This window comes from Anolis sagrei, chromosome 1, assembly GCF_037176765.1.
Source record: "Anolis sagrei isolate rAnoSag1 chromosome 1, rAnoSag1.mat, whole genome shotgun sequence".
Lineage (NCBI taxonomy): Eukaryota > Metazoa > Chordata > Lepidosauria > Squamata > Dactyloidae > Anolis > Anolis sagrei.
The window spans coordinates 66,224,487-66,512,844 of record NC_090021.1 but is presented as its reverse complement, the minus strand read 5'-3'; the positions used below and the strand labels follow the sequence as shown (position 1 = coordinate 66,512,844).

The following is a 288,358-nucleotide window of genomic DNA, read 5'->3' as shown; positions in this document are numbered from 1 at the left end:
AGCAGCGGGCGCTGCTTCACCTCCCTTTTCAGCATGGAGCCTGGCCAGAAGTCCCTTTATGTCGTGTGATGGGCTCCATACCATAAAGGGAGGCGAAGCAGCAAACAACAGGAAAATCACCCTGTCTGATGAGATCGTCACACAGAAGAAATGGAAAGAATGGGGAGAGAAGAATCAAGCACATTTCTCCATTCCTTCATTCCTCTTTTCCAATCACCCCTCCCTGTTCACTATTGTTTCATAGCAAGCAGCTGTTTGCTGGCATTTTCATGTGTAATTGTGCCCCGGAGCACATGTAACTGCACTGGACTGTGACTGATGTGACAAACAGATTAGATTAGTGGTGAAGAGGTTTTTTGACTCTTTACTGTAGGCGTGAAAAATGGAGAAAAATCAAAATTAGATGCATGTATTAACAGGACCATATCCAAGTATTGTATTGATGATATTACTGGGGCTGATTTCCCACTCTTGAAAGGAGGGATACTGAAACCAACACTTAAGGAGATACTATTCACTTTCCTGATATCTTAACCATTTTTGATAGTAAGACAAGAGGCAGCTGATTTGGACTGTGTATGAATGTGTGTCTGGCTGCTTATTGTGTTGCCTGCCAAGTACTGTTTATTGTGCACAGCTGCATGGGCCCAACACAGCCAGAGTCTAATTTCAGTGCTAATTCCAAGGCTCCTTTGCAAGTGTAGCACTCGGAGGCACCCTGGAAGGCAACCTGTGGATCTCCTTTCAAGCCCAGAGTGCATTTGTTGTTTATCTCAGCAATGAAATACTCTATTGAAAAACAGTTCTCACATAATGCCTCTCTCTTCCAAATGTCACTTTCTTTGGACAGCTGTATTGAAAGCAGCATATGTTTCCAAACGAATGCATTAAGTCACCATGTATCATCTTTTATTAGTTGTAATTAACATTTACAGTAGCACTGGAGGCATGCAAAAATGGCAAGGGCCAAGCATTCCTTTGTTGCCTTACAGTGAGAGCAAAAGGCAGGCACCTTGAAAACTCTGTGTGATCTGTTACTGACGGTGAGGGGGCATAAATCTATCTTGTTGAATGGTCCCCGCTTTCAAAACTGGGTTGGGCACACAAATAGCATGTCAGAGGGTGTAATATATGTTTACAGCAACATTCTTGACATGCCTACACAGAAATAAGCAGCACAGACTTCAGTGGGGTTGAATTCCAGCTAACCTCTCTTGTCATAAGGTTTGAAAATGCCCACAGATAAAAATCTTGCAATTCACCCAAGATTTTAAGACTCTCAGAATTAGTGTTGCTGGGTGGATTGTCTTTTAATGCAAGGTCACATTGAGTTTACTTGAAAAACCATCAAATGACCTCCCTGAAGGATATGATTATATAGATATATGAGGAATGGAGGAGCAAAATATGTTTAAAGGGAGGGAACTAAGAAAGGAATAAATGTGAGGCCTCCCACCATTTCCCTGCCATCAAATATTGTTAGTATTAATGTTAATATTAGTAATTAGTCAAAGACAAAGAAACACTTTTTAAAGAGGTCTTAGATTCTTTTAATCCTTTTGCATGATTGTTTCCATCATGTTCAAAATCAATATCTCCCTACTTGAAAATAGAAAAATATCCCCATTGTGAGGGCTTCAAACTCTATATATCTTTTATTTTGGCTTTTGTCTTCAAATATGGTATATGCACATATGTGGTGACTGGGAAATATTTCTATACATTTCTTACGTAGTCTTTTAGCCTTCATTAACATAGTTTCTAAGTTGAGAGAAATAATAGTCCCTTTAAATTCTGAACTGATCTGGCCTCGCCTGGAGTGCCCTGTTCAGTTGCGGGCACCTCTGTTTTAAGAAAGATATAGAAAAATTGGAAAGGGTTCAAAGAAGGGCAACAAGAGTGATACAAGTATGGAGAACAAAACATATGTGGGAGGAGTTGAAGGAACTGCACATGTTCATCTTGTTGATGAGAAGATTGCCAAGTGACATGATTGTACTCTTTACATATCTGAAGAGCTGTAAGGAGAGGATGAGTGAGGCCTGTTCTTAGCTGTTCCCAAGAGAAGGAGTAAGTCGAGGTTACAAGGAGGCAGATTTCAATTGAACACGAGAAGAAACTTCTTGACAGTGAGAGTGGTTCAGCAATGGAATCAATTGTCTAGAGCAGGCTTCCACAACCTGTGGCCCTTCAGGTGTTTGAGATTCCAACTCACAGAAATGCTAGCCAGCTTGTCCAATGGACAGGAATTCTGGGATCTGAAGTCCCAAACACCTGGAGGGGCACAGGTTTTGCAGGCCTGGCCTAGAGCAATAGTGAGGTCTCTTTATCTGGACATGTTTTAAAAAGAGGCTGGATAGCTACCTGCTGGAATGTTTGAGCTGAAGATCCTGTGCTGAACAAAGGGTTGGACTCATGAGTTTCTTTCCAGCTCTATAATTCTATGACTAGCAGTCAATGATTCATAGACTGGCACCTCTTCACAGAGCACCACTTTGAGAAGAACCGATTTAGAGGACATTTTGCCAGCTGTGTTAACCTTTGCTAATCAGCTCAGGCTTTTGGTCTTCCTCAGAATATTTTGATTAGTTCGACTACATTCAATTTTTGATAGGTCATGATCCACTATATAAACTGCCTTGGAAAAGTCTGCTCATGGAGACTACACTATGGGTCTTGAAACCCAATATTGTGTATGTTCACTCTAAAGCAGGGATTCTCAAACTTTTTCAGCCATTGAGCCCTTGTGTATATATGTATATATATATATCAGACATGGGCCAGGCCAGTGATAGATGGATGGAGAGTATTTGTGTGAACTAATTCACACAGTGCCAAAAAATTAATAATATTTAACATTTAAAACGAAAAACATTTTTAACCAATATAAACTTAACAGTATTTCAGTGGAAGACCCCCAGGGCCATCCAGTCCAACCCCCTTCGGCCATGCAGGAAAAACACAATCAAAACACCCCCAACAGATCTCCATCCAGCCTTTGTAATAATAATAATAATAATAATAATAATAATAATAATAATAATAATAATAGAAACCCCAGAGGAGGTGGGGTGCCCGAGGAACACCTGAGCACCTCTCACGGAGACCCAAGGGCTTCCTGGAACACAGTTTGAAAACTGCTATCCTAAAGCAAGAACCATTTCATTTGGCAGGACCCACTGTCAGAATAGGCATGTACAGCTGTACAACTTTGGCCTTACTATTTTCCTCTCAGATCATACTCTCTGACTCATTTTGATTCCCTTCTTTCCCTACTTTCATCCACCCTCTTTCTGTTTTTCTTGCTATCAGACTAGACCTGGCTCTGTCTCCTGGTGCCTTCTTGACATGATTTGGCTTTCTTACCTTGGCATGAAGTCTGACCTCACAGTGTCTGGCTTGGCTCAGATTACTTCAGTTATGTCCTGGACTGACTCATTGGCTTTTGATTTCTAGTCATGTCCCTTCCAGCCATTAACAGCATTCTGACCCTTGGCTTTTGATTCCATTTCTGTCTCCTCCAGCCTTACCTCATTTTGGTCAGCTGCTCAGGCCCTCTTGACACTTGTGTGTCACCTCATCAGGGCTGCTTCTTATCCAAATGGATAAGAACACTGGCCATGTTCACTCATGTACCTGATAAGAATGGAAGCACCTGTGTGTTTATGGGTCCTGCTTTCACAAAGCTAAGTGTATCACCAGAACTCAGAAAGGTTACGCTTTGGGAGGACAGCACCCAATTTCCCACAGTCAGCATGGCCAGTGACCACATTAGCTAAGGAGTTCTCGAAACTGTACTTCAAAGTTTAACTTTCCTAAGCCCTGTGTAGTTTTGTATGATACTGCATGCTACTGAAGGAGCAGATGCATAGCCGATAGTGCTCCTCCACCGAACATTTTCACTGGAAGCTTTAGTTTCTGCAGAGATCTGGAGAACTTCCACCAACTTTTGTTGGTTTGTTAATTGCAAGCCTGCCCTAAATGGCAACAACCTGACCATATCCTTCAGTTAATGGAGCTGATCTTGAAGGGGCTCAGAAACTAGTACAAACCTGAATTGCTGTTCTGGATAATTTACATAGACTGCTTCAATACAGAGAGCTCCTGCTCACCATTAAAAGGCTCTGCACAGTTATTACATTCTGTTTGCAGAAGGCAGTACAATGAGAAACATGGACTGGCATCCTGTTAGTGAGTTGTGCAGTTGTAGTCTCCACAAGTCAGCTTTCTGGTCATTGCAAAATTTGGCATTCTCTACCTCCCACATACGATAACCAAAAGTCCTATAAAACCACATTTTTTTCATATTGCCTTCTTCCGACATGGCTTTGTAATGCTTGATGAAAGGTAGGGAATGTCTGAGAAGGAACACTGGAAAGTGGAGATGGATTTCATATCATGTCATTGGAGTTTGAACCAGAATCTTAAATGTACTGTACCTCTTTCAAGTCCCCAGGGCCAGATCAACTACACCCAAGAGTACTGAAGGAACTAGCGGAAGTCATTTCGGAACCAGTGGCTACCATCTTTGAGAGTTCTTGGAGAATGGGAGAAGTTCCAGTAGATTGGAGGAGAGCCAATGTGGTCCCAATCTTCAAGAAGGGAAAAAAGGATGACCCAAACAATTACCGTCCGGTCAGCCTCACGTCGATACCAGGCAAGATTCTGGAAAAGATTGTTAAGGAAGTGGTTTGCAAACACTTAGAAACAAATGCGGTCATCGCTAATAGTCAACATGGATTTATCAAAAACAAGTCATGCCAGACTAATCTGATCTCTTTTTTCGATAGTTACAAGCTGGATACATGCAGGAAATGCCGTGGATGTGGCGTACCTGGATTTCAGTAAGGCCTTCGACAAGGTCCCCCATGACCTTCTGGCAAACAAACTAGTCCAATGTGGGCTAGGCAAAACTACGGTGAGGTGGATCTGTAATTGGTTAAATGGACGAACCCAGAGGGTGCTCACCAATGCTTCCTCTTCATCTTGGAAAGAAGTGACAAGTAGAGTGCCGCAGAGTTCCATCCTGGGCCCGGTCCTGTTCAACATCTTTATTAATGACTTAGATGAAGGGCTAGAAGGCATGATATCAAGTTTGCAGACGACACCAAATTGGGAGGGAGAGCCAATACTCCAGAGGACAGGAGCAGGATTCAAAACGATCTTGACAGATTAGAGAGATGGGCCAAAACTAACAAAATGAAGTTCAACAGTGACAAATGCAAGATATTCCACTTTGGCAGTAAAAACGAAATGCAAAGATACAAAATGGGGGACGCCTGGCTCGAGAGCAGTACGTGTGAAAAAGATTTTGGAGTCCTCGTGGACAACAAGTTAAACATGAGCCAACAATGTGATGTGGCGGCAAAAAAAAAACCAATGGGATTTTGGCCTGCATCAATAGGAGCATAGTGTCTGGATCTAGGGAAGTAATGCTACCCCTCTATTCTGCTTTGGTTAGACCACACCTGGAATATTGTGTCTGGGTACCACAATTCAAGAAAAATATTGACAAGCTGGAATGTGTCCAGAGGAGGGCGACTAAAATGATCAAGGGTCTGGAGAACAAGCCCTATGAGGAGTGGCTTAAGGAGCTGGGCATGTTTAGCCTGAAGAAGAGAAGGCTGAGAGGAGATATGATAGCCATGTATAAATATGTGAGAGGAAGCCACAGGGAGGAGGGAGCAAGCTTGTTTTCTGCTTCCTTGGAGACTAGGACGCGGAACAATGGCTTCAAACTACAAGAGAGGAGATTCCATCTGAACACGAGGAAGAACTTCCTGACTGGGAGAGCCGTTCAGCAGTGGAACTCTCTGCCCCGGAGTGTGGTGGAGGCTCCTTCTTTGGAAGCTTTTAAGCAGAGGCTGGATGGCCATCTGTCAGGGGTGATTTGAATGCAACATTCCTGCTTCTTGGCAGGGGTTTGGACTGGATGGCCCATGAGGTCTCTTCCAACTCTTTGATTCTATGATTCTATGATTCTTTGGGGAACAATGTTTAACACTTTGGATAGCTCCTTTAATGTGAGGGCTGAAACCCAAATCAGATTCATCACCCCATTGACACAGAAACCACCAGACATTGTGGTTTGACCTCTTGTCAACATTCTTAAATGAGACATCATCTGGAAGCAATTCCATGTGAAGTTCTGTAAGATCAGTTTGGAAGAAGCTACAATGACTGTGGCTTCAGTCTGGGCCAACTGTTGGTGCTTCCGTTTAAAGCCCCATGTAGCTTTGTACCCATCACCTTGGCCATGCAGTAAGACTGAGCATCAGGAAACAAGCTTCTCCCAACTATAGGAGAAGTGTATTGAATTGTGGAGGTGGTGGTTGGGGGAGGGGGGGGTAAGGGCTCCTCTGATGTGGGCACCTCCCAAGGGAAAGGCATCAATAGGCAAAATAATTTTGACAGAGTTGAGAGTCTTGCTGAAAGTATCCATTTTGTACCTCCTAACACTCGTTTCAAAGCAATCCACACTTTGCCTCAAAACTAAACATTTACAAGGCCTGTACATTTGGGAGAAATGAAATACCCAAAAAATCAGTTTACTTCAAAATATATGAGTGGTTAAAATGTGTACTATTGAAAAACACGTACAATCATGTGTTGTCAGTGGGGAAATTGTATAAAAAATACATAGTCAGGGTAAATGAATAAATGAATGTGTATATGATGGAAGGTGCTAAAGAAAAATGCATGTGAATATCCATGTTCGAATAAAAATCAAGTTTTCACCATCTGATATAAAACAAAGATGTGAGAAGAATGCTGATGAGAGTTGGATCATCTAGTGAAATTACAAGTCTTTCACACTGGTGACACTACATTAATATGAACACTATGGTAAAACCTTTTAGTTTGCTCAGGCATTTTACACTGTTGTAGTTACAACTGATTGAATAACTGTGGATTTCCATAAATTGTTGAATGTTGAATCCACTAGTGAATGCCGTTGATCGAATAACCTTAATAATGACAGGATTTTGATCAAGGCTTGTTCAGAACATAGAAGGAGAGTAATTTTGCCCACATATTACACAGAGATGGGCCACTGAGTCCAAACTGTGTATAAAACTAGAGAATGTTGTTTTTCCTTGTGCATTATTTAATAATTACCAAAATCAATATAGTTCATAATCTATATTAATCTATGGTTAGAGATGCATCTGGTTTCTTTACTTTATTGCCCAAATTAACCCAGGGAAATGAGGGAGGGGAGGTATACATGTCAGGGTGCTAATAATATGGCTTTTATTTGGTTAAAAAGTTGACATGTCCAATGTATAAATGCTCTTATTTCACTTGTCAAAATGTATTTTGGTGCCTCAAATGTTAGTGTCTTATTTTGCAGGCCGGTTTCTGAGGTTATTTGATCTGCTGGTTCCAAAATTGGCACCAATTTCCCCCTATAAGCTCTAGTTTTTTGAGATACAGAACATATGTCATCCACCAGTCACCATTTTCTCACCCATGATAATCATATCTCAGAAACTAGAGCTGATGGGGTCTATCCAATGCAATTTTCTGAACCAGCACCCCAAATAACCTTAGAAACTGGGCTGAAAACCAGGACACCAAGGATCCCCCACCTCCGCCCTCCAGTGCCTTCTTCAGACAATTACCAGAAATCAGAGCTTTCAATCCACCATTTACTTATGAAACATGAAATACTTATTAAATAAACTTGAAAAAGAAAAACAGCAATTCCTCTGCAGAACCCTATAGAATGATCAAACTGTTTATCTCCCTTATTTGAGGATGCCAGCACAATACAATGTGTGAAAACAGCCATCCACCCCCAGATGGGGAAACTGATAGCAGGACAGAAGAAGATTAATTTCCCAGCCTTTCCCTCTTCAAATAGCAAGACCGAGATTTTAAAACTCCTGCTAAATGTGCATGAAAAAACATATCTGTGCTTGAGTGCATGCTTTAAACTTCCCTCAGACGGGCAAAAGGCCTTCAGAGTGAAAGCTAGCAAGATTCATTTCTCTTTTTGTATTTGTGGGGAGAGGAGGTATCATCATTTCATTTCCCTTAAATGCACCTACTGTTTCCATGCCAACTTAAACTAAAGAGTTGCAAACAACAGGTTGCAGCCCGCACCCCCCACCCCATGAGACAGAATGTAAGGATCGTGGGGGATTTCTTCCTTTGTTGCTTTAGGCAGTGAAAGCATACAATTTTGGGGGAGGAGGTAGCTTGGATTACAGACTGAAAAGGTTGTGAACATTTTGCTGGCTGTGCAAGTTTCTAGTGCTGTCCGGTCACTAACCACACTGTGTTTGTGCAAAGGACAAGAGGGTCCTCCAGCCGCTAGCTTATGTCATTTCCTCTGCCTCCAGACTAAAAACCTAATCGGTCTGATCTTCCAACAACTGGTTCTAGGAAGCCCAGGAGTTGTCAGCAGTTATTTGAGCTGTTCGGGGAGTGAACCTATAAAATCATCGCTTCTCTTCAAGCTCAGATCAGTTGACAGTCTCATTACTGAGTGTCACAATCAGATTTATTGGCATGACTATATTCTTCATATGAAAGGAGAGGTCCAAGCTAGTAACATCCATTGAATCCATCCATTACAAAAAGCACATGGCCAGGTGTGAGTTTAAGGGCAGCTCAGATAAAGAAGAAAGTGCCTGGAAAATCATGTAGAGAGCCTTTTAGTTCTCAGATTATGGAGAGATAGATAAAGGAAACCTACAGCCCACATACCTTGATTCTTGCCTGATTTAGCCCAGGAATGTCCCCATTGCAGCTTCCAAAAATAGCAGCTTCACAAAAGAAAATAGAGATGAGCCCCAGAGATTTTCTCTCTCTGGCTGAGTTGCCAAAGTCAGTTCTGAAAATGTGAGATCAGCAGATAAAATTTAAGATAAACATTTTACTTTTAAAAAATTCTTTAAAACCCCCTTTTAGACAGAAGGATTGTGAGAATGTTTTTCTTTTAGAAATTAATTACAAGATGCAATCAACTGACCACTTAAACCAGTGGTTCCGAACCTGTGGTCTGTGGACCACCAGTGGTCCACAAGAATTAAAATATGGTCTGCGGCCTCACTATTACTACACCGTTGCAAGAGAGGGACTGGTCTTGCAAAACCCTCTTATAGTGGCGAGGCTTATTAAATACGGTTTTCTGTGGGTGAGCAGATGGCAACTACCGGATTGCATATGTTCTGTATCAGAAACTAGAGCTAATGTGGTCTATCCAATGCAATTTTCCGAATCAGCACCCCAAATAACTGAACCAAATCTTAAGTTGCCCAAAAAATTATTTGTAACCCTTTTGGTCACGTGGTCCCTGGTCAGAAAACGGTTGGGAACCATTGACTTAAACAGAGGGTCATCCTCTTCCCATTTAAGAGTCATCATTACATCTCAATGTCAACATATCACAACATAGGTGGAGAAGAGGTCAAGCTGCTAAACCCATTGTACACTTGCAATGTGCATAGGCAATGTCTATAGAAGCCAATGCAGATTAACACACTGTGTATTATAAAGTGTTACCACACCCACAACTCTGCTTTTGTTGTGTCAATTGGATATGACCATTGAGCAATGTAAAAAAAAAAACCCACCACTCCGTTATGTCACATGCACAGCACAATTGCCAGCCACACACTGCCAGGGAGAATCAGAAAAGGAAAGAAAGGCCAGAAACCACTTCAGAACAAAGTTGCTAACAGTAATGCTATTGAGCAGATGGGTTATTGATTGTAGCCCAAGGTAAATATCCATTTACTAAATCATATACACAGAACATTTCAAGGTTAGGCATTCAGGAAGTAGATTAGCTAAGGGGTTTTAGACTCGTTTGACAAGTTAAAGATTCTTAGGTAGTGCTAGGATTAGCCCTTTCATTTGAAAATCTTATTTCATTATTTTCTTTATCTATCTCTTTCCACCCTTCTTCATAACTCATAAGGTTGCATTATACTCATACCCATTAGATGAAGTGAGATAACAACCTCAGATGTCAGATACGTACTATGAGGCAGCGGTTGTTCTAAGAATGGTGAACATTGTCAAGGCAGTAGTGTTGAAGTCAAATGCTCTGCCAGTTTGTTTCTGTACAGGGAAGGGGTGGTAGGATCAACTCAATCTTTGCAACAGGCAGCAAAACATCTCAAACTGTCTCTGCTCATAGGGCTGCATGGCTCATGCTCCTCTTAGGTTCAAACATGATGTGATACCATTAAACTCGTATGCAAAATCAAACCTGCTGCCAAATTACTATCGAAAATTGAGTGTGTTATGGGGAAGTGAGGCCTTCTCTATCCATGCTTACTTCCTTCCGGTGTCAAACAGGGATGTGTTATTGCCCCAACTCTATTCTCCATCTTCATCGCTATGATACTTCACCTTGTTGATGGGAAGCTTCCCACCGGAGTGGAAATAATCTATCGGACAGATGGCAAGCTATTCAACCTCAGCAGACTGAAAGCCAAAACCAAGGTTACAACAACAGCTGTTATAGAACTCCAGTATGCTGATGACAATGTCGTCTGTGCGCATTCAGAAGAAGATCTACAAGCCACTCTAAACACCTTCGCAGAAGCATATGAGAAGCTCGGCCTGTCACTGAACATTGAGAAAACCAAGGTGCTGTTCCAGCAGTCACCAGCCAATCCCTCTCCAATGCCAGTAATACAGCTTAATGGTGTAACATTAGAAAATGTGGACCATTTCCGCTACCTTGGCAGCCACCTCTCCACCATTGTCAACATCGACGCCGAAATACAACACCGCCTAAGCTCTGCAAGTGCAGCATTTTCCAGAATGAAGCAGAGAGTGTTTGAGGACCGGGACATCCGTAGGGAGACCAAGGTGCTTGTCTATAAAGCTATTGTCCTCCCAACCCTGCTATATGCCTGTGAGACGTGGACTGTCTACAGACTTCACATACAGCTCCTGGAACGTTTCCAGCGCTGCCTCCGGAAAATCCTGCAAATCTTCTGGGAAGACAAGCGTACAAACGTCAGTGTGCTGGAAGAATCAAAGACCACCAGCATTGAAGCGATGGTCCTCCAACATCAACTCCGCTGGGCCGGCCACGTTGTTCGGATTCCTGACCACCGTCTCCCAAAGCAGTTGCTCTACTCCAAACTTAAGAACGGAAAACGGAACGTTGGTGGACTGGAAAAGAGATTTAAAGATGGGCTCAAAGCCAACCTTAAAAACTCTGGCATAGACACTGAGAACTGGGAAGCCCTGGCCATTGAGCGCTCCAGCTGGAGGACAGCTGTGACCAGCAGTGCTGCAGAATTTGAGGAGGCACGAGTGGAGGGTGAAAGAGAGAAACGTGCCAGGAGGAAGGCGTGTCAAGCCAACCCCGACCGGGACGGCCTTCCACCTGGAAACCAATGCCCTCATTGCGGAAGAAGATGCAGAGCAAGAATAGGGCTCCACAGCCACATACGGACCCACAAGGAAATCCATAATGGAAGACCATCTTACTCGTCCAATGAGGGATCGCCTAAGTAAGTAAGTAAGTACTTCCTAACACCCTTATTTTAGCCTTTTTTCCACTTAAAGAAGGCTTTGAAATTCAAGGATAGTAGCATGAAGAGCTGTCTTATTATGTGGGAACAGGAAGCTTCCAGATTATAACCAACAACTCCCATCATTGCTGACAACTAACTATATTGATATTAAGGCTACTAGAGTTAGATTCCAGCAATACCTGAAAGGACATGAATTCATACAAGCAAAGAATAGATTGCTGCACATACTTGTTACACAAAGTTTGACTGCTGGTTCATCTAGTGCAGTATTGTCTATCCTCATTGGCCATTATTTATACAGGAGGCTCTCTCGAATCCTTACCTGAAGGTGCTAGGAATGGGACCTGAAACCTTTTGGATATAAATCACCCATCTTACCAGCTGAACTATAATCCTGCCAAAAGCAGAAATGGGCGAATTTCTTTCATATTTGAATTTTGTGGATCAGTAAATTTTGAATAAAAAGTGAACTAAAATGAAATCCTTGCTCATCTCTGTGCCCATTTCACTTGGACATTGCTTAGGGTGAAAACAGCTTTGAAATGCAATCAAAATGTGAGTGTCGGCTTCATTGATTTTCCCCATGTTTCATTTTCCAAGACCAACTCTTTGATCTTGCTCTCATTTCTCATAATTTCCTTGCCCATCCATTTGGCACTTGGCAATTTCCATCTCGCCTAATTGCATCCTGAATCAAAGACAAAGAATCAACCCTCAAATCATTAATATGTTGCTCTAAAGTGGAAGCAATAGGGTGGCAACCTGAGAAACAGATTGTTTCCCCCCAGTAATATGTGCTACTGAATTGGCATCCTGAGTAGGAGCTAAGGACTTGCTACTTCCAAAGGTTTAGCTCTCTCCTTGTCATCCATTTGCTAATGGAGGATATGACTAAAAAGGTTTGAAGAAAAACTGATCACTTCAGCAGGGAAAAGAGCTTACTCATTTTCAGCATATTTAAGAAGCTGATTCCCCATAATATCCTGCAAAGAATGAGCAACTGCTTTGCAAAGCGCTTCTACCTCTGAGTGTCTGGAAGGTCACCCTTGACTTCCACAAGGATAATGTGAAGCAATTCAAAAGACCAACAATAAAAATATGAACACATGCAGTTATGACAAATGTGCATTGGTAGTATATCTATAAGAGTGCAGTCTACCCATCTGAACTGCTAATTCAGCAACACCAGAGTTTAGAATGTTAAGACTCAAATTTAATTTGATAATGTCGAACATTAGAAATTGGGAAATTAACTCATTATGATTAAGACGACTAATCAAAATCATTTAATTAGTTATTAATGAACACTATATGGAACTATCAGTTTCCAGGGTAAACCAGAGGATTTACAGAGTGGCATAAAGATTGTCACCATTGACCTTAGGGGTACATTTTACAATTGTATCTTACAAATTGGCTCTTTTTTCCTATTTAACATGCACCTCCACCATCATGGATTCCCCTCCCCCCACCTCACCCCCACCCTGAAATGGATTTAAAAGCCTAATAAACTTTCTTACTTAATATGCTGTGTTTGGAAACTGTCAAGTTGGGAAAGGCTGTCTTTAAGAACTCTCATGTTCTTGTGTGCCTTCAGGTCATTTTGACTTATGTCAACCTTAAGGCACTCTCTTCTGAAGATTTGTTCAGAAAAGAGTGGCCTCTACCCTCCTCTGAGGATTAGAAAGTATGACTTGCTCAGGTCACTCAATGAGTTTCCATGGTCAAGTGGTGATAGAAACCATGGGTCTCCAAAGCCATAGACCGATGTTTATCTTAAAACATGTTTAATCACAATTTCTCATTAAGCTATCTCTCTCCTGTTTGTTTGTTTTACTCCAGTTGACCCTTATCAGCTGGTACACCGATCACTTGCTCTTGTCTACTAAAGGTTGCCTGGATGCCTTGTCTACTAAAGGTTGATAAAGAGTGGTGTTAATGTTAATGCAGGGGCAGGAATAATGCAGTCCTCTCAGCTGCAACTACCAGAATTATACATCTTGGCCTATGCTAGCAATGGATGCTGGGAAATGTTATCTAAACCTATTTGGGAGTTTGCAAGAGTCCCATCCTTACGCTAACAGTTTATTCGAAATTGTGTAAGATGTTCAGATGCAGGACACTTACCCAATAAGTGCCACAATAAGTGGCCAACTACAAAAAATCAGTTAGTGAATTGAAGGTGCAGAATTCTTAATCAGAAATTAATTGGTGATGAGAGAGTGTGAATTTAGCTAGCTGTAATTTTTGCTCCAAGCTCATAACCCCCTCAAAATGTGTTATCCATTGAAGAAGGATTTGTGTAAAGCAGAATGGGAGAAGAAGACAGAATGAAAGGAAGAGAGAGAAGCCAAGGGAGTGAAAAACTGGGTAAAGGGGACAACCAGCCTTAGGGCCCTTCCACACAGGCCTATATCCCAGAACATTAAGGCAGAATATCGCACAATATCTGCTTGAAACTGGGATATAGGGCTGTGTGGAAGAACCCTTTGAGGCATAAAAAATCTTACTCTCTGTTAGGGCCATAGCGATTTGAGGACAAAGCAAAGACATCACTCCTCAATTCCGTTTCATTTCACACTCTGAATAATTTTAATTCCTTTCCTTCTCACTCCTAGCTATTCAGTTTGCATCCCAGATATTATTTGCTGGTCTTCCAGAATTTTATCTGCCTCACTCTTTCCAGAGGTTACAGTGATACAGAATACAGGTTGACCTGTCTAGTAACGGAGCCATTTATTGATTCCTTCCCATTCTAATCCTTCTTCTTCATAGGCCTTTCTGCTGTACTGAATCTGTCAGAGGAAGATTTGCCCATTCAAATGAATTCCAGTGCTATTAATTAATTAACGCATTAATGCATGAATTAGCTTCAACATTAAGTGGAAAATCTAGGACACTCAGTTCTTGTGGGTTTTTTCGGGCTATATGGCCATGTTCTAGAGGCATTTCTCCTGACGTTTCGCCTGCATCTATGGCAAGCTTCCTCAGAGGGTGAGGTTCCGGCCATGAAAGCCTTCGACAATACAAATCTAGGACACTTAAGCAAAACACATGAATAGTCTGGCAAGTCCAAAAACCAATGAGTTAATTGTTTCCAATTCTGAGGGGGGATGGGATGATATTTGGGTTTTTAGGAAAAATAATAAAATGGCATAAAATGAGGCTGCTGTGTATCAATATATCATTACATTGACTAAGAGAAAAGTCAATGAATCCGTGCTATTGACTTTATGCAGGTTGAGAATCCCTTATCTGGAATTTCTGAGATCCAAAACAGTTTAAAAGCAAAATTATCCACATAGGTGACTGTGATAGTGACTCTTTTGGTCTCTGATGGTTCAGTATCCACACACTTTGTTTCATCTATATACAATTGTCTTCAGGCTGTGTGTTCAAGTTGTATATGTGAAACATATATGAATTTCCTGTTTGGGCTTGGATCCCATCTCCAAGCATGATATGCATATATGCCAACACAGGTATCCCAAAATTCAAACTAATTTACAAAACACGCTGTTCCCAAGCATTTCTGATAAAGAATGCTCAACCAGCACTGTAAATATATAGAGGTAAGTCACAAAGAAAAAGAAATGTGTCACTGATACCAATTGAATAGATATAAACAAAAAGAGACAACTCTAAAAATAATACTAAATCATATGGTAGAAAGGGCATACAGTGCATTGGTGATCACTGGTTCGTTGATAAATAACTGCATTAGTTCTTTAATAAGCAATTTTCTTGTACGTATTTAATGAAATGAACTTTTCAACTCTTTGTAGGAGCGAAGTCTCAGTCTAAGTATTGTGACCAAATCTCTCCAAATGTAAACTTCCTCTAAAATTAGTACTAATCCTACAAAGTGTTCTTGTGACATAAAAGAGCAGATATAATTTTCTGAAATCAATTTACACGTTAAAAATTATTTTCTCTTCAGATGCTCTTACAATGAGAATAACGCAAAGTTCTTTATATAAGCCTACAGGAGGAAAAAAGGTTGTGGTCATCTCAGCTACAGAAGAAATAAGACAAAGCTGTGGCAATGGCAATTTTCCAAGCCAGCCCTCCTTGAAGAAATTAACTGCTCAGAGCTCACTGCCTTCACTTCCCAATGACAACTCTGATGCTGGGCGATGAGGAGAAGGAGGAGGAAGATTATTATTATTATTATTATTATTATTATTATTATTATTATTATTATTATTATGACACAAAAACGCAGCATGTCACAGCAAATGAGATATATATACTGGATTTTGTATTACAAAATTACAAGTCGAACACTTCCCAAGCATCTAGGACTGTGTGATGTATTTTCAATGATGTGTGCAGATCCAAGTAAGGTGGCCTTTTGAAGTTGACAGATCGTGATTTTATCAAAGTTTATTGTTTTCAAATGCTAGCTGAGGTCTTTTGGCACAGCACCCAGTGTGCCGATGACCACTGGGACCACCTGTACTGGTTTATGCCAGAGCCTTTGCAGTTCAATTTTGAGGTCTTGATAACAGCTGAGTTTTTCCTGTTGTTTTTTGTCAATGTGGTTGTCACCTGGTATGGCGACATCAATAATCCAAACTTTTTTCTTTTCCACAATAGTGATTATTTGTTATCTGCCTTTCCCCATGGCTCGAGGTGGGGTACAATGTACTCAAAACACATCAACATAAAATACACCACTACAAACTGCATACACCCAAACACATGCTACAAAGATCAAAAAACAAAAGCAATGGAATACAAATCCAAAACTCATGGTTCAAAGGTGGCTGGGTAAGCCTGCTGGAAGAGATGCGTCTTTAGTTGTGTTTCAAATTCTGACAGCTCATTTAGCTGTCAGAACTCTTCTGAGCAGGCCATTCCTCGATGGCTGATGATGGCATTGATGGTGGTAGATGGGCAACCACCAATAGATCTTGATGCTTGTATAAATCACCAATAGGATCATGTGCATAAATGGGTAAATATCTTAAATATTACACTTATGAGCAATGTGAAAGGCAGCCACACATGAGGTTTTTAAAGCTTGATTATTTATTTATATATTTACTTACTTTTATTTATACCCTGCCCTTCTCACCCTCAGGGGACTCAGAGCGGCTTTTCAAACCGCAGCAAAAATTCAATGCCACATCTTACAAATAAAAAATGTATCACAATAAATTGTAAAACAATTAAAACATATAAACAGTTAAAACATACAGAACAATAAAATAGATTAAAACATAACAAAGTGTTCAATCATAATTTCCAAGTTTCAAGTTTTCCCATGGACATTATTTGGACTGCAAGGTTAAGATCAAATTCTATTACCCTATTCTCCAAATGCACTGTGCACAAAGCCATGTCTTTAGCTTTTTCCTGAAAACCGAGAGGGATGGGGTCAATCTAATGTCACTGTGGAGGGAGCTTCACAACCGAGAGGCCACCAGTGAGAAGGTCCTGTCTCTCATCTCCACCAGTTGCAATTGCGAAGGGGGTGAGACTGAGAGCAAGGCCTCCCCAGCAGATCTTAAATTCTAGATGGCTCATAAAGGGAGATGCATTTGGATAAGTAAGTTGGACCAGGACCTATTACAATAATATAATAATAAAAGTTTATTTCTCCCGTCCCTTCACCCCAGGGGACTCAGGGCTGCTAACAACATAATACAATAAAGTGCAGTCCATCCAATCGATGTAACATATAAAAATATGCATAACCAAATAACCAAATAAACAATAAAATTATAAGCATTAGATTAAAACATAGTCATTTGTATGATCCAAAAATATTATGTTATGTTACTGATTCTGTCAAGGCACCAACTGTAGCACTATGATTCCACTTACACTGCTGTGGCTGCATCCTGTGGAATCCTGGAGCATGTAGTTTGGTTAGACACTCGAGCTCTTTGAATGGGAATTTTAAAGCCTCATCTCCACTTCCATATAATCCAGCAAATATGGCAGTGTAGATGGGGCCTAAGTGTCCTTCCTTAAACTGCAAATCCCAGGATTTTATAGGATGGAGCTATGGACATTAAAGAGAAGTTACAGCACTTTAATTTTCTTTTGGACTAATAACATTCTGCACATACTGGTTCTTCTCTATATAACTATAAGATGATAAAACCCAAGTTTCCTTACAGTTCAGCTGTCCCTTATATTTCAGGATTCTGTAATTCCATTTGTAATTTTGTGCCAAATTTAGTTATTCTGGAGATATTTGATGTTCCCAAGCTAATAGTGACTTCCCATTTGCTAATACTGAATTTTTCCTTTTTCCCAAAATGTCCATTTTTCAGAAAATACATTTTTTCTTAGGCCTTTGAAATTCCCAGAAATCTTACATCTGCAAAAAGTGAAAAGTAATGTGATACCTGCTGTTTCCCCTACTATCCACAGTTTCAGGCATTCATGTGTGTGTGTTGTGGAACATACATACCTCTGTGGATACAAATGAACAGAGTGTTGTGATACCTTACTAGTTATAATTTATGCATATTTCTACTGCCTTTATAAATACTTCTACTGCTTTTCTAAAACGATTAAGCCAGTGTAAATAAGATTTCCTCCTTTCCTCAACTTTTGTAAGTCTGGGTCATACACTGAATTACTGAGTCAACGTCACCTACTCAGTAGAGTCTTAAGTCCAAGACATGTCACCACAAGAGATGGAAAAGGATTTGTGCATAGGTCAATTTAAATATTTATAGCAGAGAGGAGCAATGTGCCTATTAGATATCTTTGTACTGCTGATGAAGAAGCTCACCAGCATGTCTGGATCTCATGTGGGTTGGAAGGCTGTGCTCTTATCCTTCTATGTTGTGGCTTCTGTGAACCCAATGTAACTACAGCAATTAATAACATTTCCTTAGAAGCCACTGCATGTGATATGCTTTCCCATGAGGCCTGTTACTCAACCGGGGGGTGGGGGGGGGGGGGGACTCTTCTCGATTATTACTTTACATGTTCAAGGATGAAGGTCAGATGCTGAAGACAAGTTCTTAATTGTGGCTTTTCATAGACCAAGGCTAAATCTTGGAATTCAGAAAAAAGGTTGGGACAGAACCAGTACTTTTAAGCTATTTCTCCAAGGAACTTAATAAACCAATCAAACTTTGAAAAGTAATACACTTTTACAGTAACTTGTCCTCACTCCTTTTCTCCTAGCTAGTTGTGGCATCTAGTGAAGAAAGGACAAGTGACCTTAATTCCTTCTGCATTGTGCCTCAAATAAGAGGATAACATCATATCTGGAGTTGCTTTGCTTAAAGTCTTCCTGACCTACAGACAGATGTCGTGGTAACTGTGGTTATCTTCTTGTGGTCCTTTGACCACAGTGGTTAACCTGTAAAGCTAAAGTGGAAGATATTTGGACCCGCAACGGTGTGGTGTCACAACACCTAGTTTGCAGCTATTTTCCCCCAATATTCAATTTCCTTCTCAAACAATACTTTTCCAATGAGCCTGCCATCCATGACTGTGATGTTCATGGAACTAGTTTTAAGACATTTTCACCACCACTTGCCCTCCACCTGGTGATTTTCCACTCCTTTTCCAACCATTGCTCTTTTGTTTATTTTCTTCCTTGAAGAATTTTTATCACTCTACCTCCCAAAATTGAAAGGGGGACAAATAATAAATAAGAAGTGTAGACCTCCAGATTCCATTTTAAGGCATTTTATGCATAATATATCCAGAAATGTATCCCTTCATGTTTAGAAGTTGTCCATCATTGTTCTAGGCTGAAGCTGAAAGTTGAACTATGAGATCTGACATATAAATTGAGACTATTGCCTATAAAAACACAAAATGCAAAAAGAGGGAATGTATTTATTTATACACAAATATACATACGCATAAACATACATAGTTTTAGACATCAAGAGGAGAGTAGGCATGTGCAAAAAATTCGGAAGAGTTGGAAATCATAAGAAAATCAGAAGTTTTGTAAGTCGGAAGCCATATCCAAAGCATTTGCGTGGTTCACACCAAATATTTTAAAATCAAAACTTACCCCAAACTTTTTTTGGCTTTAGTTTTGTAAATCTTGGAAGACTTCCAAAGTCAGTTTCATATTCAGTGCAAGGAAGCAAAACTATTAAGCCAAAAAGGCTGCCTGCTTGCCTTAGTGCCTGCCTTGCCATTTTTCTCCCTGGCATTAATGGAGTCTCGGCATTAGGAGTGGCGAAAAGAGGGAGCAGTGCATTTTGGGAAGGGGGGAGCCTTATGCCAAATAATTCAAAAGGGTCTGCCCTAAACTACATTTTCCAGTATGCATTAGTATCAGAAAGCCCCATTTAGGAGAGGAGATCGGTCTGTAACCAGCCAGAGTTCCAATACTTATGTTAATATTCTACTACGATTTCTGTTCCTGGCTTGTAAATATCATTTCCTAATTAGTTCTGTCATTAAAACAAGTTTCTTACACTGCAAAAACTTTGTCTTTTGGCAGGAGACATCATCCTATATATAGCACATTTTGTTTTGTTGAGTCCTTACCAATTTAGTGAAGTTTCCACCACAAAAGCAAAGTTTCTAGAGCAGAACAATTACTTTCAAAGTAAGGACTACACAATTAAACAGGAAATAACACTTTGAAACTAGGAACAGATTTTCTTTATTATTAAAAAATGTTGTTTGTAAAAACTTTGAAAATTTGCCAAAAATCCCTGGATGAGTGAAATGTTCTGAAATTTGGTGGGCTAACAGTAATAAATGTTTTCTACCATTGTAGTAAGAGAGATAGGAACCCCTGAAGTTTCCCCAATTATCAATCTTATTCTGTGCATTTGGCCCGCCCACAGTGCTTTTATTTTATCTCTTCATCATGTTATTTTGCATCTGTTTATTTCATTTTCTGTTATTATATGCATTTTATTTTGATATTATTATTTGCTGTTTGTATTTTATTTTATTTTGTTGTACTGTAATTCTGGGCTTGGCCTCATGTTAGCCACCCCAAGTCTCCTTTGGGGAGATTGGCTGCAGGCTATAAGTAAAGTTTATTGTTGTTGTTGTTATAATTTAATTATGCACAATTACTGTAATGAATAGTAGTGAAATTTCATTAGTCTCATTATAATAACGAAATTTTGATGAAGTACACTTTAGAAACACTTTAGAAAAAAAGTGCCAGTGCCGCCCCCCTCCCCCCCCCCCCAGTTTTATGATGACCTTTGAACCATTTTTAATGGATCACACATCCCTAGAGGATAGGCTTAAACTGTGCATGATTCAGGTTACTCCCTACTCTCTCTATAATGTGTTCTCACTGCTATTTCATAAAAACAGATGCAATGACTCTAAACATATGCAGAAGGCTTTTACTTTCCCACTGCTTATCAATGCCCATACATACATACATGCAGTAATAAAAGGAAAATTGTTCAGTGCCAACATTTAGCTTTAAGGTTAATCCAAGCCTTGCTGCCTCTCTTTCTATAAACCAAACTGTGGATGGGGGCAACTGGGACTGACAAGAGTGCGGTTAGGGGGCTAGGAAGGTAGTACATGTAAATACGCTCGCTCTTTTGTAGGAAAATGGATTGTGTTTAATAAAACAAATCTGAATAGCTTGTGGCTAGAGACATGAAGTGCTCGTTTTCTTGTCTGACGGCAACTAGAAAAATCTCGGTAAGAGACACTTGACCCTTTTCAAGTATCATCTCATGGCAATAATGACCTCTCATGCATATTTATGTACAGTGCTTTGCTTTTATAATAGTCCTTGAAAAGAAGCAATATGAAGTGTGGCAAAGAAAATATTTCCAGGCCCAAATATAAAAAAATGTGTTTGATACTTCCTGCATCTCAACCAAAACCATAGAAAATGTGGCAGAGAGTCTGACTCACTAAATATTACCCATTTCAGACAGGTCTTGTAGCAGAGCAGGTTGTTTTATAAGGCTCTGTTTTAGTTACATAGAACTTTGTGTCGTTCATTATAGACCCAAAGCAAAATCATATGACTCCCATTTCCTAAGTAACATAATTATCTTATTGCTTTGATTGAAGGGAAACACTACTTTTATTGTTAATTAATGCTGCAAAATCTGGTTATGCAAATCTGGGTATGGAAAGTCCAGTAGAGTGTGTGTAGAGGGGAAGAATGGACTGCAAAATAATAAGTGTCATATGCACATTCTTATATGTGAGTTTACATTTCCCTTGTGCAAATCCCTGCTCCTAACTGAGGCAACGATGTGCCCTATGGCTGCTTTTCATCAAGGGAAAAGAAATGCAGGCCACAAAAAGAAAAGGAAACAAAAATAATTCCCACCAAGATATTTGATAAAGCAAAGAGGAGGAGGACCAGGAACGGTTTTAGACCCCAAAGAATGTAAGGGGTGGGGAAATGAAAAGAATGTTTGGATTCCTTTCCAAAGTGCAGCTATTTTTAACGGCTCTTTTGAAAGAAAGGGTGGGGGCAAATGGAAGTGAACCCGTGAATTCCTCCACAGACAGCATTTTGCCTATCTCTCGGCAAGGAAACATCCATCAGATGTGGAGTGGCTTCTCAATTTGTTCAGTTCATAGCCAGTGCTCTAATGAAATTCAAACCTGCTACATCTGCCGTACCACACTGTTAATTAGTTTTCTATTTATTTAGCAGATCTAGAAGTGGAAAGCAATCTATTGCCAGTGAATTGTTTGACTTCTATGCTAAGTAGGCTGCATTCCAATCCTCTGATGTTGAAGCTAGCAGGAGCCCAACTTTCATCTGACTGCCATGTCAAATTAGCACCCAGCCGATTCTAGATACAAAAGCTCATCTCCCCTCCCTCCTCCCCCTCCCCCCATATTCCTTTGTGGGTTTGCAAAAGAGCAAGATGTTCTTATGAGTCAATATAAGCACTCACTAGGAGGCAATTTGCTGTTCCCATCTCTCTCGTGTCTTGTTCCTCCTTAAATTGATAAGCTAGTTTAAAAACTAGAACACCGATGGTATGGCGATTCCACTCCACTATGGCAAGGGTTTGCTGTTAGTGAAGCTATGGTTGCAAGTTTTTTTTTTAAAAAAAGGGGGAGGGGGCACCTGACTTTTCAGAAATAGACACATCTAGGGAAATGCTGGAATGTTTCACAAATCTGGTGCAATGTAATAATTGACTTTACAGCAGTGGTTCTCAACCTTACTAATGCTGCAACCCCTTAATACAGTTCCACATATTATGGTGACCTCCAACCATAACATTATTTTCGTTGCTACTTCATAACTGTAATTTTGCTGCTGTTATGAATCATAATGTAAATATCTGATATTTTAATTCACTGAACCAAATTTGACACAAATACCTTATATGCCCAAATTTGATATGCAGGATTTGTTTTCATTCAGTGGACCAAATTTGACACAAATACCTGATATGTCCAAATTTGAATACTGGTGGGGTTGGGAGGGGGTTGATTTTGTCATTTGGGAGCTGTAGTTTCTGGGATTTATAGTTCACCTACTATCAAAGAGCATTCTGAACTCCACCAATGATGAAATTGAGCCAAACTTGGCACACAGAACTCTCATGACCAATAGAAAATACTGGAAGGGTTTGGTGGGCATTGGCCTTGAGTTTTGGAGTTGTAATTCACCTACATCCAGAGAGCACTGTGGACTCAAACAATGATGGATCTGGACCAAACTTGGCATGAATACTCAATATGCCCAAATGTGAATGGTGGTGGAGTTTGGGGGAAATATACCTTGACATTTGGAAGTTATAGTTGCTGGGATTTATAGTTCACCTACAATCAAAGAGTCCCTTGAACTCCACCAACAGTAGAATTGAGACAAACTTTCCACACAGAACCCCCATGACCAACAGAAAATACTGGAGGGATTTGGAAGGAATTGACAGTGATTTAGAGAAAATGTAGTTCATCTACCTCCCCATTTGGAGTCTCAGAAAACAGCCCTCCTCTTGGCTCAGAGGCCAGGTGAGAGATGAGCTAATCACAGCAGGAGGGCTTTTGGTGGGAGGATTCACCATCTGTTTCCAAAAAGGAAAAAAAAGGAAGGATAGGTGGAGAGATCTTCAGCCTTCTCTGCCAAAGGGATTCCTAAGATCGTCAGAAATGTGTTTTCTGATGGTATTTGGCGACCCCTCTGAAACCCCTCTCATGACACCCCCCCAGGGGTCCCGACTCCCAGGTTGAGAAGCACTGCTTTACAATCCTATGTCTCAATGGAAGTCCTATGGATTTCAGTCACAGGTAATTCAGAATTTCCATTGCAAGTCAAAAATGAGAAAATTGCATAAGCTTCAATTGGGTTGTTCTCACCTATGTGAGAAGAGCCTGGTAACCCGAAAGTGAGAATAGAGAGGCCTCTATTTTAAATATCACTTCAGCCATGAACACACTGGGTGGTTTTCAGCAAACCTCTGTCTCAGCCTTAGGCTACTATTGCAGTATTGATATACCTTACAATGCTCTATGGATTGCTGAGGCTGAAATCTTGTGCCTACTTATCTGGGAGCAAGCCCTTATCTAAATTGCATTAATTGCTTATGAGCAAATATATCTGGGAGCGCAGCTTTAGCCCCTTAGCCTTAGTGACTGATGACTATGTTAAACTGCCCTGGAAAACTGTAAACTTCAATTAATTCAGAACATTGCTAGGCTAACAGAACATATAACGGCAGTTTCAAAATATGTTTAGCAGTGTATTCGTGGGTCCATACCAGGATTCTGACTCACTATGCCCTAAATCAGAGGTGGAAAAGCTGTGTCCCTTAAGGTATTGATGGGTTGTAGTTTCCCATGATTCTTCACATTATTGTAGCCATATGCTTGGCTAGAGCTGTATCTTAAGGGCTGCATGAATCCCATCCCTTCCCAAGAGCTCTGGGACGGGAACATCCCAGAGATCATTTCCTGCTATATAAACCTCCTCTCCTCTTCTTGCCCAGCACTTTCAGATCAGACAGGAGAGAAAACCAGGAATTTTCCAGTAGTTTCCCTAGTAAGAGAAAATTGTGTTTCAAAAAGGCATGCTTGGCTTTATCATTGGTTTCCTTTTGGAAGCTGACCAGAGTTTTCACACTCCATTAAAGCTTTGGATGTTCCTTCTTTGGTGAAATTGTTGGTATAGGTTAAAGATACTCCTGGTGCTGTTTAATTATTGGCCTTAGCTGACTGAATTCATGTTTTTGTTTGGTTGCTCTCATGATATATATTTCACTTTCAGTCTTATCAGTGCCAAAGTAGTTTAAGAGATTGCAGCAATGCAATATAAAATACAAAATTCAGTAACCTTTAACCATATACAATGAACATCTGCTTATGTTAATATGAGTTTCATTTCAACGATATCTGAAGAACCAGTACTGGTTGTATTGATCTGGAGGGCCTGATCCACTCATTTCTGTGAAGTGTAGAAGGGCCCACAGAGAGAAATCCTATTGGTTCAATGACTCTGGTCTAGAGTGGGTATCAACAGAATTCAGGCCCTACTTTTTCAGGGAGCGCAACTACTTCATTACCTGTGACTGTGTGCCTGTTTCCTTGTACAGACAGTCCCCAAGTTACAAACAAGATGGGTTCTGTAGGTCTGTTCTTAAGTTGATTTCCTGTGTAAGTCAAAACAAGTACTTTTTCAGTGTAACTCCAGATATCTATAGCTATCTACATCTATATCATCTATATCTATATCTATACACACAGACACACAGACATATAAGCTTTGGATAGCAAAGGGAAGAATTAACACCCCCTGTGGTATTTGTTTTGCTGTCTGTGCCCCTGTTCAGAAGATTTCACCTCACTTTTTGTCCCTGTGATAACTCGATTTTGAAAAAAAAATGGCTTGTTATGGAAATAAGAATTGGTGAGAAAGCTTCAGTGGAGATACCTTTTCCCCATGATAACACTTTCAGGAGTGTATTTCTCATCCTAGGGGTATATTTCTGTAACTTCCTGTTGTCTCACCCCCATTCTTAACTAGGAGTAGTTTGTAAATTGGATTTTCTAACTCGAGGACTGCTTGTCCTTCTGTTTCTGTCCCATCCCGTGACTGCTCCCTCTTGTCTCCTCTAGCATTCTTGGTGGGGAGGGACTGAGAGCTATGGACTCGTCTTCTCACAAGCCAGGTTGAGCAGAGCAGCCATATAAAATATCAAAATTACAAAGACTGCAGTGTTTGTCAAATAAGTTGGAAAGGTCAAATGAAAACAGAAGTGATGGGTTTTTTCCCCTTTAGAATGAATTATTTTTAAAACCAATGTAGGAGAATGACCCCAGTCATTGTTATTTTAGTTTAAGTTCAAGTTGGGTGAGTTCTGGGCTAAATGTGCTGCACTTGATGCCCTATAGAAAATCCAGTTTCCACTCAATGGTGCTATTCACATCAAACAATATTCTTAAAAGTCACATGCTTTAAAATATAGTACAATATGAAAAAGAACACAGAAAACCAGAGAGCAAATGAAATGAGGATAATGCCAGAGACATGTGTATTGCTAGCATCTTATTGAAAGTTGGGAAGGGAGGCTCTAATAAACACTAGACAATAAAGTACATTGGGCCCTTGGTATCTGCTAGGATATGGTTCCAGAACTACCTCCCCCCCCCCCCCCATGGACACCAAAATCTGTGGATGGTCAAGTGCCATTATATATACTGGTGTAGTAAAATGATTTCCTTTAGATAAAATGGCACACTAAAATTTAAAAAATCATGTACTTTATGGTTTTATTCTATGGGTGCAGAATCTCTGGGTATATTGGGCTGACTGTAAAGTCATAACGATCTAGTGGCATTCTTTTCAGTGGGATCTATACTCAACTGACAATTCAATTCTATACACACTCAGTAAAAAAAAAAGTAAAGGTAGTCCCCTGACATTAAGTCCAGTCATGTCTGACTCTGGGGTGTGGTGCTCATCTCCATTTCTAAGCCGAAGAGCCAGCGTTGTCCGTAGACACCTCCAAGGTCGTGTGGCCGGCATGACTGCATGGAGCGCCGTTACCTTCTGGAGCGGTACCTATTGATCTACTCACATTTGCATGTTTTCGAACCGCTAAGTTGGCAGAAGCTAGGGCTGACAGCAGAAGCTCACGCCGCTCCCCAGAATCGAACCTGCGACCTTTTGATCAACAAGCTCAGCAGCTCAGTGCTTTAACCCACGGCGCCACCAGGGGCTCCAGTACTGATCTCCAATACAATCAGTGGGTCTTACTCCTAAGAAAGTGTTATGCATTCCAGCAGTCAACTTGATCAGGCCTCTAGAATCCTTGTTCTTACAAGTGTTTTAACCACAAATCTCATACTCCCATAATATTGGTGGCATTGGACATGTGCTGGGAAGGCACACTACGGCTATTAAAAGACATTTTGGGGCAAAACCCTTTTTAAAAAAATACTTTGAAAAAACATACCTTCGGGTCATCAAATATGAAGTAAATATCCTCTATTACCCCCCAGAGTGCATTTGGGGCCATTGTTGAGCTTTTTGGGCCCTGTGTTCCCTATGATGCTGCATAGAAGCATAGAGTTGGAAGAGAACTCGTGGGCCATCCAGTCCTACCCTCTGCCAAGAAGCAAGAAAATCACATTCAAAGCACTCCCGACAGATGGCCATCCAGCTTCTGCTTAAAAAGCTCCAAAGAAACGGCCACCACTATACTCCAGGGCAGAGTTCCACTGCTGAACAGCTCTCACAGTCAGGAAGTTCTTCCTCATGTTCAGGTGGAATCTCCTTTCCTGGATCTAGACACTATACTCCACAAGAACTCCAAGATCTTTTTCACACGTACTGCTCTCGAGCCAGGCATCATCCCCCATTCTGTATCTTTGTATTTCATTTTTTTCTGCCTCAGTAGAGTATCTTGCATTTGTCCCTGTTGAACCTCATTTTGTTAGTTTTGGCCCATCCCTCTAATCTGTTAAGATCATTTTGAGTTCTGCTCCTGTCTTCTGTGGTATTAGCTATTCCTCCCAATTTGATTATCATGCCTTCTAACCCTTCATTAATAAAGATGTTGAACAGGTAGTCTTCAGGCCATGCTTTGCCCACCCCAGTCTAGGAACACCCTAAATTTCTTAAGTCAAAAAAGTGAATGAGTGCTGATCAATGTATATGTCAGACCCTGACTCCTGTTAAGGATTCTTACAGTATAATTGTATGCATTAGTTTTGCATCAATCTGAACCCTATTGGTAGTCTTTATGGAGTTATGAAGATGGACAACTGCAACTTGCAGACGTGAAGGTATGCTACAGCTAATATTGGTTGACATTAATTTTCTTTCTTAAATGTTTCATTTGCAAAGGCTGATACTACCACTTTAGTAAATACTATCCAGTGGAAAAGAGCAATGCTTTTAAAAAGTAAGAAAAAGGGGATTAGTTTGCCTTTCCAAAAATCTGTCGAGTTGATTAGCTGAAACAAACAGCTGAAAGAATCTGTGAACTGGAGCCATGATAATGAAGCACTGCAATGCATAAGCATGTCTTGTCATGATTAAGAATAGATCTGTGAATCCCAGTATCTTGAAATATACATGGTCTGCAGCATTAGTCCTCCCACCCTCACTGCAAAGAGATAGCTGCTCGGCATAACATATTAAATAATTGCCAGAAGCAGGGAAGCACAGAGGGGGGAAATCCATCTCTATGAGGTATCCAAGACTTATTTTCAGACTGGCAGAAGTAAATGCCAATTACAGGTTCTCTTACTCCTGGCTACTGAAGTCCCATCATATCTACATAGGCAGAAACATTTAGAACAGTATTAGACTGTTGATTGCCAAAGTATGAGGTATATTTCAGCTTGCAATTAGAACTGAAGACACATTTCAACAGTACTTTCAGAAACTGATAAGATGATAGATGGATGGAAAGCTAGTTCAGCTCTAAAGCACAAAGATATAGGCAATATGTAAGAGAAGGGACCCCAAAGGTCATGAACATGAACCTCACTGTGAACTTCCCTGAAACTGGAACGTTAGACTTGAAATTAAACTTCTACAATAAAATTTCTAGAAAATGGAAGAGTAATTCATTTTCACTCACACTAATAACTGCCCCCAGTGACACAGCGGGTTAAAATGCTGAGCTGCTGAACTTGCTGACTGAAAGGTTCAAACCCAGGGAGCGAGCTGAGCTCCTGCTGTTAGGCTCAGTTTCTGCCATCCTAGCAGTTTGACAACATGCAAATGTGAGTAGATCAATAGGTACCACTTTGGCGGGAAGGTAAAGGCATTCCATGTAGTCATGTCAGCCACATGACATGGAAGTACCTATGGACAATGAAATGGAGATGAGCCCCCCCCCCCCCACACACACACATACACATGCACACCAGAGTCGGACATGACTAGAATTAATGTCAAGAGGAAACCTTTACCTTTTAAAGAACTGACACAATTTGATTTATTTCATTAACAGTAATGATTGGTTACTTAATACTCTTTCATTAACAATGTAGTACAGTCCACATATCTGCAGAAGATATGTTCCAGGACTTTGTATGAATATCCAAAACCACAGGTAATAACAAACCCTATTGAACAAACGACTTCTGGCAGAATAATGTATTTGAACCATCCTGGAGATGTCCTTTCTAAGAAATGCCTAGAAAAGACCTGTCTCTAAGCAGCACTAGGTCCTCCATTGTGACTCTGTAGTCAACATCTAGTGGAAGTATACCATAAAATCACCTGGAAGACCTAGAAAGTGCCAGGAGAGAGCATATTTTGTCAGATACAGATATATGAAACCAGAGATACTGACTCTACAGAAACAAAGGAGTCATGTTATACTGTTTTGTTGATTGAACTGTTGGTTTTTGGAACAGATGATTGAGGAACAGATTTTGTTATTGGCTCCTTCAAAAGTGCTTTTTCTTGTTGACTTTGCCCAGTTAGGCTCTTCTTTCCAGTTGGACTTAAAAGCTCATAGTAATGTTGTCACATGGGAATGATGAGAGTCCAACATGTCTGTAAACTGCTACATTCCTAAAGTATGGGATCTCATCTCATAATCTCTTCAGTTAAGTTTTCTGCATTTCTTTTATTTTTTGCACTCTGACAACATCATGTTAAAGCTTAATAAGAAATGATATTAAAGGTTAGTGAGTAGTTATGTGTTAATTTCAGCTTCAGGACACTGATCCCAGGTTCATTCCTTGGCACATTTGCCCTAAGGTAGTTCGTGTTTCCCAAAGCCAGAGTGGTTGAACTATGCAAAGGAAAGGACGTTTCATTGTTGGACCACCTGGTAAAAAGTTCTCATTAGAAAGTGTCACAGCACTTCTGTTCTATAGTCATTTCCCTGGGCATCAGGTGATGCATTTTTTCCAATAGTCATTCTTCTCCTGGGGCCCTCCCCTTTTAATGAATCTGGCAGAAAGACAGCATTACCTAACCTGCTAACAAATCCAATGAACTGAGATAGCAAATTGGTCAAAGCATGAAATTATCTTTGAAATCCTGTGGTGCTAGACATGTTAGTGAGAGAAATCTATCAATTGAGCAAATCCCTTCACCTAACATTCTGTAAAATTAATTAATTTATATATTTACACATGTATGTTTGTATTTTTGCATTATTATTATTATTATTATTATTATTATTTATTCATTTCTATCCCGCTTTTCTCCTATGGGTGGGTTTCAAAGTGGCATACAAAAGTATCTTATAGTGTGGCTGCAAGGTTTACAAGTTGTTGCTGCATATTTAAGTACTTTGGACACTTGAAGGTGCTACAGAAATGTAAACAGTTTGGAAAAGCTTTGACTTTAGATTCCAGAATTCCTGGGAACTGGGGTTTCTGGGAGCTGTAGTCTAAATAAATAGTATTTCCAAGCTCTGAAGACTGATGTGTTAAATATTAAAAGCATTATAAACTGGGTTGAAGTAAACTTTCCGGGGGTTATCATATTATGCAACAAGACATCATTTGGGAATTGCAAGCTGAATATATCGCATTTTCTTATGTTCTTAAGTATCAAACCTCAGGGTATGTGTGAGATAATATGAAAAGACTCATGTATTCCAAATGCTGGCAACACTTTTAAAGGTCTGAGATATGTATTTCCATCCCATCTTTAGCACTGATGTTAAAAACAACAACACAAGATTTCGCCTTTCCTCCATATGCAGCAACAGATGTCAGAGACTGGGGACCTCGCATAATCAATGAATGATAACTTCCAAATCTGTGAAACTGCAGGAAGAAATCTAAATTTCAGCAAATTCCCATCTTGTCTGGCTTTTCAGTTAGATCAACTAGAGAAAAAAAGGCAGTTGAGCATAAAACTCCATCTGTTGTAGCCTCGATGAATGCATGGCTGGTAAAAGAATATTCAGAGGGACATTTGCAAAATGTTATGGAAAAAAACCCAACATCCTGGAAATTGTAAATGGCATCAGCATCATGCTGAGTAACAGTCAAGGCTACAATAATCAGTTACAAGTCAGCTTGTTGCAGATGTCCTAGAGGAAGCAAGCACAATGGAAGATGAAATGTGTGCTTTGCCTGTGATTTATAGGCACCCATTCAGAGAGAACTGTACCTTCAGACCGTTCTTTGGGTGGATGCTATTTAAATTCCTTCCCCTTTGCAATGTTAATGAATTTGATTGTGCCAACTCTTGCTAAATTAGAAAAGATGTAATGTTATCTCAGATTACCCGGTGAGTTAAATTGTTTTAACACTGCTATTATTTTACAACATTTTGCTGAATTTTTTTAAAAAAACCTCTTTTTTTCTGCCAGTGATGTTTTCACACTAGTAATAATTGCTGAAAGGAACCAACTTTGGTATTTAGTCTGAACTTGAACAGCACTACCCCCAGTACTAAGCCTTGTCCCTAAAATAGAGAGTTTATTTGAAATCCAGACTTAGGGCCCTTCCACACAGCCCTATGTCCCAGAAGAAAAGGCAGAAAATTCCACAATATCTGCTTTGAACTGGGTTGTCTGAGTCCACACTCAGATAATGTTGGATTTCTGCCTTGATATTCTGGGATATAGGGCTGTGTGGAAGGGCCGTAAGACATGTACTCAAATCACTTCCACGTTGATAAGGAGGCCCTCAGACATCCTTAGACTTTCTACAATCTCAGATTTCTCTCTTTCTTCCTCCACACATACTAGACTGGAAGAAAGAGAAGGATTGTACTTGTAGAGGCCTTGGTCAATCACTTGCACACAGTATTTTATGTTCAGGGTTATGTGCAGTCAAACCAAGGGCTGTGAGCAACTCCAGGGAAGAAGGTTGCTGCTCACTCTTGTCTAAACAAGAAAAATGCATGTTTCCACACTACAGAATTCTAGTGTTACAATTCCATAACTGCCATAGAGACATCCTTTAGAATCCTTGTGATTTGAAGGGAGGAGGATCTACAACTCTCCGTCAAATTATCAGCTCCATCAGAAACCTTGGGATTCCATAAGATGCAGCTGTGGAAGAAGAATGGTAAAATGTACTCCTAATTGTCTTATTTATTTATTTATTTACTAAATTTCTATTCTGCTCTTTTCACCTTGAGGGGGTCTCACAGCAACTTACAAATAAGGCAAAATTCAATGCCACATTATAAATACAATAGATAAAAACAAAATATAAAGCAAGAAAACCAATAAAACATACAAATACTATTAATACAGATTAAAAGATAATGCTCAGTCCCAAGTCATTATTCATAAGGCTGTATTTAAGTCGAGTTCCATATAGCATATTCCATATTTCATATTGCGCTACTGCCCACATGCCTGATTCCAGAGCCAGGTCTTTAGCTTCTTCCTAAACATTAGGAGAGTGGGGGCCAATCTGATGTCACTGGGGAGGGAGTTCCATAGTCAGGGGGCCACTACTGAGAAGGCCCTGTTTCTCGTACCTATCAGTCAGGCTTGCAAGGGGGGTGGGATCGGGAGCAGGGCCTCCCTGGCAGATCTTAGTGCTCTAGCTGGTTCATAGGGGGAGATACGTTCGGACAGGTAAATTGGACCAGAACTGTTTAGGGCTTTATGGGGCTTTTATTTATCAGGGATAATCCCAGTTAATCTTTTGTTTTCCCTTTTTTCAGATGCTTTTGCATCATCCCTGTTTCAATCTTGTTCTTCCACATTTATCTATGACTTCTGCCTACTTCAGTCACTGCAAACTCAGTTCAAAGTGCAAAGGCAACTCAGTTAACACACCAGATGGAAAAGGAAGAAACCATCCTCGAAGAACCCTGGAAGTCAACTTGAAGAGGAAGGGAAACCTCGGGTGGTGAAAAACCACCTCTTGAATCTTCTTTTTTAACTTTCTGTGCTTCCCCCCCCCCCCTCGTCTTTCTTCCTCCTCACCCTTTTCTCATATTCTCATTCCTGACTTTCTTTTCGATTTTTAATGATTATGTAACATAAAAAACTTCAATAAAGAATATTTGAAAAAAAAAAAAAACCACACCAGATGGAAGGAGGAGAGGAAGGGGTGAATCTTATTTTTATCTTTTTTCCTTTTGAGAGAAAATCAAACCACTGCAGCTTTTCCTAGCTTCTGCTTCATTAGTAATTTTTGCCATTGCCACCATACTCTGATTTTTCTTGGCCACATATGCCCTAGTTTTCACCTGTGAATTTTGGACAAGTAGGTGTCATGATCGAATAAATTCTTGGTCTACGTTTCAAACACAAACAGTTGTGTAATTACAACACTTTGGGCTCTGGGCTTTATTCTCTTTCAGTTCCCCATTCTCTTCCCCTTATGCCAAGGGTTTTCTATGCCTTTTTTCGATAATATTTCACAATGCTTCATGAAGTCCATCTTTATCAATGAATTATAAGGCTCTCTGACTGTCCCCCCCCCCCCCCTTGGTAATCCATTCCACCATTTGTCCTGAAAGTACTGCAGACACTTTAAGAATACTACTACCACACTGCTACATCTATAAACAACTCATAGGTAACACTCATAGGCAACCTAGGTTTCTTGTTTTTCCTAATGAAAGGAACTGCTTAAAAAGTGATTCAACCCATAGGCTCAAATAAAAATCATTGAGTTGCAGCAGTATTCTATATTAAGTGACAGAACATGAGGTTCACATTTCCTGCCTTAAGATGTATATTGCCTTTGCATGACTTAGAAGAGGAACCAAGCTCCATTTGGTGCATTAGCATGCCTGTGCTGAAATGAAAACTTGCAGCAGCTACTAGCACTCCACTTTCACAGTTATTGCACAATGTCTGCCGAAAATGATGACAGCTGGACTTTTCTATTAAAATCCAGTATTCCTTCCTGATTGAGTGACTCAGCTAGATATGGAGATGAATGTCTCTAGCCCACACATCAGGAGAATCATGTTTCTGAATTTGGTTGGCATTACAAATGGCAACAGTAAAAACTTCAGCATATAAAGCATATGTGTCAAACTCAAGGCCCATGGGCTGAATTCAGCCCTCCTTGTCATTTTATGTAGCCTTCTAGATGCTGGATTACAACTTTTGTATTTTTCATCCTTAGACATCATGACTAGAGCTGATGGAAGTTGTGATGCAGTAACATCTGGAAGCCTGCAGTTTGCTCTGTTTAGTCAGGATAGTACTGAATTTATATACAAGGCTTGTGGACATGATGCCTGATTTTAAAATGTCCTTTAATCTTTCCCCATCTTCAGAGCCACAAGTGCTGTTCAGATGCAAATCCCATTAACCACAGTCTCCATGGCAGATAATCAAAAGTGATGGGAGTTCTTATTCAATAATATCTGGGGCCTCAAATAGGGCTGTCTATGGATTCAATGGCCCTTTGAAGGCAACTATAAGGTTCATGTGGCCCTCGACGAAAATGAGTTTTACACACCTGACGTAAGGAGATATTAGATCAGTCGAGAGGACATTCATCTGCCAACACTCTGTGGGAGAACCAAGGCCAAGACCTTTGGTCTTGCATTCTTCACAAACTGGTGAAGGATGAATCTTGTCTTACTTTTATTACTTATCAGGGTCTCATTTCAGACTTAACTTCTGGAGGGGTGAGTTACTTACCCTAGAGCAGTGGTTACTTACTGTAGTCCTCTAGGTTTTTTGGGATTTCTACTCTCAAAAGCCCCAGCTAAGTTGACCAACTGCCAGGAATTCTGGGAGCTAAAGTCCAGAACTCTTTGAGGACCAAAAGTTGGGAACCAAAGATCCTTCCAGACAGACCCAAATCACAAAAGGACTCAGGATTTAAAATCCCAATTCCTTTTGTGATTTAGATCACATATTCTTCCCAAATCCCAGCTTTCCCCTAGGGGGTGGCTACATGTCCTCCTGAGTCAACCAGAAGTCAATCTGGGAGGGCATCTGACCAGCCCCTGTCCCTCTTTTCTCGTGTAAACTTACTGGAGTAGCCTAGATGTGTTCTCAGGTCCCTCAAGGAAAGCATCTGATGCATCAAAATGATATGTGTGTGTGGGGGGGGGGGGGGGATTTTCCATGAGAAACTGGGCTGGGAAGGGAGGGTAGGGTGCCATCCAGCTCCTTCAGGCTCTTAGATCCCAAACAACTGAGATGGCAATGGGGACTGGTTCCCAGGATTGCAAAAGGTGGTCCCAAGAGTCAGTCTACATTGCCATATAACGCAGTTTAAGAATACAGATTTACTGCATTATATGGCAATGTAGACCTTCTGTCCCCATCAACACTGCCATATGATGCAATTTTAACTAGATTATATGGCTGTGTAGACTCATATAATGCAGTTGATTGCTGTTCAATTTGCATTATATGAGTCTACAGTGACTATATAATGTAGTTCAAACTGCATCATATGGTAGTGTTGATGGGGCTAGAAGGTCTTTAAACAGGGTCAGATAATCATCTTTTGGGAGTTCTTTAGTTGTGTATTCCTGCATGGTAAGGAGTTGGACTAGTTGTCCCTGGTGATCCCTTCCAACCATGAGATTCTGTGACCAGTCACACATTCATTGGCATAACACCTGGTACTTAGGTCTGTTGAATTGCTTGAGAGAAGCCAATTGGGGACATGTCTCCATTGGATTTTAGCATTTCTCGAATTTACACTACTTTACAATACATTTTTGGAAAGATCTTCATAAGCATAACCCTACAGCAATGCCCTATGACACCTAGCCAATTTAATAGTATAAGAACAGCATGTGCAATGTATGGTTTCAGGCTTGCAGGGTCAGATGGATGTACAAAAAGAACATCCCTGATCATGTTTTGAGTTACACTGGCTGCCAGTGAAGTTCAGAGTATTGCAGAGAGAAAGCTAAAATGCTTCCACAGGTTTGGCTCTTGCCTCCTGAGGTTTCCTAATGTCCCTGATGGAGGGTGCATCTTTTCTGTAGCAACTCTGCAAATGTAAGATTCTTTGCCTTTGGAGAGTATCGAAAGTACAGTTGTTCCAGAAATATTATGAGACCTTATTTTTCTGCATAACCTTTTCTTAAAATCCTTTTTCATCTTTGTCTCGCTTTTTTCTTCAAGACTACTGTAAAACTGGAAGTTTCTCTCATGGCAACTTCAGGTTATGTAGGATGGTTTTTTAGCTATTCTTGATGGATGTGTTTGAGGTCAGAATTTTCCCCCTGTGTTTTGAAACTTTAGATGTAGGGTGAAATGAATAGAAAAGTTTTAGATTACGAACCTAAAACTTATACTGAGTTAGTGAAAACACAGGAAAATTCACTTATTTCATTTTATTTAAACTTAGGGTGCATCCACACTGTAGAATTAATAGAGCGTGACTCCACTTTCATTGCCATGGTTCAATGCTAGGGAATAAAATGAGTTGTAGTTTGGTGAGGCACCAGCCCTTACTGACAGAGAAGGCTAAACACCTTGTAAAACTACAATTTTCATTATTGCACAGCATTACGCTGTGGCAGGTCAAGTGGTATCAAACTCCATTAATTCTACAGTGTGGAGGCACCCAAAGTAGATTTGTACTGATTGTGAATACACCAATTCTATCATTTGTTTGGCCTTTTCTGAAGATAGGGTGAAGAGCTATCTAGGCTAGCTGAGCTGCCTATAACAGGGTCATTTATTAAGATTCTAATCTTCCATTTTAATTTTTTCCATAAAGGCCAGACTATTGTTTTAGAGATCAGTAAGATAAAGGTAAAGGTTTCCCCTTGACATTAAATCTAGTTATGTCCGACTCTGGGGGGTGGTGCTCATCTCCATTTCTAAGCCAAAGAGCCGGCATTGTCTGTAGATGCCTCCAAGGTCATATGGCCAGCATGACTGCATGGAGTGCCGTTACCTTCTCGCCAGAGCGGTACCTATTGATCAACTCACATTTGCATGTTTTCAAACTGCTAGGTTGACAGAAGTTGAGGCTAACAGCAGGAGCTCACCCTGCTCCTCGGATTTGAACCACCAACCTTTAGGTCAGCAATTTCAGCAGCTCAGCGGTTTAACCTGCTGCATCACCAAAGGTCAGTATGCCTCTGGAAAGTTATAGGCCAATAGCAAAAGTTACAGAAAGCCGCCTCCCACAGCAATATCAATACAGCAAGTAACAATAGTGTAATAGTGTCCCAACTTAATCACAAATTAACGTATGTTAGGTGAACTTAAATATGGGACCAAAGGGGCTGAGATACCATAGCTACAGTTTTTATGGGGACAAGTTACTACTTGGTTCCTTTCTATTGCTGCCAATTTGCAGTCAAATCATCCAGGCTTCACTTGTCACTTTAAGTACTTGTTCTTCATCAATCGTTTTGAGCCTGCTATGCAGGGAGGTATAGAACTAGAGAGGGAGATAAAACAGATAAAAGCACCATATGATATGTCTAACTGAGTTATAATACAATCCCAAAGTTACCTCCTATCCCCATGTGTCCAAATACCAGTAACTTAAAATTTAGTCATGCTGCTGAAATAAACGGACTGATAGCTGGTGTTCAGGTTTGCATATTTGTGTCTGTTAATTTAATCTCTATTAAATTATGTCTCAAGCATGTTCACTCTTCTGTTATTACATTTTATTAAACCAGACTTATCAAAAAGGGAAACATTTACTGATAGCTTGAAAGACATGTGTGTCTAATTAAGGATGGGTTTGCTCTGCATATTTTACATTAAAGCAAAGCAAATGTTTTCGGCTCTTCAACTTTAACCATGTCTGAAGGGTCTTAATGAGGGTCTGGTAGCGTTATCTTGGATTGGATTTCACTCACATAATTTCCATCCATTTAAGATGCTTCTCCACTGAGACAAATATTTGTCCAGACAAAACGGTGGCAGTACGTCCTTGAGTCCGGCACACTTACATGTGTCCCTCAACCAATATTTAAGTGGAGGATCTGCCATATTACTTTTTTGCTTGTCACATGATTTGTGTCACTATGTCTTATGTGATTTGTCAAATGAAGTTTAGTTTGAACTAAACCTCACTTGTATAATTTAGTAAATAATTGCTGATTACTTAACTCCCTAAGCTAGGGGTGTGAAACTAATTTTCATCAAGACCCACATCAACCTCATGGTTGCCTTGAAATGGCTATAGCTATTGAATCCATGGACAGAGAATCCATGGATACAGAGGGTCAACTATAATTTTTTTTTACATAGTAGTCAGTGTTCTTTAGTTCTTACCCAATCTGAGTCCCCAGATGTTATTAAACGACAACTCCCATCACTTTTGATTACTTACTTAGGCGATCCCTCGTTGTCCAAGTAAGATCGTCCTCTAAGGTCGGTATACTGGCAGTGGGTACGTAGGTGACTGTGGAGCCCTATTCTTGACCTGCATGTTCTCCCGCAGTGAGGGCATCGTTTTTCCAAGTGGAAGGCGGTCCCGGTCGGGGTTGGCTTGACGTGCCTTCCTCTTGGCATGTTTCTCTTTCGCCCTCTATTCACGCCTCTACAAATTCTACAGCACTGCTGGTCACATTTGACCTCCAGCTAGAGCACTCAAGGGTCAAGACTTCCCAGTTCTCAGTGTCTATGCCAGAGTTTTTAAGGTTGGCTTTGAGTCCATCTTTAAATCTCTTTTCCTGTCCTCCATCACTTTTGATTACTGCCATGTAGACTGGGGATAACGGGAGCATTCACTCTGATCATGATGTCTAAAGATGAGAAATACAGAAGTTGTAGTCCAGCATCTGGAGGGCCACATAAAATGGCATGGATTCAGCCCATGGACCTTGAATTTGACATTAGTATTTTAAGCCAAGTCCATAAATGTACAAATGGCTATCGTGTTGCTTTGAAATTTGTTGTTTATTCGTTTAGTTGCTTCCGACTCTTTGTGACCTCATAGACCAGCCCACGCTAGAGCTCCCTGTTGGCCATCACCACCCCTAGCTCCTTCAGAGTCAAGCCAGTCACTTCAAGGATGCCATCTATCCATCTTGCCCTTGGTCGGCCCCTCTTCCTTTTTCCTTCCATTTTTCCCAGCATCATTGTCTTCTCCAAGCTTTCCTGTCTTCTCATTATGTGGCCAAAGTACTTCATATTTGCCTCTAATATCCTTCCCTCCAATGACCAGTCAGGCTTTATTTCCTGAAGTATAGACTTGTTGGATCTTCTCGTGGTCCAAGGCACTCTCAGAATTTTCCTCCAACACCACGGTTCAAAAGCATCTATCTTCCTTCGCTCAGTCTTCCTTATGGTCCAGCTCTCACATCCACAGGTTACTACAGGGAATACCATCGTAAATAACTATGTGGATCTTTGTTGCCAGTGTGATGTCTCTACTCTTCACTATCTTATCGAGATTGGTCAGTGCTTTCCCCCCAGGAAGTAAAAGTCTTCTGATTTCCTGACTGCAGTCTGTGTCTGAAATTACTACTGTATTACTGTGTGCCTTACTATGTGCATATTAACACTTCTACTAAAGCATTGGTTACCAGCTGGCTTTGGGGCTAGGTTTAAGCTTTCGATATTATTTTACAATCCCAGGACAATTTGAGGTTTGAAAGACCAGACTGCTGCCATATCCAGATCAGGCCCTGCTGCTCATGCCAAGGCCTATACACTCCTGTATGCCCATCCTTATCTGTCCTGGTGCTCGCCCTCAGAGGCATGCCACACTTCCATATGGGTGTGTTCAGGTATTTATTGGAAGCATATCTTTTTTGTTTGGCTTTCTTCCATCTGTGAGCTGTTTGTACTCTCTCTTATCTTTTATGATTGTTTGTTTTTACTCAATTGCTAGATGGTGTTATAAAATACTTTGTAATCTGTGCAAATGGCTGGGTTTCTCACACATAAATCAGAGCTTGAGAATGCTACTTTTTTGGATTACACTTCTTGGTGGTAAAGTAACCTTTCCAGGATTTGAAATAAATATACCAATCAGGAATACTGTTTAACAAGGACAAGAGAGGGCATTGCATCTTTACCTGTATTTTGGTTAATTTGCTCAACAGCATACTTCTTTGACTGTTATAAGGTCCAAAAAGTAAAAATACATGTTTTAAAAAACCTCTAAAATTGTAACAGTAAATAAAGAACAACACTCAAAACAGGGGAACTCCAGACAAGAAACAATCAGGGACAGCTAATCATCTCTCAACAAAGGATTCCCCAGGCAGTAAGAAGCCAGACCTTGAAACTGCTAGGCCATTAAATGCCAATCAAGGTGGCTAACTGAAACATTCAAATCTACCTCCAACAGACAAGAGTTTTTTCTCCCACCCTGGACATTCCACAGATATTGTCGAAGGCTTTCATGGCCGGAATCACTCAGTTCTTGTGGGTTTTTTCGGGCTATATGGCCATGTTCTAGAGGCATTTCTCCTGACGTTTCGCCTGCATCTATGGCAAGCTTCCTCAGAGGTGAGGTCTGCTGGAGCTGGGAAAAAAGGGGTTTATACATCTGTGGAATGACCAGGGTGAGACAAAAGGCTTATGTAAGTTGGGCTAGGTGTGAATCTTTTCAACTGACCACCTTGATTAGCATACAATGGGCTGACTGTGCCTGGAGCAAACTCTTCTTGAAAGGTGATTAGATGTCCCTGCCTGTTTTTCTCTCTGCTGTTTTAATTTTAGAATTTTTTAATACTGGTAGCCAGATTTTGTTCATTTTCATGGTTTCTTCCTTTTTGTTGAAATTGTCCACATGTTTGTGGATTTCAATGGCTTCTCTGTGTAGTCTGACATCGTGGTTGTGAGAGTGGTCCAGCATTTTTGTGTTCTCAAATAAAATGCTGTGTCCAGGTTGGTTCATCAGGTGCTCTGCTATGGCTGATTTCTCTGGTTGGAGTAGTCTGCAGTGCCTTTCATGTTCCTGGATTCTTGTTTGGGCGCTGTGTTTGGTGGTCCCTATGTAGACTTGTCCACAGCTGCATGGTATACAGTAGACTCCTGCAGAGGTGAGAGGATCCCTCTTGTCCTTTGCTGAACGTAGCATTTGTTGGATTTTCTTGGTGGGTTTGTAGATTGTTTGTATGTTGTGTTTCCTCATCAGCTTTCCTATGCGGTCAGTGGTTCCCTTGATGTATGGCAGGAACACTTTCCCTCTGGGTGGATCTTCATCTTGACTCTCGTGGCTTATTCTTGGTCTTGCCGCTCTTCTGATGTCTGAGGTGGAATATCCATTGGCCTGTAGAGCCCAGTTGAGGTGGTTCAGTTCATCTTGGAGGAGGTGGGGTTCACAGATTCTTTTTGCACGGTCTGCCAAGGCTTTGATGGTGCTTCTTTTTTGACTTGGGTGATGGTTGGAGTTTTTATGTAGATATCTATCTGTGTGTGTGGGTTTTCTGTAAACGGTGTGACTCAATTGTTGATCTGGTTTGCGGATGACTAGGACATCTAGAAAAGGCAGTCTTCCTTCCTTTTCTTTTTCCAAAAGAAAGAAAAGAATCTGTGGCTGAAATATCTAGATATCCCCACATCTTTGGTTAATTTCCATTAAGCAAACATTTGTAGTTGTAATCTTTCTCCTTCTAGCTGGTCACATAAAATGGCTATTACTGATACATCCAGAATTAGCATCCAGAATTCTGCAATCTGAAATACTCCAAAATTGCCCACATGGGTATCTGTGCACCATTGCTTTCTGACGGTTCAACGTATGCAAGCTTTGTTTCATGCACAAAATTAATAAACACATTGAATCTTCTGCTTATGTGTATAAAGTGTATTTGAAACATAATTGAAGTTCATGTTTACACTTTGATCCCATCTCAAAGAGATCTCATTGTGTATATATATGCAAATAAAGATATCCTAAAATCTGAGAAATTCCACAATCCAAACCTTTCTAGTTACAAGTATTTGCAGTGCGAGACATACTCAATCACCATTTCCCAAAAGCAAAACTTTTCTGGTTCTTTGAACATAAAAGGGTGCCTTTGTAAACTTTGTTGCTTTCTCCCGCTCTTTCACAGTGCTGGCCGTGCTGCCTCACTTACTAGGACCAGCATTTTAAAAGGCCTGCTTTTGTTCCTTCCTTTATTTTTGCTTGGTAATGCAGAAGTAGGTCACCTCACCTGACTGCATGACACGGTCAGTCCTCTTCTCTCATCCTCTAGTTTTGCTTTCTGAGATATATCATTTATTTTTATTTAAAAAATGAAAAAAGAGAATAATGGGAGAAATGGCACAGCCTTTCTCTTTTAGCGTGCAGCTTTCATGTGAAGAAACTCCATGCATATTCTTTTGATTTTACCAGGCATCTTTAATGGTCTGAAACATGGGGTCTAGTCATACTACATAATTATAGCTCTGCGACTCTACATGAACTGCCATGATTTCATTCTATGGAATCCTGGGATCTGCAGTTTAGGGCACTGCTTCTTAAACTGTGGATGGTGACCCCAACAGAGGATCCCAAAATTATGGCAAATATGAAAGTTTTCTGAATGTCACCTAGTGATTGTTTTAGACATTTACACAAATCTATTGTGCAGTGTTTACAGAGGATTCTGCAGAAGATGTACTTCTTCTGTACTTCATAAAAAGGAAAATCAGTCTGTTTATCAAGCCTAACGAATGCTGATTTGTTCTAAGTAAATGTTTTATTTTTATATCTATGTTATATATCCGAGGTCAGGGAAAGTCACTTACGATATTTTGGCCACATCATGAGAAGAAAGGAAAGCTTAGAGAAGACAATTATGCTGGGGAAAATGGAAGGAAAAAGGAAGAGGGGCCGACCAAGGGCAAGTTGGATGGATGGCATCCTTGAAGTGACTGGATTGATCTTAAAGGAGCTGGGGGTGGTGACGGCTGACAGGGAGCTCTGGCATGGGCTGGTCCATGAGGTCATGAAGAGTTGGAAATGACTGAGCGAATGAACAACAACTTATGATTCTCAACCAGAAAGCTTAAGGATCCATAGGATGGAGCCATGGCACTTACAAGTAGAATGACAACACTCTCTCTTTTCATAATGTAAAGGAGCCCTTGTTGTGCTGTCAAATTAAGTGTAGATTCTGGGACACTAGAATGGATTATTTTTTGTGGTCCCAGAATCTTTCAACTTTTTTGTCCCTTAAAGGGTGCCCACCCTCCAACCACCAATTTGGCAAGGCTGTTCCCAGCGAATTCCCTGTTCTTCACCTTTTCCCAAGCTGCTTCTCTTTGACATAACATAGTTTGGAGAGAACATTATGAAATTGCCCTCATCCTCTGGGTAGCATTTGGAGGCAAAACCCCCATTTTTATTTTGTAGGAGCTGTGACCTCTTCAGGTTTTGCAGGGAGAGAGAGACATTGTGAGGAGCGAAACCCTAACAGTCACTCACCCCTATTATATACCCTAAACCCCTCTTGCATCTCATTTAGACTTGATAGGCACCTGCATTCCTTTGCAGGCCCCTGGAGTGCAGCGATCTTCACCGTGAGTTAATTTTGCATTGCATGTAGCCTGAAGAGAATTTTCATTCAACAAAGTCCTTAGCCAAGTAAATGAAAATGGCAATGCCAATATTGAGTCTGACATAAATGATAGCCTTTGAAACAAATGAAATGTAGATCACTTTATTGAATTCAATTACATATGAAATTGGACAATGTGAAAACAAACCTCAATAAAAACTGGAACACATCTATTAGGATAACAGTTTTCAAAATCCCAACAGACGTAAATATAAACAGAAGGGGTGAGATAGTAAAAAAAAAAAAATCCAACTGAATTTCATGAGCAAGTAAGCATTCTGCCACCGCTTAACAAGTTTTTAAATGGTAACACAGAGAGCGTGCTTTAAATTTTCATGTTCTGCTGCTCGGTGGAGAAAGCCGACAGTAAAATTCTTGTTCCACTTTAGCTTTGTCAGGGCTCAAAAATGAATGGGATAGTGGCAGAGAAGACAGAGATGATTAAAGATTGCAAGGATTAACTTTCAGCAATATATTAAAGCAATCTGTATTTCATTTCCAGCATTTTAATAAAATATGTCCACCCATGCATCTGTATCATTCTGTGGTCAGATTATTTCCTATTTAGCTTTGGTTTAGCTAGGGTTTACATTTGTTTTTCTGTTTGTGGGCATGCCTGTGAAAGAAAAATCTTGTTTAATTTACTGTCAGAATAAGAAATACTTTTTCCACAGATGATTCATACACCAAGTTCAAATAGCTGTTGGATTCAAATGAGAACAATAGGCCAGTTCTTACCTACCTGAAGATATGTACAAAAGAAGCTGAAGCAGATAAGGATGAACACATTTGCACTGGATACAGATGAATGTTAATATTGGGAGAAAGATGCAAAAGTGAATCATTTTGGCCATGGAGTGTTTGACAGGAATAGGAAGAGTAAGCCATGACATGTGCACAACAAAAAAGAAAAAGCTTGCATGACCAATTGAGTTTTTTTTGTTTTTTTCTCACGTCAGGAGCGACTTGAGAAATTGCAAATCCCTTCTGGTGTGAGAGCATTGGCCGTCTGCAAGGACATTGCCCAGGGAGTGACCAGATGTTTTGATGTTTTACCATCCTTGTGGAGGCTTCTCTCATGTCCCTGCATGGGGAGCTGGAGCTGACAGAGGGAGCTCATCTGTGCTCTCCCTAGATTCAAACCTCCAACCTATCAGTCTTCAGTCCTGCCGGCACAAGCCTTTAACCCATTGCGCCACTGGGGGCTCCTGTCCAATTGAGATAGAAAATGACTTACTAAATGGCTACTATTAATGTGCACTTCTACTATTGGAATAAGGAAAAATCAATACTTCCTACTTGGTATTATCTGCATTAGAGTTGTTTTTTGACTTCAGATTGTTTTCAGGCATTATTCTGCTTTGAACTGGATTATACAACTCTACACTGCCAGATAATGTGAGGTAAACAGATGATCTGGGATCAGATCCTGGGATATAGCACAATATAGATCCAGCCTCAGAATAAGACAAAAGCAAATACCTTTAAACAAATCTTCCTAGAAAATACCCTGTAATAGGGTGTCCAGAGTTGCTGTTCAATGTTCAAATCAATACACCATGCTGGTTCTAGTTACTCCTTCTCATACTCCTCTTACATTCCTATTTCATTCCTTAATTTGTTTGAATAATAATAATAATAATAATAATAATAATAATAATAATAATAATACATTTTATTGCTTCATCCTTAGGCCATATCACAATTCCAAACCAGACAACAAGGCTTGATAAGTCTTGATTACACTCTGTGTAGTAAGTTAAAATAAGGCACGTATAACAATACAGTAAATAAATATGATAAAACTGAATATATACATAATATTTCCTTATCGCCCCTACAGTTTACCCTGATCAGCCCCACATATGTGGTTCTCAAACGTATTGTTTTGCATGACTACTTTTTTTTCTCTGTCAGGAGTGACTTGAAAAACTGCAAGTTGCTTCTGGTGTGAAAGAATTGGCTGTCTGCAAGGGCGTTGCACAGGGGACACCCGGATGTGTTGATGTTTTACCATCCTTTTGGGAGGCTTCTCAGGTCCCTGCATGGAGAGCTGGAGCTGACAGAGGGAGCTCATCCATGCTCTCCCCGGATTCAAATCTCCAACCTGTTGGTCTTCAGTCCTGCCGGCACAAGGGTTTATAACCTGTTGCACCAGCAGGGGCTATTAACTTGCTCCTAATCATTGGCTAATGACAGACTGGATTTTCAGATTATTATTTCATAAGGGAGGGCAGAGCAGCATGTAGGGATGCACCAATGGGGAGTGGATGAGTATAAGCTACCTGGATAAGAATGCTGCCTTTTCCCTAAAGAGGTATTTCCAGACTCCTATCACTGCAGTAAAGCATTCAGAAATATAGTTTGGGTATCAAAAAGTAGATGAAAAAGAAAGAAAGAAAACGAAAAGCTAATATTAGCACCTTCCGAATGTTCTAAACATTTTACATGTAAAAGGAAGCATTTGCATGCATTTATACCTTGCCTCCTTCAGGATTCGCCTTTGGTGTATTTATAGCTGCATGTGAAAATTCACTCCTCTAACTCTGACACAATATGCTAACACCATACAGGCAGTCTATGAATGCTTCATCAGAGGAGAGCAAATTTAGCAATCATGGCTTTCCCAAGGAACATTTCTGAAGGGTTTGCAGAGAAATCACAGTTCAAACAATTACAGTAGGATAACTTTCACAATAAGCCTCTAATTCCTGATTGCTATTATTTAACTTTTGCAAATATTCTACAAGTGAAAAAAATATTGTAAATGTATTTGCTTTTGGAGGAAGATTCATAATAGAGTTTCTAATCAAAATGTATTTAATTCAGGTTTTGTTGTCATTATCTATAAAAATAGAAATTTCTTTTATAGTGCCCAATGGCTAAGCCTTTCTGATTCCCCATGATTGTGTTTGCCTGCCTATCAAAACTGTTTCACTACATCCCTGACTCCATATCATTTCTCCAATGATGATTACTTGTGTGCAAAATTTGCAAAAACAATTTTCATATGGTATAAGCCAAAGAAACAATAAGATCACTATAATTTAGCTTTAACAAATATTCTGCATATGGAACATAATTACATTTCAAATTGATTTGCTTTTCTGACACCCAAACTAAAGACAGTTTGTAATCTGATGAAGTAGGCTGTAGTCATGAAAACCTTACTCTATGATAAATGTGTTAACTTTTATGGGAGGCTATGGGAATCCTTGTTCAGTTTGCTAGGAGTCTCATTTTCATATTCCTGAGTAACAGCCCCCCCCCCCAAATGTATATACCATTTAACAGCTAATGAGAGCTATTGTAATTATTTGAAGGATAAGTAAATACATTTATATTGAAGAATAAATGTTATAATATTGATTTAATCCAAGTTACACATTCCATATTACATTATATGAAAGGTATTCAAATTGTCATCCCTGCGCAGCAATACCTGGCTTATACTGTCGAAGGACAAAGTTGCAAACTCACTTCACATTTCAAAGACCCTTAAAATTATTATATTCTTTAATCCTGTTAACTATGAATACGTTTTTGAAAGAAACATGCAAAAGAGAAACCCTAGCATTATAAATTTTCAAGATTATATAATTTGGGGGGAATACACTGTATTATTTCACCTTTTCAGTTAGCTGCAACAAGTCATATACTTGCGGCTGAGGAAAGCAAAGAGGCAGCCCTTTGTATTTCCCTGTACAATTCTTCTGGCAAAGGATGTGGAGCCTGCTCCCTCTCCCCGCTGCCTTTCCATGGGAACTGTTTGGTAAGTGCCCACATGAGAGCTGACCGAGCTTTGTGTGTGTGTTCCCCCTTTGCCTGGTTTCTGTGTCTGTGTGTGCAGGCATGCATTCATTAACGTAATTTCTCAACATCCAACAACAGCACATCATAAACCATGGAGGGGGAGAAAAAGACCTCATAAATATTTAGATTCTCCTGTCTACTTTCTAAAGTGAAGTGAAGGGACAAGGGGAGGGGGAATATTGGGTAAGGATCTGGTCAAAGTTAATCTGCATGTGAACCAAACTGGGCTACAAAGGATGAAAAGGTGGTGGAAACTAGTATACAAACCCACAGTCTCTAGGGGGTCATTCATCTTGTGCTTGTCAATACAATCCTGCTCTGGCTGCCTGGTTGCTCTCTGCGCATGACCAGACAGAAGAGCTTTGCAAAGACTGTGTGGCAAAAGGAAAGGATATGCATATTTTGTGACATCACGATTTGAGTGTATGTGTATAACTGTCTAAAGTTAGATGGAAAATACATTTGGGGAGCAGCAGCCAGCTGTCTGTGTCTCTCTCTTCTTGAGTGCCAGTCTCCTGCCTACATACCATTATTTTGTACAATAATCTCCCAAGAGGATTCAAATTAAGACATTATCAAACACTAGTAATTAACTGTGAAAGGGGGCCTTTAATCGTATGGTCTTATAGCTTTCAACATGACACGCAGATGACTCATTTTACAGTTATTTATCATGTGATGGGAACATCGTATAAACCTCTCATAGTGGTTTAAGTAAAAACAAAAAAGTGATGTAGAACACTCAGTCAGCTAATGTCATTCAAACTGTATTGCCCTACTGAAAAGAATCCAAATACCATGAGAAATACTTTGAATAGTTTCTTTGTGCTTTCAAAACCTGGTGAACTCATATATAAATGCCATTGCGAAACAAGAGCTTTAGTCCAACAATACCTGTTATGCTGCAATAAAATATGCTGTTTATTTAAAGTTCATACAATTAAAAAAGATCTCCAACACCTTGGTCTATGGGTGGATCTACACTGTAGAATTAATGCAGTTTGACACCACTTTAACTGCCATGGCTCAATGCTATGGAAACCTGCGAGTTGCAATTCTACAGCTTTCTCTGCCAAAGTTTGTCCCAAGATTCCATAGCATTGAGCCATGGCAGTTAAAGTGGTGTCAAACTGTATTAATTAAGTAGTTCCTAACCTGTGGTCCGTGGACCACCAGTGGTCTGCAAGAACTAAAATATGGTTTGCGGCTTCACTGTTACTACACTATTGCAACGAGAGTGACCTGGGTCGCAAAACCCTCTTATAGTGCCAAGGCAACATGGATGTTGGGAGGGGAGAGGCTGACTACCCACAAAAGGTGTGACAAAAGGACTCCTGGCTGCTGCTTCTTTTCCTCCTCCCTTCCCTAGTGGAGCTGTTCCATGTGGCACCTGGAAGTGAGGCACCTTGGTATCTTTGTTTTAGGCCTGTTCCTGTGATTATTTGGGGTGCTGATTCAGTAAATTGCACTGGATAGACCACACCAGCTCTAGATGATTAAATATGATTTTCTGTGGGTGAGCAGATGGTGACTACAAGATGGCATATGTTCTGTAGTCTATCCAATGCAATTTTATATAACCAAACCAAATCTAAATTGACCAAAAACTTATTCATAAGCCTTTTGGTACAAATGTTGGAGAGTGGTCCCTGGTCAAAAAAAAAAAAAAAAGATTGGAAACCATTGGATGCACCCCAGGTATCTTAATCTGGAGTATTTTCTGACCCCAATGAGCATTCCAGGCTATAAACATGTCCTATGTTTGCAAGTTATTGTGGACCCATTGCCCCTTCTTGCTTGTATGTATACACAAAAGAAAGACTGCGTCTGCATTTTGAAAACATCTTTTTTTTCTAAAACTTGTATAGTTGGATACAACTTGGGACATTGTCCCATAAGGAGTTGTAAACAATATTATGGAGTGCCTACTTTGTAGATAGTTCTGCAGCATGCCATGGCTCCAGGGCACTAATCTGTTCCATCCGCCTAGCTGAGGGTTTATTCACATATATGTATTGCATCCAGTTTATTCCAAACTTGCCAAAAATAACCCAGAAGCAACCACAGGGTTCCTCATAGATAGAAATGAATTTAAATCCTTCCCCAGCTGTGAAGCACTCTGGGTGACCATGGGAGAACTACTTTGCAATGTTCTTGGAGGAATGACGTGCGAAATAGCTCTGTGCATGTTACTCCATTCTCCTGTGGGGCGCAAATGTGATCATTAAATAAATGGACAGCTCTTAAATGCATGAGTTAATTGTCACTTCAGAAGTTGCCAGCACAGTCTGTGAGGTACAAAGTTACAGGTCAGGGCTAGCAAAGAGTCTTGACCTAGATCCAAATTTGAGAACTAGAGATGAGTCTTTATAAAATCATAGGAGGCAGGCCATTGTGGTGTTACAAGCATGATGTTACAAAGGGTATCCCATGGTGATTTCATTGGGAAGGATACACTAAACAAAAACTATAGTTGAATAGAGTGGACCTTTTAAAATACAAATCAGTCTAACAAGCAATTAATATCCGTATTTGCATATATGTATGTGTATAGAGAGTGGCACACCCTAAAGGCATCAGAACACATTTGATCTTGGAAGCTAACTAGAGTTTGTTAGTACTGAAATTATTAATACTTAGATGGGAGTCTGCAAATGAATACCAGTGTGTTAACTACCCTCAGGTCAGCCTCTTCTCAGGGTGACTTTGTAAATGAGATGCTTCCAATACACACTTTCTACAACTGCTCTGCTCAGGTTCTGCAGACTCAGGGCCATGATAACCTATTTACTTACTTACTTACTTACTTACTTACTTACTATATTTATATACCACCATTCTCAGCCCTAGGGCGACTCGGCGGTTTACAAAAGGCACGATTCGATGCCTGCAATAACATAAAAACAATTAAAACATTCAACATTCAACATAAATAACATTAAATAAAATAGTAAAACCAATAAAATATAGTTCCTCAGTGCCTCATTACTAAAATCATTGTCCAATCGCATTGTCCATTAATTTCGAATATCAGAGTTTGTTTGCTACACTGCATTTAATAATAATAATAATAATAATAATAATTTTATTTATACCTCGCCACCATCTCCCCAAAGGGACTCGGGGCTTACATGAGGCCAAGCCCAACAAATACATCACAAAGCAAGTAAGCAAATAAAACAATACAGATAATATAACTAACATATAAGCAGTAATACATAAGAGATTTAAAACACTATGGCCAGGCCAGATGTAATATATTAATTTTTTTACAAATACTGGGTGTGCACAGAGTAGGATATGTCTGGGGGGGGGGGGGGGGTTAAAGAATGATGTAGGGAGATCAATCCAACGGGTAGATAAAGTGCTTCAGAGGACATATAGTAGAATATTGTTCAGAGCAGGGCCATTATTTCCTTTATTCAGGGAAGGCACACTGGAACAGCCACATTTTCAAGCTCCTCCTAAAGACTGCCAAAGTGGGGGCTTGTCTGATATTCTTAGGGAGTGAGTTCTAGAGTCAGGGGCAACCATAGAGAAGGCCCTCTCCCTCGTCCCCACCAATCGCGCCTGTGAGGGGGGCGGGAGAGAGAGCAGAACATCTCCAGATGATCGAAGATATTGCGTGGGTTCGTAAACAGAAATGTGGTCACGTAGGTAGGCGGGTCCCAAACCGTTCAGCTTGCTCAAAAAGCCAAGTTTTAACTTTCTCATGAAATGTTAAGAGGCTGTTAAGATCTGATGTTAAGATCTGATGTCCCTATGAAGGGTGTTCCACAGCTGAGGGGCCACCGCTGAGAAGGCCCTGTCTCTCGTTCCCGCTAGCCGAATCTGTGAAAAAGGCGGGACCGAGAACAGGGTATCCCCAGAAGATTTTACGGTCCTAGATTATTCATAAGGAGAAATACGTTCGGACAGATAAGCTGGGCCAGAACTGTCCATCCATAGAATAGGTCTATCCATTTGGCATGTGGTTGGTTGGCCTTCCTCACATCTTTCTGCCCTCCATCTTTCCAAGTATTATTGTCTTTTTAGTGATTCAGATCTTGTAATGATGTGGCCACAGTATGGCAGCCTCAACTTAGCCGTCTTGGTTTCTAGGGAGAGTTAAGGTTTGATTTGTTCTTGGATCCATTTATTCTCTTTCTATCCATCCATGGCATTTCTATCCATCCAATGGCACCAAAGGGTGTGCTGTAAACAGTTCCATTTTGATATGTGTTTATCTGAAACGTTAAAGTTTTCTATTTCTTTATTAGTTTATTTTATCTGACTTTCTCATGTCCTATCCTGCTTATTTTAGTTAATTTATCTCTTATTTTGAAGAATTCAACATTCGCTCATCCGTGTTCGTTTTAAGTTATCTTTCCTTAGTTATTTAGCTTGCCTGCATGCTGGATGATTTTGTGGAGTATTATCAGCAATCCCTGAAAGGTTAAGAACTCCTTAAAAAGAGCTTATTCAGAAGTCTGCTTGGTGCTGTGGTTGTTCCAATGTTCATTCTTGCAGCAACACAGAAAGAAGGTTCTGCAAATAACTTGCCTTCTGGAGCTTCTTCACATTTCTTCAGTTCTTCCATCTGCTGATATGGGAGTGTGTGTGTGTGTGACATGGAAAGAGCAGGTGAGGTGAGGAATTACTACTACTTCAAGCGCTGCAAAGGCGAGGCTTCACCTGAGGGACTTAACATCAAGAACACTGGTATTGAATTTAACAAAAACTGCATATCCTCACCTGGTTTTTCCACCTGAAATTTACAGCTACGCTGGACCAAAGTGATTGGACTGAGTTGGTAGGATTAGTATCCACACTTTTATGTGCAGAGGATTAAGCACTGAAGAGCTGTAAACTTTTATCTTTACCGAAGCTCAAGGACACATCTGAATTAGTTTCCTTGAAGCAAAGCTTCCTATGAAGATAAGTCCAGATATTTTTCTTGGTATCTCCAAATGGTTTTAAAAGCAAAGGCTTTTCATTGTTACTTTTTAAAAATTAGTTGTTGACTTTAATAATATTAATATTTGTATATAAGCTATTTAAGAGTTTCTTTCAACTCTCAGATGTTTAATAATTTCTACTTATGGGCAAAGCAGTCTAGCTTCTCCCTTCCTCTCCATTTCTCTACTCTTCTCTCACTCTTCCCCCCCCCCCCTTTTTTTTTTAAATCAGTTTTAGTTTACTCCTGCTGCTTTGATAGCCGGTTGAAGAAACGTCATAGATTAACACTGTTTGGACTATCTGAAAAGCTTCATGAGAACCATCACTCCTCTAAATGTTCCTCCAGCAACAGCAAGTATATCCCTGTAGACAGCAAAATGAAGCAATCCCAATTGGATGACATGCCACGAGGGTCTTCCTCCAGGGGCAAACCAAAAATGGGCAACTAGGAAGTCCCTGAACAGACTTAGAAGTGGAGTTTGTGGATCAAAAGACAACCTGGCAAAATGGCATTACCTAGAACAGCATTTCTCAACCTGGGGGTCGAGACCTCTGGGGGGCTTGCGAGGGGATTTCAGGAGGGTCACCAAAGACCATCAGAAAACATATATTTCTGATTGTCTTGGGAACCCCTTAGGCAGAGAAGGCTGAAGATCTCTCCGCCTGTCCTTCTCTTTCTTTTTGGAAACAGATGGCAAATCCTCCCACCATAAGCCCTCCTCCTGCTGTGATTGGCTGGCCTCTCAGCCAGCCTCTTAGTCAAGGAAAGGGCTATTCAAGTGGGGAGGGGAGAATAGGCATGCTTGGTTCATGACAGCGTGGTGCACATGTGCAAGTGAGGGAGAGCATGCCAGGTTGGAGGGAGGCTTGTGACAGTGAGTCCCTTCAAGGCGGGGGGGGGGGGGGGGGGGGGTTTCTGTGTTGGAAATTTGGCCCAATTCTAACATTGATGGGATTCAAGATGGTCTTTGATTGTAGGTGAGCTATAAATCCCAGCAACTACAACTCCCAAATAACAAAATTGATCTCCTCCCTAAGCCCACCAATATTCAAATTTGGGTGTATGGGGTATTTGTGCCAAATCTGGTCCACTGAATGAAAATGCATCCTGCTCGTCAGATATTTACATTACGATTCATAACGGTAGCAAAATTACAGTTATGAAGTAACAACGAAAATAATTATATACTTGGGGGTCACCACAACATGAAGAACTGTATTAAGGGGTCATGGCATGAGGAATATTGAGAAACCCTGACCAAGAAGAATCCTCCATCTTGTGCGACTGTGGAGCAGAACAAACAACTCTGTATCTGTATGCTTTCCCACAATGCCCTGCCTCATGCACAGAGGAAGAATGGTTTAAAGCTACAGACATTGCAGTCGCCGTTGCCCATTTTTTGGTCTAAAACTATTTAGCTGCTTGTGATTGCTTTATTTTATCAGTTTTAAACTTATTTTATGCAATGCTTTTGACACAAAATAAATAAAATCCGAATTGCTGAACTGCCTGACTCTAAACCCTTAGATTGTAATATTAAATTTAATATTCAAAATGTATTTGGAACCGACAATCTCCTGTCCTTTCATAATATTCTGAATCTGCTATGCGAGATAGCCCCCCACCCATCAACTTAATGACAGAACCAACCTTTCTTCTCCTTATAACCTTTTCTTGAATTATGTGCTAGGGACCTCCTTCAGCACTGCTGGTGTCAGACCTGCAGCGGAGCCCTTCGTGATGTATACAAGGGATTGTATTTGAGATTTATTTAAGAGAATTACATTAAAATTGTTCTTTCCCTCCTACCAGGGCCCTCAGGTCACTTCCCAGTAAAATAATATGAAACTCCCCACATCATGATAAAATACCTATAAATAGCATAGTTATTCTTTTTGTGCATAACTTAGGTGTTTTGTCTTTACAAAATGGACCAGTGTTATTTTTTGTTTTGCTATAAATAAAATGACCGGACGTAAAATAAATAAAACAAATGCAATATTTCTGTAGCTCGTCTTGAATTTTAGTCTGGGAGAAAGATGGGGTATGCATCCAATAAATTACCAAAAAAGTACAATATTATTTCACATGGGCTGGGTGCTACAATGGCTGGAATGTAAATAAAGATTTGTGAGATCCAAGTCGTTGTTCTTAAGGAGCAATGGCACTCACTGAGTGATCTTGGAGTGGATGGTCCTCTCCCCGCCCTTTTTACCTGAACTGCCTCACAGGACTTCTGTGATAAGAAAGAGGAAGGGAGCTACTACTATGTCCAGCACCTGAAGCTCAATGGAGGAATGAAAATGTTTGGAGGAATGCAAGTGTAAAAAAATAAATATCACTTTTCAGTAGTAAGTTCTACAGACATCTATGTATAGCCTAAATGTTTTCAGTATTTTTCTCCTGTCTTTGAAAGAGCAAACTGCAAATCTGAGCAACTATTCAGTCTTGGGTTGCTGTGAGTTTTCTGGGCTGTGTGGCCATGTTCCAGAAGCATTCTCTCCTGGTTTTCGCCCACATCTAAGGCAGGCAATCTCAGAGATTGTGCGGTCTGCTGGAAACTAGGCAAGTGAGGTTTTTATATTTGTGGAATGTCCAAGGTGGAAAAAAGAATGCTTGTCTGGGCAAAAGTATGATAGCTGGGACCCTACGGTGGTTGCACAACACGGGTCTAAATTAATGAGGAGAACACGTGCGCAAGATAGCGCAGTGAGTGAGAGATGCAGCTGCATCAGAGTCGTGGCAACATTATTTGCCAGAAAGGGGAAGAGGAAACATTTCTATCCCGTTTACTGTCTTCATAAGCTGTTGTTTATCATTTAACATTAAATAAGTCTTACATTACTTTACCCTTATCCTCTCCCACCTGAATTAAATTACTTCACTGCTATCCTGTCACAGCTGCGTCCCTCATTCGCTTTGCTGTCTTGTGCACATCTTCCCTTTATTAATTCTGCGCCACGTTGTGCAACTAGCATAGCGTAGGGTCCCAGCTATCATACTTTTGCACTTGTCTGTTTGAGGCAAGTGTGAATGTTGCAATTGACCACCTTGATTAGCATTTAATGGCCCTGCAGCTTCAACTTGGCTGGTTGCCGCCTGGGGAATCCTTTGTTGGGAGATGTTAGGTGGCCCTGATTGTTTTATGTATAAAATTCCCCCATTTTTCTTAGTGTTGTTCTTTATTTACTATCCTAATTTTAGAGTTTTTAAATACTGGTAGCCATATTTTGTTCATTTTCTTGGTTTTCTCCTTTCTGTTGAAATTGTCCACATGCTTGAGGATTTCAATGGCTTTTCTGTGTAGTCTGACATGGTAGTTGTTCGAGTGGTCCAGCATTTATGTGTTCTCAAATGATATGCTGTGTTCTCAAGTAAGTCTTGTCCAAAATACTCCATTGTGTTTAATGAGACATGCAGGCATGTAGCCGGGGGGGGGGGGGGGGCTTGAGGGACTTCAGCCCCCCCCCCCGAAATTCTCATGGTGGTTCACGAAAAGGCCTTACTAGTGCATTATTTAAACTGTTATGTTTATTCATATCATGATCTGATCACCATACTCAATATATCCCATATGCATGGGGGTATTGGAGTAATGATACAAAAGGTTTGCTAGGGTAGACCCTCTTTCACTCAGACTCAGCCCCCCCCCCCGAAACTCACCCCCCCCGAAACTCCCTCCTGAAAAAAACTTAGCCCCCCCCCCCGAAACAAAATCTTGGCTATGGGCCTGGAGACATGGGTTGCTCTTGTTATCTCTCAGGACCTTCTAGACACCGAAGAAGAGAGAAAGGTGGACTTTGGCAATGGAAACTCTTGGGATAACTTTCGAGCCACAACTATCTTGCTTTCCTTCATCACTGTGGCTTGGATGCTTGGAAAGGACAAACATGCAGCAGCATGATTGTAGCTCTGCTACTAGTTTGGAGGTACTCTTTGACCATCCAGTTATGCCTTTAATTAAGAAATGAGTAAAATTAAAGACAAAGAAGAGACTCAAGAGGGAAGAAGTCCATAAAGGAGAGGAGAAGTGGATGAAAGACTCTAAGGTCCAGTTGGGATGGTAACAGCCACATTTCCATCTCCTGCTGCACTGAGCTTCTCACCTTTTCTGGTGAGAGTGCAACAAGGAAGAAGGGAGAAAGAGATGGCAGACCTGCAAGGAGAGTGAGATCAACCAGCTGATTGCTTCTCTGTCTTCCTCCTTCACTGGAAAGTGAGGGATCAATTCCACAATCAAGAGCAGTACTTGGAGAATGGGGATACCAAAGAGTCCTGGCTTCTAACATGGAAGGAAGAGAGAAAGGTGCACACTTCCAACTGCCAGATGAAAGACCAACTGCCTTGTTTTCTCTCTCTCTGTGTGTATGTGTGTTTCCTCTGCCTGGGAATGGTAATGGACATGAAAAATAGTGGACCTATATATCCCCTATTGCATCCTGTCACTTCAGACTTGGAAACCTTGAAATATATATTTGTTAAGAAGCTTCAGGTAGACCCTGACTTGCAGTGACATGATCATAGGGTTTTCTTGGCATGATTTATGCAGAAGAGGTTAAAAGTGTGCTACTTGCCCAAGGGTACCAAGGGTGTGCTACTTGCCCAAGGGTACTTGCCCAAGGGTACTCTTCCTTCCATGTTAGAAGCCAGGACTCTTTGGTATCCCCATTCTCCAAGTACTGCTCTTGATTGTGGAATTGATCCCTCACTTTCCAGTGAAGGAGGAAGACAGAGAAGCAATCAGCTGGTTGATCTCACTCTCTCTTGCAGCTGAGTAGGGACTCGAACCCTCATCTCTTATTCCTAGTCCAATGCTCAAGCCATGATGTTTTACGTATACACATAAATAGAGAGAGAACTAGCACTGATCTCAGGACATTTCTCAGGCAGAACATGTCTAGGGAGGGAAAAAAGAAACTTGTTAGATTTCAAATAAAGCCATTGGGTGCATTGATCCAGCCTTTTGCTACATATCAAAGTGGTCTCATGCTGGCCAATCACATGCTAAGGCTGATACATCCACTGTGATCACTCCTGGCATATGCTATCCTTTTTCTTTGATAACACTTAGAACTACAGTGTGCTCTACTTCTGGTTTACTTGCAGAGTACAGATATTTTAGAATACAGCTGGATGTCTTTTAAATGGAATGGACATTGGTGAATACAACTTGCTAGCTTTTAAAGTCATCTCCAAATAAAATTCCAAGTGCTGGCACTTACTTTGAAAACTGTACAGGTCTTTGGGATGCCTTACTGCATAAACCACTTCCTTCCTTCAACTATCTTAAGAGTTCTTCTTTCATATGTTTCCCCTCCCTGTTAAAATAAAGAGGGTTGTGACAGAAAGAAGTGCCTTCTTGACTGTGGCATTTGTAGAATTTGCTCTCCATGGCGGCTCATTCCATGCCAGTACTGAGGCCTTTGGGTGCCAAGTGAATACAATTTCATTTTCATTTCTCCAGGCCTTTAAACTTGGATCCGCTGAACCTTCCCCTGAAATTAATTTTAGCGTTGCCTTTAGGCATTCACTAATTTGCTTTAATGATTTTTTTCTTTTTATTGTCTCTCCCCCCCCCCCCCCCCAATGAAATCAGCTCTGCTCCCTCCCTCTTGGCCTTTCGTAAAAAAATTAAAACCTGGCTGTGGGGTTAAGCATTTGAGTAGTAGATATAGAAATTAGGAATAGAGTGATTTTATGAGACCGGAAATGGACTGACCTTGGACTTTGATTCTGAACTGGCAGAACGTTTAAATGAATGTTTATAACTGTTTTTAACTGTTGTTTTATTGTAACTGTTTATTTTAATTTATGTGTTTGGCATCTAATGGTTGCCTGTTGTAAAGCCGCCCTGAGTCCCCTCCCAGGGGTGAGAAGGACAGGGTACAAATGCATGAAATAAATAAATGAATGAATGCTACCATTGCATTTGCACAGTGTCATCCAGGAAGAGTTGTCTGAAGTGGCCAGGAATAGTTCATGTTCTGCCCAACAAGAACAAAATCTAGACCACTCAGAAGCCTGCTGTGAAGAATTTGTACATGTTGTCAAAGGTTTTCACGGCTGGAATCATGGATCCTCTGAAGATGCCAACCACAGATGTAGGCAAAACATCAGGACAAATGCTGCTAGAATATAGCCATACAGCCAGGACACCACTGAACACCACAACTTGCACAACACTTTGCAGATAAAATAGCTCCAAATCAATCTGCTCAGACTTGGGTGCTGTGGCTGACACAAGGCCAGTAGCTTTCCCATAATATTGATTTACATTGATTTGTGCAACATGAAGATGTGGACCTAATCCTCGGAGAGGCGAGAACCACCACATGTGTGGTATAACCGTCTTGGATTATAAAAGCAGCCAGAGGAGAACTGGATAAATGAATAAGAGGAGTGGTAAATAATTGCTTGTTGCTGTGTGCCTTCAAGTTGTTTTAGACGTATGCTGATCCTAAGAAGACCCAATGGGTCTCCATAGCTGATCAGGAACCCTCTGGTCTTCAGTCATAGTCCAATACACAAGTCACTATGCCATGCTGGCTCTGCTTACTGCTACTACTAAGTTTTCCGTAATTTGTTCCTGAATTTGGATGTGTAACTACTGCTAATTTTCTGGCACAATGCCAATCTATCTAAAAAATGCTACCATGGGCCCTTTGCTGAAAAAAAAAAACTTCCATGAACTTGATTGCACTAGATAACAGCTATCCAATCTTAAACATCCTGTGCCCAGGAGCGCATTTGCACATTTTAAAAATAGTGTGCCAGCTGCTTGCATTTCTTATGATATTAGCTCTGGCCACAGTATCATGAGTTGATTAGAGATTGTTTGAATTATTGTAATGTCCTCTACATGGGACTGTCTTTGGAAATTGCAGGGAAGGAGATTCTACATAAACATTAGGAAGAACTTCCTGATAGTAAGAGCCATTTGGCAATAGAATACGCTGCCTTGGAGCATGGAGGAGTCTCCTTCTATGGAGGTTTTTAAGTAGAGGCTGGGTGGTCATCTGACAGGGGTGCTTTGATTCTGTGTTCCTGCATGGCAGGGAGCTGGGCTGGAGTGCCCTTGTGGCCTCTTCCACCTCTATGAGTCTATGAAATGTGAGTGGCTGCCAGCTACAGAGAATGTACACACAACCCATTCTCCCATTGAAACACCTTCAGTGGCTACTGGTTTATTTCCAGGCAGAATTCAAAGTGCTAGTTGTGACCTTCAAAACCCTACATGCCTTGGATCCAGACTATTGAAAGCTCTAGATCTCTCTGTATGGGCTGGCCCAAGTTTTAACACTGCAGGGAAGCTTTCTCTCAGTCCCACCATTGTTGCAAATGTGCCTGATAAGGACTAGGGAGAGAGGCATCCTTGTGGCTGCTTCCAGGTTGTTGAATTTCCTCTCACAGAATGTTTGGTTGCCCTTCTTCTCTTCTTTCCTCCCCCAGCAGACAAATGCATTTTATTCAGATAAGCCTTTGGTCTGTAATTCATGTGACAGAAAGAGCTTTCAACTTTTTCACTGAGTTTGTATTGCTTTAAACAGAATTTCATGCACTTTTATAAACTGTCCCATGTTTTAATGGTTATAAGCAGGCCCGTAGCCAGGATTTCGTTTCGGGGGGGGGGGGGGGGGCTGAAATTTTTTTCAGGGGGGGTTTCGGGGGGGGGGGGGCTGAGTTTCGGGGGGGGGCTGAGTCTGAGTGAAAGAGGGGCTAGCCTAGCAAACCTTTTGTATCGTTACCCCAATACCCCCATGCATATGGGATATATTGAGTATGGTGATCAGATCATGATATGAATAAACATAACAGTTTAAATAATGCACCATTAAGGCCTTTTCACAAACCACCATGAAAATTTCGGGGGGGGGGGGGCTGAAGCCCCCCGAGCCCCCCCCCCCCCCCCCCCCCCCGGCTACATGCCTGGTTATAAGCCTTCTTGGATCCTGTACAAGGAGGACAACAGTATATAAATGAATGAAAGAATCAGTCTTAAATGAAGAAGCAAACAGGATTGGGGTGTTCACAATGTTTCATTATATTTTATGAAGCACACAGCAATCAATGGCATGGGAACATATTTAATTATTTTGCAACATTGCTGCAATGCTAGTTTACATTTCTAAAAATCATTTCCTAGTGCTATCAATGTATTGATACATTTTTAAAAGTTTGCTTGACAAAATCTAAAATACAAGTCCATTGACCTGAACCCAGATAACACATCTAAATTTGAATGTTGCAATTGGTTAAGAGAAGGTAGTATACAACTGCACAAAAATATAGTGACAAAGGCATATTCTTTGGCACAAATGTTTGTAGAATGCAGCGCATGGAAGTTTAGGCAAAATAAAGTGTCTTGCGTTGCTACTACTCTCTTTGTTGTTTTTGCTGTGACAGACTAACCCAGCTCTTTTTCTTGTTAAAGTAATGTAACAAAGAAGCCAGCTTTTACGGTATCATTACATCTTCATGCAGTAGAAATCACCATTAAAAATGCAAGCAGGTAAGGGTTTATGTGGTGACTCGAACAGGATGTCACTGTGTTCCACATTTAGATGAACAGATCTTCAAAAAACAAAGTTGAAAATCAGGTCACCTCTTAATAGTGAGAAGAATGCTTCAAGAGCATCAATAGACTTGGCAGTCAAAATGATCAAAATGAAGCCTGAAAATACTTAGTTTCTCCCTTTTAACCCCAAGTGAGTTGTTACAGTGAAGAAAGAATTGCCTGAGAAGCACTTAAAAAGACAGAATATGATAGACCAGGTAGGTGCATAAAGTGGCCCTTTCAAGATGCTTGCAGTTTACTACTATTACTGTGTCAGCTGGCAGGCAGGTTCTGCAAAGATCATTACAAAGTATAGGAACTTTTTAGAGCCAGAAAAGGCAGGAGACTAACACAAAAAAGCTGTGAGGCTGAGTCATTTCCAGAAGTATTTGGTGCACCAGGGTTACATGGAGAATTGACTCCTTTTTGTTGAAGTTTCAGTCCAAAGAGCAGAAAAACCCCATGGCAATTTGGGCAGTTGCCTAGTGGCAATATGAAGCAAGAACCATGAAGGCATCAGTATTTTCTTGAAAAGAAAATGTGAACAGTATGACTTGTGCACATGTTTTTTTTAAAGACAGGTGTACGAAACAAAACAAAATAATATCTTAATATCTAGTGTTGTACAAACTAATGGCTGATCTTCTCAGCAATATTCATTAATCAAATCTGATGGACTTGTTAAGGATTAAGAAGATACATCTTGGATACTTCAGGTTTCATAAATACACTGAACAGTGCAAAATAAAGCTCGGAGAGACCGAATCAAAGTGGACAGGGCAGGAGCAACTGTGTTTAATGTTATCTTCTCAAAAGGTGTGTTGGGTACCTCTTAAAAACAACCATTACAAGGGTACCCTGGTGAAGGATTCTGGTGGTTTCCTCACTGTAATCTATATATTCTCTGCTGGTACATGTTTTTATCCCAGCATGGCTGCAATGTTTTTATCCCAGCATGGCACACTGACAAGTGAGTGAAGTTGCAAAGAAAAACATTTCAGGTGGTACAGAGTGGGAAAATAAGGAAAGGTTCAGTTCCTTTCACCCATGTATTTCTTTCGTTATAAAAAGTAGACTGCTGTTCTAGATAGAAGAATAAAGACGTGTTGCTGCCTCTGTGGCATCTGGTTTGACCCTTAAAAAAACTCTTGGTTGCATTGTGTTCCTTGATATTTAGCCCCAAAATGAAGTCTTGTGGAAGTCAGTGTGACATCCTACGAAGGTGACATGCTTATGATCGGATTGGGATATGATCTAAAAGAAAATAAAACCTATAACTAGTTTTCAGCAGGCATTTAATACAACTAAAAGACTTAGTCCATTTTAAATATTTAGCTTGCTTTTCATTACAGGTATAATAAAGGATATACTTTTCCTACTTGCAATTCTTTTCCAGCAGAGGAATTTTCACATGACCCCAGGAATATAGGTATATAAAATGTGTATAAGCTTCTACTGATAATAAATCAGCATTTGCAAGGCTTGCTAAACAGGCTGATTGTCCTTTTTGTGGAGTACAGCTGAAGCATTAAACACTATCTTTTGTTGTTAACAGATTTGGGTGTTGTTTAGAAACCTGTTACTGTTGCCCAATATTTGTGACCCCAACACTGAGCTCAGCTCACAGGTTGGGACCCACAGTTAAAGAAGCAGTGACACACAGACTCCGTCTTCCACAAAGAATCTTATCAACCCATGCTATCTATATGATTGATGAATCCTAACTACTTTCTGTTCAGGACCCATTTTAAGTTGACATTATCATTGCATGGTACTATTGCATACATCAGTTCCTGAAGAAGAACCATAAGGTTATGTTTTTCAGAATAATTAACATCACAATATTTTATGTATGTATTCAAAAACAATTTTCACTCAATTCTAGGGGACATATTTCGATGCAGGATTGCAACCCAAATGCACTCAATATGACAGATATTGTTGAAAACACAGTACATTAAAGTAGCATTGTCAATATTCATTTATCAAAAAACAGAGAACCGCAGAAGCAGATAAGAGCTTTGCTCATATTGATGTTAATTTGATTTACTCATCCATTTCAGTAGGTTTGTCAAGTAGGACTCCAGCCTGAGAGCTTTCCCCATGAGTAGGGACCCCTGAAAGCACAACGGGCTCCTGATCAAATGGGTCTGCAAAATCTTATCAAGCAAAGAGGTCCTTTCCCCCAAAACGAGTACTTGAGCCTAGCCTTTGTGAGAGACTTAGAGAAGTTCTGAAGGGTAAAAGAAAAAGAAAAAAAAAGGAATAGTGTGTGCAGGCGGCTGCGAAACAATTTCTAACAAGGGGAGTAAACTGAATATGAAGTGCCCTCCCTCAAACAACACATGGCCAAGACAGTCGGAGGCACCGTGGGAAGCAAAATCTGGGTAGAGATAACACATTTCCACAATGACGGGAAAAGGAAATGAGTCGGGCCAGCCAAGTGCAATCCGCTTCGCATGTTTCTGCAGCGACCAAGCATCCCCCTCTGACAAAACAAAACAAAAAAAAAAGGCAAAGAAAGGCGGAACAGATTTTCTGTTTTTCCTAGCTCAGATATAGTGCAAACAAGAGCATATTTGAAAGTGAACCCCCGGCACTGATGCTGTCGCTGGGCTTTTAAGCGCCGGAAAGAAAGACAAAGGAAGAATTCAAGGGGGAGGGAGAGAGAGAGAGAGAAGGATGCAGGCAGAGATGAAGAAAGGAGGGATGGGGGCTAAAACGAGCAAAAGCAGCACAACAGTCCTAGGATCCTGACAGTTTGAGGATCAGCTCATTGTGATAATGTGTGTGTATAAAGGGAAAGGTTTCCCCTTGACATTAAGTCTAGTCGAGTTCGACTATGGGGATGGTGCTCATCTCCATTTCTAAGCCAAAGAGCTGGCGTTATCCATAGACATCTCCAAGGTCATGTGGCCGGCATGACTACATGGAGCGCCATTACCTATCCGCCAAAGCAGTACTTACTGATCTACTCAAATTTGCATGTTTTCGAACTGCTAGGTTGGTAGAAGCTGGAGCTAACAGCAGGAGCTCATCCCACTCCCAGGATTCTAGCCACCAACCTTTCGGACAGCAAATTTAGCAGTTTAACCCACTGCGCCACTGGAGGTTCCATATTATATATATATATCACCAGATAGAAGATGATGTGGCAAGAGAGGGGCGACCTGCTGGGATCCCGGGGCTGGATCTACACCACCATATAATGCAGTTTCATTGAACTAGATTATACTGGAGTATAGATTCATACAATACCATTGAATGGATTTAATCTGCTTTCTGAATCTACATTATATGGCAGTGTAGATCCAGCCCTGAGGCTGCACTGCAGGATTAACACACTTTGACCCCACTTTATTTGCCATGGCTCAATATGGGGGCAGAAGAATTGTAGTTTTCTGAGGCACAAGCACTCTAGCAGAGAAGGCTAAAACTGCAACTCCCATGACTCTTTCAAAGTTCAAGGGGCATTGAATCGCATTAATTCTACAGCAAAGATACATGCTAAGCACCCTAAAACAGGCATGGCCAAACTTGGGCCCTCCTTCCAGGAGTTTTGAACCCCCGCCATTCCTAATAGTTGCAAGCCCTTCCCTTTTCCTCCTCAGCCGCTTAAGCAGCTCAGGAGGGAAAGGAAAGGGCCTGAGGCTGTTATGAATGGTGGAAGTTCAAGACCCAAACACCTGGAGGGCCCAAGTTTGCCTATGCCTGCCGTAAAGGCACCAGATAGAAGAGGATGTGGCCTTGGGAGTTAAGCAAAATCAACCCTGGCTCATACTTGGATGGAAGGCCACCAGCAAATACTATGTTTGAGAGAGCAAGAGACTGGGAAAGCAACCCCGGGTCCTTCATGCTTGACACCCCTCTGAAGTATGTGGTCTCCCTAAGTGGTCCTCAGATGTTTTGGCCTTCAACTCCCAGAAATCCTAACAGCTGGTAAACTGGCTGGGATTTCTTGACGTTGTAAGCCAAAACATCTGAGGACCTACAGGTTGAGAACCACTGCCCTAAGTGGATGAGACTTGAAGGCGCGCACACAGGGTGCATCTACACTGCAGAGTGAGTACAATCTGACACCATGTATTGTGGAAGGCTTTCATGGCCAGAATCACTGTGAGTTGTTGTGAGTTTTCTGGGCTGTATGGCCATGTTCCAGAAGCATTATTTCCTGATGTTTTTCCCACATTTATGGCAGGTATCCTCAGAGGTTATGACGGATGTTGGGAACTTCGCAAGTGGGGTTTATATATCTGTGGAATGTCCAGGGTGGTCCATGCTCTTGTTACATCCCAGATAGATTACTGCAATGCACTCTATGTGGGGTTGCCTTTGAAGACTGTTCGGAAACTTCAATTAGTCCAGCAGGAGGCAGCCAGATTGCTCACTGGAGCATCATACAGGGAGCATACCACCCCCCTGTTGTGTCAGCTCCACTGGCTGCCGATCCAGTTCCGAGCACAATTCAAAGTGCTGGTTTTGACCTACAAAACCCTATACAGTTCCGGCCCAGCGTATCTGTCCGAACGCATCTCCCTCTATGTCCCACCTCGGAGTTTGAGATCCTCTGGGGAGGCCCTGTTCTCAGCTCCGCCTGTCACAAGTGAGATTGGCGGGGACGAGGAGCAGGGTCTTCTCAGTGGTGGCCCCTCACTTATGGAATTCACTCCCCGAGGAAATTAGATCAGCGACATCCCTCCTTTCCTTTAGAAAGAAATTAAAAACATGGATGTGGGACCAGGCGTTTGGGCACTCTGGCAGATAAATAAAGGACTGCGACGGCGGATAGGAACAGACAATGTGGAACGAAGTATGGAATCTGAGTTGGTTGAGATTGGCTATTGACTGTGACATATATTGTTGTTTTAATTGTTTAACCGTTTAACTGCTGTTTTTATACGTTTATTGTATTATTGTGTAGGCATCAAATTGTGCCTGTTTGTAAGCCGCCCTGAGTCCCCCGAAATAAATAAATAAATATTTAAGGACAACCTGTGAGGATACCTGCCATAGATGCAGGCGAAAGGTCAGGAGAGAATGCTTCTGGAACATGGCCACATAGCCAGAAAAATACACAATAACCCAACTTGATACCACTTTAAACTGCCGGGGTTCACTGCTATGGAATCGTGGGAGTTGTAGTTCGGTGAGGCGCCGACACTGTTTGGCGGGGCCAAGGCCTTGCCAAAACTACAACCCTCCACGATCCCATGGCGGTAAAGTGGTGTCAAAGTGCACTCATTCCACAGTGCAGAATCAGGCTTCGTGTGAACGAAGGCATAAATCTGGCTCCTGGTTTCTACATCTGCCTGCCCTGATGCGCTTGTGTCGTAGGAGGGAACCACAAGGAGTTGAGGAATCCCCTTTACTCCCGAGGAAGTTCCGTTCGATGTATTCGGCGGGGTTGACTCCAGAATGGCAGCCGAAGCCTCCTCCTCGCCTTGCCAGCCGCGGCTTTCCTCGCCCTCCCTTCCTCCTCAGAGCGTTAAGCAAACGGAAGGGAAGAGAGAGCGGGCCTGGGTCGAGTGGTGAGGCGAGGAAGGGAGCCCAAGAAGGGGAAACGCGTGGCGGGCGGCGGTACTTGTCGGGGCTTCCCCTCAGAAGCGGAAGGGAAGACCGAAGGCGAGGCGAGAGCACCTTCCTTCCTTCCAGGAACAGAACCGACTGACTCCTCCGCCAGGCAAACCCCCCTCCCCCCCTCTTGAACGTGCCTTTCTCCCTACCTACTGCGCAGGCGCTCGTGCGCGAGCTTCGGCCCCGCCCCTCCCATTCCTTTCCTCCGACACCTCCAAGAGGAGGAAGGGCGCGAGACCGTTGGAGGCGCGCGGGCGGGCAGGCAAGCAGGCAGGCGCGCGCCCCCCGTCTAAAAAAAAAAAGCCAAGCCAACAGACTTTATTGAGCGCATGCGCTTTAATAGTAAAAAAACCAAAAACGATCTACGATTAGGACTCTTTCCTTTTTCCTCCCTCCTCCCTTTTTTTTCAGGAGCTTGGCAACACGTGACGCGGTCCCGCCTTAAACGCAAGATTGGTTGAAGTTTTTTTGTGTGTATGTGTGTTAACGGAGGAGTTTCTAAATAAATAAATAAAAATGGGGAAGGGAGGGAGGCACGCGCGAGGACGTTGCGGGGGGGGGGAGATAGAGGAACGTGGTGGTGGGGGGGAAATGTTCATTCCTTCGCGCGCCCTCGCGCAGGCGCGTATCAACAGGCGCCGTCTCGCGCGTCGTAGCGAGTAGTACTATATCCGAGGTATAGCGGCACGAGCCCTTTTTTTTTCTTTTTTCAAACCAACGTTCTTTTCGGATATGTGTGCGCGCGCCCGCCCATCCGGCTCCTTAACACCCACCACAAGCGTAGATAGATATATATGTGAAAAAAGGAAATTTCTGTGTGCTGTCCTGGTGCGCGTGCGCGGAGAAGAACCACCGCCGCCGTCGCCACCACCACCTTCTTGTCGTGGTTCTCCTCACAAGTGAAGCGCTTTCCCGTTCTCGGCGGCGCCAGAGAGAGCCCCCAAGTCTTTTTCCTTCCCCCCCCCCCGTAGGGGCGGGGCGGAGTCGAGGGCTCCGAGTCCGCCAAGGGCCGCCGCCAAGGGCTGATTAACGGCCGCCCCGCCCCTGCTCCTCGGCGGCGCTCCCCCCCCTCCTCCTCCTCCTTTTCCTCCTCCCCTCGCCGCCAGCAGCGCAGCCTGAACTGAAGCGAACTCCACAGCGAACTGAAGGAGGAGGAGGAGGAACAAGACGAAGAAGGAGGCGGCGGCGGCAGTGGCAGTGGTCGGAAAGGCTGAGGCTCGCCAGCGACCAGCAAACGGCACCAGCGGAGGGGAGGAGGAGGGAGGGAGGGGAAGAGGGGAAGAGGGGAGGAGGGAGGGGAGGGAGGGAAGGCAGGCAGGCAGGCAGGCGGCGGCACAAGCAGAACCACACCAGCAGCAACAGCGGCGGAAGAAGGAGCAGCAGCGGCAGCAGCAGCGCCGGTGGCCGGGAGCAGCCTTACAAACAGCCTTACAAACAGCGGCGGGGACTCTTCGCGAAGACAAGCCCGCCTCCGCCGCCGAGGAGGAGGAAGAGGAGGAGCGGGCGCCTCGGCTGCTGCGAGTGAGGCGGGCAAGCGGCACGACACCGAGGAGGAAAGGCTTCCAAGGCGGGAGCGGCGGCCGGGGATCCTTATCCAAGCGGAGGAGGAGGCGGAGGCGGCGGCAGCAGGCTTGGGTGGCGGTCGCCCAGCCCCCTCCGCGGTGTCGCCGTTTGTGTCGGAGTCGCCTCCTTGTTCTGGTTCTTCCTCGCCGGGAGCAGCAGCAGGAGCAGCCGCCGCCGCCGCCGTGCTTTCCCTGGCCGCGGGTCCCTCCTCCTCCTCCTCCTCCCCTTCCCTCCTTCCCCCCTCCTCCTCCTCCCGCCTCCTTTTTCTTCCAGGGGGGAAGAGGCCTCTCCCGCCTGGCGAGTGCGAGTGTGGCTTGCGGGCGCCCGGCTCGCTCTCCGGCCGCGCTGGGAATATGGTGGGGGAAATGGAAACCAAGGAGAAGCCCAAGCCCAGCCCCGATTACCTGATGCAGCTCATGAACGACAAGAAGCTCATGAGCAGCCTCCCCAACTTCTGCGGGATATTCAACCACCTCGAGAGGCTGCTGGACGAAGGTAAAAACAAACAACAACCGCCACAATAATAATCATAATAATCATAATACACGAATTTAAACCACGCTCTTTTCTTTATTTTGGATCAAAACAAAACTTAGGCCTTGAGGATACACGGTGAAAAAAAATGTGTCTCCTCTTTTTGGCCCCTTCAATGGCGTCCTCTTTGCTCTCTTTCTTTTTTGGCCTTGCCTCCTTCCCCGTAAACAAAGAGACGAAGCGGGAAGTCTCTCTCTCTCTCGGCGAGAAGTTTTGGCCTTTGAGGGAGGGAGTGAAGGCGAGGCTTTCTTCGGCCCTTCGGCGCGGTTCTCTTGTTTTAAAGACTTAAGGTAGCCCTTTTTATAAAAAGGCCGAGGGGAGAGATAGTTTGGGGAGAGTTTTGAGACTCCACATAGGACGCAACTAAGTAGTAGTAGTAGTAGTAGGCCGAGTGGCGTGATTTACAGCAGTGTTGGTTAAGCGAGTGAGTTTTGCAACGTCCAGAAAGGGATCTCGGGGTGTCCTTTGTTTGTTTGGTTTCAGATTGGCTTGGAAGGGAGAAAAAGGGGGTGGCAGGAAGTGGAAAGGGCTCGGCTCTCGTCCCTACCGGGCAGTTTGGACTAAAAAGTGGTTGAAGTTTTTGAGAGTAAACAGACCCAACTTCTCCATTCGGTTTTTACACTGAAGCCTCTTCACTCGAAAGTTCTCGATTTCTGGTGCCAAAAAGCTAACGCAGAAAGGTTGCTGAATCCTCACTGCTCATCCCAAGCCAACTATCCGATTCCCCACCGCCTGCCTCCCACCCTGTGGAGTTAGTTGCAAGAGGCCACTTTTGTGGAGTACTACTAACAAGCTTCAGGAGTTTTTTATGTTTAAATAGGTTGGACATGGAAGCTCCAGACTTCATGGTGATTATGTTCTCTTGGACCAGGTTGAGTTTTAAGTCTTCAATCCAAATCGTTTTTTGGGAATTCAGACCTCAGTTTGAGGGCGTTGTGGCTGAACTTATCATGTAGACGTGGGAGGTTGTGCACATTGAGTTTTGGTCTTACCATGTAGATGTGGGTGGTTGTGTACATTCAGTTTTGATCCTAGTCTGAGTATTTAGATTTTTTTTTTTGGAAGAGAGTAATTCTATACAGAATTCTTCATAGACTTGACTGATCCCATGACATATTTCCGCTGAAAACATATTTACCAAATAGTTGTGAGGTGCCCCTTGACTGATTTTTTTTCCAGACCACATTCTGTTTGGATAACACTGACTAGTTGGGATCTCTTTGAAAGAACTCTTTTGAATACTTTCTGAATTACAAAATAAGCAATACAACATAATTTTTATCGATTAAACACAGGCATGAACAATGAATTTTTGAAGTTCCTGAACAATTGGTTTGATTTGGGAAAGAAGACTGACCAACTTTGTCAAGATCAAAAGAGTGGTGTGTTTATTGTACCAAAGGGCTATTTTAAATGGAATGTGTGAGGTCATTGTTCCTTTAAAATGCCCCTGAAGCTCTGAAAGTCTTTGAATGAACAGGCCTTGTATTATTTTCAAAAGTCCAAAACAAAGATTGGAAGTTAATCTAGCAAAACAGTTATATCTGGTTTTGTTCCATCCTTATTTTTTTTCTTCCACTCTTCTTTTCTTGGTAGCCTGAAGGGAAAGTTCAACTGCCCCTTTAAATCTTTTTTGCTTTTCCTGTTTATTTTGGCTCCTGGGTGGAAGAACTGCATATGCTGAAAACTTTCTGGAATGTTGAAAAAATGTTCCATGCAAATTCAGTGGATGAGGTAAATGTTTTAATATTTGAACACTAAGGGGCGCCAGTTCTTTCTTTTTGGAAAACAGTTGTAACAGTGTAGGGATTGCATTGTGAGCCTTTAAGCCAAAACCAAGAAATATGCCAAAACTTTTAAAGAGCTAGGACTTAATGAGTTTAAGGGCTAAAGTTATATATTCACAAATATTTGTGATTATAGGAATTGGTGTAATTCTCCATTCCCAAATCATGGGCAGGATTAGTCATTTTCTATTACAAAGAACTGACAATCTATGAAGTGACATATTGTTTTTGTTTTTTTGTTTTTTACTAGTAGTAGTTTGGGCAGAAGAAAGATCATTTTTTGGCCAATTGGCGTTGGAGGTCTTACTTAAAAGTTGTTTTTAATTTTTTAAAAACATCCTGGAAATTTTATGTTTTTGTTTAGTATGTTGTTGTTCATTCGTTCAGTTGTCTCCGACTCTTCGTGACCTCATGGACCAGCCCACGCCAGAGCTCCCTGTTGACCGTTACCACCCCCAGCTCCCTCAAGGTCAGTCCAGTCACTTCAAGGATGCCATCCATCCATCTTGCCCTTGGTCGGCCCCTCTTCCTTTTTGCCTTCCACTTTCCCCAGCATAATTGTCTTCTCTAGGCTTTCCTGTCTCCTCATGATGTGACCAAAGTACTTCAACTTTGTCTCTAGTATCTTTCCCTCCAGTGAGCAGTCGGGCTTTATTTCCTGGAGGATGGACTGGTTGGATCTTCTCGCAGTCCAAGGCACTCTCAGCACTTTCCTCCAACACCACAGCTCAAAAGCATCGATCTTCCTTCGCTCAGCCTTGCCTAAGGTCCAGCTCTCACATCCGTTTAGTATACAACTTGTCAATTCTACATTTTTCACTCATATTACTAAATAGAATAAATCCATGGAAATTGTTAGAATTTGTTAGTCACAACTTCTATTCCTATGGATGTGATAAATTTAGTTAATGCTTTAGTTTTTAGTCCTTTGTTGTTAGGAGAGTTAGATCAGGTGAAGCCAAGCCTTAAAAGATTTTTAAAATAGGCATGGGGCATTTTAATGAAAATAATAAGATATCATTTAAAGGTAGTCTTAAATGTTCTTGTACATTTCAGGTGTGGTATTTTTAAATATTTGCACATATGGAGGATGAGTTTTCTAACATAAAATTGATTGTATAAATGATTGTTTTCATTTTTACTTGTAAATGTTGTGGCCAGGATCCAGAGATATTATTTCTCTTGATTCTACACCTTCTGCCAGAATCAGCATTTCCAGCTCTTCCTTTATAGCACTGTATCCTAAAAATCTACGTTATGAAGACATTGTGGGGTAGACTTGGCAGTATGGAGAGCTTAATGTTGGATCTTGGCCCAACTCTAGTAGCAGATATATCTGGAACAGCATAATAAATGAGATCATTTTTTGCCTTGATTTATAGCAACCCATAGGAAATGGGAGGTTCCCGTAATTTGAAAGGCACAGTAAATCCAACAGTTGTTTTCTAAAAGTTCTGACAAAAATGCTAACAACAAAAATCCTGAAAGCTGGACCCCTTTGTTTTTAGTCGTTGTAGAGTACTTTTTAGTTTCCTTGTGAGGGGTTAAGTTTAAAATCTTTCTGAGAGATCAAAATACCACATATCAACTGATCTAGGCAAATGTTAAAATTGTGTGTATGTGTGTATGGGGGGAGGGGGTTACATTGGAAGTCTTAAATCCTAACTAGGGTATAGTCTTGTGGATACTTACTTGATTGAATGAATACACCATTGAACAAAGTTAGGTGTATTTCTTTGGAGAGACAACCAGAATTGTTGTGAGAAGGTATTAAACACATTACTTCAAAACCATTCAATTTAAAAATACTTTAAAAATTGCTAAGTTAGTCAAATAATTGGTCTTAATCAACAGACTGTAGAGAAAATACTGAAGAAGAAAAAACTAACTGAAGACACAATGCTTACAATTAATTTAACTGAAGAGAAGTAAATTCAAATGATAATGTATATATGTTCAGCCCCTAAACTTTATGTATATCTGAAGAAAGATCTTAAAAGACAATTGTGTATTGCATTTTTAAAAACCTTTGAAGAGTTGGTCTGAGAGAATTTTAATTTAATGCTTGTATAATGAGAGTTCACATTTTAGAATAAGTAATTTTGAAAATTTTAAACTTGGGTCTTTTTTCAGTCTTTGTTAGGAACGTTTTCTAGAGTTATAGATATAAATGTCCAATAATAAAGGTTATTCTAAATCTAGGTAAACATTATTTACATGATTATGGTGTAACAGGCTATCCACTCTTACTATAATAATTAAATTATGACTCGAATTTCAAACTTCGTTTTGCTCTAGTTGCACAGAGCAGTGTTTCTGGGATCCCAAGCCTTCCTTTTTGCTTTTTCTAGTACGTAGCACTAAAAATAAATAAATTGAGCACTTTAGCCAATTATCATAGGAAGTGCCTTGGGACAAAACCTGCACTCGTAAATCCATTTATCTGGGAGTGGCTCCTTTTCTTAAACATTCTTTCAGCATGACTTTTATAACAGTATTAATCCTCATAAGGCAAACATTTTAGGAGTAGTATTTGTTGCTTTAAGTTTTTGTTTTTAGAAAACAAAAATAAACTCCATATAACAAAAGACATTTCTCAATTATTCTTCTGGAAATGGCTGGCACCAGTTGCAACATTTTATTTCCACCCTTGAGTTTTTTGAAATTCTGAAACATAGAAAACTTACCTTTTTTGATTTTGTCTATGCTATGGCACTTTTGGACTCTAATATTAGGAATAGACATAAATTAGGCCTTAGAACAGCAAACCAATGCCTTTTAAAAAACAACTTTATGAGAACTCTGGGGGATTCACAAAATCACAACAAACACCCCCCCCCCCCAAAAAAAAAAAAGAGAATGAAATGAGTGAACACAAAAGAGACAGCAGCTGGGAAATCCAAGGAATTGCGTTCTGAGAAGTCACTCTTCCTAGACCAGTCTGGAAGAGCTCAGTTTTTAAAATCATATTTGAATGTTTTTTATTTAGGAAAGAACAGTGATTCAGAAACTGATATTTTACAGACCCCCTCTTAAAATGCTAAATTGTATTATGAATTATGATATTCTTATTAGCCATGTGTAATTCCAAAACAAAAAATATGTGAGTAGGGAGTTCAATTTTTCACAATCTCTTAGAAGTACCATCAGTAGTGGTGAATATAGTATTTCCTGTACTGGTTTGGCAGTCTTTCTGATTTCTTGTACCTGTAGAAGTTTATGAGCATAAAACTGGTTTGTCCAACAAATGACCGTAAAAATCTCATTTTTCAGTTGATCTCTTGTGTAACAAGTAAACAGACAAATGTTGCATTTGAATAAAAATGTGAGGCTTGAAGTAGCAGTGCAGAATCCTTACAGGTGTGCTGCATTTTCATTTGTAGTATGCATGTTTACCAGTTTGCATGATCCATTCTCATCACTCTACATTCTACTACATGAAAATTGGAACTGAATGCTTGTGTTTGCTTCTTAAAACAGAAGGGTACTCAGGTATCCACACTTCCACAGAGTTAATGATAATTGACGTGATACATTGCAGTATAGTCTGTTGGCAGCTTTATTTGTTCTTAATACTAAAACTAATGCCAGGACCTTTGGAAACTTTCATTTTTAAAAATATGTTTCACATTGCTTAAAAAATAGGACACTTTACAAAGGGATAAAACAAATTGTTAGTCTCATCTAGAATATATGCAAATTGTTAAAGTATAAAGCAATATGTAGTATGTCTGGTTGAAAGCTGGATTTAGTCAAGTAATGTTGCTTATATTTTTCTGTCTTCTTGTGATCTGTCCTGAATTTAGTTGGCAATCCAATTAGAATAGACTCATAGATTTAACATTCAGAAATGTATTCCTTAGGTTTATGCTATTAGGTAGTGAAAATTGGATTTCCTGTTTTTTTTCTTACTGAATCTTCTTTTTAATTTTTTTTAAATTATGGTATGAAATTTCACATGCACATGATAGCAGTTTCTGCAGTCCCCATTAATGAACAGCCTGTATTAATATAGACTAATGTGTGAGATAAATAAGTACAATATTCTAAAAGCATGATTTTTTAAATTGAGTGTATTTCATTTTTCCACAAGTTTCTTCAAGTGAATAAATCATAATGATTTGCCTATGTTATCCTAAATTGTCAAGGTACATGTAGTAGAATTGATGAATGGGAAAATGTGTTCAGAGAAGTATACTTGAATTTATGAAGATATCCACTCCCCTCATTTATTTAAGTAAAGTTGAAATACTGGAGCCCCAGTGCAAAATACTATATAGATTGGAGACAAGGTTTCCATTTGAATTAGAATTTCAGTTCAAAATATAGCTCTGAGAAGACTTTCTACTATGTTTTTGGCTCTGAGTTGTCAAGATAATTATAAAACATTACAACAAATTTGATAGCAATGTTATAATGTATAACATTATGGAATTGTTTTGAATAAATATAATTTTGATCTATTTAAAACATGGTAGATATTTTATGTGCAGTATGTCGCTTTTTACTGATCCTCTCAGTCTGTGGTAGTCTTTCATGCTATATTGCACACTAAAAGATCCCAGAAGCTTTTTTAAAAAGTAGGAACCCCAGCCCTACATAAAGGAAACTGTGTTTACCTAGTTGAAATCCATTGTTTAATGCATCTTGTTAAAGACCACATTTACATTGTATTGTCGAAGGCTTTCATGGCCGGAATCACTGGTTGTTGTAGGTTTTTTCGAGCTATATGGCCATGGTCTAGAGGCATTCTCTCCTGACGTTTCGCCTGCATCTATGGCAAGCATCCTCAGAGGTAGTGAGGTCTGTTGGAACTAGGAAACGCATTTACGTTGTTAGGAAGACACATTATATACTAACCTGGTAAACTCTACAACATATTATGATGACTGTAGGAAGATTCTACTTACAGTAGCTTTACGAATACTCTTAAATAATTGTCCCCCTCCCCTTTTGTTTAAATAGTTGAAATCATTTCAGAGATACTTTTAACATTAGGCCTGGATGTTGAGGCTGTATAGGCTGGAGGAGTGATCTGTGTAGCCCCCAGTGCACACCCAATCTCCCCACTTAAGAATGCTGAACACAGCAGATAGGTATCTTAGTCTACTGGCGTATAAAATGATTCGTTGTGATTGTGAGGTGGAAGCGTGTCCCATCATTCTATGATATCAGCTAGAAAAATAGCAACCCCAGAATACAGGTAGGCGGCCAAGTAACAGGACTAGAGGAAAAGTTTCTAGGTTAGGTAGCTAGACAGAGGCAGTCCAGATTGTGTACCTCTTTGCCTTGAATGCTCTCATTTTTGGACTGATAGTCTGCAGAATGGGGTTCTAATGTTTGAAATTGGTTCTCTTAAACGTGTTTTGTACATTCCTTGAAATTACAGGATGTGAAAATACTACAATTCTGACTTGAGATGATATAAGCTATTGCTGTCAAGAAACTAGTTAGTTGCTTTAATTTCGCTGGAAAAGAAGATAGGACTGGTAGTCCACTGGAGTCTGTATTGTGATAAAGCAAACAATGATAGAAATGCTTTTATAGGTAGGGGAAAAATTAGATGTTTTTGGTTAAACCATAGCATTTATATCAAAAATCACTTACACAGCGTAGATTCTCTATAGTCTATCACGGTTGAATATAGAGCACATTAATTAATTAATTGTTGATGGGTAGATACAATCAAATGTGTTTAAATGCCACTGCATGTGTGATTGCTCAGTTCCTTTTGACCAACTAATAGGATTATAGAGATGAATGGTGCAACTGTTTGTTAAGGGAAATGTTTAAGTATTCTAGCTTTATATCATGGCTCATTTATGCCAGCATTCAGAACTTGTAAGAGGAAGCAAAATGCTAAAGTATCATTTTACAGTGTTAGGACATTTCTTGAGAATTGATTACATTTCACTATATTTTACTGCATTTACTGTTGAATGCATTTTAAATATACCATCATATTTCAAATGCAAAACTGCCTCAGGATTCCTTGCTCAAGAAAACCCTATGAAATTCATGGGATTGCCATAAGTTGACAGTTGTTTTGAAGTCACGCACACATGCATGCACATACAATTTGTTGTTCCAAGATAGATGCTTTTGAACTGTGATGTTGGAGGAGAGTTCTGAGGGTGCCTTGGACTGCGAAAAGATCCAACCAGTCCATACTTCAGGAAATAAAGCCTGACTGCACATAGAGTACTCTGTGGAAAATATGTATGTTTTCAGTCCAGATGTATTGTGTCACCAAATCACACTGTTTTTCTGTGACTGCTCCTTGATTCTTTCACTTTTGTAATGAGAAACTTTCTGAAAACCTGAAATGTTTGTACATGAGAATAATTGATAAATGTTTGAGTCCTAGTTTGATACTGCATTCTTTGATTTTGAATTAAAAATTGTCACAATTCAAACTCTTTAGCTTTGTTCCTTTTCTCTCTTCCTTTGTAAAAGTTGTGGAAGATTTGTATTCAGGTTGGAAAGGCAAGTCTTGTGGAAATAGGTAAAATGCTACTGATTCCTCCTTCCTAATTGTTCTGTGTATTCTTTCTGTGTTTTCCTTTATAAACCATGGTTGTAATTAGGAATTTTAGGAATATATGTAGCTATGTAAAAATTAATTATTTTTACATAACTGTGTATATTCCTAAAATTAGGAGCCTCAACCGTAAGAAACTACTAGCTGACATTTCCATCAGCTTTCATGTTTACTTCAGCCTATGTGAAAAAGCTAAACTCTAGTTTTAGCTATGTTGTAACCTGCCTTGAGCTATGAGGATAATCTGTATTCTGCTAAAACATAAGTTAATCCCAGTGTCGTTTCTGTGCCCTGAAAAGTAACTTTTATACAGACAGAAAGGGTTATATTGTTGTGTTAAGATTTTCACTTCATTAACTAAGATTGAAGTTGAGATCTTACTGCATTTCCCTTCTTTCCTTTTGCTGATATCAATGCAAGCTGGATCATTTCTTCCCTTCAGCATTTTATTCTTTTCAGAAGTCTTCAAGTTAGGGTTATGTGAAGAGAAAGTTACTAGTACAAAGCAAGTAGTACAAAGTTACTAGTACAAAGCAACAGGGTGCATGCTTGAATAAAACTCTTTTGAGAATACAGTTCTTGGAAAAAGTACAGTTATCTTACGGATGAATGGAATGGTTGCCTTTGAAGACTGTTCGGAAACTTCATCTAGTCCAACGGGCAGCAGCCAGGTTACTAACTGGAGCGACATACAGCGAGCACACCACCCCCCTATTGTGCCAGCTCTACTGGCTGCCAGTCCACTTTTGAGCACAATTCAAAGTGTTGGTCTTGGTCTATAAAGGCCTATACGATTCCAGCCCAGCTTACTTGTCTGAACGTATCTCCCTCTACGTCCCATCTCGCTGCTTAAGATAGTCCAGGGAGGCCCTGTTCTCGGTCCTGGCAGCCTCGCAAGTTTCCTTGGTGGGGATGAGGGACAGGTCCTTCTCGGCGGTGGCCCCACACTTGTGGAACTCACTCCCCAGTGAGATCAGGTCGGCTTTTTCCCTCCTTTCTTTTAGGAAGAAGGTTTAATCATGGCTCTGGGACCAAGCCTTTGGACAGCAAGCATAACAGCACCTTGGATGTTGAACTGGACTGAAATTGGCTATATGGTTGATGACAATGTTTTTAACGTGTTTTTAGCTTTATGTTTTATTTACTGTTTTAAACTGTTGCTATTTGTGTTTATATTTGTATTATATTGAGGCTTCGAATTGTGGCCCTCGGGGGTTGAGAAGGGCAGGATAAAAATATTGGAAATAAAATAAATAAAATAATTTTTCTATTGATGTTTCACAAATTCTAATCAGTAACCAACAGCTTCGAAAAAAATCAATCAACATTAAATTTGTAACCACACTTTTGGTTTATTTGAGTATGCTATTGATTTTACAAGCTTTGGAAGTCATACACAATTTGTGCACCCCCAAGATAAATTGTGCAGTTTGCTTTAGCTTTGGAGATTTTCTCTTCCCAGGTCCTAAATATTGAAGAAAGGGAAGGAATTTCTGCTTTTATTACATTGAAATGAGTGCAAGGAGTTGTGCAAGTTGACTTTGTAATAGCTATGGCTGATGATGTATTAGCTGTTAAAAGTGAAGTAAGTGCAGGAATCACTGAAGGAACCATGGCAGCTTGTTCTACTGCTGAAGTTGGTGTGGGCAGATATGGCAATTTAGAGGTTGAGTGGGAGTTCATTATTATGCTAAGTGCAGCTTTTACAAAATACATGAAAAAGTAATAGATTATTGGGGGTGGGAATATAAGTAAACCATTTAACCATTTAATGCTACCAGTCCTCGCAGAAGATGTATTATTGGGACCATAGAACAAAACATAGACATTTCTGAGCCAGGAAAGACCTTGTGTACAAATGCTGTTATGTGCCTTGTCAGCATCCTCCTCTGTTTCATTTAAGCCAGCAACACAGCTATGAATGAGTGTGGGATTTGCAATTTAACAGCAATTGCAGTCCAGGGGAAAGAGTGAATGAGTAACTTTTAGACAATAGAAGAGGTGACATATAGCAGAATGGAAAGGCGGGTATTTATGAGAAGATTTTAGCTGGCAAGGAGGCACATTTGTGAAGTGAACTTGAAAGGTGGATTTGGGATTTAGAATCATAGAGTTGGAAGAGACGACACAGGCCACCCAGTGCAACTCCCACTATGCATATATATATTAAGACATGCAAGTATAAATTGGTGGTTGGATATGGAGATGGTAATGCAGGATTTTGACCGACAAGATGTACATGTTCCTAAAGTATATTTGCATTGATAAAATTGGTTTTAGAAGATGACTATATGGTACCTGTCCCAACAAACAGGTGTTTGGCTTGGAATACTAATGGCTATTATATTCAGTGGTGGGAAGTACATTAATTGGAAGAGAGGTGATATTTGGTAATTCCGCCTCACTGTACCCGGCACCAATTTGATCCCAACCCTCCAGAGCAGTTCCGGAGTGTGGGATTGGTGAACTGCAGCCTCGGAGGGAGAATTGCTATGAATTATCTGCTTTATTGTTTTGCTGTCACATAATATCTTTAGTCAGTGTAGTGATTGCAGTAGTATTGGATGATGGTCCAGTAGACATAGGCACATTCTAGGTCACTCAGCCTATTAGAAATTGTCTAACCTGTTCTTTGTAAAAGGAAGATGGTGATTTGCAGCTACATCTGATCACATAAATCAAGTATATTGGGCCAAATAGCTGAGCTTGAGGGAGAAATATTATGTTATATAATTGTTTCAATTTAAAAGGTATTTTAAAAGTATTGTAGACTAAACTGGGAATTAAATACTTCAATACTTCAGATAAATATATCTTTTTATTAAAGTGTTCAATGTAAAACTACACTGATTTATTAAGTTGTAGCTGAAGACTTTCTGAAGACCTCCTTTCTGTTTACATTCATGTATCCTGGGAATTTGTACCCAGCAACAAGTCTATAAGCCCCTCCCCCTTTTTTGTTAGCAGCTCTTTAGATTCTAAATCCTGAGATAGTGGAATCCGAAATTGTCTGTTGACATCAAACATTATAGGTCATATAAATAAAAGCACCAGCTGAGTCCCAAATAAAGGTGAGATAATGCTCACTTGAATATTCAACAGTCGAAAGTTTTTTTCCCCCCAGAAGTTGTTTTAGGTTAATTCAGTATTTATTTTAATTAAACCTGCAGGCATTACAATTTTGTTAGTTACCAAAGTATCTCAGGAAGTTAAAATGCTCTACTGTGTTGCTAACAACATCTGCACACTGTGATCATAAATGTGTGTAGGACTTAAGGAAACATGTTGTTTCTTATTTATTAAACAAACTGTAAATATACTTGATAATTATTGAGGTTTAATGTTGCTTAGTGTTGTTTTTCTAGAAGAAGATACACATTTATACTGCTTTCAGTTTAACATAGCAATAAGTATAAAGTAATTTATCAGATTCACAGCAGTGAAGAAATATCACAAAGGAGACTGATGGTAATGAATTGAAAGGGAGTGCTATAGAACAGTAGAGATGAGACTTTGGGATTGTGGCATCTGTTAATCAGAGCCAAATGCATAGTACATTGGGACCAGAGATTAAAGGAGAATATTGTGCAAGGGATGAAGTCAGTTAGATTTTATACCCTGTCAGCAAGTCCAGTTCGTTCTTTTGCTGTCAATTTTTGTAATTGTTACAAATATTAGATCTTCTATCACACCCTGATTTCCTGTCTGTTTGTTTCCGGTATGGTAGATAGCTGTTGCAGACTACTAGTATGGTTAGTAAATTAATAGGCTTCTATAAATGCACTTACAATTGTAGTTTACTTTGGTGGTAATTAGACTTATCAGTTTTGCTATTGTTTGATCATCTTTGCAACTTTTGTAGTTTTGAAGTAGTTGTGTTTTTAATTCCAACAAAATGATTTAGCTGTTGAAGTTCTTCCGGCAAGCCATTCCACAGTCTTGGGGCGGCTGATAGAAAGGTCTTCTTGGGTGATGGTTGCCAGACAGGTTCTGGCTGACCTGAATGAATGTGCATGGAGAATTGTACGAGAGAAGGCGATCCTGTGGGTAACCTGTATCCAAACCATGCTGGGCCTTAAAGGTCAAAACAAACACTTTGTACTTTGTCTGGAAACTAATTGGCAACAGTGGAGTTACCATAATAGGTGTGATATGCTCACACTTAGATGTTCTTAGTCTGGCTGTAGTGTTTTGAACGATCGAAGTTTCTGAATGTGGTACAGAAGTAGCCCAATGTTAAGAGAATTGCAGTAATCTTACCTTGAGGATACCAGTATCCTCCAATGGGCCTCCAGTGCTAGGTAGGGACACAATTGGGGGTTTGACATTCCCTGCATAATAGTTGTACTCTTAGTTCACTCTCCTGGGTGAGTGAACAAAGGGTGCGACTGCTGTTTTGGTGCTGTAGGCCTTGACCCTGCTGGGAACCGAGTCAAGTCCCACAGCATCAAAAAGGGAAAGAAGGCAGGCAGGGGAGGGCTGAATTCACTCTCTCCCCCTCTTCATACCTGTCTTCTTTTCTGTTGACAAAGGGGCAGCCATGCAGGTGGATGAACCATCACCCACCTGCATGGCTGTCCAATTTGGGGGAGCACCCACTTGGGTGGGTGACTGTTTATTTTCCCAATCGGGTGGGTGACTGTTCACTTGCCCATGTGGGTGCTTCCTCAGAGGGTGCAGCCACATGGGTGAGTGATAGTTCACCCATCTGCATGACTGTGCCCTCAGATTGACTATTATGTGGTGAAAGAAGCCCCTCATGTGTTTTTCACCACATAGTACTTTCCCCCTAATGGGAGGGGGGTCACAACTATTATTCAACAAATAAGGCATGTGTATGTATATTTTCCTTCTGTTTTAGCTGTTCTTTGCCTGATTCTTTATTTATCCTTTCCTTAATTCTAAACTGGCAAAACTGAAGACATTCTTTCTAGTGATCCTGCGTTTCTATTTGTAACAAAATCCTCAAAAGTAAATATATTTTGGAATAATTGTTTGAATAAAGCTTTAATATGGGAACATTATAATTTTATTCAACTAGCTAAAGATACAAATTTTATGTCCACAGAACTTTTTCTTTTGACTTGGTCCTGAGAGATACATTCATCTGCAAACAGCTAGGAAAGCCTACTTAACTTTCCCCCGAATCAGGAAGTTACTTCACAGCCACAAGAAGAAAGGAAAAACCCCTATTTTCAAGAGGAAATCAAGATGTTTTCAACTTCTCTTGTTCTCTACCTAAGTCAGAGTTTTCTACTTTGGAACCACCACACACATTGTTGCTTCCACCCTAGCCAACTCCCAACCAATTGCCAAAGCAGCTGAGGAGAGTTTGGAAAATGTTGCAAAACAAAAAATAAAATTGGATTGGGTCCACTTGTTCATAGATTTCACTTTCATTACCTGTGGCATAAAAGAAATCTGACCTGAAAAAAATTAACATGTAAGAAGGGGGATATTTCTTTTGATGGCTTTATGGTTTATCTGGATGTGTTATCTGATGCAAAATGTGTTGGTAGTACAATTTTGACATGTACAGGCAGCCCCCAAATTACAAACAAGATACCGTATATACTCGAATATAAGCAGAGTTTCTCAACCCTTTTTTGTGGGCTGAAAAAACCTCCTTTGGCTTATAATGGGGGTTACAGGTTTCCAGCCACTGCTGGATATATTTCTCTCTCCTCTTCCCCTCCCTTAACAGTGTGCTTTCTTTTCCAAAGCCTCCCTCGCTCTGCTTCTACCAGGCTGGAGTTGCCCATTTGGAAACTCTTATTTTTTTTAAAAAGAGAGAGGGAAGGAGGAGGAGGGGCAATATTTTGAAAAGGGAAAGGAGGGGAGAAAAGCCCTTGCAAGTCAGGAAGAAGAGAAAAAATGGGTAGAAAGAGAAGAAATAGAAATACTCTTGCAAATCTGCAAGATCTATTATTATTTAAAAATAGAGAAGGAAATGATTTGAAATGGAAAAGAAGGGGGTGAGAAGCTCTTTCAAGACAAGAAGAAAAGATTTAAAAATTGCATGAGTGGAAGGGGAAGAAAAAGAGAGACTCTTGCAAATCTGCAGGATTTATTATTACTATTATTGCAAGAACCGTTTGAGTCAAAAGGGAGGGGAGGAAGGAAAGGGGATACATTTCACTTCCTCCACGTTTTTATGGCCCTCTTGCACACCCACCCATATGAATATAGATGTATAGGGCTTGCAGATATTGCAGGAGAAATGCAAATATATATAGAGAGGATTTGTAAATGTTTCAGGGGGAAATGCATTTGTGATAATTATAGATGTGCATTATTTATATAGGCATTGAATGTTTGCCTATTACTATGCTGGAAGCTGGCCTGAGTCCCCATTAGGAGATAGGGTGGGATACAAATTCAGTTGCATTGTTATTACTACTGTTATTGTTATTATTAAGTTATTGTTGATACCATATTTGTTTTTGTTGACCTACTCTTCTACTTGCAGAGATAGTTTACTGTTTTTCTTTGAAATACGGTAAATATTCAAAAACATTTAATCTACTGATGCCTCAGTTAATGTAATTTTATTGGTATCTATTTTTATTTTGAAATTTACCAGTAGCTTCTGCATTTCCTACTCTAGGCTTATACTTGAGTCAATAAGTTTTCCCAGTTTCTTGTGGTAAATTTAGGAGTCTTGGCTTATATTTGAGTTGGCATATACAGGAGTATATATGGTAGGTTTTATAGTTTTATCTTAAGTTGAATATTTTTTAAGTTGGAACAGGTATGTTTGTAAGTGTAACTCCAGACAGTCACACAAACAGAATATTATTTAAATATAATATAATATAAGATTTGGATAGGGAAGGGTTAACAGCCATATGTTGTTTGTTTTCCTGTCTGTGCCCTTTTTCAGAAGATTTCACCTCACTTTCTGTTCCTATCAGTATTGGATTTTGAAAAAAAAAGTGGCTTGTTGTGAAAATAAGGATTGGTGAGAAAGCTTCAGTGGAGACACCTTTTCCCCTGATAACTCTTCCAGGAGTGAATTTCTCTTCCTAGGGGTAGATTTCTTTTACTTCCTGTTGTCTCACCCCCATTCTTAACTATGAGTCATTTGTAAGTCGGATGTTTCCAACTTGGGGCCTGCCCTGCATTGGGTTGACCTAAAATATTAAATACACACAATGGGGCTTATTCTTTGTTCAGTATGTCTGAGTTATTAGTGCAGTCTGGTTGGGTGATATATACTCTTGAACATTATTTGTGAGGATAAGATTGCCTCAATTGTTTTATGGTAGGGCTGTTTAGGGTAATAAATTGTGGTTGTTAGACATCTTGGATGTTAAATATGGTTAATTGCAATCTAAAATACTTGACACTTTTTTATATAGTTCTTTTGAGCAACGATGAGTGAGTGTGTCAAACTTGTGTAATTTCATTATTATGTATTTGGGGCAAGGGGGTAGTGGAAAGGAGAAACATCAGTTTTAGTTGTACCCAGAATAATTTCTAAACTTTGTCAAATATGTGCCTGTCTTCAAGAAGAGATTTACTGATTTCAGTTCTTCCTCAGAACAGGATTGGGAAAATATAGTGCATGGGACTCTATGCAAGTTTAATCGAATGTAGCTTTAGTATTACAGATATATACATGATAATCCCCCACTTAATTACATTTATCAGAATGAATTGAATCTTACTGTTGTAAGCCTTACTGCTTTTATGACTTGCAGTAGTAATAGAGACTGGTAGACTGATTAAACATAATCTAAGCAAGCTTAACGCTGAATATAGTGTTTGAAGGACTGCATCCAAAAATGTATACCAACTTAATCTGCTGAGCATTTATTATTATTATTATTATTATTATTATTATTATTTTCAAACTTGGCTCTCCTGTGTACTGGTAATTTCATAATCTGTTTTAAAAGAATGTGGCATTGAAATGGCTATGGCAAAGAAAAGACGAATACATTTGACATGAAGTTATTTGTGACTGTTTTTCTCAACTTGTCTGCTTTTTCTGGTCATGTTCTGATGCAGGAGTTTATATACTATTTAAATTGATATGAGATAAATTGAACATCCTTCTTTAAAGAACAGAAGCATTAATTTAAACAATGTTTAAATTCACATGTGTACAGTATTATTATGCTTTCTTAGTAAATACAGTCAAGTTCCTCTATTAGTGGTATTCTTGGAGTAGGATACGATCATGAGAGTGAGTTTCATGTAAAACTTTTAATTTATTTTTGCAAGCAGTAAGGTCAATTTACATCTAAGAGTGCATTCTGTAGATAGAAAGCTAAGTTGAGGAAATGAATGGAATTTTGGGATAGAAGAAGGAATTTCATACGGAGACCTAGAGAAAACTGCAGAAAAGACTGTACACATAGAAACGTAGAGTTTGACACAAGTAGGCAGTGCCATTTTTTGTTGGAGTATTGCAAGTGAGTGACAGGATTGATATAATTGCACAGCTGGTCTGGTAGCATATTTTGCTTTTTGCATAAAGAAAAACTCTGCAGTTATATTTCTCCCAAAGAGCAAAATGCCACAGCTACTGCTTCCTGGATAGGGTGCCATCATTCTGACGACCAGAATGAAATTAATTGTTGCTATAGTGACTTGACCATATACATAGACATGTGATGCCATCACACTTTGTACAGCATTTATATTTTATCATGTTATAAGATGTTCCAGGCCTCATTTGATGGCCATATTTGAAAACCAAATTGAAAGACTAAGCCAATGAAAGCAGCTTTTTCCTCTTTATTTTTACCTTGCCATGACATGACATTCATTAGCTAACAGAAACTTGAACTCCTGAAACAATCAGGTATTTGAAAAAGGAGGTTATTTTGTAACTGTCTTTTATGTGTACTGTACACCGCCATGAGTCGCCCTTAATGGGCTGAGAATGGCGGTTAATAAGTGCATCAAATAAATAAATAAATTAGTTTCTTTCCACAGTCTTTGGAAATAAGAGGGGGCCCGAAAGGAGTGGAAGAAAAAAATTTAAATATGATCTCTGACTTACAAGCATCTGACTTACAAATGACTCATATTTAAGAACAAGGGTGAGACAGCAGGAAGTGAGAAAAATCTACCTCTCAGAAGGGGAAATTTACCCTGAAAGATTTACAATTGGGAAAAGGTTTCTCCACTGAAGCTTTCTCATCAATCTTTGTTTCCAAAAGATGTCAAATTTTAAAAAATCAAATTCTTAAAGTTACAAATGGTGAGGCAAAATCTTCTGAACAGGGGCATAGACAGCAAAACAAACCCTGTAGGGGTGTTGACTCATCTCTATGGTGTCCAAAGCTCTCCCACACAGTGCAACCACAACTTAGGAGCACCCTAACTTAAGAGTGTTTTGAGTTAAGGGCCAACACTTAGCCCACATTTGCTTTGGCATATGAGCTATGCTTTGAGTTTAGAGCTAGTGCCTGACGGAGCTCCAGCACCGGAATGCAGGACTTTAGGGCTTAAAAGGGAGTAACCTCCACGCCTCTTGCCTCAGCCTCTTGTCTGCTTTGAGAGATTGCTGTCTGCTTTGCTCTTGTCTGGTTTGCTGAACTTTAGGTTAATTGATTTTGTGGGGTTTTTTTCCAGGTATGTTTGACTTCATGAAGAGAGGAAGGGAGTCTGGAATGACTACAGTATGAAAAATAATAATGCTTCTGCTTTTTCCCTTCCTACTTAGTGCTTCCTTGCCACAACTTTGTGTTTCTACCATTTTGAAGTGGATCTTTCTATGTTTATTGTTCCATGCGAATGCTGCATTTGTACATTGTTTGTTAATGTCAAAGTGCATTTTCTTATTTAAAAAAAACACGTAACCAAAACATGGGCAGGTAGGGGTGGAATGGATTGATAGCATTTCAATTGGAAATTTGCTTTGAGATAAGTTGTTTGAGTTAAGAGCTTGGTCACAGAACATTTGAACTCTTAACTCAAGGTATCACTGAGTGTGAACGTGTGTGCTTGTGTGTAGCTGGAGTTACACTTAACCAATGTACCTGTTCTGACTTACATACAAATTCAACTTAAGAAACCTAGAAACCTATTTTATTCATAATTTGAGGACTGCCTTTGTTGGAATTTGATATTGAGTAGCTTCTGAACTTATTCAGCCTTGTATTAAAAGTGTTGCTTTGATCTCTTTAATGAGAAGCCCCCAGTGATACAATGGATTAAACCCTTGTGCTGGCAGGACTGAAGACTGAGAGGTCAGACGTTTGAATCCAGGGGGAGCATGGATGAGCTCCCTCTGTCAGATCCATGTGAGGACATGAAAGAAGCCTCCCACAAGGATGCTAAAACATCAAACCATCCAGGTGTCCCCTCGGCAGCGTCCTTTCAGACGGCCAATTCTCTCACACCAGAAGCAACTTGCAGTTTCTCAAGTCGCTCCTGACACGAAAAAACCTCTTTTAACAGATGTCTTCTGTTGTGTTTCATACTTAATAATTTGTAAACAGAAATAGTTTAGAAGTGGGTATATTTAATCTTCGAGACATATATTCTGAGAATTATCCCAAATTACTTCATTATTTAGTGAAGTATAAATAAACTGGCCTGTATTTTTTCTTCAAACATCCATTTGTAAAACTCATGAACTCTCTAAAGTTCTTTTTCATCCTTTAAAGTCATTGAGTTATCTTTCAGTTCAGTGTCTTTATATGTTTCATCTAAGGAAACAGGTTCACATAAATCAATTAATCTAGATGAAAACAATTTAAAAGATCATGCTATGACTGTTATCAGTATAGTGTATTGTGGAACATGACTTAAAACACCTAATCTGAATGCTGTCATCTATGTTTGGCTTTTTCCTAGGCATCATATTAGCAAAGTTGAATGGATAAAGCAATTTTTCAAAATACTTATGCTTCTAGGATTGGAGAAAACTTATCCTTTACTATTCTTATATAATAAGCTGTGTAGTACCTTTTTACAAGAAAGATGATCTGTTTAATTATAAACTGTTAGTCAAACGGAAATTGCAGCGTTGGAAGGATTTTTTTTTTTGCATTTATGAATCCATTTCAACAATGATGGGAATTGGGTATTTGCTAGGTCCTCTTATGCTAGATCAAGTCTATGCAAAGTGGTGGGCTTAAGACCGGCACAGTCTGTGAGGTATTAGCTGCTGAGAATTTCCAGAAAGAAACAGTTGTCAGCAGTGGTCTCAAATATGCTGCCAGTCCTTGGCAGATAGTAGGCAGGGAAAGACCTTCATGTTTCCGATAGAAGTCCTAGTTTAGATAAACGATTTTTTCCTTCATTTAAGAACAGCGACTGCTTGTTAAAAGGTGGAATAGTTTATAGTGTGTAAGCCATTTTGTAAACTGGTTTACTTATAAAAGTCTTCACGTATTCAAAGTTTTTGTTCGATCAGTGATGTTCATTGTATTTTCATTTTCATGCTTATAATCCTGATTCACTTTGTAAAAGGATTAAAATAGTTTGAAGCCGACAGGAAACATTTCTAATGTAGTTGGGGGCAGAGATATTTGTTTGTACCACTAGAACTGAATGCAGTATTTAATCCTTCTATAGAAAAAACAATTCCTGTCAAAGCTGTAGTGTATTGGACATTTTGTTTTTGCTGTTGTTGAGTAATTTAGTCCGAATTCTTATGCAAGTTAGAACTCTACCTATATATCTTAATGTCTACACCCTTGACATAAAAGTGCCCTCCTCCTTCACTCCTATATAATGGTGTTGATTAATGTAGGTTAAGGAAGCATTTCTGTATTGGGAGGAGCATTGGTGGAATGAAGATTTGAACCTGAATCACCAGAGATCTTTGTAATGCATAATTTCTGTGATCATCTACATATTAACTGTTTTCCCCAGAATGGAAAATGGAATGAGTCAGCAGCTGTAGTAGTTTAGTGCTAGTTTGATGGGAACAACATTTTAAATATCTTGTACAGAAACAGTATATTCTGCTTTCCAGCTTCATATAGTTCATATTGATGTGTTTTAAGACAGCATATTTAGGAAGTTCATTTCTGTAATTAAAATGCATATTTCATGAGTCAAACAAGTGGACTTTTTAGTTACTCTCAGTTGAAGGCTAAAATGTAACATGAATTGAAGCCACTTGGCTGATTGTGATGGGAAAGAGAAATCTGTCATTGAATATGTTGCGAATTTTTCAGAGAAAAGAAGCTCCGTGTTTTTTTGTGAAGGGAAGGGACACACTAGGCCATAAATGTAGCATTAGAAAGAGGTCATGAGAAATTCCTCACAAAGATACTTAACTTTGTTTTGAATTCTGTGGCAATTTTTGGTCCCAAAAATATCCAGAAAAAATGATTATATATTTGCACACTTGTAATAATGAAAACACAGAGAACAGTAAAAAGACACATTAATATATGCATGTAGCTGTTTGAACATGGGCTATGATGCTGAAAATTATGGTTTGAATCCTTACTCAGTCATGGAATCTCACTAGGTGATCTTGAGCAGGTCACACTCTTAGCCTCAAAAGATGAAGGCAGAAGCAAATCCTTCTGAAGAAGCAATGACAAGTTCTATTAATTACTTTTATTTATATGTCCTTCTTGTTATAAATATTTTCACACCATAGCCAAAAGTACCCTCGCTCTATTTTATGAAGTGAACTCATACCATGAGTACTCCAGAGAGTGCTGCTCCTTTGTGAGCATGCTGAACATTTCTCAAGTCTCACCCCCCCCCCCCCATGATAGTCATTCACCACCTGTGCGATGTAGGCATTTGAAATTTGTATACAGGGATATTTTGCTATGTCTGTAGATAAAGATTATGACTGATAGAAATATGTACTGAAAAGTTACCTTGTGTGCAGTCACAGGTTGTCGATGGGATACAAATGGATGTGCTATTAGACATTTGCGTTTTGGGTAATATTTACCCTACAGACAATTATTTTCTAACAGTGTGACACTACAGAGACTTTCTCTAAATCAGTAGTCTGTTTATGCTATGGGAAAATAACATAATGTGTATTCTGTGCTGTGTTGGCATGGTATCTTTTTACTGCTTAAATAATTTGGAAGCAGTTTGCAGTTTTTAAAGCACAGTTCAAACATAATGCTACTTGATTGCTAGATTGATCAGCTTGCAGCTATTCATGGACTTTCCCGCTATATTTCCAATAACCTACTGTATATTCTGTGGTACAACACGACTTTTTGACCCTGGAAAATCCTTTCAAAAGTTGGGGGTCATCTAGTACCCTGGGTATAGGTTGGCAGGGATGGAGGAGAGCTTTCTGCCTTCCTTCTTCACTGGACTCGGCTCCGCCCTGCCAGGCAGTCCCAGGAAGAAGCTGTTGGAGCAGGAGGCGCATGCGCACTCCCTTTTTCCCTCACTTGATCGCTGGCTGGCTGCCTGGCTTTGAGGAGAGGAAGGAAAGAGAGGGAGGAAGGCAGTGTGAGTTCAGAATGCTCGCTGATTGCATGTGAACTATAAATCCCAGCAGCTCCCAAATGCCAAGGTCAGTTTTCCCCAGACCCCTCCAGTATTCTCTGTTGCTCATGGGACTTCTGACTGCCAAGTTTGCTTCAGTTCCATTGCTGTTGGAGTTCAGAATACTCACTGATTGCATGTGAACTATAAATCCCAGCAGTTCCCAAATGCCAAGGTCAGTTTTCCCCATACCCCTGCAGTATTCTCTGTTGTTCATGCAAGTTCTGTGTGCTCCTTGATTACAGGTGGACTATAAATCCAAGGAGCGTCCAAATGCCGAGGTCTATTTTCCCCCAAGCTCCACTAATGTTCAAATTTGGGCATATTGAGCATTCAGGTCAAGTTTGGTCCAGATCAATAGTTGTTGGGTTCACAGTGCTCTCTGGATATGTGAACTACATCTCCCATTAATAACTATCAATTCCTCCCAAACCCTTCCAGTATTTTCTGTTGGTCATGGGGGTTCTGTGTGCCAGGTTTGGTCCAGGTCTGTAATTCGTGAAGGTCTCAGTGGTCTGTGGAAGTCATAGCTGAATCAGTTGAAGGTACTGCAAATCCCATCGTCCATTGTCCCCCAAACATTGTTTTTGTGATTAATCACTATGCTTTCATTATGTTCCATTTGTAACAATGAAAGTACATCCTGCATATCATATATTTACATTACGATTTATAAGAGTAGCAAAATTACAGGTTTGGTTTGTGTGATTTTAATAATGGATGTAATTGTTTTTAGATATTTTTAATTCTTTAGTTTGGATCGCCCTCCTTCTCTCCCTCCCTTCACAGGGTGGGAGGAGGAGGCGGAAGAGGGGTGGTCTTATATGGTAGTATATCCCAAACTCTATATTTTAACTGGAAAAGTCGGGGGTCATCTTATACACCCAGTCGTCTTATATGCCGGAATATACGGTAGTGGTGGCTTACCTAACTGTGGCAATGCTTAGAAGCAGAACACTGGATAAATAAATTTTAACATTTTGGCTTGAGAAACTAACATATATTTCACTATACAAGTGCTTACTTAATGAGTAACTATACTGTATATTGAGTGTTTGCTGTTTAAGTTTGTCCTGATCACTGGGAGTACTTCTAACATTAAAAGAGAACTTTCTAACTGAAATTGTAAATGATTATCTAAAGCATCTCAATTATTAGCTAACTTTTTTCCAGTTTAATTTATGTACAGATAAAAGATGGCATGCTAGTCTGTCTTCTGGAATGAGTTTCATACGGTACATAAAATTATGCCAATATTAGAAGTAGTTTTTTCATGTTAAATAAGTAATCTGGACAAACATCCTTTGTTTAATGTGGGATACAATTTGAACATTTATTTTGTGAAATAGTAGAAAATAATCCGTATTTTCCACTTGAATAAAAATAGTGCTTGTAGGTTATTTATTTGCTTTTGGAAGTCCTTTTTTAATGTTGGCCAGTAAAATAGCATAAATGATTTGTTGATTCAGATATTATTTATCAGGAAATTTGGGAAACTTCACTAAAATGTTGTAAAAATTTTATGTAATATCTACTTACTTTGGTAACAATTGGCAAATTTCCTTAATGCCTGTTTTGAAAAGAGTTAATGTATTGTAAAAAAAAAAAGTTTAAAGTGGTTGGAACGGGATAAACATTTTGCATACATTGTGGGCAGCTATGATGGGTGTGGGCCTTTTTTCACCAGTATGCTTGTTTTTGTTGTTGAAAAAAGTTCAAAATAGATTTACTTCTGGTCTGAGGCATTTTTTTTTCTGACTGGGGGCTGTTGATGAATGTTGCTTTTGAGTGCCTCAAGGTTCATTTGTCATTTTGGGGAATTTTTCATCTCTGCAGCTAAAATTGTAGAGCATTTAAGGAGCTTTTGAGAAATAAAATCTGGTGCGCCACATAATTCTCACCTATTTTAAAGGATAACCCATTAGCTGCTTCTGAAAGCTCAAGATTCTTGAAAAATGTTGAATTCTTATTTAGTCCATTCTGCATTGCTGATATAAATTAGCAAGTTAGTGTCTTAGTGTTGTGATTTCTTCCTTGGTCTTTATTGTAACCATGCCTCAGGAACACCTGAAATAGCTTTGAAGGCTCATGATGTCTTGTGGACATCTTGCCTTTTTACTGCTGGCTTGCCACATGCACAATGGAGGACCTTCTTGCGGCAACACCAGAGGCACTCCAAGTGGCCAGATACTGGTCAAAAGACATTTAACCAAATACCAAATTCGCAAAATCTGTGTTTTTTTTTCCTTTTCCTTTTTAATCTGTGTGTTTGTTTTGCTCTGTCAGAATTGTAATTCAATGGTTGCTGATGACATGATAAATAAACTGTAAAAATATTCATATCTATATTTAGATATTTATAGATACAGCTATATAGGGTGTCCTAGAAGTCACCATATATAGGGGAAATGGGAAATAGTAGTTAAATTTACCGTAATATTATATGTTGTATATTTGAGAATATAGACCATAATGTAAATGTAAATGTAAATGAAGTATTCTTTGTTAATTTTTCCTGTGTATGGAGACTACAAATATAGAAATTGAATCTGTTGATGATGTTTTGTTTAGTTGTGCAACTAGTAGAGTAAAGCATTAGAGGGTGTGTGCACACACATGTGTATGTGCATTCAAATTGCCTATCAACGTACGATGACTCATGAATTTAGTAGGGTTTCCTTAGGTAAGCAATCTTCAGATGATTTTGCCAGTTTCTTCCTTTGAAATATTTCCTCAGTCTCCCATCCAGTGCTTACCAGGGCAGATGCTACTTAAACTTCCAATATCAGATGAGATTTGGTGCTTTTGGGTTTTTACATGGCACATTTTTAAATAACATTGACGCTTTAGTTCAAACAGGTTTAGACTTTACTACAGAAGTATAACTTTTATTCCCTACACAAGTTGATTGAAATAAGTAGAGATAATGTTCTGTTGATTCCTAAACTAGCCTACATAATCAGAAAATGGATGTTACAAAATAATTGACAATTGGAAACTGTTTAGTCAACAAACCTTTTATCTTCTTTTACATCTGTAATGTATATTGCTGATACATTTTGTAGTTCTGTCAGATTATGGCACTATACATAATAGAGCATTTTTTCTTTAAAAATGAAAATCTATCAATCTGTCATGGAATCCTAGCTGAAAAAACCCTGATGTCTGGGTCACATACCCTGAGCTAAAAGCTCAACTGCCTGACAGAATGTATTTTTATAGTAAAACTACACTACCTCTTCACAAAGAGAATTCCTAGGCAATTATTTTAATTTCAGAAGTACCCTAGGTATATTTTTACTTCCCCCTGTCTCTCTGCTTACCTGAAGTACATGAGAGTGGGTGGGATTGAGTTGATTAAGGGCATGACCAGTGCTAAGCTGTTGTACATGAGGTGACAAAGTCTTCTTCATGCTCTTGTTCTTTGAAGAGAGAAATAAAAGGCTTTTAATTTACATTATATACTCATGTCTACATCTAGAAATTTTAGTAAAAAATCAATTTAAAATTTAACAAAGAAACCATGAAAGATGAGAACTTAGTTCAACCCAGGAGAGCCTAAAAGAAGCAACAACTCCCTCTCCTTTCGGCTTCTGGCCTTTTTGAATTCCTAGGCAGAAAAATGGCCTGGAATGGGTGGCCCCCTGAAGTGGCATTGCTGCTTTCCTTAGAATTTGCTTTGACTTACAAATTGATCATATCAAAATACATGATGTTGGTCCCAAAATGTGTCCTCAACTTATACATTGCTGACTAATAATATATTCTCACAAAACCCTCAATAACACCACATATTTTATTAGGTTTTACATAATTGACTTTTAAAGCAAGAGTCTTCGCTTGATTCTTTTCACTAAAAAACAGTATTTCAACTAAGTAGCGTTTAATATTAGAAATTGTTTTGACAATAATGGTATATTTGGATTTTAGAAGTAGTATAAAGAAGTGACACCTAGATAATACAACTAGCAATTGTGTCAACATCATATATAGCTTTGGGTGAGTCTAAAAAATATCCTACATATTCCCAAATGCTTGCTTTGTTGAAGCTAACATGTGAAATGCTTCAACAAATGTTCCTTTTATCATTTATGTAAATTCACCAAAAGGAAATTCACCATTAAGAATCCACAAATTTTGGTTGGTGGTGTCATGCAGTTGCACAAGGCCACATTTATAGCATAAAATTATGGAAACTGAAACCATGAGAGTTACTAAGTAGTTAGGAAGCTGCTGTCAGTTTCCACGCTGACAAGGCAGTCATTGCCTCTACTATGAAGTGGATATACAAACAAAATACAATTGCTGAAGGCATGCTCATTTTAAATTCTATAAAAATATAGATCATCGTCAGCCCAGATTAGCATTTTTAAATGATAGCTGACATCAAATTTATGTCAGTGAATGTAGATACCTTGAATATAGGAGATATTGTTATTTTTTAAAAAATCTTCCCCTCTCTGGATCTAAGACTAATCCTTTTTTGTGCTGACTGCAAATCTACTGCATAGGAATGGGTGGTCCAAGGCCAGTAAGTGAGCTTCCTTGCTGAGCAAGAATTTGAACTCAGGCTCTCTGGCTTAGTTGTTTCATTTTCATTGTAATGATTCTTGCAGGAGGATTATTTATTATTTATTTATTTAGTACATTTCTATACCGCCCCTTTCAGCCTTCCGGCGACTTGAGGCAGTTTACAAGGCAAGAATTCAATGCCACCAAGGACACAATTACAATATACAATATAAAAAACATCAGCAACAATAAAATCAAACATTATAATGAAACATACTTCAATCGATAATCATTAAAACAATGTCCAGTTCCACCATATAGTTATTCCATTATTATATCCATTACTCCATATTTTCAAATGTCCATGTCTTAAGATTCTTCCGGAATGATAGGAGCGAGGAATCCGATCTAATCTCCCTAGGAAGGGCGTTCCATAGCCAAGGGGCCACCACTGAGAAGGCTCTGTCTCTCGTTCCCGCCAACCGTATTTGTGATGATGGCGGGACCGAGAGCAGGGCCTCTCCAGATGATCTTAAAGTCCTTGCAGGTTCATAAGGATCACGTTGTTATGTCATACACAATTTCAAAAACATGACTATATGTAATGCTAGTTTTAGAATCAAATAGTAGCAGTTAAATGTATGTCCTTGCTGTGACACAAGCTTTTGTCAGTGCTGTTCCATTATTAAGTAGTGTTCTGAGTTGGCTCGTTTACATGGTGAGATAGGCCACAAACCCAGAAAATATAGAATATTGCATTGTAAGCACAAACCAAAAATATGCACAGTTAGAATAATGAGCCAGTTACATAGCTATGATACAGTGTATCTTATCTGAAGCAAAATGTTTCTTTAAAGTTTCTTTGAAACAAAAAACAACAAATACAAAACAAGAGTGGCTACTGGTGATATTGCTTTGTAGGATCATACAGATACTGAGGATGAAGACCATCAAACCATACTTTTGTAATATGATGCCACTACTGTCTTACAGTATTCAGTGAATATTGTGGGTTATATTTGGGCATTAGATAGATCCCTGATAAGACCTTCAGTGGTCTGGTGGTGCAGATTAGCTAATGTAGGTGGATTATTTTGCAAATAATTGAGACTGCATGCATATTTTAGCAATATGATTCTTAACATATACTGTTTGGGAACATCAGGGTGTGTCTGTCATCATGAACACCAAACAGCAGTACCCGGACAAAAGAGAGGGTGGTAGTTGATTCATGGGGATTTGCATGGGTACAAAAACTCTTTAAAACCTGCTCTCAAGTTAGAGGACTCCTGGTCCCAGCTATATATGAACTCACTAGGTATAGAAGACTGAGAGTCCAAGAGAAGGAACATTGACATCTGGTTGTGAAAAGGGAGTAAGGAGCAGAGGATGCTAATATATGTGTCCGTAGGTAGGGAATATCGAGCCATTGTCGGAATTATTACTAGTTCAAACTGATGACTTCATTTTCTATTATTCTATTATTATCAAGAAATATTTTTGTTGGGCTGCATAGTAGATAATATCCAGGTAAAATTTTATTGACTGCAAGCCTCATGTTGCAGTTCAACATCTGGAGGGGTACATGTTGGTATGAACACCTTGCATCAAAGAACACTGTTTCATCTTGTTACATATTGGAGAGCTGTGTGAATACAGAGTAGCTTTCAGCAGCTCAGCAGTAAGTCACTTGCTTCATTTTGCACATCAAGTAAGAATTGAATTAGAACAAGTACTTGCTTTGGTTTGTTTTTTGCCCTCCTCTTCAGCAACCATTACAAGGGCAATCATATGCCAGGGATACATCCTGCATGGCTTCTGTAAAGTTCTCTTTGTGGGGCTGCATTTGAACAGTGTTTGAAAGTTTTGCTAGTCCAGAGGAATGCAGCTATTTTTTCCCCACAGGGCCTAATTACAGAGCATCTGAAAACTCTACCTAGAACAACTACATTGGCTATCAGTATAATTTGTGAGAAATTGGCTTTTAACTTATAAAAGGATAGCCAGTATTTAGGAATAATTTGTAACTTGAAGTATTCCCTGTTTTTCTAGGCTTTTAAGACTGAACTGGAAGTAGTTTTAATAGTGTAATATTACTTTTAATTGATATGTTTTAAAAGTTAAATGCTGTAGAAACGTGATCATATGTTAACAATAAAAGTTGGTATGCGTTCATATGTTTTTATTTGTGTCAACTCTTCTGAGTCTTCGCTCTGGGAAAATTGTGGGATATAAATGAATAAAATAAAATAATAATGAGTGTTGCTTATCTTTGTTGTTCTGATATGCATAGACACTGTCACATACCAAGGGGGTATGGGGTATTGCCTGCTTTGGAAATCTCATTCTTTAGAAAAGCTCTATAGATGCATCTAGGAGACGTAGCCCTCAAGAGAAGTAAACCAAACCAAACCAAATTTAAACCAAACTAGGCCCCAGATCCCAGCTGTTCTTTGGAAGCTAAACAAAGTCAGCTCTGATTAGTGCTTGGATGAGAGATCGCCAGTGAATACCAGGTGGTGTACACTGTATTTCAGAGAAAGAAATTAACAAACCACCTCTGAAGATTGCGGTGTTGTGTGGTTTCTAGGCTTTATGGCTGTTTTGTAACAGTATTTTCTCCTGACGTTTTGCCTGCATCTGTGGCTGGCATCTTCAGAGGATCATGAAGATGCCAGCCACAGATACAGGCAGAATGTCAGGACTGAATGCTGCTAGAACACGGCCATACAGCCAGGAACCACACAACACCCCAGTGATTTCAACTGTTACAGTCTTCAACAATACCCATCTGAAGATTCCTTGCCTATGAAAAACCTATGAAATTCATGGTGTCACCATAATAGGCAACTTGAAGACTGATAAACAAACATCCATGTTTAAGTATGAAGTAGGGAAGTAGAGAGGAAAACTGGCTTGAGAAGGGGGGGGGGAGTGCCTGCTCTTTCACTCTGCACTCTTTTTTCATATTTTAAATTTTGATTTTACTGAGTTCTTAAGTCATATTTCTGGTCACCTGTTATAAAAAAAGAACAGTTGCTTTTAAGTAGAGATGAGCTTTTTCAAGGCACCCAGTATAACACAAACTGACCTAAGGTATATATGAGCACATGCACCAAACAAAATATGCTGATTGATAACTGATGCAGCCTTACTTCAGAGACTGTTAACTGAGACCTTTGATATTTTTATTTGACTTTTCAAAACCCGAGGGCCCTTCCAGACAGACCCTATATCCCAGGATGTGATCCCAGGTTTTCTGCTTTAAACTGGATTTTATGAGTCCGTACTGTCAGATAATTGGAGATAAACAGAAAATCTGGGATCAGATCCTGGGATATAGGGCTTGCCTGTAGGGCCCTGAGAGACTTTAAAAAACTAGTGTGACTCCAGATACAGGGTGAGGCAGCATAACATCCTTTTTTCAAAACAATAAAACCCATTGTATGAATCAGATTTTTTTTTATAATATAGGTGCATATCAGAACAACAAAGATAAGCAACACTCAATACGTAGTTTTGAAGATCAAATTAGGTAGGTGACCTCCCCCATTCTCCATACACTGAGTAAACCGATTTCTGGCATTTGACATGACTCTTGCCAGCATAGCAGGCGTTATGTTGGCAATTTCTTCCTGGATGTTGGTTTTCAAATCTTGTAGGGTCCTTGGACGGTTCACATAAACACGGGATTTCAAAAAACCCCATAGAAAAAAAACACAAGGGGCCAAATCTGGAGAGCGGGCCAACCACTCCAAATCTGCTCAAAAAGTAGGCTTCAATGGCAAAAGCACTCTCCTCACTGTTCCAATGCATGGTGGCGACTGAACTGTGTCAGTACAAAACTTTATACTCCTGCCTCTCGAACAAGAGCACTAGTGCTCCGCTATGTCTTCAACCAACTAAATGCCGCGCATTTAAAAAAAGGAAGTTATGCTGCCTCACCCTGTATAAAATTAGAGCTTCCTATTTCATTCATGATCAAGTCTCAAGAGGTTGCTGTTTTGTCAGCCATTAACCTGACTTTGTTGAACTTTCTAAAAAGATTTATAGAAAATTTAGCTTTTTTAATTTAAAAAAATCATATAAATAAAATGGTTTCTATTACATTTCGTTGCTTTCATTATCTCAGAATCCCTCCAATTGGAATGGATATCACAAACCTCTAGCACTAGTTAGTTATCACTAAATATTTAATCAGAAAAGGGGATGCCTCATCTGCTTCTGAATTTTTTTTGTAGTGATCATAATGGACACACAGATTTGAAGGAAAAAATATTTCATTTACTCGTTGCCATAGCTTCTCTTAATATAGGGTATTTAAAAGAAAATATTCTTCTGTATATTTTCATTTTCAATATATATTTATTTAAGGACATTATATTGTTGACTGGGCGGCATTTTAAATATACAGAAAGTAAACTGTAGCAGAAATTATTCTAAAATGTTCACTCTACACACCAGTTTCCAGCTACTTCATTAAGTAAAATGTGTCACATATAAGGCAGTGAAATATACTGTTGTTCTAAATTTTCTTTCATGTATTACGTTTAATACACAGTATAAATTTTTCCACCCACAGAAATTAGCAGAGTACGGAAAGACATGTATAACGACACATTAAATGGTAGTACGGAGAAGAGAAGTGCAGAATTACCTGATGCTGTGGGACCTATTGTACAGTTACAAGAAAAACTATATGTGCCTGTAAAAGAATATCCAGATGTAAGTACATACTTTTAGTGAAACTATCTTCTGGCTTGTGTGATAACCTCTTACTATTCCTTCTTATGTGACCTGATTTTTGTGGATCCAAGCATGCTGTTGTGAGTGGTAAGGTTTGACACTCTATAGTTCTCTCCCTCCCCCCCCCCCCTTGTTTTATGGTGAATGTCATCCTCATCTTTTTATAAAAAGCTAAACTAGTATTCAGAAAGCAATCATCTGACAGAATATCTTGGTTAATAGTTTTACTAACCAGTGCCAAGTATAATAGTTGATCAAGCAAAATTAAACAGTAAAAACTGAATGAAAACACTGGCAGTTTGATGGGTTCCAGAAATCATCTGATTTTTTTTTAGTATAAAACATATCAGTAGTTGTGTGGTATGAGCAGGTCAGCTATTTAGTAAGCTGTTCCCTTATTCATATCTTATATGGAATCGCAATGACCTGTTATTATCTGGAGTGTTGCTGCTTAAATGAAATTTCATTCTTTTTCCTTAGTGAAGCACTTAGGCTTCACATGTATGGTACAGCATCAAACATTTCATTTTAGAAATTTGTTGTGTGCTGTTATTTTTTTCAACTGTTTTAGAGAGAAGCTTATAATGCTTCATATGATGTATTTTAAAAGTAAATGACCTAAAACATTATAAACTTTTTTTAAAATGTAAGAATCATGCAAACACCAAAGGCGCACTCTAGAATAATATTCTAATCTAATCACAAAGTAACATATTTTCTTAAGAAACCTTATGATGTGCCTGGAAAATAGCGTGTACGTTGGCTGTAATCATCATACCTTATTTATATGCAAGTTAAGTATTTTTTTAAAAAAAGTTTTTTAAAAAACCTTGCATAGCATTTGAAGTGTCATAAAGGGTCAAAAGCTTTAATGAATAGCCGTGCCTTTACTCAGTGCCTAAATGAAAATGACATTGGAGCCAGTTGGGCCTCCAGGGGGAGTGCATTCCACATTTGAAGTTTGATAGTGGAGAGTGGTCTCTTTCACAGTGCATTAACGTCACTAGTAGAACTCAGTAGAGCTTCCATAGCTGGCCTCAAGATGATATATATTAACGATTATGTAAATTATCACATATAACATGAATTTCTTATGTCCGAGACTCAAAATTAGAAGTTATTTGCAATGTAAATGTTTATGCAAATAGAGCAAAGTATTATTGCTGCAGATAGTAGTGACTGTGAAGACCGCAAGCTCGTATGGAAAGCTCTGTTAACACACTGCAGTGAACAAAAGTTTTAATATAACCACAGTGTGGGTAATTTTTGACTCACCCTCTCGTAAAATTATTTTGCGTGGACTTGGAACGAGTAATAAACTATAGATTGTGGCTAATCAACAAAAATAACTTATTTCAAAATAATGATATAAAACAATGAAAGGAGATTTTTAAATGAAAGATGGCAAAGAATTCAATTAACTTGGATGGGGAGAATAGCGGTGATAAATATGATGATCTTACCCAAAATGCTCCCCCCCTCCTTTCAAATCTATCATTACTGAAGGAGTGAGAATTTTCAAATAATGGAACGATTTGACCAAATGTATATGGCATGGAAAAAAGTTAATAGATGACATAGAGAAGAGGGGGGGGGGGCTTAACACTGCCAGACCTTAGGTGTTATTACGAAGCGGTAGGCTTCAGTTCGCTAAAGGATTTGAATAAGATTAGAAAATCGAGCTTTACTCAATCCAGACATATATACTGGCTGGCATGCATATTTATGGTATGGAAAAGATATAATTAATAAAGATTTCCACAGACATCCCATGAGAGCAAGTCTATTAATGATTTGGAAAAGATATAAGGCAGGGATGGAACAAAAAACTCTGCTATGGCTATGCCCTCTAGAAACAACATTAAATCCAATTTTTAATGAGGAAACAAGAATCTATCTATAGGGAGGAATGGCATACCTGTATTTTGTGTATTTGATTATCTTTAAATATTTTTCTTATCTTTTGTATGCCATTTATTCACTTAATAATACAAGAAAAGAAAGAGCAACAGACAAGAAAACAAATCCTTTGATAATTTTAATTAAAATATAATAAGTATGGTGTTGTCTTGATTGCATAATTATGTATAATGTGGGGCAGTCATATCTGTAGGGGTTCAGTTTTGTGACCCTGCGTGGATATGAAATAGGTAGACGGCCCGTTTTCTTCAGTGTGTTCATATTCATGTTGACACTATTTAATAACATGGAGAATGACAATCTGTTGGAGGAAATTTTGGATCTGGAGCCACAGTACATGGATGTACTATTTATGATGGATATATACTTTTTGTGTATTTGACACTGTGAGTGTTTTGCATTCTGGTCCTATTTCTGATTTCCCCAGGAATCCAGTTGGTTAACTGTAAGCAGAAAACTGGGCTAGCCAGGCATTTGACTTCCTCTAGCAGAGGATATTTTTATGTCCAGTCAATATGATTTGAATATTTAGCAGACTTCATGCTCCAGGACTACATCTTTGAAAGAAGAACCAAATACACAGCAGGCCAAGAACTGGGTTCTGAAATGGCTAAGATTGATTGATAGAGTAGAAGGAAACTACAAAAAACTGAACAATACTCCCTCCACGATTGATCAATTAAAATAATATTTGAATGAAAGAAAGTACTGTTCCCGGATGGACACAGGTGGGAGATAAATGTGGATTCGGCAATGTTAAGAAAATTAAGAGAATAACATTTGGTTTGTATTATGAAATGGTTACTGAATTTGACATTATTCTACCCATGTTTACAATTTTAAAAAATTAAAAAAAGAAGTTAATATGAAATATGCAACCCTTTGTAGATTGATTTATTAAAAAACAATTACATAAGAACTTGAACATCTGGAATTCTCATTGTTCATAATTTCATTCATCTAAATATGCTTACTGAATTAAGTGCCTCTGTTGTCAGTTATACTCATTCATTTCCTTTTCCCTTTAATAGCTTATTTAAGAATGAAGTGTTTGTTCAGTAATTTTCAAAATTATGTATTTCCAATATAAGTATTAGACTGAGGCGTCTTCTTTATAGACTAGATTTTGTGGGTAAATGTCTATGATTTTCCTGCTCCTTGGTAGGCGGTTGGATTGGCTGGCCAATGTGGTCTCTTCCAAATTTATGATTTTATTCTGACCTTTATATGTAGACTCTTAATTAAAAAATATTGTTGATACAAAGTATTGATAGTATTGGGTTTTTCTTCGTCTTAGAACTGCCCACTTGGTATTTTAGCATAACCTTTATGTGCTTTAACTGCATTTTTTATCATTTCAAATGAACTAATGGAGCATCCAAAATACCATATATACTTGAGTATAAGCCGACTCAAATATAAGCCTAGGCACCTAATTTTACCCCCCCCCCCCCAAAACTGGGAAAACTTATTGACTTGAGTATAAGCTGAGGGTGGGAAATACAGCAGCTACTGGTAAATTTCAAAAATATAAATAGATACCAATAAAATTACATTAATTGAGGCATCAGTAGGTTAAATGTTTTTGAATATTTACACAAAACTGTAATTTAAGACTGTCCAAATCTGATGAAATCATTATTCTAACCTTCTTCTGTGTAAATGTGCTTACCAGTATGTATCCTTCCAATAATAATAAATAAGAGTAAAATAATAAATGTAATAATAACAATAGAATACAATAATAAATGTAATAATAATAAATAGAGTAAAATAATAAATGTAATAACACCAATGAGGGTAGAATAATAAATGTAATAACAACTATAATAAATAGGGTAAAATAATGAATGTAATAACAATAGAATTAAATAATAAATTTAATAATAATAATAATAATAGAGTAAAATAATAAATGTAATAATAATAAATAGGGTAAAATATTACATGTAATAATAATAGAATAAAATAATGAATATAATAATAATAAATAGGATAAAATAATAGATGTAATAATAGAATAAAATAATAAATATAATAATAATACATAGAGTAAAATAATAAATGTAATAACACTAATAATTAATAGGGTAAACAATTGAAACTAAAACCGATAGAGGAGATCAGACAGTTAAACCACAAGCTCACATGGTTACAATATCATCCACTACACCAAAGTTTTAAAGAGGATGAAAAAAAAGGCTTCTGCCAGGAACAAAATTTTTGGGACACAGTCATGCTAAAAGAAAAGAAATTAATTAGGATAATATATAAACAGCTCCTTGGTTGGGCAACTGAAGAGGAACAAATTAAAGATTGCCAAGTAAAGTGGGCAAAAGATATTGGTCACAGCATACTTATAAAACAATGGGAGGAAATCTGGAATACCAAATTGAAATACACCGTAGCCACAGATTTGAAAGAAAACTGGTATAAAATGTTTTTCAGGTGGCATTACTCCCCGGATAAAATTGCCAAATTTAGTAAAACCGCATCAAATAAATGTTGGAAGTGTCAGAAAGAGATAGGGACTTACTACCACCAATGGTGGGGCTGTAAAAAATTAGGAAATATTGGAGAGAAATACATCTAGCAACAAAAAATTCTAAAAACAATTTTTCCACAACTCCCAGAAATGTATCTATTAGGCCTGTCATATCCCAAATTTATTAAAAACCAAGAAAAAGTATTCTTCCTAATAAGCACAGTGGCCAGGATACTGCTGGCCAAAATGTGGAAACAGAAGGAAACCCTGACATTAGAAGACTGGATCATAAAAACACTAGACATAATCCAAATGGACTGTTTATCTCAAAATCTAAACAATTCATCAAAAAAGACAAATGGGGGGGGGGGGGGAGGTTCAAAGACTTTATTAAAACAAAAAAGATGACTATGATAATAGACATATCCAGTATCTGAAAGAGACCAGAAGATGGAAACAACGCCGGAAATGTGACGGAAGAATGGACGACATCTACACCAAAAGGAAAAAGACTCTTTGAAGGATTTGGGAAGTCCACACACTTGGGGAGAGGAGGGAGGGAGGTGATGGGTAGGGCACAGGGGGTTTCTAATTGTTACTGTCTTTCTTTTGCTTTTATTTGTAAATGGAAAATCTGCACGATAAAAACTATTTAAAAAAAATCATTAATAGGGTAAAATAATAAATGTAATAATAGAATAAAATAATAAATGTAATAAATAAAAATAATAGAGTACAATAATAAATTTAATAACAACAATAATGAGGATAGAATAATAAATGTAATAACAACTATAATAGAATAAGATAACAAATCAATAACAACAACAATAAATAGAGCATGGTAACCCCAAAGAGACACAAACAGGCTCTAACTTTTCCTCAAAAGACAGAATGAGAGAAGAAAGGGGAGCCAAGCTGTTTAGTATTGGAATATGCTGCTTTGGGGCATGGTGGAGTCTCTTTCCTACTCTGCCCTATTTTAAGCAGAGCTATCTGTCCAGGGTGATTTGATTGTGTGTTTCTGGGTAGCTGGAGGTGTCACTGGATGCTTATTCCCTCTGCTCACCTCTGAGTCCGTTTTTCTTTGGGGAAAAGGCTGGTTGTAGAGACAGGGAGAGAGAGAGAAAGGAGGAGCCATGCCAGATTTCTGCTTTTCCCCCAGGGCTGCTTCTGTCCTTGAGAAGGCGGTGGTAACCCCTCCTCCTCCTCTCTCCCTCCTTTAGTGACCCACTGAATCTGAGGGGGCAGCCTCCTGAAGGGACAGGAGCTGCCTTGGAGGAAAAGAGAGAAGATTACATTATGCAGCAGGCATGCCCTGCTTCTCCCTCTCCCCTCTTCCACTTCAGATCAGTCATGATTCTGCCGAGGGCAGAGGAACTGAGGGGGTTTTGGGACCCAGACCTCCCAATACGGCTGCCTGCCTTCCTTCCTGCTTTCCTTCCTCTTCAGGGCCAGCAGCAGAGCAAGTACCTAAGGAAGAGTGAAAAATGAGCAAGACTGAGGAGCAAAAGGGAGGCTGCTGCTGGGTGCAAAAGGGAGGGTTTTTGCACTCCAGTCTTGCTCATTTTGCAATCTTCCCCAGGCACTTGCTCTGCTGCTGGCCCCGAAGAGGAAGGAGAGCAGGAAGGCAGCCCCACTGGGAGCCCTGGGTCTCAAAACTCCCTCAGTTCTCCTCTCTGCAGAATGTTGGCTGGAAAGGTGGAAAGTTTGCAATGGGAAGGGAGCAAGTGAAGAAGTGGGAAAGGGGATTCTAAAGGAATTTAAAACTTACTATGAAAGACTGTACTCTCGTGATGCAATTTCAAAAGAGGAGGTTGTAAAATACTTAGGTAAATTTAATATTCCTAAGATTACTGAGGCCCAAAGAGAAGACCTAAATAGGGAAATTACAGAAGAGGAAGTGGAGGAGGCCATAAGGCAAATGGATGCAAATAAAGCGCCAGGGCCGGATGGCTTCTCCGCAGGCTATTATAAAGTTTTCATAAAGGAACTTATGCCAATACTAAAAACGGTGATGAACGGGATATTCCAAGGTCAGGGAATCCCAGAGACATGGAACTTAGCAGAAATAATAGTAATTCATAAAGAACAAACAGACCCCTCAGATGTATGAAACTACCGGCCTATTTCATTATTAAATGTGGATTATAAAATTTTTACTAATATTTTGGCCCAAAGATTAAAAAAAATTCTAAGTGTTTGGATAGGGGAGGAACAAGTGGGCTTCCTACCAAAGAGAAACATGAAAGACAATTTGAGAATAGTTATCGACATGATTGAATATTTTGAAGCCAACCTTCAAAAAGAAGTGGCCTTTCTTGCAATTGATGCGGAAAAGGCCTTTGATAATCTTAACTGGGATTTTTTTAAAACCCTAATGAAAGAAATGGACTTGGGGCATCAGTTCATCACGGCAATCGAAGAAATCTACAAGAACCAAAAGGCAAAAGTGCAAATAAATGGCCAAATATCTGAGGAATTTGTGATAGGGAAAGGCTCTAGACAAGGCTGTCCGATCTCACCCCTGATTTTTATAATGGCATTAGAAATTTTGTTGAAAAATGTAAAGGAAGATCAAAACATCAAGGGGGTTAAAATCGGCAAACAAGAATTCAAGGCTAGAGCCTATGCTGACGATATAATAGGAATAATAGAAAACCCACGAGAAAATATTAAAAACTGGCTAAATATGATTGAACAGTTTGGGAAATTGGCAGGTTTCAAACTAAATAAACAGAAGACTACCATCTTAACAAAGAATATGACAAAAGAAAAACAAGCAGAGTTAAAGGATATCTTGGGCCTCACAATAGTTAGTAAAATGAAATATCTGGGTATCTGGATTACACCAAAAAATGCACAACTTCTTATGAATAATTATGAAAGACTTTGGAAAGAGATTCAGAAAGACCTAGAGAGGTGGAAATATTTAAACCTTTCTCTTATGGGTAGAATTGCATTGATTAAAATGTCAGTTCTCCCCAAGTTATTATACCTTTTCCAAAACATACCAATAATTAGGAATCTGAAGAAATTTAATGAGTGGAATAAGGATCTTATGAAATTTGTTTGGAAAGGTAAAAAGCCAAGAATAAAGTACCAAATCTTGACAGAAAAGAAGACAAGAGGCAGGTTTGGACTACCTAACTTTAAACTTTACCATGATGCAAATGCATTAATTTGGCTAAAGGATTGGATAGCTTTAAAAAGAGAGAACCTTCTCACATTAGAGGGCCATGACCTGCGCGTAGGCTGGCACGCCTATCTTTGGTATGGAAGAGAACAGAAGGAAAAGAATTTTGGAAATCATTTTATCCGATCTTCATTAATCAGAATTTGGGACAGATACAAAAAATATTTTTATTCCAAAACGCCTCTTTGGATCTCTCCTATGGAAGCTAAACAAAGAAGGCTACTGGGTTGGACAACCTGGCTTACATATAAAGAACTTTAAACAAAGGTTCAGTGATATTAAAAACTCAAGCGGAAATAAACCAGAGTTTCCCTAAAATCACATGGTTACACTACTTGCAAATAAAGGAACATTACACGCAAGATTTAAAACAAAGTTTCCAAGTGAAAGAAGTTTTTTGGGATAATTTTTTAAAGACCGATACGAAATGTATAACCAAACTATATGAAAAATTACTAGAATGGTCAACTGAGACTGGATTAATAAAAGGTTGTATGGTAAAATGGGCAGAAATTTTAAAAGATCAATAGCAATGTGCGATTGGGAACTAATGTGGAAGAAAAAACTTAAGTACACCTATGCAATGGATTTAAAAGAAAATTGGATGAAAATGTTTCATAGGTGGTATATGATCCCAGTAAGATTGAATCGCATGTATGAGAACGTACCGAAAGCCTGTTGGAAATGTAATGAACATGAGGGGACCTTTTTTCATCTATGGTGGAGCTGTAGAGAATCTCAAAGGTATTGGAAAAGCATTCATGAAGAAATGCAAATACTACTTAAAAAGAAATTTCCAAGAAAGCCGAATATTATTTATTGGGAATTGTAGACGGGGATATTGAACTGGACTCTAATGAAGACATTTTGTTTATATATTTGACAACGGCCGCCAGAATCGTTTTCGCCAAAGTCTGGAAACAGAAAGAAATACCAGAAAAATTTCACTGGATTAATAAGATAAATGAAATAAAGGACATGGACAGGCTAACATTTTTATTAAAAAAGAATGCAGGTATTCCAATCAAAGAGACCAACTGGTCAGCAGTCGAAGACTACATGAAAACAATATAGAATACTCTACAACTTGAACTGAGGAACTTGGTTTTTTTTTTTTTTGGTTTCTTATATTACTATATATACATATACAGTAAAAGAAAGACATTGTACAAGCTGAATCAGAAGGGAGTCCACCACCATTCTTTTTTTTTGTATTTTTTTCTTTTTATGTGTATTTTTGCATTTTTTGTATTTTTTGTATTTTTGATATCTCTTTTTTTTCTTTTTTTCTTCTCTTCCCTCTATTTTCCTACTTTTCTATCTCCTTATATTATTCCCCCTCTTTCGTTGTAATTATATAAAACTCAATAAAAATTTATATAAAAAAAAAAGAAGTGGGAAAGGGGGCAAGGAAAGTGGAAAGACTGGGTGGGAACAAGAAGCAAGACAGGGAAATGGGAAAGACAGGCTGGAACCTGGGAAATGCTGGGATGGAAAGGGAGCTGGAAACGTGGGAGAGAGGGACTGGGGATAGTGAAGACCGGGGTACGAAGGGGAGGAACTTGACTGGTATGGAAGTGGAAGGCAAGTGCCGAGAGAGCTCTCTGAGAGAGCTCAGCACAGGCGCACGCCTTCTCTGCACAGCAACCACGTGCCCATTCCTCTCTCTCTCTCTCTCTGCACTTGCCTTCCTCTCCTCTCTCTCTCCCAGCTGGGTTGCTGTGCTGAGAGGGCGGCAGAGGTGGAAAGGTAAGGGTGCTCGCAGGTAGCTGAAGGGCTTCTTTAGTTCCACGCCTTCCCACCAGGACCCTCACTCGAATATAAGCCGAGGGAGGCTTTTTCAGCCTTTAAAAAGGGTTCGAAAAACTCAACTTATATTCGGGTATATATGGTACATAATTTAAGTACTCAAATACTTGCTTAATAGAGCAAAGGCATTGACACCTATTTTAAATGGTTGAAATTATATAATGTGTTAACTTTTTTGGATTGAATTCATTTTAATTAATTACAGAATTTGTGAAGTACATTCGTGTTAATAAGAGCCAGGATCTTGTTAGTGATACCTATAGGCATTATACCTATATATCCTTCTATGGTTGTTGGAGTGAAAGTATCAATAAGCACTTTTGTGCATTGACACCTTGTGTGCACAATCTACTATTCTCCTCTAGTATTTCCTCATGACTGGGTGGGGGCATGACCAACAAAGATCAAGCTTCATTCCTGCAGTTGGATGTACACAGAAGGAGGTGCTATCCTGGACCTCCTAAAGTTCTCTGGAGGTCTGGGACAACAATGATTTATTAGATAACAATAATGGCCATGTCTGAAGGGAATGTTGGCCAACCAATTAAGGTAGCATAGTTATAAAATGCATACTTAAAACAAAGATTAACACAAAAGTATGATGGTTAAAATGGATAAAAGCATAAAGCCAACTGAAAGAATATGAACCAGGCAAAGTTCCCTGGAGAGAACATTGCATATGGAGTGCCATAACCGTTTTAAGACAACGGGAACCACTGAAGTAGTGCTTGAGGAGGTGAGCTAAAATTGGTCTTTCATGAAGGAGAAATTCCCTTAATTCCCAGATCATAACAATTTGGGGCCTGGAACCAATTTATCTGTTTAAAATGTAGATGTGTTCTTATCACCTAATCTGGGTTATTGATTTAGCATAGGTACTGAAGGATAAACTATAGCTTGATTTTAATATTTCTAGGCATCCCGGTACATTACCATATACATATATATGTGTGTGTGTGTGTGTGTGTGTGTGTGTGTGTGTATATATATATATATATATATATATATATATATATTCCATTTGTCTAATATTGAACTTACTTCAGGATGGAAGACTATAACTTGTCTCTGTATGCTCCCAGAATGCCTCAGCAAGCCCAATCCAGGCACGCTGCCTCCCGGCGCTGCAGGAAGTCGTCTGAAGGTGCTTCCTTGCACCTTTGGATGATAGTCGCTTGCTATTCCGCCGGCATTGACTCTCCCACATTGTCTATCCCGAGCCCCTCCATGCATGTGAGGAATAGGGGAGAGCTTGGCACTGGCCCCGCCTCCACCTTTGGGCCGTACCTTCCCTCTGCCTTTGGGCTCGAGGGCTTCCTTGCGCCGCCAACGCACGCACCCTCCATCCAAGAGGGCTAAAGCCCAGGATCGCCACTGCAATGGCGAGGGCACTCTGGTGCTGCCTGAGAAGGCAGGAATCCTTGCTGCCTTGGTACAGCCTGCAGCAGCCCCTGCTTCGAGGCACAGCCATGAACCCAATGAAGGAGTCAGGAAACTACAGAGGCGCTTCCTTGGGCCTAAGGCGAGTCCAGTGGCCTTCGGAGGAGGTGAGCAGCGGGGGCCGCAGGGGCAGCCACAGCCTGCCACTCCTCCTCCCCTGCCTTCCCTTCGCCCTCCTCCCTCCCTTCTAAGTTAGTTGGATTTTATTCTTTTCTTTTAATTATTATTATTTTAATTTTATACCCGGCGTACTACACCCCCAACTTTTTAAAAGATTTTCGAGGCCTAAAATGTCGTCTAGTACCCCAGAAAATTGGCATGCTGGCCGATCTCCGAACAGAAGGTAGGCTGGAGATGTCACTGCCTTGGTCCTTTCATTGTTGGCTGCTACTTCCTGGGGGATGTCAGGTGGTGCAATATAATTACTCCAGTGGTGTAGGGCGTAGATATCCTGTGATAATGTGGCATGTCTCATTAAGAGCTACGTCCACTGTTTTAACATGGTGATATGTGTTCCACACTCCTACTATTTGTTACAACCTTCCTACTTTGGTTGCAAGGTTGGGTTTCCCATTCTTCAGAAGTTGATGTGCTATCTGATCTGCCTTTATGTTGGAATGGGTATTACTAGTTTGTGATAGATAATTGCTCAACCGTCTTAACAGCCTCAACGCTTTCTGACTACTCCTGCCCATGTTGACTTCTGTTATCAGCTTTATCTACTTACTGTTCTTTGTTGGCTTCAGAGATGGAGGACAAAATCCCCTGTACTGCCTAAAGACTTTGCTCACGAAATGGGTCTTTGTTGTGGAGACTGTAATAGTCTTCCAACAGGACAGCTGTATCAGGAGCAACACCATGAAAGTAGTGTATTCTGCAGCCTCTCCGTATAGAAACTTTTGAGCAGGTTTTTACTATTTTAGTAAAGCGCTCGTATTCCTCAGGGATTGGAACGATCTTGCCATCTAACATGTCTGAGAATTTAGACGAATCTGCCTTTCTGAAATCGAATCTTTATTTAAATCAAACTTCCCGATGTCTGATAGTTGGGAACAATTGGCATACTATCAGGCAATGCTGTGTATTGCCTTGGGTATTGGTACTTCCAGTGATTTAGTGCATTGTTGCACAGTGCTGTTACAAATAGGAGGTCTGGGTTATATCCTCGGCGCCATCTCCCCCTGTATCCTTTTTCCATTTTCAACATGATATGGGAACACTTAATCATTTACTGCAATCTTCTGCTTAAATTATTACAATACATTATATGTGGGTAATCTTTTGAACAAGGTCTAAAACAGATCTTTCAAAACATTTCACATTGGTGCTACACTTTTGACATCATTTCTCAACACAGTAATTCAGTTTTATTAACAATTTAGAGGTCAAAAGAAGCCCTTATAAGATATATGAACACATGCATAAATTGTAATAATGAAATCTATGGAGATACACTATAGTTCATGAAAACTTTCATTTATATTTTTAAGAATATATGAATTGCTGCTTATTTCACATAAAGAGGTTTCTTATTAGGTTTGCATGACACATCTCTAGATTGCAGCGAACACACAAACTTGTTTCAACACACAGTTTGGAAGGCCTTTGGTAACTGGCTATTTAAAAATTACTTCATGTTGAATGAGCTGCACTGGTTACTATTCCATAGACTCCCTCCTCCACCCCACCCTGGCGTTTGAGAACCCAGCGTATTTGATGAGATACATTTCTGCAGAGTGCAGTACTCAGCTGCACTTAAAAACATACAGTTAGCAATATCTCGTAAAACATAGTTCTCCAAAAATGGTCAGAACAATACAAGCAACATATATTATAGTAAAAAATGACTGCTCTTTCAGTTTTTATCAGTATTATCCATTAAATGGTATTTTAAGAAAACATCGAAATACCTCATTAACAGAAGGTTCCATAAACTGAACCAGGTATAGAAAAGACACTTGTCAAGTGCCATTATCTATAGCTCATCAGCAGCAGCACCACCACCAAATCTTAATATTGCTGTAGTCTTATTAAAAGAAATAAATTATTATATTGACCTGAAAACCATTCAATGTGGATGCATTTGGTCTGTGCACTTACATGATACACCAAAGCTGGTTCCTAGTTAAACTCTCGAGCCCTTCAGTACATGGGTTATTAGAGGTGAATAATGTGGATTTAAAGGATTTAGTAATTCATTCTAAATCTCCCACTACATTTTTAGCTGTTGTTTTGCGTTAAAAACCTTTTAAACATGGGAGCACCTGCTGCTTTATAGAATACTCATCTTACCAAGATCACAGGGATAATCTGTTTAGTCCAGATTAGAGAAGCAGTGATAAAATAATAATCCAGAGCCCTTGGAATTGATTTCCAGTGATAGTTCTAAGATAAGAAACATATATATTATTGATATTTCTGAAAAACATAGACTTTGCACGGTTGTTTATCATTTTCTCAGAATGAGTAGAACTGCTTAGTAAAGTGCTACATCTGTTCAGTTTATTTATGAGATTGTTAGATTACAGTTTTGATGTCTTAGACTTCTGAGTATACTCATGAAAAAGCATTGGCTTTGAAATACTATATACCTGGATTTATATTACATTATTTAGGGCTACTCATGTTGGATTTCACATACCATATGAAAAGGTTAATCTTGCAGATAGCCTTCCCCAAGATAACGTATTCCAGATGTTTTGATTACAATTTAAGCATGATTGGCGACTGTTTTTGGATTACTGTTACCTAAAACATATGGAAGGCATATCATTATAAATATTGATCTAATGTCTGATACACTGACCTAATGTTTGCTACACTATAAGTACTGTTTTAAAAAAAATAGACATCTAATTCATCTACTTTCTGTCAAGTCCCAAAGACAGAGAAGTCGACAATCAGTGGGTGGTGTATATATACTAGTAGTGTGATTGTACTTTTCCACTAGGCACAGCATCACCTTTATTTTTTTGTCTTGGATGTTACCATTTAATTCTTACCAACACTGTTTTTCTGGCAGAACCCTCTGGAGGAATATCATATCTCATGAATTCTATGAACCAGTTATAACCACTCAGTTAAATTTTCTTGAAGAGCTTATGAATCATACTTTATATATGAATGTACCCAGGGATGGCCAAAGTACCACCCTTACACAAACCATGTAGGAAATGCATATAAGCCATGTCTGCCACCATTAAACAAAAGCAGTTTTTATCAGGGTGAACTTTCATGCAATTATTAGGCTGGAATTATTACTATTTTAGCAGTGAACTGAAATAATTTTAATCTGTTGTTGTAAACAAGGGAAAGTTAGACATAACTAAAGTGCTAGATCCTATCATTTTGATAAACAGAATTAGTCAAGGAAGTAAATGACAGGGCACTATTGCTTTTGTTCCGCCAACATGAAATCTATTCCCTTTGTTAATAGTTTAGTCTTGTGGTCATAGAGACACTATAATGCAGTGGTTCTCAACCTGTGGGTTCCCAGATGTTTTGGCCTACAACTCCCAGAAATCCCAGCCAGTTTACCAAATGTATTGTCGAAGGCTTTCATGACCGGAATCACTGGGTTGTTGTAGGTTTTTCTGGGCAATATGGCAATGTTCTAGAGGCATTTTCTCATGACGTTTCACCTGCATCTATGGCAAGCATCCTCATTCTACCTCTGAGGATGCTTGCCATAGATGCAGGCGAAACGTCACGAGAAAATGCCTCTAGAACATGGCCATATAGCTCGGAAAAACCTACAACAACCCAGTTTACCAGATGTTAGCATTTCTGGAGAACCACTGCTATAATGTAATCTTAAGATGTTTATGGTATTTCACTGCATCAAACATAGTCATAAACCATCACTGTATACTAAGTTGGAGCGAGAATCCGTTTTTAGCAATTTCCTTCGGTCAATCCAGCTTCTTCGGCTTTTTTGGCTGCCTGTAACAGCAAGGGCCCAGCTGTCACAGATTACCGTCCATAACAGGGCCACGTAGCAGCTGATCTCGGCTCCTCCTGCCCTATTTGGCACCACAGTTTAATCTTTTTGAATTTCATTTTATTTTCTTGGTTTTTTATTTAATTTTAGTGGAACTGACTGGGAGTTGGGGACAGGTGGGTGGGGTGCACATGCACATTTGGAGGCTTGGGAGAGTCACACTTTTAGTTTTTTCCCCCTCATTTCCTTCCTCTCCTTCAGATACTTTTAAAATAAAATAATAATAGTTATTAATCTCATCAAACAAAAAGAAAACCCTCATTCTCTGAAAACTACTACCACTTAGTTACCTACTTTCTATTCCTCTAGAGTAGAAAGTAAAAACAGCTTTAAGGAAGCATTAAACTCGAAGCAGAAAGGAGATAGAAGTGTGCCTACCCCATACAGGGCCTGCAGTAGAGAAAAAAGATGGTTTTTTTTTTAAATAAAGAAAGCCCAGGGAGATAGCTCCAGGTTGATCACTTTTCCTTCCCTGGGCCTCCGTAAAATGCCTTGGAAAGCTGTGTGATGTCTGTAAGGAGAGTGCCTCTCCTCTAGAGTAGAAACAGTTTTAACAAATGCCAGTGTGTCTTGTGTTCTGTTTGTGTGAACATATAACTGCTCAAGACATAGGGCTCTTTGGAGATTAGCTATAATATTGGGCACTGTGCTGGCTGATTTGGTTATTGTCCCATTTAATGCAGTTCTAAGGTGCTTTCTGTTTCTGCTACCAAAATAGAAAATTCTAATTGGATCATAATCCCTAAAGTATATACTGTATGGTGCCAAATGAATTTGCTTGTGATTCCCTTGTGAATGATGTCTGTTATACATCAAGTAAGCTCCATTTTAGTGGTAGATTTCCCCATGTTCTATCTTTTGTTGGTGTTCTTTGCAGGGCAATACTGAAAAAGCTGAAACTCAAACATTCTTGGTTTATCACTACATATGTAAATTTTATATAATGGAATAGTGATGTGTTACAGCTTCCAGTATGTAGCATCTTGATTCTATATTTGTATCTTTGAATGGTGACACTTCTAAACAGGTCAATGAAAATACATGATATTATCGGATTTAGTTATCCAAAAGTATTTAGGAAAGTATGCCAGACCTGTTTAACTTTATAATTCAAAATGTGCCATATCTCTTGTTGAAAATAACTGCATAATGTTCTCTTAACAAATGAACATCTGCTAACTTCACAGTATATTACCCTTTCATTTCTTATATCTGTTTTTTAGTTTCCATTTCTTTTTATTCATTTATTGCAAAGGAGATTGAATGTTTATTTCTAGTTTCACATATATCAGATATAGTGAAAACATTTAAAATTAATTTTCTTTTCATGTGACGTTTAAGAGCTGATAGAATAAAGTATGAAATTGACATATAGTTCAGATTCATGTATTAAACAGCAAAATATATTTAGTAGCTCAGGTTGCTTAAAATAGTCTTTAATATGTTTTGCAAAGCTCAGCTTAGTGAGGTGAAAAGTTGTAATGTAAGAAAATGTAACATATTCTATGTTGCTTATGCAGTAGATCCTCTTCGTAAGGTGTTTGGTTCCAGTACCCCCACAGATACATGGCTACCCAAGTCTCCCTTATATATAGAAGGGAGTTCAAATGCCGCCTGATCCCTTTCACTACCACCCATGCACCCCCAAGCCCCAGCGTCCCCAGCAATTGCTTCTTGCTCTTTCTACCTCTCACTCTTAGTCCCAGCACACACAAATCCCAGCCTCCTCCTTTTCTCATTCTTACTCTCTGTGCCATGTGTGTGAGTCCCAGGTTTAGTGAAATTGTATACCTTATATAAAATGGCAAAATCAAAATTTGCTTTGTAGGTTTTATTTCGTATATTCTCAAGTTGTGCATGATTTAATCAATGGATGCAGAATCTGTGAATATGGAGGAATGGCTGTACTATAATGTTAATAGAGATCCTTGAATCTCAAATCTACAGACAGTTCCCAAGTTACAAACAAGATAGGTTCTGTAGGTTTGTTCTTTAGTCGAGTTTGTATGAAAGTTGGAACATGTACATTTTTAAGCACAACTCCAGCCACATATACGTAAGCTTTGGATAGCACAGGGAAGGGTTACAATTGATAATTCTTGCTGTCCTCTCCAGCTCCAACTGTAAAGAAGGATGGACAGGGCAACAGTTGTTTCAGTAGAGGACTACCTGTTGCAAAAAATGGTAGATAGTAAAGCATTTCAAATGTATTTTCTTGATTTTGGTCTATAGCACCTTCATATTCGAGGGGGTGGGGAAGCATTTTTGTGTTTTGTTTTATTTCAACTTTACATTCTGTGAAACAATCTCGTGTGTTCAAATTTCATAGTATTTCTCTTTTCTAATGTGAATACATTAAGATACTAGTCCTTTATAGGAGGTTTTTGTGATTGCTTTCATGTGGGAAATTAGTCAATTGACTAAACTTACTTGCCTGTTAAGAAAATGAGAAGTGGTCACCACATATTTTGGATATCTACATATTTACTGCACAAAGGAATACTTCTGAAATACCTATAGCATCATATTGTGTCCATCTGATAACTCATCATCGTGAAGATTTGAGAAGGGTTCAGTTTGAAAATATAGAATTGAGTGCATTGCATAATTTTCTTTCGTCTTTTATCTGCTTGTGTTGCTCCTTCTGTGTCATTGCACTAGTCCAGAAGTTCTTGGAGTTGCATCTTGACCAGGTGTAAAAATATTCTAAATATATTATTTCATTTACTTTGAATTTTACCTGTCACAATTTTAAGCATGAGGGTTTTTAAAAACTGTAATGTTTTGTTCCAGGCTAATTCTTCTGAAGGAATTATGTGCATTTTTTTCTGAGGCAGGAGTGCAGAGCTTTCATTGGATTCCTTTAAATTGTTCTTGAACTAGGCCTGTCCTCACCAAATGAAGGGAGGGAGAGGCAGGGGAATCTGTGAGGAAGATGCAAGGGCTCATGTATACTATGCGGACTAGACAACTACTTTGTTTTCATCAAGTTAAGAAATAAATGCCTCTGTTTAGACTAGAGTAAACATGTTCATTTCTGAGAGCCTTCTCAACTCATTTTTACCTTACAGAAGGCATTAACCACCAGGTTTAGACATTAACTGCAGGACTAATGTTCTTATAATGTTGATCATGTAACATTATTATTTTACAGAACTATTCTATATATTCCTAGAGGAGTTAAAAAAAAGATTTTTCCTCATCTGAAGCTCTAAATCAGAACAAGTTGCTTTTTATATTGGGTCATCATCATCCTGAGTGCTCTCTGAATATGTGTGCCATATTTGAATAAAAGTAAGATTGTCCTTTTCTTTCTTTTAATTTTCAGTTTAACTTTGTTGGAAGAATTCTTGGACCCAGAGGATTAACAGCTAAACAGCTTGAGGCTGAAACGGGATGTAAGATAATGGTCAGAGGCAAAGGGTCCATGAGAGACAAGAAGAAGGTAAGATCCCTCAAGGGTGCCAGCTGTTCATCTGACAACCTTGTTTGTAAAATAATAGATTTCTTTCTAAGGCACAATATTATGAAGATAATAACATTTTGCAAAGAATGACTATTTATTTATGTTTATCTAGATGTATTTTGTGGAAATAGAAATAAGCTTTTAGCTTTGGTTACAAAGAAATTCTGTATGTTTGGTTGATGAGACTCTTTTCAAAATCTTGTTGGGCTTTTTCAAAAAGGCCTACAAAATCTTGGTTCCTTTCTCTTCTCCAATAGCTTTAGAGATACTTAATTTGGGACAATGAGGAAAGTGGTTCAATGACATTTCTAAAACACAGCTTTTTATTGTGTAGAGAAACTTTACTAAATAATATTACACTATAGGATGTGTACAATAATATTTAAATAAAGAGTAAACAGGGTACTCTTTATTGTTATTGTTGTTGTTCTGTGTTCTTCTAGTCATTTCCAGCGTACAGCAACCCTAAGATGAACATACCTTGGCGTTCTCTTGGCAAGGTTTGTTCAGAGGGGAGTAGCTTTTGTCTTCCTCTGAAACTGCCAACCATAGAAACTTCCAAATGGATGTATTTTGAAATCATGTTACACTGGTGCCTAATATATATGAGAATCATAGATACTGAGAGAATTAGCATGGATAGTAATTGGTTTATAGCAGGGGTCCTCAAACTACGGCCCGAGGGCCGGATACAGCCCTCCAAGGTCATTTACCCGGCCCTCGATCAGGGTCAACCTAAGTCTGAAACAACTTGAAAGCACAAAACAACAACAATCCTATCTCATCAGCCAAAAGTAGGTCCACAATTCCCATTGAAATACTAATAATTTTATATTTGTTGAAATTCTTCTTTATTTTAATCATTGTATTGTTTTTAAGTGTTTTTTGCACTACAAATAAGATATGTGCACTGTGCATAGGGATTCATTCATGTTTTTTCAAATTATAATCTGGCCCTCCAACAGTTTGAAGGACTGTGACCTGGCCCTCTGTTTAAAAAGTTTGTGGACCCCTGGTTTATAGTGTTATTTACTTGCATATTTCTGTGCAGAAGTTACTTTGTCTATAACAGTTGGCAACATTCTGCATCAAATATAGATGTTTCATACTTCCATAGTGATATTAAAGGAATGAAATCCTATATATCTCACCAAAGAGATATAGAAAATTTCTTTTTACATGTCCTTTGGAAATCAGGAAGTAAACATGAGACTTGATCAACATTCTCACTCATTGCTCGCTAATGATATCCAGAGTCACCCACAGTACCTAGTTTACAGAAGAAATTTGTATGGTGGGTCACTGACAAATTAATAATAATAATAATAATAATAATAATAATAATAATAATATTTATACCCTGCTTTATCTCTCCCAATTTAAAATATACAAATATGCAAAAATTAAAACAGTATTAAATATAAACATATTAAACATTTTACAATTTAAAACCATCTAAATATATTCAAAGTTAAAAACCACAGCACCCCCTGATTTGCTTGATCTTTAAAATATGTCTGGACACAACATACTTGCTTCCCTTTAAAAAATGTTCTGTTTCCTCCCAATGTATAAAGTAGTACAGTGTGCTGAGAAGAAAGTATAGAGCCTTAAATTGTGATTTATCTAAAGCGGTTTAGTGTCCTTTATTTCAAAGCTAACCAACTGGTGCATGGTTTAACCAGTAACCTAATCCACTGATTGGATTCAAATCTTATTATTAAACACTGATCATGTATTGTTTGTTGTTAGTTTCAGATTAAGGGATGAAGGACACGATTTGTTTCATAGTTAATTCGGAGATTTTTAAAGTCTTAAATGTTTTCAAGAGGATTATTCAATTAGTCATAATGGTGAAATAGAGTAAAAAGAGATGCTAAATGAAGTAATGCAAACGAAATTCTATTTATTTATTTGTATGTTGTGTCTAAATATAAACATATTTAATATAAACATTACTCTGGGATGATTTGCATATAATTTCAGTGTTCTGAAATAAAGACTATCATAGAACATCTTGTTTGATAAGCAAGGGCTGTTTAGCAGCAAGACAGAAGATAAAATGGACCACAGTCAAAATGTGAGAGCATCTACAAAGAGTTGGAATCCCATTAGCTTCTAGCCTTTCAACTGTCAACTGTCTTGGTTTTGTCAGTCTCATCTATCATTGCACTGCTCCAAATCATCTCAGAGACTGATCTGCACTCAGTGTAACAGATCCTTGTCAGAAAAGTTAGCATCCTAGCCTTCCTAATAGCAGCATCTCATGACAAGCCATGCCGAGCACAGAGTTATTGTACTGATATAAACCAGCATTTACTAGAAAATAAATCCCACAGCAAGATAGTTCTTACATTAAACAGGATTAAGCTATAATCATTAATTGTGATGCACTTCTACTACATGTCTTACCAGGTGTTTATGTGACCAGTTCTCCTAGTTCTAATGAACTAACCTATGTCAAGGGTTTTGTTTAAGGTCATAGTCAGTCATTAGCCTGCCTCTTGCTGTTAAGGTTAGGAACAACATATTGGTGCAATTATGATTTACATCCTGAAGTAGAGACAAACATACAGTGCAAAAGATATATCCTTCTCCTTGTAGTTTCAAACACTGTGGAACCTAGAAGGAAGAGAGTTAGTCTATCAGTCCATCCTAGCCAAGTTAAATAAGGAAAGCTATGTTAAGTGCATAGTTTGGAAGGAAAGAAAGCAAATTGAGATTATGGCAAAAGTAGTTTAAAAGGTTGGTTCTTTCTGGAGGAAGTAGCTACCCCCATCCTAATAACCATATTCATAATTACTATTTATTTATTTATATAGCACCACCAATGTACATGGCACTTTACAAACAAAACAACTAAAAACAATTGATCCTGCCAAAGATTTACGATCTAAAATATGCATACAAAATATGTTTATACACACACACACAATGAAATATAAAACTACTTTAATTTCAGATTGTTGGTTTTCTTTGCATTGAAATAAGAACACATACAAATGCAGAAAGAGAAACCAGATCAAATCTGAGAAGTGAGATGAGTTATGTTTTCTCTCCCCATCCTGTACAATTTATTTGTGGCGTGTGCCATGTGTTTCAGCCAGAAACATATATAAAGCAATCATTAGTAGAGGAAAATACAAATATAAATGTCCCTAATATTGCAGACCTATAGGAATAAGTAAACTTAGATAATATGCAGAATTTTCTAATCAACACAGCCATTAGAAATTGAGATTTATCTGCCAATCCCCCATTGTAGCGACCTGGTGCCATATAATCCAGAATATCAAGGCAAATAATCTATAATATCTGCTTTGAACTGGATTATCTGAGTCCACATTGGCATATAACCCAGTTCAAAGCTGATAATGTGGGATTTTATACAGCTGTGTGGAAGGGACCTTGCCTTTAAGAGGACAGTAAAGATGGAGAAACAGAGGACCTGGGAGTCTTTCTCAAGTGGCCACAAAACTATGTGATTAATGATAATCAAGGGCCCCTGGATTACATGGGCCCTTGATCATAATTATGTTAATTGGAGTAAATTATGTATCATGTGAATGCATACTGTGGAACAAAAGATAATTCATCAAAATGTTTGAGAAGAGCGATCACAGTGCTGTCAATTCCTAATACATATAAGTGTAAAGTTGCCCAGAGATGTCGAGCACAGACACATTTGCTTTTAGTAGAGTTAAGTTCTCAAATATTCTCATATATAAAGGGACTAGTAAAAGATTCTAGTTCGTAATTATTTTATATGTGATCTGGGATTCAGGGCAACCTGCATATTAAAAATATCACAACAAAAACATACCAAGGGTATTAAAAGAACTGGCAATAGCAAACCTCAGAATCACTAGCAATAATCTTTAAAAAGTGTTTGAAAACAAAGAAAAGTCCCAACAGATCTTGTCTATCATCAAAAAGGGGGGAAAGGAGACCCAAACAATCACATCTCATGTTTTAGAGAGGAAGAAAAGTTGTGCCTAACCATAATGGGTTGATCATCCCAAACTAATAAAATGTGGGCTAAACTATACTACTTTTCCTCTTTTTCCTGGAAAGAAGCTAGTAGTAGATGACACAGGGTTCTGTCCAGAGGCTGAACATCACTGGATGTTCAGCCTTTTTAGTAATGACTTGGATGAAAGTTTAGAGCAGGCATGGGTAAATTTTCTAATTTGTGGGCTGCATGGCCTCATGTCATCTCCCTGCCTTTTCCTGAAGGAAAGATGAGAAATGTTTGGATCCTAAAAGGGTTGTTCTTGGTCAAGATGAGATGTTGGACGGGAGAGAAAAAGTATACCCATTATACCCCATATTGCCTACTCCTGATATACAGTAGAATGCTAGAAACCTAGAGCTGTAAGAGACCCCCAAGGGCCATCCAGTCCAACCCACTGCCATCCAAGAAGACAAAATCAAAGCACCCCTTGATACCAGCCTCTGTGGAAAAGCCTCCAGAGAAGGAGACTGCATCACACTCGGGGGCAGCCTGTGCCACTCTCCAACAGCTCTTACTCTCAGGAAGTTCTTCCAAATCATCTCAGTCGAATCTTTTGCCTTGCTATTTGAACCCATTGTTCCCTTGTGTCGTGGTCTCTAGAACAGCAGAAAGTCAAGACTTCCCCATCTCCTCTTCAAGGGGATACCCTTTTAAATCTTGAAACATGGTTCTCATGTTCCCCCTCAACCTTCTTTTCTCCCAACTAAATCCCCCAGGAGGAAGGAAAAAGAGAAGGAAGGGAGGAATAGAAGGATGGAAGGGAATAGAGGGAGGGGAGGAAAGAGAGAAGGAAGGAAAGACCAAAGGGAAGGAAAGATGTAAGGAGGGAGGGAGGGAGAAAAGGAAGGAAGGAGATAGAGAGGAAAGGAGGTAAGAAAAAAGGAAGGAAGGAAGGATGAAAGGGTGGAAGGGAAGTAAGGAGGGAGGGAGAAACGGGGAGGTAAGGAAGGGAAGAAGGAAGGGTATGATGGTGAGAGAGAGGAAGGCCTGAGTAAAGAGCCCAAGGGGCTGCGTCACCCCCCAGACCTGGGTTTGTCCATACCTGGTATAGAGGGTGTGCTTATCATGACTGTAGATGGCACCAAATTGGGAGGGATAGCTAATACTCCAGAATATAGGATCTGATTTCAAAATGACTTTAACAGATTAGAGAGCTTGGCAAAAACGAACAAAATGAATTTCAACAAGGAAAAAATTAGGATACTATCACTTAGGTAGAAAAAAATGAAATACAGTATCGCAGGTGATTAGTTCTTGGACCATCCGCAATAAGTGAAAATCCACGAAGTAAGGATGCTCCGCCCACTTGGCAGTGGCCTTGTTCTCTTCACTGAGTCTGCTGCTTGCTGCCTCGGAGGCCCCTTGGGCTCTGTTGATGACCTCCGAGGCAGTGAGCAGCAGACTTGGCAAAGAGGACGAGGGCGCTGCCGAGTGGGCGGAACATCCCCACTCAACAGCGGCTTCGTCCACTTCGCCGAGTCTGCTGCTCACCACCTCAAAGGCCATCAATTTGCACAATGATGGCCTTTGAGGTGGTGAGCAGCAGACTCGGCGAAGTGGACGAAGCCGCTGTTGAGTGGGCGGAGCGTCCCCACTCAGCAGCGGCCTCGTGCTCTTCTTGGAGTTTGCTGCTTGCTGCCTCGGAGGCCCCTTGGGCTCTGTTGATGGCCTCCGAGTCAGTGAGCAGCAGACTTGGCAAAGAGCACGAGGCCGCTGCTGAGTGGGGACGCTTCTTCGCCGGGTCTGCTGCTCGCTGCCTCGGAGGCCCCTTGGGCTCTTTTGATGACACTGCCCGGCTGGGCTGAGGCCAGCAACAGAGCCCAAGGGGCCTCCAAGGCGGTGAGCAGCAGACTCAGGGAAGAGGATGAGGCCATAGCAGAGTGGGCAGAGACAAGCCCCAGGGTCAGGCCTAGCGCTGGCTTCCCCTCCTCTCCTCCTCTTCCCCACAATTCCCAGCCCCTGCTTTTTGCGGACCTGCGAAACAGCAAGTCTGCAATAAGTGAACTGCGATATAGCGAGGGAACACTGTACACAGATACAGGATGGGTGATGCCTGGTTCAAGTGAAAAGGTTGTAGTAGACAAGTTGAACATGAACCAACAATCTAATGTAGCAGCTAAAAAACTTAATTTTGGACTGAATCAAAAGGTATATAAATCTATTTCAAGGGACGTAAAGGTTCCCCCTCTATTTTGATTTGATCAAACCTGACCTGGAATACTGCGTGCAATTCAAGAAAGATAATAACAAGCTGGTGCATGTTCAGAGGAGGGCAACTAGAATGCATGACCTATAAAGAGCAGTTTAAAGAGCTCAGTATGTTTAACCTGCAGGAAAAAAGGGTGAGAGGAGACATGATAGCCATGCTTGAATATCTGAAAGGATGTCTTAAGGAACAGGGTGCAAGCTTGTTTTCTTCAGCCCTGGACTCAGGGCAATGGGTTCAAATTACAGGAGAGGAGATTCCACCTGAACATTAGGAAGAACTTCCTGCTGTAAGAGCTGTTCAACAGTGGAACTCACTGCCTCCGAGTGTGATTGAAGCTCCTATTCTGGAGGTTTTTAAACAGAGGCTGGATGGCCATCTTCAGGGATGCTTTGGTCGTGTTGGATGGACCATGTGGTCTCTTCAAACTCTGTATGCTATGATTCTGTATGCTATGGCGGTGACCAGGGGAGCATTTGCACAATTAAACATGTGCCAGTTGCTCCCGTACCTTGGGAAGTCGGACTTGACCACGGTGGTCCATGCCTGTTACCTCCTGCTTAGGTTACTGCAATGTGCTCTATGTGGGGTTGCCCTTGAAGATGGCCCGGAAGCTTCAACTAGTCCAACGGGCAGCGGCCAGACTTCTAACTGGAGCGGCGTACAGGGAATATACTACTACTCTGTTACGTCAGCTCCACTGGCTGCCGATATGCTACCGAGCCCAATTTAAATTTCTGGTCTTGACCTATAAAGCCCGCCTATACCATTCTGGTTCAACTTATCTGTCTGAATGCACCTCCTCTTATGAGCCTGCTAGAACTTTAAGGTCTTCTGGGCAGGCCCTGCTCTCAGTCCCACCTTCTTCATAAGTGCAACTCGTGAGGATGAGAGACAGCGCCTTCTCAGTGGTGGCTCCCTGGCTGTGGAACTCCCTTTCCAGCAACATCAGGCAGACCCTATCCCTTCTGGGTTTTAGAAAAGAGCTGAAGACCTGGCTTTGCGCACAAGTGTTCGAAGAATACATTTCTACGGTTTCAACACAGTCTGGATTAAGGATTATGAGCAAGGTGTTGGTTGAATGGAACTATGCACTTCATATCCTTTGTAAATTTTGTATATTGTTTTATGTTTATTATTGGTTAATGTTAATCGTTTTTAACTGTTTTATTATTATTGCTGGTTTTTACTGGCATTGAATTTTTGTTGGAGTTGTAAGCCACCTTGACTCTCTTCGGGTGAGAAAGGTGGGTGTAATGATGCCACCACTTTGTAACGACACTACCACTTCATAATGACGACACCAGAAGTTGTAGGGCCGTCACTGATTTATCAGGGTCTTCTACTATTTGTAATGAATTTATAAAATTGATAACACAACTAATAGCTTACAATATTTTGTTGGGCTTTCTTTAATGTGTAGCGCGGCTTGACTTGAAAGTATTTCGTAACAGAGACTTGGCTTTAAGAGAAACTGTAACAAGTTTATTGAAGTACTAGCTGTGCCCTGCCACGCGTTGCTGTGGCCTATAGTAAGAATTTTCGAAGTACAGGTAGATATCTGAACTATTATGAAAGAGAGGCACCTACCTATTCCTCCCCCCTTTTTCTTCCCCTTCCCCTTCCCCTCCTTTCTTCCTTCTCTACCTCTTTCTTTCATTCCTTCTTTCGCTCTTTGATTTCATCCTTCCTTCTCTCTTTCCTTCCTTCCCTCCCCCTTCTCTACTTCTTTGTCTCCTTTCTTCCCTCCCTGTTTCCTTCCTTCTTTCCCTTTTTATTTCCTTTTCTCCTTCCTTCCTTCTTTATCTCTTTCCTGCCTTGCCTTTCCTTTTTCTTTCCTATTTTCTCTTTTTTCTTCTTTCGGTACCTCTTTCCTTCCTTCCTTCTCTCCTTCCTTCCCTCCTTCCTTCCTGTCTGTTCTCCCCCAATATCATGGTAAGTCCCTTCTAACTTTATTCTATGAGTCTATTTAATATAGTAATATATAGTAGCAACATTATATTATATAGTAGTATATATAAAAACAATATATATAATATATATGTATTATATAGAAATATATATAATAGTAATATATGAAGTATTGTTATATGCGTGTGTGTGTGTATATCACCAACCAGTGATCCAACATCCATCCATATATGTGTGTGTGTGCATGCGCGTGTGCATGTGTCTACACTGCCATATAATCCAGTCCTAAGTAGATAATCTGGATTTTACATGGCAGTGTGAAAGGGTTGACTTTGGGTGCATCTACACTGTAGATTTAATAAAGGAGAATGAAGCTGGTGAGGGATGGAGAAAATCTATTTTCTGTCGTTTTGAAAGTGGTTTTTGGCATATGTAAACATGAGTCCCCTTTCAGGGGGAGAAGGGCAGGGTATAAATATAGGAAATAAATCTATATAAATAAAAATGTAATGTTCGTTTGTGGGATTAACAGAACTCCAAAACCACTGGACACCTAACAACCCAATGTATGTCCTTCACTCTGAAAAAATTGATTTTGTCATTTGGGAGTTGTAGTTGCTGGGATTTATAATTTACTTATAATCAAAGAACATTCTGAACCCCACCAACAATGGAATTGAACCAAACTGGGCACACAGTTCTCCCATGACCAACAGAAAATACTGGAAGGGTTTGGTGGGCAGTGTCCTTTGGTTTTAGAGTTGTAGTTCACCTACATCCAAAGATCACTGTGGACTCAAACAACGATGGATCTGGACCAAACCTGGCACAAATATTCTATATGCCCAAATGTGAATACTGGTGGAGTATGGGGGAAATAGAATCTTGACATTTGGGAGTTGTAGTTGCTGGGATTTGTAGTTCACCTACAATCACAGGGCATTCTGAACCCCATCAACGATAGAATTAGGCCAAACCTTTTCAGAGCGGAGCCCATTGCTTGTTCTCAGCTTGGAATGGAGCAGGAGGCGCCTCGTGGCCGCGGAGTGCAGAGAGCGCAGCAGAAGATCCCTGATAGCGAAGAGGGGGTGTGCGCTCTTGGTGGCAGAGGCGATGCCGGGTGGGCGTGGCCAGGCAATGCTGGCTTCCTTGATGGCTTCCCTGGAGGCCTCTCCCTCCCACATGGGAGGGAGGGAAGGAAAAGAAGGGAAGGAAGGAAGGAAGAGGAGAGAAAGGGGGAAGGGAAGGGAGGGAGGGAGAAGCCTGGCCCGGTGCGACCCCAGCCAAAGCTGCTCTGGGGGGAGAGAGAAACGCTACTGACGCATGCGGCGAGGGGCTTTGCATGAGGCCTGGCCAGGCCTCGCGGGCCACATCTGGCCGCGATGAGGGAGGGAGCTGGGTGCCGCTCGCTGTGCCAGTTCTATTTGTATGGCCGTGCGTGCGCACGCGCTTGGCTCTCAGTGCTGTAATGGCTGCTCTTCCCTTGTGTGGATTTTTGGGGTTTCTGCTGTTTCTTTGGGAGTTTTTTTGAGTGGAGGACATAAATTGGACTGTTAGGTCTTGTGTCCAAATTTGGTGTCAATTCCCCCAGTGGTTTTTGAGTTCTGATGGTAGCATAAACGAACATTACATTTTTATTTATATATAGATAGAAGAAGCTTAATGGTGTCAATGTTTCTTAACTCCTAGAGGCACATTTCTTTAGAGGTTACATTTTTAACGTTTCATAAAGCAACTCTTGAGAGGACTGTTCCTTCCACTAAACTTGGGAAGTCTGATTTGGCCACGGTAGTCCACGCTCTGGTTACATCCCGGATTGATTACTGCAACGCGCTCTACGTGGGGTTGCCCTTGAAGACTGCCCGGAAGCTTCAGATGGTCCAGCGTTCGGCAGCCAGGTTGCTAACGGGAGCGGCACTCAGGGAGCATACCACTCCTCTGTTGAGCCAGCTCCACTGGCTGCCAATCCGCTACCGGGCACAATTCAAGGTGCTGGCTTTAGCCTATAAAGCCCTAAACGGTTCTGGCCCTGCTTACCTCTCCGAACGCATCTCCACCTATGAACCGACTAGAACATTAAGATCGTCTGGGGAGGCCCTGCTCTCGATCCCGCCTGCGTCACAGGCGCGTTTGGCGGGGACGAGAGACAGGGCCTTCTCAGTGGTGGCCCCTCAGCTATGGAATGCCTTGCCGGCAGACATCAGACAGGCACCTTCGTTGCTGACATTTCGGAGAATGGTTAAGACCTGGCTTTATGAACAAGCGTTCGGCTAAGCAATGCAACCAATCAAGGAAGACGGTAAATGGAACATAGGAACGGCACAAGGACTATGAGAACGGATCTGATTTCAACTGAGGCGTTATATATGTTGTTTGTTGATTTGTCTGTCTGATTGTTAACTGTTGTGGATCGATGTGTTGATCCTGTTGTTGTATTGTTATGTTTTAATTTCACTGTAAACCGCATTGAGTCGCCTGTTAAGGGCTGAAAAATGCGGTATAAAAATGAAGCAAATAAATAAATAAATAAATAAATAAATAAACAGATTTTAACTTTATTTTTCTTCAAACTGAGTTTCTTTCCTTAACAGTTCATTCAGGTACCAGCTTATTATTTCCCTATGTTATTTCTGTTGCAGTAAAGATGCTTACTGGGGTTCTCCCCCTTTTTTGCTCATACACTAACTACTAAACTAAATAAGTCAACTTGACCTATCTAAACCACACAGGCTAAAAGTCTAAACCTTCCTGGTTCTCAACACAGTAGAACTAGCTTTTCCCTGTATTTCTCTAACTACAGACTGCTTCCCTGATTCTCAACACTGTAGAACCAGCCTTTCCTGCAGTTCTCAGACTACAGACTGACTGTTTTAAAATGCCTGCCCTGCCAAGTGGCAGTTGTCTCCTCCCCTTTTTCCATGGCAACCCAGCTATCTATAATCATACATAACTGTAGGTTAAAATTCACACTTCATCACAGCGGGGTAGAAATGAAGAAATAAATAAAAAAAATTCTATGATCTCAAGGTCTGAATTGCAGGAAATTATAAAATCTTTCTGATTTAGTGTTTAGAAATATTTAGTAATGTCAACCCTGGGAGCATTCTTCACAAGTTATATTCCACACTGTTAGGTGTAGAGGCTTCATATCTGGATGAAGAATGAGACTGAAAGGTCCAGAGGAACTGCATATGCAGGCATGAATATTGTTTGCAGGAGAGGAAAGAAACAATGGCCAGCAGGGAATGAACAACAGTGTGGTTTATTGGAAGAAAGGCAGAAAATATGTAAAATATTTGTACAGATGTACAGGAATATGCCCTCCTGTGGTAGTCCACCTATTCTTTGGGACAATAGCAGTGGTCATGGATATTCCTTTCACAGCAACAGACTTACTGATGTGTAACACTACCAGCAAGAAATAGTTGAGATGCCACTAGAAAGAGAAGGAGCTGGAACTGTTTAGAGCAACAGCCAAGGTGTTGGATTCCCCTGCTAAATGGATGACAGGGAGTCATATTCTCAGGGGGAGGGACTGCTCCCATAATGAGGGAGAACATGTAACAGAGACTTGTTCTACTATGTCTACTGATGTTTTGTGGGGTGGAATTATCTGATGCCTTTACTGGTCTGTTGAACAGAATTGGTTCAAGCACCTTAAGCACCTTCAAAACCTTTGGCATTTCCAAGATACTGATGTGGGTGGCAGTTTCTCAACTCAACCACTGCACCTGTATTATGAAGGAGTGAAGATAAACTGCACAACTTGCATTGCTTTAGCTATTATGAGAGTAACACAATAGATAAAAGGTTTACTCACAACCTTCATGTGTTCAGCATACACAGGTACAAAACTAATCAGTCAATTTTCAGATATGTTTGAGATAATTCTCTGTGCCATCTGGCCAAGACATCTCATAGAGCAAAAACAGCAAGCAAGTGTGTGATCTGACATCTGAAATAGTCTGTAGTAATCATGTGGTCTGCAGCCCCTTTTATAACTTCTCAGGAACCATAGACTAAAGAAGCTGTATACATACAGGAAACAGTAAGCAACAGGATAATAGAAAAACATTACTAGAGAAGGGTTGAAGAAGGTTGTCATTTCCAACATTGAGTGCAAGCTAATGAATGGCCCTCCATATATTGTACTTCAATCAATATCTTTGAGGAGCACAAGTTTGTCCCTTTTCACAGTATTCCATTTTTATTACACCACTACTTTTACATGACTAGTCCTGTGGAAGCCTAAAACTTGAAAGCTGTAATTGAATTGGTAAATGTATTGGGTTTTAATATAACCTTGTATATGACTTGCACCTTAGATTCTTTAGTTAATTATCTTAGAATCATAGAGTTGGAAGAGACCTCATGGGCCATCCAGTCCAACCTCCTGCCAAGAAGCAGGAAAATTGCATTCAAAGTACCCCTGACAGATGGCCATCCAGCCTCTGTTTAAAAGCCTCCAAAGGAGGAGCCTTCACCACACTCTGGGGCAGAGAGTTCCACTGATCTAAGTCATTAATACAGATGTTGAACAGGACACAACCCTGCGGCACTCTGCTCGTCACCTTACTATCCTAACAATGATACACTTATTTTAAAGTTTTAAATCTCATAACCCTTTACTCTGATATGCTTTTATGGGACTATGTCCCTCTTCTCTCAAACTGGTCGTTGCCTGTAATAAAGTGAACTAATTGCATTGGTGGATGTGTAAATATCAAATTACATTGTCTAGGACTATAGTCCCATAATTTGGATGCAAAGAAAGTGGCCTCATAGAGAATTAAAATGAAACAGTGTGTCTCTTACTGCATAGCTTGCTGTTCACTCAATTGGCAAACTTTGAACAGCCAACTTTCACCATTAATAAAATAAATTACACCAACCTGTGGAATTTAAGACAATTATTGTGCTGTTGTATTAAATCTGTGATTTGGTTAATTATCCATAGCTAATCAAGTGAGCTGTTTCTTTTTTAAAGGACAGTCTAATTTATTACTGTAACTTGTTAAAGAGTATCTTAAAATTAGGTGTTGATTAGATTGCAGTCAGTTTAAAGAATATTGCAACAATCTGTTCTATGCTTTGGTTTAAGCAGATTCTTTTTTGAAAGTGTCTAATCCACTGAGTAGATCGAAATTAATACTGGATTGTGGCTTGTGCTTTGAAAGTGACAAGTGATTCCCCTGACTTTTAACAAGGAGATGTGACTGCCAATTTTTGTCAGCTACAAACAGTAACCAGCCGTTAAATTGTGATTAAAGATAAGATATGTGGATAACTCCACTAAAAACAGATGCTGTCCTTAGGCATCTTAAACTTTATTGGTGCAGATGAACCATTATAATCTTCATTTTTAAAAGCCAATTAAAATTGAACTTGATTTTTTATATAAGATTCTCAAATAAATAGAATAAACATTTTCTTAATTAAAATAAGCATAAAAGTGCAACAGTAAGCTTCAGAGTGAACCAGTGTATTTGATCAGTTATATTGATTTGAAGCCTTTCTGTGCCAGTTAAAACCAGTTTGATAATTTTGCTAAAGTGATTACTTATGTTTATATATTCATCTTAGATAAATCATTTTCATGTAATAAAAAACCTGTTCTGGTGTGTCTAGTTAGCAGTCAAATCTTGCTTCTACCTATCAGTCATGGGTATTTTCTCTCTTGCTGTGTTTTTTGGGGGTTGGAACCCATGAAGGGTATTGTGTCAAAGCAGAATTAAGATAAAATAAACACAAAGTTGTCAATATCTCAGGTTTCTACATTATCATACCGTTGTCATGAGTGCTGATTGTGATAATGACTGTATATTTCCTGTAAAAGAGTGGGGCATGGATGCATTTGAGAATCAAATGAAACCTGTGGAATGTGTACAAGAAAAATATCCGTAAAACGCCATTTAAAAGTATAGACATACTTCAAATTAACAAAGCCTCTAACAAAGAAGATCATTTACAAGAAGTCTTTTTACAAGAGCCCACCCACATCGTAGTTACCTTTTTTCTTGTTTTCTCTGTTTGGAAGTTTTGTTGAGGGGCGGTGTCTACAAGAATTAAAGAGGCTGTAATGCGATCACAGTCCATAACCCACACTCCTGGCTGGGGTGGGGGTGGGAGCAGCGAATTTATGAGTTTAGGGTAGGTGGGCAGTCTGTTTGAGGATTAAGAGAAAAACAAGAAGGGAGATTGAGGTTTCAAGTATTCAAAAATATCCCTAATAGGTGAAGAAATTGACTTTTCCCACTTTCTCCTCTACCTTGTAACCTCTGGCCAATTAAATTTGCTACAAAGAAGTTAGTGGAATCTTGAAAAAGTTGTGTGCTATGGTTCAGTGAAATGAGAAAGGCAGGATCCCAGAAAATTCTAGAGATGGCTAAAAGAATATCCTGTTGGGAGGGTGTTTTATGAGGTATTTTTGCAACAGGTTGGCATGGAGAGGGAGGTTTGAAGCAGTTGCTATGGGTAAGAGCAAGTGAAAAAGCCTCCTGCTTCTTCATTGCACTTACCTAAATCAGGATCCAGCCTGTGGTGTCTTGAACATATTTATCCACTTTCCCAACATTCTTTTTTAAATTTAAGGACAAGACATCTGCTGGCAGATCTGTGAAAGACAATTGTCTTCTAATGAGAGGCTTGTATATCCAGAAGAAAAAGAATAGAGCTGATTGCCGACAATCTAGAAATTTTAGAAGCATTTTTTGATTATTTGCATATCTAATTGCTGTGCAATCAAAACTAAGTGAACTGTAACTACTTGAAGCTGCAAAATGAAAGGCAATCATTTACAGGGGAAATATCACATTTACATGCAAGTCTGTCTGAATATTAGAGTTGGATTCTTCTTGTGTTTAATTATAGCTACTGAGAAATAAATTTGTGCTTGTGTGTTAAATGAATGAATGTGACCCTGAAACATCAGCTGTGCTTTGTTGTAGCAGAGCAACTGGCATTGAGGAGAACTTAGCACTGTTGTGTGTTTTGTTGATAAGGGACTGTGCTAGAATCACTGTTAATTACCTGCTTTGTTTGATATGGAAAGCAATGGCTCTGCACTTTTCTTCCCATCAGTGACAGCATTCAGTTAAACTTTTGTTATACACAGTGATAATGCCATCTTTCTTTTCTTGGTCATGAAGAAAATTAATAGCCTTTACTGTGTTGGAGGCAGTTTTACCTTATATGAAAACAGTAGACAAAGCACTTTTTATTTAGAAAGGGTATTGGGTTTGTTTGTCCCCTCGGGGAGACAGAGCGAAATAAAAATATATTATTATTATTATTATTATTATTATTATTATTATTATTGTCATTGAATACTTAGGTGAAAAATGTTAGGCTTATATATGAAAAAAGAAAGGAGTGGTGTACAGGTACGGGATTGTGGCGCAGCTGGCTGAGTGTCAGCTGCATTAAGATCACTCTGACCAAAAGGTCATGAGTTCAAAGCCAGCCCGGGTTGGAGTGGGCTTCCAACCCATTGTGTAGCCTGTTGTCGACCTTTGCAACCCGAAAGACAGTTGCATCTGTCAAGTAGGAAAATTAGGTACCAGCTTGTGTGGGGAGGCTAAATTAACTAATTTATGAGGCCATTAAAAAAAGACTCCAGCAAAGCACTCCAGCAAAAAGCATGCGGGGAATGCGGAAGTACTTCATCAGTGTCGCAGATGGACAATGAAAGCGACAGCTCCCCTGGCGGCCAGAAAAAGTTATATAGCCTCTGTGTATGTCTGTATACGTTGTATGTCAAATTGGCATCGAATGTTTGCCATATATGTGTACATTGTAATTCGCCCTGAGTCCCCTGCTGGGTGAGAAGGGCGGAATATAAATACTGTAAATAAATAAATAAAATAAAATACAAGTAGTTGTATATTTATCAAGTCCAAATAATCAAGTAACTGTTCAAGTAATTATTTGATTTCTTGGATTCCTTTAAAGTTGGTGGTGATGCTTTGGTATTTTAATAATCATTTCCCATATAATACTGATGATGATTGTGGAACGTAGTAGTAATTATTTACAATTAATATAAATCATCAGAAACTATTTGATCGGCTGTGTAACATTCATAATAAGTAGAAGTAAAGCTAAGCGACAGAGATTCTTTTGAGATCACTTGTTTAATTGGAGCCCCTGGTGGCACAGTGGGTTAAACCCCTGTGCCGGCAGGACTGAAGACCAACAGGTCGCAGGTTCGAATCCGGGGAGAGACGGATGAGCTCCCTCTATCAGCTCCAGCTGCTCATGCGGGGACATGAGAGAAGCCTCCCACACGGATGATAAAAACATCTATTCATCCAGGCGTCCCTTGGGCAACGTCCTTGCAGACAGCCAATTCTCTCACATCAGAAGCGACTTGCAGTTTCTCAAGTCACTCCTGACACGCCAAAAAAAACTTGCTTAATTAGAACTAATCTTCCCAGATCACATGTTTGGTACTATCGCTTCAGTACATTTTGTTATATCCCTTTTGTTTGGCCTCTGAATGTTTCTTACAAACCACTTGCAGGGTGTTTTCTGTATCAGTGTCGCATTGCTTCAGTGTAGTCTTTCCTGTAATTGAGCAGGGTGCAAAAAAAGAGAGCCCCCCCCCCCCACACACACACAGACACAGAGGCAGAAACTATTATAAATCTGTATATCTTGAATTAATATAATGAGTACTCCACTGAGAACATTTATCATCCCTAGAATCCTATTGAGGCAACATGCCAGCAACAGTATAAAATAGTTGAAAAAGTAGCAGCATTTCCTCGTTATATACACGTGACCCTTATGCATCCAACCATTTTGCAAGCACACACATGGTGGGGAGGGAGTTTATTGGCTAAGTGCCTTGAGCTCTCCTGTTGTACAGTCAGATGTACAATTGTGGGAGTCAACATAGTGCATGTTACACTAAAAATGTATAGGATCTTTGTCTTTATGTCATAGGTAGTGTTGGGATACTACTGTGGAGACCCTTATGTAATTTTACAGGATTGTGATTTGTCCTATTTTTAATCTATATTAAGGCATTCAGGGATTTGATTGTGAAATCATTAATATTTTGACAAAACTCAGTTGTACCACTTGCTTACAGCAATTTCTAGTGGGAAAGTTGTAGACCTAAACTTCGTTGGATATCTTTGAAGGGCATGATGAGCAAACTTAAATCGAGGCAATATGAAAGTTTCGCGAGGGGGGTCAGGGCAGTGGTCACTAAGGACTGCCTTCGTTAATAGAGTGCTACCTTCTGGATTAAGTTGTGCAACCTTCTGGATTAAGTTATTCTTTCCTTGAAATGCCAAGTTTGATATTCAGGAGTGGTATTTTATTTTGTGAACCTTAATGCTCTAAAGCAGTGGTTCTCAACCTTCCTAATGCCATAACCCCTCAATACAGTTCCCCATATTGTGGTGATCCCCAACCATAAAATTATTTTTGTTAATACTTCATAACTGTAATTTTGTTAGTGTTATGAATTGTAATGTAAATATCTGATACGCGGGATGTATTTTCATTCAGTGGACCAAATTTGGCACAAATACCTGCTATCCCCAAATTTGAAAACTGGTGGGGTTGGGAAGGGGGTTGATTTTGTCATTTGGAAGTTGTAGTTGTTTGAATGTTATAGCTCACCTACAATCAAAGAGCATTCTGACCTCAGAGGTTGGGAGCTCACCCACATCCTCAGAGCAATGTGCACCCAAGTGATGGTTCTCCCTGCAACCAGAGAACCCTATGACCCACACCAATGATGGATCTGAACCAAACTGGGCACACATATCCAACGCAGCCAACTGTGAATACAGGTGGGGTTGGGGGGTGATTTGACTTTGGTATATGTGAATTGTAGTTGACCTGTATCCAAAGAGCACTGAACTCAGCTGACGACGGAACTGGACCAAACTTGGCACACAGACCCAACATGGCCAACTGTGAATACTGGTTTGGGGAGGATTGAACCACGATTTTGAGAGTTGTAGTTAACCCACATCCTTATGCATTTTCCAATCGGAGCATTAATAAAAAACAAAAGGAAAGACTGACTTTTTCTAATAAATAACATTACAGATTACCTAAACTGCTTCTGCTGCTGCTCCTCCTGTTGCTGCTGGGCCACTCTCAGTCCCACATTGCGCAGGTGCTTTCCTCCCTTACTCGAAGGGACTCGCTGGTGCAAGCCTCCCTCCAGCCTCACACACTCTCCCTCACCCATGCATGCACACCATGCTGCCATGTGCCAAGCATGTCTGCTCTCCTCTCTCCACCTCACCATGGCTGAGAGGCCGGCTAATCACAGCAAGGGGAGGGCTTTTGGTGGGAGGATAATTTTTTCCAAATTGGAAGAGAATGACAGGCGGAGAGATCTTCAGCCTTCTTGGCCAAAGGGGTTCCTGCGACCATCAGAAATACATGTTTTCTGATAAATGTTGGAAGGGTTGTTATCAAACAGGTACTTTTTATCATATGTGGTGGACGTGTAAAGAAATAGAGTATTGGACGAAAGTACATGAAGAGCTACAAAAACTTTTGAAGAGAGTCTTTAAGAAGAAACCAGAATATTATCTATTGGGATTTACAGATTTGGAATTACAATTAGATGAGAACGAAGATAGACTATTTACCTATGCTACAACAGCGGCGAGAATATTATTGGCGAAGTTTTGGAAACAGGAAGATATCCCTACCACTGAAGAGTGGTTAGGGAAATTAAGAGAAATAAGAGAAATGGACGAATTAACTTTTTTCTTGAAAAAGAATACCGGGAACCCGATAAAGAGGACAGATTGGACTCTATATGAAAACTACGAAAAGGAAATAAATAAATAAGAGGAACATTATGAAGTGGATATAATGGAAAAATCATTGAGGACACAACACCTGATGGAGAGATGGAAGTCAATTTTTATCTTTTTTTTCTTCTTTTTTTTCTTTGTTTTTTTTGTGTCTTTTATATTTTTGTATTTTCTGGTGGACTTGGGGGTAGGGGGATGTACTTCTTACTTTTTTCCCTACTTTCCTATCATCTTTTTTAATATTCTCCCTCTTTCGATGTTATTCTTAAAATCTTAATAAAAACTATTATATATAAAGAAAAGAAATACATGTTTTCTGATGGTCTTTGGTGACATGAAATGCCTTCATGACCCCCCCCCCCGGGGTCCTGACCCCCAAGTTGAAAAACACTGCTCTAAAGGCTTCCAACAGGAGGGGATAACTTTCTAGTTGCTATCTAATAGCTAATAATATTGTCCTTTAGTTGTGCCTTTTTATTATACAATGGCCATTTCCTAGCAGTCCTAGTATTGTTGCTCACACCATAGGATCAGTGGACATATTTGGAGAGTGGGCCTACCTGCAACATTTAAAAAAATAAATATTCAATTAAAACACAACACAGAGACATTTTAGTTATTATAAAAGTAGGACTACGTGTTCTCATTGGGAACCATGGTTTTTCCCAAGTAATATCTAGCCTCATACATGTTATGAAACATAATCTGAATTGTTTTGCATGCTAGGAATTGTATGGAGGATTTTTCTTTGGCCTATAGAGGTTTTAGACTCATTAGGATGCAGGGTTAGTGGTGGTCCAGTTAAGATCATCCACTGCAACAAAGGTGATGCCTCTTGGGGAAGTTTCTTTTTTGTCACAAGTGATTTTGTTGAACCTCTCTTGACTGTACATAATTACTCCTGAATGCCTTCACCTATTCATAGAGCTATTGATGATGAAAGAAATAGAAAGAACTTTGAGTGACTGTGGCAGAAAAGCTGGAGTGATTCCAGTCAAATATGAGCTATATGTTGCAGTCCTAGCAATAGGAAAATAGTCTGCTTTTGTGACAGCATTACTCTGCTCTGTTCAGCAGGGCTGTTTCGAGTATTCAAGGATCTAATACGTTTTTATCCTAAAAAAAGTTTGCTGTGAATTATTTACACAGCACATTGTAGATAAAATTGTTTGGATCCATTCTAAATTGAACACTGTAGCTTATGATGTTGCAGTGGATATAATTTTGGATCTTACTTATCTAGTGTTGATGGATAACGTTCAGATTTTGCAGTCTGAGCATATGAATAGAATCTTTGGGAGAGGCAACACTACTATGTTAGTGTTAAATCCTGTTTGTTTTTTTTAAAGGGGAGAGGTGTGTTGAATTGTAAAGTGAGTAGTCAGTGCTTCTTTACTAGAATATGAATTTATATAGTAAACAAATTAGCTGCTTGTTTATAACCTTGTAGTTTAAGTTTTAAATCAGTGAAAATAGCCTGACATTTCCATGTTTGCTTGTTCTCATTTGTAATTAAGTTTTGGAATATGTAGGTTATTTCCAGTTGTTTTTATTTTGTGTAATATTTTTCTATGGAGTGTCAAATTGTTGTAATGCTCTAATATAACACTTGGTGCTGGTCATATATCTCACTTGTTCGGAATGGTTCTTTACATTCCTATATATAACTAGGCAAGGGACATTTTGCTTCATGAAATAAAGCGCAAGGAAGCACCTCCCACAATCAAGGAACAAAAGCCAGCCAGACTGGGAATTGTACATTATTTTAACATTCATAGTGTTAACAGCATTGTCCACTGCATGTGAAAGCAGGAGTGTAATGTAGGACTCACAGTACAGGTTGAGGGGTAGAGACAATGCTTTCCTCAGCATAGTATCTACTTCCTAAGGTGGCTACCATATTATGCTTAATGGTTCTGGGTTATACATTTTAAGAAAGTAATGTAGATACTCTTGAAGGTTATATTGTACTTTGTTAAAAGCTCCAAACTTTTTCAAAAATAAGAATCCTATCACATCGGCTACCTTTAAAACATCATATATTTTCTCCTTCTTAAATTTTGAGTTCAACTTGAATTGGCCCAGATATAATATCAGTCTTCACTGGGCCAAAATAGCAGCAAAAAACTGAATCTCGTACTTCTCTTAATGTGACCTTGGTCTTTAGGGGATTAAAAACACTTTGAAGTTTACATGCTTTTCCTTATTTCATACATTTTGTTTGTGTTGTTTTGTCATTTTTAATATAGTGTTATGTTGGTATTGAGCCTCTGTATTCTCAATTTTTTTGATTTCCGAATGTAAAATGTGTTAAGATGTCTTCCGGTCAATCAGGTTTGCAAAAATGATACATTTAGAACTTGTAAAGTATGAGGTAATCTGAAATAATCATGAATTGATTCCTTATTTGGAGGGCGAGGAGGCGGGGAGGCATAGTAGCAAAATTCATGTTTCATTCAGTGAATGAGGAAATGGCTGTGCATTTAAAATCCTTATCAGTGACATCAGATGACATTTGATATTTATAGTGGAAATGTCTGAAGTCGATGAACTGTTTTATAATCAAAAATCACAAATGTTTCATTTGTCTTTTCCAGGAAGAGCAAAATAGAGGGAAGCCCAATTGGGAACATCTGAATGAAGATTTGCATGTACTGATCACTGTGGAAGATGCTCAAAATAGAGCAGAAATCAAACTGAAGCGAGCTGTGGATGAAGTAAAAAAATTACTGGTACCTGCAGTAAGTAGCTATTGAAATATTCATGTTTAAATATGTGTTTTCTCACTGAGGGTCAAAATACTTTCTATGTGTCTAGAGTTGGGCTCAAAGCACTGTTAATGAAAAGATGTGTAGTTTTTAGAGGGCAATTTTTGTGTAATTTCCAAAAACAGAAAGGGGAAGAGAGAGACAAAAAGACCAGTGAAATGAATTCAGAGAGACGATATTTTTGGAAAGAGTTAAGTTCACAAAATACCTGAGACAGGGGGATCTGTGGCGTCGTCTTCTCTTCCCGGCAGAAGAAGCATCCTCCACTTTTTCTTGTAGAGTTTCCTCCTCTTCCAGAGAGGGTCCAGGGAACTAACTTTCCCAGTGGCACTAGCATAGGGTGTCCATTGAAAGTTCCTCTTGGAGCATGATGGGAGTTAAAGTTTTTCCCTCTGTGTTTCTCAGCTAATGAAAAGCTTGGTGGTGTCCATGCTCTGATTGGCTGAGAATGGATACATCTGGTGACTACAATTCCCAGAACTCTCTTTTGCAGTTTGTCTTATTTTAAAAATATTATATTCAAAACTTAAAATAATTCTAAAAAATCAGTACATTGGTGAATAGTTTTGAAACTTGTTGTAAATAGGTTGTAAATGGGATCTACAACAGTTGTAAATCCCAGTTGTAAATGGGATCTACAACTGAGGTATGTTTCATGCATATAGGCCTTAAAGTGGTTGACGATTGAGCCTTTAAAGTTTCCTGTTGTAGCCAATGGACTGAATCTCTGCCAAATGAAACTGAAAACACCCCTCCCCTTTTGGGTAACTTTCTGATAAACAAAATGGAGTCAGACAAAAATGAACCCAAAAGCTTTTGTCCCAAATGCAGATGACTAGTTGTTGCTACTACCAGTACTACTATATTTTAATGTATTGTTCTTTTATTTGTATCCTGACTTTTCCCCAGAATTGGAACTCAAGGCAGCTTATAGTTTAAAAGAGCAACACAATTAAAAACATTCAAAAAGTGAACATTAAAACAGAATTAAACCAGGAACAATATTAAAGCATTGCAGATCTCTTACAAAAATATAAATGCAGTTAAAAAGATTAGAAATAATACATCACTTCCTAAATCATTCTTGGGGGAAGATCTCTTACAAAAACCGTACTGAATTAAATAAGATTTTTCTTCTGATAGCAGGAAAGGACCATTCAGGCCTTCCTGAGAAGGGGGTTCCAGAGGCTAGCAGCAGCCACTGAGAAAACTCTCTTTCATAAATATAATAATAATAATAATGAATTTTTGTAACATCTTATTTGATTATGTCATAATTACTTTGAATTATTTTAATAATTAAATTAGTTTAAGTCGCGGTGTTTCAAAATAATGGATCCCATTTTAAAACAGTGTATTTTCATGATGGCAACATCTTATAATTACAGCAAAAGTTACAACCGGTTTAATGACTTGCCAAGCTGTCAAGTTTTACTAACCCCTTTTTAGATTTTGAGAAACAAATCTAAAAAAATAGGCTGACAATTGGAGAATACTTATGTTATAGAGTCGTCATCTTGCATATGACTAAAGTTATGGACTATTTGTTCGCTGGGAAAAGCATCTTAATGTAACCATTTGAAATTCTATTCCCCATGCTCTCAAATGGTAAGAGTTTTATTCAGGGGCAGTTGGCGATTGCAGAGATATAGCAATTTCAGTTAATAAAATCTTTTGAAGCATGCATTCCTAGGCTTAACAGTTGGCTTTGTTAAAGTGCTGTGGCCATAATTGAACTGGTCTCAGTGAAGAGGCTGTACGAGAGAGACAAAAAGAAGGATCAGATTATAACAGATAATTGTAATGTCATTTTTGAATATTTGTCTGCTAATTTTGCTGTAAAATGTAGTCAAAGAATTAATGCATAACCCTAAGGGAAAAGTGATAGATTCAATCAGCTTGTAATCAGGATGTAAAGATTGGAGTATTCTGAGAAGAATACTTCTGAGATGCATGCTATTGCTAAATGCAAATGGTAACCAGTTTTTTTAAGGCATAAAGATTTTAAATGTGAATCCTAATTTGATTCTGTAATTGTGAATGTGATATATCCGTGTGGATTTTATTAATTCTGCAACTTTTTTACAACCTGCAATAACATGGATTTTTGAGGGCAAAGTTCTTTGAATTACCCTGCTACTGAATATTTGTGACTAATACAATATATTTGAAATATGAAGGGTATGGCCACCATACCATGCCAAGTGCTTTGAATGAGATTTTCCTGCTTTTTGGTAGGAGGTTGGACTGTATGGCCCATAAGGTCTCTTCCAATTGTAGGATTCTACCACTTATGTCATTAAAGTCTATAAATGAAAAATTATTGATTACAACTGGTTCCCCATATCTATAGAGTCTGCATCAACAGACAGAATCATCCACTGCTTCTATTTATATATATAATAGGATTTAGGCACCCACGAATTTGGGAGGTTCTAGAAATTAAGTACCCACTGTGTTCATTTTTAGTTCTTTAATATTGCTGAATTGTTTTTTCCCAAAAAATAAGGCAAAAGTTCTAGTATTGTTTCCTCAAATTGTAATTTGAGTCTCATGGTTTTTGTACTAAAAGTTGTTCTCTACTACTTTATATGTTTCTTAGCTTGGTATCCAATGGTTACTTTACAGGCTGTGATGATGGAGATCTTCAGTTTATTCAAATGTTCCTCAACATTTTCAGGGTGTTCTATGGGTAGATGATCCTTGAGTGTTGTTTGGAGAAGGGCTCATTTGGAGGGCTCTTGAATGGCTTAGGTGTTGATTTTATGCCTTATCTTTCATCCTTGAAGTCTGCATCTGGGGATGATTTTTGATGGCCATCATGGATCAAATTAACCTGCGGTCTATTCAGCAGTCATCGGCATCTGTCATGGCTCTTGTGAGAATCATATTGCAGTGGTCTCTCGCATGTATAATTAGATAGTCTTAAGAGGTGCCAATGCTTTGACCGGGAGTGCTTCCATGATGTCTTGAGCTTGTTTTTCTAGTGGTAGAGCGTGTTGGTGATGACCAGGTTGTGTTCCACACATTTGGTGAGAAGCAGGATTTCATTCAGGTTGGTATCTCCCATCAAAATGGTGCCCAGCTGACAGTAAAGATTTTCCTTGATGTCTTCATCAGCATCTGGTGTTGCTTGGAAGGCACTTATGATAGTTCCCTGTTGGCTTTTGACAATGTTAATTCGGAGGGTTAAGAGTTATTTGTTAATGCCGATGGGTGCTTTGGACAGATGTTTCTGATAGCACAGCCGATTCTATGTATTCTTTGTTCTTCTTCAGACAGTCCTTCCAGAAGAAGGTGTAGCGTCCTTTTTTCTTCCTTCAGCTGTCCCTCTCCTGCTCTCTAGGTCTCTTGAAGTGCTACTATGTTGATGTTAAAACTTCTCAGCTCCCTTGAAATAATTGCAGTCCTCCAATAAGGTGTTCACTGTCTGTGTTGTCCAACAGTGTTCCATGTTCCAACGTTCTGCATACAAGTTGAATAAGTTGGGTGAGAGTGTACAACCCTGGCGTATGCCTTTCCCAATCTTGAACCAGTCTGTTGTTCCATGGTCAGTTCTTACTGTTGCTACTTGGTCCTTATACAGATTCCTCAGGAGAGAGATAAGGTGATTTGGTATGCCCATACCACCAAGAACTTGCCACAATTTATTATGATCCACATAGTCAAAGGCTTTAGAATAGTCAATACAACAGAAATATATGTTTTTTTCTGAAACTCTCTGCCTTTCTCCATTATCCAGCGAATATTGGCAATTTGGTCTCTCGTTCCTCTGCCTTTTCTAAACCCAGCTTGTCCATCTGGCAACTCTCGCTCCATGTATTTCTGCAGTCTTCCTTGCAGGATCTTGAGCATTACCTTATTGGCAAGAGAAATAAGGGCCACTGTATGGAAGTTTGGGCAGTCTTATAGTATTTCCTTTTTTTGGTTGGGGATATAAGTAGATTTTTTTCCAGTCTGATGGCCATTCTTGTGTTTTCCATATTTGCTGGCATATCGCATGCATTACCTTGACAGTATCATCTTTCAAGATTTTAAACAGTTCGGCTGGGATCCCATCATCTCCTTCTGCCTTGTTGTTAACAATGCTTCTTAAGGCCCATTCAACCTCACTCCTCAGGATGTCTGGTTCTAATTCCCTCACCACGCTGTCAAAAATATCCTCGATATTATTATCCTTCCTATACAGATCTTCTGTATAGTCTCGCCACCTTCTCTTGATCTCTTCAGCTTCTGTTAGGTCCCTGCCATCTTTGCTTCTTATCATGCCAATTTTTGCCTGAAATTTACCTCCAGTGTTTCTAATTTTCTGGAAGAGGTCTTGTCCTTGCTATTCTGTTGTCTTCTTCCACTTACATGCATTGCTTGTTTAAACATAGTTCCTTATCTCTTCTGGGTAACCTCTGGAATTGTGTATTTAATTGGGCACATCTCCCCCTATCACTGTTTCCTTTTGCTTTCCTCCTTTCTTGGGTTACTTTAGTCAAATCCAAAAACTACAAATCAGAATTGTGGTCAGTTACAGATACAGTTTCCAGGGGAAATAATGGTTTCAATATCTGCAGTATACACACATTGAACAGTGGGAACAGAAGGCAGAGAAATTCAAGTAGTACAATCTCGGAGATGTCTATTCTAAGATGAAATATATACGTCACATGGGACGTGCAGCAGACTATTTTTGTCCACCATTGCCCATTGTGGATTCCTTCCAAACTATTTCTCCTCTGCTCCAGGAGATTTTAAGGAGCTAAAGCTTACCAATTCAATTTCTATTATAGTTTCTCTTCTTTTCCAATTGAAATTCAGCATTTTGTTGCTTTTGAAAACCACTAGGTCTAACTATTCTTTCTCTGACTGCTGTTTTCTAACTATTACTATAGTATAATGATAGATTATAAGCAGTATGAAGTCATTAAAAAGCATACAAAAAACCCTACCTCTACCCCACAAAAAGTTTTCATGCAGCCAATTATGCATTAAAAGTCTCCTTGAAAAAAAGGCCTTTGGCCACTAGCTTCAGAGGATCAGGTAGGGGTCCAGTCTGGCTTCCAGTGAAAAGGTATTCCAGAGAATGGGAGTGGCCACTGAAAATACTTTCTCCTATGTCTTTGCCAAGACAGCCCTCATCTGGGGATCCCAAAGATGCCTTCAAGTTTGTGTAGGGAGATGCAGTCATTCAGATAAACTGCATCTGAATCACAATGTATTTTACTACTAAGATACATGAAATACCTTATTTTTACTTCATTAGAACATAGAATTGTATTGTTTAGCATATTTAAGAAATATTAAAAAATCGTTGGAAACAACTTTAAGAAACATTACAATAACACCTTTCATTAAGAACAGCTTTTTCAGCTTGACTTTTTTGCAAATACTTTGGACCATCTGTAAGCAGCAAGTTTATTATAGGTTTTTGAATCCACGGGGGGGGGGGGGGGGTCTGTGGTGGGAATGATAACGACTATACCATAATAAGGAGAGAGCTACATACTATTCAAAATGACGATATCCTAAGTTCACGTTATAGCTTTTGTTATCACACAAACAAACGATGGGGAAAAAGTAAAGAACAGAGATCAGAAATGTTATTACATAACGAAGTGTATTATTTGGACAACATTTACCTCACATGGTCACTGTTAAGCACAACTAAGGAATAGGCTAGTAGTATATTTTGATAGTTTAACTCAACATTGAAAAATTCAAACTATTCGGGTTTCTCTCGTAAGTGCACTATACTTCTGTAAACTAGTACGCTATACTTTTTTTCTTGCTTTTTAACATGTTGTAAATAGTTTCTAATCAATAAAAATACTTTGGAAAATTAAAACAATTATGTAGTGTACTTTCACAAGCACTGATTCCGCCCACCCCCCCAGAAGATGTAGTAGATTTTAATGTTGTCTCTCGCTACAGTATGCATTGGGATTCTCATTTTCCAGTCTCTACTCTACAATATAAAATCTTAATATTATGCAGCATCTGTCATCTTGATTAAACCTTACCTTAAAAATTGTTGCAGTATTCCAGAAGAACAACATTTTGTGATGTTTTTCTCTCAGTATCAAAGCTTCATATTTTCAACTGGAAATTTGGAGGGGAGAGGACTAAGTGAAAAAACATTGTACTTGAGGTTTCACAATGCTAACATTTCCATATTTTTGTTTTGGGCCCTGTGATTGAGTATTGTTAAGAAGAAATTAATCAATTCAACATTGAAACACACAGTTCTGTAAGGAAATTCAGACCTTACATACTATACTATGATTTTATAAAGCAGCCAGATTTTTAAATTTAAGTTTAATAGATGAAACAGGGCTATGTTGTTTAACAGTTATAATCATGAGCAGGCTGAAGTTGATCTTTTATTATTCTCAGTTCAACCAATTATCTCATGACCTTGTTGTGTGTATCAAAATAATTTTTGACTTTTGTCAAACCTGAAATGAGCATATAACAATCTTTTTGATACTTCTTTAGAGTGAGGTTGTGCTTGCCTTCCTCTGAGGGTGAAAGAACGTAGCTTACCTGGGTCACGTAAGAATTTGAACCCTGGTCTCATAGAATACTAACCCACCAATCAGACCAGTACACTATGATGTCAGAAATATGGGTTTTAGTTGCTTAGCCTGTAACGTCAGTAATATGGATATCAATTAACAAAGGATTGAAATAGAGTCTAGAAAGATGCACATTATTTATATTATTTTGGGGTGTTTTTTTCAATTAGTGAATTGACTCTTAACTTAAAAGGATAGTCAGCATTTTCATCTATTAGGCTTCTGTGCAAAAGAGACCTGATGATTGTCCCCAGTAATGGAACATGCTTTGAAAACTGCATCAGCCTCTTTTGTAGAGGTTGACTTAAATTGTGCAGTACCAAATAAGATAATTATCAGTAAAAATCCATGAAATAAAGAAAAACAGTTCAGTTAGAAGAACAGAATAGGGTCTTGTGGATAACCAGTTTAATTAGCACAGCTTTTATACAGTCTGTTCACTTTCTTTGAATGAAGAATCAGGTTTATGTTCAAATATATCAGTTAATTTTAATGGTATCCCAACTCCAGACTTTTTATATCACAACTGAGTTATATAGCTTTCTCTGGGAAAATTATTACTGAAAGCATAAAAACATGGCCCCTTTTAGTTCCAATTAAATTTTATTTTCCTGAAATGTGAGTGATTTCTGTATTCTTACATAGTAATTTTAAGGCACACGTATGAAAGGTTAATCTCTTACGTTTGAGCTAAATTCAAGAGAGATATTGACAAGCTGGAATGTGTCCAAAAGAGGGTGACTAAAATGATCAAGGGTCTGGAGAACAAGCCCTACGAGGAGCAGCTTAAGGAGCTGGGCATGTTTAGCCTGAAGAAGAGAAGGCTGAGAGGATAGCCATGTATAAATATGTGGGAGGAAGCCACTGGGAGGAGGGAGCAAGCTTGTTTTCTGCTTCCCTGGAGACTAGGAGACTTAAGATCGTCCCTGGAGACTTAAGATCGCCTGGAGAGGCCCTGCTCTCGGTCCCACCGGCCTCACAAGTGCATCTGGTGGGGACGAGGGACAGGGCCTTCTCGATGGTGGCCCTGCGACTCTGGAACTCTCTCCCACTGGAGATCAGAACCGCCCCTTCTATCCTGACATTCAGGAAACAGGTGAAGACGTGGTTATGGAGACAGGCATTCGATGAGTGAGCCAACACCCTGAGATATGGATGGAAGATGATGTACAATCGATTTTAGTATGACGACTGACCATTGTAGTTTTTGAATATATTTGCTGTTTTAATGTATTATTGTAATATGAATTATGTTGTTTTACTGATTTTATGTGATTTTATGGTTGGAAATAGGTCTGAGTCCCTCAAAAGAGGTGAGAAGGTCAGTATACAAAACTTTTAAATAAATAAATAAATAGGGCGCTGAACAATGGCTTCAAACTACAAGAGAGGAGATTCCATCTGAATATGAGGAAGAACTTCCTGACTGTGAGAGCCGTTCAGCAGTGGAACTCTCTGCCCCCAGAGTGTGGTGGAGGCTCCTTCTTTGGAAGCTTTTAAACAGAGGCGGATGGCCATCTGTCAGGGGTGATTTGAATGCAATATTCCTGCTTCTTGGCAGGGGGTTGGACTGGATGGCCCATGAGGTCTCTTCCAACTCATTGATTCTGTGATTCTATGATTCTATGGTTATAGTCTGCTGAACAGATGAGACTGAAAAAAGTGGTTGCGCTAGGTAAACTCTGGAAGAGTTTATTCTGTTTTGAATATCTTTTTCTGGTAATGTTTGGGTAATTGTACTTGAATAGATAGTTGACAGAAATGATGAGTTAATGGAGGTTCACCTGTGTAAGTTTAAATAGTATGTATTAAGAAGATTTGTGGATCTACCTCAAGATACTTTTCAGTGGATATAATGTTTTTGTAACTTAAAATCTTTTCCAGAAATGTTATCAGAAAATAACCCTGCAATCAGATATTCTGAGTTTTGCTGCATCCTCTGTAGAGTGACATCTCAAAAAAAAAAATCTATAGGGAAATGCAGGCTTGCATCCTCACTCAGCATGTGCGACATTAATTGTTTCATTCTCATCAAACTACCATTTTTTAAGCGAAACCCCATGTACTGGTGTTGTTTGAGACTTACACACAGATTTAAATATGCAAATCTAAGAAGCAAATAATTTCCTAATTGATAATTTCACAGCTGGGTGTGCCATACTTTAATGTCCAGATAGATACATGTCTCATCAGAATTGTTGACAACATCTTCAATAAAAACTCCTCTTTTCTGAATTATGCTGCTGAGGGAAAAACAAAAACAAAAACCTGGAACTTGTTAGATACTGGTTTTATCTGCTCAGTTGATAGGGCATTTGCATGAGAAAAGGAGGTTGCTTTTGTACAATTGGAATTCTTCCAGAGTGTTATTGTCTAGTCAGATATCCCTACTACTTCCCTCTTTGGGGAAATATAATTTATTATTAAATATAGAAGCTTCAGATAGTTAGTGGTGCTTTAGCTTCAAAAGGCTCATGTTCGTGTGATATGGAACTTCCTGTGCATTGGTAGTGGAAAGTGTCCTGTGCTCTCATCTTTTGTTTGGCTGAACAGGATCATTTAGGAAAAATTCTTCCAGTAGGTAAGGGGCTGCCCCTTTCTAATTCCAGTTTTTGTGTCATGTTCCAGGTCTTCCAAAGGTTGATAAGCCCCTCCCAGAACAAGTAAGTTGGGCTGGAATTTTTATGATTTTAAAATTGTACAGAATAGAAGCAAATTTAATAGACAGCCTGCCACTTCATAATATCATAAATAACATAATGGAAAAAGCTAGAGCAAGTTATTGTGGACAGCTGTGTAGGTTTCTAAATTTACACATTTATTCTTTATTGAAGCTTAATTGTTGTTCGTTGTCCTTCTTGGGTGTGCCTAGATGGCTGTGATTTGTTGTTTTACATGTAAAGTGCCATGTTCATTGATAACGCTATATAAATTGAAGATGATGTTTCACGTGAGTAGAAATCTGATATTTTTCATTAAAAATTAAAGTCCTTAAAAATACTGCAGCAATCTAAAAATAGAAAAAACTAATTGAGGAAAAAGGCAAGTTCAAATATACCATTAATATACCAGTGTAATAGTTTTTATCACATGGTGCACAGATTGGAACCACCATTGACGCATAGATAAAATCATTAATGCTCACTAGCCATTACCTCTTAAATCAGGCACTAGATATTCTAGGAGTATTCAGTAATGCTTCAGGCTGCACTAATAAGAATTCCTAAGAATCAAAACTGCCCCCCCCCCAGGCCTAGATTGGGTTTTTTTGAGGAGGGGATGTCATGTATGCACTATGTGCCAACTTTGCGTATTTGAATAACTGGTATCCTGCAATTAATTAATATGGCCAATCTCATTATGACAGATAGATCCATTAAGAGAAGATGTTGCATTGTGTATTATATTTTAGTAGGTGCCCGAGTGACTATTTCCATGTTTCAAGAAATGGAATGAGTGACTTGGATAGGGCATCTGATAGGTGAATGCAGGGGAAGAGCCCATTGCAGGCCTTTTCACTTAATTTGTACAAGACATTCTGAGGGAATACAGATGATGGGAAGATGTTTACTTGTGGCCTTTAGACCCATTTCATTCATTCTTGATGGTGCTTAAAAAAAAAAAAAAACAAGTACAAGAGCTTTCTGAAGATGCATTAGAAGGCACAAAATATTTGGGAATGCATATATGAATGTGTAATAGGCGGTTAAAACAGTTTTCCAGTGCTGGTGGAGATCAACTTTGGAATGTTATGTTAAAAACTGTATTTCAAGGGTTAAGATGTCTAATATAGGATTTGTAAGCCAGTAAATCCTTTCTTCTCTAAACACAACTAAGGAGCTAAGATTAAAATCAGATATTTTCAAGGCTTGTGATGGTCATCATACTCTTACCCATAACAGTTTGTAGAATTTAATTTGCTTTTGATGTCTGGTAGCCTAGTTTAATCGTCTTAAAAGGAGGCATGTTTCTTTAATCCTAATTCAAAAAATTTCTGTAATCTTAAAGTCTCATAATCTTAATGTCCCAAAGATTATGAGACACTTTATGTTGCAGATATCACTGTTCCGTTAGACCATACAGTTGAAAGAAAAAGCATAAACCTTTCTAGTAATTAATTTGCATTTAATTAACAAACATGTTTTTGACTTTGTTTGTCTTTTAATTTTGTTCTCAGAGTCATTATATTATATAACTAAAGTTTAACTATGAATGTACTTAAATCAGGTTGACATCTTCCTATATAGTGTACAGTGTTTTAGGTGTTTTGAATAATAGAAAAACAAATTTGTTTGCTTATTTATCCAAAAACTGGATAACAATTGGGAGTCCAGGGTATATTCCCCACCTCTTATTCTACCACTAGCAGTCCCCTGCCACGCGTTGCTGTGGCCCAGTCTGGTGATCTGGAAAGTAAAATAATTAGAAAGTGTTGGTTTCTAATCTATGTAATGTTTTCCGCTTGTGGGTAAACAGTATTTCTTGCTGTTTCTTTGCCAGTGTTGATGTGGAGATTGTCTGGTTTGCCTACTCTGGAACATGCAACATATCATTGTCCTTCTTTAGGGGTCCGTTTCAAATCTTTGATACTGCATCTATCATATACATATGTGTGTGTGTGAATGGCTGGATGACCCTTTATCAGGAGGGCTTTGATTATGTTTTCTTGCCCTAGTGAAGGGAGTTGGAGTGGATGGCCTTAAGGCAGCATTTCTCAACCTGGGAAGTCAAGACCCTGGGGGGGGGGGGTCAGAAGGGTCACCAACGACCACCAGAAAACACAGTATTTTCTGTTGGTCATGTGGGTTCTGTGTGGGATGTTTGGCCCAATTCCATCGTTGGTGGGGTTCGGAATGCTCTTTCATTGTAGGTGAACTATACATCCTAGTAACTACAACTCCCAAATGTCAAGGTCTATTTCCCCCAACTCCATCTGTGTTCACATTTGGGCATATTGAGTATTCCTGTCAAGTTTGGTCCAGATCCATCATTGTTTGAGTCCACAGTGTTCTCTGGATGGAGGTGAACTACAATTCCAAAATTCAAGATCAATGCTCACCAAACCCTTTCAGTATTTTCTGTTGATCATAGGAGTTCTGTGTGCCAAGTGTGGTTCAATTCCATAGTTGGTGGAGTTCAGAATGCTCTTTAATTATAAGTGAACTATAAATCCCAGCAACTACAACTCCCAAATGACAAAATTTTTTGAGTGATGGTCACTCCTTGTGTTGTGAGACGTTTTGTTGCCAAATTTAGTGTGATTTCGTTCATTGGTTCTTTTGTTTTTAAGGTACTCATTACGCACAAAGCATTTATATATATATATATATATATATATATATATATATATATATATATATAGAAAGAGAGAGAGAGAGATAAAATCATTTTTTTTCAGAAGGAAACAATGCACAAATGGTAGTGAGCAACCCTAACCCCAGCTAAACAGCTGAAAGTGTTGTGCTCTTTTATTGTAGTGCAAGTGGACTTGTCCTTTGACAGTTTTTGTCACTTGTCTTTTCTAGTTATTTATTTATTTATTTCGAGGTTTTATATACCGACCCTCTCACCTTCAAAGAGGGATTCGGACCGGTTCACAACATGTGTTAACATACAAAAAATATACAATAACAACACAATGCCACTTCATTACACGGTTAAAATATCAGCACTATACACGTTAAAACATTATCATCACAGTTAAAAGAGCCAACTCGTCCAACACCATCACAATCCCATTCATCATCCTCCTTTCATGTGGGCAAAGAATTAAATCAGTTGTCAAATGCCGCGTTCCACAACCAGGTCTTTGTTAGTTTCCTGAACGTCATGAGGGAGGGGGCAGTTCTGATCTCTAATGGCAGGGGGTTCCAAAGTCGAGGGGCCACCATCGAGAAGGCCCTGTCCCTTGTCCCCACCAGCCGTGCTTGTGCAGGCGGAGGGACCGAGAGCAGGGCCCCTCCAGACGATCTTAGTGGTCTTGATGGTTCGTAGGGGAGAATACGTTCGGAGAGGTAAACAGGGCCAGAGTCGTTTAGGGCTTTATAGGTTAACACCAGCACTTTGAATTGTGCTCGGAAGCTAATCGGCAGCCAGTGGAGTTCAAGTAAGAGCGGAGTGGTGTGCTCCCTGTACCCCGCACCCGTTAGTAATCTGGCTGCCGCGCGTTGTACTTGCTACAGCTTCCGGGCAGTCTTCAGAGGCAACCCCACGTAGAGAGCGTTGCAGTAATCTAAGCGGGATGTAACCAAAGCGTGTACTACCGTGGCCAAGACAGCCCTCCCAAGGTACGGACGCAGCTGGCGCACAAGTTTTAATTGTGCGAATGCTCCCCTGACCACCGCTGAAACCTGGGGTTCCAGGCTCAGTGATGAATCCAGGAGAACTCCCAGACTGCGTACCTGTGCTTTTAGGGGGAGTGTGACTCCGTCCAGCACAGGCTGTAACCCCGTACCCTGTTCGGTCTTACGACTGACCAGGAGTACCTCTGTCTTGTCTGGATTTAGTTTCAATCTGCTGTCCCTCATCCAGTCCGTGACAGCGGCCAAGCACCGGTTCATGACCTGAACAGCCTCCTTAGTGGCAGGTGGAAAAGAGTGATAGAGTTGGACATCATCTGCGTACAGATGACATCGCACCCCAAAACTCCGGATGATCTCTCCCAACGGCTTCATGTATATGTTAAACAACATAGGGGACAATATTGAGCCCTGCGGGACTCCACAGTGCAATGGCCGAGGAGTCGAGCAGGAGTCCCCTAGTGACACCTTCTGGGAGCGACCCTCGAGAAAGGACCGGAGCCACTGCAAGGCAGTACCCCCAAGACCCATTTCTGCGAGGCGTCCCAGAAGGATACCGTGGTCGACGGTATCGAAGGCCGAAGAGAGGTCCAGCAAAACCAACAGGGACACACTCCCCCTGTCCAGTTCCTGGCGCAGATCATCAACTAAGGCGACCAAGGCTGTCTCAGTACCATGTCCCGGCCTAAAGCCAGACTGTGACGGATCTAGATAGTCCGTGTGCACCAGGAATTCCTGGAGTTGCGAGGCCACCACATGTTCCAGGACTTTGCCCAAGTAGGGGAGATTGGAGACTGGCCGAAAGTTGACGAATTGAGTGGGGTCTAGTGATGGTTTTTTCAACAGCGGTTTGATGACAGCTTGTTTTAAGCTGGCTGGAATCTTGCCTTCCCAAAGGGAGGCATTAACCACCACCTTTACCCACTCTGCCAAACCCCCTCTGGCTTCTTTTACCAGCCAGGAAGGGCAGGGGTCTAGGATGCATGTGGTGGGCCTCGCCTCTCCCAGAACCCTGATGACCTCGTCGAGTTGAACAGATTGAAACGAATCCAACAAAACTGGACAAGCAGATGCTTGAGTTACATCCTCAGAGACTGCAGTTAATGTGGTGTCAAAGCCCGCGCGGATCAAAGCGACTTTGTCCGCAAAGTACTGAGCAAATGCTTCACAGCGCGCTGCCGAGTCGTCAGGGGACCCACTCAAGGTGGGATTCAACAACCCTCTGACTACTCGGAACAGCTCTGCCGGACGGTTCCTTGCGGACGCAATATTGGCCGAGTAGAAAGCATTTTGCGCGGCCTCTATTGCCGCGCCATACGCCCTTAGATAGAGGCGTAGGCGTGTTCGGTTTGACTCGCTGGGCTCTTTCCTCCACACGCTCTCTAGCCACCTCTTTGTTCGCTTTAGCTCCACCAGCTCCTCGTTGAACCACGGGGCCGGTTTCGCTCGGCGACTTAAGAGGGGGCGCTCCGGAGCAATCGTGTCTATTGCCCTAGTCAACTCCCTATTCCAGTGAGCGACCAGGGCATCGACAGAATCACCATCCAAGGCAGCGGAAACATCCCCAAGAGCCATCAGGAGTCCTTCTGGATCCATAAGCCTCCTGGGGCGGACCATCTTAGTTCTAGGATATTCTTTTTGGACTAGCCATCCTCTGCCACATGTTTCTGTGGCACACATGGGAGTCCTGTATGCTATGTTTGGTTCAATTCCAACATTGGTGGAGTTCAGAATGCTCTTTGATAGTAGGTGAACTATAAATCCCAGACTGCCCACAGTAATCTTATTTATTCTTATTTACTGTATTGTACAAAGCTACCTTACAATGGAAATTCCTGAAAAATGATAAATCAACTTTTGATGTACACAATAATATTAGGAGCATGATACATGCTGTAGTTAGAAGATTAGCAGTTTCACTTTTGGGTTCTTTATTTTGTCAATAAGATCTTAAATTTCCTCCCTTGTGATTATGTGTATTTACTCGAGTCTAATGCGCCATTGAATCTAATGCACAGTTCAATTTTCAAAACCATGAAACCAAAAAAAACTGACAAATGTAAAGTTCAGCAAAGGGTAGAAAAGGAAACCCTTAGGTGCATCTATCCTGCAGAATGAATCCACTGCCTTGGTTCAGTGCTGTGGAGTCATGGGGTCTGTAATTTTAAGGCCTTAAGCCTGCTGTGCTAAAGACTATGTATGCCTCACCAAACTACAAATCCCAGGATTACATAGCATTGGTCTTGTAGCAGCTTTATCTATTGCTTTGACTTAGCACTAAGATTACCATTTTATGCAAATCTAATACGTATACTAATTTTATCAAGGTGCTTTAGCCAGAGAGAGAGAGAGAGAGAGAGAGAGAGAGAGAAGTGAGCATTAGATTCAAGTAAATATCATGGTACTTGCTTCAGCGTCCTACTTTCCATCCAAGAAATCATTTGGGCATGAATATTTCTGTTTAATACATCTTACAATGAAGGAAGATGAATGGAATTCATATAGCTTCTCTACAACCTCCCCCCCCCCCCCCCATATATATATATTTTCAGAGCTCTGTTAGCTTTATACAGTGGTCAGTGCATATACTTGGCATATTTACAGTTTTCTTGATTGTAGTCCTAATGCTGTTTGTGATATCCTCCTCAAACTTTTCCCCACCCCTTTAAAGCATTGCTTCTGAAGAAGTTCACAATAATGTTCCTTAAATAATATGGTTACCAAGAAAACAGTGGTTTTCATGTTGTGTTTTTTTTGCTGTTTTTGCATTAAACACATTAATGTTAATTTGTACTAATGTGTATATATATTACTATTTTTATGCCTTTTGTGTTTTATAAGCCACTTTGACACCTCTTTTTTGAGGGAAAACTATCCTCTGCATTTTGTAAATAAATGAATATTTTAATACTTTTAAATACCACAATATGACAGTCAGTTGAAACAATACACATGTCTATATTCTATATTAACTGTTTGATAATTTACAGTAAGAATTTAATACATACTTTATTGGTCATTAAGTTAGAAGTAAATAGTAGTAACTCAAACTTGTTCAAAGACTTAAACATGTTCTAATTTTTTTTAATTTTCTTACTGGAATATTTCTAAACATTTTAAAGCATGACACTTTAAAAAGGAAATACTTCACTTGCATTTATGTTTTTATCACAATTAAGTTCAGTGGAGTTTTCCTTCTATTAGGTTTTATTTGGGCTAAAGCCTAAGAAGAAGAAGAGGAAGAAGGATAATGGCTATTAGCTCAATGATTTACATGCCTAAGTACTTAGTTTATTGCCAAGTGCTTCCTAAAGATCAATGTGAAAGAAAACAAACAAAAAAACCCTAGGTCTGATTGATATTATAACCATGGCAGTTGCCTACTCTTAACTTTTATTCTTGTTTTACTAATCAATGTTTATGAAATTGTGCATTTTGAAACTGGAGTTTTCTGTAGAAAGATATTATATGTGAAAACCACTGAGATGGATAGATAGAGAGATAGATATGAGAAAGAGACAAAATCAGTCTTACAGAAGCATAAAAGGGATAGCTAGATACAGCATTGGGAGAGAAAGGCAGAGTATAAATAAAAATAATTATTTTATTTGTTTTATCCCATATTTCCTTTGGCAAAGGACCCTAGTTAGAACTCCAGACATTTTCCAATTGACATTTAAAAGTTTTTAAATGGTTTTTAAAAACTCTTAAAATCTACCATTATTGTGAAATGTAATATCTAGGAACAGTAAATATTACTTATTCTTCCAAAATTTGGGAGCATTTCTATTTCTATAAATAATAAAGCCTTGAATAATAAAGAAATAAAGTAAAACAATTGTCCAAAATTGGATCTTTTGTGATTCTCTTAATACAGCAGTATGGTTTTCAAAATAAAATTTAAAATGTGGTTATAGATTCATCTCCTCTTGCTTTCTAAACAATGTTTAAAGCAGAATTCAGGTAATTTCCTAGTCGACAGTAATTCCTAAAGTCAATACACCCTGTCTTACTTTACATAATGAAAATATCAACATCTCACATGAATCTGCTGGAATTTGCAACTGTTAGAAGACTTTCTCTTCATGTCCTGTAATTACAAAGACATGGCCAATTAGAACACGACTCCATAACTACAGAATATGCCCACTTGAGATAATGTTTGACTTCCTTTTAGCCTTTTGGCAATGACACAAGATAGTATTTTGCTAGGTCTCTGGGTTGCTTCAATATTGCAATGCGCTGCAAGTGGTTTACTAATGCTCTGTTATTTGTATATTTTGTTGTGATATTCTGTTAATGCAAGTTTTGAAATGGCAATAATTCATTATGGAAAGCAGGACAATAGTTTTGTTAATATGCAAGAAAAAATATCTAAAGGAAGTTTAAAGACTTAATGTACATGCATCCCCCAAGTTACAAACAAAATCTGTAGGTTTGATTCTCAAGTTGAACTTGTTTGTAAGTTGGAACAGGTACATTTTAAATGTATACATTTATTAGCTTTGTAAAACATAGGGAAGTATTAATTCCCTATTGTGTTTGTTTTGCTGTCTGTGCCCCTGCTCAGAAGATGGTAATTGGATTTTAAAAAACAAATGGCTTGTTGTAGAAACAAAGGTTGGTGATAAAGCTTCAGATGAGACACTCTTTTCCCCATGATAACTCTTTCAGGAGTGAATTTCCCTTCCTAGGGGTAGAGTCCTCTCACTTCCTGTTGTCTCACCCCCATTCTTAACTGTGAGTCGTTTGTAAGTTGGATGTTTGTTACTTGGGAACTGCCTGTACTTTTATTTGGCAGCCCCATGTTTTCATGAAAAACAGATTAAATTACTAAGTTCTCTCCTTTTTTTCTTCTTTTAATCACCACATTAAGTTGTATAATTTTCAATGACTCAATAACCAACAATGTCTCAATATGTTAACCTATGGCACGTATTCAACAAATTTAAGTCAAGCAAATATGAATCAAATTAATGATTCAACACATGGCATTATTCTGGTTTGTTTGAACAAAGAATGATCATAAACAGAGTTTACTATCTTTTAAAATTCAGATTTATATCAATTCAAGTTTATTCCAAGCTATAATTATAAATGACAAACTTTGTTTCACCTACCCTGTATGTGAGTGTGGAGGGGAGTGTGTGCTAGCCTAAAACCTGGAATAACATGAATGTTCTCAACCTGTGGGTCCCCTGGTGTTTTGGCCTACAACTCCCAGAAATCCCAACAAGTTTAACAGCAGTTAGGATTTCTGGGAATTGAAGGCCAAAACACCTGGGTACCCACAGGTTGAGAACCTCTGATCTATCTGGTCTCCAAGAGGTATAATAGTTTTCATGTTTAGCTTGCAGAATAGCATATATATGTTGAATATTAAATTGTTGTTAAATCAGAAATAGGCAGAGGTCTTGGAATAGTGTGTAAACAAACCAAGATTTCTGCTCAATGAGGAAGTATCATGAGACTCACTGTTCAGTCACATGGAGAGTTACTCATTTGCTGCCTGTGTATTGAAAAGTGGCTTATAATGAGTTTTGATTTGTCAGAAAACTAATGTTCAAACAGTGGTCTGCCTTTTGTTATTAGCGAAGATTTTCTGTTTCTACAGTAAGTTCAGGATCGTATCCCTCATGGACAGTGAGGTAATATTGTAATAAAATCTTAACAAATCCCCAGCACTGACATTTAACATGAATTTACTAAAACGTGGACGAGGAAGCCTTTCTGTGCATGTACCCTTTCTGTGCCACAGGAGTCACCTTTGGTTCATCTACACAGGGGTGTGAAAATTTAGTTTTAATAGGTGTGTTTGCACCGTACAGGCATTCAAATCTACATCAGTAAAAGGAAAATGTAGTACTTTTGATTTTGGAAATGACAGTAAATGAAGGAATTTGAAGCATAGTATTTCTCTAAAAGTTTGCAGACAAATTAAAGCACATTAGACTTGCTTAACAGTTCAAATTATTATAGCATGTAGGTAAAGGTTAAGGTTTCCCCTTGACATTAAGTCTAGTCAAGTCTGACTCTTGAGAGTGGTGCCATTTCTAAGCCAAAGAGACAGTGTTATCCGTAGACGCCTCTTGGGTCATGTGGTCGGCAAGATTGCATGGAGCACCATTACCTTACCGCCAAAGCAGGCTATCAACGGGGGCTCACCCCATCCTGCAGATTTATTTACCATATTTATACCCCACCTTTCTCAACCCCACAGGGGACTCAAGACGGCTTACATATAAAGGCAGCAATTTGATGCCATAAACACACATAATAAGAACATATACATTAAAAACTCAGTGTGCCATCATGGCAAAATGCATGATGTACATTTATTTCCTAGTCACTGTGGTTTAGTTTACATAATTATTTTGCACATGGAAAAATATTGTGTTTTAAATTGATTTGCTTTTTTTTTTGGAAACTTTACAACATACTTTCCCATTGAAATACATTAATTGACAGTTACTATCTATGAAAAAATGTTTTTCCACACAAAACGTATTTGTAGTGACCAGTGCCTCCCTCTCTAACCCATTTTATCACCCATCCATCCACCCATGTAAATTGTCTCATACAGTCCGAGATGGAACTTAAATCTTTTTTTCTGAACTTTTTCAAGCTGTACATATAATATTCTGCTTAGAAAATATGGGTGCTTTCTGCTCTTTTCTCCTGGCCTGCTGTTTCTGTTCCTTTGCTGTCGCCCCCTGCATTCATTGACTTTTGCAATAGTAGAGCCTTCATGGGCAAACTTCATTCCTGCAGGTGTTTTGGACTTCATTTCCCACAATTCCTAACAGCCAGTAAGCTGGCTGGGATTTCATGAAATTGAAGTCCAAAACCATCTGGAGGGCTGAAGTTTGCCCATGCCTGTTCTAGACAAATACAGTGTGAGAGTGCAAAATGGTGTTTCAAGTGCTTTCAACTATGCTGGGCCATTTTAATCCCAATGAAAAGTCTTTCTGGGGACCTAAAGTACAGTAATTAGCAGTCTCTTTAGAATGTCAATGCATAATTGCCATTGTAATGGTTAGCTGAAGGATGAAAGGATTGAATTTGGGTCCCTTTGGCTGCCAAACTAAGTGAGTTGCCATGGGAATTTTCAATTGTAAGACACGTTTACTTAGAGTAATTTGAAGGTTTGAATGAACTCATACATTATGGGTTTAAAGGAGCAATCTTAGCTTTCTCTGGCATAGGCTGAGCAGTGAGCAACATGAAGGCTGTTAGAAAGCTGCTTACATACTTAATAAGAACTAGCTGATCCATGCTCCTGTTCAGACCATCAGCTTATTAAAGCTAGACTGTTTCTGCTAAATACTGTTCAGTAAGCACATTTCAAGAGACAGTGTGCTGCATATCCCTAGAGTAAGAAAACAAAATCTGATTGCTGTAGATGTAAATTTAATTTCCCTTGCTGGATTTGATCTTATTTCAAGTGATACTATTAAAAAATGGCTCTTTATATTGTTTCATTGAGCATTAACTTGATTTTAACTTCCCCACTCTACATGTAAGTTTTATTATAATACTTGTCAAATCTGATCATGAAGAGCATTGAAGACTTTATATAAAAGCAAGTAAGGTAGACTCTTTGATCTGGTTCTTTAAGATCATATATTTACATTTATGGAGCCATCTTTGAAGAGTGATTTATCATTGAACTGGCTTGTTTTGTCAGCCTTGGCACTGAGAAGGTTTTGAGGATCATTTTTGCAGACGCATGAAGTAACATCCCTGTACTTTGTTCATGCTTATTTAACCTTCAGATATACTTGATGAGTCAGGTAGCAGTAACTGTTTATTGTTTAAAGGCATTATTTATTTAAAGCCTTTACTTTTTATTTTTGTGTTCAAGCTAATCTAGATGATGTGAGGCAATTGCTCCTGATCACTTTATATACTTTTGTATATAAAGTGAGGTATGCTTGAACATCTGGCTTTGATATCAAAAGCTGTGCATTACTCTAGATTAACTTTCTGGACTTCTTATTGTAGGCATTTTTCTATCAAATTGGGTTACTTCTAATACCTGAAATGGGCTCATGCTTAAGTACTAAGAACTGACAGCATAGGAAGGATTTAATTCGTTTGACCCATGTGCTGTTATAAGAATAAGACTCCCCAAACTGTTTGTTAAGCATGAATGAAGCAGAAATAAGAAGACAAAACATAATTATCCTATCATGCTTAATTTGTTCTTAGCATTTTTATTATACATATGAATGTCATGGCAGCTGATTTGATGTGTAGTTTTTTTTTTCTTGATGCTGTATTGGGTTTAGGAATGTCAGCCAAACCAAAATTCTTTATTTGAGCAGTTGTTTGACTTGCTAGGTTTGTCTGGCCAAAAATAGTAAACTGGTTCTATTTCTTTAACTTTTGAGGTTAAAGTTTTCATTGTTGTCATAATCTATTCAGAATGTTCTTTCTACAGTGTTGTAATTTGTTGCAGACGTGCTTACAGATATGCTTATTCTAGTGAAGGGGTAATACAAATACTGTTTCAAATTATAATCCTAATAGCAATGTACTCCACCCCTTACCCCCTCCCAATATTTTAATTTGGGTCTGTGTACTAACTTTGGTTTAGAGATCTATCCTAGATGGGATTCACCTTATCTACACTTTTTAGTCCATAGCACCATGCCACAAGAACACTTTATACCTGAGTAGAATGCTTTTTTCTATAGACCAAAATCCAATCATTAGTCCCAAATAGACCATTAAATTAGTGGGATGTGCCTAAATGTTGACTCATCATTCCATCATTTAGTCACTGGATATACTCTAATTCAGGGTCCTCAAACTAAGACCCATGGACAGGATGCGGCCCTCCAAGGTCATTTAGCTGGCCCCAGCCCTAAAATTTAGACTTATGTTTGCCCTAAGTCTGAAATTACTTGAAGGCACACAACAACAATCCTAATTAACTTGACTATTTCATCATTCAAAAGTAGGCCCACACTTCTCATTGAAAGATAGGTAAGTTTATGTTGGTGAAAATTGTTCTTCATTTAAAATATTGTTTTGTCTTTCATTGTTTGTTTGTGTGCATTACAGATAAGATACGTTCAGTGTGTATAGGAATCAGTTCATTTTTCACCAAAGTATAGTTCCCCCCCCCCCCAAAGTCTAGGGAACCGTGAGCCGGCCCCCACTTTAAAAGTTAGAGGACCTCTGCTTTAATTGGTATTAAAAGAACCTCAAGTGTCTTTGCAAGCCCATGATTGTCTCCTTAGTGAGAAGTTTGGAGGGCAGTTAAGAGAGTGCTTTCTCAGTAGTGGTGTCCTGCCTTTTGTATCTGTATATATGAACATTTGTCTGGCATTCATGTTTACTTTCTACTGGCCAGTTAAGACCACCTTATTTAGGCAGACAATTAGTGGTTTTTAAATTGTTTGGTGGAATAATCTTGATAGTTTTTTTAAAACTCTAGTTTAAATGAATTTTAAGAATTATTTAATGACGTTGTTACAGTTTGGTATTGCTCATTTGTGTGTGTGTGTAATGGACATTTTAGCCATTTCTCAAAATAGTTTTAAACCTTGGGAGAGAAGCAGGGTATAAATGTAGTAAATCAATGAATAAATACTAGAACTGGACATTATGTTATAATGGTTTTTCGATATTTGAGTCCCCTGCAAGGGTGGGAAAAGCAGGATAGAAATAGAGTAAATAAATAAAAATCTTTATATCAGTTCTTTTTTTTAAACTGTTTTCTTCTCTGAAAATTTAAATCCCCGTTTCTGATTGCTATTTTAATTGTAATCAGTTATGTATTTTACTGTGTTATGGTGAGAAATATTTAGTGGGCTTTTCTGTTTTCCTCCCCCCCCCCCCCCCAAAATTAGTCTGCTGTTATTGTTGTTGCTAGCTATTTCTGTTATGTTGTTTTATGCTGTTTTTATGCTGTTTTAATTGTTATTGCTTTATTTTAATTGTATTCTGCCTGGGCTTGGGCCCCATGTACGCCACCCCGAGTCCCTTCGTGGAGATGGAGGTGGGGTAGAAAAATAAAGTTCTTCTTCTTCTTCTTTTAAAAAAAATCACTGGTGTGTAATTGTGGATATTAAGGTATATAACTGTTTCCTTATCTATCCAGTACCTCAATTTGAGATAAATTTAATACGCTTCCTTCAAAAAAAAAAGATAAATGTAAACTAGTCACATGTGTATACAATTCTTTAAAATAGGTTTTTATCAAAGGCTCTTTATTTTCAGCTGCAAGTGTCAACCTGAGGTTTTGTCCATTGTTTAACAAAGTGTACAGTTTAGTAATATCATAAACAAGAATGGGGGGGGGGGAGGAATGTCCTCTTGACAACACATTACCCAGAGTTGTAAGGACTTCAAATGGAAAGTCATATGCCTCACACATTTGTCCCCTAAATAGAGGGCATACAAATCTTTCTTTAGTAATCTGTATTTTTAAACTGCCTGAATGCAAAGCTTAGCCAGAAGTAAGATGAGAACCCTGACTTCCCAACAGAAATAGCACTGTTGTCTCATCATGGAATCCATAAGCTATTAGCTACAAAATAAACACTATTTAAGTTTATACTAGGGTTTTGTTCACAATGTAACCAAAAATTGAATGCATCTATCTGTCTGATCACAACATGTATAGTATGGCAATTCAGTTTCAGCTTTTTGGCCAAACTGATATGTTAGGCACTTTGTTACGGAATAATTTTTTCTACATCTGGTGTGATGTGATCTAGTTTGGGTTTTGCAGGAATAGCTGTAGCAGTTGAATTCTTGGGGTCAGAGTTTTGTTTTATTACTTAGGAATATTTTATAGTAATTCTGAGTATTGTAACAACAATTTTACTATCTTACATAAAGTGAGAAGTTGCATATCTGTGTGGGATTGTGTCTCTTAAAAATGCATGCCGATACACATGAATAGTCCTAGCTCTCCGCTTGTTTAGTAGCTTTTGCTTTGATACATCAAAGAATTTACCTGTAATTATAGCCTATCAAATACAAACATTTTATTATAAGTGGAAATATCTATGATATACATAACTAAAATTTGTATTGTTTTCTACTCTCATTTTCCAGTAAAAATTTAAAGGATAGAAAGTAGCAAATAAAGTTGATAGTAGAATCTGAAGGTAGAAAATTCCACTGAAATTAGTAGAGTTTAGCTAAGATATGAGGCTGGAGAGAGATTGGGGACCTGTGAAACGGAATCCAAGCATATTGGTGCAAATCCACACATACCACTGTTTCACAGATCCTGAAGTTTCTCTCCAGCCTCGTTTCTCCCATGTTCTCTCCAGCCTTTCTCTTGAAGCCCATCAGCCAGTCATGTTCAACCTGAGATGATGACCTGGAATGCCATCGCCTCAAGGGTGGAAGTTGATGCCTGGCAGCAAAAAGCTTTGGGATTTCGAGGATTTGGGATTTTAGAAAATGGATTTCTAGATTAGGAATGCCCAAAAAACTATGTAGTTTAGCCTCTTCTGCTATGCAAGATTATGTATAACTTGGGAACTATAAGTGTAGCCAGCTCCTTCCTTTTTCCCTCAAGTAATTTTTATTAAACACTTACTAGTAAAGTAGGGGATGGGGGGACAAGGGAAGGAAAAGGTGAAATTTGAGGATGATAGATTAATTATTGGTTAGTTGCATCTTTATAAATGTCTGGTATGTCGCAAGGAGAAACAAAGAGGTTGAGGAATGAGGAGTTCTTTGGCAATATTATAATTGTTACAATAAGTCTTCATCTCTATTTCTTTAACACATATTACATAATATGTTGAAGATTCTAACCATTTTAATTTTAAGTCCATTGGTTGTAATTTCTTCTATCTTCTGTTCTTCATATACCCTTTTCCAGTTTCTTCAATGGAAATTAAACCAGTTTTCGTAACAGATTATTTCACATTAAAACTTTTCTTAAATTATTAATATCTACAAAGAAAGTTCTACAGTTTTCATTTATATTGTTAGTAGGGTTTATCATTTTATCATTATGCTGTCTCCCTTTCTGTATTTCCTTCCAATATATTTTCCATCTATAACTCTTGGGGCCATTTCCTTCCTTGATCTTCTGTGGTCAACTCAGTAAGTAAATGGCTACTTCAAAAGGACCATGTTGATAAACAATATTTTGAAAAGTAAGTCACTGTGTCTCATGACTGCAGAAAACACGTATATAAATGAAATAAATAAAATAATAAAAACAGGTCAGCTAGTTAAAGGCATAATTCGTTACTTTTTCAGGCAGAGGTGGATGAAAGGATGGATTTAAGAAAAAAAAACGGTGCAGATAGATTGATTCTTTTGAAACAGCTACAAATGTGGATATCTGGAAATAATCAATGTATGTGTCTACCTGTGCCTCCAGGTACACACATGCTCCTTTCATCATTGAGGCATACAGGCACTCCCAGAGTTACAAAGAAAATATATTCGCTTTGGATAGCATAGGAGAGGATTAACACTCTTGTGTTTGTTTTGCTGTTTGTGACCCTGTTCAGAAGATGTCACCTCATTTTCTGTCCCTGTGGTAATTGGTTTTTGGGGAAAAAATGGCTTGTTGTGGAAACAAGGATTGGTTCACTGGAGACACCTTTACTCCACTCTTTCAGGAGTGACTTTCCCTTCCTAGAGGTACATTTATCTCACTTCCTGTTGTCTCACCCCCATTCTTAACTGCGAGTCATTTGTAAATCAGATATTTGTAACTTGGCACCTTCCTGCCTACCTGTATCAGAAATTTTGGCACAGCCTGCTCACATAGTGCAAAATGACTTCAACCTCTAAGAGTTAATCTTTGAATTGCATGTTTCAAGCACAGAATATATATTATGCGTGAAAGTATTTTATGACCTGCTCTGGAGGTTTGTAATTGTTTTTGAATAGCAATTACTTCCATTACATTAATTACAGTCCAAATCCCTATGAGTTAAAATATGCTGACATTTGATTATTGAATTTTGAGCACTATCCTGACTAATTTCTGCACTACTAGTATAAGTTACAGGTCTTTCCCAGATTCTGAATAAACATCAGCCAGAATCCTATTGTTAGTGCTAATTAGAGCAGATTTTTTACATACATTTTGATTCAGCATTTGAAAAGTGAAACTGTTTGTCTACCTTAGGTGAATTCATCCAGTAGCATTCAGTACAATAAGTACTATTTTCAAAACAGATGATGGATAAACATTTCCATTTTAAAATATGTCTATCCAGGAAGGTGTAATATAATGTGTGGAAGTTTTCATTGAAAACTCAAATTTATGTAGATATTTTTCTTTTAGCTCAGATGTGGCAATTGTATAATGCAGGTGTTTTGGACTTAGCTGTTAGAAATTGTGAGAGCTGAAATCTAAAACATCTGGAGGAGCACAGTTTGAGAAACTGTGGTATAATCTGCCCAGGCATTATACTGCCCAGGCATTCAAAAAGGCCAGAAGTAGTTCTCCTGGGATGGACTAAGCTCTTGACTTTCAATACTCTCCTCAGAGTAAGAGATCATTCCTTTTTTGGCAGTGACTAACTTTTCTAGATTTATAGATGACTATATACTGTAGTACCTGTGATTGAGAGAATAGATAACTAGCGAAATGAAATGATAATATAGTCCTTTTTTGTTATATGCTTTTGTACCATTTGACACAAGTCTAATCACTAAAGAGAGTGTGATACTAATTTTAGGAATTTAATAGAGAAGATAATAGGAGACAATTACTTCCTTGTCCAATTTGGGGAAAAAATCAATAACCTTACGAAAGCTATGAATTTAAAAATGAAATCTGGGAACAGTGGAAAATGATATTTGAGTAATAACGCAGTGAATGTTGAGCTGTGTAGTCTAAATATATGCGAAACAAAATTTAAATTGATTGACAATTAACAGTCCTGGTAGGCATAGAATTATCTGTTGCTGTGGTAGGCTTTCCTAAGGCTGTATTTGGGGATTCGAAGTGTGTTGCAATATGATGTTTTTTAAACCAATCATTATAATTGCTTACATTTCAGTACCCATTGTCTGGTCAGTTCTAACAGTGAAAACTAGGGATTGCTGTAAAGGTTAGTGTTTGAGTTGGAGACTAGTTTGCGCTGACAGTCCTCTCCCCCATCCCCGTCCTCTCCGTCCCTTTCAGCCTAGCTTAGTTATTGCAGCAGAGGAGCCATCAGCAGTAGCTGACTCTTCCCAGCAGACGGAGCAAGCAGAAGCCAATACACCAGGGCAAACTAATGAAGGGTTAAATACACAGTCCCTTTTAGAATACAAACAAGAGCATGCTGTGGCCCATCTGCCCAGGCTGAGAAAAACACACTGTACACAGGCAATGCTTGAGAATATAGGTTAAAAGGTTCTCGATGCTTCAGGCTTGTCAAAGGAGGAAGTATCTTCACTTCATGGTGTGAATCTGGAGACTTTGGATTATTGACCTTGTTCATTCTGGACTGTATCTTGTATTTTGAATTCTGGCTTCAACCTCTATGCTGTTTTTGGACTGCATACTTTCTTGGCCTTGGAATAGAATTCTGATTGGTGCTTGTTTCTGGATGAACTCTGAAACTCTTTCCACGCAATCATGGCAATTTGAGCTCTTAACTTTGGGTTTTTTCTTGTTCTCAACAATGTTTTGGTGTGTCTTGTATGCTAAAACTATGAGCCTACAAGGACTCTTAACATTTGGTCTGTCCCTATTACCGTATATACTCGAGTATAAGCTGACCCAAATATAAGCCAATGCACCTAATTCTACAACAAAAAAACTGGGAAATCAATTGACACGAGTATAAGGCAAAGGTGGGAAATGCAACAGCCCCCCCACGCCCTCACTCACTCCCTGAACAGAGGCTGTCGTCTTGAGCGCCAAGCTAGACCTCCACTGTCCAGAACCAGAGCCAACTGGGAACAGGCTGAAGGAAGAACTCAGATGCAGCGAGAAGATGGAGGGAGGTGCATGTAGTGAAAAGAGTGAGGGAGGCTTGCACATGCCTTCCCCCTCCTCTCACTGCGACGAGAAGAGTGAGGGCATCACCATCGGAGGAGGAGGAAGGTTCCCAGAGCCGTCCGGGAACAGATACTCAAGTATAAACCGAGGGGAGCTTTTTCAGCCCTTAAAAAGGGCTGAAAAACTTGGCTTATACTAGAGTATATACGGTAAATATCGGGACAGTGATTTATCTGTTATTTGGGACGCCTTCGTTTGTTTAACCTGGACTTTGCATAACACGACTCTCATAAAGTTATTCAGAATATAAGTTCAAATTTAGTCTTCATTATAACTTCAAATAGTATGCGTAAAAATGAATAGTAACTTTGAAAAGGTGATAGAAGTTTTACTTTTTACTAATATAACTTCAGTATCTGTGCCACTTGCTTTCACAAATGAAAGCCAAGGCTACATGTGCTGCTTATCGTCACAATGTTTACCTTTCTCTTTTTGGAATTCTGTATAAGTATAGAGGTCAAGAGGCATTCTGTTTTTAAAATGTATAGTAATAGGGTGGGGGGGGGATACTCTAGTTTTGCCTCTTCTACAGGGTGGGCCAACAGTCATTGAGAGGTTTAAATATTTAGTAATGCCTTTATTTTTTGTTTTTTATTTACAATACCATAGCATCATGTACAATATATATAGGCAATAAATGCATTGTATGTGAGAACGCTATTAAAAATTATTATTTATTTATTTACAGCATTTATATACCACTTTTCTCACCCCTAGGGGGACTCAAAGCAGTTTACACATAGATAATGGCAAAAATTCAATGCCTTTCAACTTCAACACATTTTAAACATAAATCATTAAAAACAGTACAGCATCAAATATCAAAAGTTATTAAAACCATAAAACATCATCAGTTGAGTTGCTGTTCTAGTTCTTGTCTCACTTAAAGCTGCATACATCTATTGTCCAAAGTCCTGGTCCCAGAACCATGATTTTAATTTTTTTCTAAAGGTCAGGAGCGAAGGAGCAGATCTTATCTCCTTTGGGAGTGTGTTCCATAGGCGGGTGGTCACAGCCAAGAAGGCCCTGCTCCTCGATCCCGCCAGCCGCATTTGTGCTGTTGATGGGAGCGAGAGCAGGGCCTCCCCTGATGATCTTAAATTGCGAGGTGGGATGTAGGGGCAGATGCGTTCGGGCAAGTAAGCTGGACCCGAACCGTATAGAGCTTTATAGGTCAAAACCAGCACTTTGAATTGGGCTCGGAGATGGACCGGCAGCCAGTGGAGCTGGCATAACGGGGGTGGTATGCTCCCTGTATGCCGTCCCAGTTAGTAATCTGGCTGCCGCCTGTTGAACTAACTGAAGTTTCTGAACCGTCTTCAAAGGCAGTCCCACATAGAGCACATTGCAGTAATCTATTCAGGATGTAACCAGAGCATGGACCACCGTGGCCAGATCAGACTTTCCAAGGTATGGGCGCAGCTGGTGCATGAGTTTTAACTGGCCACCACCGAAACCTGGGGTTCCAGGCTCAGCAATGCATCCAGGATCACTCCCAAGCTGCAAACCTGCGTCTTCAGGAGGAGTGTAACCCCATCCAACACAGGCTGTAACTTTATGCCCTGTTCAATCTTTCGACTGACCAGGAGGACCTCTGTCTTGTCTGGGTTCAATTTCAATTTGCTAGCCCTCATCCAGTCCGACACAGCAGCCAAGCACTGGTTCAAGGTCTGAACAGCCTCCTTAATGACAGGTGGGAAGGAGTGACAGATTTGGACATCATCTGCATACAGATAACACCTTACTCCGAAACTCCGGATGATCTCCCCCAGCGGCTTCATATAGATGTTAAATAACATCAGAGACAGTACTGAACCCTGAGAGACTCCACAAGACAATGGTTGTGGAGTCGAACAGGTGTCACCCAGTAACACCCTCTGAGACTGACCCTCCAGGAAAGACTGGAGCCACTGCAGAACAGTACCTCCAAGTCCCATTTCTGTGAGGCGTCCCAGAAGGATACTGTGGTTGACGTTATTGAAGGCTGCTGAGAGGTGCAGCAGAACCAACAGGGACACACTTCCCCTGTCTAGCTCCTGGCGTAGATCATCTACTAAGGCAACAAAGGCTGTTTCAGTGCCATATCCCGGCCTAAAGCCAGACTGTTCCGGATCTAGATAATGAGTTTCTGGAGTTGCGAAACCACCACACATTCCATGACTTTGCCCAAGTAGGGAAGATTGGAGACTGGCCGAAAGTTGACTAATTGGGTGGGGTCCAGTGATGGTTTTTTCAACAACTGTTTTATAACAGCCTGTTTTAGGCTGGCTGGAAGTTTGCCCTCCTGTAAGGAGGCATTAACCACCACCTTAACCCACTCAGCCAACCCCCATCTGGCTTCTTTTATCAGCAGGATGGGCAGGGGTCTAGGATGCATGTGGTAGGCCTCGCTTCTCCAAGGATCTTGTCGACATCCTTGAGCTGAACCAATTGAAAATAATCCATTAAAACCGGAGAAGCAGGTTAATCCTCAGATGGCGTCGAAGTTGGAACGGATCAGTGCAACTTTGTCCACAAAGAACCGAGCAAATGCTTCACAGCGATCTGCCAAGTTGTCAGGGATCTCGCTCTGAGGCGGATTTAAAAGTCCTCTGGCAACTCAGAACAGCTCAGCCAGACGGTTCTTAGCGGATGCAATATTGGTTGCAAAGAATGGGTTTTTTTGTGCACCCTTTATTGCCGTGTCATAGCTCCTTAAAAAGGAAACTAGACGTGCTTGGACTGACCCCCTACGCTTCCGCTGCCACACATGCTCTAGCCACCTCTTCTTTTGCTTCATTGTTGCCAGCTCCTCAGTGAACCAAGGAGCTGGTTTAGCTCAGTTACTTGAGAGGCGGCGTTCTGGAGCAATTGTGTCTATAGCCCTGGTCATCTCCCTATCCCAGAGAGAGACCAGAGCCTCGACAAGGTCACTAACCGAGGAGTCGGGAAAATCCCCAAGAGCTGTCAGGAAACCATTTCGATCCATAAATCTCCTGGGGCGGACCATTTTAATGGGTCCACCACCCCTGCGGAGGTAAGAAGGCTCAATAAGTCTAAACCTGATGGTGGTGGTCGGTCCATGGCAAAGGAGCGATGGTTAGCTCCTCCAACCCACCACCTTCTTCCTATCTCTAATAGAAAACCAGATCCAGCATGTGTCCAGCACTGTAGGTGCGACCTGATACTAATTGGGACAGGCCCATGGTTGCCATGGCAGCCATGAAGTCCTGAGCCACTCCTGACAGAGTGGTCTCTGCATGGACATTGAAGTTCCCCAGCACATGAGCCATTGAGACTCCAATGCCAGGCCTGAGACCACTCCGGCTAGCTCAGGTAGGGAGACTGTAGTGCAGCAGGGTGGTCGGTACACTAACAGAACCCCTATCCTGTCCCAGTCACTGACCTTCAGGCTGACACACTCAAACGTGGCAGACTGCGGGATGGGGCACCTGGTCAGGGGGATGAAATCCTTATAGACAATTGCAACTCCCCCTCCCTGCCCTCCAGATCTCGCTTGATGCTGCATGGAGTAACCTGGTGGACAAAGCTGGGATTGCCCCCCCCCCCTCCCCCCAGCCTCATCCAACCAGGTCTCTGTTATACGAGCCAGGTCAGCCTGTTCTTCAAGGATTAGGCCCTGGATAATTGATGTTTTTCCATTAACTGACCTGGCATTGAGCAGCACCACTCTCAACCTGGAGGGACCGCCATCCTGGGTACTCAGCTTAACTTTGTCCGTAGCCCGGTTTAAATTTGTAAGAGTTCTTTCACAAATTTTTGGCCAAATTGATAATTTAGAATTTCCACATGAAGGCCGAATTGGTAATTTAGATCTAGCACTAATATTAGGCCGCATTGATAAATTGGGTCTCCCTTTCCTGCATCTTCCCCTACTTGTTACCACCTCAATGGAGGCTCCCACCCAGACCCACCCCCTCCCTGCTTTGGCCACTTCCTCCAAAAAAAAATAATTTTCAAAAAGTTCTTTTAAAAAGACCTTTTTTTACTTTTGGCCCATCTGTATTTCATGGAAGAGGCTGCAAATGAGCTTTAGCTGTGTTCAAGTGAGCACGGAAAGCTCTATATAAATGAAACCTGTGCCTTATCAAGATTCAAAATGTTATAGGTGTCTACATCATGGCAGAACCTTTGCTGACAATTCATGTTGGTCAGACAGGGCTAAAGCCATACACCCATGCCTCACTTAACAAGATTTGATGTATGCCTGATTAGGCTTTCTTTTTGACACAGTTTTGTGGTATTAGACTTTCTTTGCGGCCACTATTGCGTCTGGAAAGAACCGTCCGGCTGAACTATTCCGAGTTGTCAGAGGCCTGTTAAAACCCACCATGCAGGATGGGTGCCCTGATGACTCGGCAGCTCGCTGTGAAGCCTTTGCTCAGTTCTTTGCAGACAAAGTCGCTTTGATCCGCTCTGGTCTGGATACCATATTAACGGCAGTCTCTGAGGATGTAACACGAGCATCTGCTTGTCCGGTTTTGATGGATTCATTTCAATTGGTTCAAACCGAGGATGTGGACAAGGTGCTTGGAGGAATGAGAGCTACCACATGCATCCTAAACCCCTGCCCATCCTGGCTTCTGAAGGAGGCCAGAGGGGGATTGGCCGAGTGGGTTAAGGTGGTGGTTAATGCCTCCCTTCGGGAAGGCAAAATTCCAGCCAGCTTAAAGCAAGCTGTGATAAAACCGCTGTTGAAAAAACCATCACTGGACCCCACTCAATTCGTCAACTATCGGCCTGTTTCCAATCTCCCCTTTTTGGGCAAAGTCCTGGAACGTGTGGTGGCCTCACAACTCCAGGCATTCTTGGTAGACATGGATTATCTGGATCCGGCACAGTCTGGCTTTAGGCCGGGGCATGGTACTGAGACAGCCTTGGTCGCCTTAGTGGATGATCTGCGCCGGGAGCTCGACAGGGGGAGTGTGTCCCTGTTGGTGCTGCTGGACCTCTCAGCGGCCTTCGATACCGTCGACCACGGTATCCTTCTGGGACGCCTCGCAGGAATGGGTCTTGGAGGGACTGTTTTGCAGTGGCTCCGCTCATTCCTTGAGGGTCGGTCTCAGAAGGTGTTACTGGGAGACTCCTGTTCAACCCCACAACCTTTGTCTTGTGGGGTTCCTCAGGGTTCAATATTGTCTCCCATGTTGTTTAACATCTACATGAAGCCGCTGGGTGAGATCATCCGGAGTTTCGGAGTGCGATGTCATCTGTACGCGGATGATGTCCAACTCTGTCACTCCTTTCCACCTGCTACTAAGGAGGCTGTCGAGGTCCTGAACCGGTGCTTGGCCGCTGTGACGGTCTGGATGGGGGCAAACAAATTGAAATTGAATCCAGACAAGACAGAGGTACTCCTGGTTAGTCGTAAGGCCGAACAGGGTATAGGGTTACAGCCTGTGTTGGACGGGGTCGCACTCCCCCTGAAGACGCAGGTTCGCAGTTTGGGTGTGATCCTGGACTCATCGCTGAGCCTGGAACCCCAGGTTTCGGCGGTGACCAGGGGAGCATTCGCACAGTTAAAACTCGTGCGCCAACTGCGCCCGTACCTTGTGAAGTCTGACTTGGCCACGGTAGTCCACGCTCTGGTTACATCCCGTTTAGACTACTGCAACGCTCTCTACGTGGGGTTGCCTTTGAAGACGGCTCGGAAGCTCCAATTAGTCCAACGGTCGGCAGCCATGTTACTAACAGGAGCGGAGCACAGGGAGCATACAACTCCTCTGCTGCCCCAGCTCCACTGGCTGCCGATTTGCTACCGGGCTCAATTCAAAGTGCTGGCGTTGGCCTTTAAAGCCCTAAACGGTTCTGGCCCAACCTACCTATCCGAACGTATCTCGGCCTATCAGCCCACCAGGACCCTAAGATCTTCTGGGGAGGCCCTGCTCTCTATCCCGCCTGCTTCACAGGTGCAGCCGGTGGGGACGAGAGACAGGGCCTTTTCTGTGGTGGCCCCTCGACTATGGAACACCCTTCCCATGGAGGTAAGATCAGCCCCCTCGCTGATGGTGTTCCGAAGAAGATTAAAAACCTGGATGTTCGGACAGGAATTTGGTTAATTCGGTGCAATGAATGTGATGATTAAAGGATTGGTAATATGGACGACGAAACTGGATCACGATTTTAGTCAGGAGATGCATTGGATTGTTATTGATGTACCAATATTGTGTATTATGTTTTTATGGTTTTAAATTGTATACTGTTGACTATTGTATTTGGTATTTTGTTGTAAACCGCTTTGAGTCGCCAGCTAGGCTGAGAAACAGCGGTATACAAGTACAGTAAATAAATAAATAAATAAATATTAGATGTATTGCACAGGAAATAGAAGTATTTATTCAATAGAGTTCAGAAGAATGTTTTTTGAATTTGGGACCAAAAAGAGAAGGTCATATGTCATGAGAACAGAACAGTGTCAGAAAATGTTTAAAAATGTAAAAAAAAATGATTCAATTTCCTATTTCATGTAGAATTAAGTAAACTTTTTTCAGCTATGTTAATATTATAAACTGTGATTCTAATACTCAGCTTCTTTTATGTAGGCAGAGGGAGAAGATAGCCTTAAAAAGATGCAGTTGATGGAACTTGCAATTCTCAATGGCACCTACAGAGACGCCAATATCAAATCACGTAAGTACTACAGAGCTGTGGTCCTCTGCATATGAAGATTCTCATAAATTGCTTGTTCAAATATAATAAATAGGATAGGAAAAATATATCCTGAATTCTGTATGTAATCCCTGCTCCTTCATTCATTTTGTGACTTTTTCAATTTCTTGATTCTCATAAAGAGTGCTTTCTGTAGATGTGCTTCATGTGTCCTGTCTTACTTTCCAAAGCATGCATGTTGCCAGTTAATAATTCTCGTCAGTTGGTGTGGTATGATGGCATTAGAGCATTTAAAATGTGATGGCATCATGCACAGTTAACAGAGCCTGCTATTCGAAGTGGAGGAATTACATGTTTTCTGTGCTTATTGTATGTTTCCTTAATGAAGATCTTATTTTTGTGTATCTTGAGAAGAATTTTTCCCATTTGAATGGCTTGTGTATGGCTGATTTACATTCTCTATGACACAGCCATGCAGACGGAGGCTGCTTGTGCAAATTCTGACTGTGGAATTAGCATTTGCAGGGAATAGATGATTTTCACAACTAGTGTCCCTCTGGTTCTTTTAAAATACGCTTAAGACAAATGAAAACATATGTGCAGAAGGTTATATATGGTATCCATATGCAACCCCTCCAGTTTTTAAAACTGAATTCATTTTCTTACAGTAAAAGGCATATTTGTACAGTTATTTCTTTTACACACTCTGGTAGGCAAAGCCTAGATGACATGAGCTGTAACAAAAACATCTGTGGGAACTATTCTCTCACAATTTTCACATTGCCTAGCTTTGGTCAAGTATTTTAATTTCTACTGATTTCAAACCAGTTCACTCCAATTTCCTCTCTTATAAATGATTCTTCCATTCCTTTTCTTCTTTCTTGAGGCACGCATCAGAAGGAGAGTCATCATCTGTTCATGGAGACATTTTAGAACTATTTTGCATGGAGAGATCTTGAACTATTTGAGAATATCCCTTAAGATGTTTCGAATTGATGCATAGAACGTAGACAGAAGGGAAAAAGGCAGGAGGGACCTTTATTTTTGTTATCCCACCACTGCCACCATTAATTATGGGATGAACATATGGCAAATAAAACAGGGCAATGAGGAGAGCGAATAGTGGTAGTGTAGCTGTGGCTGAACACTTGCATTGTGTGTGTGAGAGAGGCTTGAGTGAGGCTTGTATGAGAGAGGTTTAACTAAAATGCTTGTTTGTGTCCCTTTAATATGTGTAACCCAGTACCATAAACTGAATTCTGTTCCAAATGATCTTCAGCCATCTTCCTTGAAGTAAATCTTCACTTCAGTTACTTACACAAGTCTTTGTTGTAAGAAATTGAACAAAGAAATACTTATTTAAGTATTCTCAGGCACCCAAAGCGTATTGGTTACACAGTATTTTCTTCACAGTATTTCTTGGATATTGTTTCAGTTAACTTTTATTATCATGAACGCTTGAAACAGTTTCTATATAATTTCCAGAATGGCTTATCTTTTGCCAGCCTAGTTTAGTAACTTCGTTCATTTTAAAATGTTGTTCTTTCTCAGTCTCCTGATTGAGTAATTTTAATCTTGCAGTTTCTTCACCTTAGCAATAGGTTAACTGAATTTATTTCTCAAATAACACTTTCTCCTCAGCCCCACTGACTGACACTTAGGCACAGTTTCTCCTTTTATTTACTTCAGCTCTGCCACTGAAGATACAATATAATTCTGGGAATTCCTTTCTCCTAGCTCACATGATAGTTTTTGATTCAGAAGTGGTTCATTTAACACTCTAAATAACAAGGCTGAAGACCTAAACTCCTTGGTCCAGTTCCAACATAGCCAGAACCAACCTTCCTTTAGCTCACCCAGCTAAACACTGACTAATATTTTAAAATGTCTACTTTGCTTTTGGCAGTTCGCTCCACCCCTTTCTCTTCCTAGCTCTGCTGAAATAGATACATTTCTACTGCAGGCTTTATTATGATGGCAACGCATCAACCAAGCAGCTGTAGCTAGGGCTGGCCTGTGCTTGCCATATACTAACATTAATAAACATATTCAAAACTTATATTATAATTAGATATTTTGTTACAATGCAGGAGCCAGTCTAAGTAGAATAGGTCTCCCAAAATCAGCTGTTTTGAAGCAAAGCACACCTAAAGCAGTCTGTATTCCTCACAGTCTTCAAATTCAAATGAATCCCAGCCACAACCTGAGAACTTGGAGCAGAAGCTGCAAATTAACTCTTAATTCTTGAGCACAGCTGGCTGAGGAGTGCAACCCAAGAAAGTAACAGGAGAGTGCAGACAAGTGCTGAAACCCTAAGACACAAAGTCAGATAGTCACTGCTTTGCAGACAAGCATGAGTGCATTGCTTATTCATTTCCCAATTGTAGAAGAAGACAACTTTGTGAATGTGGCTGGCCAAAGTTTACAATAGATGCCAAGAGCTGTGCCTAGTCTTATTATCCCAAGCAGCAGAGTGTTCTGGGAAATAAGGGAACTGCCTTTGAGGATTGAGTCCAGAAATTTGCACAGCTTGGAGAGAGGTCATCATTGTTGGAAGAAGGAACACAGGATCCTATTAAATTCTCATTGGCACCATTTTTCTCTCTGTACTTGGAACATCCAGTGGTAGTTGCTGCTGTCCAGGTGACCATTTTGAAGAAAAATGACTACTTGTTTACATCCATATTCGGTATCCTCAAATACAGAGAAAGGTCCCACACACAGAATCTACCTGTAGGATTTAGACAATACTTTTCAAATCCTCACCAAAGCACAATTGAACTGGGCACAATGGAACACAAGTTTCTGTTCTGAAACTACTGTTTCTCATTGCCATTATATCAATGTACACAGTATACCAATGAAGTACAAATTATAAAGAAATTCTGCATATTCTGTCATTGTATTGTTGAAGGCTTTCATAGCTGGAATCACTGGGTTGTTGTAGGTTTTTTCGGGCTATATGGCCATGTTCTAGAGGCATTCTCTCCTGACGTTTTGCCTGCATCTATTGCAAGCATCCTCAGAGGTTGTGAAGTCTGTTGGAACTAGGAAAATTGGGTTTATATATCTGTGGAATGTCCGGGGTGGGACAAAGAACTTTTGTCTGTTGGAGCTAGATATGAATGCTTCAACTGGCCATCTTGATTAGCAGCCTTGAGTTGCTGACCGCCTGAGAAAGGCGTTATACAAATACAATAAATAAATAGTTTGGCGTATTTTCATGGACTGCATATATTCAGTGTTGTATTTAAACTAAATGCCTAGCTCTTAACTATTGGGTAAAATTTCAATCATATTCAAAACATTAGGGTAAGTTCAGGAAATGATCTAGGCAATTTTGTGTGAGTATTATTTTATTTAATTAGCTACACTCTCACAAAATAATGACATGATGCAGACAGAATAGTTCATTTTATCAATGTGTAGATGATCCAGAGAAATAATACTTTCTAGAGTACAAACCAAAAATTGTTTCTGGCCTTTGATCAGGAATGCTACGTGCTTTGAAAACTCCAGATGCATGTATTTAACATGTAGCTATATTAAAAGTGTATAGCGGAAAAGTTACCTTTCTCTTCCAGCATGAGGACAGGACAGTTGCATATGTTTAAATAGTGTTTAAATATTCTAGATGCATGTGTGTTCATTAAAATCCTATCCATACTTGGGGGTGAATTCTCAAACATTATCTATGTAAACATACATTGGGCACTACTAATCTGAGGTCTTAATCAACCACAGATTGCCACAGCTAATTCCAAAAATGGCAATGACATTCACGTGGACTCATTTGCATCATTAAAATTTAATAATATGGGCCATCTGTGCAGGAGCCTACAGTATATTGATATGAAATGGCAAGTTTTCAAAATTTGCTTATTCGTATATGACCCTGATGATGCTATTATTTAGAGTAATCATGTAATTTGACCCCCTTTTGGATCTCTAGCCCATGTAGTTTCAGAGAAACTAAGAGAAGCTAGCATTTATTTACAAGTTAAGTGAAAAGTAAGCCTGCTCATTTCTACTTGCCAGCATTCTGGAAAATGTGTTCAAGGCACTGTTACGCGATAACCCTAGTCAGCAAACAGAATTATTGGAAGTCGTTTCTTCCTTGGTGAACAGACAGTGACAGCACTCACTCTGTTAGAAATCTCTTAGAGGCATGGAAATTACAAATCTTGTCTGTCCAAAAACTTTCTTCTACACTGAGAGAAAGTCAGTAGTTAACAATTCATTCTGTTAATTCACTCATGAGGAAGGAAAGTATTATTTTCACTAACACTACATTGAGCTTCAGATACAGAACTGTGGTGTTAGGGCTCAATATTCCCTATTACCAGGTGTGTGTCTAGTTCCTTTTGTTGGGAGATTTTTGGCCCGAATTGTTTTCCCTTTATGAAGCAGTAAGGTTCAAAAAATGATAGCATGGTTTTCAGCAGCAACATTTCTGTTCAATAGGGGTTGTAGCTCAGCAAAGCATGTGCTTTCCATGTAGAAAACCTTATGTATGATTCTTTACATACCGGAGGGAAAAGAAGTTGAGAAGCTAGGCTTACAAAAAAATTGTACTCGAGACAGTTCTATTTAATGATTTGCTTGGTCTCCATACAACTTTAGAAACCATAGAGAGAAAAGAACTTAGTGCTAGAAGAAGTGTAAAAGTTTCCACTTCTCCTCTGGCAGCTTGCTCCATTTCTATATTGAGTATAGAAAGGTTTTACTAATCAGAAGGATTGATACAGTAGATAACACCTCCTTTATCAGGCAACTTGGTTTCTGTTTTGAGTAATTTGTCTCTTCAGCCTATCTTAAAACAGGCAGATTTTATTGGCTTATTTCTAGAGCTGGCCCAAGACCTTGAAGCCAAGTCTGACTTAACTGTTAAAACAACAACTGCAGTCAGTACTATAATTCAGTAGTAGACCATTCCATAATGTGTCGCTGTTCTCTCTAATCTATGAAGTTGGCCAAGTTTAGGGGGTTTTTTTTCATAGCATATGCCAACTGTGCTACAGATACAGCCACATTGTGTAGTATAGATTTTTCTATGACGATAGAGGGGAATAAGGATGATTTAGCTATATATTTTTCTTCTTTTTCTGCTCTAGTTCTGGGTGTTGTCACAAAGATACAATTCTGATAAAAGTAGTAAAAATATGGTTTAAAGAAGACAGTTTTTAAAATGTATCCAGACATAACAACCCATGTAGGATTAGCATGCTGTCTAGGCTTATGCAATCAGCTGGAGGGCGATCTGTTTTCAGTATCCTAATTTTGTTGGGTACCCAGATCCATTTTCGGGAGCCTCCTGAAAATTAGCTAAGGGAAAAACCTGTTTTTGGCTAGGTAGCCAAAAAATCCAGGATGATCCGACCCTTTGGCAGGAATGGGGAATTTAAGAGGCTCCCCTTTCCATTCCTGCAATCCTGGGGGGCCTAGGATTGAGAAACGGGGTTAAGGAAGTATCCTTCCTGGGCTGCTTTTCTTTCTACCTTTCAAGTGAGCCTGGATTTGAGCAACGGGGCTAAGGAAACACCCCTCCTGGGACCCTTTCCTTTCTTCCTTTCAAAGGAATCTGGGTTTGAAGAATAGGGTTAAGGAAGCACCCTTCCTTGGACCCTTTTCTTTCTTCCTTTCGAGGGAGCCTAGGTTTGAGGAACAGGGTTAAGAAAGCATGTGTTGCAATTCCCAAATTGAAAGGAAGAAGTCGTGCCCGGCAGCCACATGGATCGACTCGGATTAAAAAAAAGGTGGCTGAGCCCTTGTCGTTATGGCCAGCTGAACAAGCCGAACAGCCTGGGCTGGCTTAAGGGAACCAACCAATCCAAATCTGTGCACAAGCCTAATGGTGTCTGTTGTCTTGTTTCTTGTGGCTCAAAGTTAACACAGTAGTTAACCAACTGTTAACCCCCCCCCCTTTCACACCAGTGTGAGTAGAGCAGGGGTGTGGTTGCAGTAATACTTTTACTTCAGGCACTCCATTTTTTGTAGGTATCATTTTATTTGAACTATTAAAAAAATTGATCCATATTCAGTCTTGGCCATTCTTCCTAACCTTTTCTGGCATCAACTTTATGGCAGTGGTAGCATGCATTGTTTTGATCTGGCTGCAATTACTCTCACCAAAAGTGTCAGCTTTTCTGAGTTCTGTGCCATGCCATAGTGGAATGAAGCATGAGAAGGAGTGGGTAACATGTCACTCCACTCTATGGCCCTTTCATCTACCTGGGCTTCTGCTTGAAATAACATTGATAACAAGTCCTTAAATGTCCAGTATCACAAATGGACCTATAATTCATTCTTGGCACTGTTTTATTATTCTGCCCGGCTTTCTCCAAAACCTAGGTTATTGTGAAATAAGTTACTAACTGAAGAAAGGGAAAGCCGTTTTACGTAACTCAATAGACCAGTCTTCTCCAAAGTGCTCTGGAATTTCTCTGACCTTCAGAGACAAATTCCTGATGTCTTACAGCTTTGAAAAGAAAAAAAATTAGGAGGCATGGCTGCATATTTTGAAAATATGCATAGAGATTGTCATGGAATGCAACTCTTTTCTGGAAGTCTCTTGCATCTTTAAGAGTTCTGTGACATGCAGAAATATGTTAGAGCAAAGCTTTAGTCAAAATAGGCTGCAAAACATTTACAGTTGTATATTAGTTTCTGCTGTATGAAATGATGATGCTGTAGATATATAGGTATTTGTCATTTCTTGGTGGGCCAAATCAGTTATATAATCAATTGGATTGTAAGACTATTATTTTCTTCAGATGGCTGAAATTCTTCATGCTCTTTTCAGATGAACTGACTGCATTTCATATCCAGTTGCCATTGACAACTGTTGATCTTTCTAATTTGTGATTTGTGCCAAAGAATATCTTTAGAGGTCTTTAAAGCTTTTTTGATACATGATATGATGCATCCTGTTTCTGTCTGCATGCTTCTATTTGGTCTTCTGATGGCAGTGTTTGAAGATGTATTATATGTGACGTCGAAAGAGGATGTTGGAATACGAGGCCAGTACTAAAAGTTCAGTACAGTTGTACTTAAGAGGTTTTTTTTGTATCATGACTTGGGTTGTTGACAGCTTAAGACAAGGAGGTGCTGATGATTTTGATTATTTTCTAATGAGCTTTTATCTATGTGTTTGTTGATAAAAGTGACAATGATTCTCAATCAAGATCAATGGTATAGAATCATATTGAAATCATATTTAAATTATTATTTTTTCTCCCAAGTAGGCTTTCTTAGAATTGGAGCCTAAATATTCTAATTCGAGGCTGTTCTCTTCCCTTGTAACCAATGCTAAAGGAGAAACATTAATTTCAGGGTCCTATTCCTCCTGACTCTGTTGCCTTATCAGTATATGACTGAACATATTCTTTTGTTATCTGAATGAAGACATTCCAATTTTAAGTTGGAAGCCTCTTGCTTCTTTATCAAATTTTGAGCAAAAACAAAAAAAAGATCTTTCCCTTTCAGTATATTGTGGAATGCCTTCCTTTCCCCAAAGAACAAGCATCAGTCTGTCTCTCCACACCCTTGAGAATTAAAGAGTATGGCAAATATTGTAGATAGTTTTGTTTCCCATAAGGCTGACTACCTTGCCACCAGCATCTGTTTTCAAAACAAAGCATAAACTGCTTTGAGGGTTCTAATTTTTCCTTCTCTCAGAGAACTCCATTCCAACTTTCTCTTTTTTGCTAGCAGCAACTTCCTATCCTCTTTCTTCTAATTCTTTTGGGGTTTTTTCCCATATTAATCAGGTTTCAGAAGATAAAACCCAGAGGGGTTGTCATATCCCATTTAGTCAGTCATTCAGTATGCAATCACACTTTCCTCTTCTTTTAAAAAAATAAGTATTTGCTATTGGAATGAAGTTGTAGGATCTACTAAGTGGGAAAGGGTTAGACTGAGTGATGTGCCATCTTCCTGAATGGGTCCTATGTGCTGATGTCTACTAAGAGGAAAACACTGGTGAAATAAAACAATAGAGATTGGCATAAGCTCTCCTTATGGCATAAGCTCTCCTTATGGAAAACATGGCATTGCATGGCACCAAGAAAATAAAATGACAAGTCAACCTATTTTCTTATCCACTGTCCACAGCACTGACGTTTTCAGTTTTCGGGCAGGGGGTGGGTGGGATGAAATTCTTGGCATTTAGATTTTTTTCCAAACTTGTATGCCCAGAAATCTAATCTTGCTATATTGAAATTATCCTCCATGACCTCCACCTTCCTCACAACTCATCTCATTCAGTAGGATTCTCAGACAAATTTTTATAGCACTCATAAGGTGTTTTGGGCATGCATACATCATTATATTCTCAGGTAGTCATGTTGGCTATGCAGCAACATACAACAAATTTCAAGGTACACGAGTAGCAATGCTTTTAATATGCTAACTCCAGAGCACAAAATACTTTATGTAAGTTTTAAATCTTTACTGCCCTGCATTTTGTTTCAGAAGTTACTTTGCTTTCAGATAATACAGTGTTGAGGGATTACAGTGTACTTGACCTTGAAAGGACTAGGGACCACCTGCAATAAAAAAGACAATAATAATGTTTCAACTCCATTAGCAACAAAAAGTACCTTCCCTTGAGATCTCTGCCCCCCTCCTGAGCAAAGCCAACTGCTCCTTCCATAAGACAGAAAGTATGGAATTTCCCAGGGAGTCTCTGTATATTTACATCTAGAAAAACTTCCCAGTTGTAGTCCTGTGAAAGAATGTTATCTTTGTTGAGGATAGAAAACCTCAAACTGTTTAGTCGCAATCATCTGACTTCATCTGTCCCCCTGTTGCAACTGAACTGTGTATCTTTAAATAAAGGAAACGTATTCAGGGTTGGTCATGCAGCAAAATATAACAATTTCCAAAATCCACGAATTGTAATAGTGGGACAACTCCATAGTACACCTCACATTATGCAGGCTTTCAAACCCCACTGACATTTTCATTCAGCAAACATGTTAAAAGCATACAAAAGATTAAAAACATGTGATGATTCAAGATCTACACATCTACATTCTGGGGCAGTTTGCACCAGAAATAATCAAATTGGCTTTGATTCAACTTTTGTTCTCATGGTAGGTTGCATGAAAACGCTATTTGACATGTTATCATCCATCGTCAATTTGATAGTGTTGTCTGTATTTAAAGAAAGCAGAGATTTGCTTACTTCTTTGCAGCAGAGATTAATAAATGAAGGCAAATTTTCTCACTATTTCACTTACCCCAAATGGCTTAGAAAATGCAGCCATTTGTTCTAAAATGAATAAGTTGCATTTTACTGTTTTAATATGTTAATAATACAAGGCTTAACCCCTAGAAAATGATAGCATCTAAGTATTTTGAAAGCAGTGCCAATATTACATACTTTGTGCATCTAACCCTGCATGTTTAAACAGTATTTTTCTGTCCTGCATACAACTATGCTATTTTTAGAAACTGTTACAGAAATATTTTCTATCTTTACTGAAGTGGAAGAAATATTGGTAGAATTTTACAAAACTACGCGTATAACTGCATTTATCTTTCATTGTTTATATCCCACTACTTATTCCATATAAGAAATTGATAGTTATGAACAAATAAAATGTTTGCATAATATGATACATTGAAACATGTTAATATTGTATAGCTAAGCTTCACTGAATTTCTGTGGACTTTGTAATCTCACTATATTTTAATATTCCACATGCAATTACAACAGAATTTTCTTTGTTTCCTGCATGCCTCTCAGTCTCATGCAGTCTTGAAGGCATAGGTAATGAAAACAAACAAACATGTGGTCTAAATTGAGCTTTTGTGCTGTGTGATCTGTTTTAGAAATCTACTCTACCATTTTAAATTAGCTTTTATTTTGCATGTTCATACTTAATCACACTGGGAAATTGAAAGCTGTTTGCTTTTGAATGGTGTGCTTTGGCATTGTGTGATCAATGCATGTACTAATGATTTCCTTTTATTTTTCTTCTTTTCTACTTTCTACTTTCCCCATCTATCCATGTTTTGCACTGCTGTCTCCATACTTTCTTCTAAATTTCTTTGCTTACTGTAGCAGCCCTTGCCTTTTCTCTTGCAGCAACAGCCCAGGCTCCAAGAATTATCACGGGGCCTGCGCCTGTTCTCCCACCAGCTGCCCTGCGTACTCCTACGCCAGCTGGCCCTACCATAATGCCTTTGATCAGACAAATACAGACCGCTGTCATGCCAAATGGAACTCCTCACCCAACTGCTGCAATAGTTCCCCCAGGACCCGAGGCTGGTTTAATTTACACACCTTATGAGTATCCCTACACATTGGCACCTGCTACATCAATTCTTGAGTATCCTATTGAAACCAGTGGTGTATTAGGTAAGTTTTTCACAGATAATTAATTCACCATTAATAGATTAGGTGATATGTCCCAAAGTTATTGTTTTATGACTTCTGATTTCCCTTAATGTTACATTAGGATGTGTTTTGGCCTTATGCCTTAAAAAGAGAAATGTGGTATATTTACAGTATACATACTGTCTTAACCTAGTTTCTCTGGGAGTGCCTTGTTTGCTACAGCAAGGGATGTTGTTTCTTTGATGAAAATAGTATTTAAGCATATTGGCACCTTGTTGCATTTTTCTTGGTATATGTTTCACTATCTTTTTGCTTTTCAGATTTTGAAAATATATATTTTTTGTAATTATGAGTCAAAATTAAAAATAAAAGCAGCTTTATAGATTTAATGTAGCTAAACCCAGTGACCTCAAGATATTTTGTATTTCAATTCCCATGTATCCCTCAAAAATGTCAGACGTACATGACAAAAAAGCTGCAGAACCATATTGAGGAATACTGGTTTAGTGTATGAGCCCGCAGCAATATTTTTCAAATTATTTCGTGAGATACACTAGGATACTATGAGAGGGACTGAAATGTGAAAACATAAGCCACTAATTTAGATAAATCTTCCATTCCATGTTTTTCAAAGTAGGACTCGTTCTTCTTTCATCAGTGTATAGGCATTGGTCCACTGAAAAAGCAGGATACATGTGTGTTCATAATTTCTGGGGCATATTACTGATTGAAACACAGCTCCAAAGCGTATTGAGTATAGTAGAAGTTTGGATTCAAGATACTATTAACAGGGTTGGCCCATAATTTAAAGAAAGATGGTACCTCTTACTCGGGGTTGGTTGGAAAAGATAGATTTGTATATATTACACAATTAATGTTGACTATCAGTACTTTTTATTGTAAAGCAATTACAGTAAATGTAATTAGATGACATCCTAAATAATCTTGTTTACAATTTAAAACATTGTTGACACCTCCTTTCCTCCTAAAGATTGAAATGTATATAATTTGTGACACTTGTTTTCACTGACCATTATACAAAGGCTAAACAGTAACATCCAACACAGTCAAAAGACAATTCGAGTGGTTGCCTTCAGTCCCTTGTCCCAAATAAATGTAACCTTTTCTGCCATTTTTTGTTGTGAAATGTACATAATCTTGGTATTGTGCTGTGTTGTTAGTATATGATAGTTCTCCTTTAAAATTTGTTCAGCAGTTAGTTACTACTAACATTCAGAGGTCATAATTTGTCAAAACTTTGTAGATGTAAATTTATTTAATTAATCGAGAAATATGCTGCAGTTATCTTACCTAGAGGTCCTCATGGGAGTTTTCCAACATTTTAAACTAGAGATCATATGAAAAAGTGTCATAGTTCAATGAAAAGGCAAATGAAATATTTCCCCAAATGGTCAGTAAATAACTTATTAGGCCAAGTGTGCTTTCCTAAATAGGAAGTTATCCAAATCACACACAATTAGCATGTAATTTCATGTGTATCTAAAAGTGCATCAGGTATTGATAAAGCCCATTCCTAATTTCCTTGGAACTGGATTATTTTTAGTCTCTTCCAACTATTCAGTGACACATCAGTACTCTAACATTTGAAGAGAAAGGAAGTAATGCTGTGCATTTTTAAAGAAGTACACATTTTACCTTAACTTGATGCACTGTTTAACAATGGACCTCCAAACTGCTCCCTTTATGTTATGATAATATAGTCCACTCTCCTCATTCATTGGGATTAGGGGCTCAGGATTCCCACAAAAGTGGAAAACCCACAGATTAAAAAACACTTTTTTATCTGAGAGAACACCTTTCTAGGAATCTCTAGATCTTCCAGTGCAACTCTATTAAACGTCTGCTGGACATTGTCCATAAAAACCTGCTGGAGCAAGGGTTCTTTCTAGGAATCTCTAGAATCTCCTGGGCAACTATATGATGATAGTTGGCTATGGAGTCATGCCCAGAGGTCCCTAGAGGGAACATAATAATCAAATCAATGAATAATCAAATCTGCAAAAGTAAAACCCACAAATGTGAAGGGTCAACTGTGTATAAGTACTTATTTTAATGTGTGTGTGATATTACTCAGTGAACTTCAAAATAAGGCACCAGACCTAAGGTTTTATAGGTGCTGCAGTGCATATACCATTACTATTAGTGTGGCGGCTTTATTTTTAGAGTTAGGGCAATGTTTACTATGGTGAAAAATGCCTGTAGAATGGAACTCTTTAGCAAATGGGACAAACTGGTCACTGTTGGAATTGGCAAATTTATATACCACTAATAAAGTGCAAAACTCAAATGTGTTGAAAGCTGTTATCATTCTCAGAAGGTTGATTTGGGAAAATGTATGATTTGTAAGGTAAGATTACTAAGACCGTCAAATCATAAATGACTAATGTTTAATTCCCTTCCTTTTACCTTTAGGTATGGCTTTCCCAACGAAAGGCTAAGAATTGGAAAATGGTCTTAACCCTCATCAAAGCTGACTTTTAACAAATGCTTAGTTTTCAACAGCCTTGGAAAAAATGTAGCCTAGCAGTCAGTGACGTACTTGCACTTTTTTGCACATAGAAATAAAAATACTATTAATTAGGAATAGCCTGTGCTATGATAAAACTAGTTGTGATATATGAGTGTATGGTAGTATACTGACTGCTATGTATTCTGTACTATTTGCTTTACTAATCACCTATTTCATTGCCGTTCACTGTTATTGACTTAGTTTTAAATCGGTCTGTAGGCTTGAGGAATTGCTTCAAAACTTTTTTAAATGGTAAAAACTGGAAGTTATTTTAAATTAGCAACGTACCTTCAGTTTAAAAATGGCATTATTATTTAAGATAGTCCTGCTGCAAAAAAGGCACTTCAGTGAATATGTGACTAGTAAAGCTCAAGTATCTGGGTTTAATAGATTTCATGAAATACTGTAATCAAGCTTGTAATGAATTGTTGATGCAGGTTAAGACCCGGATGTTTAAAATAAATGCAATATTAATTTGTGCGTATATACTCAGTATACTAAGGTGAAAAATGAAACTACTGTGCCTTAACTTGTTGCTTAGTTTAAATGATTTTTTTAAAGGCGATCATTTAAACTTCATTTTGATAAGCCTGCTGTTAATGTTTTTTCAAATGTTTTCTAACTTTCTTGGTAATTGCAATTTAACTAGGTGCGGTGGCTACTAAAGTTCGAAGGCACGATATGCGTGTCCATCCTTACCAAAGGATTGTGACCGCAGACAGAGGTTAGTTTAGTCCTGCAAGTTCTTGCTTATAAGACATGATTTGAGTGTACCTGAAATTTGCAACACCACAGCTGGTTAACCAAATATTGTTTTGACCATTCTGTTGTTCTACATCAAACTGAAGTGGTAGTAATATTTTTTTGAAAAGGTTTTAATATTGCAGACTACTGTACCCTTTCTATATACCTAACTGATATATGTATGATTTAATTCAAGCAGGACCCGAGTTTTAGTGCTGCATGAATAATTGATTCATTATTGTAGCTCTATTAAATGGCGATATCAGATTGGTGTTGCAAAATAAAATGAATTGATTGGCGCTTAATGAGATAGAAACAATTACTTTCTATATATTTCAGGAGAAAGTTGAAGATTTAGTTTCCTCTCTGTTAATAATTTCTGTTACTCTGTTATAATTTGATCTGATACCTGAGAAAATTTTCCTCTAACTTAGAAGATAAGAGTAAAATCCATGGTTAGTGTTGGTGTTGATAAACACAGCTTTTCCTATTTTCCTTTGTCAAAAGTGATTTTTGTTTTGTTTTTTATTTGCTGCTAAAATTTGTTTTCTGAATCTGTTATGATTTTGTGATTACTAAAAACAATGTGTGTTTAGAATTTAGTTGGTTTAGCTATTGAATGGAAAATAAATCTTCATTTTCTCCTTGACATGAAATGTAATTTACAATCCTCATAATATCAGGGGCCTTTTTAAATATTTAATTTTCTTATGAAAAATGAGCTCTCGGTTTATTGACATTGTGCACACTACTGAAAATAGTGTGACTGTGTTAAGGAGAATTTATGCTAATTTGAAGTTTTTAAATATGATTTTTGGCTTGAGAAGTAACTGTTCCATATGTTCTTCACAACCTCATAAGGATAATGTGGAGGTTAATATATTGATATAATTTCAAAATACCAATCATATTGGAATGGTCAGATTATAACTCCTGGATTTTTTATTTTGTTTTACACTAAAGGTAATACAGATTATGCATGTTTTCTCCTAACCTAAGACCGGGGATATTGCATTTCACCTCAGAATCCTTTGTTTGTTGGCTCCACTCATGGACCTCAGTGTTAAAAACATTCCAAACCAGAGATACCCTTAAATAAGGTAGATTCTGGAGAATTTTTAATATACTGCACTGTTGTCCTTTGTATGATCATCCTAAAAAAGTACTACATATATGTCATCAGACAGTTTGTTTACTTGGGAAGTAATTTCCCTTACTTTCTTCCTACATGTAAGAGAGCAAAAAATTCCTTTTTGTTGGTTTTTAGAGCTGGAAAGTTCTGACTGTGGTAAAACAAGCTGTTATCTGTACTTGTGTTAAGAGGAGATGTTTGGTTTCTCTCGGTTTTTGGAAGGCATCAGTAGCCATTTTGTTTGGTTGGACTTTTGTTTCAAATAACTTACTATAGTGCCATCAAAGTTCATAGTTCCCCCCATTTATTTGAATATATGTAGCATTTGCAGTTCTTTAAACTAGACGAGGTCCCAAGGTGCTTTCACATTTGTATATAATACTGTGATCTCTTTTTTTTCTTTCCTTCAATGACTATTTCTACACATTTTTGCTAATGGTGCTATATGTAATTTGTGGAAACATTGTAGATAATTTCACAAAGCTCTGAGGTGTCTCCTTTATGTCAGTTTTGAGCAGACTATGGTATTGCAGTAGCAAGGGCTACAGCAGTTTCTCCCATCAGTAAGATTCTTGGTGCACATTTCTTACTGTCCAGTTCATGTTTTGTCAAGAACCAGCTTCTAACCCCAAAAGAAATTTTGCTTTCTTATGCCCCTGTTATGTTAAAAATTATGAATAATTTTATTTGCACCTACAGTACATTTAGACATGCTTTGATTGGTTGTCAAGTATTAAGGTTAGTTAAATGCAATGTCAGTAAACCGAATTGCTATCTTTTCATAAGAAAAATCTGTGAGCAGATAAGACATTATATGTATATTCAGTGGCTCTATGATTACCCCCCCCCCCCCCAAATTACATTGGCATGTGGTTATACCGTGGTCTGTCATTAAGCAAGTGTTTATTCTTAGTGGTAGCTTATGGGTAAGCATTACATTTTAAGTAAAATCCCCTAGTATGTCAGTATTCACTCTTAGATCAAATTTGAAGACCAGCAATATTTAATTTATGTTAAAGTTAAGGCCCCCTGCTATCTAAGTAATGCACAACTGAATTTGATTAATGTAACAGGGAAGACTGACAGGTCTAATTGTAATAAACTATAAATGGTGTTGCACAGTTGACAAACCTGTGTGTACTGTAGAAGGCCAGGGACTTGGCAGAGGTTGTATCACAGGTGTACTGGTATCTTAAGATAACTTACACTGATTATTAAATACCACAAAAAATCACAGTGCTAAGACCATAACAGAATGTTATTTTTCTCAATGCCAGTTGTCACATACAGTATGTATAAAATTTATAATACCATTTTAATCAAAATCATAGTAAATATCAAGAATGCTTTAAGATTTCAAATGTCTAGTATACATTTTAAGGTGGCAAATTGATGCCACATTAAATATTTATTTTTAAATTTTAAGGTTTTTTCTTTCTTTTTTATCCTCCTTTTTTCTACAACATTTTAACTTAGACCCCAGTTTTTTGGATTTTTTATATAAAAAATTAAATCAGGGAACACAAGGTCTCATTTAAGTTACAGCAGTAGAGTTTAGTTTTCAAGAACTGTAGCCTTAAATGATAGGCCATAGAAACAATGTAACATGTGAAGGTAAATTCAACCCATGAGGTAGGTCATAAAAAGTCTGCTATCTGTGAACATTGCGCCTACTGAGTTTCATTTTAAGAAATGGCACAAATCTGACTTTGCACTGAATGCCTTTCTCACTTCATCTCCTCTGCTTTAGTCAATGGCAACAGTACAAATGTTTTTATCAAACCTCAGAATTTGTTAGAGATGATAAAGCTGTTAAATGAGTCTTAAAATTTGTACTACTGTAAAGTGGACCAAGTTGTTGAAGGAGAGTGAGTCATTAAAGAAGGAACAGCTCAAGAAGATTGGGAATGATAACTTTCCACTTGAGAACTTTTTTATGTTTTACTGTAATTTTTGTGTGTTTTGGAAAAGAAAATAGTATTTACAGGTGGCTTCTTTTAAAATATAAAAATATAAAGCAGGAATGTATATGAAACGTCAGATTTTATTGTATTTGCAGAGTATTAGCTTTGGAAAAAAGAGCTGTTTGTAGTTTTTAAAATGCCTTATTAGTATCAATTAGATTTCTTCTATTTTTGATGTAACTAGAGCATTTTAAGTATAGAATTTTAAATGGCAGGACTTTTACAGTGTTTACATACAAGTGCATTTTCTTAGTCTCCTATTTGTGTACAATAGCATTTTCAGCAGGAAAACGCTGATTAGAACATTTGGCCTTTTCCTGGTTCCCACGATGATGCCTACATTTCTAGACTTCAATTTAGTATTGCTGTGTATCATGAAGCCAAGAAATTCAGTATTGTTTGTAAATAGAATCATTGAAAAGCAATAAAAGTTTATTGAACAAAACCTCTTGTTTGGCCCATAGTTTGTGAAACCAAATTGTGATAAATTGAATTCTTTAAAATCATTTCTTTTAACAATCAGTTATTAATAATCACATTCATCATTACTAGTTGCTTTGATGCTTGCACATGAGGGAATACTAATGCTTAATAGCAGTCAGATACTGATACAGTGCACTGACTGTTCTAAATTCTTTTAGTGAGTTCCAGAAACTGTTCATTGTTTTTTTCCCCTTTCATTGACTGCTACTAACCATTAGTTGTTGTATTTTTATTTCTATTTTTTCTTGTTAACCAGTTTTGTGGGAGTGGGCTTTTCCTTCATATGTTCAAATCATGATACACGTCTGTCATGATTTTTATCGCATTTTGTAGATGGTGTCAAGCAGTATGTCAGAATTAAACATGCCTGTTTTTATTAGTTGTGATTAGTTTTCATGTTGTCATTAAGCCGTCACTAGCTGAAACTAATCTCTTCTCTATCTTTCTTTCTTTTTTTGTTTTGTTTTTTGTTCTTAACCACCCAGCCGCCACCGGCAACTAACCTATGACCTTCTGACCTCTGAACTCTTCACCCAATGATGACCTGACCATGCCTGCCTGCTGATCAGTTAACTGGTAATCGCCTTTGCTTGCCTGTCTTCAGTGCAGCGAGCTGAGGCACTTGTCCGTTCGTCTTACCATCTAACAAAAAACAAACAAAAAGACAAAGAATTTGTTGTCCTCCAACTCAGCTTTTTTTCCCTGTTTGGGTGAAAGTGGTTCTAGAACCTGCACTGAATAGTAGTAAAGCAATAAGGTCCAATTTATCCCTCCGCACTGATCATCTTTTAGTGTCCCACCCTAAATGAATGGTAAGAAGGGCCTCACATAAGAGAAGGAGGCAGATGTCCCTTAACTCCCTGATGACAGAGGCAGTTACTGTGAGACTTCTAGGAATCTTTTTCTTCTCATAAAGAAGTCAAAGCTCTCTTTGAATGTACTGTATGATGATGCGTCATGCATGAACCTTCTTTGGTCAGGGATGTCATTGGTGAAGGGATTCCTAAAAGTATTCAAAATTTGACATGGAGTTTAGTCACTACCAATGCCCTCAAAGGGCAGAAGATGCAGCCTTTTTTATATTACCTGCCAAATTGGGTGTTTTTAAGATTTAAAAAAGTGCCATGAAAGATAGGTTACTGAATTTTTGAACTACATCAATGCATAAACAAAACAGCAACACTATTCAACCTAATCCTGAAATACAGTTCGTTTTACTGTTCATAAATTTCCTTAAAAGATTACACAATTACAAGGTACATGCATTATGTATCACATTACTGGGCAAACTGTTCAAATATTTTTTTAAACCTCCCTGTATAGAGAAAATTCATAAGGATGTAAAAGCCATGCTTGCCTATTTGCTGTATACATGTAATGAAATTGTAGATAAAGTGTAGTGCATTGAAACAAATTGAAAAAAAGTAGATACTTTTACTATACAAGGGTGCTGGTGCAGAAAAAAAATATATTTTTGGAAATGTAGCATTTTATACTTTCAAGTGTTATAAAAAAGAAAAAAGAACAAAGAAACCCTTTATTTCATTAAATGATTTTTTCTGGTGGTTGTCGAGAAACAAAAGACCAAAAGAGCCTTTTTGTCTTTATTTTTTATTTTTTAAGTATTGGAATAAGTATAAAGAAAAGAAAGTGCCTTATTTTCTTCATGATCATTTAGTCAGATGTCTCGTATAATCAGCTCCTCCCTCAGACAGCAAGTTAATGCATGCCATTCAATCGCCCAGTATGTGAAAAGAAGCTGTGAGGTATGACAAATGAGTTGACCATTTAAATTACCTGGTTTTTGCCATAGCATAATGCAACTTGGAAAGATCTTAAACTGTGAAATAGAAGTTTTCCACCAACAGCCAACCACAATATTTTTGTACCATATGTTCCCTTTTCAGTTGTAGACAGTATATTTTTATAGTACTTGCTCAGCCTTAAACCAAAGGGTTCTAAGATGCAGTCTCATTTTTAAAATTTGAAGTATTTGTTTATAGTATTTATACATTAGCAAGTATTTCATTTCCCCCTCTTCCATTCATAAGAGTAGGTTGTACTGTGTCTATTTAAAATAGATGCAGGAAACTACAACAGAACTTGAACTTGCTACAAGATAATTTTGTCTGTGACTAAAACAAACATTCAGACAACCAATTTTTGAGGATGCTTCTGAGTTTCTTTTATGTTTCATCTATCATGCCAAATAAGGTACACAGTGCATAATTCTCATCAAACTCATACTTGATGAATGTTAACTGCTGGTTGCGCTTTACTAAAAGGAAAAAAAAGTATTAAGTTCTTCAAAGTCTGGCTGTGTTTCATTTTGAATTTTAAAAAGGTTTACATAGCTGGGCTACTGATGACGAACACTTTACGCACAAAGGTGAGGTATAAAATGATCAAGGAGTCAAATGCTAATGGTTTTGAACCAGATTTGGCAAAGATCAGGTGATAAATTGCCCCCTCCATTGTGTCAACTTAATTCTCCTAAAAAATTCACAGCTTGCAAAGCAAAGATCAATAGTTAGGTAAGAGGGCTTCTTTTGAAAGCACCTGCATGGTGACTTTATCAACGTCGTCTCACCTGGAAACAAGTATCAGTTTATTTACTATGCAATAAACATCCATCCTTTTGTACTCAGCTAGCTTTTCTTTTATCCTGCCACTGGCTTTGTCTTCCTGTTACACATGGGGTTTTTCTTTTTTTTTTCCCTTTTGGTTTGACTTTCAGTATATGCTGTGCCATTTTGATTTTTTTGTTTGGTTGATTAAACTTGCGACACTCAAAACATTTTGGAGAGAGAATTGCTAAAACATTACCAGTATTTGATCCAGTTTCATCTCAACTATGATAAACCTGGACATTTTTAGATGCTGATCAAAGGTCTCTTCTTGGGATAAGTGTGACTTTTTAAAGTAATGTTTGTTCTGAAAAAGAGTTTGAAGACTTAGTTGACAACATTTTTGATCAACTTAAAAGCATGACTTTTGAAATCTCTGAATGCCTTGGTTCTCAGTATTATCATTTTTTATGAATTTTCTTCATTAAAATATGTAGTTTTAAGTCTTTTTTTCTGACAGTATTATGTAATTTTTAGAGTGGGTATATGGGAGTGTCGCTTGTATGTAACCGTACAGATGACATGTATTTGTCTATTCCTTTATCTTAGTTTGATGCTATGTATGTACCATAACCAACCTATTGCCTATGAGAAACATGTAAGATAATGTATTTACAGCCATTGTTACAAGTTTATAATGTATTTTTCTATCTTGTTTTATATGTATGTTATATAACATTCAGAAGAATTTTTTTCCTGATTGAGAAAAGGATACAAAATGCAAAACCCACAATTTTGATAACTGAGAATTGCCAATTGTTTTGCAGTACTTTATTATTATAATGGGAGTGTTGTCTTTTTTGGGCTTTTAGTTAGCTACTAAATTGAATACATTAGACATATTTGGATTTTAGTTGGGTTTTTACATAGCTTGCATTTTAATTCTTTGGTTCTTTGCTGTTTCTATTAACCCATAGCATTATTTTAATAAATGTTATAATACCAACCTACTAACTCTGGACTATGTTGGTTTATTAACAATTACATGTTTAATTAAAGAAACAAGGAACGACAGAAGAATGTAAAGTCTTGAGTACTTGGACTAACACTGAAGAACGTGACCACAGATAACACAGCGTGACTTGTTTTATGTTGTTTGTTTGGCTGACATTCTGCACACTACTATTAAACTGGCTTTTGGTCATTCTGGCCTCTTACCTTGTGGGTATGTGCCAGTAGAATTGGGAACAAATAGAATTATTAAAGGTATTCTTCTTGTAGAGTCTTGCCACTTGCCTTTCAGCATCTGCATTACTAATTCCACATTTTCCTTCTTTGAAATAATCTCTGTCAGCTCACAGCAAAAGGGCAGATACCATCATATTGGTAAATCATATGGTGTGCCCAGAAAAACCAGTTTGATTCTTTGTTGAGCCATTCTGAGGTTACACAATTCGTATGATTTGAAATCTTCTGAATAAAGGGACACCTGGCCATGTCAATATCTGTTAAGCTAAAAACACAAACAATAAAAAATCATCATTAATAGCAGTATCTTCTTGTTTCCCTAATACATGACCCTACATTACCCTATATACTCATGTATAAGTCTAGAAATGTTAGTCAAAATTAGTTCAAAAAACTTATCCATGAGTATCAATGTAAATACAGTAGCATAACTCTTATTTAAAAAAAAAAAAGAACCATGCCCTTTACTGAGAATAATGAGAAAAAAGGTAAAAGCTTAGTCTGTCCTAGGAGAACTAAAAAGATGCATTGGTCTTCTTACCTTTTCCACCTACTTTTGGCCTTTTTGAATTCCTGGGTGAGAAAATAATGGTGGCAGCCAAGGGCTCCTGATCCTCTAAGATGACACAGGTACTTTCCCCCTCCAAGGAATAACTCATAACTTACTCGTGTATCATATCATAATCCATAATTTTGGCCCCAAAACGTGCCCTCAACATATAATAAGATCGGCTTAGACATGGGTATATACAGTACTCTCAATATTCCTAAAGATATGCAACTTTCAGTTTTTAAATAACACAACTCTCAGGTAAATGCACTGACTTCAAGCAGATTACTCGCCAGTAAACAGTTCAAACTTTGTATCTTTAACTTCTAGGAGTCCAGATTTCATCCCTATTTAATGCAAAGGAATCTATAATTGTATAAAGTCAAAATAAGCCATTTCAAAACAATTATTAAAAATACATCAAGTCTCATATTGAAGTCAGTGTCCTAATTTTTTCTAAGTTTATTCTCATGGTTAATTGTAACAACTGAGTACAGAAGTTGTATTGTAATAACAATCTATAAACTTCATTTTAACATTTGTTAAAACCATTGTTTCTGTAGTCAATTCATTTATTTATAAGTTAGCAGTATTTTGTATATTTCTGACAGTTTTCTTCCCGGTGAAGACTAGTATTTGTTTGAAATCCATTCCTTTCCATTGAAAATGAAGAAGCTAGGCCATTATATTTTAAGAATAAAAAGAAAAACTTGTGGGGTGATATTATGTAAGTGTTCGTTTTCTTTTTGTTTTAAAATAAGAGAAGGAGAGCATGGTGCCCGGAACCCACTCCCACCTTGTTTTTTCAAATCTTGGCAAAATTTGTTTAGAGGGGATTTGCCTATGTCTTCTTTTGAAGCTGAGAGAATGTGATTTGTGTAATGTCACACAGCGGGCTTCCATGGCTATGTGGAAATTCAAACCATGGGCTTCACATAGTCCAATGCTCAAACCACTATACTACACTGGCTCCTCTGGAGATCTGGGAAGGCAATTTAGCCATAATTTTGCTTCTTCCTCACTTGTTTTAGGCCTAAGACAATGTAAAATATGCAATAAATTGATAATCTTGGTTTTTAATTTATATCACATTAAACGCCAGTACAAATCGATATATTATAGATGTGCACACAGGTGCCTTACCAACTAAAGATAACGTAAAATAAAGATATCACAATAAAAATAAAATAAAATTTACTAAAATGCTGCTCTCGGTCATACTCGAGTTTTCTTAACTCAAGTTGAATATTAATAATTATCCATCCTATATTTTCTTTACATGCAATAAACATAGAATTTAAGCAGTTTTTATAATTGCAATGTATTATTCATTTCAATCTTATTAATAACATTATCATCAGTAATGTTTTCCAGTTCAATAAAGGAATAGCTAAAATCCATAGTTGTGTGCATTTTTGAAGCTATAACCAGCACTGATTAAAATGCATAGGATATGGGCTGGAATTTTCATATAGCCATCATGTCTGTTTCTTAATAAAGACCAAGAAACTAAGCCTTGCTTTGAATAAATACATAGCACTTCACATGCACAAGGTGGAAGAAGTATATTTCAGTCCAGGAGCATCAACTTGTGCATAGTGGAATGACAATTTGGTAAATCCTGATTTGGAAAGACCTGTCCCTTGGAACAGTTGAAACATACCAGGACAGCCTTTTACTCAACATTTTAAAATCCCATTTGTATAGATTCTTGAGCCAGTATCTTAACAATGTATGTAATGTAGAATGTCAGTCAAATTCAAATTTTCATATGAAGATTTGACTTCAATCCTATGCCAACTTGACCAAAAGCAAGCCCAGTCCAATTCAGTTGAACTTTTGAGCAAGAATGTATAGTGTTTGTGAGGTTTTGAAGATCATTGGTTTAGTTTAGAAGCCTAGTCTTTTTGGAGGAAAAGCTATGATTTGCAAATTTTTGGCCTTTGTTTTATCAACAACAACAACACCTCTACCTGTGGCTCGAGGCTATAATTAAAACAAGAGATAAAGCATTATAAAATACATGTAACAAGATGCACAGTTAAAATACAAGTTAAAATCCACTATTAAAATCCAGATTAAAATTCACAATTTAAAATTGACAGGGTAGACCTGCTGGAAGAGATGAGTTTTCATTTGTGTCTCAAATTCTGACATCTAATCTACCTATTATTCCGGCAGGTCATTCTGCAGTAGTGGTTCTCAACATGTGGGTCCCCAGATGTTTTGGCCTTCAACTCCCAGAAAACCTAACAGCTGGTAAACTGCCTGGGATTTCTGGGAGTTGTAGGCCAAAACACCTGGGGACCCACAGGTTGAGAACCACTGTTCTACAGTCTTGAGGTGGCCAGTGAAAAGGTCCTCTGGGTGACAGTTGTCAGTTGGGTTCTGGCAGGCTGCAGTAGATTTCCTCCTCCCCTGACTCAAGAGTGTGGAAGAAAGCAATCCTGTAGGTAACCTGGACTGAAACTAAAGTATGTTAATTATAGAAAACTTTTCTTTTGAAGTGAACAAATAAGTAGAACTATTTAAAGAAGTAACTGACAAACACATCACATACCAAGATAGAGGTATATGGTTGGCTCCTTCCATTCATAGAAGTTGATTTCTAGAAGATTCTTCATGTTGGAGTAAGGCAGTGTGAAGCAATTTTCGCTGATTCCATTTTGCCCTGCAATTCCATTTAATGACATGCCTACTCTTCCCAGTCATCAGGAAAAGTGAGGGATTTGGCATGAAGACTGCAGCCAGAAGGGTAAACCTGATAAAATTGCTGTCCTGACCACTTCCTCGAGAAGTAGCTCATTTTTGCAAAAATAAATATGGGATCTAACCTATAAGTTTAACATTATTAGCAGAAAATACCATTTACCTAGATATAAATGATTTCTGAATATTAAAAATATCTGAAAGTCTTTCAAAAACAAATTAAAACGTCCAATCTTTAAGTGATGTCTTAGCTACTCTTTTAAGAACTTCCTTTAGAGTTTTATTTTCAGATGACAGTCATCAGTGGGAGGTGCAGAGAGGAACCACTGAAATAATTTCTCTAGGAAATGAAATGTAGAGCCATCTAGTGAAAATATAGCAGTTATTTTATACTCTACATATGTTGACACATGTTCATAAAATAATACACATTGCATAGGATAAAAATAGGACCAAACTTTAAAAACTGATTTTGGCTACAAATTATGTATTCTACTTGGGGTTCTCTTCCTTATACATAGTATGCTCACAGCTGTCAAATCAGTATTTTATGTAATAATCAATTTTGAATCAAACTGGTTATGAAAGAACAGTGCTTCTAGTTCCTTTTACACTGCCAGCTCACTAACTGCAGGCATAAAAATCCTACCTAGAAAAAGTTATTTTAGAAGCAGAAGGTGTTTTACTTGTGGTAATCACTACTGAATGCCAATTTTGTTGATGGGTGACTACTAGAAATTATCCGTATAAATTATTCCCAGGACGGAGTTTTGCTTTTTTTGGAGTTGTTTTGTGCAAAAATGTTTGAATCATTTATTTATTTTTTGTTTGTGCAACACAATGTACAGTTGAAAAAAAAAGTGTTGCTCAAACATGTAAATAAAAAATGTAACACCTGTAAATCATGTGCAATAAAAAACTGGAAACATTACATATGCTTTATCCTCAAAAGCGAATTGACGTCTTGAAGGGCTGCCATTTTATAATTTAAGAAGTCAAATTATTCTGTATCTAAATGTATGGCAGAATAAAGAATGTACCCTTCACACTCTTTAACTGTCATTAGTAATTTTACAAACCTAAAAAGAATCTAAATTTCTATATTTGGTCATTTAATTCATTCTCATTTAGAACGTCTTTTGAATACTTTTTTTCACAGTTGAGAGAATACAAATTGAATATAAAATGTGCTCAAAATTAAAAGAGAAAAAGAAGTGTGAAGCCCTGCATCAATGGGAAAATCTGTTTTTTACATTATATGTTTTTACATGTTGGGAAATATACATTAAGGCACTTACCTTGAATAAATATAATAATAATAATAATAATAATAATAATAATAATAATAATAATAATAATAATATAAATTTCTTACTTGCCTCAGTAAACAATAGATAAAACACTATTTTAAAAACATATAGCGAGATACATAGAGTTAAAATACAAATTAAAATCTACTGATAAAATGCAAATTAGAGCTCACAACTTAAAACTGACTGGGTTGAGTCTTCAGTTGTGTCTTAAAATTCCGAATGCTGATCTAGCTATCAAATTTCTTCTAGCAGGTCATTCCATAATCTTGGGGCAGCTGATAAAAAGGTTCAGAGGAGACACACTATCCTTAGCTAGAGCTGTTTTTGAAGATATGGAGAAATATATTTTGGTGTCATCAGTGTACTGATTGCACCCTGCCTCTTGCCTCCAGATGATTTCTCCCAGAGGTTTCATGTAAATGTTAAAAAGCATTGGGGACAAAATGGGACCCTGTGGGATGCCATATGATAGCTTCCTTTTTGAGAAGCAGCTTTCCCCAAGCACCACCATCTGGAACTTGCCTGAGAAGTATCACCAGATCCACTGTGGCACAGTGCCTGCAATTCCCAACCCCCAGGCGTTTCAGGAAGATATCATGGTTGATGGTATCAAAAGCCACTGGGAGACCTAAAAGCACCAACAAAGGTACATATCAGTGTTAAGATGGAGATAATCTACTAAGGCAACCATAGCAGTCACAACTCTGTATCCTGGTTTGAAATGGGTCATGGACATGTGTGTCATCCAAGACTTCCTGGAGCTGGAGAGCAACTGCCTTCTCAATTACCCTACCCCAGAAAGAAAGGTTAGACACTCATCTGCAGTTAGGTCCAGGGGATCCAGGGAGGGCTTTTTCAGCAGTGGTCTAACTACAGCTTTTTCAAAACGGTGGAAAATTCCATGCCCTAAGAGATGCATTAATAATTCATTGTATTTGAAATCTAATTGGACAACAAGCTAAAGGGGCAAAGATCAAGAAAGCAGGTTGTCCTCCTTTGCCCCAGCAGCTTGTCCACATCAACAGTTCTTATTAATCCCACTGACAAGAGTTGCTGAATACCTCATCGTTGACTTCTGCTCCAATAATAGCATCTAAGTCAACTCTTTTTGTGAGAAATTCTATCTGCAAAGGTCATAAAAATCTGTTGAATGCTGCTTACTGGAAGTACCATACCTGAACATTTCCCTCACTTTATGATACAAAGTTCGCTGAATATATAGAGTTCTTACATACATTTGGGATTGTTGGGTTTTTTTACTGACCCTCTGAATGATCAGAATTTGCATTTTTTAAAATTTTCTTTGTTGTGTTGCTGGTGGGTGTGCATGTGTGGGTGGTGGGATATTTTGCAATCTTTTTCAGCTTCAAGCTGAAATGAATGTTTGTCTCCTTGTAGCCCAAATTTCTTTTGCTTCCTTTACTGTATTGCTTTAGTTTTCCTAATTCTGTAGTTCTGGTCTTCAAATTTGCATCATTTCCCTGGTGTCTTCTTGTGCAGTTTTGCTTGACTGCTTATTACATTCCCAGCTGACACTATTTCAGTATTCTTAAACTCACTCATATACTGAATGGTGCTGCTTTGTTCAGTACCTTTCTCCCTTGCCACTCCCCTTACATCATGATTCTTGTAATATATATTTTATCCGTGCAATGACTGGAATCAGTTTTGTGTCCTACGTGCTGGCAACATGATAGACATTGTCCAGCTTGCAGTAAACTGCATTCCTGAAATAATAAAGGAAAGAGAAACAGTTCAGAGGCAGATCAGTCCTGTACAGACTGTCAATGTTCTTTGAGCACCCTAAGTGTCACAGAAGTATAGAAAATCCATTATCCCTATATGTTCAGTCACTACAACGTGTATATCAGCCACTGTTTTTCCCCTGTTGTTTTCATCAGCATTTTAATCCCACTATTATCTATGTGTATTAGTTCATGCTCTGGACCAGACTTAGTTCAGCTGCTTTCCATTATATGATTTCCCCAGTCTGCCATGTCCATTATAGTGAGTCATAAATATTTCTAACTTAAATAATATATATTTTATTAAGGGTCTTAATCACGACTTGTTGAGGCACTGATTTTAGAATAGATTTGGTATGGCCATTTAAAATAATAATGAACCTCCTTTTATTGTAATTGAGTAGTTGAAACCACTGGTACATCAAACAGTGACTTGATAACGAGTACATAATCCAAATACACAACTAATAGGTTTGAATGCAATGTTTTCTGCAGTCTGTCTTTGCTCCTCCTGGAACATCTTGGTGTGAGACAGAAAGACAGACAGACTCCAGGACTTCCCTGTTCAAGGCTCCACAAATTATATGCAACATCTATCTCTATCTATCTATCTATCTATCTATCTATCTATCTATCTATCTATCTATCTATCTATGTATATAATAAAAGTCAAAACTTGTATGCGGAGGACAAAAGTGTGGCGGGAGGACTATGTGCCAGCGTTTTGATTGGCTGCTGCAGTGGTGCTATTTGCATATGGTCTCTGATTGGCCAGCTTAAATAGGAGCCCCTGGTAGAGAAAAGAGTTCATGGCAGAAACGGGGACATGAGAAGGAAATTTGCATATGGTCTCTGATTGGCCAGCCTCAATTCCAAGATTCCGAGATGACAAAAGAGAGGAAAGGAAAAGGCCAGGGACTGAGTCAGACAATTACCAATACAGACCAGACTTGGCACACAAAGCCCCCATGACCCACTCGACATCCTACTGCAGTTTGGAGGAGGATGAACCATGGATGATGGGACTTGCAGTACCATCACTCACATTCTGAGACCGCTGTTAATCTCATCCAATGACTGATCAGGACCAAACTTGGCACATAGACCTCTCATGACCCACTTTATGCCTGGTGTGGTTTGGCAGGGGATGGACTATGGATTATGGGACTTGCAGTACCTTTGCTCAATTCTTGAGACCACTGCAACCCTCATCCAATTACCGATAAAGACCAAACTTGGCACACTGAGTCTCCATGACCCACTCTACATCCTGGTGCGGCTTGGAGGAAGATGCACCATGGATGATGGGACTTGCAATACCTGCACTCCCTTCCTAAGACCATTATAACTGCCAACAATGATGGATCAGGACCACAATTTACACAGAGAGCCCGCATAACCCACTCTACATCCTGGTGCGGTTTGGAAGAATTTGACAATGGATGATGGGACTTGCAGTCACTTCACTCACTTCCTGAGACCACTGAGACCCTTGCCAATGACTGATCAAGACCAAACTTGGAACACAGAGTCCCCATGACCCACTCTACATCCTGGTGTACTTTAGAGGAGGACAGACCATGGATGATAGGACTTCAAGTACCTCCACTCTCTTCCCAAGACTGCTGCAACCCTCATCTAATGTCCGAACAAAACCAAACTTGGCACACAGAGCCCCCATGACCCACTCTACATCCTACTGCGGTTTGGAGTACGGCATACCATGGATGATGGGACTTGAAGTACCTCTACTCGCTTTCCGAGACTGGTGCGACCCTCAACAATGACTGAACAACACCAAACTTGGCACATAGACCTCTCATGACCCACTTTATGCCATGGTGTGGTTTGACTGTGGATCAAGCATGGATTATGGGACTTACAGTATCTTTGCTCAATTCCTAAGACCACTGCAACCATCATCCAATTTCCGGTAAGGACCAAACTTGGCACACCGGGTCTCCATGATGCACTCTACATCCTGGTGCGGTTTGGAGGATGATGCACCATGGACGATGGGACTTGCAGTTCCTTCACTCACTTAGTGAAACTACTGAGACCCTCATCCAATGACTGATGAAGACCAAACTTGGCACACAGAACCCCCATGGCCAACTCAACATTCTGGTGAGGTTTGGGGGAGAACAGACTATGGATGATGGGATTTCAAGTACCTCCACACACTGCTGCAACCCTCATCTAATGACCAATCAAGACCAAACTTGGCACACAGAGCCCCCATGAAAGACTCTACATCCTGGTGCTGTTTGGAGGAGTACGGACAATGGATGATGGGACTTGCAGTACCTTCACTCACTTCCTGAAACCACAGTGACATTCATCCAAATACCAATAAAGACCAAACTTGGCACAGAGAGCCCCCATGGCCAACTCAACATTCTGGTCATGTTTGTGGGAGACTATGGATGATGGGACTTGCAGTACCTTAACTCACTTTCTGAGACTGCTGTGACCCTCATCCAATGACTGATCAAGACCAAACTTAGCACACAGAGCCCCCATGACCCTCTCTCCATCCTGGTGCAGTTTGGAAGACGATGGACCACAGATGATGGGACTCACAGTACCTTCACTAACTTCCTGAGACCACTGTGAGCCATATAAATAACTGATAAACACCAACCTTGATATACAATTCCTTTCTCTAATAACCCGGGTCCCCAAGCTAGTAGATAATAAAAACAAATTATTTTTGTTGCATGTCTTCAAGTTTTCAGTTTATGGCGATCCTAAGATGTACCAATCACTGGATTTTCTTGCCAAGTTTTGTTCAGAGAGGGATTGTCATTGACCTCTGATGCTGAAAGAAACACCCAGTGGTTTTTCATGACTAGGAGGGGATTTGAACCCTGTTCTCCAGACCCCTAGTTTAAATCTCTACACTACCATAGTGGTGAGTTAAAATCAGTTCATGGTGTCTTGATTTTTGAACCTGATATTCTGATCTTCAATAAGTTCTGTTTTACTGGGATGTAATACAATACCAAGAGTATAGTAGTTGACAAAGTGTCATGTAAATTTTCTGGGAACTTGATTAGAGGACCATTTTTGTCTTCTTTTTAAAGAGCAGAAACATTGAAATGCTGCCTTCCCAAACATAAACACTTTGCTGTATGTGATACTTGGCAGTTCTGCTACAGGTACAGTATTGGTAACATGGCTATAAAGTCAGCATACAAGATCTCTACATGTATTGAAAATAAAATATCCTCTCATAATTTAAGTGCTTTTTAACACTGTCTGATATCTTCTGTTGCAGTCGCTAGAATAAAAGAAAAGCACTTTAGGTGTCATTTCATTATTATATCTGGCCATTAGTTGGACAGACTAAAAAGACTGGTGCTCTGTGCTCACCATCCCAACTCAAGATATGAGAAGCAACTGAAAATTGATGTACTTCCCATCTTGTCTCTCTGCCTGCCTACCCTCCACCAAGTTTTGCTGCATGTGTTCCTCTGCCTCACTGACTTTGCCCTTCTGTGGGTGTCATTCTTCAGTTGTAGAGCTTGGAGATTTATTAGGTGCTGTTGGAAGTGCAAAATGGAGAGACATTCTCAGGACAAAAACAGCATCAATTCTCAAAATGTAGCAGGCAGTAATCTTGGAGATGCATTATATAAAGCCCTAAAACTACCTGTCTAAAATTTGTCTCAATCTAGTCTATTTACTATGTCTCAATTTTTTCTACAAGTGTGTCAATTTTTAGGGGATACAAATACGTTGATTTCCTTCTGCAAATAGGAAAAGACTGGTAATCTGAATTTCCAAATTTCAGATTTAAGGTTTGGATTACTTTGGGTCCAGATATACCTGGATCAAATGGGGATTAGATCTGAATTTCTAATTTGGGCTCCAAATCTCATGCTTAATCCTAATTAATAAGGAATCAGAATTATCTACTGTCTGCTCTCACAGCAAAAAGGGGATCTGCTATTTGATAATCACAGAAACAACTGCCTAGCTATGGCAGCTAAGTCATTGTTCTGTCTCTTAACTTCTAATGTCAGATGGAAAAGATAGTAAGTATCTGTCTCACTCACTGATTATTAACTTCCATAATCATCTCACCCACTACACAGGAAAAACAGCCTGTGTAGTTTCTACTCTCCTTGGTGAAGCTGAAGGTTTGAACCAATATGTGATTTTTTTTTTCATAGCATGAAATAAGAGGAGCTGAAAAAAGCTAAAAACCACATGGAGAAGATTTGTGTCTTCTCAAGTAATCTGAATTTAGGATGATTCCAAAAATGCATAGCATTTACATAGACAAGGAGTACTCAAAGATAGTCTTGCAATTCCTTTCTCTGAAATAAACTGCTATAAATTAAGAGAATAGCTGCAAATGAAAAACAAAACAAAACCATGGATTGCAAGGTAGGTGATTGTTTCTAAAAAGGTATGCCAGTATAGAAAAGGGAAAAGTAAAGGAAGCTGTTTTGGGATAATAGAGCAGAGGAGGCTAATAGCCTTTATGGTGGTAAGGCAATGAATCTGTTCAGGATTCTAGACTTAAATTTTAAAAAGGTGTCCAAGGTGTTGAAAACATTAATTAATTGCTTTAAATTTCAGATTAAAACTTGGAATGGATTCACTGCCTCAGAGACATAAGGAGACATAAGCAGGTTTCCTTGACAGTAAACTTGATAGAAAGAAATGTATGATTTTTTCTGTTTTGTTTTTTGCTTTCAATATGGAAAATTTTATTTGTTTCAGTATTGGAAACAATCTGGATAGGAATATGCACGGTACCAATGGCAGATCCCCAGTTTCTTAATAAGAGTTTTGTATCAATAGGTTTGCATTTTTAAAGGAACGCCGGTACTGAATAACAGAACAAGGAACTAATGAACTATATGGTCAAAGAAAGATATGAATCAAATTTCCCACATCTAAGGTAATTCAGAATTCAATCTATTCCAGGGATCTGACATGCACACATAGGTCTGTTCACACTTCCCTGCTTAGCTGGACTTCGTGATTCAGAAGATGAATTGAGTTTTTTGTTTGTATATGTGTTTCAAAGTAATTATTTCTGAAGAAGGCAATTGCAGGGCATGGCAGCTGGGACAGAAGTATTTTGGTTGGAAAGTTTGCAGAGATTGGCTTGGGAATGACATTGGCACTGGTAAGAGCCAACAGGCCAGGCAAATTTGATGACCCATACCAGTCTTTTTTCTGCTGGCTGCACCAGTTCTTAGTGCTAAGTGAGTGACAGGCACAACAACCACAGCATGAATGTTCCCAATGCAGCAATCATAGACAACCATCAAAATAACAAAGACTGGTAAAAAAAAGAGCCAACATTTTTCCCCCCTGGCAATTGAGCTCTGAGCGACTGCAAATGCATTCATCTTAGATACAAGAAGTATATTGAAAGTCTCCAAATTCAGCTGTTACTTTGGTCACTTTGTGATCTTGAAACCCAACAAGGAAAATGGGGTGACAGTGGGAAGGTTATAAAAGCAGATTCTGGTTTCTCATCCCTCCTTTAGAGACTACAATTGGAGGGAGGGGCTTTTCATCAGCCATTAGGCCAAGGTAGGAGTCGTGCCTGGCTGCTCTTCTTACCCTCAGGAGTCAGAACTAAGTCAGTTGGAATGGGCCTCACTCCAGTTGCTTGGGCATTGAAGCTGTGCCTGGTTTTCACCTTGGGAGGCCTGCAGCAATGGCAGTTGGAATGAAGGGAATGCATTACCCCTTCCACGAGAATTTTGCCCTCCAATGAAATTTTCTTCCAATCCTCAAATTTCAAGTGCTGAACATAAGATACAACAAATCAATCATATCTAGAACCATTATATTTACTGTTAGCCTCACTTTGGTAACTTTGTCAGCCTCTATTTTTAGATACCCATCTACCAATGATAGTCTACTCTTTGGATACCAATGATACAATGGTGTTTGTTTATTGTGCTTGTTTATGTGCAATATCTTTGATCATGTTAGTCTGTTAAAATAAATATATCCTTGTTTTGGCAATGTTGGGACTTCTCAGCTAAAATGCCTTCTTATTGACATTAAAACCCCAGTCAGCTCTGTGGTTCCAGCCCAACAGGTACTTCACGTTGCAATAGATACTTGTTCAGAGACTAGTGTGACACTTCAAAAACGCAAGAAATACTATGTAATCTAATCAGATCACAGCATTGAATTTAATTCTTCTATTCAGAATCTAATATTTCTCTGTTATCAACATGACTCTTTTGCTCTGGACTGATCATAGAAACGAACAGAAGTGAAGACAAAAGACAAAACAATAGGTTGCATTGTGGTGGGGGGGAGGGAGAAAAGCAACAAAAATACATTCTACAGATAAGTTGGCACGTCATGTTCTAACGCTTTCAAGCCTATTTCACTTTCAGACTTTTCAGAGCTACTGCATCTGATCATAGCAATGATATAAAGTGAGCTAATTCAGGAATTGTCTGACAAAATTCATTGGGCTTCTCAACTCTGCAGGGTGATGAGCATGAATATTTTTCTTCAGATATCAGCAACAACATCATTCTATTTCAACACATAACTGCACTTTGATACTGTAGCTATCACAACAGTAAAGTATATTGTTGCTCAGCATATTGTGTCTGTTAGCTGGAATACAGAGATACTTAATTTGCGGGCATCTCGAATCAATATGTTTATCCCAAGCTTACTTGTGTGGTCAGGAAATGGGCCAATGTTTTGACCTAAACCTTATGCTTCTATCAGATCACACAATATGCCTATAGTAAAAGGGTGCATTGCAGTAAGTAAAAGGGGTAGGTTGTTCCTATTGTTATCTTGTTGGTATAAATGCATACCATCAACTGGCATACTGAAAATCACCAGTTAGACTGTAACTCAATGCTCACCCATCCAACATGGTATAGATGTCCAACATGGTAGCTTGGTGTTCAGAGAGTTATTGTCCAAGAAGTACCCTTTCCAAGTTCTAGCCACTTGAAGGACTACAATAAACATGAGAGGGCAATTTTTTAATATTTGGAGGACATTCTCAGTGAACTACTCCCTTCTTGAAAACAAAAAAAACATTAGTTGGATAAGGCAGCAGCATGCAAAGCCCAGGTTGTTTCTCATGAACCAGGGAAAATGTAAAGGTTCTGAGAAGGGTGGGATAGCAGTGGCTAAATGAGTCATGGCAAGCAAGCCACCCATCTACCCACCACGCAATCCTGCTCAAAGGTTAGGAGACCTTAATGAAAAGTTTACATCTAATTCTACTATGAGGACTTTTAGACACAGCGCCTTTGTATGATTCTGACCTACTTTTATTCATAGGTCTTGCTCACAAACGTAATTATTCAATGTGCTTAACATTAAAGTTATTCCCTCTATCAAGTTATTTTCTTGGCATCCCTGTATTTCTATGTATGTTGCTAGCTAGCACTTCTTCACTCCCCTTGTAACAATTTTGAAAGATGTCTCCCCAAACAGATTACCTGCCAGATTTTTGAACTTCAGTTCCTCACAGCCCTACCCAACATGGCTAATTGTAATTTTGAGTGTTTAGCTAAAACATCTATACAAGATCTGTTTAAGGAAGGGTGATTTTCATGTAATCTAATCTCAGAGCTCTACTTTGAACTGAGATTAATTTCTCGAGGGCCACAGGCAGAGAGATTCACTGTAAGATGTATTAAGCAGAGGTGCTTACGGTTTTAATCTTCATAAATTCTTGATCTGTCCTCTCAAATATATGTGCAAATCGGAACTTTGCAACATACTTTGTACATCTCTGAAAGTTGCGATGTACTTCTCAATAAAGTATAAAAGTTAATAGAAGAGAGGAAAAACAAATCATAAACACTTTGAAAACCCTTTTTTGAAAATGCATGTTGAAGAGAATGAGTTACCCAAAATTCAGAAACAGTATTTCCCTAAAGATTGATGAAGGATTCATTAGGTATACACACTGCTGCAGCCTACCCAGTACTTCAATCTATGGATTGGAAAAAAACCCCGCCTTCCCTCATTTTAACAAGAAATATTAGAAGTTATCTCATCTTGATATGTATGGGTTTGGCTCATAACTTTGCTCTATGAACCCCCCCCCCCCCCCCCAATGTAGTGCAAAAACCTTTAGCCACGAAAAGAATTAAAACCCAACAAATGATTTATTAAACTACTGGTAAACATTTGGGTTTGCATGTCCACCTGGTACATTGCATTTGATTTGTTAGAACACATTTTAAGAGTTTTTAAAATAACTGTTCCTGTATTTAATGCCTGAAACAAAAGAACCCATTCCTCAGAGCTTCCTTTCCCCTAAGTGATAAAGTGATGATTATCAACACACATTTTAAAGCACAAAAATCCATAGGCACAAGTTAAGAGTGACTAATCCTCCTAGGTGGGTTTCTTGAGTTTGATTACTTTGTCATTTCCAATAAACACAATGTCATCTGCTTTGAGCAGTGATGACCTGCCTACCTTAGATCCCCATCAGTCTTCTGATACTTCATCATTTTGCTCAGCAAAATCTTTTTTAAAATCCATCAATAGAAAGACCTTTGTGGAAGAGCTACTGAGACACAGCTTGCTGCTGTACAGTGTAGAACATACTAATAAGCCTCATTTAATGTTTTTAAGTCAACAAACTTTCGAAAGCAAAAACTGCCTTGTGTCTTATGTTAGGCTCTTTTTATTTTATCTCTCAATCTCAAATAATGAATTTAAATGAAGAGTTCTCTCACCCTTGCCTTCTGCTCATCAAAGTACATCTACTATGGGAAATGAGAATGCCTCAGGAAATTATAGGGGCATAGAGACTGTAAAAGCTATTGGGAGTCCATACAAAGTTCATGAAATATATTTCCCACATCCTTTCTTCTGGAAATATCATGTATTAAGAACTACATTAAAGAAGTGTTCCCCAATATTCAAGGACTCCCCAGGGATTCTCAATGCTGTAGTTTATCTAGTACCTTTGGGCTAGGCCACCCCCTTTGTTGAAAATAATTTAGCCATTTCCAAAGACAAATTAGATTTTAATATTATAAACTGGTTCCTGGAAGCAGCACTGGATGCCAACTCAACCTCCATTTGGAGCCATTTTTCACTAACTCAAGAGGTTGAACTAGCTGCCATTTTGGACCTCATTTTCAACTCATATCAAGGAGGCCTTCAAAGTATACAGTTTGAGAACTGTATATTGATATATAGACATTACAATCCCTAGTAGATCTATCTGAAAGGTCTTAGAGCAGGACTTTGAAAAAAACCTGTGAGCATTACCCAAAGTGGGTAATGTTGGGCAATGTGAACCAACAACTTTATTTTTACATCGGAAGTTCTGGAATATGAAAACAATCCTTTGGCATTTGACCAGATGTAGACTTTCTTATGAGTTCTAACCATCTTTTGTGTTAAATGTATGATCTTTAAAAAGCAATAAGAAGGAATTAAATAATCATTTTAATTACTGAGGCTGAGGCTGTCAATGCACTATTCCTCCTCTGTTTTCTTTCAGATAATCCTCTGAACAAAGTCTTCATAAAAATCTGATGCAGTAGCAATACAATAAAAACCTTGGAGAAGGAAGCAGAAATCAACCTTCCCAAATAGTAAATGAAGACTTTCTAAAATGTGACAGTAGCAAGATTACTAGAAAAAAATGCCTGAACATGCTGATAATTAAATGCTATAAGAAACATGGTCCTATTATGGGCTTTCCAGTCCACCCATCCCATCTCAGTGCTAAAGGAATGCTGCAAAGCCCTCACATTGCATCTCTAATATCCAGACAACCACATGCAGGATGCAACTTTTGGAGAGAGTTGTATGAATGATAGTCAGTACTTGAATTGGGCCTAGAAATCAACTGGTAGCCAGTGCCATTGTAGTTAATATAGTTGATCTTCCACATCTGCAGAGTTTAACTTTTGTGAAATTGATTGTTCACAGATTTGACTAATATGGTCTTGGAATCTCTACATCTTCTAGTGAACACTATCTTTAATTTTCAGCAGAGAATTGTGTTGGGGAAGGATGTCAAATTCCCTAGAGAGGTGTTCTCTAAATAAAAATAGCCTTTTTTGGTGGTGTGTTGTCATTAGGGTCCTGCACCCCAATCCCATTGAATGTAGGAAGCTAACTATACTGATCATACTCAAGAATAACTGCATTTCATGTTGTGTTTATGTCCTGGAACAATTTTGATGTTCCCATGTAATGCTCAAAATCATTCTCTAAATGAGGAATGAGAATTGTGCAGCACTAAAGGGCCCCATCTACTTTGCCATATAATGCAGTCTAGTCAAACTGCATTATATGATCAGTGTAGACTCTCATAATTCAGTGAATCTGAATTATATGAATCTACACTGACCAAACCACATTATATGACAGTTTAGATGTGCCTAAGGTGTTACTGAAGTTCAACTATCACTTCTAGCCTATGGTGAGGAATGCTGTCCAGATGATGCCTCCCAACATCATCTGGACAGACACACAGTTCTCCTCCACTGTCAACTAATGTTTATTCAAGTAGGACACTTGTCTTTCCAAGGTGATTAAGATAACTGAGCAGAAAATGCAATGAATGAAGAGGGTAAGTCAGGGCATAATAAAGATGACTATACAGAATCCCCATCTTGAAATAAAATAGATGGTTGGAGATAGTCCATTACACTGTAGAGTGTCCTGAGAGTGGGGCAGTAAATCTGATTGCAGAAGCTAACTACTCATCAATTAGAAAAAACAATGATAGAAGCAAAGCCTGGGCCTCCCTTTTAAAGCTCTGTAATTTCAGAGGATAAATAAAGGAGAGAACATCTGCTTTACTGGGGCCCAAGGACTCTCAAGGGCTAGGCCTGAAAGCTATTCCTGGTAACACAATCTTCCTTTTCATAGCTCCCTTGCCATGTTGCTTCTTCTTCCTTCAGATGCACTGAGGTTCACTGATCACAGGGATTACCTTGGCTAAATGCAACACAGAAATTGCTTCTTGGGTCATTACTACACACTGCAACCCTCCTGCTGGTTGATAAATTGTAAACAACAATTTGTGGTATTAAAAGTTTTGTAATTGGGACACCATTGTCTGAAAACAACTACAGGTATTTGAGCAGCATTACTCTGTATGTGCCTAAATTAGCTTTCTCTTTCCATTTGAAAATGGCTGCTTTGTAAGGCTGCATATTTTGACCATGAATCAAAATTAGTTCCATAATAGCTATACATTTACTCATTTTTTACTCAGTGAGATAAATGAAGTAGCTATAATGGGATCAGTAAGGACCTCTAGCTATTACGTTCTTTCATCAGAGGGCATATGCCTGAGCACTAGCAAGACAACCATGACAATGAGTCAATTTTATTTTGGAGGAAGTAGCCCATGTGACTGAGGGGTCCCAGGAACTGTAGCAACCATAATCTCTTTCCTTAAAGAATTTACTATACTTCATCTAAAATAGTGATTGGTTTAGAAACTGTCCAGCTAGGATCTGTGTCCCAAGTCACCCAGGACTCCATCCAACATCAACACTGGTTGTGCTCCTTCGTAGTAAAGTGTCACTCCATTTATTGATGTGCCCAGGAGAGAAGGGATTTGGTGTGTCTGGTGATCCACATCTTCAGCTCCAGTGTGGACAATGGTATTAGGCTTGATAAACAATAGGGTGCTTCAAGGTGTTGGCCATACAATAGGTCTCTCCATAGGGGTCTGATACAGAGACCTAGGAAAGGGAGGGTTTCCAGGCTAGCCCAGATCATGTCAGGTAAGACAGACAAAGGGGACCTAAAGGCCATGATGCAAATTCGTTGGGTTTCCTTCTTCCATTCTTCCAGGTTTTTTGTGTGAAGTTTATGACAATTTCCTCTGTATGAGGGTGAGGTGAGGTACTGTTCTGGGGAATTTCCAAGGAATTTCATAGAAAGGCTACTGTAGGACAATCAGAAATAACCATGTGGCTGGCTATATTTCCCAATGGAGCCACATCTCATAATTTATAATTTTGGGGTCTAATTTTCTATAACTGGTTTGGACCTTTGACCTAGGGTGCATCTGCATTACAGAATTATAGCAGTATGATACCATATTAGCTATCATGGCTCAATGGTATAGAATGCTGGAATTTGTAGATTTATGAGATATTTTCCCTTTTTTATCAAAGAGTTCTGGTGACATAGCAAACTAAAAGCCTCATGATTTCACATGATGGATACATGGCAATTAAAGTGATGCCAAACTGCTATAAGTCTGTAGTGGGTGGTCTCTGGAGACCAGCTTTCAAATCCCCACTCAGCCATGGAAGTGTATTGCATGACCCGGCCTTAGGGTCATCAGAAATTGGAAACAATTTGAAGGTACACAATATCAATCTAAAATAGCATATTTCTGCCAATGCTCAATCACTGTTGATAATCAAGAAAACATACTGTGGAGATGGTAGTTGCATGGATAGTGAAGATCCCAGTCAGAAGTATCCACTGACAAAATATAGAATCATATAGTTGGAAAGGGTCATCTACTCCAAACCCCTGACCTGCAAGTATACACTCCTGAGAGATGGACATCCAACCTTTGTTGAGAGACCTGTAAAGAAGGGGAGTCCACCACCCTCTGAAGCAGCTCTTACAGTAAAAAAAGTCTTCCTAATGTTTAGATGGAATATTTTTGTGGTAATTTCTGCAGTAATAAAAAACAAGAAAATGGCTCCCTTAGTCATTCCTTATAGGACTTGCTTTTCAGAATATAATTGCTTGAACATGAGCTCCACAGAAAATATTAACACCTTTGTTGAATGTAGACTCTCCCAAGAGATGCCTTTTTTCCAACAGAAAGTGATCTACAAATTGAAATCTGTTTGGGCATCTTCTGGGCCTAACATAGTGCAAGAAATTCACTTCCTACATCCCCTGGGGTAAAAGGGGAGGGGGGAAACAAATTTGGGGGAAGTGTTGGAGACATGTTCTTCAAAGGTGCTCTCCCAAAGTTCTTCCAAAGGCCCTTGGTTTAGAAACACAAGCTCTCTTCAAGCTATAGACACATGATTTGTTCAGCTATATTCATCAGTAAGCACAGTTCTCTGCTTGGACAATACAAGTGCCTTTAAGTAAACATGGAAGTTCAATATGTTCTTGTGGCAGAGATGGGAAGAGGATATATCTTAGACTTACATAGTTTGTGTACCATGGTTAAACTGTGGCTTAGTATCATGTTCAAAAGAAGCTTCTGGCAGCAAATCCTGCTGTCAAAACATTTTGACAAGCTCATGCATATCTTGAAATCCTTTCTATAATGATTGTAGTACTACCACATGGACCATGGGCTGGCCTTAGATTATGGCAAGCCACAATCAAGAGCAAAATAAGTAAAATAAGCATTCATATTACCCTTTGTTGGAGAGTCAGAGGGTGCTATAGTGCTTAAGTTTTATTTTGGACTTCTTTTCCCCTATGAGATCAAACTGGTGGACTAAATAGGGATCTGGTTTGTGCTGAGTGGGAAAGTCACACTTTGGGGATGACGATGGAATAATTAGGAGAAGGGAAATGGTGGTTTCAGCTATCTGCTTACTTGACTCGAGGGAATGTCTTCTCTGAGGATTTCTTCTTCTCTTAAATGCCACAAATGCATTCTAGACCTCACTTCTAGAATTGTTCTGTCTGCCATTATGGAGAAACTGAATGTAGAGAAGGGATCATAAATAAATATGAACTAAAATGTGACCCCTTAGAGCAAGCTGGCACTGAACCTATTATAGAGTACATTTATTCACACTAAGAAATGATTGTGTATGACCAGGACAGAACAAAAAGGGACATCTTTCTGTTTTATGAGATTCAAAACATTCCAGAGGCTTGAAGAATTCAGGAAGTGTTTCATTTGCACCTCACCAGTGTGGTCTAATTAGGGAGGATTTTAAGTGTGAATTATTCCCAAAGATGCAGTGTTCACACTTCATCTAAGCAAGGATAGTGGAGGCACTTCAGCATAAGCCACAAGCGTAAGAGACTTGACTAATAGAACTCCTGTTATGCCTGGCTCATCAGGGAGAAGCTAACTATAAAGAAGGCACCATAAACTGTGAAATGAAAACGGCTCCTTTTCCTATGATAAGAGGAAGCAGGCATTGAACCTATTACTCAGATTATGGAGAATCTGAATTGCTTTCCCCTTGAGCTGCTACAGAGATAGATCAGTCGGATTAAATTTCTCTCTCTTATGTAAAACAACTTAACTGGAATAGATAAAAACGTAATTTTTCCCCAAGACCTGTATGTTTCCTTGAATCTGGATAATAGTAAGTTCTTGACTTACAAATGTCTCCTTGATTGTTTAATGAATTATTTTCTCCCTCTCAGGCTGCCGCTGAATGGAATGCACTAATAAAACATTATAAAAAATGGAATCCATGTATTACTTGAAATAATTCGAGCAGAATGATTTATTTGCATAATAAATGTAGGGTATTATTTTCTCTCTGGTACCTGCTGAGCAATTGATTATTGTGTCCAATCTATATACTATTATTTTCTTTAAACTTCAATATTCTTAACATTGTGATACATCATCTGCATGCCACTGCTTGCACAATTATACAGCTAAAATTACTTTTAGGTAGTACAATATGTAATAATAAAAAAACCATTATTTTTATGCTTAAAATGGACCTGAATCGATCCAAGAATGGATTCCTGTGAGTGCAAATCTGAGGTGGGTAACTATGTCCAGATATTATTGGACTTAGTTATTGGACTATGATTCTTTTGACCTTTCACCATTGGCTACTGATTAGAGCTGAGGAGAGGTGCAAGCCAACAAAATCTGGAGGGACACACAGTCCACGTTTCAGTTTACCTGATGCATATATGAAGTTTAGTATCCCTGTGATAGTCACCATTTGGAGGCCATTAAACTGGGTCAACTGATCTTTTGGAATGGACATACAAAGGTTGCCAGAAGTTGAATTCCTATAGCTTATAGCTTTCAAGATGAATATGCAGTCCATGGGCTGTCCCCTGCCCCCTCCACAAAACACACTTGTCCAATGTCTTGCATTTCTAATTTAAAGCTAAAGGTCACATTGCAGTTTGCTGAAGATCTTATTTTAAATAATGTATTGTGATTGTCAAACTAAAACAGAGGTAAGAAATGCTGCTCTGAGCTGAACTTATGCCCATTTTATGACTTCATCCATACCAATTCTGTTGACTTGGATATTTCTCTATGCACCATTTTTCTTTTGCAACCTTAATAAAGTATATACACAGAGAGAATGAAGTCTTGTACATCAACAGTTTACCAGCTGATGATGGGGAAGAGGTAATCTTTTGTTTTATGAAGCATGTCCTTGAAAATGTATACACAATTTGCTTTTTTAGTTATTTAATTTCTGTTCCACCTTTCTCCCACTATAGGGACTCAAAGCAGCTAGCAACAAACATGGCACAATACAATTAATTTTCCCAGCTAATCGTAGCAATGGTGATTATTTGAAGACTAAGTAAACACATTTATATTTTAGAATAAAAGTTCTAATAATGATTTAATCAGTTACAAATTCTTTCTAAAATTGCATATTAAAATTAGGTGTTCAATGCACTACTTGCACTGTCACAACAGAGTTGCAGACCTCACTTAAAGTTTCTCTTGTATTTTGTTATTATTGGAATCTTTAATCCTGTTAAGAGTGTATATATTTTTTGGAAAAAAATGCAAAAAATTATGAGTTGTGAAAAATGTATTTTGGGGGGGGGGGGGGGAGAACACCTTGTGCATGTCATAAAAACTGGGATAATACACCCACTTTTTCTGTCAATGTGCACTCTCTCTCTGTATGTGTGTGTGTATGATCAACCACTTTTTAAAATAACTTTTTCTAAATTGCTGTCCATTTTGTATTAGAAAAATAATGAAAAATAGTAACTAAGTAGATAACTTTATTTAAAAGAAATAACTTTCTTGACTGTCTTAATGCAGTTGTCCCAGAGAGCATCCACACCATAAAATAATAATAATAATAATAATAATAATAATAATTTTTATTTATACCCCACCACCATCTCCCCAATGGGGACTCGGAGCGGCTTACATAGGGCCAGGCCTGAACAACAATTACAATAAGAAAACCAAAACACAACCGAAAATGCAAACAATAAACAACATCATAATTACATAAAACATATGAATACATAACAATATAAGAATTACAATAGACACAGGTACAGAGACAATGAGCGGGTTACATGTAATGATTAAAAAAACCCAACTAATTAAAACTAAAAACTCATACAAGATAAAAGAGAGAAGCGGATAATATGCGGAGTAGTGCTCATTATTGCAGGGGTTGTGGAGTCAAGCTTTCCCATGGGGGGGGGGGGCGTCTACTCCAATGACAGAACTTTAAGCTAAGCAGTCATGTGAAATTGTATACCTACTCATCAAAGGCACAGTGGAAGAGCCAGGTTTTAAGGTTCTTCTTAAAAACCTCTAGAGAAGGGGCTTTCCTAATTTCTCCAGGCAGTGAGTTTCAGAGTTGGGGGGCCACGGCGGAAAAGGCTCTCTCCTTTGTACTTACCAGGCGAGCTTGTGACACTGGCGGTGGCGAGAGCAGAGCCGCCCCAGAGGATCGGAGGGCCCAAGATGGTTCATGGAGGGAGATACGGTCACGAAGGTTGGCGGGTCCCAAACCATTTAGGGCTTTGTAGGTGATAACCTGCACCTTGAATTGGGACCGGAAAATAAACAGCAGCCAGTGGAGCTCCTTAAACAGGGGGGTTGACCACTCCCTATAAATCACCCCAGTTATTAATCTGGCTGCTGAACTCTGGACAAGTTGTAATTTCCGGGCCGTCTTCAAGGGTAGCCCCACATAGAGAACATTACAGTAATCCAGTCTAGAGGTAACTAAGGCATGGACCACCATGGTTAAGTCAGACTTCATGAGGTAAGGTCGCAGTGGGCGCATCAAGCATCAGCGCTGAGTCCAGCAGGACCCCCAAACTGCGGGCCTGTGGTTTCAGGGGGAGTGCAACCCCATCCAGCACAGATTGCCACCCAATACCCTGGTCAGCCGAGCGACTGACCTGGAGGACCTCTGTCTTGTCAGGATTGATCCTCAGCTTGTTCTTCCTCATCCAGGTCGCCACAGCAGCCAGGCACTGGTCCAGTATCTGAGGGGCTTCCTTGGAATCTGGTAGAAAAGAGTAGTGGAGTTGGGTGTCATCTGCATAGAGGTGGCGCTGTACTCCAAAACTTCGGATGACCTCTCCCAGCGGTTTCATGTAGATATTAAATAGCATGGGGAACAAAATAGAACCTTGCGGGACCCCACAGGTCAATGGCTAGGGGACCGAGCAGGAGTCCCCCAGCTTCACCAACTGGGAACGACCCTCCAGGAAGGACTGGAGCCACAGCAGAACCGTGCTCCTGAGTCCCATCCCAGCAAGCCTCCCCAGAAGGATACCATGGTCGATGGTATCGAAATATCCAAGAGAACCAGCAGGGTCACACTCTCCCTGTCTAGTTCCCTACGGAGGTCATCCACCAAGGCGACCAAAGCCATCTCGGTACTGTGCCCAGGCCTAAAGCCAGACTGCAAGCGATCCAGTGTCATCGAGGAATCCCTGAAGCTGCGACGCAACCACCTGCTCCAGAACCTTGCCCAAGAAGGGGAGGTTGGAAATTGGTCTGTAGTTGTTACATACCGTCAGGTCAAGGGAGGATTTCTTTAGAAGAGGTTTTACCACCGCGCTTGAGGCAGGATGGGAATTTTCAATTTCAAAGAATCAATTCAGTTTGACACCAGTTTAACTGTCATGGTTCAAAGCTGTGAAATCATGGACGTCATAGTTTGGTGATGCAGCACTCTGGAAGAGAGGATAAAATACCTGCTAAAACTACAACTCCAGAATTATATAGCACTGAGCACTGGCAGTTAAAGAGGTTTTAAACTGCACTAATTTGACATTACAGAGTACAGTTTCCAGAAAACAAATTTGCTGTTGTGCAGTCTGACTTTGTTTCCTAAGCACCATTTCTAGATAGACTTGTCAGTATAAGAAGTCCATATGGGCATTTTCTAACATTCAATGTGTATAATTGTTGCTGTATGAATTAACTCCTGTCAGACTACAAATTGTTCTGGCAAAAGGAGATATATTGTCACTGTAGTTGGGACTCAAATTAGCTTTCTACTGACAGATACTGGCCTAGCAAAAGGTATCCTTTTGACCCTCCTTCTCCTCTTCTTCTTCCACAAGATTTAAACACAGGTTTATATATGCTACTTATTTCTTCAAGCAATCCACCTACCTGTCAACATCCATTCTTTACTAATGTTTGAAGTTCAGCCAATTCATTTTCATTTATTTCTCAGAGACCATGGGGAATCAAGGAGGCTGCTAAGTCCAGGTGTGATTTCGCCTTGTGTGTCCTTTACCCATTCATACTCTATTTCCGATGGCCTTGTGCTCTCTACCGGTACCCATATGTGCTTAGCAATGAGGTGGAATCCTGCAGAGCTCCAGTGAGACGGCAGAGTAATTGCTAGAACAGAAACAAAAGGAAAAAGAAAAATAATTCTCCTCTTGATCTTGGCATTTCTTGCATGTAAAAGTCCATATTGAAGTTCACATTTCAAAATGTCTACATTTACCTCTTGTGACATCTTACCATTTCAGTATGTGGATACAAGTGGGTTGAGTTTTTAAAACCTTTTTTCTTTGTTAGAAAGTTGAAACATTCTACTCTGGTTACCCTGCATTCTAGAAAAATGACATGCAAGACAGTTCCTGGAACCTTATTAGAAGCCTTTTATCTTACATCCTGTTTGAGTAGCACCCAGAATGTCCCATTCCACATTTATTCGCAAGATTCCTTCCTCCCAGCCAAATGTGTTTATGTTAAATTTTACTTCCTCTCCAGTGATTCATCTCACACGGAACCTAAAGGACTTCAATGTCTTGTCTCCATTGCTTTGTTGTGTGCTTTCAAACCATGTCCTGGGCTGTCCTACAGTTTAGGAAAAAAGGAGGAAATTGAATGACTGTTCTCAATAATATCTTCTGTTGTGTTCAAAGCACACTACAGGAGGTATCAGTGCTTCATCATAAGTGCTTCAGCCCCATCGGGATGTAATATTTGCAAGTGATGATCTTCCAGCCATGCATTCTAGTGGAGGATTTCCATATTCTGGCCTGTACATAGGTAGGAAAAGATGTTACCGACAGATTCTCTTAAGCCACTCCAGTTCCTTTTCATCTGTCTCATCCAGATTATGAAATATACTTAGGCTATAGGTCCATCTGGCTCAGTAGGAGCCCCCAGTGGTGCAGTGAGTTAAACCCCTGTGCCGGCAGGACTGAAGACCGAAAGGTCACAGGTTCGAATCCGGGGAGAGGTGGATGAGCTCCCTCTATCAACTCCAGCTCCTCATGCGGGGACAGGAGAGAAGCCTCCCAGAAGGATGATAAAAACATCAAAATCATCCGGGCGTCCCCTGGGCAACATCCCTGCAGACGACCAATTCTCTTACACCAGAAGCAACTTGCAGTTTCTCAAGTCACTCCTGACACGACAAAAAAAATCTAGCTCAGTGGTTCCCAATCTGTGGTCCGCAAGAACTAAAATATGGTCCGCAGACTAACCATTACTACACCATTGCAACAAGAGCGACTGATCTCACAAAATCCTCTTATAGTGCCAAGCCAATGGGGATGTTGGGAGGGGAGAGACTGACTATACCCACAAAAGGAGTGTCTTTGTTTTTAGGCCTGTTCCTGGGGTTATTTGGGGTGCTGATTTGGAAAATTGTATTGGATAGACCACATCAGCTCTAGATGGTTTTCTGTGGGCGAGCAGATGGCAACTACTGGAAGGCATATGTTCTGTATCAGAAACTAGAGCTGATGTGGTCTATCCAATGCAATTTTCTGAATCAGCACCCCAAATAACAAAACCAAACCTAAATTTGACCAAAAACTAACTCTGTCTTTAGATGTCAGGGATTGGAGCTGTGTCCTTTAAAATCAAGGACACATATCATGCTTTTCCTTCATAGGCTCTGTGAATGCACACATGTAGAGTATCTGCACCTGTGCAGGCTCCAACATAAATTTTTCAAAGTTTAAAACCAAAGTTTTGGCAGTACCCCCTCCCAGTCCCCTCTCCAGGGCATAAAAGGCGCCCTGGTCTCACGTTCCACAGTTCCTGTTTTCCCGCCGCAAAGCTCACTTCAGAAACTTCTTCGCGATATCTACTATTCGATTTAAGCAGTGTACTTAGTGCTCCCCTAAATTTCCAGAATCCGACAAGCACTCTTAAGTGCCTTCTCTGCCTTGGCAAAGCTCACGTTTTTTCTTCCTGTTGCCACTGCCAGTCCCTGACGGCTCACGCTCGGAAGAACAGGGCTGCCCGGCTGAAATATCTTCTCTATGCATGAACCCTTGCTCCCTCGGCATCTCAACTGTTGACTTCGGGTCCTTTGAGCTCAGAGCCCTCAACATCAACCATGGTCCAACCGCCGTTGAAACCTAGGTCAACTTCATCAGCAGTCTCCAAATCGACACTCCTTTAAAATCAAGGGCACACATCATGTACACATCCCTGCATTTTATTCTACCAAAATTATGTTTGTCTTAAAACTAGCAGCTGTATTCATATGGAGAAGCTGGTGTAGCTGCTTGAAAAAAATGTGTAGGAGGCAGTTGGCATTACCACAGGAGACCCTTCCTCTAATCCCCAACCATTGATAATTTCTTTGTGAAAAACAACAGTACATGCACAGACTGTGTGCATAAAGGAACTATGTCTATATAGATGCAGGGCAAAGGGTCACTGGGATCTTTCTATTCTACATTTTGTACATTGATTGCATTCTGTATAGAGTGTAGGGACTGAGAAACTGCCTTGGTCTAGTGTCTTAATTGATGCCTCCTTCACTTGGAACTCCCCTGCTGTTTAATGAAAAGAGCAGAGATTTGCTATCTCAGTCTCATCACAACAGGATGCATAGCCACTATTCACAGTCCTTCTGTGAAGGTATAGCACTTACCTACGCGATTTCCAAATTCTTCTTAGTCCTGCAAGTCTATTATTTAAATTCAGTTCACTCCACAGGCAACCAGTACATTCGCAGAACAAGTGGAAAGCTAAGTGAGCAACTGATATACGTGTATAAGGGTTTGTGTGATCGTGTCTCATAAATAATTATAGCATGCAGCATGTGAAATAATCATAGCACAGAGAAGATATAATTTAAACACATATATTGGAGAATATTGTAGAGTTAGATTTAGTTAAATTCCATGCTAAAATATTTTTATTGTTTTAGTTTTTATATAATATAATTTAATAGATTAACAGTTTAAACATGAAATCTCCATATTGGAATACACAATTCTTGTTGCAGTTGTCATCAAAATGAAAAGTCTGTCATGTGTCTTCAAAAGTGATCTGTCATGCCTAGTAAGAATCCTATGTATACGTCCTTTTGAGATTGATGATGGATCTGTGTAAATTCATACCAGTTCAGGGACCGTGAACTGGCACTTTGATTAAAAAGGTTGAGGACCTCTGACATACAGTCTTATTTTTTTCTTTATTCCATGCATCCCAGGAACCTGACTCCTCCCCTCAGCCCCCAGAAGGTAGAAAAAGAAGTGGTAGTCTGAATTTGTTGTAGGACCTGCCCCACAATGGAAACAAACCTCACCTTTCTGTGGTTCATGATAACAACTAGGATTGCTAGGACAAGATCATCCCTTGGATGACAGTTGGTGATGCTACAGAACAGGAGGGAGAAACCTAAGTAAACATATAGACTCCCTTTTTGTAATTGACAATGGTTGAAATCTAGTTACCGCATCTTCCGGAATATTAGACAACTTTTTAACCCTGGAAAATCTTATGAAAAGTCAGGGAGCCGTCTAATATGCCGGGTATAAAATAAAAATAATAAAGAATAAAAAAAAAGAATAAAATCCAACTCCCTTAGAAGCGCAACCTGAGGAGAGAGGGAGGAGGAGGAGGAGGAGGGCGGAGTGCAGGGAGGAGGAATGGCAGGCCGAATTGCCGGGGGTGATGGCCCACTGGGCTGTCCCCGCCACCCCCACCACTCTTGCCACTCTCCTTTCAAGGCCCTCCTCTGCCCCAGCCACTCTCTTCCTCAGAAGGCCACTGGGCTTGCCTAGTCCAAGGAAGCACCACCAGATTACGACTCCCAGCAGCCCCGGTCAGCGGCATGCCTTAGATGTGCCCTTGAGGCATTCTGGGAGCCTTCAGAGGAAGAGAGTGGCAGGGGCAGAGGAGGGCCTTGAAAGAAGAGTGGCAAGAGTGGCGAAGACAGCCCAGTGGGCCATCACCCCTGGCTGGTCTCCATGGCAATGCAGCCTGCCACTCCTCCTCCCCATACCCTCCCTCCACCCTCCTCCTCCCTTGCCCTGCATCAACAAGGTTTGCACTATGGATTTCTTGTAACTAGATGGGTATCCCTAACTTTGTATTTTATCTTGAAACGTTGGGAGTTGTCTTATACCCCTGGTCATCTTGTATATCAGAAAATATGGTAGCTCTGCAAACCTACATAGATATTAGAAGAGCACAGTGAAAAAAACAAAATGGGGGGAGTAAACACTAACAAGTGCTAGAGCTCTCAGCTGAAGGTTTACAAACAATTCTTGTATCTTATTATTATTATTATTATTTATTTATTTATTTATTTATTTAGAATATTTGTACCTCGCTCTTCTCCAACCCCTGGGGGGGGGGGGGAGGGACTCAGGGCGGCTTCCAATCGGAAGCAATTTGCTGCCTCAATATATACATAATAAAAACAAACAGTCAATAATTATAAATAGTTAAAAACATTAATACAATACAATTAAAATCTACTAAGAATTACCCCTCTGGTGGCCATTATTAGTTGGATGCTCCATCAAACTTATCCATAACCCATTTCCAAGTATTGGCAACATTGTTATTGTCATTTTCTGCTTAATTACCCAAAGGCCTAGTCCCACATCCATGTTTTTAACTTTTTTTCTAAAGGTGAGGAGGGATGAAGATGACCTAATTTCCCCAGAGAGTGAGTTCCACAGGTGGGGGCCACCGTCGAGAAGGCCCTGTCCCTCGTCCCAGCCAAGCATGTTTGAGACAGAGGCGGGGCCGAGAGCAGGGCCTCCCCAGAAGATCTTGAACTCCGAGGTGGGATGTAGATACGTACAGATAGCTATGCTGGACTGGAGCCTTATAGCGTTTTATAGGTCAAAACCAGCACCTTGAATTGTGCTCGGAATTGGATCGGTAGCCAGTGGAGCTGACATAACAGGTGGGTGGTATGCTCCCTGTATGATGCTTGAGTAAGTAATCTAGCTGCCGCCCATTGGAATAATTGAAGTTTCTGAACAGTCTTCAAAGGCAACCCCACGTAGAGCATGTTGCAGTAATCTATTCGGGATGTGACAAGAGCGTGAACCTCTGTGGCCAGATCAGACTTCCCAAGGTACAGAAACCCTTGGAATTGCAAAGCCACCACACATTCCATGACTTTGCCTAAATAGGGAAGATTGGAAACTGGCTGATAGTTGACTAATTGAGTTGGTCAAGTGATGGTTTTTTCAACAGCGGTTTTATAACAGCTTGTTTTAAGCTGGCTGGAAATTTGACTTCCTGTAAGGAGGCATTAACGACCACCTTTACCCACTCTGCCAAGCCCCCTCTGGCCTCTTTTATCAGCTAGGATGGGCAAGGGTCTAGGATGCATGTGGTAGGTCTCACCTCTCCAAGGAGCCTGTCCACATCCTCAAGCTGAACCAATTGAAATGAATCCAATAAAAGTGGAAAAGCAGATGCTCGTGTCACATCCTCAGAGACTGCTGTTAACATGGCATCGAAATCGGAATGAATCAGTCCGACTTTATCCGCAAAGAAAAGAGCAAATGCTTCACAGCGAGCCATCGAGTCATCAGGGATCTCACTTTTTGGCGGATTTAACAGTCCTCTGACAACTTGGAAAAGCTCAGCTGGATGATTCTTGACGCAATATTGGTAGTAAGAAATGTTTTCTGTGCTGCCTTTATTGCCACATCATAGGACCTTAAAGAGGTACCTAGATGTGCTTCATCTCATTTGGATCACTTCTGATGCCACATGCACTCTAGCCTCCTCTTCTTTCACTTCATCGCTGCCAGCTCCTCAGTGAACCAAGGGGCTGGTTTAGCTCAGTTATTCGAGAGGGGGCGTTCTGGGGTGATTGTGTCAATTGCCCTGGTCATCTCACTGTCCCAGCAAGAGACCAAAGTATTGACAGTTGCTTGCCAAGGAGGCAGGAAAATCCCCAAGAGCCATCAGGAATCCATTAGGATTCATACGTCTCCTGGGGCGGACCATTCTAATGGGTCCACCACCCCTTCAGGGGTTAAGAGACGCAGTAAGTCTAAACCTGATAAGGTAGTGGTTGGTCCATGGCAAAGGAGCGATGGTCAGCTCCTCCACCCCGCCACTCTCATCTCATCCCTGACAGAAAACCAGATCTAAAGTGTGCCCAGCATGGGTGAGACCAGATACTAATTGGGACAGACCCATGGTTGCCATGGCAGCCATGAAGTTCTGAGCCACACCTGACAGAGAGGTCTCGGCATGTACATTAAAGTCTCCCAGCACTAGAAGCCGTTGGGACTCCAATGCCAGGTCCGATACCACTCCAGTGAGCTCAAGTAGGGAGACTGTAGAGCAATGGGGTGGTCGGTAGACTAACAGAATCCCTACCCTGTTCCGGTCACCTACCCTGATGCCTACACACTCAGAGGAGGTTGACTGTGGGATGGGGCACCTGGTCAGGGAGATAGAATCCTTATAGACCACTGTGACTCTGCCTCCCCGTCCTCCAGGTCTTGACTGGTGCTGCACAGAGTAGCCTGGTGGACAGAGCTGGGAGAGATTAACCCCTCCCAACTAATCCGACCAGGGTTCTTGCCTGGATATGATCACATAAGCAGTGGAGAATTTGCACCCCTGCCTCTTGCCTGGAGCAGATCCCTTAAAGCAGGAGACTCATCTTGAGAACTGGAAATCATAGTATCAGCTTAGGTGTAAATTCCTATTAAGTTTATTACACACATTAAGAGAGAAAATGGGAAGTCAATTTTCTTTATTTACTAACAAGGCCATGCTGGGAGGACTAAACTTCATTTCTTTCCCATCCAAGTGATCAGGAAACAGGAAGATGGAGATTGAAAGTGAACTTAAAGGTCTGGGACTTCTTCAGAGATTACCTGCTGGAGTTTTGTTTGGTTGTGAGCACTAGAGGAATTGTCAACAGATTTGGTGTTTGTTAGGGTAACAATGGTGAGGTGACCTCTTGTTATCTCTAGCAACTAGTCTCCAACGATTCTTCTGCTATTCCTGTGATATCTATTGGAGTCATCACAGGAATATCATTCTATATCAGGCATTGGCACTGAGAGTTGAGCAAGGTAGCAAAACTGGGTGGGAAATGCTCGGGCCTGTGGGCCTCTCCTGCAGCAAGGCCCAACAAAACTCTCCCAGGCCTCCCGGGCTGTTCTTTTATGCTCTCTTCTTGGAGTCTGCTGAGCCAGCTGGCAGTAATGAGAGTGTGGCTGCAGGTCTTCTTGTGAGCAAGTCCAGAGCTGAGCAAGGCAGCAAAAGTGGGTGGCAATGCTCAGGCATCTGGGTCTCTCCTGCAGCAAGGCCCAACAAAGCTCTTCCAGGCCTCTTGGACTGTCCTCTTACACCCTCTTCTTGAAGGCTGCTGGGTCAACTGGGTCAGCTGGCTGGAATGAGGTAGAAAAAAATACCATTGCCAAAGAGAGTTTTTAAAATTCACATTGGCACGGATTTGTGACCCCACAAGCCCCCAAAAAATCTGGGCTTTTTAAAGGGTAGCTAAATGCCACCCTGAAGCCCCCCAAATGTACCCCTAAAAATAAAGTTACACTTACCTGGATGCCATAATTGTGCTGCTCGCACCCTCCTGGTGTGAAATGATGCGCCAGGAGACTTTGGGGGGGGGGGGGGTGGTTGTCCTGAATGAATTCAGTTTTGCCAGAAGCATAATCAGGAAACCTCTGGTAAAACCAAGACAGAGTCCACATTATGGGTCTGTCTGGATGAGCCTTTAGACCAGCTGCCTGAATTGGCCCTTTCATTCTCCTTTACTTGCTTTGTCTTCTTTCCTTGGACTCATAGAAGATATATTCCTAAGATCCTGCCCAAATATCTCAACTGGTTTTTGTTTTAAGAATTGGCAAAAGGTTCACCTTAGGGTTACCATAAGTCAGAAATGACTTGAAGACAACAGCAACAAAAAACAAAAATCCTATAGGTAGAATTGACAATTCTAGAAATAATGATCACATCACTGTTCTCTTATGATTTGTGTGGCTAGCTGTAAAAATTGTGACAACACCAAGCATAGCTATGACATTTTTTGGTAGTGATCTACTTGGACATACATTCCAATTTCTGCTCCCTTGTTTCCTTAGTATGTGGTGTAAATAATACATACTCTTTGTCTCCATAACAACAGGTAGTTACTATTGTTTTGATGCAGAAAGTTAAATGTATTAAACCTTTGTGTCCAGGGGGTGAAAAATCAATTCTGGTGTAATTAGAATTCAAACCACCGGTGTAGTTTTACAAAGGTCATTTTAGACTGGAGAGAGATTGAGAGTGTTGTTGTTAATCGAACAGAAGATATTTAGTCAGTCTCTTTAACAATAAACAGAGAGAGCAAACAACATTAGGTCAGCTATCACTATAGCCATTCTAATGTGTCTTTTTTTAAAAAAAAATCACTTCTATTTTTGGCTTAATATAACTTCAGCAGAACTGGCTGCCTGCTCCAATCTGACTTGGCCCATGCAACAGTATGGACAATACTGACCCTATTGATTCCACTCCAGATGAAAGAGATTTATATATTCAAAAGATCTGAACTCTTCCCTGAACAACTGATTAATTCTTCCTTTTGGCCCCACATTTCTAGCACTCTAGAGAATGAAACATTAAAAGCAGTGGCATCATTAGGAGAGTGTGAGAATGGTAGTGGTAACAGTTGCAGGGGCACCAAGCGGGTTGTGTAGGGGCACTGTAAGAAGTGGCAGTGGTGCTTCATGTTGGGTTTAATCTGTAGATCATAAGCCCATGTACACAGCAGGCCTGCTGTATTACATACTAATCACAATAGCCTCCAATACTACAAGATCCTAAGGCCTAAAAAAAACCAAAAACAAAACAGACACCACATTATGATACGCAAATTGTTTTCCTCTCCTTTCGCATCACTGTTCCTTTACGGTAAATTTCAAGATTGATTAAAGTTGAAGAGATGAACTGCTGTCCAAACCACAAGAAATGGCTGTGATGTAGGACAGACATTTAACTCTTAATTAAATTGACAATTTGGGAAATGATCAAACATCTTACCTTGGCAGACAGAGCACTTTATTTGCACAGACATTGTGTAACTCCTGCCAAGGAAGCTGCACAGCCAGAACTGGTCCCACAGTCCAAGCAAAGTAGAGCAAGGCAATTGAGTCAAGCCCTGTTGTATGTATACATATGTGCTGATGGAAAAGATGGGAGGGCAGGCCATGGAGACACCAGCAAATGAAAGCTGTTGAAAGCTGTTTATCCAGCCTGCTCTCCCAGTCCTTCCTGAGAAAGAAGGAAAAGGAAAGACCAAAAAAACATAGTAGTGGTGGCCCTCTAATGCTGAGAGAGAATGCCACCATTGCTTTCCCTTCCTCCTCCAACCATGGCAGGTACAGTTGGACTGAGAAGGTTGAGTCCTTTTCTACTCCTGTTGACCTATTCTGGGAGTGGTGGCATGGAAAACTAGCAAATGATATATGATATATAGGAAGCATGGCAAGAATCTTCATTTATAAAGCAATTTTCCACCCACCAATGGATTTTACATCCATGTATTGCCGAAGGCTTTCATGTCCGGAATCACTGGTTTGCTGTAAGTTTTTTGGGGCTGAATGGCCATGTTCCAGAAGCATTCTCTCCCGACGTTTCACCTGCATTTATTTATTATTTATTTGAACTTATATGCCGCCTCTGCCCTGGGGCTCGGAGTGGCTTACAAGAACAGGCTAAAATTGAACACAATTTAAAAACAATTTAAAACAATTTAAAAACAATATAAAACAATTTAAAAACAATATAAAACAATTTAAAAACAGCAATCAAAGATCAAAGGCCCGTCGAAACAGATATGTCTTACATGCCCTGCGGAAAGCTGATAAGTCCTGCAAGGCACGGACTTCAGGTGGCAGAGTATTCCAGAGTGATGGTGCCACTGCTGTAAAGGCTCTGCGTCTGGTTGCTGTTAGACACAAGGTCTTGACACTGGGAATTTCCAACAAATCTTGGTCTTCAGAACGAAGGGATCTCTGGGGTTGGTAGGGGGTGAGGCACCCTCAGAGGTTGCGAGGTCTACTGGGAAGGTTTATGTATCTGTGGAATGTCCAGGGTGGGAGAAAGAACTCTTGTCTGTTGGAGCTGGGTGTGAATGTTTCAGTTGGCCACCTTGATTAGCATTTAATGGCCTAGCAGTTTTCAAGGTGTGGCTTGTTACTCCCTGGGGGAATCCTTGTTGAGAGGTGATTAGCTGTCCCTGATTGTTTCTTGTCTGTAGTTCTCCTGTTTTTGAAAGTTGTTCTTTATTTACTGTTATGATTTTAGAGGTTTTTTTTTTAATACTGGTAGCCAGATTTTGTTCATTTTTATGAACAGACCCACTAAGAAAATCCAACAAATGCTACATTCAGCAAAGGACAAGAGGGATCTTCTCTCCTCTGCAGGAGTCTGCTGTATACCATGCAGTTGTGGACAAGTCTACATAGGGACCACCAAATGCAGCACCCAAACACAAATCAAGGAATATGAAAGGCACTGCAGACTACTTCAACCAGAGAAGTCAGCCATAGCAGAGCACCTGATTAACCAACTTGGACACAGCATTTTATTTGAGAACACAAAAATGCTGGACCACTCTCACAACCACCATGTCACACTACACAGAGAAGCCATTGAAATCCACAAACATGTGGACAATTTCAACAGAAAGGAAGAAACCATGAAAATGAACAAAATCTGGCTACCAGTATTAAAAACCTCTAAAATTAAAACAGCAGAGAGAAAAACAGGCAGGGACATCTAATCACCTTTCAAGAAGAGTTTGCTCCAGGCACTGTCAGCCCATTGTATGCTAATCAAGGTGGTCAGTTGAAAAGATTCACACCTAGCCCAACTTACAAAAGCCTTTTGTCTCACCCTGGTCATTCCACAGATATATAAACCCCTTTTTCCCAGCTCCAGCAGACCTCTGAAGATGCTTGCCATAGATGCAGGCGAAACGTCAGGAGAAATGCCTCTAGAACATGGCCATATAGCCCGAAAAAACCCACAAGAACTGAATAGGCTCCTAGTCAGTGAAGGACCTGGAGCAATTGCACTAACGAATCCATTAATAACCCAACTCCGTTCCATCCAGGAAAGATGTGGGTGTGTCTGGGTTTTTTTTGGGGAGGGGTATCAGTACTGATCTTTGGTGTAGCAACTGCTCTTTTAAGAAGAGTGGAGCTTTCTGGGGCACTGGAAGAAGAAGGAATTGGTAGCATGAGGGGGCATGGGGTACCCATTTCTAGTGTTCGCTTCTGGATGGTTGACCCAAAGTGCTACTGCAGCACACATTCCCACCTTCCAGTTTTTTTTTTGTTGTTGTTTTCACCCGCTGTCTTCTTCTCACATGAAAGATTCAAGGCAACAGTATATAAAACAGAACCATTAAGCTGAAGAATTCTCTGCCTCGGGATGTGGGGATGGCTGATAACTTAGAGGGTTTTAGAAGAGGGTGGAAAGTTCATGGATGTTAAGAACAACACCAGCTATTGATTACACAATCTGTAAACATCTCTGGTACCCGTGGAAGTTCATATTTTAGCTGCTGGGGAGTGCAAGATGGAATTGCATTCATGTCCTGCAGGGAGACTTTCCACAGACAACTGACTGGCCACAGCATGAATGGAATATTGGGCTAGATAGCCACTCTTTGGTACAGCATATGCTTAATACATCAAAGCGGATGATTATTTCATATAGATGAGTTCTGTGTGCCCATGGCCATAATGCATGACAATGCCCACTATAGGACACGAAGCATGCTGTCTGCTTCTCTGCATGCCAGGGGTGTAACTATGGGGAGCAGTGGAAATGAGAGCATAGCTGCTTCACAAAATGAGAATTCTGCCCCCCCCCCCAAGAAATTTTCCTCCACACTTCAAATTTCTAGCATTGCAGAGAATGAGGCACTGAACATTATTCACCCCCTTAATAATTTTTCCTGTTCTGTTTCATTGGATTCTAGTTGCTGAAACTCTAGAAGTTTTGAAGAGGAGAGTAATGGCTCATGGAGAGCAATGCCCCCCCCCACCCCCCAAAAAACTACCACTTTAAACTCCAGCTGCTTCTTTAGTGATGGCATTTTCTCTGTGGCACTGAGACATTGGGGAAAGGCAATTGGGTGAGTCAGCTATCAAGCAGACATTGCAACTGACAAGTCACTAGCTAAAGAAATTGGGAAAGTTAGAGGAAGAGCTCTGAAGAAATAACAGAGCAGCCGCTGCCCCCAACATCTGCCTCTGTGAACTCCGTCTAATGGTAGGGCTGGAATTTGTTCTGAACCACTTTTAGATACACATGTCCTCTGCACTAATTTACGAGCAATTTGGTTTCTAACAAAGGGGCATGTGTGTTTTCCCCAGTGAATATTTTAGATGTGATTGTACACATTTCTTTGCTCAAAATTGAGCTTAATTTTAAGATGGAAGTCAGATGAAAGACATCAAAGATGGAATATTTTCAGCTCAGAGTTGAATTTCACAGCTCCTTAATCCTTTGCAGCTGTTCAGTCTGAGGTCAAAATTTGGTAGAGGTGGAAATGCAAGAAAGGTTTTCACTGAGAAGTGAGAATCATGTCCTCAGATGCTGCTAAAAATTGATGATGCCCTGATGTCAGGGACCTGACTGCATGAAACAATTGTATGAATCATGATGTTCCCAAAGCAGCTGTTTTGATTTCAAGAAACAAGATTTTTTTTATTATTTAAGGCAATTATTGTAGGCTGAGGCTTGAATGCACAGGCACACAAGCAGCCTACAAAAATGGAGCCAATAGGTCACAATTGCATAATGGTAATATTTTTTCAGATTGCAGTGGAAGCAGAATCGCTCAAAGAGCATGTCCATCTGTGTCTTGTCTTTATAAGTTTCTCATAGCATCTTGCAACTTGCATTTTGATTATGTCTTGCAAGACATATTTTGCTTTGTATTCACATACCACATATTGTGCATTGCATAGTGGCACCAAGTCATTGACATGTGTTGAGCAATATTGATATTCTGCATAGAGATTGTGTAGTATTTATTTATTTATTTACAGTATTTATATTCCGCCCTTCTCGCCTCGCAGTGGATTCAGGGCGGATTACAATGCACATATACATGGCAAACATTCAATGCCATTTAGACGTACAACATACATAGACAGACATAGAGGCAATTTAACATTCCAGTGTTTCCGGCTTCATGAGGGTATGCTTGGGTCTGACCACAGGGGGACCTGCCGCTTCACCGTCCACTTGTGACACTGGGTCCTTTGATGGAGTACTTCCTCATTTTTCTGCATGATGCTGGAAGGTTTTATGGTGTCGTAAATTAGTTAAATTAGCCTCCCCGCATAAAGCGGTACCTAAATGTTCTACTTGACTGATGCAACTGTCTTTCGGGTTGCATAGGTCGACAGAAAGCTAGACTATTAATGGTTGGGAGCTTACACCGACCAAGGCTGGCCTCGAACTCATGACCTCTCGGCCAGTAATGATTTAACTAGCTACGTCACAGCCCGGTCTGTAGTATTGTAATTGTATAATTCTGAATATTTGGGGGAAAATGTTCTGTGGAAACAGGAAGCCAGAAATAATAGTAAACACTATTGAAATGAGCAACTTTCACTGGAAGAAAATGGGAAAGTATACAGTTGGAACCTTAGAATCATAGAGTTGGAAGAGACCATATGGACCATCTATTCCAACCCCCTGCCGTGCAGGAAAAGCACAATCAAAGCACCTCCAGCAGATGGCCATCCAGTCTCTATTTAGAAGCTTCCAAGGAAGGAGATTTCACCACACTCCAAGGCAGAGAGTTCCACTGTTGAACAGCTCTCATGGTCAGGAAGTTCTTCTTAATGTTCAGGTTGAATCTCCTTTCCTGTAATTTGAACCCATTGCTCTGAGTCCAAGTCTCCATGGTAGCAGAAAATAAGTCTGCTCCCTCTTCTTTATGATATTCTTTCAAATATTTATACATGGTTATCATGGCTCCTCTCAACCAGGCTAAACATCCCCAGCTCTTTGAGATGCTCCTCATAGGGCATGGTCTCCAGACCTTTGATCATTTTAGTCGCTCTCCTTATTCCAACTTGTCAATACCCATCTTGAATTGGACATAGTATTGGACACGTGTATTCCAGGTGAGGCCTCATCAAAGCAGAAAAGAAAGAAAAGAGCAGGAACAAAATCTGGGAGTATTTAATCAGTCCAGATGAGTCCTAAGTTATTATTTGTGTTTCATTGGAAGTAAAACATGGCTGTATCTTGTAAGTATGAAAAGCTTTGACACAGTAAAGAGAATCTTTCCTGATCTCTTGGATTAAGTGAGAAATATTTTATATTTTTAAACTAGTTTTTATTTGTTGGCTGTGAACAGAAGGGTTACTTCTGAAAATGATTATTTCCAGGGGAATTAATTTTAGGTACTTTTTGTTTAACCACTAATCGTCTTTACTTTCCAAATTTATTTTTTGAATGTAATCTCATTATATATTGCTATTGCTTGGTGTGTTTAAGATTAGCTTTAATTTATAAGAGTTTTGTTTGGGATATTAATCCATTCCTTTCAATTCACAGCCTTTGGTCCTTTAAGCAATTGTCTTACAATTTAAGCTTATGTGTTTTTGTAACTTGAATTCTTTGAGGCCTCAGTAAACTTTTTCAGGTGGCCTGGTTTATGGCCTTTAGGAAATGGTAAACCTGGCTTTTATCTGTGACAATTCAAAAGGTTGGCTTGATTTACATGGACTGGAGAACAAGTAGCCTTAAGGTTATATTGCCTGTTGTTCCTGGCCAGTGGTCATGTTAGGCTGAATCTACACTGCCATATAATCCAGTTTCAGAATCAGATTAACTGCAATGTACTGAATTATATGGCAGTGTACACTCATATATTTCAGTTCAATGCAGTAATCTGTGTTCTCAAACTGGATTACATGGCAGTGTAGATCCAGCCTTAGCTAGTGCTATTGGGAAGCAGAGCCCAACATTTGAAAGGCTGCATATTTCCACTGTTTTATGTACAGAATGCTAAACCTTTTCACCATCCAGCTTCCTACAATCCAATTCAACTGGTTGCAGTTCTCCATGTTTTCAGGCCAAGCTCTTTCCTAGTTCTTGTTCTTTGAGATCCTGTTTAAGTAGTGATTATCAAAATTATACTTGGAGCCCTTTGTGTGAAAACCATGCATGTGTACCACTGAATAATGACCCCTTTTTCTTCTGTGTGCATTCTGACTCTGTCATCTGGAGAGGATAGGACAAGAGAAGGCTGAGGGACTTGTAGCAATGGTAGCAAGGTTTTCAAGTACCTTCCTTTGTTAGCCATTTTAGCTCACTGTACTTAATACCTGGCTTCAATAATAGCAAGAGAAGAACTACAGACTCTTCTTGAAGGTGGAAGCAGTTTTAGAACCTGTGTGTGGCTTTCTCCTAGGATCACTGACACACGTTGTTGGAAGATCATCCAGTCCAACTCCCTTCCATGCATGCGTTCAGCAGTGGAACTCTCTGCCCCGTAGTGTGGTGGAGGCTCCTTCTTTGGAAGCTTTTAAACAGAGGCTGGATTGTCATCTGTCAGGGGTGATTTGAATGCAATATTCCTGCTTCTTGGCAGGGGGTTGGACTGGATAGCCCATGAGGTCTCTTCCAACTCTTTGATTCTATGATTCTAAACTATAAATCTCAGCAACTACAATTCCCAAATATCAAGCTCCACCAGTGTTCACATTTAGGCATATTGAATATTCATGCCAAGTTTGGTCCAGATCCATCATTGTTTGAGTCCACAGTGCTCTCTGGATGTAGGTGAACTACAACTCCAAAATTCAAGGTCTGTGACCACCAAACTCTTCCAGTATTTTCTGTTGGTCATGGGAATTCTTTGTGCCACGTTTGGCTCAATTCCATTGTTGGTGGAGTTCAGAATACTCTTTGATTGTAAGTGCACTATAAATCCCAATAATGACAACTCCCAAATGACAAAATCAGCGCCCCCCCCCCCCCCCCTAACCCTACCTGTATTCAGATTTGGGCATATCAGATATTTCTGCCAAATTTGGTCCAGTGAATGAAAACACATCCTTCATATCAGATATTTACATTATGATTCATAACAGTAGCAAAATTACAATTATGAAGTAGCAACAAAAATAATTTTTGGTTGGGGGTCACCACAACATGAGGAACTCTATTATGGCATTAGGAAGGTTTGAGAACTACTGGTTTAGGGGGAATTTCTTTTCAAGTCATTTGAATCCATTACTCCATGTCCTAGTTCTTGGAGCAGCAGAAATCAGCTGGAGTGCTAGATGTCCTTCTCCCAACTAAAGTTCTTAGATCTGAGGGGCTCACATGGAATCTTCAGTGTTCATGGGAGACCTGAATTTAAACTCTCCAGTTTTTGTGGGGTCAGCTCTGCACAGGAGACTACAAAAGAGCTTTCTGCCCACCACGTGTCCGTGTTTTTCATCCTTTCTCTGCTCTGCAAGAAAGCATTACGCTTTTCTAGTTGGAGTTAAAAAACCTGAATGTCCTGTCTGCATATCATAATCATTTGTATAATACATTGCAAAACCAGCTTAAACCAACAGTGTGCTGAAAGCCAGTGCGCTCCTGTTGCCCATGCGGTGCTGCTTTCCTTCCTTTTATTTTAATAAAAGAAATGGCTTGCTCTCCACTGCATTAGAGCTAAATTATCATTTATGTTTGTCAGAGGGGTTGCTAATGTGTAATGAGATTTTAGAGTTAATGTTTTGTACAAAGCACTTTAGCTGAGCTAGGATGAAATTGGTTTAGGATTTTGATGTGGTGTTTTAATTAAAGATAGTTTCCAATCAGGGCCAAGCAAACAGCTTGTCAGAAGATTTTGTTCCCATCAGCCAATACACCGATGTAATCCCAGTCTTGCTGAGAGCATTTGGAGTCCACAGAGGGAATTAGATGGCGAAGCTTTTTGGAGCCAGAGCTGTTGTTTTGTGATGACATCTCTTCATGGAGACTGCCTGTATTAAGTTTGATTGTGGAGACAGGGATGGGTGTGCTTTCTGAAGGTCCAACATTCACAGATTTGTTTCATGCACACAATTATTAGAAATATTGTGTATGCAATTACTTTCAGGCTATGTGTATAAGGTATACATGTAACATGAATAAATGTCATGTTTAGACTTGAGTCTCACCTCCTAGATATCCCATTTATGTATATGAAAATATTCCAAAATCTTTAAAAAATATTAAACTATAGCCCCAAGCATTTTGTATAAGGAAATGCTCAACCTGTCGTCATCTATAATGAATTATATTTATGGTATGGCTGATCTGAGATGGTTTAAAACTATTGATTTTAAAGTGGAGATAATTGATTTTAGTGTTTATGAATATTTATAGTTTGTTTTATGCATATTTGCCATATATATGTTGTGCTCCATCCTGAGTCCCCTTAGGGGTGAGAAGGGCAGAATATATATATAATTGACGACTTGATTAAATCAATTTTAATTTCAGACTTAGATGGAAGAGGAAAGATTTGTCCAAACAAATAATTTTTTGTTCATTTTCACATGGACAGAAGCTTCACTTTTGGCTGAATCACAAAAAGCTCTGCCTATCACAGAACCTGTGCCTTTATTTATTTATTTAAAATATTTTTATTGATATATTTTCCAAAAAGCATGAGGAGTGGGTATGGGGTGGGGGGGGGGAGGGATAAGAGACATGGGGAGGTAGTGTGAGGGTAGAGAAGGAGGGGAGATGGGGGGGGGGGCAAGAGAGAGGCAGAAAAAAAAGGAAAAAAGTTTTAAAAAATCGAACTGTAGATTAAAAAGAGAAGAAAAAATGAAAAAAGAGAAAAAGAAAAAAAATCTATATAGAACTTCCTTTCTTCTTTGTAGTGGGATGCATAAGATATAAAGGATCTGTGCTTTTATTAATGGCACAGACAGAAGTTGTAGTAAATCTCTGCTCCCAACATAAAGTCCTAATCTTTTTTTCTGTTTTGATGGTGCAGCATGACATTGCAACCACTTTTATCTCCTGTTTACTGAACAATCCAAGCAGATTTACCTGTGCAACCTGAGCTCAACCTAAGTCTTAAAATCAATCCTTTTATATACTCTTTCCATTGTAACTTGGCAAAGGCTTCACAAGAACTGGTCAAACAGACCTTTAGGTAAGTAACTCTCTTGAGTTTAACAGTTTGGATCTAACATAAATGAGAGGTACAGAGTCTGTGTAGCCAGCCTTGTTTGTATGAGAAAAGGTCAAGAGGAACAGCATAGAGGGCGGATGCTATGTGCATAGAGTTGTGCTTTCCTGTTATTGAAAAGGTAGAGCTGTGGGTCGTATTTTCTCTGTGTATTTCTAACTCATTTAACAGATGGCCACTGAGGGGAATCTTGGTAGAATCACTTTTTCTCACATTTCAAAGGTGATGGATGTTTTTTTGACCAGACTCCTGTCTCTCTTAAGGAAGAGGGTAGGAAGGAAGAAAGGTACCTCTTGACACAGAATAATGTTTTCTTAAAAGCTGTGCTCAAAACTCTTGGCTTTGTGTGTTTTTCTCTTTCTTCATCTGGCAGTCCCTATAGCAGCTGCTCCTAGACAGCAATTTAGGATGGTTATGATTTAAGGGAACTTGGACTTCCAGTGGAAGTAGGGTTTATGGTGAAAGTGTGATGGTTGGAACATTATAATAACTTCATAATAATATCTTTATTTTTGTACCCTGCCTCCATCTCCCTGAAGGGACTTAGGGCAGCTTACATGGGGATGAGCCTGATCAACATAATCAAAATATAACATTAGGAGCATAGTGTCTAGATCTAAGGAAGTAATGCTACCCCTCTATTCTGCTTTGGTTAGACCACATCTGGAATATTGTGTCCAATTCTGGGCACCACAATTCAAGAGAGATATTGACAAGCTGGAATGTGTCCAGAGGAGGGCGACTAAAATGATCAAGGGTCTGGAGAACAAGCCCTATGAGGAGCGGCTTAGGGAACTGGGCATGTTTAGCCTGAAGAAGAGAAGGCTGAGAGGAGATATGATAGCCATGTATAAATATGTGAGAGGAAGCCACAGGGAGGAGGGAGCAAGCTTGTTTTCTGCTTCCTTGGAGACTAGGACGCGGAACAATGGCTTCAAACTACAAGAGAGGAGATTCCATCTGAACATTAGGAAGAACTTCCTGACTGTGAGAGCCGTTCAGCAGTGGAACTCTCTGCCCCGGAGTGTGGTGGAGGCTCCTTCTTTGGAAGCTTTTAAGCAGAGGCTGGATGGCTATCTGTCAGGGGTGATTTGAATGCAATATTCCTGCTTCCTGGCAGGGGGTTGGACTGGATGGCCCATGAGGTCTCTTCCAACTCTTTGATTCTATGATTCTATGTTAAAATATAGAAACAACAGCAAAAAACCCCCAAATAAAAACAACATTATAGTAAAGGTATTTGTCCATAGACACCTCCAAAGTCATGTGGCCAGCATGACTGCATGGAGTGCCATTACCTTCCAGCCAGAGCAGTACCTATTGATCTTACATTTCTATGTTTTTGAACTGCTAGGTTGGCAGAAGCTGGGCCTAACAGCGGGAGCTCATGCCACTCCCTGGATTCGATCCTACAATCTTTCGGTCAGCAAGTTCAGCAGTCCAGTGCTTTAACCCACTATGCCACAGGGGTTCCAAAATATAAAAGCAGACATCAACCAACAACCACTGAACTTGCAATAATGATCCATATCAGGGCACGGGTGAGCAGTTGTGGTGGTAGAGCTGATAGACAAAGTGCGTAAATCAATTGGCAGCAACAAGGATAGAGGACAATGTAAGATAGATTGTTATAACTTTGGATACAGAACAATAGTAAAGTGCAAGGACAAGATTTTTGAGTCCTAGCTGGGGCCAAGTTTCAGGGGAATTGTCTACTCCAGTGGTTCTCAACCTGGGGTCCCCAGATGTTTTTTGGCCTTCAACTCCCAGGAATCCTAACAGCTGGTAAACTGGCTGGGATTTCTGGGAGTTGTAGGCTAAAAACATCTGGGGACCCCAGGTTGAGAACCACTGGTCTACTCAAAAGCACAGTGGAACATCCATGTCTTTAGATTTTAGTGGAAGATGGACAGAGTTGGACTCAAGGTTAGTTCATCCATGGTCAGTTCTCGACTGAGCCATGATACTCACTGGATGGATGACTTTAAGACAGTAACCCACGTACTTCATATAATTGTTGTAAGAAAGAGTTCTCTAGAGTTCATTGGAGGAAAAGCAAGGTATAGCCTTGTTATAACTAAATAAATGCTTTTCTGGTAATAGTTTGACCTTTGATTTGAAGAATAATATCATTGGCAGCTAAATGCTGTAAATGGAATTGAAAGTCTTGTGGTAATTGCTACCACTTCTGAAAATCCATGATCAGCACTGAAAGTTAGGGTAGTTTGAAACTCTTTCTTAAAAGTAAATGTAGAAGTCATATTTGCCAACATTAGCTATATTAACATTCACTCTCTCTTACCTGAAGATTTCAGTTCTGTGCAAGAAGCTAGCTATTTCTAATGCAACCACACTGACTTCTTTGAAGTGGGATAGAAACCACAAGAAGCCAAAGTAATTACAGTTGTGCTTGTGCTGAACTCTACACTGTAACTATTTCTGTGCACACACAATATTACATCAAATGCATACTCAGAACTTGAATTCCAGCTGTTCTGGTTACAAGACTAGTGCTGGATCTTGTCAGGCTGCAAGGTGTTTTTTTCCCCTTTTTATGTGAAAATTGGTATAGATTTCCTGTATTTTTTTTCTCCTACTGCATATATTTTTTTATAGTTTTCATTGCATTTTCCTCATTGACCAAAACATTACTGAATGTATTCACAAGAACACACATTTTAATTGTTCACACATTTTAAAAATGAGCATGCCTCTGTGCATATTTTATTTCCTTGCAATCCTCACGGCAATCCTCACAGATATGCACATCTCTGAGGCATGATGTAGCCTCCTGCATAATGAGTCTTGAAAAGTGCAAACTGGATTCTTTTGTCAAGACTCTTCAGTATTTTTTTCTCCATCCCTGGACTTTTCTAGTGATCTGTCAAGTTTCCACAACAATACAAGAAGTGAATTTTATCTAAAACTTTAAAGCAGTGGTTCTCAATCTTCCTAATGCCACGACCCCTTAATACAGTTCCTCATGTTGTGGTGACCCCCAACCAAAAAATTATTTTCATTGCTACTTTATAACTGTAATTTTGCTACTGTTATGAATCATCATATAAATATCTGATATGCAGGATGTATTTTCATTCACTGGACCAAATCTGGCACAAATACCCAACATGCCCAAATTTGAATACTGGTGGGTTAGGGGGGTGATTTTGTCATTTTGGAGTTGTAGTTCCTGGGATTTATAGTTCACCTACAAACAAAGAGCATTCTGAACTCCATCAATGGTGGAGTTGAACCAAAGTTGGCACACAGAACTCCCATGATCATGGGAAAATACTGGAAGGGTTTGGTGGGCATTGACCTTGAGTTTTGGAGTTGTAGTTCACCTACATCCAGAGAGCACTGTGGACTCAAACGATTGTAAATCTGAGCCAAACTTGGCACAGATACTCAATATGTCCAAATTTGAACACTGGTGGAAATAGACCTTGACATTTAGGAGTTGTAGTTGCTGGGATTTATAGTTCGCCTACAATAAAAGAACATTAGATAGAATTGGGCCAAACTTCACACACAGAACCCCCACAACCAACAGAAAATACTGTGTTTTCTGCTGGTCTTTGGTGACCCCTTTGACACACACTCATGACACCCCCGCCCCCCCGAGGTCCTGACCTCAAGGTTGAGAAACGCTGCTTTAAAGAATATACATGAATGCCCAGTCCCTAACTCACTTCCTTGTTTTCTCTGGGAGCAACTTTACATCATAGTTCACATTGAGAATTCCAAGTATATAAATTATTGCAAGCAATCATACTCTTGTCAAAAGAAAACCACTCTCAGATTTCTCTTGAGTCCAGGATTGACCATCAATGTCCAGGCAAACAGCCTCCTGTATAGATTGTTTTATTAAAAATGGCAGGGATTTAGGCCCATGACATAAATATATTCCCGGACACCAACGATACATTTGCACCACAAATGTATCTGTTTTATACCACTTTAATTGTCATGCCTCCCTCCACAGCGCATTGGGAATTCTAGTAAGGTACGTTAAACACTTGCATTGCTTTGTCTATTGAATATTTGTCAGCAGCTTTGGAAATATCTCTGCTCTTCCCCTTAATCTCCTTCACTCATGCTGTTTGTACGCAGGGAAGGAGAGATAATAATGGACTTGTTGTAGTACTTGGTGTTCCTATAATAAACGACAAACTCCTAACATAAATTGTTTGAACATGGAGCACTGCTTTTATTTCTTAATGATAAGAGCCTAGGAAGTGCCCTTTACATGAAAGAAAGGAATGCTCTCAAGCACAGTTTCCTCTTCCTTCCTTTCTTCCTTTTGTTCAATAATACAATCAACAAGGAAGCACAAAAACAGGAGCAGCAGAAACAGCAACAAGACTTTAAGAATAGAATCAAATTTCGGATGGAATTCTACATGTGAGAGGAAGTCATAGAAAGGAGGAAGCAAGCTTGTTTTCTGCTGCCCTGGAAACTAGGACATGGAACAATGACTTCAAACTACAAGAAAGGAGATTCCATCTGAACATAAGGAAGAACTTCCTGATTGTGGGAGCCATTCAGCAGTGGAACTCTTTGCCCCGGAGTGTGGTGGAGGCTCCTTCTTTGGAAGCTTTTAAATAGAGGCTGGATGGCCATCTGTCGGGGGTGATTTCAATGCAATGTTCCTGCTTCTTGGCAGGGGGTTGGACTGGATGGCCCACGAGGTCTCTTCCAACTCTATGATTCTATGATTCTACGTTTATCTAAAAACAATTTCCATTGATCTCAATGAAACTTCTCTGTGGATAGTGTATTGGGTTGAATTATTCCTATAGTTTGAGCTTTTGTGGTATCCCACTGAGTGTTGATGACCCCAAAATACCATGTTGACTATTGGAAGTTCAAAAGAAAGATTGTAGTGTCCATAGTCCAGCCCATTGGATATATTATTATTATTATTATTATTATTATTATTATTATTATTAATATGTGGCTACTACAGTTTGCTTATGTGCCTTTTGGAGTGTTTTAAAAACTTTCAATCTTCCATTTAAATTTTAATATATTGCCCAAAAATCATATGAAAACCCCACCAAATGCATGAAAAATGCGACTAAACCAGTATTTGACCTCTACATACATATCAGACCCATCTGTACCCAGATACCTCCATTTCCTCTGCAGTTACTCTCAAAATGGTTACTCTCAGAATGATGCAATGTCATTTCCTTACCACTATTTTGAAGACTGCAGAAGAAAAAGGAGGTATTTGGGCTTGATGTGCACATTGTGTCTGGGTACAGACCATGGCAGAAATTTGGGGGGGGGGGGGGGATGCGCCCTTAGCCTCTTCACATTTCTCATTCATGCTATGTAGACAATAACATTTTTGGATTTTGTCTCATCGTATGCTGATTTTATGGCTGTGTATCTTTACAAAGATAACTTCCTTTTTATTCAACCGGTAGTATTATGAATGACCAGTGAAGTAACCAGAGCACATCTCTGCTTATTGATATTATTTGGAATCTGTGGCAATCCTAGAAAGTACTAAATCCTTTCAAGAGAAATTGGTTTGTTCTTCACCCAGATTTGTTTCCTGTTTCTATATCTCTAATCAGCCCGCAGCGGCTGTCACACTGTCTGGCGTAACTCATTCTGTAGTTGGAAGATTTCTCAGCAGACCAGTCAGAAAGCACCCAGTTAGTGAGATGGATGCCTTGAAAATACACTTTTGGATGTTTTTTTTCTGAAGTCAAGAATTTTAGAACATGTTAACATCCCAGATGCATTCTTCATCAATTATAAATCTGTACTTGGTGTTTACAAAGGTTTCTTGTTTGTCATGAAATATTCATTTTCGAGCTCCGCATCTGCTGTCCTGTTGTCATCAACTGTTCACTCAGAGGAAATGAAATACTCTGAAATAACCTTTTGGCGGCATGGCTCAGCCTTTGGAGGTAGCCAGTCTTGACAGCAAGTGAAGCAGCGCAAGACAGTACTGAAGCAAGGCAGATCACAGGGAATCGCAACAGGGGTGATGCACGCTACAGAATTTTCTGCGTCATCTTGTGACAGTTAAAAAAACCAAGGAAGATCAGTATAATTGTGATGAAGTTTAGTGTTTCTACAACATCAGAAGACTCTGCTTCAACTCATTAGAATAATTTTCTCTTTAAGGCTGTGTGCAGAAAGATAATTCCCATTCATGCCTTTTCTCTAACAATCCATCCTAAGATTTCAGAAGGGATGTACTGTATCCAAACACAGTCTTACAGCTCTGTTGCTGGAATATGCAGATTTTCACCCTCACAGATGTAGGATATAGCGGCTGTACAAATCATGCATGAGATTCAGTGAAAGACTGTGACAACATTTCTGTAAAAGGAGTGATAAAGCAGAGTTAATGTGTTATCAAAGGCCGGAATCACTGAGTTGCTGTGAATTTTCTGGGCTGTATGGCCATGTTCCAGAAGCATTCTCTCCTGACGTTTCACCCACATTGATAGCAGGCATCCTTAGAGGTTGTGAGGTCTGTTGGAAACTGGGCAAGTGGGATTTATGTACCTATGGAATGTCCAGGATGGGAGAATGAACTCCTGTCTGCTTGAGATAACTGTGAATGTTGCAATTGTTCACCTTGATTAGTATTGAATAGCCTGGGAGCTTCAAAGCTTGGCTGCTTTCTGCCCAGGGAAATCCTTTGTTGGGAGGTGTTATCTGGATCTGATCATTTCTTGTCTGGACTTCTCCTGTTTTCTGAGTGTTGTTCTTTATTTACTGTCCTGAATTTAGAGTTTTTAAATACTGGTAGCCAGATTTTGTTCAATTTCCATGGTTTCCCCCTTCCTGTTGAAATTGTCCACATGCTTGTGGATTTCAATGGCTTCTCTGTGTAGCCTGACATGGTGGTGGTTAGAGTGGTCCAGCATTTCTGTGTTCTCAAACAATATGCTGTGTAGGGGTTAGTTCACCAAGTGTTCTGCTATGGGCGAGTTAGCTAAGGACAGTTAGCACTTACTGGAAGGATATGCCCTCCTGTCAATGCACATTGAAACTACTTCCAAGACTACAATGTGTGGATAAAAAGGATCTGTCCATCAATGCAAATGATTAAGTGTGAAGAGGAGAATGCCACGATGCAAATGTCCCGGGTTATCAAGAGGATCTTTTATACAGAAGCCAAACAACGTGTGTAAGGGCACGAGTACACACATTCGTTCTCCTTCCCCATGGCTGGAAAATTTTAGTTGAAGGACAAAAGCACAAACTATCCCCTGCCTCTCCTCTGATCAGTCTCCCTGCCTTTCCACTAAAACAAATAAGCAAATATCATTAAAAAGAGTGTAAAAAAAAGTTAAAAGCAAATTATGGAATAAAGCCATTAAAAGCATCACGATAATTAAAATGATCATGACATCAAAACAGCTTAAAAGGGCACTTTGAAGAGTTGTGCCATCACACTCTTCCTAAAAGGTTCAGAGGTTCCCATTAATAAATTAAAATGATTCAGCTGTCTGTGACTCTGCAGACATCATAGATAGGCTACATCACACATTTTGCACAAACAAGCACTGGTATGTCCTTCTCCAGAGAAATATATAAAAAAAACATTTTGTGTAATAAGAAGTAGGCTCACAAAACACAGTGGGATCAGTTAGGTGGGAAATACCCGACAAGCCCTTGTGGCTGCTTCTATAATGGCTGTATTGATAGGATTGGTGATAATGGTTCTTTTACCTCTTGGCAATGTTGTAGCATTTATCTCTAGCGTCTGAATGAAAAGAAATGACAAGAAGACCTTGAGAATTGTATGCACAGAAAACTTTTTTACATCTTCCCACTAAGCAAATTAAATATTGTATTTCAATAGATGTTATAATATCCGTCACAGAAAGCTCTGTGATAGGGCCACTTATTGTCACCATAAGTCAGAAATGACTTGAATTCACAAAACCACAAAGCTCCCAATTGGCAAAAGGAAGAATGTAATTTGGGCCAGAAGGAGGTGGCTCTCTATATATAGGTAAAGAAACATGAAAGGACATCATATCTTGATTACCAGCACTATAACCTCATAATAGCTCATTTTCACAAGCACAAGGAACAGAATTACAAAGTTGTCAATCTGCCCCAGTCAGAATTTTTGTTCTATGTCGTTATTATTTGCAGTGTTGTTGACGAACCATCCATATTCCCACCCTCGCCTGTGGCTAATATATCCCATTTTTCCAATTAACTAAGTGCCTGGAAACATACAAACCTAAGCTTCCATAAGCTTGGAGTGCAGATATTAATTGGAAGTTGACACTTTTACAGAATTGTATGTTCAGTTTTAAAGCCAGGCTGAGAAAACAAGGTGGAGAAATCAATTCAGGATATCGTGAATTCTTTTTGAGTGAGGCCAGTGTACATTCTCTTGGAATGCATGGCCTAACGTAATGACTTTTAATTAGAAGGCTTTTTATACAATAGCTTTCTACCTCATTTGTTCCTCAGGAACAATCTTTGGATGAGTGTATGTTGTATGGCTGTTGGGTGGATTTAGCAGAAATGACCTACTTAGCCTTTTGGAAGTAAGAAATGGGTTTCATTAGACAAAAGAGGAGTGGTTCACACAAGCTAGCCAGAAAATATTTTCTGAGGGTAGTGAAGAGCTGAGGCTTCTCCTCACCCACCTATTATAGCTGCTTGTTTAATATTTCTTGGAGGAAGAGTTAGAACATAACACTCAGTAAGGTTGATGTCACCGAGGTGGAATGCTATAGTGCTTCATAATGGTAGCTCTCCACATTTTTCACATTTTGTTGCAGCTTCAGTTGGATTCTTTTTCTAATATATGGAGAACTTCATCACAGATGGTTTTGCATTTTTCTGACATCTGTCTGGATGCACCCATCACTACTTCATTGCCTGTAGCATGTGTTAATCCACAGATGCGTGTGTGTGTGTGTGGGGGGGGGGGGAGATAACAAACTGGCTTATTTGAAGATACAGATAGTTTGGTGAGTTTGAGAGGTTGAAAGATCAGTGTTATTTTCTAATTTGTAGTACCAGGTGACTGGCTAGAGGTTAATGTTACTTGTATTGTTGAAGGCTAACCTCACAGCCTCTGAGGATGCTTGCCACAGATGCAGGCAAAACATCAGGAGAGAATGCTTCTAGAACATGGCCATACAACCTGAAAAACCTACAACAACCCAATGTTACTTGTGATGTCCTTCAAGACAGCCTAGGTTCCATGGTCTGGAACCCAGAGGACATTTTCATCGGCTGCCCCACAACTGTGGAACGACCTGTCAGAAGAACTCCAACAGCTTCATCATCACTTGGAATTTAACAGACAACTGAAGACCCATCTCTTCTGGCAGTCCTCCCCAGCCAGTTTTAATCATGAATTTTAACCTCGTGTCTTGTGTCCACTATATTTTAATCATTGTTATGCATATTTAATATATTTTGTAGAAATACTATTTAATATTTGTATTTATATAATGATTATGTGATTTTAGCCATGTTATAACCTGACTTGAGACACGAAGTAAGATATAATTTTTGTTATTATTTTACTGACACAACAACATAGTATGTCACAGCAAATGAAATATATATGCTGGATTTCGTATCACAAAATCACAAGTTGAACACTTCCCAAGTGTTTAGGACTATGTGAATTATTATTATTATTATTATTATTATTAATATTAATATTATTATTATTATTTTCCATGTCAGGAGTGACTTGAGAAACTGCAAGTCACTTCTGGTATGAGAGAAGTGGATGTCTGCAAGGACATTGTCCAGGGGACGCCCGGATGTTTTGATGTTTTATTATTCTTGTGGGAGGCTTCTCTCATGTCCCCGCAATGGGAAGTTGGAGATGATAGAGGGAGCTCATCTGTGCTCTTCCCAGATTCGAATCTGCAACCTGTCGATCTCCAATCCTGCCGACACAAGGGTTTAACCCATTGCGCCACTGGGGGCTCCATTATTATTATTATACAAGTTGGTGAAAAGTGCAGATTGATTTTTTTCTGGATGTGCATCCTTGTTTCTTCAAAAGTCCCTCACGATAATGAGAAATCTAAACATGTTACTCAGTTTCTGGGATCACTTTTTAGACATTTGTGTATTGAGTCTGGGTATTCTAGGAGTTGCAGTCTTAAAAAGCCAATTCTGGTAATGTCTGCAAACTTTTCTCAAAAGGTGTGGCTGGGACTTTAAGTTCATTGAGGTATTTGTATCACAGAATTCTATGAAAATATTATATGGGTGGATTCCTGCACAATATCTGTATAGACCCCTGCAATGGAATCAGGGAGATCAACATGCTTTTGTGTTTCATTTTGTTTGCCCAGCAAATTCCTTTGAAAGAGGCACGTCTCTGTATCTTAGAGAAGGAATGCTCATTGGAATTGTTTTCCACAGCTGCTTCTCCCTGCTACAACCCAACCTCACCCCCAAACACATTCTTGAACAGGGAGCAGCACTCTTTTCTGTGTTCTCCTGGCAGTTGTTCTTATCTGTTTTGTATCTTGTGCAGTGTCTCTAGAGCAGATGATACAACATTAAAAAGCATGGAGGGAGAACAGGAGAAGCAATAATAAACACATGTTTGGCAACATTAAACATGATGACTGAGATCCTGCATTGTGAGATGTATCGTAACATTCCACCATGGTGGACACGTGATTCACTGTCCTCTTGCTGGCCTGGCCTTCTATAACCATTTACCACCTCATTGCATGGGCCAATTTGCTCGTTGTACACTGATTCACCTCTATTTTCAGCACAGAGTCCTTCACATGACACACAGGCATTTCTGGTTGGGCTCTGTGTTGAAAAGGGAGAGGAAGCGGCACATGCAACCACTGCAGCAACATGGGAGCCTTTCCATATTGCCTTCCCAGAAATAGGGGAAAGTCAGGTGGCAATGCTTCTCCCCATGGGATGAGAGGCATGGTAAGGTGGGAGATGCAGGGTGTGGAGTGACAGATTCTCTGCTGGGAGACCATGGGACTTCAGGATGAGGCCATAAGTGACCAGCGAAGAGCAGGAGATGGCTGAGATGCATATGGCTATGTGACTATACCTGATGCACAATAATGCCATCATCTTCTAGGATCTCTTATCAATTTCTGGGAAATTCCAGAAAAGGTCTCAACCATTGTGATCCATCTATAGTCAGATAACTGTTATGTATACCCTTAGAGCACATGCATGTTCTGTACAGACATGCCTATAAGGGATTTGTGACTTTGGTAGTAGTGCAGCTTAGGCGAATTGGCATAGCTGCCTGCACTCAGACAGAAATATATACAGGGAAATTTTGATTGAACATACAAGAATCAAAGTGTACATAAGAGGTACACTGGAAAATAGTAAATATTATGATAGAGCTTCATAATTGGCAAACATTACATTGCAGAATACCAATAACAATCTAAATGGTGGCTTTGAAATGTGGAAATACTAAGTCAAACAAGCAATCTTACCAGGCTGAGAAGGTTTGGATGAAACTATCTAGTGTGAGATGGTTAAACAGAAGAGGAGGAAAAAAGAGAGGAAAAGCTTCAGAAATTAAGGCCAATATGATACTTTTCCCAATATACACATGCTCACCAAAAGGAGACAGATTTTGAAAACTGCAATGTTTAGGGAAAGTACTCCTTGAACTTTAGGGGTTACAAAAGTTACCTCTCCTTGGCCCCATTGAACCTTCTGGGAAATACTGGGGGAAATTGTTCTCCTGGGCCAAGTAATACAAAGAGGAAAACAAGCTCACTTGGTTTTATAAGCCAGACAAAGGCTTTTGGAAGCAGAAAAAGGAGGCAAATCCAAATATTCCCAGACCTCTTGCTTGGTGTTTCAAAGTAGGTCCCATTCCCAGAGCAATTGCTTTTGGCATCTTTTGTAGATTTTTTTGTAAAGTATCTTTTAAAAAGGATTTCAAGTGGGAAAAATCCTTACAGCTTGCTGAAGTCTGTGCATGGCACCATTTTGCATTTAGAATATTGCATCCTTTTTCTGCAAAAGAGGTTACAGCAATATTTTGAATAAGAAAGAGAAGGTGTGTTGATCTCCTTGTACCTCAAAGGTGACAGTTCCTATCAGTGCCATCTCTTTTGCATAATGCCTTGCTTGTCAACTGCAGGAGATAAAGCTGGAGGATGGGTATATGGTCTTTCAGTAATGTAATTTGTATACTTGATATACTTAATTAACTGAGCCATGTCCTTTCAAGAATGGGTATGATTTGACTCGAGGCTCTTACTAGGAAACTAATGTGTGTCCTCAGGCAGACAGTCGAAAAAGTTTCACTGTCGATTACACACATATGCATACAAATACACATTTGTGTCATGTTTGGGGTATTCCACAAACATTGGCCATCTTGGGCCTTATCGCCAGACACAACTCCATTGTTTTCCCTCACTTTTCCTTGGCCACTAAATGACACAGATGGAAAAGTATGTTTTTTTAGAAACATGGACACTGAGTGAGGAGATGATTCTGATCGCCACAACAACAACAAAAAAGAAGACATGTGTCAACATATCAGTTGGACTTTTATGCATATTGCATGATCTCGGATAAATGTTGTTTCTGGTTGCTTGAGAGTTACTATTATAAATAGGCCTAAATAATAGTATTTCTCATTCTATACCATACTGTAAACTCTGCATTGAATTGATATTAATATTGAAATATAGGAATTAAAAGCAAATTAATACAAATAAAGATAAACTTAATAATGTAAGACAGTTTTACTGTATTATAAAAACAGCACTGTGGATGCAGTATTATTCTTTCAAGGTTTTTTTCCTGGTTTAAGACTTCTGTGGCTTGCATTCCAGTCAACTGAGAGCCTACTATGCTTAATTTAATATCTGTAACTCATTGTGTTTTTTGTTGGTATTTGATTCTATATTATGTTTTATGTTTGGATTTCAATTTCAAGGGAAAGGAGAAATACAAATTAAATCACAACAATAAATAAATAAAAGATAGTCCTGCAAATTAACTTTCCCGGGATCTTGCCAGCATGGCTTATGAAGTTGTATTGGTGTAGCTGTAGTTACATTTTGAGTTGTACTCTACCAAATCAGTCCTGCATTCGGTTGCTGTAACAAATAACCTTGACTTATCTGCTGTGATAGAGAATGAAAGTCATGAATATGGGTGAGATAAATATTGTAGCATCCAAACCTCAATACCACCATGCTTTCTAAGGAAGTAGAAAGAATGTGTGTGTGTTTTTTAAAAAAGCTTCACAGAAGGAAGCTTTAAAGGGCTGCCATGTTATCATTCAAAAGAGGCTTGCCCAAGAAAATTATGCTGGATTTTGTCCAATAAATAAATTTTACAGACTTTTAAAAGAGATCACTTTGAGATGAATGGAAATATTCCGGGAATTAAAAGCCAGTCTATTCAATCATCAATTATATTGTCACTTTAATGCAGTGTGCTTTATGTTAATGATGCACACAAATAAAAAGGGAATGCTACAAGGAAATAATTTGTCTTCGCCATAATACTGGTGTGAGGCTAGAGGGTTTTTAAAGCAAGATTACCATTACTTCTCAGAATTTTCACTATGATTCATGGCACATGGAGACGTACTTTGGACTAAGGAAGCTCTGTGTCTTTGGTGTTACATGGTAGTCTGCTCATGGGGTCCACACCACACAATTATGCACAATGCTTTGGCCCTGAGAGTTGAATCTTGCATCAGTGCAAAGAGTTCTTTGACATAACTGACGGTCACAAACTGATTTAAGGGTTTTAATTTGGAAACAGCAGTCAACATTCTGGGCCTGGAGATGCACTGAACATGGGTAACTAATGATACGTCTCCCATCCATCCCTCAATCCACCTTTTCTTAGTTGCAATCCCTACCATGGTCTTTTTCTGGCTGTTGGAGAATGGAAGGTGCATCTAACCATTTTCCTATAACTGGTTGCACAGAGGCAGGGATCCTCCAGGACCTTTGATGCATCGTTTGGAAGTCCTTCAGGATGATATCATTGCTGTGTACCCAGTTGTTTAAAATAGCTCGATGCTTCTTTGCTGGCAATGAAGCAGCACTAATGCCAACGCATTATCATACAGTCAATACTTTAACTGTGTATATAATGTTTCTAAAGTCTGCAAAAGAGGAAATTCTGGTGGTTGGGAGGAGGGGCTGGGTTGCTATTTCTCCAGCATCTGTCATCTGAGGCTATTGCCTCACTTTGCTTAATGGTAGGGTTGGCCTATATCTTACCTCATTATAAGAATAATCACATGTAGAGTAGTTTACTGCTACTTGCTTAAATAGACTAGTCCTGTCAATTTTCTTGGCACCCCTAATTCAATATACTGACCCAGGAGGGAAGTTTACAAAGTTCAATCTTTGCCCATTCTGATAGAAATTAAACTGATCCACGTTGCCTTGATTTATATTTAGGTCAGAACTTAGGGTATGTCTACACAGACCATAAAACCTGCAGTGGCCCAGAAGTCACTATTGGATGTCCACATGATGCCCAGGAACTTCAGATCTTTAATGCAAAGTAAGCAAGGTTGAGGAAAGGAAGATAGATGCTTTTGAGGTGTGGTGTTGGAGGAAAATTCTAAGAGTGCCTTGGACTGCAAGAAGATCAAACCAGTCCATACCCCAGGAAATAATGCCTGGCTTCTCACTGGAGAGAAAGATATTAGAGGCAAAGACGAAGTACTTTGGCCACATAATGAGAAGACAGGAAAGCATGAAGAAAATAATGATGCTGGGGAAAATGGAAGGAAAAAGGAAAAGGGGCCGACCAAGGACAAGATGGATGGACGGTATCCTTGAAGTCACTGGCTTGACCTTGAAGGAGCTGGGGGTAGCCATGATAAACAGGGAGCTCTGGCGTGGGCTGGTTCATGAGGTCCATGAGGTCATGAAGAGTCGAAAGCGACTGAACGAATAAACAACAAAGAAGGTTGAACTGGATTAAGGAACACTAAGGAAAGTTTAGGAGGTCTCATAAACATACAGGTATATGTGGGTATGGTTATTTTTTCTGTGGCCAAATTTTCAGAGGTTGGGGATTATGTCAGAGGAGCAATCTCATATTAGGGCATGTAGATAGCTGGTTTAGACTTGTTCCCTTCCCATTCATTTTAGGAACCCATGAAGCTCAAGCACATGTTACTGTGATGAGCCTTGCTGCTTGTTAAACCTGGACAAGCCAATGGAGCAGAGTAAGATCTCTCTCATCTCTATATCTCCTGCAATAGTGAGCAACAGTAGTGGCCAGTATTCTATGTCAGCTACTTTGTTAAAGTATATTTCAGTAACCTATTCTGCCTTCTGTCTCAAATCTGGCAGAAACTTCATTTATCCCTGCTATGACTATTGATAAGTTCTTTTTCTCTTTATGCAAAGTAGGTTTAGGGAAGGATTATAACTGTGACAATAGTGTCACAATTATTACTACAGTAAGTGGTATTGTGCTCACAACTTTTAAAGCTCATTAGCAATCTCCCAAAGAGATCTGGAAGAAGTGTGAAGAGAGAGATCTGTCTGCCATCATCATCTTGAAATGTAACACAAGAGAAAGAAACCCTATTCAAATTAGCTTTTTTGTGATAATACAACAATCTTAGCCCAGGGTTGGGAAATTTTACTTTTCTGATCTACAGCTCATGTAATCCCACAGCCATTGGGCTTGCTGGTGGAGAGTTCTAGGAAAAGCTTTCCATAAGGCAGAGAAGTTTGCTCCTCCATTAGAGGCACTTGCTCACCCCACTGCCACCACACTTGCCATATCATGAGCTCACTGACCAACTCTGGCTGTCTGTTCTCTATTGAGAGGTGCCTCGCCTTAGCAGAAGAAAAATGAGTCATTTTATTCATTCAGACTGAGAGCACTTGCCAGGCCAAGCTTCAAGGTCAAGTCATCCCTTGGGCCTCTTCCATCTCTATGAATTAAATGGCTTCCGCCCAGGAATATGAAACACTGTAAATACATCATTGTTAGTGCATGTTCTCAGCAAGGTTTCAGGAGTACTGAACATGCAGCTACTTGTAATGAGACTTGGTTCCCAGTCATTTCATCGTAACAGCTACTTAGGTTCAATTACAGCTATGGCTTCTCATTATCCTTCAGGTTGCTGAGTTATTACCTTCTAGGAGAACAATTATTTATTTTTCACCCCCTTGCACAGGGGAGGCTTGTCAGAGAATCACAGGAGGCCATATTCAAAGCAGGAGAAGTCAGGCAAAGGGATCTTGGTCCCGTTAACACTACATAATTATAACAAGGATTTCACTTTAGTTGTCACAACAACATCCTGTTGAATCTCAGCATCTGGAGTTTAGAATTCTCAGCCAAAGAGCCCCCTTTTTTGCTTCCTCAAACTATGAACCTCAGGATTCTATGCTTGTTGCCATGACAGTTAAAGTGAAATCATAGTGTTGTAATTTTGTAACGTGAAAGGACTCAATTCCTTCGTCCATTTTCCTGACTCAGTTCATTAGCATTTTAAATTACTTTGGGGTAATTTGACACAGGGGCCATACATTTGGTCATTCTTTATTCCTACCTTTGTGATCTCTTGCCATCTCATGTCCTGGTCTTATTTTCAGTCTCATCTGCCATTCAGCTATGGATACCTGGGCAAAGGATACTGGTTACAATCTATAGTAAGCTGAACTCCTTTATCAGAAAAATAACTTTTTGGATCAGCAGTGCCTAAAATCCATGCTGCCTAGAAAGTTTTGGAAGACACAATCTCCCAAAAATGCCTCTTTATGTTGTCTTGAAATCAACACTTAAGTACAGTGTGACCCCATTGTCTGTGGACTCAATAGCTATGGCTTTACTTGCCCGTGTGTGGAGCCCCCGGTGGTGCAGTGGGTTAAACCCCTGTGCTGGCAGGACTGAAGACTGACAGGTCACAGGTTCGAATCCGGGGAGAGCATGGATGAGCTCCCTCTATCAGCTCCAGCTGATAGAGACATGAGAGAAGCCTCCCATAAGGATGGTAAAACATCAAAACATCAGGGGGTCCCCTGGGCAATGTCCTTGCAGACAGCCAATTCTCTCACACCAGAAGCGACTTGCAGTTTCTCAGGTTGCTCCTGACATGACAAAAAAAACCAAACTTGCCCGTATTACAAAAAATATTCCCCCCCTGGAAAGTTTGTTGGCCTCTCTAGGTCTTCCAGTTTTACTCTATGGTATGCTTCTTGTGTAAGTTTAGTCAAAATATAATGTTTGCTATTATTCATGGTTTCAGATATCCTTAGTGGTCTCAGAGTACATTCAGCTATCGATAGGGGAATCATACTGTGTAAGCAGTATAATGGCCTAAATGCACTTAATTGATCATGTAGGCAATCTCCGGACTTGAGGCAGGAAGGCAACGTTTAATTAAGGCTCAGGTCTAATGCAGAGGTCCAAGTATTTTTCAGCCAGGAATGAGGTGTAAGTATTTATTGCCCAAGTTTTTGTGTGTTTCAGTTGTTATTTGTGTGAAGGTTGTTCTCCATGTGGAAAAATTAATCATGTGAAAAATGAGGCTTCCAACTGTGTGTTTTCTCTGATGTGATACATTTTGCATATGAGACACACTTTCCCCATCAGTGGCCTGTTGAACAATTTTACTCCTGGTGTGAAAACTGGCAGAGTCACTGCTTGAGCCTGTCACCTCCCAATGAAGAATGTTTGTGTTAGGAATGAATGAGAATTCTGTTTGGTTCCTTTTTATAAGAATTTTCTCAAACCCTCTTTACACATTTGATAGGAAGGATCAGGGTTTTTTTTTATATAAAGAACCTAACAATTAGTTATATACACTTGTTGCAGCAACTCCTTGTAACCATTATGTCTTCACCAGATTTGTGCAGAGTATTTAACTATTTTATTATTTTCTTATTTGCAACTACTAATTTTATTATTTGACTTGTTCCTATTACTGCAGAAGTATTTTACTGATTATTTATTACCAGGGGTGTAGCTATTGGAAGGGAGGCACTGCCCCCCCCCCCCCATAAGAATTCTGTTTCTCCAAAGGAATTTTTATTTCTGTTCCCAAATTTCTAGCATAGTGGAGAGTGAGGCATTGGTGCTTCTACAGAACCAGAATTCTTACCTCTGCTGTGTTTACATACCCTTGGTGACTTGGCTAGCTCCTTCTATTTATATGCCACATTTTCTCTCTTAAACAGAACTTTTCTTTGGATGCATAAAATATATTTACCACCCATTACTGTCTCTGTCAGTGTTATGACAATACACAAAAAAATTCTTTGCTTCCCCATAGCTCCAATCATCATAATTCATACAGAGCTATTTGGTTGGACTCCACTCCTCCCATTCATGCACACAGGCACGGTTTAATAGACCACACACACACACAGCACCCATATGCTTTGGGTGAGTGCACAGAATCAGTTACTGAATCAATCCCTTTTCCATCCACTTTCAACCAAACAATTACTCTAAACCCCATAACAGACCAAAGAGCATCCCAATAAATGCCCCCGCCTCTCCAAGCTATTTCACAGATTTTATAACAATCCAGTTAATCCAAGCATATGCCTCATATCATTGCTTGGAACAACCAGCAAGGCAGTTATCTATCAATTAGCCCTGAGTCTGAGTCTTGATAATAGGGTTTTTTTTAGTACACCAGCTTGTTAAAATAGATTTGTAAAATTGTGTCTATATCACCACCACTATTGTTGTTGTCGAAATCATCATCATCACCACCACCTTCCTCTTTCTCTCACCTTTCCATAATTTAATTTACTTATTTATTTAGAGCACAGCTTTCCAAGCATCATTATTATTTGAAACGCAACACGATTAGTACACAGCAAACAAGATCACTATTCTGGTTGTTGTATTGGATCAGACCTGTAGCGGGGGGGGGGGGGGGGGGGGAGGTGTTAGGGGTTCAACCCCCCCCCGAAATTTTTCAGGTTTAAAAAAAACCTGGTTTACTCATGAATTTTAACCGGTTAACCAATCCCCATGCTAAGTCTATGAGACGCAAAAAATTAAGAGTCTCTCCAGAACTGCAAGCACTATCTCAAGCCAATATTGACAATTTATTCACACTGTCATTACTTGCAGCAATAGCTGATGTAGTGAAGCAACCAAGTTGCGGGGGGGGGGGGGGGTGTTGAATGCTCTCATTAAGGAGGCCAGACTTGGTGGAGGTGGTTGACAGGGGCGGAGCTGCAGGCTATTGAAGGCTGCTTTGCCCCCTGCTGTGCTTTTTGCTTCAGCGTGACCCTACCCACCCCCCCCCCCCCCGAAATTTTCACCCCCCCCCGAAATATTCAACCCGAAATTTTCAACTCTCCCCAAATTTTTTTTCTGGCTATGGCCCTGTATTGGATCACATGTTGGACACTTCCCAAGTATCTAGAACTATGTAATTGTATCAGCGAATAATGCACACAGATCCCAGTAGGATGGCCTTTTGCAGCTGACAGTAATTTTGTCAGCGCCGATTGTGTTCAAGTGCAGGCCAAGGTCTTTAGGCACTGCACCCAGTGTGCCGATCACCACTGGGACAACTTTTACTGCCTTGTGCCAAAACATCATCATCATCATCATCATCATTATTTATACCTTGCTTTATCTCCCCAAAAGGGACTCAGACATTGCATATTGCTGACATGCTTTTTAGGCATGCATCATTTTGCAACACAGTAATTGAGTATTGCTAGCAAACTGGGAGTAAAGCCAATGTCTTATAAGAGATATGACACATATATGTACTGTAATAATGAAATGAAGACACAACATATCCCGTGAAACCATTTCATTTATATATTTAAAAATATATGATTGATTGCTCATTTCACATAGACTCAGAGGTTTCTTGTTATGTTCATGCAACACCCTATACACCCCAGCTGACACACTGCCATGTCATGACACACAATTTGGAAGTCTCTGATTTAGAATATCATACCATACTCCACAGCCACAGAGGCTCTCAGAGTGGCTTCCAACAGTTAACACAAATGTAGAAGGAATTAAGCAACACCAAAAGTTAAAAAGCCCAATTGTAAAATATGAATCTCATTAAAACAAAGTAAATCAGCAACAAGTATATTGAGTGAGAACCAGCATGGTAACTGTCTAAATGCTAAAAGACTTTCCAGAAGACCTGATCCATAAGGTCACTTTTTCTTCCAAAGAGGCCAAGTACTGAAACAACCCATATGAAAGAGAAGCATCCTTTATAACAGGTATTTCTAAGCATTTACTTCTTCTTCCCTTCAGAGAACAGGTCATCTCTACAGAAGCAGTTTAGATTGCAGTTCTAATTAAACACATCTCTCACCTCCTTCATAGGTTTGGTATTATTTTGATTTTTCCCAAAGGATGGTTTTCTCTTTTAAAGCATGTTCTATGACACTTTCAGCACCATCAAGTTACTCAGCAAGAGCAGGTTAATCAAAAGCAAATATGCAACTCATTTGTTTGCATTTACATGTACAAATATTTAGTGGAATGAGAATTGTTGAAGATAATAAACTCTTATGTACTGAGACAGAACAGAAAAGCAGATACAGTTTGAGCATAGAGTCCTGAATTCTGAAATCCTCCAAAATTGTCCACATGATATCATTGCTTTCTAATGGTTCAATGTCCACCAACTTTGTTTCATGCACAAAATGAACATATTTAATCAAATCCAAAGCACACTTTTTCCATTTCAGGGTCTTAAAAAATGGAGTGTACCTTACATTAGATGGCATCTCAGATGTAGTGTATAGGTATGTAAATTCAGGTATTCCAAAAGGTGAAAAAATCCACAACACTTCTGGTCATAACCATTTCGGATAAGGGATACTCAACCAGTTTGAATATTAGATATCATAACATCATAAAAGATTCTTGTACACGCTTTCTGAAAGTTGCCTTGAAATCTCTTGACATATGGCAAGGTATACATATTTTCATAATGAATAATAACGAAAACACATTGGGAAATGATTGGGTTTCTGTAAAATAAATTAATAAAATGCGTTTAGTTATTGACAAATGTACTATAATATTGTCTTTACCTTTTTGTACAGACATAAATCGTTTTACTAAGGGGATATTTTCTATTCAATATAACTGAAACATTTATTTACCTCCAATAGTAGGCCTAAATTCTAACAGAGGTATTAACCATCTATGGAAACACTATCTGTTTCACTACTGATGGATTTTCAGGCCAATTAGAATGAATGTTGCTTATTCCAGATGAAGAAAACTAGAATACAGCTATGTCTTAGTGTACATTTGTGAGAAAGGGAAGGTAGAAAAAGTGCCATTATATATTTTGTTTCTCGTGCCTAATCAGTCTAGTATCCTTTTAACATATCTGGTTGTTAAATAAGTAATATCATAGCTCTGCTGTCCCCAGTTATGGCTGTCTATAACTGCACCTCATTCTTGACAAATGATTGTTGGTTCAATAACAATTGTTTAGAAAAACTATGAATTATTTATACTCTTTTTCTATGAGGAAAAGAAACTCAAGTGAGGATTTGTATCTTGTCATAATAGTTGCTGTGTTGTTCAAAAGCTAGCACGGTTGGGTATTTCTTGCTCAGTTTTGTGAGTGTTTTCAGATAATATTGTGGAGCAGAGCAGCTGAAAACTGGGTGATAAAAATCAGAATGGTTGATGGATGTAGTATGGATCAATTTGTATCCCATACCACATTCTGGATCAAAATGTTTTTGGCCTAGAACTCCCAGACTTTCCAAACTAACATGATTATTCTGGAAGTTTGAAACTAAAACAGCTGATTTTCCAAGATCTGTTCTATGTACTATCAATCAATGATGCATTCATTACAGACAACAAACCACAAGGCAATGCAACAGTTATACTAGAAATATGTTACCAGAGGTGGCTGATGGATCTGACACCGGGTGGTGGTGATGGTAGTTGGAGACGGGGGGGGGGGGGGGAGGAGGGGTTAAACTGCTTCAGGTTTAATTGTAAATCTAGTCCAAGGTGCTGAACCTTATCCCCAAAATAATTTCAGCAAATTGGGAATGTTTCTCAAATTTAAAATCAAAACCCAAAGTAAATTCCCGGCCACACTACCAGTTGTCACTGCATGCCACAGTCTCACACACTTCTCTTCTCTTCTCTTCTCTTCTCTTCTCTTCTCTTCTCTTCTCTTCTCCAGGGCAGACCTAAGATTTGTTTCTGTCTGGGGCAAAGATCAAGATGATACCTGCTCAATTCCATGTATTAGTAGCAGATTTTTTTAAAACCAGGGTGACTGGTGGAGAGCACATTAACATATGTGCAAGCCTGTGTACGAGACAGAGATCAGTCTTCCAACATCTTGTCACTTTGCCTCTAAACCAGTGTTTCTCAACCTTCCTAGTGCCTTGACCCTTTGATACAGTTCCTAAGGTTGTGGTGACCCCCAACCATAAAATTATTTTTGTTGCTACTTCAACACTGTAATTTTGCTACTGTTAGGGATTGTAATGCAAATATCTGATAGGCGGAATGCATTTTCATTCACTGGACCAAATTTGACTCAAATACACAATATGCCCAAATTTGAATACTGGTGAGGTGGGGGTTATCAATTTTGTCATTTGGGGATTTATAGTTCACTTACCATCAAAGAGCAGTCTGAACTCCACCAATGATGGAATTGAACTAAACTTGGCACACAGAACTGACCAACAAAAAATACTGGAAGGGTTTGGTGGGCATTGACCTTGAGTTTTGGAATTGTAGTTCACGTACATCCAGAGAACACTGTGGACTCAAACAATGATAGAGTTGGACCAAACTTGGCACAAATACTCAATATGCCATATGTGAATACTGGTGGAGTCTGGGGAAAATAGACTTTGACATTTGGGAGTTGTAGTTGCTAGGATTTGTAGTTCACCTACAATCAAAGAGCATTCTGAAGAGCACCCATCAATGAGAGAATTGGGCCAAACTTCCCACACAGAACCCCTATTCCTTGAAGGTCAGAACCTCTGAGAATGCCTGCCATAGATGCAGGTGAAACGTCAGGAGAGAATACTTCTAGAACATGGCCATACAGCCCAAAAAACCTACAACAACCCAGTGATTCTGGTCATGAAAACCTTTGACAATGCAATGAGTGTGATTTGAACTTTTCCCTATACAATCCACCCCAAACACTAAGGTCTTCTGGGGGCATCTGCTCCAGCCTGCCAGAACCCAATTGGCCACCTCCACCCAGAGGATCTTTTCATTAGCCACCCCATGACTGTTGTACGACATGCCGGTAGAGTTCTGACAGTTAGATTACCTGTTGGAATTTAAGACAAAGTGAAGACCTGTTTTTTCTGGTAGGCCTACTCCCAGATAGTTTCAATGACAAATTTTCAACTTCCACTCTATTTCTAACTTTTATTTTGTGTATCTTAACATGTATTTTATGGAAATATATTTTAATATGTGTATTCTAAAGAGTGTTTTTTAAATGATTATGTGTTTGATTATGTGTTTTAGCAATGTTGTAACCCGCCTTGAGCTGTGAGGAGAGGTGGGTAAGAAATAAAATTATTATTATTATTATTATTATTATTATTTCACAAAACATAAGTTGCCCATAGTTTGTAACCTTCATTCTTTATGATTGGGCTTTGCTTGTGAGCTTTGTGCAAGCCTGCATTACTACAATGCATGGAAGCTGTGAAGCAGAGGCACAAGGGAGGCTGTATTGTTGTGTAATGATTAAGCTCATAGGAGAAAGCAAGAGAAGAGTTAAAACATTCATTGCATTGAGAAGCATCTTATGTGTTGTTCTGTGTGTGGAATAAAAGCAAGAGCTTTAAGATGTATTAGTGGTGCTTTAAAGCATTATTTAAATTAGACTTAATTAGCTGTGTAATTTGCTGGAAAGAGAATTTTAGCATTTTTGATATAGTGTATGCTGTTGTGTGCAAAACAGAACTGTACCAAACTGCTTTCTTGGGAGGAATATGTAGTAACGTATCAACAATGCAGTCTATGAATTCTGAAACGCATTGCTATAGAAGTGGGAAAAATGAGTTATAAATAACTATACATATTTACAACATAGAACTGGACAAGGGAAAACTTTAGAAGATGCTGTTATCCAGATGATGTATGAGAAGATTCACACAAAGAAAGTATCAATATGAAGAAGACAACCTTTGTATCTGAAGGCTCCCCATGAAATTGGATAATGGAGACTCATCTTCGAATTGTGACCCTTTGCATGTGGAGAACAATGATGGAATAAGTAGGAGCATTATCCAGGAATGCTTCATTAAAGTCTCATGTTATTAGCATCCATCCTTCCCCCTCCAAGTTCCAATTCCTTCCAAAGTGTCTGAGCACCATTCAAGCTCCAGTCCCTATTTCCAACCATGGGAGAGAAAAGAACTCAACTGCTTCTCAAAATGCTATTGATCATTGGCAACAGAGGGAGGCCTGGACTTGTGTATCATGGCTAATGATACAGACTGCATGGCTGTGCTAGTCCTCCAAGGATGTTACTCTGAGTGCAGACAAGAGAAATGTTCAAATTTGGCATGATGGAGTTGTCAGAGAAGGAGAGATCCCAAGGCCTGTCACAAGGCAGAGTAAGCACAATAAGCTCAAGGGCAAAAATGTATTTACAGAGAACTGTAACGTCCTTTGTTGCAACAAATCCATCCTCCCCATTGCATTCTTGAAATATATATGATATGACAAGCAGTAGACTTCAATCTGTATCCTGTCCATGCTCCAGGCTGGTAATAGCCCTACTCAGGTGTTATGCTACCTACATTAAGTAATCCAAGAAGAGAAAGACATCTTACTTCAGGCAGCGGTTTGAGGAGGTAATAGGCAAAGGAAAAAGCCACAGTCTGAATGGTGCTGCAAAACCTCTGAAAGTACTGGAATATGGAATTGAACGTTGCATACTACCTATGCCACCACAGCTTCTGTTAAAGACACAAAGCCCAGGAACACATCTTCATCAGATGATCTTTGGTTCTATGACTATAAAATAACTTTTTACTTTTTTTCTTGGCATTGTAAGCAATTTTAGGATGTTTCCCACTAAACTCATGGCAGGCAACATTATGTTTTCCAGATATTTTTGACAACTCCCACTATCCTGGACTATTATCCTTGTTGCCTGGGATTGTGGAGCATCTGCAAGACTGTAAGACACCATCTGCACTGCCATATAATGCAGATTAATTGCTTTGAACTGGATTATATGGCAGTGTAGACTGAAATAATCAAATTTAATGCAGTTCGATCTGCATTATATGAGTCTACACTGACCATTATAGTCAAATTGCATCATATGGCAGTGTAGATGAGGACTTAGTTACCTACCCCTATTTTAAAATGTAGAAAGAACAGATGTGCAATAGAAGCAGGGTCTGTTTAGTAAGGAGCAAAATAAGCATATTTAAACAGGTTTGTCATGGAACCTGGGAGTTGGTAGTTTAAAACATCTGGAAGACATTGAGACCCCTTCCACATTGACCCTATATCCCAAGAACTGATCTTAGATTATCTGTTTATCCCAAGTTATTTGGAAGTGTGGACTCACATAATCCGGTTTAATTAGATAATCTGGGATCAGATCCTGGGATATAGGGCAGTATGGAAGGGGCCTGGGGCACTTCCAGAGGACAACAAAATGCAGATTTTCAAAGAGGGATAAACAAACCTGGGACCTGCTTGCAGACAGACCTGAGGGTCCTGGGTTGCCTTCCCCTGCCATCCTCACAACCCCCCTTTTTTGTCGGGGTAAAATGGAGGGCAGACAAGGAACATCTGCTGGAAGTTTTTAATGTATTTATGACATTCCCACCTAGCCTTTCTCCAACATGGAGGAGGCTCAAGGCGGCTTCACAGCCAGGCAATATTCAGTGCCTTCAAGAATATGCAGCTTTTTAAAAACAAACAAACAAACAAACAAACAACTATGTTATGTACTGATCTTCATATGTGCTCATGTGAATACCTAAACATAAATTATGAAGAGATTCCCATGTGCACATATGAGGAATATGGAGGGAATTTTTTTAAAAAATCCTCCTGATTTCTTTCTTTTCCCAATTGTGTTTTCATGCTCTGTTTAAGTTTAGAAACTTTAAAATAAAGATTTTCAGAGGGCTCTAATGGCCCTCCTTCCTGTTCCTTTTAAGATAGCTGGAAATTAGCTGTGTCTCCGTAACATCCCAAACAGCTGATCAGCTGTTTCGGGCTTCTTTCACATGGACCTGCAGTCTCCATAGGGGGTGGGAGGAAGGAAATCTCACATTTTGCATGACTGCCGGGATAGAAAGTCCAAAAAATGCTCATTTCACAGCCAGAACCAGGATAAAAGAGGACTTCTTTATTTTGGGTTATAGCTGTGTTGGTCCGATTCTGCATGGATTTACCAGTAAAATAATCTAGCCCCCTGTTTTAACCCATTTTCTCCTGTTTCTTTTGCACTGTGTGGAAGGGCTCTGTTTTCCCTATTCCTGAACTGGAAACCTCCATCGATTTCACCTTTCCTCATGGCAGAGTGTTTCAGCTGGCCAATAATTCTGATTGCCCTTCCTTGCACTTCCATGATATCCTTTTTAAAAGATGCAGTAACCGTGACTGCCTAATATCAACAACAGTTTTATATTTACTAAAGTTAATGTTGTTTTCACAGTATTGGCCTCATTCAAGATAAAATTGCTGTAGCGACAAAAAGGAATCAAGACAGAAAAGCTGTGTGCATACTTTAACAAAAATGGGGGGTGGGGTGGGGGAAGGTAGTTTAAGCATGCCTTTATCAGCTATTGACTGAAATAGCCTACAACTGAGAGCAGAAAGGACACAGTAATCCAGTTGCAGGTAGCAAGGAGAGAGACATTTTATTAGTGCTGCTGTAGACAAATATAAGCTGATAAACCTGTATCATTTCCCCTCTATTACCATTTCGCTTATTCCAGGTCTGGGCATTGCTCACATTGTCAGTCTTGCTGTGCTGCATATTATATAAAACGGCAAAGCCTAACAATAACAACAACAATAATAATGGTGCCTAGGAGTTCACCAAGGAAAATGTGCACATTTGTAAGAAAAATAGGCAACCATCTGTGATCCAGTGCAGACACATGGGAAATTATATTATATTGCCGCGTTGCTTGTCACCAGACCAAGTGGTTATTTCTTTAAATTGTTTTGCCAGGAAAGAAATAAGAGATAGTCACAAATAGTTTGGATTTGCAAAATGCATGCAATATAGCAACACTGCTCTATATGATGATATGAAAGCAAATCAAAGACAGGTCTTCTTTTAGGCAACTTGTTGTAAACAATATTTTAGAAATGTATTTAAATTGTAATAATAAATCAGGTTTACGCTGGCTGCATTGTCATAGTCAAAAGATTTTGTTCCTTTGTCATAGCCAGAGCTTAGAAACCTTGCTTTGTTAAGATGACAGCTCACAGAATTCCCCAGCCAGCATAGAGTTGCCTATAAAAATAACACTTCCAAGTTCTCGTTTCACTTTGTACTATGAAACTTTGAAATCTGGCTCCCCGTGCCTTTCCTATTCTATACAGTGCTCACACATTTTAAGGCACAAGCCATGACAATTTATAGCACAATCTTATATGTCTTTACCTGGAAAGAAGTGCCCTGTACTTATCGTGTTTTATCCTCTTCTTAGTGAGATAGCAAACAAAAGGAGATTTATCCTATAAATAAGTTTTAAAATTGTATAGGATTGTGGCTCCAGTCACTGGAACTGAAATTGTGTTAATTTCATGTCATGTTAATAGGGATGAAATAAATGTAGCTGTAAATGTGACCCCTTCCATATCCCAAGTAACTGACATAACTACAGTTTGAAATACAATGTCAAATTCTGAATTGTGCTAACATCACCACTATTTGTTTTTTATTCTGAATAGGTCAATATACTCTGTTTTGTATTCTGAATAGTGATACTCAAAGTGGTTGCAACTGGATCAGTATCTATGTGCAAGCTATTAGCTGGCAATCTGTGGGGAAATTTCCAGGGAAGAAAGATTTTATGTTTTATGATGTTTATTTTAATTTATCTGTATAGTTTTTCTTTGGGGCAATTGAATGTTTTGCCTTATATGTTGGAAACCACCTTGAGTCCCCTTGGAGAGATAGTGCAGTATACAAATAAAGTTTTTTTAAAAAAATATTTATAACCCAGAGGCTTCTTGGATGGGACCATCTCATACCCTCAGTTTTCATACTGCAGTTCTTTTAACAAGAATATGGAGTGGGCAGGCCTGTAGCCAGGGGGGAAGGAGGGGGATTAAGGGCTCACCCCCTCCCAAATGTTTGAGGTTAAAATAAAACTGGTTTACTCATGAATTGATTAACCAGTTAAAATTCATGAGTAAACCAATTTTTTAAAACCTCAAACATTTTTGGGTGTGTGTGTTGAACATTTACCCCCCCCCCCCCCCAACCCACCTACAGTCTAGGGAGTGGGCATCCAAGATATTATTTATTATTATTTATTTATTATTTGCACTCTTCCTTCAAAATCTCTTAAAATCTTTAAAATCTCTTCCTTCAAAGTAGGAGCTTCAGCTCTGTTCAAGTGGCCATAAAATTGCAGCTTACGTTTATTAATAGCTGCAATTTTAAAATTAATAGTATTACTGTTCTTGTGTTCTTAGGACTGGTTTTTAATTTAGATTGATCAATTAGGTCTGAAAGAGGTGCACCAATTCAATGTATGACATTTACATGTGAATTCAAATGTGAATAATTGAATATTATTAAATATATAATTAGTAGTTTGATCTGAATCCTTTTAGTGCACCCCACCAGTAAGATTATCTTAGTGTAGATGGCAGCTAAAGGAGAAAGTTAATTTTTACAGTGAGGGAAAGAAATCAAATTTATCATCATTGTGATGTCAGGACAGAAAGGCTATAAGCTCCAACCAGTCTATTTATCCAGCATCGAACTTCTGGCAAGACAGGTATGGAAAACATGTGCTGAGAGATATGCAAAAACATGATATTATGGAAATAGGTAGATAAAATAGAAGAGGAATAAGTAAAAGAATATATGATTAATTGAGCCCAATTGGTTATAATGTTGAATTGGAACAATGGGAAATACTGTGAACTGATTTATTTATTTATTTATTTATATTTATTTATTTATATTTATTTCATGCATTTCTACCCCACCCTTCTCCCCCCGAAGGGGGACTCCGGGCGGCCTTTAAAGGCACACAGAGTTATGATCTTAAAGATTTTTGTAAATAACATAATGTGCAGGTGTTATTGGACTGCAAAAAAAATCTAAGATGTATAATGGGTTCAAAAATATGTGTTAGAAATGTGAAAAGCAGTATGATTTGTTCTATCATATGCAGTAGATTTGTGGTTAAGAGATAACGGAAGATGATCTGTGAGGTGATGAAAGATGTTTAAAAAGATTCAACTAAAACTAATTTTAGTGAGTATGTATGTGTGAGGCTTTCTTGTAAACAATTTAATAGTGTGACGTTAAGGGTAATTCATTATATGCTATTAGCTACAAAAATATTGTATGCTTATAAAGAAGAAAGACAGAAAGATTATGTTTATAGGATTTGAAGAGTGATGTAAATAGGTTTTCTGTTTTAGAAAAAAGTAGTTTAGCTTTATATTAAAAGAGGTTTTAGATGTTAAAGAAATGTTGACATCCTTCCCACCCTCTTGGAGCTGGAGGGCAGAATGTCAACATTTATGTATCTTTTTGTGGTGGATATTAGATTAATTTAATTATTAGTGTTTAATGTTAGCTATTTTTAAAATTTTAGGTACAGTATTGCTTTTTGCCATTATCTGGTAATCAGAATACTTTTCAGTATAGACATTATTTATTTTATTTATTTCCCATACTTGTACCCTGCCCTTTTCTCCCTGAAAGGGACTCAGCGCGGCCTCATAACTGGCAACAGTTTGATGCCCAACAAACAAACAGATTCTAAAAAATAAAAATTACAATTAAAACCAGCAATAAAAGATAAGTTGTTAAAACAGCAATTAAAATCATGCAAGTTCAAAATACTAGTCCAGAATCAGTCCATTGTCTATATTTGTAGTGTGTTTCTTTCTTAAAATCAAATAATCTATATCTATATATGATTTTGTCTGTTTGCTCTTGCTTTTCTTGCACACATTAATGTAATGGGCCATCATGATAGCATACTTCATCAATGAGATTCCATTCTTTGAATCTGTATGTGAATAATATCAAAATCCAGTTTTGAAGGTCAAAAGATGATGGTTCAAAGGAGGCCTTCAAAGGAGATCACATCAGACTATAGTGTCTTACTTTTGAGTTCTGCAATGAGGCTGCCTTGAAAAGTGTTTATAAGCCTCAGCTATATAAACAGAGTCTTATATGTGGCAGACTTTTGTGTGTATTTTAGAGATTATGGACATCACTGCATGAAGCTATTATTTCATGGCCATCCAATGACCATAGTGGATATATAACAGGATGGGCTCCTTTGTGATCGTACCTCTCTTTATTAATGCAGTCTCACTGAATTGTTAGTCTGTGGACTGTGTATTTCCGCATATCCTAGTAATCCTGTCTTCCCATACTTCCACTCTTCCTTTAAAAGCAATTATGATGTGTCAACAATGGTTGATAAAACATTTAAAGTTAAATGTTACATAACAGTGCAGAAAAAGCAACGGAGAGGGACAGAAGAGTGGGAAAGGAGAAGAATTCAATCCCCTGACATCACTTCACTGACAGTATGCTGGCACAGAAGGGGAATTGAGCCACTTCACAAGGTACGTGAAGGGAGCATTGTGCGATTGCCATCTAATCATAGGGAGGAGACAGCAGCATGAACATGGCATTGTGCCATTTCGTCTGTCTCACTTGCTTTGATGTACAAAGTCCTAAATAACTTTGTACATCATATTAGAATATTAGAAAAACCATTTCCTCCCATGTGAGCATGTCTAAAATTTGAGATCCTCAGTGGAAGCTCTGTTTTATGTCTCAGTGACCCATGAAGCTATCTTGATATGCATCTTGTAGGAAGGTTTTCTCTGTAGTAGAAGTGTGATTGTGGTACTTCCTGCCAAGGCAGGTTAGATTGGCTCCATCTCTTCTGCGTTTTTGTTGAGAAGCTAAGATGGTACTATTTTGTATAAAAACTGAGCTGAGGAGATATATAAATAACATCCTCCTCCAACCTTGTATTTTCAGTTTGTGGGGTTCTTTTATATGCATTTTACATGTTATGTTAAAACTAAACCTTGCATACCCAGCCCATTGAACTCACTACAACGCTCTCTTTCTTGCCCAGAGAAGGAAAAGAAATCACAAGTTCATGCCATTTTATAACCAAAAACAAGCAAATCTGGGCTGTGTTCATGGTGTTGATTTCAAGACAGATTTTCAACCACACAAAGGAATAATCAAAACCATTGGACCACAAATATTTCTAAGGAAAACATTTGGCAACATTTTGAGTTCTTCTTCCAGCTGCGAAATAGAGTAACGCTAGAAATTTGTAATGTGATTTGCTAGGTATGCTAGTAAGCCAATTAGTCCGTATCATCCAATTAGCTCATATAATCCAGATTAAATTATGCCACAAGCAGTCAGCAGGTATATTAGATGCCAACCCTGCCACTGGGCTAAACCTAACTGTAAGGAAGATTCATCCGAACAACCAATAGTGCTAGATAGGGGTAAAACTAGGTTTGGCTGGAAAACAATTTTGGGGTATAGTGGTTTGGAGTATTATCATTCAAATAGAGAGTTTTCCCACCCAGGTTGTCCAGCTATTTTAAAATGCTCAAGTTAAAAGATGCTCAAGTTAAAAAATGCTCAAGTTAAAAGATTTGAGCCTTGTCATGTTAAAGAGGATAGGAAAAATGAAAAAGACATCTGCCTGTTACTTATACTGTATAATAGCAGACTTAGGAAAAAGTTACTATAGGCAAACTGTTGGGGTGGTGTTTTTTTTTATAGAGTTGTAGTTAAAAAAAAAGAAGTAAAGCATCTATGAGGATCATAGCTAAGTGCCATAGATTGGAGCCATATGTCCAAAACTTCGAAAAATTACTTTTTTTAACTTATATGACCATGGCCAGGCAGTTTTGAAATGAGATTAGACAGATTAGTTCTGAAGGAATGGTTTTAAATTATTTATATTTTACTTAGTTATGATAGATAAACCAAACATACAGGAATCTCTTGTCATCATGTAGTTTCAGGTCTCTTTTTCACTGTACTGTATAACTATAGCATCCTGTGGGACATATGGTTATGTAGTTTGATGAGGTACTAGAGCAGGGGTCCTCAAACTAAGGCCCGTGGGCCGGATATGGCCCTCCGAGGTCATTTATCCGGCCCTCACTTAGGTCAACCTAAGTCTGAAACAACGTAAAAGCAAACAACAATCCTATCTCATCAGCCAAAAGCAGGTCCACACTTCCCATTGAAATACTAATAAGTTTATATTTGTTAAAATTGTTCTTCATATTAATTATTGTATTGTTTTAAGTGTTTTTGCACTGCAAATAAGATACGTGCAGTTTGCATAGGAATTCATACATGTTTTTCATGAATTCATACAAATTATAATCTGGCCCTCCAACAGTTTGAGGGACTGTGACCAGGCCCTCTGCTTAAAAAGTTTGTGGACTCCTGTACTAGAGATCTCAGGATTAAAAATCCCCATATCCCTCTTGGTAAATTTGCAAAGCCCTCTATGGAATTCTTCAAATTCTAGGAATATATAAGAAGGAAACATGGGACTTTATCATATAACCCCTAACAGCTACATTGTTGTTGATAGAAGATACATATGGGGTTAATCATCCTCGATATTACACTTTTCTTCATTACCACAATTATGTCGATTTGCCAATTCATGGTCCTGCGATTGTACTTCTGCATACCAATGTAGCCCTGCACTGCTGCTGTCTCTTAATTTTTTATTTTAATTTTCAGTGCAATTGCACAATCCCAACATTTAAAAATCAAGAAAAATGAGAAATATAACATTTTAAATAAGAGCGAAACAATCAAGTTGAGAACAACATGGGGGAGAGAGGTAGCGTACCTGGATTTCAGTAAGGCCTTCGACAAGGTCCCCCATGACCTTCTGGCAAGGAAACTAGTCCAATGTGGGCTAGGCAAAACTACGGTGAGGTGGATCTGTAATTGGTTAAGTGGACGAACACAGAGAGTGCTCACTAATGCTTCCTCTTCATCTTGGAAAGAAGTGACGAGCGGAGTGCCGCAGGGTTCCGTCCTGGGCCCGGTCCTGTTCGACATCTTTATTAATGACTTAGATGAAGGGCTAGAAGGCATGATCATCAAGTTTGCAGATGACACCAAATTGGGAGGGATAGCCAATACTCCAGAGGACAGGAGCAGAATTCAAAACGATCTTGACAGATTAGAGAAATGGGCCAAAACTAACAAAATGAAGTTCAACAGTGACAAATGCAAGATACTCCACTTTGGCAGAAAAAATGAAATGCAAAGATACAGAATGGGGGACGCCTGGCTCGAGAGCAGTACGTGTGAAAAAGATCTTGGAGTCCTCGTGGACAACAAGTTAAACATGAGCCAACAATGTGATGTGGCAGCAAAAAAAGCCAATGGGATTTTGGCCTGCATCAATAGGAGCATAGTGTCTAGATCTAAGGAAGTAATGCTACCCCTCTATTCTGCTTTGGTTAGACCACATCTGGAATACTGTGTCCAATTCTGGGCACCACAATTCAAGAGAGATATTGACAAGCTGGAATGTGTCCAGAGGAGGGCGACTAAAATGATCAAGGGTCTGGAGAACAAGCCCTATGAGGAGCGGCTTAGGGAACTGGGCATGTTTAGCCTGAAGAAGAGAAGGCTGAGAGGAGATATGATAGCCATGTATAAATATGTGAGAGGAAGCCACAGGGAGGAGGGAGCAAGCTTGTTTTCTGCTTCCTTGGAGACTAGGACGCGGAACAATGGCTTCAAACTACAAGAGAGGAGATTCCATCTGAACATGAGGAAGAACTTCCTGACTGTGAGAGCCGTTCAGCAGTGGAACTCTCTGCCCCGGAGTGTGGTGGAGGCTCCTTCTTTGGAAGCTTTTAAGCAGAGGCTGGATGGCTATCTGTCAGGGGTGATTTGAATGCAATATTCCTGCTTCCTGGCAGGGGGTTGGACTGGATGGCCCATGAGGTCTCTTCCAACTCTTTGATTCTATGATTCTATGATTCTATGATTCTAGGAGATGAGTAGAAGAATAGAATACTACTCCCTGGTGTCATTTACTGCTGGAATGCTGTCACAGAAGCAGAAGAGATCCAACACAACACTATGTTGATAGGAATGTTGAGGGATTGGGAATTATTGATGGGTTTTACTCATTAATATCTAGGTACAGGAAAATCACCAGAGAATGTGGAGTCAGACTGGAAGTGGAATGCGCATGGAGTCGTGCAATCGGGACTTTCACCAAAGGTGTAATTCCTACTTGCCTGCCTCATGTGATGAAGTTCTTAGTAACTCAAGTGGTATCAAAATATTATTATTATGTAGTATGAAACAGACAAAATTTCCAACTCTGCTTGAGTTTCTCTTAAAGTTAAAATATGTTTTTAAATAATGTGATGTATTTTGTAATGAACAGGACTCCCCTACAGGACTCTTTCTCTATACTTTTCTACTCCTCTTCTTTCTTTTGCTTTAAAACCCCCAAAATGGCTGTTATCACAATAATAGTAACTGATGGTGTTAAAAGAATGGTATGTTGACACAGCAAGTACACACTGATCAAAGTCCGAGCATTTTTTCTCCTTGAGTTCTTCTGCAGAGGCAAGCAGTCATGGTAGGGGATTGTTCATCAGCTTGTTCATCTAACCAAGGCAGTGGGAGGCTTTTTTCCTCTGGTGTTGTGGTTGTTTCTTATAGATGTGAAGGCATGAATTCAACCAGTAAAATAAAGTACAAGTGTACTTATAGTGCAAGTTAAACCAAGCAAATTTGGGACTTCATTAGACAGCAGAGTACAGTGGAGGAAAGTGGGGGAAAGTGCGGGCCAGTGAAGGGAACCATCAGGCTGTGTTTTCTTCCATCGAGCTCTGTCTTCCCACATTATTTCCTCCTTCAGATCTGTCTTTCCCCACTATCTCTTTGCACTCTTCAACGAGGAGTTAGGAAAACACCCAGTTCCTCCAGGGGCACTCTGGGCTCCATTTCTCTCTGTTGCTGAAATAGAGCCCTACGGAGTCCTGCCAGAAGTTGCCCAGCATCATGTGATGGGCTTCATAGGACTCTGTTCTGGCAGCGGAGAGAAGCAGGCACTCTTCTTTCTGCATCTGATGAGGTTCTTGAGCTCAAGTCATTATTTCCCAGCTGACATAGATAAAATGAATGGCATATATTTTCAAAATAAGGATATTATTTCATCACGGTAACAGAATATTTAAAACTACATAATTTGCTTGCTTATCATTTAAGTTTCAATCCTAACCATGTTTGCTAGGGAGTAAATTCCATAAAAAATGACGGGACTTCTGAATAAACAGGTGTAGGATTGTGTTGTCAGCTAATGCTTGGAAATGTTACAATGCAATCTTATGTGTGTTTTCTCAGAACATATTTGTACTGACTACTATTGGCACCAACTAAACAGAAGGGCCTTTTTGCTATAATTATTTGTTTAGTGTGCTTAATTGATTATTTATGTGCCTCTGTGTGCTGTAACCTTTCCAACCCTGTGTATGTAAGTGTAAATACAACTGGCTCCACAAGGCAACTAACCACAAAATATGCCTGCAAAATCTAAAATCTAAATACTGTAACATTCGGGAGCAGCAACAGGAGCAGCAAAAACCTCAGAAAAAAGCAAAGCAACGCTTTAAAGCCAGTTGCATAAATGTCAATGTGATGGGCATTTCAAAAGAGAGTGGCCATATAATAGATCCTACTTATTACATAACCAGCCATGTCTCCTAAGAAAGATATTAGGGTTCACCTTAAAGCCTTAGAATTTAGCAGGCTACCCAATGTCTTGGTAGCATTCCCTGCCTTTACATCCAGATACGCCTGATGTATAACTATGAAGAAAAACAGAGGTGCCTGTGCTGCATTGGAAACAATGGAGAGAAGCCAGGAGGCGATGTTTCCCCCATGTGATGAGATGAGGGGGAAGGCGGTCAATGTGGGTGTGGGGTGCTAGTTTCCCTACGCACCCCTGCTGCGCCCCTCCGGATTTGCCACAATGCATCATGAGTCCAGGAGTAAACGTGATGAGGTCCTTAGATAAAACTATATGAACAAATCAGCATACTTTTAAATCTGTAATTGTCTGTATTTTTTAATAAATATTTTTATTAAGGATTTGCATAAAATAAAGTAAAATAACGTATCATAACATAATGTACACATTATTAAACATTAGACATGCACATTATACACACTATCCTACCAGGCAAAGGAAAGAGAGAAGGAAAAAAAATTAAAATGAAATTTTGACTTCAATTCTACCTTTTTTGCCATTAATTAATTTATGTTACCATTATCATATTTTCTCTCCAAAAGAAAAAAGAAAAACAATAAGAGAACTAAAAATAATAAAAAATACATTTTCCCTCCAACTTCCAATCCTCTTATCACCATTCTTTCTGTTTAATGTTCATTTTTCATCTAGTCCTCAAGGACCTTCCAATCCGTCCCTTTCACTCCTTTCCCATTATTTTGTCTCAACCCAAATGTCATTTCATCCATGTCCTTAATATCAATTATTTTGTCCAACCATTGTATCTTCAGAGGGATTGTTTCTTGTTTCCAAAATTTAGCAAATATAATTCTAGCCACTGTTACAAAGAAAGTGAATAATTTTTCAGCATTAGTGTCTTTAAATATATCTGATTCAAACATTCCTAATAAATACATGTCTGGTCACATAAAGAAATTTAGAATTTTTTACATTCTACATGTATCATTTTCTAATACTCAGCAGTTTTGTCACAGGACCACCACATGTGGTAAAAATACCCCTCATGCATTTTACACTTCCAACATTTATTATCCATATTTCTATACATTATTCCCATTTTTTTTGGTGTAATATACCAGCAGTGCAGCATTTTTAGCCAATTTTCCTGCAGATCAGTGGCACAGGTGTATTTTAAACATTTAGTCCAAATTTGTTCTCACTCCCTCAATTGAATCGTCAGAGCCCCCCGGTGGAGCAGTGGGTTAAACACCTGTGCCGGCAGGACTGAAGACCGACAGGTCGCAGGTTCGAATCTGGGGAGAGTTCCCTCTATCAGCTCCAGCTCCTCGTGCAGGACATGAGAGAAGCCTCCCACAAGGATGATAAAACATCAAAACATCTGGGCATCCCCTGGGCAACGTCCTTGCAGATGGCCAATTCTCTCACACCAGAAGTGACTTGCAGTTTCTCAAGTCGCTCCTGACACGACCAAAAAAAAAATTGAATCGTCCTTCCAATATTTCTTGCCCACTGAATCATAGAATCCTTAATCCCCTCTGTTTCTGTTGCCCATCCAATAAGTTTGTTATATATTATTGTAATTATTTTCTCCCCCCCTTAATATTTTATCCCAAAGTCCTCATTAATTAAACAAATTAGCATACTTTTAAATCTGTAATTGTCTGTATTCTTGTTGGTGACATTTTTGCAACCAAATGGGATGAATAGTTACCCAAATCAAAATTCTTCCTCACATAAATCTTTGTTATATAGGTTTGGGTGCTTAGGTACTATATCCTTCATTTCTATGTTGACAAATATACAATGAATTCTCATAGGAGTCAGAAAATACTGCAGGACAATTTTTCTAATGAAGAGCTTTTAAATCTGCCTAGATGAGCAACCCCCCCCCCCCAAAAAAAAATCAGGAGATGTTTACCCAAATGTTTAGTTATTCAACTGAAATCTTTGAAAACAAAAATCCTTAGCATAAACTACACATCTATATGCTCTTATCTAGAAATAAGCTCATTTTAACTCAGTGGACCTTACCTTGGGGGTAAAAATGCCATTAAATTGGGCTGCAAATAATGATCTGTATCTCTTTCTTTCCTTAGCTAAAGACACTCCAAGAGCTGAAATAAATAAATACATATGAACTATCAGGAAGGCATTCTTCCAAAGCTTGCATCATGAAATGAACGTTAGCTTGTTTGGACATGTTTTGCAAAATACATGTTGGTGAGACGTGAATGCTTCTTCCAGAATTACTGCAGCCTCTTGCGTAATTATGGATTTAGGACATAGGCCACCTCCACTTTTGAAGAAAAGGTAATAAACTGAGCTGCATTTGCAGTGGTTAGGCATGTTTTCAATATACAAAGCACTCTTAACCCTTTTAGCACAGTGAATGTCATGTAGTAAGAATTTTGTACGTTTCAGGTTCAGCGACCTGTGTATACTAAGGACAATTCAAAGAAAGCTTCAGCAGCTGTTGCAGAATTTCTACCTTGCTTACATTCAAGAAAGCAAGATCCAACGCTGACCTTGTCTCTTCTTTTATATAATGATGTTATCTCAGTGACAAGATTATATGTATTGTTGGCTGTATTTTTAAGCACTAAACAAATTTGCCTAGTGGAATTACCTTCTTCAGAGATTTCTTCATACACCCTTGTAATGTCACAAAGTTACAAAATCATACCCTTAAAGCTTATTCATAGTTGTGGAGGGGAGAGGATATGAGTTACCATATTTTTGAGATCAGGGGTGGGGGTAAACATGTGGCTATAGCTTGACTGCCTGGGGGACATATTTTTGGTTGAGGCTTAAAATATGTGAGAACTAGAGTGGCATACTGATTCTTTTTTCATTATTTCTGGGCTGGATATAGGTGGGAGTGGCACCCTGTTGCATGCCACCATTGGCCAGGTGGAAGGCTAGCACAGATGCATCTATGACAGCTGCTTTTTTATAGGAACCTTGTATAAGCAGAGTCCTTTCTCCTTTTATGCCATTCCCCCATCAGGGCTTCTTGAAGAAAAACTCAGCAGGTACTATGTGTGTGACTAACCCTCTTTCCTACAGACTAAAATCAGCATCTAGTGGTGAATGTTTTGGTTTTTGGAGTATTTTGGATTTCCAGATAAGGGATAGTCAACTTGTATATATTTTCTCATAAGTTAGAACTGGCATTTTTTTTATTTGAAAGGCATACTCTGTGAACCCATACCTGATGTTTAAGGTTTCGCACTGAATGACATGGCAATGATATGGCCTCCAACTGTTATATTCCTTGGTCTCCAGCTTTGATCCTAATATTTCAAGGCTTGGGGTACTCCTGAATAGGCACCTCTATACTGCCTTGAGGTCTTGTGTTCAGTAGAGAAAACTGTTGCACTGAGACTTAATACAAAGAGGTACAAATATTTAGTTGGTTATAATTAAATTATTTTCTCAAGGAGAAATATATAATTACCTCACATCAATATTATGGTTTAAAGGTGAATATTTTACTCCTTTAGTGGTGTGCCTGTAAGCATAACTAGCTAATTATTTTTCAAGCTGTTGTTAATTGCTGTCAAGTTGAATTTAACTTACATTGACCATACAAATGAGAGACTTCCAAGTCACTCTATCATCAACCATCATGCTCAAGTTTTACAGACTCAAGTCCGTGGTTTCCTAGATTCATCTACTTGTAATATGGTCTTCTTCTGCTCCCACTGTTTTCTACCTTGCCAGGTACTATTGTCTTTTCTAATGAGTCATATTTTTCACAATAACTTTTTAGACCATCATTCTGTGTTCTGCTTGTTCTTGAATAGACATGGAGGGGAAAAATAAAATTAACATTAGTGACACCACCCCCTGTGGCTGGACTCACCTTCCATGGCACCAAAAACAGCTGGACACCGAGTCAAAACAACACACACCTCCTTTCTGTTCTGCCTGTCTGTGTACTGTCTATACAAAATGGCATTGAATGTTTGTCATGTATGTGTATTGTGATCTGACCTGAGTTCCCTTCGGGGTGAGAAGGGCAGAATATAAATAAAGTGTTATTATTATTATTGACACAAAAGCACAGTATGTCACAGCAAACAAGATCTATATGCTGGAGTTCGTATCACAAAATCACAAGTCGAACACTTCCCAAGCATCTAGGACTGTGTGATGTATTTTCGAATGATGCTGGCAGATCCAAGTAAGGTGGCCTTTTGCAGTTGACAGATCGTGATTTTGTCGATGTTTATTGTTTACAAATGCTGGCTGAGATCTTTTGGCACGGCACCCAGTGCGCCAATGACCACTGGGACCACCTGAACTGGTTTATGGCAGAGTCTTTGCAGTTCGATTTTGAGGTCTTGATAGCTGCTGAGTTTCTCATGTTGTTTTTCCTCAATGCGACTGTCACCCGGTATTTATTTAGTACACTTGTATACCGCTAATATCTCAGCCTAGAATGGCGACTCATTGCGGTTTACAACATTTAAAAACAACAATAATACAGATTAAAAATATAAAACACATACATATACAATACACAGTATTGGGCCACCAATACAGATCAATGCATCTCTTAGTTAAAATCATAATCCAATTTCGTTGTCTGTGATTGCCAGTCCTTGATCCAAAAACTTCATCGCATCGGATTAGCCGAATGCTTGCTCAAACATCCATGTTTTCAGTTTTTTCCGAAATGCCATCAGCGAGGTGGCTGATCTTATCTCTATAGGGAGGGCATTCCAAAGCCGCGGGGCCACCACAGAAAAGGCCCTGTCTCTCGTTCCCGCGAGCCGCACCTGTGAAGCAGGCGGGATGGAGAGAAGGGCCTCTCCCGAAGATCTTAGGGTCCTGGTGGGCTGATAGGCCGAGATACGTTCAGATAGATATGTAGGGCCAGAACCGTTTAGGGCTTTAAAGGCCAAAGCCAGCACTTTGAATTGGGCCCGGTAGCTAATCGGTAGCCAGTGGAGCTGGTACAGCAGAGGAGTTGTATGCTCCCTGCGCCCTGCTCCTGTTAATACCATGGCTGCCGCCCGTTGGACTAGTTGGAGCTTCCGGGCCGTCTTCAAAGGCAACCCCACGTAGAGAGCGTTGCAGTAGTCAAGGCGGGATGTAACCAGAGCGTGGACTACCGTGGCCAAGTCAGACTTCCCAAGGTACGGTCGCAGTTGGCGCACGAGTCTTAACTGTGCGAATGCTTCTCTGGTCACCGCCGAAACCTGGGGATCCAGGCTCAGCGATGAGTCCAGGATCACACCCAAACTGCGAACCTGTGTCTTCAGGGGGAGTGCGACCCCGTCTAACACAGGCTGTAACCCTATACCCTGTTCGGCCCTGCGACTGACCAGGAGGACCTCTGTCTTGTCTGGATTCAATTTCAATTTGTTCGCCCCCATCCAGACCGTCACAGCGGCCAAGCACCGGTTCAGGACCTCGACAGCCTCCTTAGTAGCAGGTGGGAAGGAGTGACAGAGTTGGACATCATCTGCGTACAGATGACACCGCACCCCGAAACTCCGGATGACCTCGCCCAGCGGCTTCATGTAGATGTTAAACAACATGGGGGACAGTATTGAACCCTGAGGAACCCCACAAAACAAAGGTTGTGGGGTAGAACAGGAGTCCCCCAGTAACACCTTCTGAGACCGACCCTCGAGGAATGACCGGAGCCACTGCAGAACAGTACCTCCGAGACCCATTCCCGCGAGGCGTCCCAGAAGGATACCGTGGTCGACGGTATCGAAGGCCGCTGAGAGGTCGAGTAGCACCAACAGGGACACACTCCCCCTGTCGAGCTCCCGATGGAGATCATCCACTAAGGCGACCAAGGCTGTCTCGGTACCATGCCCCGGCCTAAAGCCAGACTGTGCCGGATCCAGATAATCCGTGTCTACCAAGAATGCCTGGAGTTGTGAGGCCACCACACATTCCATGACTTTGCCCAAAAAGGGGAGATTGGAAACAGGCCGATAGTTAACCAATTGAGTGGGGTCCAGTGATGGTTTCTTCAACAGCGGTTTTATCACAGCTTGCTTTAAGCTGGCTGGAAATATGCCTTCCCGAAGGGAGGCATTAACCACCACCTTAACCCACTCGGCCAATCCCCCTCTGGCCTCCTTTAGAAGCCAGGATGGGCAGGGGTCTAGGATGCATGTGGTAGCTCTCATTCCTCCAAGCACCTTGTCCACATCCTCGGTTTGAACTAATTGAAATGAATCCATCAAAATTGGACAAGCAGATGCTCGTGTTACATCCTCAGAGACTGCCGTTAATATGGTGTCCAGTCCAGAGCGGATCAAAGCGACTTTGTCTGCAAAGAACTGAGCAAAGGCTTCACAGCGAGCTGCCGAGTCATCAGGGCACCCATCCTGAGAGGTGGGTTTTAACAGGCCTCTGACAACTCGGAACAGTTCAGCCGGACGGTTCTTTGCAGACGCAATAGTGGCCGCAAAGAAAGTTTTCTTTGCGGCTCTTATTGCCGCGGCGTATGACCTTAAAAAGGACACAAACCGTGTTCGATTTGGCTCGCTCGGATCCGAACGCCACACGCTCTCTAGTTCCCTCTTCTTTCGCTTCAACGCCGCCAGCTCCTCAGTAAACCAAGGGGCTGGTTTAGTTCGGCTACTTGAGAGGGGACGTTCTGGAGCGATCGTGTCTATTGCCCTAGTCATCTCCCCATTCCAGAGAGCGACCAGGGCATCAACAGGATCACCAACCGAGGTGGCGGGAAATTCCCCAAGAGCCATCAGGAATCCCTCCGGATCCATAAGCCTCCTGGGGCGGACCAATTTAATAGGTCCTCCACCTCTGCGGAGGTTAGGGGGTGCAGTAAGTCCAAAGCTGACCAGGTGGTGGTCGGTCCATGGCAACGGAGAGATGGATAACTCCTCAACACTGCCGCCTTCCTCCCATCCCTGACAGAAAACCAAGTCCAATGTATGTCCAGCACTGTGGGTGGGGCCAGATACTTGTTGGGACAGCCCCATGGTCGCCATGGTAGACATGAAGTCCTGAGCCGCTCCCGTTAGGGCATCCTCGGCGTGGACATTGAAGTCCCCCAGCACAATCAGCTGTTGGGACTCCAATGCCAGGTCCGAGACCACCCCCGCTAGCTCAGGTAGGGAGACTGTAGTGCAGCGAGGTGGACGGTACACTAACAGAATCCCTAATCTGTCCCGGTCACCCACCCTCAGGTGGAAGCATTCAAAATTTGTTGACTGCGGGATGGGGGTCCTGGTCAGAAGAATGGAATCTCTGTAGACTACTGCAACCCCACCTCCCCGCCCTCCGGATCTCGGTTGGTGCTGCACAGAGAACCCGGGTGGACAAAGCTGGGTCAAATTTACACCTCCCGCTTCGTCCAGCCAGGTCTCTGTGATGCACGCCAGATCTGCCCGTTCATCCAGGATTAAATCTTGGATGAAAGTTGTTTTGCCATTGACAGATCTGGCGTTCAACAGCACCACTTTCAATCCTGAGGGACCGCCAACCTGGTTACACCTACTTACCGTATCAGGAGACCGATTTGGAATTACTAATGTTGTTCCACGTTCCCTAGGCCGAATTAAAGGTCTCCCTTTCCCGTATCTCCCCTTCCCCACCACGACTTCTATGGGGGCTCCTCGGTTAACGGAAGCCTCTCCCTCCTCCATGACGCATTCAACACCTATAATAACAACCCAAGGATCATTGTGGATTGTTTGACATATTACAGCTCCAGTTTGCCATGGCTTTGCCTTCCAAGCGTTTCCCGTTCCTATTATATTATATTCGGGTCCCCCTGAGCTATTCCATTCCCTCTGACCCACATATACAATTAGCAACCAAATTAGCAGATGCCAAGGAGTGGATAATGACATGAGTAACAGTTGTTAAGCACAGTCAAGGGTTGGTTAAGGCTCTTGGAGTACAGATGGAGACTTATGTCAACACACACGATAGAGTAACAATTAAAGTGCGGTGGCTTGACAATTAACCCCAAAGTGTTTAGATAAAGTGCGTCATGGAGGCCTAATTCAACGCTAGATGTATCGAATCAGTTAAAGTGCTAGAGTTGGTTAAAGTGCCACAGAAAAAGTAGTTTAAAGTGCTAATGGCATAAAGTGCTAAGATCACGCAATTAATGGAATGCTCCGCATACCCAACTGAACTTAGACAGCACAGTTGAGGAGGTGGTCACACAATCAGGGTTAGTTAGCACCATCAGAAGAGGTCAACACAATTAAGATGATCAACACAGTTTACGATAGTGGTCAATACAATCAGAGATGATTAGCACACTCGAAAAATGGATTACAAAGTCAAAAGGATCAGCACAAACAGACGGTTAATAACGAACAGCACAGTTTGTCCAGAATTGGATCAGCGAGATGCAAGGTGGCAGTAATTTGGTCACAGGTGGCCGACTCAGTCTTCCGGAGGGTGGTGGGTACCGATGAGGGCCGAACTGAACCAGCAGAGGGCCGGTGCGATGGAGGACGGGGGTCTCGAAGGTCGGGGGACGGGGGGTCTCAAAGGGCGTGTCTTAGTGTCTTAGTGCAGAGTTTCCTGAGTTACCTGTAAGATATTATTATGCTAGTTTTTCCCCTTTCCCCTTGTAACAAATCAAGTTCACAACTGTCTACATCCAGTCCAGTTCCACAATCCAGTTCCACATTTAGTCAGTCCAAAAAGGAAGACCGCAAGTAGAAGGTCGGGAAGGGATATATACAAAGCTGTTATTTAGTCCAGGAAGGCAGTTTGTGGAAGGGGGCTGCTGGCTTGTTGATACCTTGAACTCCCAGCAGGTGGCTACAGACCTTAGAGGCTAGCTGAACGACCATATGGTGACTCAGCAGAATCAGCAGTGATGGAAACGCTGACAAGCCTCCAAAATGGCGACGATGATTATTTGGGGAAAGCAACCAGGGTCTCAGGGTCCTCTGACTCAGCAACAAGAGAGGGGATGCTCACAGCAGCCACAGCATCAGCGACAGCAGCAGCAGGCATGAAGGAACCACTCCAACCTCCTCCAAGGAACAGCCTCCAACAGCAACGGCAGGAATTGGTGACACAGATCCACAGACTCACTCACAGCAGTGCTTTCTGGCAGTGGTGTTCCCTCAATATCGGCTGAACGATGGTAAAAGCCGCACTTCAACAGCGGTAGCAGCAGCTCCCAGCCAGGTGGCGTCCTCCACCAAGCCTCCGGTGATGGAACAGGGCAATAGCAGCAGGACTTTTAGTTGCAGCTTTCCCCAGCCGTCCTCCCGCAGCAGCAGCCACCCGCAGCCCGGAGTAGCAGCAGCAGCAGCAACAGGAGGTTTTCGGGCCTCGAGGGGCCCCACGGAGCCAGAGCAGGGCAAAGCCGGCAGGCACTGCAGATTTTCCTAAGTCTGTAGCTGGTCCGGTGAACACTCCAAGGACAAGCCTCTTTCCGGTAGGGCGATGACCAGGCCCGCCGCTTAGAAGATGAAAACGTGCCTCAAAAAGGGTGGGTGGATGGAAATAAATAACCCAGGCAGCAACAGCGGCATCAAAGATCAGCGATGGTGAGGGCAGGACAGTAGTTAGCTCAGTTTTTACTAGGGAAGGGGGAGGGAGACAGCCGCGTTGGAATGGCGGCGCTTCACCTCTCTGTCTTCTCCGTTCCTCCTCGTTCCTCCTCGTTTATTCTGCTGGAATCACAGTAATCCTACCTCCCAGACACTCCTCCGAGTCCCCGGACGGTCGGATGGTGTTCAAAATTTTTGAAGGAGATCTCTGTCAGAGGATTCAAACGGATTGAGTTTTTTCCCTTCCAGAGCTATCAAGGAGTCCTTATTGCCTCTCTGCCATCATACCGGAAGTCATCATGGTGACATCAATAATCCAGACTTTTTTCTTTACCACAATTGTGATGTCTGGCGTATTGTGTTCCAAAACTTTGTCAGTCTGGATTCGAAAGTCCCACAGTATTTTTGCATGTCCATTTTCCACGACCTTTACAGGTTTATGATCCCACCAATTCTTTACTGCTGGCAGGTGGTACTTGTGACATAAGTTCCAGTGAATCATCTGGGCCACAGAGTTGTGTCTTTGTAGTCCGCCTGTGTGATTTTCTTGCAACAGCTGAGGAGATGGTCCATGGTTTCATCAGCTTCCTTGCACAGTCTGCATTTTGGGTCATCAGCTGATTTTTCAGTCCTGCCCTCAGTTGCATTGGTTCTGATGGCTTGTTCCTGGGCTGCAAGAATCAGGCCTTCTGTCTCCTTCTTCAGGGTTCCATTCGTGAGCCATAACCAGGTCTTCTCCTTATCAACTTTTCCTTCAATCTTCTCAAGGAACTGCCCATGTAAGGCTTTGTTGTGCCAGCTGTCAGCTCTGGATTGGAGTGCAGTTTTCTTGTAGTGACTCTTTGTCTGCTGTGCTTTGAGAAGTTTCCGATTATTGACTTCAATTGAAACAGGTTCTTGGCTTTCCTTGACATATTCTGCCAGGTTGTGTTTTTCTTCTTCGACTGCTTGTTTGACTTGTAAAAGTCCTCTGCCCCCAGACTTTCTAGGCAGATAGAGCCAGTCAACATCACTGCGATGATGTAGTGAATTATGAATGGTCATGAGTTTTCTTGTTTTTCTGTCCAAATTGTCCAGTTCTGCCTGTGTCCAGTTTATGATGCCAGCAGTATTTCTTATGACAGGTATAGCCCAGGTGTTTATGGCCTTGATAGTATTGCCTCCATTGAGCTTGCTTTTGAGAATTTTTCTGACCCTCTGAATGTATTCTTTGCTGACCACAGTTTTCACATGTTCATGTTTGATATTGTCCAGCTGTAGTATGCCCAGATATTTATAGGCCTCTGGCTGGTGACACTTGATTGCTTGACCATTGGGCATATTTATTATTATTGATGATGATGATGATGATGATTATTATTATTATTAACATGCTGGGATCCTTTTATTACAAGCAACACGAGGGTATTGCTCTCAAGGAAGAATTCTACCAACCCCATGACATTTTCCTTCACTCCTTAAATTTCTAACATTACAGTAATATAAAATGTAATTAGAGTATTTAGAAATATGGTTTAAATATTTCTTAAAGCTACCAATGTAACTTGAACACAGTGAGGCTATATGAATGGGAGGAGCAAGGCTGAACTAGACAAGGGATGCTTTAAGTCTCTTTTAAAGAGAAAATGTGGAACAACAACAACAACAACAACAGATCTTAATTCTGTAGTAGAGGAGAGTAAACTTTCTGTAGATTGTCTTCAGTGATCTCAAGAGGTGAAAATCTTCATTTCAAAAGGATAATGTACATTTAAAACCCATGTCTAGATGTCATTTGGTGAGAGTAGTAGCACAATGATTGCTCTAATGTTTTGCCTTCAGGTGGCCCCAGGTTTGGTCCCTTGACCCAAAGTCCTCGAAATATAGCTGCAAGTGGTATTTTCATGGTTTCTAAAGGGACTACCCAAATATCTTCAATTCAAAGTCTGAAATAAAATCTAGAACAGATTCATCATGCCCATGACATGAAATCAGCTGGCCAGTCCTGCTACTTCAGTTACATCACCCTTTTGAACTTATCTGGCTACAGCAACTATTTTGTAAAGGCTACCTCCCATTTTGAATTTCTCTTGTCTTTTAAAACTTTCATACAAGCTTTGATGTGATAATAGTTGTACAGGTTTGCAGTTAAAGCATCAACATTTTGATTCTGTTTTTTATTCTTATGTATCTGGGAATGCAGAAAGGTGGGAAATGCATATGAATGAAAAGAAAAAAAATGTGCTTCTTTGTTCTTTGATGGGATTTTTCTTACAAAGTAACTGCAACTAGATCTGCCTAGAAAGCAAGGGTTGCATTGCAGCATTTTGAATTATAGTGTGATTTCTCCCTCCTTCGTGGTTTTCTAGGTCTTCTGCCTAAGCTTAATAACAAAGCATGGACCAAAATTAAAACAAAGAGTTGTCTTCCTAATTAAACATTTTTGGATGTAGACTCTGTATTCACTTTCAGGTTGAATGACAAATTTTGGTGAAGGCAGATGGTTGCAATGGTATTAAAAACTAAAGACTTCAGTCAGGCTTTTAATTGAAAAGAATTGGACCCTGCTGAATGGTAATTACCTTGCCTGTTTGCAAGTAACATCCTCTCACTTGTACCTTAGCAGAAAGACAACTGAAACTGCGTTAATAAGGATGCCTTGGGTCTACATATTAGAAACAAAGGGTTTTCCAGGCTCTTATGCCAGTTTCTTCCACTCCAAGATGGCTGGCAATGTGACTTCAGATGGCTAACAATAAATATAGAGATACAGAAAACTGGAATGTAAACGTGACTCATAAAAATGCTTGAGACACATAGACACATGTCTCTCCTCTGTTCTTCTTGAATTAAAATATAAATTATTGAAATGTTCTCCAACAGTCTAATATATTATGTCAGTATCTTTTATTAGGATGTGCTCTCTCTCTCTTTCTCTCTCTATATATATGCATATATCAAATATATGAGGAATGTAGAGGGAAACAAGAGTGTTATAGAATGGGAACATTTTTCATACCTTACATTTTCATCTTCTCTTATTATTGTCTAGTGCTAAAATGTTTCTATGATGTTAAAAAAGTGAAGAGAAATAAAAAATAACATTTTTGTAATCTGAAACAGAAGGATAAAGTCTGTATAGAGTGTTTTTACACATTGGAGATAGAAAAGTTGAGAAATGGAAAACAGAAAGTCCTAACTAATGCTTCCTTCCCTGTCTTTGCTGTCCTCTTCATAATAAAAAAAAATCTATTTTTTTGTCATAAAAACTTCTTATCTCTGATAGATTAACTATCCAGGATCCTTTGGGAACCAGTGGGGATCCTGTTATTCTTGTCACTGATTTCTCTATTTTTCTTTCTTTCTAGTTATTCCTACATTCCTGCACTACTAATTTTCCCTTAGTGCTATAGAAAACCCAATATTTTCATTTTCTTTTTTCTTTTAAATAGTTAATAAAAAGCTGTCATTCTTCTTCAAATTTGGAAGAATCTGGTGATTGTATAAGCCTAGTCAATTTGGCCATCTCTAATTACAGTATTAGATTATTCCTTCAAGTTTGGAAGGGTCTGGCAATTGTAAAAACCTGTTCTCCTTTTGTTTGGCATGTTTAGTCCATTTATATTTAAAGAAAGTATCCTTTCTCGTGGTCCTTGTTTTTGGAATAGTAGCTGATTATCCAATTCCTTATCATCATGTGGAGTGGCCTGCCACTGTAGTAGAATCTTGTCTTTATCCAGGGTCAATTGAAGTTGCCATCTCCTCCTGTCCTCCCCGATGTTCTCTTTCTCATTTGTCCTCTGATCCTTCCCCTGGATCCAGGTCTTTTCTGAACTTCTCATAGAAATCCTGAGCCTTCATCACTGATATTAATGAATACCTTTCCCATCTGAATCGTCTTAAGTTTATCTTTCAGGAAAAATTACTCTCCTCTTTTCTTTATGGTCTGAGATGCATGTTCTCTTAATACTGCAATCCTGGTATTTCCTATTTTTATTGTGCATTTTTCTGTGTATTTACATCGAAAGAGTGAGCTTTGATGTGGGCTTGCAAATCTTGGTCTCATATTTTCTATCTTGTAAACAACACAGGCATTGCTAGATCAAGTTCCTGTACAGATTCCATTATTTCTCTCAACCTCAAAGAGTTTTCTCTTTGCACATACTCTAATCTTTGGAGTTAGATTGACTCTCTTTAGAAATCTATTTGCACCTTCTTTTGTGCCTCTGCAATTATCTTTATTTTTTGCTTTTTTTCTGTTCTTGATACTTCAAGAACAGAACATCTGTTGCATATTTTTCTTCATGTCTTTTTAAAAATATTTTTATTGTGCATTTTTCTGTGTATTTACATCGAAAGAGTGAGAACATAGGATTTGTAAGAGAAAAAGTGTAGAAGGAAGTGTAAGAGGGGAGACCGTAGTTGGGGGGGGGGGGCGTAGTAGAGGGGAAGAGGGAGAGGGAAAAAAAGAATATCTTGTTGGGTTACTGTAAATAATCTTCAGTCTGTGTAATTCTCTTGTTAATTCTGGCCTCCAAATTTTTCATTCTATCTGTAATGGGTCTTAATTGGTCATAATTTCCCACCATTGGATGTTCTTATGGGAGGGATCTCTTCCTGGAAGCTTCTTTCTTGTCTTTCTGATCTTTTAATATTGGTCTTGTTGACCTTGCAATCATTTATGGATTTTTTTTAAAAAACCCAGCCATCTAATTTTCGAAGCTTTGTTGTAGTGTCTTCTTCATCCACTTTCACATTTAGTACTTTGTCGTTTACAGCCCTTTCAGTTGTTTTCCTGTTTTCTGTATTTCAAGCTATATCTCAAGCTGTATCTCAAGCTCTATGCTTTTCTCTATGGTTTTATCTCTATGGTTCATCTTTATGGTCACTCCCTGTCTTATTTGCTGTTTGGACTCAATCCACGTGATCCCAGGAAGTTATGGATATTGAGTTCTTAGGTATGTTAAACAATTTTAATTTCCATGCACATTATCTGCTTTGAATTAATTCACATTATCTGCTTTGAAATAGATTATTTGAGTCTACACTGTCATATAATCCAGTTCAAAGTAGATAATCTGGATTTTATCTGGCAGGGTCGAAGGGGACTGAGTTTATTGACAAGCTGGTAAGTGTCCAGAAGAGGGCAACTAAAATGATCAAAGGAGCATCTTAAACTGGGTATGTTTAGCTTGCAGAAGAGAAGGTTGAGAGGCGATATGATAGCC

General features: G+C 39.5%; 1 protein-coding gene across 7 annotated transcripts; it reads left to right on the top strand.

Annotated features, from left to right (window-relative positions):
* The first annotated feature begins 67,380 nt into the window (after nt 1-67,380).
* Nucleotides 67,381-199,073, top strand: QKI (QKI, KH domain containing RNA binding). 7 transcript variants are annotated; one of them, XM_060753697.2, is made up of 9 exons: nt 67,382-68,207; nt 99,112-99,254; nt 117,454-117,570; nt 139,114-139,257; nt 173,684-173,771; nt 183,502-183,525; nt 183,844-184,116; nt 187,275-187,349; nt 191,434-199,073. In XM_060753697.2, exons 1-9 carry the CDS (start codon nt 68,066-68,068, stop codon nt 191,448-191,450), a joined length of 1,023 nt encoding a protein of 340 aa, XP_060609680.1. In that variant the 5' UTR covers nt 67,382-68,065; the 3' UTR covers nt 191,451-199,073. The 7 variants fall into 7 exon arrangements, with proteins under 7 accessions (XP_060609684.1, XP_060609680.1, XP_060609682.1 ...); XM_060753699.2 differs by lacking the exon at nt 183,502-183,525; XM_060753698.2 differs by lacking the exon at nt 183,502-183,525 and having other exon boundaries at nt 183,823-184,116.
* Nucleotides 199,074-288,358: the final 89,285 nt, after the last annotated feature.

Excerpts from the sequence above, each read along its gene's own strand:
- QKI (XM_060753697.2), top strand. The coding sequence starts at position 68,066 with ATGGTGGGGGAAATGGAAACCAAGGAGAAGCCCAAGCCCAGCCCCGAT. Across the intron at positions 99,255-117,453 it reads CTGTAAAAGAATATCCAGAT|TTTAACTTTGTTGGAAGAAT; the intron begins GTAAGTACATAC and ends TTTAATTTTCAG. Across the intron at positions 184,117-187,274 it reads TGAAACCAGTGGTGTATTAG|GTGCGGTGGCTACTAAAGTT; the intron begins GTAAGTTTTTCA and ends CAATTTAACTAG.